Below are 255,846 nucleotides of genomic sequence, written 5' to 3'. Positions count from 1 at the left end.
ATAATTTATTGATTGTTTTTGGTATAAGTAAATTAAACGTGAGAATTTCTTATATAAGTAGTCACTATAACAGAACGATGGTATTACCTACGAACATATTTGCGTACATAATTTGGCCTTTAACCTTGTTCCTTTACAAGCAATGAGCCCGTGATTTTGTATTATAACAATTTCCATTACCTATATGTGGCATTTGTCTTGCAACAATTATCACGCTTCAGTAGGTATAGTCACGGAACAATAATATAAAAAGTTATAGAGAGTATCCGCTAGGTACTACTTACTAATTATTTTTATTAAAACAGTACATCTTTGAAATTGTTTAGTCATGGAATCTTTAGTAAAAAATACTAAAGGTTAAGCTGTAAGTACATGTCTTTATTTATTTTATATAGTGGAGTCAGCAACTAAAAAGTACATATTAAAATCTCAAAAGTTTAAATTTAGGTAATTTTATGTAAATAAGGACTAGAAAACATAAAATTGAGGTGTCCTTCATAAGGTCACCTCAATTTTATGTTTTCGTTTTTTATTAATTTATTTTTTAGAATATAACACTTTTATGACACTAATATTGACGCTAATAGGTATTATCGCTTTTCTACAAATAAGAAAAATATAAGTATTGAAAATATCGTTTCATGTGTTAGAACCCCCTAAATTTTAAACATTTTGAAATTTATATTAAGTACTTATCTTTTTAGTTTAGAGTAAACTCTCTTTTCATTCTAAATAAGTAATGTATTATCGTATATGTGGCCTTTTTTAGAGAGCGAGGCGAAAAAGACGTTGAAAAAAAGCGTTACATGTATGGGGCCCCCTTTATATATTCACTGTCTGATTTTTGTATTAAGTTCTTGATGTAATATCCGCTATAATAAGTAATGCATATTCTGTGCATATTCAGGTATCAAATATGAATAAAAAAATGCAGCATTTTAAAGGCTGACTTTAGAGACCCTCTAACAGACAAACATAATTACACAGAAACGGTTTAGGGGTACTAATGGGTACTAATCAGAAGCCGTCTCGGTACGGAACCAAAAAAGTACTTTAGAATGAAAAATCTTTTATTTAATCGAAATTTTTATATTTGTGACGTATACTCGAGATGTTTCTCTGATTTTAAATGATATAATAAACTACCGCTACAAAAGAAAAGAACATCAAAATTGGAGGTGTCCCTGGCAAATTAGAAGTTAGTTACTACTGCAACCTAAATTGATATTTTTTATGGGAAGCATTACAACAGAGGGACCACAATGTAACAAACACGATGAACAAACAAGGGACTCAATTTACTAAAACTTAATAAGTATGTTCCAAAAATTGAAATTCCTTTGTGCTCCTCGCTACGTACGTGGTTAACATCGGAGCCTATATTTGGTAATTTATTTTTATAAAGCTTTTAATAAGAGTAACCATTATATTTAGTTCTTGTAAAAACTCAGTGGTTTATGAGATATGTTCGTCTACCAGACACGATGATTGTATTTTTACTAAAGCCAGACACACTCAGAAACTCTAAACTCTGACTTGGTCTATCAAATTATAGAATGCACATTAAATCATTCACTACATGATTCGTCGATAGTTGGCAGTATCTACTTATCTGTGCGATAACTATTCGTTATAATTTAAGTAAGTAGTTAATAAAAATAAAATATCACAACATTTGTGGTAGATTCATTAGAAATTGTATTAAGTACGAGTACTTCGTTATACTTACTCGCATTTTTTGGCATTTGGCTACTATAAGAAGAGCTTGGGTTACTATAAGAACCGCAATACATATCAGTATCTTTCATCAGGCAGGTGTTCCCGGATCCGAAAGCACGATTCGACTAATTGCAGCTTTACATTGTAGATATTTGGATTTAGCATAGAGCAGTAGACCTGTAAAGCATCGGCTTACATGCCTTCGGAGATTAATTGATACTCCCGTTAGGTTCGTTCTGTATCGGCAGGAGCCGCAACGCCCGCAACGGACAGGTTTACATAAACCACAAACCAAATTGATAAGGCAGTGCTAGACATCGTTTGCGTACATCCTCATGAAATTTAATCCTCGTAGTATTCACATCGGTACCTATGTTCGTACACAAACATTCATAAACTCGCGCGCTCTTTATCGCTAATCATCACTAATTTAATGCAAAATAACAAAATAAAAAATTAAAAAGAAATATATAATAAATAAATTAATAAAAAAATAATATTATTATTTGATTTATTTTTAATTTAATTTAATGAATGTGGAGGAAGCAAGAGAAGTGTGTCAGGATCGAAGCAAATGGAATTCTATAGTCTCTGCTTACCCCGGTGGGAAAGTATATTTTGTGCCATATTTGTTTGGAAGGCAATTATACATTTTCCTATAAGTAGCTCACGTTAACATTACTAATTCTATTTCTGTAAAACAGCTGGCATGCCAGAAGAAACCCAAGACGGTTTATTAGTATGTCTGTATTATTCCATGTATATGTAATTATTATTTTTTTTGGTTAAATAAAAAAAAAAATATTATGAATAAAACTAAAAAATATGCTATAAATTTGAGAATTACAGAAATGCAATAAGACAAATTCCAATAGTTCCTAGATAGGGATAATATAATAGAGAGCCTGGCGAATTTAACTTAAACTGCGTTTTGATAAAATTATAATTACCTTAAGTAAATGAAATGCTTCATACAAATGTATTAATGCGCTTGGCCGCAGTTGTGATGATTGAATACAATTTTCATCAAATCAGGGTGTTGTAAATTATCTCAGTTGATAAAGTTTATCTGTTTGATCAACTTTTCCCGTCACGGATTCACGTCACACGGGATTTCCGTCACGGATAACACGTGGTAGAGCTACTTTTAAACTTTTTACTTATTAAAAAAAATAAGGTCACAATAAGGTATTTGATATATTTTTCTAATAAGTACCTATGTTAGCAGCCTCCAAATAATTGTTTTCCAAGCTAAAATTGCTAAGCTAAATTTTTTGTCTTACCTCCTTCTTTCTGCCGCACTCTATTGAGCGGCCAGTTCCGTCAGTGACGTCAAACCTTAGAAGTGTGCGGCCAACTTAATTTGCTACATAATTTCAAGATCAAAGGTAAAAACTGATTGAGGTGAGGTGCCGAAGCCGCTGGTAATCGACTTTGCTCCAGGTTTATTATTAAGCGGGTGACCCACTTGCAAACTGAATATCTACAGCGGAATTTCTAGCTGAAAACATCCGAAAACAAAGAGATGAATTAACTGCATCAGAACTGGGCACCCTCAGGCCTGTTGTCTTAAACTTTGTAACGGGTGAGGGCCCTCAGCGCTCTCCATTTGTCCAGCCAAATACTTAGTTAATGCCATGTGCACAATCACAATATTTTACGACAAAAGAAACCATCATCATACGCCTCGTCCGTCTACTGAAGAAGCAGTGTTTCAAACGTTTAAAAATAACATTCTAAAAGCCTTACCATATTTGACTCCCTCTCATGGTATACGTAGGCTTATTTTTTGCAGTAAAGAAGGTCTCCGAAAAACTGTAATGTGCTAACGATCTTTAGATCACAGATGATGATGATGAATCTCTTGCAATAAAAATGTGCATCATTATTGCAAGGCCACTTTTTTTTCAAATAACAATGGTTGTGTGCGAAACAAGTGTCACCACCATAACAATATTCTCCGACAAATAATAGAACTGAAGAAATACACGATATCTATAAGTATACATTTTTATCATAATGATCTGTATTTTTGTAATGAATATGTACATTAACTACTTGACCGGACAAGAGCGTTGAAGGCTCTCACCCGGTACAACGTTTAAGACAACAGGCTTGAGAGTGCCCAGTTGGTCGCGAACCTCGGCTCAGGGCGTCGTCTGAGAGGAAAAATAATCAAAATAATTAATCGACCCTAGAGGGTTGAAGGACATCGTCAACCACGCCAGCGCGGTCGGTATAGGGGTCCTGAAGTGTTTGGTGTCGCGAGCTGATTGGCTGCCTCTACGGCTAGAGTAATCGGGTCGTCGGGATCGTATATCACGTCCTTCGAACGCCGATACTTGTTCAACAAATTCAACAAATTGTTCTTTTTTGTATTCTGGTCTTATCTGCCTAAAGTTTAGGTAATAAAGTACTTTTTACATAAATTATGCGCTTTTTTTGCCGCCGGGAAAAGTGGGAACATTCCCATCACTGGTCCTAATATAACTAGGGATCACAAAGTGATTAGGTCCTTTAAGGTAGATTTCCAGATCGAGTGACCAACGCTCCAACACTACACCATGGACGTTACGTGTACTAATTTGAGAACTTTACTAAATTTAGGCGAACTCAGAATTCTGACTTGGTTCCTTAATGGGAAAGTAGTTATATCAATAACAGGGCCTGATTTTTTTCTGGATGAGGACTACAGTTGGAAAGTGTTGTTCTTAAACCCGCGAAACTGATTTCGATCATAGCGGGTCTTTCGGGCAAGTACATAAAGTAAGTATTTTTAGAGACGTGTATTGCGGGTGACATGCACAGGGGGACATAACTAGGTAGCACTAGTACTTGTTCTGGGCATGTTTTTTTCCCTTCGGTATCGTAGGCACAAGCAACCGTTTACACAGTAAACACGTCCGCACATGCGTAGGGGAAGGCCGGGCATAGTGGATACCTTAAGGTATTTAAGGTTATAGCAGAAAAGGTTTACAATACAAAAACAAAATAATTATCACAAATTAGTCTTTATTTATTGCTCTTACAAATACCAATATCAGTAACCAAGAATATTTAAACAATAATCAACTGCAGTTAAAATAAAAAAAAGTACGATTGTATTCGCTTTGCCCGGTACCCCGGGTAAAGCGGATACAGCACTTGGGCAAAGTGAATACCCATAATCAGTCTCTGAAAATATAGAAATAACTTTGATAAACTGAAACAATAACTTGTATTATTGACCATAAAATTATAAAATTAAGATTGGCAATTGTCACAGGTATACCCTTAAGTGCCATCAAAAGCAGAACAATCTTCGTGATACCATTGTTGACAAATGTCACAACGAATCCAATTTTCAATTAGTTTACCGTCTTCTTTTATATATATTTTCCTAATCTTCGGTGAAAACAGTTTTTTTTTAATTTATTCATCATCTGAAACAAGTAAAAGACCTTTTTAGATAATAAGTCATCAGTGGATATGGTATCCGCTTTGCCCTACTCACTTTGCCCCACTAGGTAAATTTTGAGGTTAACACATTTCATGCAAAAACTAATAATTCTGACTTTCTGTTAAATATACCATAAAAACCTATTTTGGTATGCTACTGAATTAAGACATTCCTAAGAATCAAGAACTAGAAATATAGGAGAATTAATCAATGTACTTACCGCGTAAAATCAATCTTTTATTTACGAAAACACAAATCTCCACTCCGCGGACGGGACACGACGCGGCCCCTCGCTTCGATGTTTGCCGCGTATTAAACCAAGATGGCCCGACGTAACAGTAGTGGTATGTTGAATTAATATCTAATATTTTAGGAGTAGTGGGGAGTATTCGCTTTGCCCGGGGTATTCACTTTGCCCAGCCTTCCCCTACATATAGTCACGGACGTGTAGGTGCACAGCCTCCTCATTCCTGTCCGAGTACAAGACTACTATCTCACTTACTTCCGCAACTTAGTGTTTATACGTACTCTATCTACCTTACAAAAAATATTGTTTATAAAAAGCATTTACTATGAGAAAAGTATTAAAATGTTTATTTCCTTTAGTAGGTAGTAGATATTAGTACTATAGCACACCCCGGACACTTCATACAAATAACCTCGTTTTACACAGAAACTACACATTGACATTGCCATACACGCGCATCTGTGTGTGTGACGTCTGACACCACACGATTCAAGACTAAACTATGTTCGAGGGGAGGTGAGGTAAACCTAGCTCAGGCGCTCTATAATACGTAGTAAGTATTATTCCTTATTCTATGACTTATAGGTAAATTGCATCTATCAGAAAGATGACCAGAGAGGAGAGAGGTCGCTCGGGACATTTACCTATATTTATTTAAAAATGCGGTTTACAATCGTATCACTTTATAAACAGCATACCATTACAGTACACAGGATGTGAGTTCTACAACATTCTATGAAGTTTCCAGCCTGGCCATACTTTAATATAAGACGTCACTAACATCGAAAACTCTATTTCTGTTAGACTTAACAGGAAATTGAACTTCCTTTGGGAAATGCATGCACGTTTCATATTGAACGTTTTGTCTTTCATATTTTATGAGAGGTTGCTAAACAATTGCGTCGATATAAACATACTAACAACCTGCTTTAATTGCTTAGTAAACAATGCCATTGAACCTTAGCATCGAACAGATATCAAGTGTGAGTATGAAGTGGAAGTAAATGAAATGGTGACACTTTCCTGCGTCTAGTTTTTGCGGTTGGCCCACGTCTAGACGCCTAGCGAAGCTTGTTTGCGAGGTTAGGCGCAGTGCGCACTGCGTCGTACAACAAGCGCATACCTACAGCGCGCATCATCGCTAGTGGATGCGCTAGTAATGCGCATACCTGCTAAGATGCACGCGCGCGAAAGCTTGCCCTTTGGCCCGAACCATCACGACTTGCTCTCCGGAAGACTCCAATATAATTAGGAAGTGATACAGGAAGGATTGATAAATATCACTTTACCCAGGCGTTGTGATGTAAAACCGCGCGATAATAGCCTTCCCTATGTCGTCGGCATGGATAATTTGACCATATACTGCACATTTTGTATGTACTTACAACAATTAATAAACCTATACCCTAAATATCGTAGGTTAGGTATGTACGACAACAGTGCACTAAAAAATAAATGTACAGAGATCTGGAAAATATATCTGATGACAAGAATACACATCCATTTTTTTTAATTCACTATTAGTGGTTACGTAATTTACACAATATCCTACGACAATAACATTGACCATAACATTCTTTTTAAGTGTTTCATTACTAGATAAAAGTGTCGATTATTATTTGATGGCAACTAACTATTTATTAGGTGAGCATACCTATTCATTATTATTATGCTATTGGTATAAGTATACATATTACATATATCTACGCGTATTTCATGAGTCGTTTATATATCTTCAATTGTCAGCACAGGCATCAGTTTTCGCGTTGTATAATAGTAATATAATAAAAATACCTATACGAGGCGGCTACCCACGTGGTTAACAACCAAATTGTAAGTTTATGCTAAACGATAGTTTCACCGGCACTTTTTACTACTCGTCTAGAAGTTTTATAGGTCGATATTTTATTACTTTACTTGTTAGCTATTAACACAATATACTCGTGTTAATGTATGGCTAAAATTTTACAAACTTTATATTTTGACTAAGTATTTCCGTAAAAATAAAGGATGATGCAACGCCCCATCCGCGGATTTGAACTCTGTATATCTCTGATCTGAATGCTTAGCCAGCGTAGCATACTCCCACCTGACTTTTTAAGTTTAGTAGGGTAAGTAAGTACTTACTTAGGTACTTACCTAAACTAATTAGTTCTCTGTAATAGAATACATAATTAGTGAAATAATGTGTGAAGTTGTTATGGACCTACTAAGTAGGTAAGTATCTTGATATAGTTTATGGTAATCGTGAGGTTTTTATATTAATAACGATATTACTTCAGCGCAGTGTGTGTAGAAGTAAGATTTTCTCTGCGTCCAACTGTCACACGAAGTTAAATAACTATGTTATGCAAACAACGCGTCTCTAACCACATGCTAACAATCGATATTGCACACTGGGATTTACCCCTGAAAACTTTCAGATACGTTGTGAAATCTAATACATGGTACCATTTAAAAATAGCGATTTAAAAATTCTAGCAATATTCGGTATCAAGAGTTTTCACCTAGTCAGTCTTGTTACGAGCAATTTGTAGGTATATTTCTATTTCAATGCTCTTTTGTGGGATGATGAAGCAAAATTAGAAAATAATTTTGCAATTTCGGCAAAAATGTGAGTAGGTGTCAAAAAGGGTATAATATTAATTATATAAACAAAGCGCAATGTCCATAATTTATCAGTTTTCTATTAGGTAGATTATCTCCTTGTTGCTTCTAATTAGCCATAAGTATACTGTCACGCGAAAACTATCTCTAATAATTTCTAATTTGGAGAGCATGAGCAGCAATTAAATTAATTTGTAGACTTAGGAAATATAAGCACAGGCCTTGTACTTCTTTATTCGTACAAAGCCCTTCGTTCGTTCGTGTTTAGTAGTGATAATGTTTTATTTTTGACTTGTCCTGTGGTAAAGTAGCTTCGGACGACATTTTACTACTTGACCGGAAGGCCAACTAATCCGACATCGATTACACAGACCACCGATCGGAACATATCTACGCTTCATTGCCTAACTGATTACTTGCATGATTACTGCACATGTTCGTTAAGTACTTTGAATTTTTAGAAGTATGATGTTGAATGTATCTACTCAGTCAATCGCATATTATGTTAGGTATAAGACGTAAGATTTAACAACACAATAGTGGCCGTCGACGGCTGTGCACTTATCGTGAGCTTGCAAAACGCTGCGAGCAGTGGTTTCTATACGTGAATGTGACAAGTAGATATACTCGACAGATATCAGGAAGCGCCATGTAGGAAATGTCTAGCCCCGGACGGCCTGAAGAAACAAGCGGCAGGCATACTTGTGATGTCACTCCTTCCTTAAACTACTTATAAAAAAACAGTAGAAATCTCTACTTTATCTCTACTGAATCTTTCTTTCTACAGATCCGAACTATATTTTCTTTATAAAAATAGGGTATTTGACTGGATATACTTATTATAATAATCTGTAAATAAAAGCCAGTCTAAGATGGATGATAAAAAAAATATTCTTTTTTTCCTTGTTTTCTAATTTAAAACAACGAGACCATACGACGTTTGTCCGCTTTTATTGATGATATCACACGTATTTATTTCCGTTCCAATGAGGGACTTTCCAGGATAGGTACATTCTTCAAAAACAATATAGATGGCGCTATACAGTTTTTCTTTCGTTAACCTTCTAATAATGGATAACCTTTATAAATGGTGACCCTTTTTATTACACCCAGGCACAATTGCATCTTCCACCCATTATTATTCTGATCAAAATAAAGAGAATATATATAAGTAGCAACATAATTCTACATAGACATAATGTGATCCAAATATCAAGCAATAAATATTTTAATATATGCTTCTACCATTACATAGTATTTTGGAATAATTATGTACCCCAGTAATGAGAAAATAGATAATTATCACGTTAAAGCTGTACAACGCCGTCCATATATTGTTTTTGGTGTACGAAGCCTGGAAAGTCCCTGGTTGAATCGAAGCAAAATCATTGTTAAACATTTCATGAGAAGTATTGACGTTATCAAGTAGCCTATACCTAATTATATCTGACGTCACGACAATGTCGGCTTGTAACATAGAGCAACACGGGCCTCCGCCGGAGCGCGGAAGGCCGTGTTGCTAGGCTTTTAAGTATCCAACCAAGAAAACAGATAAAAGACAAACATTCAAAATAATTCAAATCATAGACAATACTAACCTATTTTCAAGAAAGATACCGATTCCCGAAATAAGTAAGTAGGTAAGTACCTATTTATCTGCTGAATGGCCCTTCTTGAAATAGTGGATAGTGCACATGAATAAGGAAAGTGAGTGAACCTCGGCATAGGTAGAGCACCTCTACACGAGCCTCACGGAAGCGTCCTCCACGAAACGGGTCGAATAACTTTCTCAGATCGCGTCCTACACCCACCTCTCTGGCAGTAGTTTAGCGATCTTACGCAATGGATAATAAACACGAAGTAATACGCTGACTGTGCGTGGTGGCATTGTCTTTTGTTTAGCTACATAATCCACCGAGAAAGTTAGAGTTACACTTCTCTTTAGCCCTTATAATGACCACCGGACGGTACTTGTTCCCACACTACTAGCACTAAAATCAGCCAGCTCCACAAAAGGGCAACGATTAAGATTTAAATTAAGTATGTTTGCCATTATATTATTATTAACTATAACGTAACATAATATCAAAACGGGAAACCCTACTTATTACAAATCCGGCAAAACAATGACATAACGACGCCGGCGCCAAGCTCCGGAATGGACGCCAGATTTAATACTCGACTCAGGAACAAAATCCACTTTCTGATATTCTGTTACACCTACATCTCTTCCTTTTAAGAAATAATTGTTTTCTCTCGAGCCGTCATTGTGACTAAGCTCAAATTTTGTGAAGAAATCGTGTGTTCGAATTCGTTGAATTACTGTATTGTTTGCCGAACAAATCAAAGGTAAGTAGGCATCATTGCGTGATGACATGGTTGGCGCACTTGTCGAGTCGTGGTGAATGAGAATGATGGCACAGTAGGTGCTCGGCAGTGGTCACGTAGTAGTCTGTTGGCTCATGGTGTCATGTGATCACGTCACATAGATAGCGCGCACCGGCGTCGCTTCGAAGACCGCGGACGAAATACGGCAAATGTATATTTTAATGACGTATAATCTTGCAGTAGAGTAATGCGTAATCACCTAAAAGTACATAATACGTTAATACTTGGATGCCAGAGCCGCTTTCTTCGCCATGTAGGTATGCGAACATTTAATTAGAACAATAGCCCGAGGACATCCGCGAGAGTAGTGGCCACGCAGGACCATATCGCAATGGGCGTCATTGAACACGTCACACGTACGATTATGTACGATTTATGTAACGGTGGTACCCGCCTGTAATGGCATACTTTTCGCGACCACTGACTAACCTGACCTGAAACTCGATATATCGATGTCACCTACCTACCTACTTCGGCTCCGCTCGTAAGACGACGCAAGTATATGGCCCTGCGAATGACATTAACAATAATTTCGGTCCCTTCGTACGTACGTAGTTAGGCACGTACGTAGTCAGCTAGGTATATCTACGCCGGTATCAACGTTGGCGTCGGGTAATAACAAAAGTTGGTAACGAACGACACGTTTGTCGACTCGTTAGTCATAAAGTTAATTCGAAATATTCCATGAACGCGAAATTCTGTCATTAATTTTGCACATTTTACCTATAATGAAATAGTTTGTAGTGGTTTAATAAAACTGCTGAGTTCATAATAATTGTTGTACGAGAACAGCTCGCTCGTAGGTATTTCATAACGCATGAAAGTGCAATAATGGAAGCTAGAAGTTCTAAGTAGCACCGTTCTGGAGCAGAGCAGTTGTAATTGGGTGCTTGTTGTAAGTAAGGTACGAGCAACAAAATCGGCACAGAACCTAATTCCGGTAGGTACATAGCTACTTATTTACAGCCAGAAAATGTTGTGGTTACGTAATATTTCCCGCTAAAACCGGTTGGTATAAAGAGCTCACATAACGAGAGCACTGAGCAGAAAGCTCTAGATACTTGTCTTGTGCTACACCTTGCGGATATAAAAACTCATGCGTAAGGTGTAGTTTCTACTGAGGTGACCACGAAGAGAAAAATTTGTGGACATGCCTGCTAGAGGTATAAATAATAAATTGATATTGTAATGATAACCAATTAAACATTAAATAAATATTGATAACCCCATTCAATAAATAGTGTGAAAAATAAGTAAATAAATAGCACAGAACATTAATTGCAACTGACAAATATTAATTTAATTCATGATTATAATTATCATTTTTTATATAAAACTTATTAAGTTGGTAGATACACTAATAAGCTACACAAGGTGTTAGTGACACCATTCAGCTCTTGATTCTGAGTTAATATCAAGTGGAATTTTCCGTTGCAAACTTCATGATGTTTTCTTCCCCGTAAGTATTCGTTACGATTTTACTTATTATACCGTAGAAGTAAGTACATACCCCGCGTGGCGTGGTTGACCCCGCCGGCGTAGTCGACCCCGCCGGCGTGGTCGACGATTTCCCTCATTCAGCGCTTATCGCTATCGACCCACTAGGGTCGATTAATTCTTTCAAATATTTTTCTCCCAGACGACGCCCTAAGCCGAGGTTCGCGCCCAACTGGGCACCCTCACGCCTGTTGTCTTAAACGTTGTACCGGGTGAGAGCCTTCAGCGCTCCCCATTTGTCCGGCCAAGTAGTTAATGCCATCTGCGACAAATCTACAATAAGTCACGTCAAAAAAAAAAGTACATACAAGTACCCGTACGGGTACGTGTCTGTATTAGTAATACCGTAACCAAAACTTTGGGATATGATTCAGACCATGATTCTGACTATTCTGAGTTAATATCGAATGTTCCCGACGGAAAATTCATGAAAATGTTAGAGTTTTTTTTAATTATTTTCAGTTCCACACTTTTGCGATGGAAAATTCCACCTGACATTAACACGGAAACTTGGTCTGACCCAGACCCAACCCTCAAAGTTTTCATTACGGTATCACTAACACCCTGTATTACAAAATAATTTGATATATTCTACGTTTCAGTATTAATTAAAAAAAAATGTGAATTCCTTCACCTCATATGTATACCTACCTAATGTCATGAAATAGGCAGTTAAAGATGTAAATGTCCCGAAAAAATCATGGTTACTCTACAAGAATATTCGGAAGTAGGTATTCACCCAAGTTCAACTCTACGAGATTTTAATTATAACCACGTTAGTGGTCCGTACTTAGCATTATGCAACATGTTACCTTTAAACTCTAACTTTGCCAACCATGGGAATCTGATTTACATATAGATACCTATCTACATACTTACGTAAAGTCCCAAGCAAAAGTAACTTGAAATAATTTTTTTTTTGTTTTGGTTTTCCCCGAAGGGTAAGGCAAAGGGAACTATGCCCATACAGCCATGTCTGACGTATTTTTTTCTTGATGATTAATGTAATGATGAAAGGTGATGATGATGAATCCTAAGCCCCCACCCTTGGAGTAGACTCCTACTCCGAACCCCAAACGAATTAACTCAAAAGTCCGCATAAACTTGTGAGTTATGAAGCGGCTTCCCGGCACGAAGCGAAAATAGGCAAATACACTTTGTGTATTGAATACTCCAATATATTAACACTCGCGAATGTCTTCCGACTAACTTAATGCGATCATTAACCACAAAACACCACTTCGTATTAATTATTTAGATTACTCAATGAAGAAAGCAACTGTCCCGTTCCCGTTTCCCGCCGAAAAGCCATAAATTAAAAAATAAAAATTAGTAAATAAAAATCACGCTTATAATCGCTAACAGGATAGACATAGCAACAATCCGAAGACAAAACTTGCAGTCACTTTTGGTATTCGAATTTTAATGAAGGTACATAGATTTCAAGGAAAAAGTTATCCCCAAACACTGTTGGTGATTCATATCTATTGAATCACCAACAACAGCGATTATAAGCGTGATTTGTATTTACTTTTAATTGAAAATGTGTCTTTGAGCACCTTTAAGAACGTTAGAAAGTAGCAGCTACATTGTATGAGAATGTCAAATTTTCCTTCAAATCTGTCTGTCTTGCAATCTTTGAGGGCTAATTACTTAGTTTTTTGCCCGTATTAAGGGTACTTTTTATTAATGTTTCTAAAAGCCTATTAAATGGAGCAATTTTTAAATAATTTCAGTGTCCATGACAATCTCATGTGTTTATTATTCTTCGGCGAAGTTTTAACAACTGTAACAATTTTGGTCGAATTCTCATTTTGACTTCCGATAACTTTTTTTTTATCTTTGATTTCACTTTGATTTATCTTTGATTGAGCGGTGCACAGACTTAGGCATAGTTGTGAAGTAAAATAAAATAATTATTAAGAAAGGGATAGCGACAAAATGATTATTTCTGAAGTAAGGTAGAAAATCTAGAAAAAGGTACAAAATGGGTCATATCTCCTAAACCGTAAATAATTGCTGAACATACATGGGGGTGTTTCTGGTTGCTAATGAGCACCTCTTTCTAATTTTTCATTTTGAACCTGAACTTCTGGGCCACCCTGTATATTTGTATTTTTTTTCTTTTTTGCCTACCTTAGATAACTTAAACCTTAAACACAACTATTACTGTCAACAAACTGAAGACTAGGCAGCATAGTGTTATGATCTTACCCTGTCGCTGAAATGGACAAAAGGAAAAAAGAACTGTCAGAGAAAACATAACCTCACTTTATTATAGGTCGAAAGAACGAAAACAAAAGGCATTATGTAAAAACATTCAATAAAATTAACCAAATATCACTTACAAAATGACTACTAAAGGAGCTAAGGTAGCTGAACTCTTCACAAAAGTTATGGCAACCACAAAATGTTTCGATCAAAATCTTCGAAAGGTAGGTACACAAACTTTTCGAAGTACTTTTATAAATAGTGATTATTATTAATATCTTAACTTACCTTTTAATTCTAAAGTTTACAATTTCGTTTAGTTTTAATGTTTGCATTTTGTCAGGTTATTGTTTGAACAGTCTAGTTTTACAAGGCCATTCCTAAATATTTCAGGTAAAAGTGATCAGTTGTGATAAAGGGAGGATGGTGACAGAGTTCCAAGTAGGCCAAGAACATCTGAACCAGCGAGGGACTCTCCATGGAGGCTTTATCGCACATCTCGTTGATGCCATATCCACATATGCGCTGACAGCCAATGACACCATAGAAACCAGAGGGATGTCTATTGATCTAAGTGTAAGGTAAGTTAGAAAAGTAATTGCTACTTGTGGACATTATTTGGGTACTTCACAAGATAAAAAGTACAATATATTATAATAATAACAGATCTGTGAACTTCTATTGTCCAAAATATATTATTTTAATTGTGATTTTGAGGGTTTTGGCCATTAAATAAATATTTATATATTATTTGATGATATTGTTTTGATTGATTCTTCCTATTAGGTACAAAACTGTTAAATATTATTTTCTCAATTTCAGTTACTTAAGAATGGCTAAAGAAGGGGACTTTGTTGAAGTGGAAGCAGTTACAAAGAAACTTGGCAAGAAGATTGCCTTCCTTGAAGTTGAATTAAGAAATAAAGCATCCGGGCAAGTGATAGCCACAGGTAGACATACTAAGTATACTGGAGTGTAGAGACTACATAGATATGATTTTGTTAGATATTTATTTGTTATTGAAGTTTTACTTATAAATGAATCTTTAGTCAGCTATCAGGATTTTTATTAACAAATTAATTAAAAAATAATTAAATAATAGTCTTGTTTAGAGTATAATATCCCAATGTTTTTTATTAATCTGTTCAACGTAAGGTTTTATAACAGCATAGTAGACATTAAATTAAAAATTTTAAAATTTACCTAAATGGTAACTATGTCACTAAATAAAAGAATAAAAAAGTCTTCAAGATTAGGGTTTGTAAATGAAATAACACTAGGTACTTTTCATATGATTTATTTGAACATCAAGAATATATTAATGGTATTCAATATTGACTATGGTAAGTGCGTACTCCAAACATTTAATTCATTCAATAAATATGGTAAATCCTGCAACATACAATGGGCGCAATTTCCAGCTAACTTGATGTTCTTCTGAACTTACATATCAAATTAATTAATAATTTTAAGAAGTTCACAATAATTTAATAATATTATGCTTCTCAGTGTGAATTTCTTAAAAGAACAATTTAAACTTACTTAAGTTTACGTACATACTTTGGCCCCCGCATCTTACCCATTCTCTTATCTTAAACAGTAAGCCTATATAAATAGTTCTAACATCCAGATTATATCATGCAATTACAGTAGTAATTAATAAAACTTTTCTTACATCACATTTAATCTGTTGCAAATCAATTTGTCTTAAAGCAATATAGTTCAAAATCGAATTCTGGATGATTGACATAAGTCAATTCAAATAATATAATTATTTACTGCTTCGCAAACAGGGGGCTCCATATTATACATGTCCTCAATACTTTAATGGTGCCTCCATTTTACAAACTTATTTTAACATTACCTTTCACATAACTAGATTAATATATTTTTTAAATTGATTGCAGATCATGTTCAGACGACAAATATTCCTTAGTGACACATACATATTAGAATATGATAATTATATTATATTGTTCTTATAAATATGTTATTAGATATACAGGATTTGATACAAAATGCTGTTTTAAGTAATCAGAAAATCTATAAATACAAATAAGGATTGACTAAAAGTCATCATTAAGTATAAAATATTATATGACAAACAATTGCATACCTAGTAATCATTATCAATTTAAATCATAAAAATATATAAATGCATCCAAAGAACCTAATGCAGTTACTGTCATTTCTAGGTAGCATTTTAGCTATATCTGATTAAGTCTTAAGTGTTCTCACTTTCCAAACCCCCTGTATTTCCAATTGCCTTTCACCATAATATAGAATTTCTAACATCCATGTTATATTATGAATTATTAAACAACTACTGAACATTAATTAACACCGATAAATATTAAAATGTTATACTTTGACATGAAAAAAACTTGTATAGGTATCTACTTAATAATTTCCATGGTGTTATCCAAAAATTGTTGTAAGTAATCTTAAATATAAATTCGGGTTACATTCTAAACACTACAGTGGCTACAACAGTTTCACAATGTATTTACGTGGCTATATTATAGTATACGAGGCAAATAAGAGCAGACCAATTGGAATACAAAGACAAAGAAATATTAAGTTGTACTTGGGTCTAGAAATCAAGATAATATGATAATCAAGATTATAAGCAGGTACAAAGTACAAAGAAATTAACATTAGTCAGCGTACCTGACCACTATTCACTTCTTTGTACTGTTTCATTATTTCAGTGCAATAAATGATATTGAAGTATTTGACAGTGTGCCAAACAATTTAATTATTACTTATAAAAGCTCTAGCTTGTTAAAGTTGGAAACGAAATTTAATTGATCTCCAGAGCTTCCTTCCTTTTTAAATTTTATGAGTTTTAGTCACTGCAATTATGACTCAAATGTTGGGTTGGGCCTCAAATAAAAGAGTACAATATGTTAATGACAAGAAATAGTTCTAAACACCTAATAATACGTCCTACATTTTTATATATTTTTTTAAATGTTGACACTTATAACACATGAATTTCTATATCAATATCAAGTAGGTACATAATATTGAGATTTTAGAGATACAACAAATAAATATTAGCAATCGCCGCATTATAACCTTTACTTAAAGGAATATTTCTCAGTCAGAGAGTAACCGGCGCGCTGCGTATGAAGTTGATAAAGTTAGAACAGATACTTCTTCATGTCATTACCATTAGCCAAGTGCTAATTATCAAAATTGCGTTCAAGATTAAGGCTCAACAACGCCTTAACATGAAATAAATAGGAATATACTAAATATGTACGGTTTAAAAAGTTTAGTAAATAATTGGAAATAGGTAGGTAAAAGTTTAGTAAATAGTTGGACCACAGGGAGCAAGTATTTGATATTAATAATCTTAGTTGTCGCCATATTTATTTCGACGCAAAAATGTAGAAATATCAACTGCATATAGTCGAGTCAATAAAGCAAAATAAGCTTTTTTAAGGTCGAAATATTTATGTGCCCCACTCAAAATGTTTCTGATTTTACATGATATAAAGAAAAAAGCACCTCATAAAGAAAAATAACACCTAGTCAAACCTGACCCAGGAAAATAAAAAGTGAAATGCAAAGAGAATCACTACCTTTGTGAAATGCTTCATAGACTCGACTACTAGACATCTATATGCAATGTCGAAACCGACGACGACGAAAAATATGTAGTAGTATTTAGTCTATGTCGTTCATACAGGTTTCTTCAAGAAACTCAATCCTTTTCTTAAGTATGTCGACGGTCTTTTCCAAATCAAGCTGCATATCTTCTATGTTATTCAATCGTGATTCCTTCGTCTCCACTATACCTGAATCATAGTTGGTGTCCCTGCGAGTTCGACGCTTTACTCGATCTTCTTCGTCATCACCACAAGACTCGCAGTCAACCCAGTATCGAAAATCTATCGATGGCAAATCTTCACAGGTTACAAGACCATCTTGAACTTCGGGTAACAAGAATACATTCTCCCCAATAGTGTCAATGTTATCGCCATTGTCACATAATACGCGAGCCAAGCTAGTTTTTTTTATTTGTTGCAACTGATCTGGTTTGAATACAGAAGGATTCTCATACCAAAATCGATCTCCATCGCGTAAACGTTTAAACTGTTCTAAAAGCAAGCATCTAAACAACGGCCCTACTTTTCCTCCCTCAACTTGATCTTCTAATATACCACCAACCCAAACATCAATATTGTCTACTGATCCGTAAAGTTGTTCAAGTTTCTGTCTAATTTCTCTATCCGAAATATCGTCAGCTAAATCGTCAAAAGAATTAAGTTCGGTCATATTGCAAAATTCTCTCCACTTGGTATATGGTGGAATGCCATGATCACGTCCACGTTGAATATTAATGGCAGCCAGATCCAAAGCAACAGCATGTGCACTGTAGAACAATTGCTCAGTTAGTTCGGAGTTAAGGTTTTGCTTGGATGTCTTCAATTTCGCAGGTGTAGTAAACATGCCCCTAAGTAAAGGATCTACACCACCTTCGTCAACGAGTCGCCAAGGAGAGAAAAATGCATGACGCAACATTAAATGACCTTGAGGTATGGGGTCAAAATTCTCATCGTAACGATGTAAGATGGGATTAATCATTGAATGTCCAAATCTCAACGCAGCGGTAGCAAAAACGTTTGAAATAGAAGGGTTGATATTTGAATTATAGCCCCTATATTCTCCTATTGTTTTGTGTACATCTGGTCCTAAAACAATTGGCAGCCAATGCTCAAAAGTTATTAATTGCATTTCTGCACCCACAATCTTTCTGGCCTCTTGGTAAACTTTGTCACCGTCCCAAAATGGGTTTAATGTTTTTAAATGGCCTGCAATACGGTTATGTTCTCTCATCCAAATGGTATGGAATGCTGCTAAACCAATCTGTTCATTGGCACGAATATCACCTGCTACGAAACAATTGCGGCTGCTCTCTTCAAGGTTGCGCCTGCAATCCATGCCATTCAATCCTACAGTTGGCAACAGAGGTTTTCTATTGGGAAATATAGCACCAACTCGTAGTAACCCGTTATCATTGGTCAAATCTCTTAAATCTTCAGCTACGTCTTTTTCAAAGCCATATACTTGAGAAGCGTCAATAAAAGATGTAAGTTGATTTATCTGCTCTCTAGGCTGTAATCTACCAAATAAAACAGAAGTCAATCCAGATCCGCATACTGCACTTGTTCTAATAAAATCAATACAGCGACGATTGCTGACGCGAGGGTCGTCTACTGGCACATCTATTGGAAAACACGGTGCTGCATAATCGCACGTTTTTTTACAGTCTACGCCATCCCAGCTCTGAGCACTAACAGGTGGCAGAGAATGGTCCAAGTCATGATCCAACCACTGTCCCCACTGCATCGCCATATGGGTTATTTCAATATCTTCAGTAATATCTTCTGTAGTAATGACAGCTGTGGATACTGATCTGGCACTTGGTAAAACGAAATTATTATATTTTTTGTTCTTATTCCATCCTATAGGTTCACTGAAACCGTTCTCGTACAAAGGGTAAAGTATTCTTCTGAAACCGGTTAATGAAGCGCCCCACATCGGGTTCGCAAAATTGTTACAACTTCCATCAATACTGCGATATTTTACGTGATAACACACATCTGAGCAATTTTTATCTTCTCTATGTGCGACACATCCAGACAAACGCGCAATAACCTCCAAATGTTGAGCTGATAAAACATTGTGGTAATTAAATGGCTCTGTAGATGAAACTTTCAGTCCTGTTCTTACGAATCCTTTAACTTTATCCAATGTTCTTTCATAAATTTCAGCTGCACGAGCTATTTCCCTAGCACCAGCATTTGGATATCTTACAATTCGAAATAGATCATGTACGTCTGCGTTTGAACTTTTGTTGTTAAATAGTTGCTCCATAGTGTTTGAAATCGCTTGATCGATATCTCTAGTTGCCTCAGTAAGAGCAATATTTACATACTCGTCGCCTGGCAATATATGATCTTTTACTGTTAAGAAAGCAGACGCAATATCCCGGCCAAATTCATTAAACACCGAGCATTCATAGCGACCCATATCTCTGAGTGTTACATTGTTGATAATCAAACTGCCGATTAAGGATATAGAAACCCTTGAATCAGGTAAAATCCTAGTTCCATCTTTCCTCCATTCAATTTCAGCAGAAGGTTCACTTTCTGTTTCACATGCTAATTGCACTGAAGTTTCTTTATAAGCATCAGTGTCCTCGGGTTTTAAGACTATTTTCGGTTGAACTATTTGAAGTTCCTGTACCTTTAAAATTGCCGATATTTCTGTCAACCCTTCGGTATTTTCCGCCCTGCAGTGATATATTCCGTCATCTTCGTTTGTTACTTCTCGTATTGTTAAATTTTGATTTTCGTTACTAAATACAATGTTTTCGCTAGGCGGTAAAGCCATTGTATTTCTGTACCATGTGATTACTGGTTTAGGTGATCCCCGGGCTGTACATTTAAATTCTACTCTATCGCCCAGGTAAGCAGTTTTATCCGATGGTACAATAATAAATGCTGGTGCAACTGAAATAAAACAGTTTTTTTTTTCAGTAATGCGGAAAATACATGTCTGTCCACTGCAAGGCATAGACCAATTAATATATTGAAAGCTATATATTCCATCATGCAGTTAGTTGCAATTGTGTGTTGTTTCGTGTTAGTCTACCATTTTTTTATGCACAACACGTACCTGTGACCTGAAGGGATGCTGATGCAGCAAGTACTCCATTAATATTTTCAGCTTGACATGTATACGTTCCAGCGTCAGAAACCTCAACATTTTCTATGACTATGGAGCCATTATGTTTTAGCGTAATTCTTTCATTCAGTAACATCCTTTCTTCGTTAAAAAGCCAAACAATGTGTGGTCTAGGATTGCCAGTCGCTACACAATTGAAATAAACTGCAGGCTGGTGTAACTTGGCGATTTGATTGCGTGGCAAAACGGTGAAAACTGGATAGTCTAAATAAAAAGATATAAGTCATTAATATCTGTAAAGCATCTTATCTTAACAGACACATATAAAGTACTCCAATGACTACTACATTAACTATGTATTTACCATACGGATTTGGTGTATTCTGAACGATCATTTTTGCTGGTTTGGACCGCACTTCCCCTGCCGGATTCTTAGCCATACACTCGAAAACCCCCACATCCGTCTCGTCAGCTTCATGAATCATCAGCGTTCCGTTCTCCATGATTTCGTAGCGCGACGGCCCCAGCGTATTGACAACAGAGGAATCACGAAACCAAACAATTTCTGGCGCAGGCTCCCCGGTTACAACACATGTGAACATAGCATCGTCACCGAAGTTTACAACTGTATCCTCCGGCTCTCTCTCCATCTGGGGTTGATCTGCAATTATAGAATTTTATTTATGTTTATTTCTCCACTACCTACTGCAGTTTCAAAATACTCATAAGCTAAGGTTACACTTACGGCAGTTCATGTGGTTTATGGTCATGGCAGACAGGGCGGTGCCGGTGACTTGTGCCGGGCCGTGGCAGGTGGCGGCGGTCTTCATGTCTCTGTGTTCAGCGAGCATGCGAACAAACCAGAGCATGGAGCAGTCGCAGATGAGAGCGTTGCTGTCCAGGCGCAGCTTGCGCAGGTGCGGCATGCCCCGGAACGAACCCGGCGGAATCCGAGTCAGCAGATTGTTATGCAGATAACTAAAAACCAAATTATTTTTAACTTTTACAAATCAGCATCACCCAGCATTGAAAATTTATATTAGAATACAGAACAGACCTAACAATTTATTAAAAATAACGATGACAAAAAATATTGAATTACTCACAGGCGTTCTAGCCGCGGTAAGTTTGAAAACGTCTCCGGCTGTATTTGAGTGATCTCGTTCACGTGAAGGTACCTTAAACAAAAGGCTCGTATAAGAATGACAGTTTGTTCAGTGATGTTCTACTGTTGGGTTAAGCCATAGAATAAGGAATAATACTAAACCGTCAGGCACAAACCCGCAAACCCAAATCCTATATTGGAGACAGACGCATGGTTTATATCCGGTCAACAGAGTCAATCAGTGTACTAATACTAAATTATATAAAATACTTAAATATATAAAAGGAGAAACTGACTGACTGACATATCAACGCACAGCCTAAACGGCTAAACGTAGGCACTTGAAATTTGGAAGGGGCGTAGCTTACGTACCGTAGAGGTGCACTAAGAAAGGAATTCCCGAAATTCCCACGGGAACGGGAGTTAGCGGGAAAAAACATTTGTATGAAAAAATCTAAACCGCGTAAGATAGATGATTTCAATCTAGCATGCATGCATACTTTAGTAAATATAAAGTTTAGTAATGGCTGTATTTTGAAAAATGGGAGTTAGCGGGAAAAAAAATGTTGTATGAAAAAATCTAAACTGCATAAGTTAGATGCTTAGAATTTGACATGCATTTATATACCTTAGTGAATGCAAAGTTAAAAATTCCCCTGGGAAATTTATAGCTCGCGGTAGCGGCAACCAAGATAGGTCGCGGCCGCGGCGGCGGTTGTGGGGCGGCGACAGCGGTGGCGAAGCGCGGTCCAGATACCCGAGTGAGCAACCGGAAAGCGGCAGACGCGTGAGGGCAGACGTCGTTGATGGTCGTGTCAAATATTGAATTTTACGGGCGAACTTTTCACTATTCTTGGATGGTTCAAATCTTTAGTAGGTAGATTTTTGTTGAGTTTTCCAGGCGGACGTTTCACGGCCCTTGAATTATCTTATAATTTTCTGTTGTAATTTCTAAATTTTGTTTAAATAATTGTAGGTTATAAGTCTTTTTAACTTATTTTAATTTTGTTCTTAGACATTTCGCCGTTAAAATAAAATGAAGCATTTTTTACCTTTCTCCCACACACACAAAGATCTCTATTTTATGACACGCCACGCGGACGAAGTCGCGGGCAAAATCTAGTGTAATCTATTAGGTATCTGTTTAGTCATATTGGAACGTTCGGGTAGTCAAATCAAAGTCAATACCTACCTCAAAACAAGCAATAAAAATTACAGGCATCATTTTGTTTTTGTTCATTTTTTGTTTCGATCGCTTTTCCTATTTTAGTTCACAGTACTTATTATATGTCCTAACTAATGGCTCATGTATAATTGTAAAGCGCTGCGTACGTCTAACTAGACACGAAAAAATCTATGACATCATGCATTCCAGGTAGGCCGTCCGTTTGTCGAGGACGCAGACTTATTAGGCAGACCTAGTAACATATTATGTCTCTGTAATAAAACAAAAGGTTTCGGTTCAAAAACTAAATCGATAATTGAACATCCTACATATTTTATAAAGATTTTGTGTGGCCCAGTGTGTCACCAGCTTTCTTCTCAACTGAACCCCCGGTAATGGACTTGCGCCAAATGAGTTATTAATTTATCTTGAGTAGGTGCAATCTGCACTAACACATACAGCTCACCACCTATCACTTTGGTCTAACAGAAAGCTCAGGTGAAGCATGTATGCTCAGTTCATCTGCGATAGATGTACCTCTGGCTAGCCCAATTGGGTCATTACCTTATGTTATGTGTTGCCCTGTTATGGTACATGTATACATAAATCACGCCTATTTCCCACCGGGGTAAACAGAGACTATAGAAATCCATTTGCTTCGACTCTGACATACTTCTCTTGCTTCCTCCACATTCATTAATCGTTTCAAACACGCACGCTGATTCAGAGTATATCGTACTGAACCTTTTCTAAGGACATCTCCAATTGGGCAATGTACGTGTTGGTCTCTGTTATGTAAGTATATTGTTTTAAATGTAATCTTCAACTGAATAAGTATAATCTACTGTTTCCGAGCTGTCGATAGTTTCCAATGGTTGAGCGTTAGGCTCACGATCTGGAGATCCCGATGGGGAAATATCACAAAAATTACTTTGTGATCCCTAGTTTGGTTAGGACATTACAGGCTGATCACGTGATGGGCCGAAAGTAAGATGGTCCGTGCTTCGGAAGGCACGTTAATCCGTCGGTCCCGGTCCCGGTTACTACTTACTGATGTAAGTAAGTAGTCGTTACATGAGTCATGTCAGGGGCCTTTGGCGGCTCAATAGTAACCCTGAGACCAAGGTTGATGAGGTAATCCACCCGTCAACCAACACGAGAGAAGAAGACCTTTAAGTAAATCATCTATACTATCGATAGCTCATTTAAATCAATACTATCGTCACAAAGCAATACTAGGCATGGTATAAGAAGACCAGGTATACTCAATCCTATGACAAGCCGCCATTGCTAGCCCTTGATGACGTAAGTGTTACCATTAAATAGGTATCTTTTTTTTATTTTTTTTTCTCCAACATTCCAAGGACGTAAATATTATTATTGAAAATTTCTTGAATACTAATGTATTTAATTACTATTATTTGTATTGAGGTTTATACCAAAAGCAAGGTTTCTTGCTAACTGTTTTATTTATTTAAATTGCTATGTATGACAGTGGCATGTTCTATTTTAATAGATTTTTACATAATATTTTTCGTGTATACTAATTTTCTCTTCTACGTTATAACTATTGTACAGTCATGAGCAATATAACGTACCCACTTTAGGACTCTGTCGTACTAACATATTTGACATTTAGTGAGACTTACAGTTCAATGTGTTAAAAAAGTTAATGTGACATGGTTTCAAAGTGTATACATATTAGTACTCGTGACCGTACTCGTATTTGTGATGTTATTATTTCTCTGCAACCTCAACACTAATCCCACTGCGCTGCTCTGCCCTAAACCTGTCAATTTTATACATATATAAAAATCATTAAAACTGTAGGTACGTCAACCTTTTACTAAACGTACATCCTTGCAAAATAAATTAAAACATTGGACGTACAGTTTCTGAGAAGCTGCAGTAGTTTTAGACGGATGTGACGTTCGTTACGTAAAAAATTACGAAATGTTACTATGTTATCTACTGAATAATGATATTTTTGAATCCCTTGTTCTTGCAATAGTCAGAAACATTGATATCGATAGTATCGAACTATAGATAGCCTATCGATAGACTGGTATAATCTTTCTATCCCAAATAACGACGATCGCGTTAAAATACTTTTTACTCGTCCCCTACACTCGTACTCTTCACTCGTACCCTAGGTTGGCTAATAAAAGTTTGCAATGATATATCTACCTAATTGGTGACTTGTCGTGCGCTAGAGACGTAATACGATAAGCGAATGTGATAAGCGAAGCGTGTTAGTCTGACTTGCTTACATGCGATGAAGCTCACAACGACAAAAGCACTCCAGTTATCATATTGAACTTTACCCGTGTCATCGTTACAGTTACAGAGCTATTTCTGCACTCGTTAGAGTGCTGAACTGAAATTGTTGAGAAATTTCTAATTCCCGTGCAAACAGACGATGTACTTTATCTTCGTTATTTTTAATACTGTTTATCCCTCAACGCTCCCCATTTGTCCGGCCCAGTAGTTAATGCACGATATATACGATAGTCAAGTAAGTCACGTTGAAAAAGTTATTTTAATATTTAAGATTTTACATTATAATTGGGTCGTGTACTAGGTTTAATATAAGTTATAAAATTCTGATTACTAAGTAAAGACCGATCTAAAACTAACGAAAAACAGTTTCTTTTTTCTATTTAACTTATTTATCATTTTTAATTAATAAAAACGTAATAATAAGTCAAATATTTTATCACGTTTCTCTATGACGTCACAATGTGCTTTTTCATACAAATTGTTTTGACGTTTAGTAAAAAGTAATAGATTTGACTAGTTGGAAACTAGCCTATTAATAATATAATACAATAGTACATTATGGTATTAAATTACGCATTCAAAAATGTATGTAACAATCTCATTTTCGAGAGGATATGTTATTGACCTTATATGCGTAACGCAGCAGGCTGAGGTATGGCGAGACAACCAATAGGTATAAATAGACGACCATTATAAGCTATAAAAACGGTATTACTCCCATTTTACTACGGAATAGTTAACTAAAAAGCTATAAACCTACATTCTATTATATCTGTAAACCCGAATTTTGTAGGTAATATTGCGCTATTTACAATTATAATAGACAATATTAGACTGCCTAGGGCTTTATCCAGATAAATGCTAATCTATTCTAAACTTAGCTTTTATCGAATCAGATAGCAGAGAATCATCGCTTAGCTGAAGACCAGATGTACATTATTACTTATTATTATATAGGGTGCTCTATTAATAAACAAAACTCCTTTAAGTGTTTTTAACACTGTATTATTAACTTTACTGTCCTCTTCTTCCTTTGTTTAGGTTGCGAGGTCATTGACTGATCTTTACGAACTAGGTGACAGAGTTACCATTGAACCGCCAAAGACCCCTGACATGGCTCTTTTAAGTAAATAATAGCCAACTGCTTTACGTGGCTTCCGAAGATCATCTTTTCGGACAATCGGGTAATCAGTCTGCAATGTCCTGACCAAACTAGGGTCCCCACCAGTAATCAAAACCGGGACTTCCAGATCGAGTGACCAACGCTCTAATCAATAGACCACTGAGACCTTATTTTAATATATATCTATCTATTACACTAGAGCATTTTTACCTATAGTTTTCTTGGAAAAATGCAGTTCATAACAGGAAACGTCGCATTCAAATTAATTCAGTAGTCCTCGAGATTAGCTCGGACACACGGACCAGTGAGGGTGGACTTTCTTTTAAATTAAAAATGTGTATTGTAGCTCGGTTGCATTACTTCAGGTCACACTAGCATCTAACTGTATTAGGTAGGTACATAAACTAAATAAACGAACAAAGACAAAGAAATTCTTAGTAGCGCTGCTGGCTGCGTTTCTTTTAATAGTGATTCTTGGAAACTGGCAGAGCTATGGATTAAATAATAATACGCCTCGACCGTTGACTATAATACAGACATGACTATTAGGTAAATAAGGTAAAAGGAATACATAATTAAGCATTGGTATATAAGTATACCTATATTTATAGTAGAAAGATATGTTAGTTTGCGCCCAGGTTATGGCAATAGGCTCGAGCCCTATTACGTGGAATTTAAAAATAGCTGACGAGGAGTGGGTAAGATTATATCTATCTGTAAGAAATACACACTACAAGTAAATTGCGGTTGTATTATTTTTGGGATCAGCTTGTTCAATGGTGGCCAGTTATTCTGTGCGCCATGTGGCCGAATCTTCAAATCGAAGTTCGGTTTTGCTAGTCATATTAGAGCCTATCATAACATCGACCTGGGATAGACATTTAGGAGTCGCCGTCGCCGGACACGGCTTGGATGAGGATGATGATGATCTATCTATCTATCTATAATATGCACCTGTGTGTATTTTAATATAGGAGCCTAAACCCAACAGTGGGAAGATGCAGGTTGACTGGATGGTTGCGGAAATTGATACTTACAGTTGTTCCAAGTGATGTAGGTGTTGGAAGACGTCGGGGTCGATGTGCTGGATGCGGTTGCGGTACAGGTAGAGGTACTTGAGGCGGCGCAGGTCGTGGAAGGCTCCAGAGCGCAGAGCCTGGAGTTTGTTGTCGTTGAGCAGCAGCGAGCGCAGGCGGTGCAGGTGACTAAACGCGCCCGGCGCAATCTCGTAGATCTTGTTAAAGCGCACATCTCTGCCAACAAAAAAAACTGCATAAACTATACGCAATAATTATCATACTTACTGGAATTGATAGGTTATTTAAAAAGTCCTGACAAAATTGGACAATATTAGTGACCTTACGAGTGATGTATGAGGAATTATATGGTCAGAAAGTAAAGAAAAACTTCGATTGGGTATTACATTGACGTGGCTCAAGTCTCAAGTAGTTATGGGTCATCACTTGTATCACTGAAAGTCGATAAAGGATCATCCAAAAAATATGAAGTGCAATGAAATGTTACATATAAAGTCAAACACTCGTTTTGATTGCCCAAATCGACCATGATAATGTGTGGGACACCAGATGTGGTCCCTTAGACTTCCTAAATATGGTAGATACCAAAGTTTGAATATGAACATACCTACATGTAGTTACAATTAGCACTCAATTATAAGAATACCTAAAGAGATGACATAGGTAATTGCACTGTAGATTTCAATACAATACCAAATGATTTAGTTAGTTGCTCGTGCGTGCCCGGTTACAATACAATTTAGGTACAAACATAACAGGCAGGTGCGTATCGAGGCCTAACTAGACTTGATGCATCTAATGTCACAGGCCGTGCCGTCCATTCCTAGCAGCGCCAGCTTCCTATAATTTACTTAGTCAGGGCAAAAGCTATATGATACGTTATATACCTAGATAAGAATAACTTTACTAATGCAACGTCGCGTCGTAATAAAATAGGCACATAAGTATTCCAAATAAAAGCTTCTCCGACCTACTCAGCTTAAAAGACATTTTCCAATTCGTTTACAATTTATTTAGTTGAATGAACGAAAATGTGGACGCTTAATTAAGTACCTATCTACATAATGCACCTTAAGGTTACTATTCTTATTAGGTAATACTTACTATCAAGTATTTTTTAATGCTACGCGAATCTGCAGATATTTAGGCATATAGATCCAGTCGAACCACTAGTTAATAACCTCCAAAAAGGAGCTTTTTATAATCTCAACAACTCCTGCGAATTTAAAGTTTCAAGTTACGACTAATTGACTTAATTAAAACAGATGAATCAAAAAAATACAACACCGGCTGAATTTGAGACTAAAAGAAGCTTTACGTTCTACCTACCAGTATAATTCGGTATTTTTAAATCATTTGTCAGATCGTAAGGGAACCACAACACGCCAATTTTAACCGACTTGAAAATAAGTTATTAATTTGTCTCGTATGTATGTAGGTAAGTAATATTCGTAGCTAGGTAGATAAAGCTAAGGCTGGAACGGCTTCTAAGTACGAGTATGTTTATGTGCTAAATTTCACAGATGTACGTTTCTCCACATACCCAGAAACTAGAAATCGTATTAAAACATTTTTTTTTATTTTGGAGTACTCAGTTTAATAATTTTCACCACTAATGTGGTATATTTCAATTTAGTAAGTAGAAGATAGCGTAACTGCGTTTCAACTATATTTACTAATATAAGTTTGGTCAGTATCATTAGAAATGGTTTGAGCGTAATCAAAGGAAATCGTCAAGGGTATGTGGGACATACCTACATTAAAATTTATTATAAGGCGAGTGTTTTTATGTACCGTAACAATGTAAACTCTTCGAGGCACATCCCTCTGGCTGGTAAGCACGTTCTTTTGTAAATAAGGTAAATTGGAATGACGACAATGGAATGTGTTTAGACGGAGAGTCTCCGTCGCCGGGCACGGTGCTGAGTTAATATCGGTTATTGCTCCCCCTTGCACAATGTATTGTACTTAAAATAGAAATATTGTATAAAAGGATTGAAGATAAATATAAAAAACAACAAAGTGTACTTTGTTCAGAAAATGCAATAACCAATGTAAAATATCACTCCATTGATGTACTTATATAATTTGTTACTATATAGCATTACCCCGTCTAAAGACAACCCATTGACGTCATGCAAATCGAAAGATGATCGAACTGCATGTTCCGTTGTCACTTGTCAGGTAAAGTAATAACTGTAAAGCATTTGCGCCGACTTCAAAATCAAGATTCTAATATTGTATTCAACAAAATATTATTTCTTACCTTATACTTATCTTCTCGGTAACACTAATAAAAAGGTAACTTGGAAAACACACGAAATCCGTCAAATAAAAAAAGAAATAATATTTAGTTGAATATAATATATATAATATTTAGTTTTCGCGGGAGATCCTCGAAAAAACATTGATGTAGGTATGTAGGTAGATGTCGTGGCCAGATCATAGAATTGATCATTTCATGATGTGTTCAATCATTTCATGAAATGGTTATATTTCATGAAATAGTATATCATTCGTTGGCCACTCAAGATGTAGTTTGGCCAGTTCTATGAACACGAAACGTTTAATGATATGAGCAACTAAATGCATGATTACTTCATGATATGGCCTAACGTTGGCAAATCATATCGTAAAATTAGTAACATTATCCACCGGTAGTGGCGCTGGTGTCGATTATATTTAAAACTTGATTTGAAACAATGTAATTGTACAATTTTTCATATTGACTAGGTAAATAATTTTGAACCTAAGAAATTAATCGACTATTCGCATTTAAATTACGCCATATAGCATGGACACCGCCTACATTAACGATATGGTCAAACGTTGACTGAAATATCATTAACAGTTGACGTTTCAAAGATATGGTCAACTTAAGTTGACTATTTCATGAAAAGGTCGAACACATCATGAAATGATCAATTCTAAGATTTGGCCACGACATAGACACACACAATAAGGATAATATTCAGTAACATCGTGAGTAAAATAATGTTGCTAATTTTGTATTCTTTCTGAGAAAATGTCATTTGAGAGTATAACGCCCGACGATACCTAGGCATGGAGCAGTGTCATACAGGACATACTTGTAACTAGATATTGTTAGTGATAATATTCATTCACTATAGGAGACCTCTCTAAGAGATACGTCTACCTTTTGTTACATGTGTCATATGTCTCATGTTATTCTTTTGTGCGTAGTACAATCAAGAATCTAATGTAAAAGGTAAGTGCCTGCTAAGATGACATCAAAAGCGCAGCCACGCATCATAGCTAATAAAAAGTTACTCCAAAGGAGTATTATACTATATCTTATTTTATGGACCTATTCATCAGCTTATGTTCAAAATATTTTGTCATTATCGGTGAAGGAGAGCCGTCCACAGTGCATCAGCAAATAGCAGGCTATCAAATATTGGGTCTTATAATTAAGATAATCCATTTAATGTATTAAGTACCTACTCATTTCTTGGTTTTCCAATTTTCTTTGATTTACGCTCACACTATTTTTAATGATAGGTACTTATTCCAGAAAAATTACATCTAATCCTCTATTATTATAGTCGAAACGCAAGATTCCTAAACAATTTCAGTACGTCTTAATTTTTATCATTTTTCTAACATAATCTTAAAATTACCGGATTTCTGAATTTTGCTTCTAACACTGTAGAAAACTGAACACTGTGTGTGTTTGTTTGTGCTTTTAACAAAATATTATTTCTTACTTCTTATAAGACTATACATTTAACTAAAGATTTAGAGGTCGGTTTTAATGTTTTGGAGTTACTTTTTTATTCCATAATAATATTTTTACTATAAACTTTAAACGATATTAAGTATTTACCGTAGTTTTGTTAGTTAGTCATATTGCTATATAGACAATTTGAGACCAACCCTTTAAAACAACTATGGTTATTTTGATGAAACTTGTAATATTGTCTAAGTTGGACGATTTGTAGTATCTGAGAAATGCGTGGACAAAAATTCATTCATACACTGTAAAGTTTGGCATATGTTTTTATAAGCCCACATAGACTAACATAATATACGAATATTGCAATTCTAATAATTTGAGCGTACATATTTTAGATGAGGTCAGTAGATACATGCCTAATATGTACTTAGTACTCGGTTTAGGTTATGAGGCAGATTGTACAGATATTAATCACGCATTCGGTAAACAATAAACCAAATCCAAAACTGGAACTCGCCCACAAACAGAGTACTTTCCTACCTATCTAACTACTAACTTTAAACTCAAATGCTCACAATGAGTTTCATACGACGCGACGTGTTGGTACACGGTGTCAAAGGATACTTTATTAAATACTAAAATTACAGACATTTCATAGGGAACAATGTCTAATTGCCAACAAAGTGCACAACTGTGTGACTTGAAAGATGCAAGCGCAATTTCTGATTTTAATTTACAGCAAAATAGATATGTGCGAGGAAGTGCAATAATTAACTAACTTAGAAAGTGGATGCATCTAAATTTTACCGGTACCTAATATTTATAGATAAACTTAAGCCCGCGATCCTCAATTGAGGTGGGCAGAGCCACAATCACTCTGAAGGTACACGATAAACCATAAGGAGATAGGCAATCATTCCATTCCATTGCCCATTATCATTATAAATCTCTGTTTTAAGTAAGGTTCAAGTAAGTAAGTAGGTACTTAGGTTTTTTGTTCACTCTCGCTCCAGCATAAATAATTCATTTAAAAGATCCTACATCGAAAATAAGATATAATTAGTATCATAATCAACAGCTGCAAATTGCTTCTGTCTATCAGAATATTGAAACAATTTATCTGAAAATCGGAACCGGATTTTCACTGCATATCAAAGAATAATTAATTCCCTACAAAGTAACATGCTGTCGAGATGTCATCCACCAAATATTCACTTGTAACGGACAGACAGAGTATACAGATAGGTACAGAATACTAACCACAAATATTGAGAATTGATATCTGCCAATTGAACCCAGCTACAATAGCGATTACAGGTAGATAGAACAATAGCGCAGCTACTAAAGTACAATTTACACTCAAATTTTACCAAGCAGCAATAGTAACGTTTTCAACATGTGTCATAAAGATTGTGGACGAATGGAGTACAAAGTTGAAGTATGAGCGATTGGCTCATAGTTGCATGGCGCGCGCGGCGTCTCTCTGGAGTAAATACATAACATACATAAATCTCCTCTCCTAACCACTAGACCACAGAGGCTGTTCTGGAGTAAATAGAAGACCTCAAATCAAATTTATTTATAAATTAATATGTCAAATCAAATTAATATGGGGGTATGCTCCATACCCCCTCCGGTTGATTGAGGGGAGGCCTGTGCCCAGCAGTGGGACGTATATAGGCAGTTTATGTTATGTCAAATCAAAATTACGAATGAGGATTCTTAAAAGCTCATTAAATCTCAATTACCGACAGGACTTGAAACGCTTATATTTCGTGCTTATTAGATATTACCTAATTAATGTCTATTTGACGACTATGTTCAGTTCAACCATAGTATCTGTCTGACGAAATTGCAAATAATATGAGGGTCTGCACGGCAACCATGCCGCGCGCGGCTCGAATTATATCGAGGGCTTCGACCAATAGACGTACGACGCCTATCTACGTAAATAGTATTGCATTTATTGGTCAAAACCGTCGATATAATCGCACAGTAAGCGGCGCGATTGCCTAGCAGACCTTGCTAAAAGATTTTCAACGTAGCTTTTTTGGCTGTAAAAGTATGCCCATTTTTGTACTGAGAGTTTGACCAAAGAAGATAATTGATGTTGATAAAGAAAACGCCAGATATAAATTTCTACTCATTGGAGCATCAAAATATTGCAGTGCACTAATACGGTGCTAACGTTACCGCCTGTCACTAGAGAAAAAAAACATTAACTGGGTTAAAAATGGTATTAATAATAACATATTTTGTATTCTATACCAGCCACGCGGCCGCCATCCGCTTCCCTGTAATCTACGTACAGGGTTTGTGCGGACCACTCACTGTATGTCACTCTAATTTACGCCTGCCAGAGGATCTTACTGATACGACAATTGTCTTTCCGTTGACATTCATGGTGTTCCAGCCTAAATCATACACTAAATACAGAACCCCTCCAAATAGCATTCACTGTTGTTGACAAAACTTTTTTGCACAGTCTGCTATCCGCGGAGGTCCGTGTTGCTCTATGTCTGCTAAATATACCTAAAGACCTGCCGTAGGTATTCATTATACAAAGCAATATTGCAGAGTTTAATATAACAAAATGAAAACATATTTATAAATAAGTACCTATAATACAGGCATGATGGAAGCTGTTATTTATGCAACGAACACAAAGAAGGAATAATAATTGCCTGCAGGAAATAGTAAACAAGTATAAAATCGAGAGAAATTCCGCTCCCAGCGAGCACTACAGAGAGGAAAAGAAATTGAATACTTAAATACTTCTGTAAGTATACAAAATGCAAAGGAATAGCAGTAAATTAATGTAATTAAGCTGATAATATAATTTAATCCCTCTTACATATTTTACCTACTCTACATGTTATTTATTATAATTACTTACATAATAAATACAATCAGTTGGTAACCTGTAGGTAGAATGCATTTTCAAAATAATGTGTTGTATGTGTTGTGTTTGTTAGTTGCAATGGATATACCTCTGACTACCCCAATTGGGTTTATTTTCTTATAACTGCAGTCTATGGATTCTTTCTTACGAGTTATTAAATGCAAATGAATGGGTAAGTATAGGTAACTATAAAACCGCAGCAGCCGTCATCCTCTTTTTTAAATAGTACTTAGTCACCGTTTAGTACCGTTTGTTCCAAAACATACGTAAATATTATATATTACCTATGTACTTACAAATAAGTTATGAAGACAAAATAGGTACCTACCTAATTTTATTGAATGTCGGATCAATTTCGGTTATTTAAAATGTAATCATTCTCAATTGCTGAATGCACTGTTTGGCAAGGAAGCTCGTAAACTGATTTGGGTTGATTTCACAGGTCAATGAGAATGGTCGGCAACTAGGTAGGCCAGACGGTATTGTAGGAGCCGCCGGCAAGGCAACGGGCGCGGCCGCGCGGCGTGCCGCTCCTCCGACACGCTCTGTCAGCCGCCTGACGCCTGCTACACCATAAAGCCCCCAGTACAACTGGGCGAGCCAACCATAACAATCCTGAAGGCTACTCGTTGCTTTCCAGGCAACAATTATTGCGTCACCCTCTCCCCCAATATCATTAAGTATGCTCCTCTCCGAGCCTACATTCCCAAACGTAAGTATTCAGAAAATAATTAACGAGCTCTTTGAACATACATCCATACATACATAAACTCACGCCTATTTCCCACCGGGGTAAGCAGAGAATATGGAATTCCATTTGCTTCGATCCTGACACACTTCTCTTGCTTCCTGCACAATCATCAATCGGTTCATATACTTACTCTTTTCTTTTGAAATCTTCTCTTTTTGAATTTTTTTTTTAATTACTTAACCCTTGAATATTGGGACGATAAACCGTCGCACAAAACGTAGCAGTTCAGTTGAGTTCGAGTTTTAACTACAACAAAGGTAAATAATTTGTTTCAAATAAGCTGTTAGAAACAGTTGAGTTTTCCGAAGATAATTATTTTATGCAGCATGCAAATATTATTTTACCGCATTAAAAAAATTACAAGCTGCTTTTATGCTTCACTCCAGCTTATGTAATAAGTCGATTGTATGACTCACGGTGCTCCAGGGTCAGCACATGTTTCCTTAGTCCACTTCTAAGACGTTGCAGCGCCGCCGATAAGCAAAATGACACAATGCTTATTTATAGGCACTTAATTTTAGAACGCATGCAGCTGCTTATTTCGTGTCTTGAAAACCAATAGAAGTATTGTATTTTTTCCATCATGATGAAGCATTTTTAGGTGGAGCTCTTTAACGCATCCATCTAGGACTTCGTAGGTTTATGTAGGTCCTGTAGGCTAAACGACTTGATGGGTCTTTCATGTGGTTTCGTCTTGAAGCTCGAGATTATAATACTTTAAAAAATCCATTAACTGTTGTATTACCGTTAGATGTATGGTGTGTGAGGGAGAAGGTCGCCTAAGGAAACGAGCCCCGCAAATACCATGATTCGGCGAACGCATGTTTTATGAATTCTGTGAAAACTGGACAAAGCCAGTCGCGCATGATTGTGTTAAACTCACGACTTTATTCCCGATTGGGGTAGTACACGTTTCACCGAAATATCTTTTGTTGCGTGCTTGCATGTACCTAAACCAAAAGCAATCGCGGCGCCTGATTGGAACTGAACGAACTATATAGCTGTGTCCATTGGGGCACTCGCGGCGCAAGCGTTATTACACATTGACGCTAAAAAAATGTTTGAGGTGTAGTAGCTGCATAAAAGCACTTACCGGCTTTAAGCTACCTTTCCCTACCTAAAGGAGGTTATCTATTCAAATTGATTGGTTTTTAATTTTAATTGGTTACATCAATGTAAGTGTATGTAAGTATGTATTATTGTATGTGTTAATCTTTGTGGGGTTCTAAACACGTACCTATACCAAATTTCACAGGTGTATGTTTGTATGTACGTATGTTTGTCAGGGCATTTCTCAGAAAGTTCCAATCCTTTTACAATAAAATTCAACTTAGGGAAAAGTACACGTTTTATTTAAACCGACGTAGTAGTTATGGGCAAAGAGGATTATTATGGTATAAAAACCAAGAACTCGTTGATGTCTTTTGTATCAAGGATCCTTTATCAGTGTAAGTTGGCAACATGAAGCCGTTAGAGGTCAAATAACTGCTGCGGATGTGGGATCTGCAACAATGAGGGACTTTCCAGGCTACGTTCCCCAAAAATAATATAGATGGCGCTGTAAAGATTTTCTTAATTCTAATTTTATGAATAGCAGACATATAATATGCATCTTTTATCTTAGTTTTTGGGTATGACCCATTTTATTACACCCAGGCACAATTACATCTTCTACCCATTATTATTCTGATCAAAATAAAGAGAAGCAGTATACAGGGTGTTAGTGACATCATAACGAAAACTTTGAGGGGCGCTTGTTAGTGAATGTGTATTTTACACTGTATTCAAGAAGCAAGATTCTTAATAATACTTAGTCTGTATGTAAGTACGTAAAGATAATAGTGCTAATTCTAGTACACACTGTCTAATTTTATTTTAAGTTATATTACACCTGCCATTTTATGACCCGCCGAAAAGGAAAGGGACGGGTAATCAATCGAGAGGCATAAAATTTAAGGAACACACGTCAATTTTATGCAGAAATTTAAAAAACCTTTTCAAAAGTTAACATTGGCCAATAGGCCGACACAATTAAGTTGATAACACACGTCAAACTGATTGCACATCAGCGAGACGCCTATTTGATTCGCCCGGGTTATTCATTGATTTTACTCCGGATAACCTTTTCGCCGGATTAGAAAATTACAGGTATACTTAACTTAAAATTAAATTAGGAGGTGTCTGGAGGAATCGCGGCCGTTGAGTTCTTTATTTCTATAAAACACTAATGATACATTTAGCACTTTTTCGTGTACTCAATCGTATGATATACTTGTCTTACCGTACATTCACGCCGCAGTTACTTTTTGTAGATCAACGTTTTCAAATGTTACTCAGCAACAACCGACAGTAAAAAGTTATAGAAAAGTTACAGATAGTTACCTAATGTTACCGTGTTGCATTGTGTTGCTCCACAAAAGTTAACTGTGGTGTGAATGCACGGTTAGGGTGTTAGTGACATCGTAACGAAAACTTTGAGCGATGTTTCAGACCATTATTCTGAGTTGATATCAAATGGAATTTTCCGTTGTTGATATCAACTCAGAATCATGGTCTGAATCATCCCATTACGTAGATGGAAATGTGTAATTATACATGCTAAGTGAAATTATTTTTTATACTTAGCTAATTTATTATTACGAAAAATAGATGACACGTGCTGTTTCTTCCTACAGCAAGTAGAAGTTTATCTTTACATGGGATAAGAAACAAAAGTGTGGTCGGTTACGTAAGCTGAACATATTGTGAAGCATGAAACAACAATACCTTGTCAAGTTATCACCTTCCGTTCCGGGACCCCGCATTATCTTATTTCTATTTATAACATACTTGGCTATCTCATATATTTGTGTCCAACTATAATGGCAAAAGATTCGCCCCTTATTACATGGGACTTAAACATAGTTGTAGATATACCCCTAGACCCCTACCCCTTTTAGGGGTACAGAATGATCCTATAATATTATGTATTATGTTAGCTATCTCAGACTGAGCAAAGCCTAAATGTTTCATAAATTAAATTGTAAGGAAATGAAAATTGTAAGCACTTTATCTAGTAGCAGGTAGTCAGGAGCTCACAGATTTTTCTGAGAATATTTTTATTAGGTTTAACATAACTTAGCATCACACCAGCATGGCGACCACGCGTCGGACGACGCTCAGTGGGTAGGCCCGCTACAAGGTGGACCGACGATCTGGTGAAGGTCGCGGGAAGCCGCTGGATGCGGGCAGCGCAGGACCGATCGTCGTGGAGATCCTTGGGGGAGGCCTATGCCCAGTAGTGGGCGTAGTAAAAGGGTAGACAGAGGTGTATAGTATTACACCCACTCCTGGCCACCTTTGTTTTTTAGTCCCTATTGCCATTGATAGGGCACAAGTCGAAAACCACGTGATATCAATTATCTATGATCCAAACATGATTTCAAACTCATAAAATTCGAATTCAATGGTTTAAACCCCAAACCAGGATTCGATCCCGTTTCACTACGATGTAATCGACCGATTTAATTGTCTCCCTTAAAATTGAAATAGTTTTGATTCGTAATAGATCATAAGTATCTCTGTCCTACTCCACCGCGCTGCTCAACTGTGAGAGAGGCGCCAACTAACTATTACCTAATCTGTGGCTACGTTGCGTCCGCAATGCCGAAACGGACTAACATACTTCATACTGAATGCCACGGCGACGTCACAACATATCGTTTGTGATCGTGTAATGTAGAATGACGGATCGTCACCTCTCCGTTTGCTGCTGCCAAAACGGACCTATCTGTTGTTGCAGCAAATGCGTGTTAGTCTACTGATATCTCACCTGCCCACCTGTTTCAGTTTGTACCGCCTTAATTTAGTCATGAAGGTCGGAGAAACTAAACACATTTCAGTCAACGAAATGTGGAAAAAATGGGAAAGTATTTCTTCTATCGTGTGGGTTGTGTGGTGAATTACCAACCTCATCAACTCTGGTGTCAGGGTTATTATGTAACGATTACTCACTTACATCAGTAGGTAAGTAGTAACCGGGACCACCGACTTAGCACGGAAACTTTTTGAAACGTTGTTTTATAATTTGTCAAAAGTTTTTTAACGCCGAAATACATGCTGGATTCCTTTCTATGAATCGCCATCTCTTAAGCTTGCTATACGACGGTTTTAAAACAGCTTGTATCACGGTTGCGCAAACAAAAACAATATTATCTGAAGATCTCTAGTGATTCATCTCACACAGATCTCGGGATCTCAAAATAGAGGAAAAACAGACAGAGGCGTGTTAATTATTGCCGCGAGCTGCGATAGCAGTGGCCGCACCTAGTTTGTTTAACAAATTGATAGATAATTTGCATGGCGACAGTCCACAAGGACCTCATTACCTATACTTACACGTTCCTACTTCACTGAAATGTGTTTAGTAACGGAAAAATTATTTCTATATATTTTAAACCTTAATGGTCTTGTTAGAATTTTTCCCAAGGATATTTTAGAGTCTAATTATCACTCAACTTGGCATTTAAAAAAGGAATTTTCGAAGAAGCGTTAACTGATTTCAGCGAGTACTTACATATCACATAGCAACATCAACTGCTGGACTTCTTATAACATTAATTTTGTTTTAATGCTTTGATGTACTATTTTTTTTTCTTGTTGTACACGTGAAAGTAGAGATTAAAAAGATTTTATTTATTTATCTCACACAATAAATAATATGACTCTGTCACACGTTTTTAACTAAACATCTTTGATTCTCCTTATATACTTAAGTCTTAGGTACTTATTAAGCTTTTTTGAAAGAATAGAGCATGGTTTTAGTGGCGTGAACATTATGAAATAATTAGCTAAATACACTTAATGTTTGATGTCGCTCCGTGATATACAACCAATGTTAGAAGTAAGTACTACACACTAGTTGTCAGATAAAAATATCTATTAAGCTCTATTATATTTATTAAGAAAGTAAGCCCATCTGTCTTTGATACGAGAATAATGTCTCTAGTGAAGAATGTGCGGTGTGGATGTTTATAAAGCGATGTGGAATTATTACCTACGTACCGCTAACATAGGTAATGAAAGGACTAGTGGCGGGGCAGGTTGACTGCATCACTGAACCCGCTCTTGATTCGCAGTTCAGAATTAGTAAATGACGCACGCTTGTTCATCGCTGAATAGCTAAGGTGACGCGATAATCGAATTTACAGTGGCACAGCTGTATTTCATTCCACTGCATTGCTTATTTAAATACAAAATCAAAACAAAATAGCCGAAGACAAAAAAAACTAGTTTCCTCTTTTCTTCTTCTTCTTCCTTGGAGTAGATGACGAGTCATTTAAAATAGTCCGGTATTTTGTCAGCAAAATATAAGCAAAAAGAGTTTCTAAAAATATAAAATGAAATATTTTGAAGAATAGAAAATATGTCAAACAAACGGATACACTAACAGAAAAGAAGTGCTCCATTAGGAAATAATAATACTCGTAACATACTTACTATACGTACATCAGCACTATTGTAGTTGCCCATTCTACAAACATTGTCCTCACTCTAAACATGCCTACTTACTTAAGTAGTTACCTACTTCTTAAATATTCAGAATCAGTAACGTTTGATAATACTTTTCACTTTCAAATTATATTTATCTGTTTCTTTACAATAAAATGTAATGTATTTTAACGTTAAATAAGTATACAATTCAGGTAATTAAGGCAACCAACACATAAAATAAATCACGGTTGAAATATGAGCTGCAGTTCATAGCCGTGCGCCGTGCGATGCCGGCGCCAGCCACCCACGTGGTTGTAAAACGTGAAGCTTCTCTGATAAATCCACCTCTATCAATTCCTAACATGGTACTTACAGCTCTCTGTAAAACAATTCCTATAAGTATCTTATGACTATAGCGACACAAGTCACAAAATAAGATCCAAGTCGTCTCAGCGAAAGCAAAGGAGAGACAACTAAAGTTCAGTTTTGGTTTTAAAGAGTCCTTTCCATGTTGCTGCTCGAATTTAAAGCGGCCACGAGAGTACCAATGCCGTGCGATATTTACTATATTGTATTAAGTACAAATATTGGCGTTGTATTTGCTATCTCGTTGCACAAAAATAGAAATTATTTAAAAAATATATTTCAAATATTTGATTTTGGATCGCGGCAACATAAAATGAATGGCGCTGTTTTGAGCGGGCTGTGTTTTCTAAATATTTTTCGCATTCAGGTCGTAGGTATCTTTCTCTATTCAGAGCTTTTTTTGTTCTGACATTTTTTTATAATGCGACTCAATAGGCAAAAATCTCTGTATTTTATGTCAATATTTTTACAAAACAAAATATTTTCGCATAAAACCTAGGAGTATTTGGTCGGGCGGGGCGCACTGCCACTTTTTACCATTGGTAACTATTTTACCAAAAATTATGATTTCAGACGTTTCTGTACATATGTAGATAAAATAAATCAGTAACTCTATGACAAAATAGTTCTGTGTGATGTTTCGTTGACAGATTTTCAATCTGTAGGTATAAGTAGACAGAACATCAATCGATGAAATGAATCGATATCGATCTATGCTATGTATATCTGATAGGTCATGAGAAAGTCATTCCGTGGTCATGCTAGGGGTTCAATACCTAGCTATAAAATTAACACAATCTTCTTCTTAATACTATGTATTATGTACCTACCGCGACCTAGGCATAACATTAATGAAATTTTGTTATTCGGTTCATACCTGCAATAATGAAATTTAATTTTGATCATTGAGGTACTTACATAAAGGTGCAGTTTGCAACTATTTTATATTTCCGATATACTTACTTGCAACTTCGTCAACTTCCCTAGCTTTTTCCTATGTTTTATTGTTCGCTTACCTAATATATATGTAGGACTTGACAGGAATGTTTTTTACAGAAATATCTGATCTTCCATACCGAATAAAAAATCAGCTAAATTACAGGTCAGATCCCCTCTTAAGGCCGTCTGGCCACGTGATCTGACTGCTGTAGCCTCAGAAAATACATCACATGCCTTAGAAAATACATTAAGTACTTACAACTTTTTATTATAATACCCTTATGGGTAAAGATAACATTGTGTTATTACAATGTCCCTTTGTAATACGACGTAAGCCAGCTAAGTGCTAATAGGTAGATTGACGTCTGGAGAAGGCGATACAATGGGAAGAAAGCTCAGGTATCCCTTTGAGCACCTAAAAGCCCAAGTGCTTAATGAGACAGATAATCTGTTACTAACATTATACTTAAGTACATAATATACATACTAATGGCAGGTCCACAACGTAACCAGAAGATAACTTAAAATCATTGTTGATACGAAGTCAATAAGTATATTGTGGTAAGTATTATTTATAAGTAAGTACATTGGTTCCAAGAATAATGTCAACCCGAAGTCCGATAGTAGATCACCCCAATCATCACCATGTTCCGCGATTTTTGTTGCTATTGAGATATGGCACATATTGATATTTATCGATATTTATAAAAAAAATAAGGAGAGCAGGAACTCTTGTTATTTTTCCATTAGCTTTGGAAATATCTGAAAAATAAGGTAAAAAATCTGCGCAAAAAATAATAAAGGTAAGTAGTAAATAACAAAGATTGTAAGGTAGATTATGTATTTACGTAAAAATGTATCTCTCCTTCCGAGAAACTGTGAAAGGCATACTTACAATACAAGGAATAAAAATAAAATTGTTGTTCAAAATTGTAGATTAAGTAAATTAAATTCATCTTTTTTGGGGTTATATATACGTTTTTACAATAAGATACCAGATAATATTTTAAATTTGTCAGAGAATAAATTTAAAGCTCACGTCAAGCTTACTTTATGTAAAAAAGCTTATTATAAGATTAATGATTACCTAAATGATAAAAATGTCTAGTATTTAATGTGTTCCTCTAGTTATTAAATAACTTGTAAAGTGTACCATTGGTTTTTAAAAGATGTGTTGCTGTTGCAGTTTCTTGTCATTTCTTCTCCTCAGCCATAACACCTTGCGAAATGACGTAAATTCAAAAATGTTACATTGACCTTCAACAAGTTTATCCATGATAATTACGTTGAATAAATGATTCTGATTTCTGACATATTTCATTTGATATTCTCATATAGATTTTCTTAAAACGATGTCTTTTGAGTTACCTAACGCAGTTTTAGATTTTACGAACCCGTTTCCATTTTAGATTTTTCTAACCCTTTAACAGTCACCGACAACTTGCACGAATTTACAGGAAAACGAAAATTGATTTGCTTCCTTACAATATGAATAGCTCTCTAAAAATAAAACTGAACTGCTCAGACCACTTGCATTACCTACCTACATGTAGAGATTCCAATCCCGAGACATTTTTCTGATGCCGGGATTTTACATTGACATCCCGGGTTTCCGGGATTTTGTTTGCAAATGGAAAGCAAAAGCAGATTTTTTATTGATTTGTTTTACTTCTTTTTCTTTTGTTTTTCTCTCTTAAACTAAATAAGCAGACCCCATTAAAAACGGGGCAACCACTATATTTATTTGTGAATCAGAATTAATGTTACTTAAGCCATATTTTTGGTCACTCCTTAAGCTCATTGAAATGAAATAATTTGTTATATTAACAGAAATCATTAAACAAACAATTGGTTCAGACTAACAACAAATGAACACCTACATCGTATGACCTAATCAATAAACAATCGAAATAGGTACTAAATGTGATTACTTAGAGTCATAACGCCTTCAATGTTTCATTTCTATCTTGAAATACAAGAAAAACAAATATTATGCCCGTTTAACATTGCACCTACAAAATATGATATTAATTTTAAAATAGTCACAATTTTAGATAATAGCTGCCTTTTAAAGTCATTGCAAGTCAAATTATTCACTGAATATTTAAATTAGCTATTAGTATTGCATCAAAATAAATATGCTTAAAAACTACTTACTTACGTAAGTACATAATTATAATCCCGTGTACCTCATCATCATCATCACCAGCCCATTAACATCCCCACTGCTGGGGCACGGGCCTTCCCTATGGATGGATAGGGAGATCGGGCCTTAAACCACCACGCGGGCCCAGTGCAGATTGGTGGTTATTAACGACTGCTAATGCAGCCGGGACCAACGGCTTAACGTGCCTTCCGAAGCACAGAGGAGCTCGAGATGAAAACTTTGTTTTTTTGTTGTCACCCATCCTATGACCGGCCTTTGCAAAAGTTGCTTAATTTCAATAATCGCAGACCGAGCGCGTTTACCGCTGCGCCACCGAGCTCCTCTCCGCTATAGCTCCGTGTACCTACTAAACTTTATTTTAATTTTTAAATATTAACATATAATATTAACATTGCATTGCATTTATATTTACATTGCAAGTCAATTATTCACTGAATATTTAAATTAGCTATTAGTACTGCATCAAAATAAATATGCCTAAACATACTTACATAGGTGTTATAATCGTCAATTACGGGATTTCGGAATTGACATAAATGAATCCTGGGTTTTTCGAGACTGAAAACGATCCGGGATCCCGGGAGTGATATCTCTAATTACTTATATGCAACAATGTATTAGGTATACCTAGACACAATATAGGTCACCAAATACACCTAACCAAAATCAGCAAAATAGACCTCAACATTATGAATGAATGTGTGACAGGCTAAACACTGAGGAAAAAATCCAGGCTAAGTTCCCCAAAATAATGAAGTAGATATCGCTGTACAGATTTAACGTGATAACTACCTATTTCGTCATTGCTCGGGTACATAATTATTCAAAAATATAATGTAATCCCAGGGGCATAGGTATATATAATAAAGGAGCGGAGAGTTACCATTCCATACGTAGTATTATTCCTTATTCTATGCTTGAGGTATGCAGCTTGTCCACCTATGAATTAATTAGCATCACGGCGCATTTGTAACTTAATAACTACGCCTCATACGAGCATATTAGGTACCTATGTTTGAAGAACAATGGTGCTAATTCCTGCAAACGCCATCTAATTTCATTTTAAGTTATACCTGTCATTTTGTCATCCGTTGAAAAATAAAGGGACGTGTAATCGACAGGCATAAAATTTATGGAATACACGTAAATTTAAAGCAGAAATCGAAAACAATCGTCTAAAATTTTACATCGGTCAATAACCCGACAGAATTAAGTAGACAGCACGTCAAACGGATTGAATACCAGGGAGATGCTTATTTTAATCACACGGGTTATTCTGATAAGAAAATGACGGGTACTTATAACTTAAAATAAAATTAGGAGGTGCCTACAGGAATCGGGGCCATTATGTATTTTATACTTAAACATAATATTTTTAGCATTCATTTAATTGTTTTATTTTTATATGCCTACTTGATCTGTTACCATAACAGTTCATTAGTTAAGTAAACCATCTTTGCATAAAGCGAGACACTCTTTAAAGAAAAGCCATTCATCTGAAGTGAATTATGCAAATAAGCAACTCTCTATGTAAAGTGAGTATACCAACTACATCAGTGAACATGTTTCACATATAAGTAAGTACATAAATTATAATAGTGTTTTGTAGCTTCGCATATTAAACTCTGGAGATCCAGTACAATTATGACGTTCATCTGAGCTGAAAATTGTTTCAACATATCTAAATCCGCTCCGATTCAGATCGGATTCATATTATTACTCTATTAGTGAAGATCTAAGAAAAAGATTACTCGATGTACTTACTTTACTAACAATATTTCAAACTGATGAAATGATGAGGAATTATATCTTTTAATTTATTTAGTTAAAAAATGTATAAGTTTAAAAACTTAAACCCGACTACGGAAAATCACGGTCTAAAAAGTATGAAACAAGAAAATAGAAAATATTTAAGTATATATTTCTCTGAAACTCTTCCGAATAGTGATGCTTAGAAAATAACCGTGGTCGTATGCCGTGGTAAGCAAGCTTTAGAATAGATTGGCATTTTTTTTGTCGTCCTCACTTTATGCCTTCTATTAACACCTCATTTGTTAAATACTGACAGGTGGTTTAGAAGTTAGGTTGGAACAAACGTGCATACATACATAGCGCGAACACATAACCCTCCTTTTTGCATCGCCGCAGTCGGGTACTTAATAAGATTTTATTCGAATGTAGGTTGTCTAAATAACACGAAACGTACTGTCTATTATTGTCACAGATTTATGTTACAAATTGTGTGGGATGTTTTGTGACAAATATTTACAACCGAATAAATATAAATGCACCTACGTTTTATTTGTGCCTTTACGACATAGAAAACAAAGGTAGAGGTAAGTCTTGACTTGGTCTAATTAGTGAGTAGTTCTGATAAAATATATTTGTCCAATAGGGTGTTGTATAAAAATCACAATAGTATATGGTTACTCTATAAAACACACATTGTAATAGAATATCATTTTTTGGTGAACCACTGTGACAGGCTTCTCTACCTGCTAACGACAGCAGTCAGCCATAACTGATAACTGAACATTTAGTTAATAAGTGCTGAACCATTGTTGTGTACCACGGAATAGAAGAAAGTGGTTGGAAGGGCCAAGTGAGTGCGGAACGCGCGCCTTACAAGTATGAGCAAATAATTCATACTGCAACTTTGCGCTCCACTTGTCCGCATACTTTACAACGCACGGAGCTTCGCGATAGTATATTAAAGAGTTGTCTTGTGCATTACAACCTGTAGGGCCAAAAATCAAATATCGACTATCATGTAAGGAGATTCTTCCTTACCATACAAATGTTTTTTCCCGCTAACTCCCGTTCCCGTGGGAATTTTGCAATATCCTGTTGCAACTAAGCTTTAAGTTTACTAGCCTGCATGCCAAATTTCAAGCGTCTACCTTAAGCGGTTTAGATTTTTCATACAAAAGGATTTTCCCGCTAATTCCCGTTCCCGTGCGAATTTCGGGAATTCCTTTCTTAGTGCACCTCTACGATACCTAAGCTACGTCCCTTCCAAATTTTAAGTGCCTACGTTTAGTCGTTTAGGCTGTGTGTTGATATGACAGTAAGTCAGTTTGTCCTTTCATATTATTTAGATTAGATTTTTTCATACAAATGTTTTTTCCTGCTAACTCCCGTTCCCGTGGGAATTTTGCAATATCCTGTTGCAACTAAGCTTTAAGTTTACTAAGGTACCTGCATGCCAAATTTCAATCGTCTAACTTAAGCGGTTTAGATTTTTCATACAAAAGGATTTTCCCGCTAATTCCCGTTCCCGTGCGAATTTCGGGAATTCCTTTCTTAGTGCACCTCTACGATACCTAAGCTATGTCCCTTCCAAATTTTAAGTGCCTACGTTTAGCCGTTTAGGCTGTGCGTTGATATGTCAGTCAGTCAGTTTGTCCTTTTATATATTTAGATAATTGATAATATCATAGCACATAATTATCCAACCATCTAAGATACGAGCGAGATACCGCGTGATCGACGTCATGCGCCCTCTGAGTTCCTCCTGAATCCGCACAACCTCATCGCCCCATGTGCATGAAAATTCATGCAATCTGCACTCACAGCTAATGCTTCAAATCCCTCGTAACTCTCTCATAGTTTACATTACTTACTCTGACATTAATATCAGTATTTAACTTGTGAAGAAACTAAGTACTTAATAACTTGTATGACATTAGTATTATATTATTTAAGTTCGCAATTAATAGCTCCAGCCAAGTAGTTAGTGCTATTTGTGGCTAATCTACAATAAGTCATATAAAAAAAAAAAACAATTTATAGGTATTAGGTTATAATTAGATAGTCCTGATGATAACGTATGGTTGCCTCTGCAGTTAGACCACGACGTTGGTACAACTCTGTGGTAGTTGGGGAACCACAACACAAGACACTGTTAAAATACGTAAACTTAAGCATTAAATGCAAATTAAAACGTAGTAAATATTGTAAAACGCGCATGTACCGACTGCCTAGTTCAGTTGTTACAAAGCTTTGTTTGAATAAACTGAATACTTTGTCGTTACCGAGTTGACTTGTCGAGGTGGAAGCAGCAAATAAAAGATAAGTAAGAAGTATGTTTAAGGTCTTTCCCTTTTGTGTTGTCTAATTATTATTATAAATAATATTATAAATATTATTCTGACTTTAAAATAAAACTTACTAGTGTAGTGCGGAGCACTGACGCTGTAAGTGTACGTACCTAAGAAAATGATAGAGTGCATTTTCATTCAGTACCTAATAGAAAATAAAAATGTCTACGCACATGGATGGATGTGCGCTAATTTGAATCAATCGGTGATGCAGTGATTAACACTGCGGAGCTTAATCTACTTACTTTCATTAAATAGGTGCCTGTCTACGTTAATTATATCCATTTAATCCCCGCGGTTCACCGAATCGTACATGAACGCTGAGAATATTTTTGGTTTGTTTTCACGTGACTTATTGTTGATTTGCCGCAGACTCTCACCCGGTACAAAATTTGAGACAACAGGCCTGACGGTGCCTAGTTACGCGCGAACCTCGGCTCAGGGCGACGTCTGAGAGGAAGAATATTAAAAAAAAATAATCGACTCTAGTTGGTCGATAGCTGTAAGCACTGAATGAGAAAAATCGTCGATCAAATATTTTCGGTACTTACCTACCTATTGAAAACAGAGTAGACAATTCAAACTGTAAAACCGAACTTTCCGACCTTTTATTAAATTAAAATGTGAAAAAGCTTTTGATTTTATTAAAATGTTGAAAAATTTATAGAAATAGCGTTATTAACAAAAATTCAGTTACAACCCTAAAAAAATATAACTCTTTCGGGACATGACCATGAGGGACTTTCCATGCTACAATACAATATAGATGGCGCTGAATAGATTTTCTTTCATTTAACTTTCTAATTTAATGGATAATAGACACATGCATCTTTTATCTTTGTTTTTGGGTATTACACTACACCCAGGCACAATTACATCTTCCACCCTTATTATTCTGATCAAAATAAAGAGAAGCAATATAGGTAGCAACATAATTATATACATAATGTGATCCAAATATCAAGCAACAATTATTGTTATATATACTTCTGCTATTAAGTACGTTGAATTTTGGAATAATTATGTACCCGAGTAATTAGGAGGAGCTCGGTGGCGCAGCGGTAAAAGCGCTCGGTCTGCGATTGTTGAAGTTAAGCAACTTTCGCTAAGGCCGGTCATAGGATGGGTGACCAGAAAAAAAAAAGTTTTCATCTCGAGCTCCTCCGTGCTTCGGAAGGCACGTTAAGCCGTTGGTCCCGGCTGCATTAGCAGTCGTTAATAACCATCAATCCGCACTGGGCCCGCGTGATGGTTTAAGGCCCGATCTCCCTATCTATCCATAGGGAAGGCCCGTGCCCCAGCAGTGGGGACGTTAATGGGCTGATGATGATGTACCCGAGTAATAAGAAAATGAGAAAGTAATTATTTATTACGTTGAAGCTGTACAACTACAACATCATCTATATTGTTTTATATTGTAGCCTGGAAAGTCCCTCATTAACGAAAATATTTTCCATAAGTAAGTACCTACACTAGGTACTCAAGGGAAGATGTTTGATTTCCACGCTCGGGAATATTCCTACACGGAATACACTCACTCTGTGCGTCGCGTTGTATATAGCTTGTTTTTTTAAGTGTATTGTTAGAGATAATCAAAAATAACGGAAAATGACATAGTTGATGTATGCTGAGCGAGGTCCTTTTATTTCGGACGCGCCACCGCAGATGATCGGGCCGTCATCGTCAGTGCGTTGCATTATAATTTGTATGTCGTTTACATATCTCGGGACTATGGAGTCCCGGACTTTTGGAAGGCGTGTGTGGGGCCAAAGCCAACACGTAGAGGCCCCTTAAGACAATTTAATCTAAATATGATGTGACACCAACCGGCGATTATCCCTGTACCTATACACTATGGAAGTGCAAAGACAATTCCCGGTTCGTGCAGGACTATTGCAGATTATGGGAACAAAGGGAACTAGGCTATTGGGTTGGGGGTTAGTGGACAGAATACTGGTGCTATGGGGGACTATGGCGCCTGCTCGACCAATGTTGGTAACATCAATCATCATCATTGGCCTTATACGTCTGTTTCAGACGGTTTATGACGTCATTGCCTCGAAGAAATGCACTTTCTTCCTGTTGGTATCATGGATACAATATTATTATGATTTTGGTTTGTTTTTTTTTTGTTAATGATTTTTGGTTTTGGTTTTCTTTTTGTTTTGTTTTTCTTTTTTTCTGTGTATTGATTTCCGTGTGGTTTCTGTCCTGTGTTGAATGTAATGTACCTGTCCGTCTGTGTCTGTGGTGTCCGGAAGTAATAAATGTTTCTTTCTTTCTGTCTTTCATATCATTATACCTATATTATAACATCATGCAGTTAATTAAAATCTAATCAGCGATAAGGCCGTTTACCTTGCTTGATGCATTTCTTATGTGCGAAGGTCTAGTAACTCTATCAATATTCATCAATCTTCGTCGTCGCTATATTACCCGCTTTTAGAACTAGTACAAGTGTTTTCTGATGTCCCATATAGCACTACAGACGTGAATCCTACGTATCTACTACTAATAATAAGTATATGTATATTATTATTTTTTTTTTCATAATTTGTGAAAACATTAGTATGTCGAATACATATTTTTCTTTCTTTCTGATAATATTGGGCCGATGATAGCTATTGACACATTTCAATACCATAGTGAGAAGATGCTGCAACTACCTTGGGGATTTGGGTAGGTGTGGAGCAGAATCCAGGAAACGTTTAGAAGCTAATTTGATCCTGATTGTTGATGTTTAATTGCTAATACAATCTATCTACACTGGGCTTAAACACTTTCAATCTCTCGTTCTTTATTAAGACACGCCCACGACATAAACTTTGAGTCTAGTAATCAAAAGCATGATACCTTACAGCAAGAAAGGAAACTATAATATGAGGATGAAAAGTACCTAGCACAAAAACGGGAACACTATAAAATCGAAGTTTTAATACCCACTCGCTCCTAAATACACACCAAAACTTATCTTCCAGTGGTTATAGTAAGCTACCCTTATAAGATAAACATATATGCCATCAGATACTTTTCTGCAGACCTAAAAAAGAGGAACAATTCCGCCACTCACTGTAGTAATTACGAGTATCTCAAAAGGATTAGGCTTCCGACTTGAGCTTTTTCGTCATATTTCCAATTTAATATAAAACTTATAATAATTTGTAAATCAAAAAGTTCCTCTTAAAATACTCTACCCGCTGATGAAAATCGCATGAAAATCCGTTCAGTAGTTTTTGAGTCTGTCATCAACAGACACTTACACCTCCCATCCTCCCGTCCCGTATATTAAGATACACCCCTAATTATCTACATTATTAATTATAATAAAGAAGAAAAATATCGGGGTGTGTCACCCAGATAATTTGGTTAGAGCTAAGCGGGTATAAAGAAAAATGCAGCTTTATTTGATATTCCAGTACTAATGTGAATGATGTGGACCGCACGTTAGGTTAGGTTAGATTATTCATTGCCCATGTAGAATAATGTCTATCATGTTGGAAAGGAGTAGTGTAGTCTCTTAGCCGACCTCATTGCAAGACGCTCTTTACTCCAGATCAGTCAGAAAATTTAGAGAATGGTTCTTTTTCGCTATCTTGCCTAACGCGCGTTATTTTAAGATACTTAAATAAACTATTTATCAATAGCACGCACGGGTGAGTGTTATGAAGAGAAAATCCTTAAAATAGTTACCGTTTGTAGTGGTAGTAACATAACGCAAGTACGATTCTTGTTAAATTACCTAAATGTCTGATTCTGATTCTGATTCGGATTAAACTAGGCGAAATGTCAACTTGATAATATTGCAAGACCCGATTGATGGACCTATTAACAACCGATGTTGTGCCGAACATCTATTAATCATTATTGTCAAACGGCCATGTTGGCCTTGTTCCATGTTCTGCAGACATCTCATGTTCTAGGTACTAATCATCGTACCACCGGAAACTGCTGCAGTTGTCCTTGCAGCTCTATTTACAGAGGATCTTGACCTGACAGCCAACCCGTGGTGGTAAGCGAAAGATCTCGAATTTTAAAATAACGCCATAAAAATGTATAGGTCAGTGGTTTGACCACAATAACTGTGTTACCTATTAAAAATATCTTAATTAGGATGAAAGCAGGATAGAAGGATACTTACAGCAAGCAAACCCATGGGTAAAACAAAACCTATCCTATATGTACATATTTGAAATGCTCAAATTAAGCCCTTTCATTTGATTCCCAACATGATACACTTGGACAAAAATGCATGTGCATACAAATATACATACATACAGGTCAAACACATAACCCTCCTTTTTGCTTCGCCGCAGTCGGGTGAAAAGGTTGGGATCGACGAATTGAATACACATTATGCAGTCACAAATTCCAGTACGAGTATTAAGTTTCTACGGACAGACACTCTCCTGGTGGCCGCTCGGTAACAATAGCGCAGACTAATGTGATAATTTGATGAATAATAATTTAATTACAAACTGTACTGATGAGCATAACTTGTTAGATACCACCTTTGGAAATTAAGTTATTTTACTATTAACTTATACACTGAAATGTTATTTTAAGATAAAATTATCGAGCCGGCAAAGGTCCCGGACGTAGTTCATGTAACGATTATTCACTGACATAGGTAAGTAGTAAGCGGGACCAACAGCTTAACGTGCCTTCCGAAACACGGATCATCTTACTTTCGGACAATCAGGCGATCAGTCTGTAATGTCCTAACCAAACTAGGGATCACAAACTGATTTTTGTGATATCGTCGTTGCCAATTTAAAGCGCACCAAATGTCTTTTTTGTCAGGATTGAATAGTATTTTGCTCCTAAAACATTCAGTACAAACTCTTAGGTAAGTACGTAAATATCAATCATCTTTTAATATTTTTAACACAGTCATACAAAAAAAAATCAAAAATTTCTGTAAAATTAACCCGATTGCAAGAAAGACTGTACGCATTGCGATAATAGATTTTATATTGGCAACGACGATATGTCCCCACCGGAATTCGACCCCAGGGCCTCTGGATCGTGAGCCCAACGTTGACCGTTGACTAATACTATACGTTGACTAACTAATACTTATAATAGTTAGTGAGACAACAACTAATATGGTTTAGTTATTATATTAGTATATCTGAATTAAAAGTTACGTCTGAAGCCTTAGCTAAAATCCGTGGCTGCGCAGATAATAACAAGATTTCAGATATATAACCCAATCCAAATTTAAGTATGTTTTCAATGCACATTGACGCACCTAGTTTAGTTAATGAAGGTTGGACGGCGCATGAGTACCTGCGTCCTATTTATTCGACATTCTCGGTACCCTATAAAGACATTATACAGCGGCGATCTGGTTTTGTATCCAGTCTCTGCTCAATCAGCCGTAAACTGTCTGTTGTAATACTGCGCAATATTATGATAAGGATCGAATACCTGACGTCAGGATAGCCTGTGTATAAGACGTACCATTTAGCACTCAAAGCTTTAACATTACATTCATTGTCTTTGTACTTTTCAGCACAAAATCCGTACAGTCTTTCTTACATAGGCGGTCCTGAAGTTGACCCTACACTACTCCTGATACCTGGAACTGGTGTTAACAACCAACCATCCATAACAATCAGGTTATATCATCGGTCTACGTAGAGCATATTTAAAATGCGGAACATAATGAAGCGTGAACTAAAGCTGACAGCGGGACTGGTCCCAAGTTCCTCGCTACAGTTTCCATACTTACCTACTCAAATTATTCAATTCTTGTTTTCAACACCATTAAGTTTTGAGGCAACCCCAGGAAGCAAGGTTATTGCTTGAAAACAGTTATCTTATCACACTATAGGTACCTACTGCCACTACGGAACGGTTCATACAATAGGGTGCCCACTAAATTAATTTGTGACCGTGTCTTAGGTACACCTAGACACTGGAGCTGTGGTACCTAGCGTTGCCTATTCACTCCAACCTCAAGCTTGATTGATTCACGAAATACCTAAATATACTGCATCTTCGCTAACATATTCACTTGCCATCAGGTGAGATAGTATCAAACATGAACCTAAATAGTTACTTATTATAAAATAGTGCAATTATGATATGGGTGCTTTTATGAGTTGATAGTTCATTTCAGAACTTCACTTGAATAATGATTAGGATTAAGCTATATTGAGGATTGTAACAATGTTCTCGTTGAAACATGTTTACTTTCGTTTACTAAGAAGCTTTACGTCTGTAATCGAGCGGCTAGAAAGTATAAAGTCCGTATTTTAAGGTACTCCCTCACCGTGAACATTTGCTTGCAATGTAGTGTTAGAGATCCGAGCATTACATCGGTGAGTGAGGAGAACCCCTAATAAGCAGCTATGCAGTATTGTAACGTAATGCTCAAAATCGAATCATATTCAAATTCAACTAAAGACAAATATATAATTTGTTTGTGCAATACCAGTACCGAGGTTTGAACCGGCGGCGCTCCCCTTTTGAGAGGCGAGCCGGTGAACCAAGGCAAATGTGAAAAATGTGTCCACATAAGTGTTATTTTCTGTTAAATACCTATTTTTATAATATAAGTAAAGTATGGGCCAGTGTAACGTAAAATAAATGCTTTATTATGTATAGTTATTATCTGCAGGATAATAGGTAATCATATCATTTAATTACTGCGTCTGCGAAACGTTATGGCTGAGGAGAAGACGGTGCACCGGTTATTAGGAATTCAATTAAAATCGGTATGTACTACATAAATACATACGACCACAATTCATCATTAATGAGCTAAAATACAACACAACACTATAATTTAAATTAAGTAGGTAATTTACTCTCCGGGGTAGCTTTATTTTCTTCCCGGGAGTTATATCGTTTGTTTATTGAGCTTAAAAGGCATATCAAAGGAGATACTTGTAAAGTTGAAATAAATCACGAGTGGACATTGTGAGTAAGTATAAGAGTAAGTATGCCTAATGATAAATTAATCCGTGACAGCCTTGTTCGGAGAACGCGAGACTTACTTACATCGTCAGGCGTTCGAATCCCGGCATGGGCTCTAAACCACTGAATTCGACTTTACTTAGTTTTAATTAAACAACATAACTATATACATACATAACATATACATAAACAGCCTATATAATGTCCCACTGCTAGGCACAGGCCTCCCCTAGATCATCCGGATGGGGTATGGAGCATACTCCACCACGCTGCTCCAATGCGAGTTGGTGGAGGTGTTTTTACGGCTAATAGCCGGGACCAACGGCTTAACGTGCCCTCCGAAGCACGGGATCGGACGGGATACTTTTTCGGACAATCAGGTGATTCAAGCCTGAAAAGTCCTTACCAAACAAAGGACAGTCTGACAAAGTGATTTCGACAATGTCCCGTCGGGAATCGAACCCGGACCTCCAGATCGTGAGCCTTACGTTCTAACCACTAAGTAGACCACGGAGGCTGTTCTTGGAATTATATATGTCGTGCCCAGATCATAGAATTGATCATTCCATGATGTGCTCCATCATTTCATGAAATGGTCACATTTCATGAAATAGAATATCATTCGTTGGCCACATCATGATGTAGTTTGGCCAGATCAATGAACACAAAACGTTTAACGATATGAGCAACTAAATGCATAATTACTTCATGATATGGCCAAACGTTGGCAAACATATCGTAAAATTAGTAACATTATCCACCGATAGTGGCGCTGGTGTCGATTATATTTAAAACTTGCTTGATATTATAATCGATGAATCAATGTAATTGTACCAGTAATAGACGCAGTGTAATGTAATAAAATTTTCATATCGAATAGGTACATAATTTTGAACCTAAGAAATTAATCGACTATTATTAATTGAGATCCAAATATCAATTAACAATTATTTTTATGTAATGTTTTGCCATCACATTACATTTTTGAATACCTAATTATGGACCCGAGTAAAGAGAAAATAGGTAATTATCACGTTAAATCTGGACAGTGTCATCTATATTATCAATCACATTAATATTAACAGCCTAATCCTACAAATGTACGATAATGTGTATGTGTGTGTGTGTGTGATAATGTGTACCTATGTATGTACGATATTCACTCCAAATCTAGATTTGTTCTAAATATTCGAGAAGAACCAACTCTAACAAAAGTCAAAGAATATGCATTTTGTACTGATTTGAAGTTTCCAATACTCAATGAGAGACTTTGCAATCGGCGTTCCCCAAAAACACGATAGATGGCGTTTTTAAGTTTTTTCTTCATTAAACTTCTAATTTCATGGATAACAGACACTATGCGTCTTTTATCTTTGTTTTTGGCTATAAATGATGACCCATTTCATTACAACTTCAAGCATGTGATCCGAATATCAAGCAACAATTAAGTACTTAGTTTTTATATGCTTCTGCCATTACATTACATTTTTGAATAATTATGTTCCCCAGCAATGAGAAAATAGATAATTATCATGTTAAAAGTGAGCGCAACTCAAGGCCACCTATCGTGTGTTTGGGGAACGTCGATTGGAAAATCGCTCGTTGTATTGAAAAAAAACAGCGATAGTTCGATACTATCGTCACACATGCCTACTATCGATAGTATTGCAAGAGTAATCCATATTATCTAAGCGGCTCGGACGCAAGCCTCGTCGGTAAAGCCTGTCTACGTAGCACGGTCAGCTCCATGCTCAAGTGCGCGACCCCGATACCGACCCCGCCCGTGTGGTCGACGATTTCCCTCATTCAGCGCTTATCGCTATCAACCCACTAGGGTCGATTAATTCTTTCAATTATTTTTCCTCTCAGACGAGCCGAGGTTCGCGCCCAACTGGGCACCCTCAGGCCTGTTGTCTTAAACGTTGTATCGGGTGATTTGTCCGGCCAAGTAGTTAATGCCATCTGCGGCAAATCTACAATAAGACACGTCAAAAAAAAAGCTCAAGTACGAATTCATTAAGTTAACTATTCGACGACACCCGCTAGAGCTGTATAGATCTTTTTCTTCTATCGTGTGGGTTGTGAGATGGATTACCAGTCCTATCAACCGTGGTGTCAGGGTTATTATTGAGCCGCCAAAGGCCCCTGACATGGCTGAAGTACTAACTTATATCAGTATGTAGTGACCGGGACCCACGTCTTAACGTTGCTTCCGAAGCACGAATCATCTTTCTTTCGGATAATCAGGTGATCAGCCTGTAACCAAACTAGAGATCACAAAGTGACTTTCGTGATGTGTCCCCATCGGCATTTGAACCCGGGACCTCCGGATCGTGAGCCCAACGCTCTAACTATTGGACCACAGAGGCCGTTAGCCTTATAGGTGAAGACGTCTAATAAAATAACAAACCCGGACAAAACCGAGGGAGGTAATAATTATAATACATTTACTAGCTATACTTATAGGTAAGTATAAGTGTATTAAACATAGGTAGTATAAACAAGACAATAAGTACTTAGGTACTACATAAAACTTTTGAATTCCCATAATTATTAACATATCTGTCAACAATAAAAATAGTTCACACAGGGGTATAATAATGCTTTAGAATTCCATGATTGGAGCTACTCCAAAATTTAAGAAATATTGTTTAAGTAGTTAGAGAGTTATTAAGTAACAAAGTGGAAGTAATATAATAAAAAACTAGCATCAAGAAATTATAAAATATAAAGGTGGGTGTGCGTGTAACAGGGTGTATGAGGTTGTCAGATGGTGTGTGGGTGTATTAGATACACATCTAAAACACTTCAATGTCTAAAAACTGAAAAATTTAGAACCCGAACCAGAATTAGCAGAAGTCGTGAAGAAGCAGAGGTTGTAGCGCTTTTCATTTATGTACCGAAAGTTAAAAGTAATTTAGTAAAATGCACTAAGGCCGGGTTTCCAAGAGCGGAGATGTGCGGATTTGACCAATCACAGCGTTCGAGAGAGCGAACAACGAAGACGCTCTGTCACTCTCTCCCTCACAGTGATTGGTCGATTCCTGCACATCTCCGTTCATCTCCGCACAGCTCCGCGTCAATGGGAACGCAGCCTAACAGCAGCACACGAAGAAGAAATTCACTTTCTAGTCCATTTACCGGCTCGCGCCCAAATTCAAGCGAATTCAACAGAATTAGGTTGAATTTGGGCGCAAACCAATTAGAAACCGCATCAATTTTCTGTGCATACAAACTAAAACATTTCAAACATCGCCAAAATTTTTCAGATGCCGACTGTGTGTGCCGTGAGCTTAAATATCCTTTAATATACAGCAACAGGTCATAAATCCGAAGGTATATAATATATGCATGTCAAATTTCAAGCATCTAACTTATTCTTAAAATCCGATCCGGTCAGCTCACTCACGTAGATTGTTAATCTGTGAGGATTTTCAGCTTCTCTACTATATAAAATATAAATAAACAACCTATATACGTCCCACAACTGGGCAGAGGACTCCCCTTAATTAATCGGAGGGGGTGTAGAACATCCACGCCCGCAGTGGAGTTGCGACTTGAAATGCTGTGCGGGTTGCAGAGTGAGTTAAAATATTACGAAGTGAAAATTCTATGCCTTTGTGAGTGATTTTTTTGCATTGTGGCCATAATCCTATAATTTTGGATTTTATACAGACAATCGTGCCACGTGGCTATCAGGTGAAAGAGTCGCCAAACAGCTGCATAAAAAACTAATGGTTGCGCCGGCAACTTTGTTACACAACCTAGCTGATACCTGGTGAAGGTGAGGTATCCTTTATACAACTGCATATATTTTGTTGGTGCCGTCGCCACGGTGTTCTAGTGAGACAGGGCCCAGTTTTGTGTCTATGTACTAGGCGCTTCATTTTGATTCCCGATGTCCATCAATTTCCTGCTTAGTTTTGACCATATGCTACTATTTATATACGTTTATTTGACGTTTATTTATTTACATTTTTTTATTACATTTATTTATAAGATACTAGCTTTTGCCCGCGACTCCGTCCGCGTGGCGTGTTATAAAAGAAAGATCTTTGTGTGTGTGGGAGAAAGGTTAAAAAATGCTTAATTTTATTATTTTTAAATGAGGTTACAGTATAAGTAGCTCAGTTAAATAATGAATTGTTATTAATTTCTAGATTATTAGTTTATGATTTGGTTTGATATTTTAGGAAAATGCGATCAGTTTCGAAAATTTAAACAAAATTTAAAAATTACAACAGAAATACGCCGTGAAACGTCCGCCTGGAAAATTCAACAGAAAACTACCTACGAAAGATTTGAACCATCCAAGAATAGTGAAAAGTTCGCCCGCAAAATTCAATATTTGACACGACCATCAACGACGTCTGCCCTCACGCGTCTGCCGCGTTCCGGTTGCTCACTCGGGTATCTGCCCCCCTCCGCGTCTCGCCACCGCTGTCGCCACCCCACAAACGCCGCCGCGGCCGCGACGTTTCTTGGTTGCCACTACCGCGAGCTATAAATTTCAAGCCTCTAACTTGCTTCCCGTTCCCAGGGAAATTTTTAACTTTGCATTCTCTAAGGTATATAATATATGCATGTCAAATTTCAAGCATCTAACTTATGCAGTTTAGATTTTTTCATACAATTTTTTTTACCCGCCAATTCCCATTTTTCAAAATACAGCCATAAAACTAAAATTTATATTTACTAAGGTGTGCATGCATGCTTTTATTCGTAGCATGCATGCTAGATTGAAAACATCTATCTTACGCGGTTTAGATTTTATCATACAAATGTTTTTTCCCGCTAACTCCCGTTCCCGTGGGAATTTTGCAATATCCAGTTGCAACTAAGCTTTAAGTTAACTATGGTACAGCGGTTTAAGCGGTGTATGGTGGTAAGCGGTTTAGAATTTTTATACAAAAGGGTTTTCCCGCTAATTCCTGTTCCCGTGGGAATTTCGAGAATTCCTTTCTTAGTGCACCTCTACGGTACCTAAGCTACGTCCCTTCCTAATTTCAAGTGCCTACGTTTAGCCGTTTAGGCTGTGCGTTGATATGTCAGTCATTCAGTCAGTCAGTTTCTCCTTTTATATATTTAGAAGATATTTCCGTCATAAATGATTTCTATGTAACTTTAACCATTAAGGCAACTCACGCGACAGAAGCTTAAAAAATGGAGTAACTTCTCCCGTTTTCCCAAAATTGCCCTTCACTACTCTGCTCCTATTGATTGTAGCGTGATGAAAAGTATACTATAACCTGCCCAGGAGTATGAAGAATAATTGTACCAAGTTTCATTAAAATCCGTCCAGTAGTTTTTGTTTCTAGAAGGAACATACAGACAGACAGACAGACAGACAGACAGACAGACAGACAAAAATTTTACCGATTGCATTTTTGGCATCAGTATCGATCACTAATCACCCCCTGATAGTTATTTTGAAAATATATTTAATGTACAGAATTGACCTCTCTACAGATTTATTTTAAGTATAGATTACAAATTAAAAGATAAAATTATAATTCCTAACGTATCTTACAAATAAGGTGTCTGATTGACAGTAGGTACCTTACTTGTAATATTAGAGATGCGAAAATATAGGTATCTGTCTGTTGAGAAGTTTCTTGCGCCGCTTCTTCTATTCAACCATAACACGTTACGAAGTAGTACTAGATTCTTAATGCTTATAAAATAGAATCTTTACTTTCAATAAGATACTTAAGTACTTAGTTTGAAACTCTGAGAATAACATAGCATAACTACTTACTTAGTAGTTTTTAAACGGAATCCACACAGAGGGAGTCGCGTGAATTGAATTAAAAGAAAAAGTATTTTATTTCTCAGAACACAAACTAAGTACTTTCGTTAACAGAAACTTTGCTCTAAGTTGTTTCCATTCAGTCGCACTTGAACTTGTGAAGTGTGAGGTGGTTGCCTCACGACTAACAGATAAAATGAAGATGTTCGTGCAGAACTTGCAATGTTTCCACTAGTATTACAGGTGCTATTAGAAGAGTTAAAATATTGTAACAAACAACATAGAGCGCGTTCATCAGCTTCCTTTTAGGGAATGTCGTAAAAACCGACAGAGGAATTGTGTCGTTTCCAACTTGATGGAACATGGAGCGGCTGATACCATACGGTTCATCAGATCCATCTCAGGACTTCATGTTTCAAATAGCTTCAAATTGTATTCTGCTTAAGTATTTGTGGCTCTATCCACCCCACTAAGAACTGGGGGCGTTTACGTATGTATAATATTGTATCCACTCTGTATTTTTTTTTAGCTAAGCTCTTCTTGGTCCGGAAACTTGTTAGGCCCTCTGATAACATGTACTCGAACGATAACTTTTTAATCGCTCAATAGGCTAGTTTCCAACTAGTCTAATCAGTTACTTTTTACTAAACGTCAAAACACAAAATTACGTTGGAATTTGTATGAAGTAGCACAGTGTGACGTCATAGTAAAACGTGACAAAATGTAGGACTTACTATTACGTTTTTCTTGATTAAAATTCATAAATAAGTTAAATAGAAAAAAGAAAATGTTTTTCGTTAGTTCTAGATCTGTCTTTATTTAGTAATCAGAATTTCATAATTTATCTTGAACCTAGTACAAGACCCAATTGTTACTAGGGTTAGTGGTAGGACAAATCCCTACAAGTAAAGTGGCAATGGCATCAATTCATAATCTCTTTTAATTTTATAAGGCTAACCATAATAATTATTCCGTATTCTATGCCACAAGTAGCATTAATACCTAATACAAGTGTTAGGTACTTATACTTAATAATGATGTCATACGTAAAGTAACATAATGAAGATAACGATGTAGGATAGTAACATTATTGTAAGTACATCAATGGATGTAGGTAATAAATAAACTTTTTCAGATACTGGAACTTAATATTCTACCCAAAATTCACAAATTGATGTATCTCAGTTTCTGAAGAGAGGAATCATCCTGCACTATGCATTTCAATAAGGTCTAAGTCGACACAAAAGTTCATATTTCAAAGTGCTTAATGATATTATTTGTATTGCGAGTCTTTTCAGCTGGAAGAAATCTCAGCTTACCTTATAATCTTTGTTATGTAAAGGTGTCATTGTACTCGTACCTATCTAAAATCTAAAATAAAAGTGGTGGAAATAACATTTTTCAACGAGACCTATTCTATAATTCGCCAGTTTGTTATGATTGTAATTTTATCGCAAAGGTATTTAAGGCTTTTTAAAAAAAAAACGGTGGCAAATACAGAGATTCGTCAGTTGGTGAACTAGGGACATACAGAGTTAGATTCGCGTATTTAATGAATAAGTATAATATTATTGTTAGTACTGGTTACTTGATAACTACCACAAGTGATAAAGTGTCACATGACATAGTGTAGGTGTGTTCAGCATGACACGTATTGCTCTAAAAGTATTTCGGGCAAGTCCTTCACTACGAAGTGCAAACAAAGTTTGTAAGCAAATTGTGTTTTGCGGCACCAAGTCTGTTGTTGTAAGTCTTTCCATAGTATATTATACTTATGTCGTAACAATGTATTTTATACTTATATACCTTCCTATTAATATTGTAGTTAGGATTTTTAAATATAAGTACTATTTTCATTCTTAAACGATCAAGAGGAAGGTACTCTAGGTATATTGTCGTTTTCCTGCTCGGATAAACAATTTTATTGCTTGTTTGTATTCTTTTTATGGAAGTACCTAAAAAGAGGGAGGCCTGGCTTGTATTCTGGCCTGGCTTTTAAGGGGAGACCTATGCCCAGCAGTGGGACATATATAGGCTGTTTATGTTATGTTATGTAGAAGTACCTAATTTATTTGGACAAAACTTTCAAGTATTTTAGCCCAGCTTATCACATACATCATCACATATCATGTTGATGATGCTTATCATCAGTGCTCAAATGATTGGAAGGGTGGGTTGTGGGTTCCGACTAAATAGAGCTGTCCGTGCTGCTGCTCCGTGTTTATATTTCATAAAACTCTCAAATAAACGATCTAATTCCACAAGTGTTACTTTCAATAAGAGCATTGTACCTATGTGATGATATAAAACAATCATGCCCTCAAAAAAGCTTTGTTGGTTTATATGTTCATATTCTTCTTTGTGTAGACTTGTTGGAATATGTAAATTACAAATACTTCACAGTTAGGTACACATTCCTTCCCTTCTGTGATTTTGATTTCGTATCCTTCTTTCTTACGGGATAACAGATGATAATTACTTACTTAAGTACTTACCTATAATATCTATCTATATTTCGGCTCTTGGCAAGTTTATTTAAATATAAGAGTATGAAAGAATTTTATACAAAATTACTCATTAACATAAGAATGAATAGTAAGTCAAATGTTTGGTAGTGAGCGAAGATTGTTTGGCACAGCCGGTTGGGCCCGCGGCGCCGCGCCCTCGCCGCTGTGGGCCCGCCACGGCCGCCGCGACCGAATTAACAAAGCTCCGCTAATACACACATTAACTCCATCATGCAAAAATATACTCTGATCTCAGTTCCGAGCGCACGTGTTAACCATTTTGAATCAATTTTTAGCGGCAGTTTGATTTATTCTATCAATTTTGTAAAATTAGCCGGCAATCCACAGAAACTGTGGCAAACATTCTAAACTAGCCGGGCCGCCCGCTTCACTTCGCTTATGCATAAATATTATGTTATAGGTATAAACTTTGACTCTCAGTTGAACGGGATAAACGCGCTGTAATAAAAGAACAAAACAACAAAACCAGATGCTTTCGCAACAATACGGGTAACTTTTCGCGATCGCCAGCTCGCCACGGCCCTCTTGAATCTCGCTTTTATTATACTGCCACGCTATAAACTAGCTATAAATAGCACGGGAATACAACAATACAACTTTTAAATTATTTATAAAGTTATACTCACAGCGTAAGAGTGTCCGTCGGCGTTTTCGGGATCGTGATAAGTTCTTGGTGAAGGCACCGTACCGAATTGCCGATACATTGGCATTTGGCGGGGCAAGTTTCAGAGAAAACTACATTAATAAAGTTTAAAAGTAAAAAAAACTTCAGAAAAAGAAGGGGCCCCATGATGGGGCTTATCTGTAGTAGTGCGGTTCTTGATGGAAAAAGTTTTAATTTAGTAAAGAGGAAGTTAAAGGATGCGTTAGGGTCGCGCGTTTCGCTGCAGTTCCGGAAATGTCTGCAAGCGGAGGACTGCGAGCGCCGACTGAGCCGGAGCGCGTGCCGCGGCGGGGCCCTAGTGTGCGCGGAGAGCGGGCACCGCCGCCGCCGCCGCCGGGCGCTCCTGCCCGCGCAGCCACACGCACGCCCACTATCCAGCCGTCAACCAAGCTCAATCTGTCTACCGTTTGCAATATACTTAACCACTTCCCAGATTTACTTTTCTTATGACTGTAAGAATGCCATTGTATGTCTCACTTGCCACGTCGGTCAACTGGAAGAAATCTCTATCATAAATAAAAAGCTTAGGTACCTAAGCTTAGCTTATATTAGTTAATCTTCTGTTTTTGTCTATTATAGTGTGTCCAAAAATATATAAAATAAATATGCTGCTTTTTGGCACAAAATAACAAGTCATTAGATTGTGGGTAATAGTAAACTAATATTAATAACATAACTTTTTAATAATATATTTATAATAAATTGCCTAAGTACCTATACTTATACGTCCCACTGCTGGGCACAGGCCTTCACAGTCATATTCCACCACGCTGCTCAACTGCGGGTTGCTAGAAGTATTTGGGCTAGTAGCCTGGGACTAACGGCTTAACGTGGCTTCTGAAGCACGGAAACATCTTACTTTTTCCGCCAATCAGGTGATCCAGCCTGCAATGTCCTAGCCAAACAAAGGACAGTCTCCCAAAGTGATTTCGACAATATCCCCATCGAAAATCGAACCTGGTTCTCCAAATCGTGAGCCCAATGCTTTAACCACTTGATAATGAAGTCTGCAACTTATTTAACATTTTTTTTTACCTCCACGTGTCAGGAATAGTAAGGATCGTTACACGCAAAGGCAAACGGAATGAACAACTCCATTATTCGCGCTGTAGGTAAGTACCTACATATTTACGTACAGGAATCTGATAATGATTACAATTAATTAAATTACTTACTATAGTAAAACATAATTTAAGATGCTCCATACATCGTACATTAAATCCTTGAGTAACGTCACAGCGATAAGAAAATAAGGTCGGTAACCTTTAAAGTATTTTTAATGATAGTGTGGGCAGATAACTAACGTAAGTATTCAGATTAGCAAAATTTTACATTTAGTAGGTAACCTGTTGGTTAAACGAGAACTTATAAGTAGATACTTTCTCTACGAGTTGGATGATCTACCTTCGTTGCAATACCTAAGCAGTTATATTTTTACGTAAATACAATGAAGTAGCAGAGGCTTAAATGCTTTATCCAATCCGTAAACACAAAGACAATAATGAGAGCGGGAGCGAGTCGCTGACACGTTTAAGCCGTGAACACTGAGACAGCGGGAGCGGAAACGGGAGCGGAGCGTTCCGATCTTGGAGGACGAATTTCTCTAAGGTTCCAATGCATAGATTTGTATTGAATAGTTACACGCGAAGTGAAAACGATGACGAGCGGATCCCCGCGGATAGCGTGCTAGTGATGTGACGCTCCCGGGAATATTCCCAAGGTGAGAAAACCCACAGACAAAGTTTTGAGATGAAAAGGCCAAAAAATATATTTAAACGTGAAAACCGCCTAATGCATTAATAGAGCAATTATTGGAGAGTACGAAAATTGAAACGGACTTAGGACAGCCTCTATCATTCTGTTCTTTAATTATAATGTAACTGCTACCCTCCTCACCACGGTGCCGTGCGCGTCCCAGGTTCGAATCCAACACGGGCCTCAACCATTGGCTTTCGAATCCATGTATTCGGATCATAAATGATTATCACGTGCTCGGATGAATGAAAAGAAAAACATAGTGAGGAAACCCATCTTCCGAGAAATGCGTTTCGGAGATATGTGACCTGATCTGTATTGGGCTGATCTTCCCTTCGCGGCGTCAGACAAGTATTCGCTTCTGTTAAAAACCGGACTTGTAAAATCTTCAGGTTAGGTAAGCTGACCCTGTGAATAACGGGATGATGATGAAAATGTTTTGTTGAATACAATGGTGGCAGCAAGGCTTTATCGGGAGGGTGGTTAGGTATAACGACGGCCGAGTCGCATCGAATCACCCAGGTGTCAATAAGTTCGGGTGTAAGTAGGTAAAGTGTAGAGGGTAAACTTGCAAACTAATATGTATCTTACACTGTGCATATTACTAGCTTTTCCTCGGGGGTTTGCTTGTATTTACTCGATAATTGATAACATCAACGTGCTCCGGATAGGTTTTATCTCGAAATCTTGCATAAAACACGTAACCGAAGCACGTTATCTTGCCCCAAAATAATATAAATAAAAATACCTAAGTATGACACTTTTTAGGGCGCGATTTTCCGCAGTCGAGTTTAAGTTTTCACTTTAGGTAAATTGTAAGGTAAGTGAAAAACCTGCTGTTGTCATTATTGTTTAGTTTAGGTTAATTGATTCAACTTTAATAAATATTGTTATAATAGAATTTCTAAAAAATAATAATATTGTAAGTACTTACCGTGAATTGTGATGTAATTTAGTTTTGAAGCAGTCGGTAAAATCGGTAATAGAAACAAAACAAACCATGGTGTAGATAGGTAATAAAGACAATTTCCTTTTCGAAATATTACATTTTATTTCTATGCAAAACATTCTGAGTGAATATTAGATTTAATTGATTTTTATACCTATTAGATTTTTTTAAGGCAGAAGGCATTTATAACAATAAAATAAGTATTAAGTAGGTAATTCGTACATAAACTGCACTGGCAAATGTACATACTTACCTAGGTAAGTACTTAACTTTTGAACAGATATTTTTGAAGATAGCTTAATATGGCCGTAATAGGAACGTTTACCTAAGTGAGTGAGAAACAACAAAAAGTGAGTGTGAAAACAACCAGCGTGTCAGGTAGGGAGTAACCGCTTCAACATGAAGAATTTAAGCCATCTTGTTCAAGTTGGCTTGGCGTGAACCACTATTTATTTCTAAAATTTTTTTAAACGTTGATTGTATCTAAAATAATGACGACCTCTGTGGTCCAGTGGTTCAGCGTTGGGCTCACGATCCGGAGGTCCCGGGTTCGATTCCCGGTGGGGACATATAACAAAAAATACTTTGTGATCACCATCACCAGAATCACCAGATTGCCCGAAAATAAGATGATCCGTGCTTCGGAAGGTACGTCAAGCCGTTGGTCCCGGTTACTATTATCTACTCTCTGATGTAAGTCAATAGACGTTACATAAGCCATGTCAGGAGCCTTTGGCGGCTCAATAGTAACGCTGACACCAGGGTTGATGAGTTTGGTACTCCACCTCACAACCCACACGATAAGAAAAAGACTAAAATAATAAAGATATTAAAACTTTGTTCTTAATTTCCTGAGCTATTTGTTTAACAATACAAAGAGGGACCATAACTAATAAAAATAAGAGCTTTAATGGAGTTCCAAGTATCCTGGACTCCCCTACCTATCTAGTCAAAGTAGTAGTACCTCGGCAAAATACCTAAGGAAAAAGAGATTCCTGAGAAAAGGTTTTATAAAATGTTCCTATGCAAAATATTTAGAGAAAATATCGACGCTTTTCTGTACTCTGAAAGTAGCCGAACTATGCAACAAAATTTTATTGAATTTATTCTTTAGGTGCTTGGATATCTACTCGATAGTATATGCTAACAATAGTTAAGCCATCCAGTACACAACATGAGGGACTTTCCAGGTACCTAATGTTCCCAAAAAAATATATAAGTAAGTACTTAGATTTTCCTGCGTTTAACCTTCCAATTTCATGGATAAAAGACATAAGCAAGTTTTATCTTTATTGTTTGTTTTGGGATTGTGTCCTCTAACATGATGGACTAATGTTATGGGCGATAGGCTGATCCCTTATCACCATAAGGTTCATCATATCCATCTTTGGACTTCGAATCAACAGTGGCTGCAAGTTGTCTTTGATTACTTGTGGCTCTGCCCACCCCATTAGGGATTACGGGCGTGAGTTTATGTATGTATGTATGTTATGTATCTTTATTATACAAATAATGTTGCTTGATGTTTAGATTAGATACTTACTTAATTACTAACTATAAAATAATGTTCCTACCTAAGTATATTGCTTCTCTTTATTTTGATCAGAATAATTATAATGGGTGGAAGACGTGTTGTGCCTGGACATAGAATAAGGAACAATGTGCCTGGGTGTAATAACAAAGATAAAAGTTATACATATAATATATGCAGGAAAATCTCTACATCGCCATCTATATCGTTTTTGAGCAACGTAGCCTGGAAAGTCCCTCATTGGCATTTGGTTTGCTCACAGTATAGCTTGCTCACAGTAATTCGAAATCTCCATATCCTCTAGCTGCGAAAAACTAACCACCATTCGGCAGGGCGGCATGACACTGACAGCGGGAGTTTGAGTCCCAAAAAAGGGAAAGGGAAGGGAAAGGGAAGTCATAGTAAAGTAATCTTAGACATATTATTTCTCTTTGTTTCTGTAACTTTGTGTTTGTGTCCGTCAGAATAGTCGTTATTACAAAGACCTCTATACAAGGTCTTTGCGTTATTACGGTCTTTGCGTTATTACGTTGTTACCGGCGCCATCTATTAGAGGTTGGGTACTAATATTTTCGGAAAACTAAAAAAAACTATATACGGCGATATCTTTTTTACCTGAACACTTTAGGCTGTCCGTCAACCGTATTATAAGTTTATACCACAGAGGCCCGTGTTGCTCAATGGTTTATGGCCAAGTAAGTGGGCTGCTAATATTGGCTCATAAATATAATATGATAAATATTACCGTATCTTGGCGTCTATAACCATAAAAACGCCGAGTGACCGGCCATCCTGACGTCAGAACTGCCGGCCACCTTTAAATGTTATTTTATTTCTAAAATATGTTGGGAGCACCTATCTGGTTATAGGCACTAGGCGGTATTAAGTGGGCAGCAATTATTGTGCACCAATTCAACTTAAAATACGTACGAGTGACCGTCGATTCTGTCGGACAGATTTGTTATGTTACCAACGGAACACGTAGGTAACCGTAATAATAACGCTTCCGACCACTGTCTGTTATCGATCTACTCTCCTGCTGATCTCTACTCTAGGGGCACAAAACATACGAGTCAGCAGACTGGGATGAAATGCGGTTTTTTTTGCATCTATGCAACTGGTCTGCTTCGGGTGGTCCAGGCCCACGAAACAAAGCTAAGTGATCGTATGAAGAAAATAGTTGAATTCTGCAGGTGCTCCGAAAAGCTCGATTCGAACGTAACCAGTTTTGATAGCTGTCGAAAGCGGTTGAATCCAACTACTGCAATAACAGTATCTCGACTTGAACTATTTAGGTACATTCGTAGTTTTTTTCTTTTTTTATATAAGTAGGCTAGGGTTTATGGTAAAGGACCGATCGTCTCTCGAATGCCCCGAACGGTTTTAGATCTCAGTCCGGGCCTGGATGCTATCAGATGAAGTTCAACCCTTACTTTATCGTGTCATCGGGAAAAAAGCTGGTAAAATAGGTACTTAGTATCTACTGAAGACATTTAGTTTAGTAAACCGGGAGATAGGAGATACCTGATATCGACGCCTAGTGAAAACCAAGTAAACGCCTTTTTTCTAGTTTCAATCCAGATTGAAATTAATTGAAAGAAATCATGTTTTGTTGATATCAGAATGTGATTTTACAAAAAGGCGCTTACATTTTTTATTGCAGATTTGCCGTAAATCGCATTATAACTATTTTTACGGCCGGAGAAATGGGGAGCGCTGAAGGCTCTCATTCGATACAAAATGTAAGACAACAGCACTGTGGGTTTTTTTTTTTTTTGGACGCCCAGTTTAGTTTAGCAACGATATTTTCGGAAATATGTGGGTAAGTAATTATACATTAAATTACGTCGAGGTCTAGTTGTTAGGACGTCCAAGTCACGATCTGAAGGGTCTAGAATCGATTGCCGGTTTTTTGTATGACTGAGGGATTCAAACTGTACTACCTTCAGATTCGAAAAGCTATGTTGGCAATGTACTTTCTCCTTCGATAAACGTAAGTATTTTAAAATACTTATAAGTACATTATCATCAATCAATTATCATTGTAGTGTAGAGGATCCGCAATAAGTATAAACAAGAGGTTGTTGAATAAATGTCAAGTTGAGTAATGTCATGTCAAGAAGTCTAAGCCACTGGACCGCGATACTTTAATGTGATGATTAATTTTCACACTTGTTTATTATCGCCTTAGGGTGAAACCAAATTTGTCAGCACGTGCTTATACAGGGCATATACAGGGTGTTAGTGACACCGTAACGAAAGCTTTGAGGGATAATGAGGAACTTTCCAGGCTACTACGTTTCTCAAAAACAGTATAGATGGCGCTCTATAGATTTTCCTTTGTTTAACTTTCTAATTTCATGGATAACAGACATTATCTTTTATCTTTGTTATTGGGTATTAATGATGACCCTTTTTATTATACCCAGGCACAATTACATCTTCCACCCATTATTATTCTGATCAAAAAAAATAAAAGAGAAGCAATATAGGTAGGTATGAACATCATTCTATCCATAATGTGATCCAAATATCAAGCAACTCTTATTTTTATATGCTTCTGCCATCACATTATATTGTGAAATAGTAATGAGAAAAAATAGGTACTTAATTATCACGTTAAAGCTGTATAATGCCATCTATAGTTTTTGGTGAACAATGATGGTTCTGAGTAAATTACTTATTAAAAAGTAACAGTAAACATTTTGATGAATTTTGCGACGGAAAATTCATGCATCAAAAAAATACCCGGAATGAAATCGAGGTTTTGTTAAGTAACATGATTATTATAATATTATATTATTACACATATTTTTCCAATTAACCGGCAGTAGAGTACGTAATTACAACGTGGTGGAGTCGATACTTGATATTCCCTCCAGTTGATGCAGGCCTTTGCCCAGTGTAGTGAGAATTTAGGTAACTGCTTACATACGATCTAGAGAGCCGGGTTCGAATTCCCGAAGGGGACATTGCCGAAATAACTTTGTTAGGCTGTCCTTTGTCTGACATTGCGGGCTTGAATCACCTGATTGTCTTTGGAAGGCACGTTAAGCCGTCGGTCCCGGAATACTCAACACCATAGAGGATATATTCACTACGTCCACACCTCCACTAACCCGGAGCGGAGCAGCGTGACTCAAATGTGTGCGTTACCCCAACAAGAAAGTATCTCCTAGAGTTATATGAGTAGAACGTATAGTTGGTGCCTTATCTGCTGTAAATGTGCCCCCACATAAAAAATGTGTGCCCCCTGTCGTTTCGAAAAAAAATCGAAAAAACGATTCTTGCTGGGGTAACGTTTTTCTAGCAGGAAAATTCTAAACGAATGATCGGAGAGAGAAAAACTGTGCATGGCCAGATAGCTTATATGTGTGCCAAAATGTGCCCCCAAAAATAAAATCTGTGCCCCTTCAGATTTTCGAGATATTGCATTTCCTGCTGGAGTAACGTTTTGATGAATAGTATATCTCTAAAACCATTGCATGTGCCCCTGTAGAATAAACATACGCGAGTAGCTCTTAATGTGTGCCCCTTTGTGCCCCAATTAGATTTTAGAAAATATTTATAGTTTTCAAGTTATCGCGGTTTTATGAAAACCCGAAAAAACATCGCAGCGCCTAAATGAGACAAGGCATAACTTCGCTGAAAACTGTATTCGGTCTTTCTTGACGCTAATAATAACCATACAAAGTTTCAAAAATGTTCATGCATGCGTTTTTGAATAATCTTGCTAAAAGTAAAAACAATGGTGTCATAACTTGGACGGCAAAATACAAGGAACTGGCACAATCCCAGATGTGTAGGTGTAAACCAAAATCTTGTGCCTTTAGTCAAAAATATATGGTGAAAATATTGAGCTTCAAATGTTACGCATTAAGTAAATATAAATAAAAAACCAAAATATGTAAACAACGGCTGGTTATCCGACCAAATCTGAATGACTACTAAAAAGCGACGGATTCATACATATCGATGACCTTCTTTACTTTACTCACTAACCGGTTCACACGTGTTGTGCCTGAGTACACTGAAGTAGAAAAGTAATAACTAATAAAATAAAGTTGTTATTGGATTATATTTTAATAGCTGTTTCTATGACCTTACACATGATTAATACATTTATAAGAGCCATTTTCAAATAAAATGTACATGTGACTAACATGCTCAAAATCGTGACCAAACTGTTTTGTGACATACCTGTATTTTTATACTAATGTAAGTCACATTTATTGTAAAGCAGAGTTAAAACTATGTTTCATTTATATAGTCACAAGGTGCATTTAATATATTTTTTAATTAGCCCTCAAAACTTTTGAACGCGACTGTAAGGACAACAGCTTAGGTATAATACGTCCAATAAAGAAGGTCCTCGTTAAGTATGAATCCGTCGCTTTTTAGTAGTCATTCAGATTTGGTCGGATAACCAGCCGTTGTTTACATATTTTGGTTTTTTGTTTATATTTACTTAATGCGTAACATTTGAAGCTCAATATTTTCACCATATACAGGGTGTTAGTGACATCGTAACGAATACTCAGAGGGATGATACAGCCCATGATTCTGAGTTAATATCAAGTGGAATTTTCCGTCGCAAAATTCATGTTATTTTTTTAGTTTTTTTAAATTATTTTTAATTCTATACTTTTGCGATGGAAAATTCCACTTGATATTAACTCAGAATAATCAGCTGAATCATCCCTCTCAGTATTCGTTACGATGTCACTTACACCCCATACAAGTACATACAGTAGCCATACAAGTAGGTATGGGTATTAGTGACACTGTAACGAATACTGAAGGGGATGATTCAGACCATGATTCTGAGTCGATATCAAGTGGAATTTCCTGTTGGAGAAGTCATGAAAATTTTAGAGCTTATTTAAATTATTTTCCGTTCCATACCTTTGCGACGGAAAATTCCACTTGATATCAACTCAGAATTATGGCCTGAATCATCCCTCAAAGTTTTCGTTACGATGTCACTAACACCCTGTATTTTTGACTAAAGGCACAAGATTTTGGTTTACACCTACACATCTGGGATTGTGCCAGTTCCTTGTATTTTGCCGTCAAAGTTATGACACCATCGTTTTTACTTTTAGCAAGATTATTCAAAAACGCATGCATGAACATTTTTGAAACTTTGTATGGTTATTATTAGCGTTAAGAAAGACCGAATACAGTTTTCAGCGAAGTTATGCCTTGTCTCATTTAGGCGCTGCGATGTTTTTTCGGGTTTTCATAAAACCGCGATAACTTGAAAACTATAAATATTTTCTAAAATCTAATTGGGGCACAAAGGGGCACACATTAAGAGCTACTCGCGTATGTTTATTCTACAGGGGCACATGCAATGGTTTTAGAGATATACTATTCATCAAAACGTTACTCCAGCAGGAAATGCAATATCTCGAAAATCTGAAGGGGCACAGATTTTATTTTTGGGGGCACATTTTGGCACACATATAAGCTATCTGGCCATGCACAGTTTTTCTCTCTCCGATCATTCGTTTAGAATTTTCCTGCTAGAAAAACGTTACCCCAGCAAGAATCGTTTTTTCGATTTTTTTTCGAAACGACAGGGGGCACACATTTTTTATGTGGGGGCACATTTACAGCAGATAAGGCACCAACTATACGTTCTACTCATATAACTCTAGGAGATACTTTCTTGTTGGGGTAACGCACACGACTCAAATTTATCGAGGGCATGTGCAGCCATAGAATAAAGAATAATACTATGTATAGAACGGCAATTCTCCCATCCCCACCAGCAACTGAGTTAGGTTTACCACAGCCCCTCGGTCTTACTTTCGTCTTCAATCGTATTGGCGTCAGACGTCACAAACACAGAAGAAACACAGACTAACGTCAATGGGTAGTGTCTGTGTAAAACGAGGTGTTACGTGTGAAGTGCCCGAGGTGTGGCCCAGCAGTGGCATTAAGCTACTTATGTATGTTTTTTGTAAGAAATTTAGTGCCGCTATAAGTGCAAAAATATACTTAATTACATATTTCATTCGTTTAGATCTAGCGTTGAGGGAATTAATGGCCTGGTCATATCGAAACAGAACTGAATAGGCTCTACATCCATCTATAGAAACAGTAGGAAAAAGGTTTGTTAAGAAAAACAGCAGCTCCATGCTTCACCGTGTACACTTCAAGATGTTCAGGTAAAAGCATCCCACGTGGAAGCATTTAGCATTGTATTTTAGTAAGTAGATATATACTTTAATGGCGACAGAATATTACACTGAAATCCTTACAAGAACATTGTGTCCACTGAAAGCTCAGTAATCGGTACATTTATGGCGAACCATTACTATCTAATTGAATTATACTTAGGTTAAAATATTGACACAATAATTGAAAACCACAATTACTATAATAGTGAATTAATGAATAATACGATTACCAAAAGAAAACGTAACTATAACTCATTTTCTCTTAAAATGTTTTCTAAGACTCAATAATATAATAATATAAACATACTCGAAATGCCTAATACTAACTACATATAAGATACTTTACGATTAATTTGTATAATAGCACTAACTTACAACATTACAAGTTGAGTCAGATCGGAATATGTCATGAAGTAGATTACCGTACGGATTATATACGTGTTATGTAACCTATATGATGGATGATAGAGACAATAAAGGAAAGCACGCTTCCATACTTAAGTATATAATTACGAGCCTCCAAACCCTATTCAAAATTACTTACTTTTTCTAATATGTAAACTGTCTAATTTTAAAATGCATGTAGTAGTATGTAGGAGTCAACTTTACTTTATTGTCTCTAATAACCTGGTTGCGCTTAAATCTTGATCGAAAATTTGACCTTATTCTAGCCTTACATTAAGATTAAAATGTAACTAGCACTATATAGTTACAGCCTGTAACATATCAATCAACCTCATCACGCTCACACAGAACTAATGTTGTATGTGACAGTGCAGGTGACAGCGACCGTCTCCTGCGACGCGGCGACGTGAAACAGTCGGTGGTGCGGTGGTGTACGTGCGGTACCAGTGACGCTACGCTTGTGTAAAGATACAATTGCTAGCCATTACAAACTCTACCAAGATGTTGCATCACACTGAAACAGGCTTTAAAGATGGATGATCGGGCCAGGTAGCCTCGCTACTATTCCTATATATCAGTATCTGTAATGTAAGCCGCGCGTGCACCCATGGTCCTCGCGATCTCTGTGATTGCACGCGCCGCTTGAAATTCCATTTCCTAAACTTATACTCTCTTATTCTTAATTCCTTACACGTGAGACTAATGGCAGTGATGGTCAGCAGTTGTCGGGAGGGACTCAGTGGTCAACCATACCCCAAAAATTCAAATTAAAATTTATACATAAAATCAAATTCCATTACACTGATTAATTACTGTTAACATCTACTATCTTAACGAACATTCCTCAACCTTGACGCATTTCGCCTTAACAGCTAACGTAACACCGAACAATGTTACGCATATCTATGGCTTATTATCTTACGATTACCGTTAAAATGATATTTATATGTAAAATTTCAGACCTATCGACTTACATTTATTTTATTCTAATTTAATCAATTATCAAAATGCAATGGTAAAGAGACCAAACCTAAAAAAGTATGGTACCGATATCCTCCGGCCAAGTGAACCGACTAGTACAACTCTCTCCCAAGCCAAGATTCACGAAGCGAAATTATTTAATTTAGTAAAGAATAATAAAGCTGCCATAACAAGTGCATAATTACTAGTTCAAACACGTCGCTTAAGAGGCTGGAATGTACAACATATTTCGGTGATTTATTCCTAAATGTGAAACTCGGCCTGTTTCAGTGAATAACACCATACTAATACAAAATATAACCGTTCTACAGCCAGCTGGTCACATTGGAATGATATTGACTTTCATTCAAACAGTCTTTTTATAAAGTACTTTGTATAATTGTGGGTGCATTATTTGTGCGATGATAATTTGTTATTTCGACCTAAAGTTAGCACGAACCATGCGGAGAGACAGTCACAATAAGTATGATACTTGAAACGTAAGATGAGCATGGAGACTTGTTTTATGTCGACGACGGCGCCGACGTCGTTGCCGCGCCACGAAATCCTAATACACATTCGAATTTAAATACATAGGTACATATAAAAATTTGAGTACATTTGTCCCTAAATCTTAAACATTATTAATACAATATCAAAATTTTATGGACTTATGTATTACACAATAACATGAAAAAACAGTCTTCCAGGCTTTTTCGTTTATCAAATATTTGTAAATTGTAAAATTTCGTTTATAAACCCAATAGAATCTAAAAACAGTCGTTCAATCATAACCACAATTTTTATTACCATTTTTCTCAATAGTTTCTTTCGACAAATGCGTTATAGTTTTCAATTATCTACTAAACATCAGCCAATTTTTGGTATCAATTATACTAGACTTAATATCCCGTAGAATTAAAACATTTGACGACAAGTATCGTCATACAATTAATATATCGATGGATGAATGAGTATTATCTTTCACAAGACCCTAAGTGTTCAAAAGGTACACAGGACAATGATACTATTACATACTGATTAAATCGAAACATTGATTCAAGAGTCATGTCGAGCTCCCTACACTTACCTACAATATTCTGAATGAGATGTGGAATTACCAACATACAACAATACACCAATGTTATGATTTTATTATATTTACGTATTATTAATATTACATTATATTTATGCGTTCATCAGAATAAAAGTTTATCTAATCCTGTAAGTACCTTAACAATCAAATTACCTACCAGACATTAATTTCATATTCGATAAAATTTAAACATAAAATGAGTACATGTACTAAAATTAATAACCATAAAAAGCCGTATCCACATTAAATATAACTAATTTGCAATAATGTATTAAAATATTCAACAAATTACTTTGATGGTTACATACGTACTTTTTATAATCACGACACGACATCGATCGAATATATATTATATGTACGATTATAATAAATCAAAAGCACAATTATATCGAAGAGACGCGTCGCGTCCACGTTAACTGAAAGAACGGGAAAGACAAATGGATTTACACGCTTACAATGTACAGTGTATGTATTACGAGTCTGACTCTTAAGTGTATATTCAACTTGTATGCAGCATGTATACGCGCTCGCTGTCCTCCAACGCTTACTTCTCCTTCTCACTCTCCTTCTTCTCTTCTGGCTCCTTTTCCAGCTCTTTCTCCTTCTCGTCGCCCTGTAAGTAATCGTTTGTTTTTAATAGTGAAATGAAGCGACACTGCGATTAATATTAAGCACACAATTCTCATGTTTCACAGCAAGTTATATTAACGAATGTAGGAGATAAAAAAATATGTACCTTGCCCTTCTCGGGTTCTTCTGGCAGCGGTTGCTTCTCAGCGGGCCCTGTACCCTCCTTGGATTCCTTCGTCTCCTTTGGCGGCTTGGGCAGGTGCGCGTTCAGATCGAGCGTGGAGCAGATGTCGTCCCAGTCGTGGAATGCACGCTCCTTGATGCGCGAAACCAGCCCCACCAAATTCGGGAATGACTCGTTCATAGCATCCCGCAGCGGATGTGACACTTCCTTGTCGATGAAGTTCAACTGGGCCAAGTTAGAAAACGCCACCACATCTAGCTGTAACCAGATTGCTAAATTGAAATAATAACAATAATAATCACATTAAATAAATGCGGAGGAGTATCATTGCAGTGGGGTGACATTTCAAATATGGTAACAAGGAATAGTGTGAAAAGGGAGAATTGTGATGTGAAAACTGTATAAGGAGATGTAGTGACGAATTGAGAATTATACGGGTATGTATATTATACTTAGATAGTTCGGACATACAAAGAGAACGAATGAAAAATGGGTAACGAAACAGATGTAAGAAGCGAATGTGGAGTCATACGACAATTAGTCTTATGTCAAAGAAGGACTTTCCAGGCTACATTCACCAAAAACAATATGGATGGCGTTGTTCAGTTTTAACGTGATAATTACAAAATACAATGTTATGGCAAAAACTAAGAATAATTGTTGCTTGATATTTGGATCACATTATGTATAGAATTATGTTACTAAGTATATTGCTTCTCTTTAGTTTGATCAGAATAATCATGAGTCGAAGATGTAATTGTGCCTGGGTGTAATAAAAAGAGTTATTATCATTTATACCCAAAATCAAAGATATGTCTGTTATCCATGAAATTAGAAGTTTAAATCTGTACAGCGCCATCTATATTGTTTTTGAGAAACGTAGTTTAGAAAGTCCCTCAGTACTTTACACCAGCGAGTATGTACCATGAAGATTTTGATTGGAAAGTGGTGTGTCACGATATTAGTCTGTGGTCTTCGTCTACCTTAATGGGAAATGTAATGAAGGCAAACGTAATAATTCCCTTAGACCTTGTACTATATGGAAGTAAACAGGGATGAGGGGAGGCAACGACAGGTCTTCCTCGGCCTTGCGCGGCCGCGCATCGTTCAGGTGCATCCACAGCGATGTACTCTGGAATTACCGGGCTGTGTCCTAGATAGAGCCGCGAGATCTGCGGGGTAGATCAGGGGAGTGGGGGCCAACCCACGCGGCGCATGACCATTGCCCTCCCCCAAACCCACTAATTTTCAGAAAAGTAATCGTCGAAATTCATCTTCAACTTATCTTTTGTTCGGGCGAAGTGAGAATAGGATTTAAAGAACAATTTGAAAAAGTGTAAATATTTAGTCATGCGATAATTTTATAATTATACAAAACAATCTGTAAATAACAACGACTAATAGCAAATAAACTAGACACCGGATCAACTTACATTTGCTACAGTTATTGCAACGTTAAGACAAAGCTGCGTGCACGGGACCATGATGTACGTTGTTCCAACGCAACATCTCACTGAAATATGCCTATTTCACCCCCATCCTTTCGCTGCACTGTTGCACCTAGTACCACGTTTGCGCCCACCCAATTCGGCGCTTGTATTGTATCGCGCGCTCACCGCCTTATCAATAAAATTTCACACAGCTACTTACCAGGGTGGGCTCGTCCCCGAAGAAGAAAGGCCTGTCCGAGAGCAAGTCGGAGAGCACTCGAAGATCGTTCTTGCCAAATTCTATAATCTCGTCCTGAGTATGCACACCAATCCCGTGGGCTTTAGCCTTCTTCATGCCCTGCAAATATATACAGTTTTAAATTAGATAAATCAATTGTTTCGTTTGAAAACTACCTTACAGACACAATAGCTCTGTCTTTGTTTGTCAATGGAATAAATTAATGCAACATTAACAATATCGTTACGTCTTAAAATATTTTACAAAACTATAAGGTAAGATATTTTTTTGTATTGTTTTGCTTGTATTATACGCCTGTTAAACTAAGAATGAGCGACACTACAGGCTAAGTTCCCCAAAAATAATATAGGTGACGCTGTTGAGATTTAATGTGATAATTCCCTATTTTCTTACCTGCCTTACTATGCCTGGGTGTAATGAAAAGAGTCAAAAAACAAAGATAAAAGGTACATTTATGTCTGTTACTGTTATCCATGAAATTAGGAGGTAAAACGAAGGCAAATCTTTACAGCGCCATCTACATTGTTTTTGAGGAACGTAGCCTGGAAAAGCCCTCATTCTAAACAACTATCAGAAGGAAGAAATAAAAGAAATATGAAACGGAGCTTTACAATAGAAAAAAATATTAGTAAAAGCTACCATTGAACTTTACGTTCAGGGAACAAAGTTTGTTGGTATTTCGCACAAGTGTTACGCAACAAGTATTATACTGAACTTTACTAATAGATAGTCGGTACACTCTTTTCTTTTTCTTATTTCAAAATATTATAGTGCAATGAAAAAAGCTTTATAACATAACAATATAAATAAATATACACATAATAATTTACCTTGCGGCCTGAGGTGAGCTTGTAGCAGAAGTTAAGAATCGGGTTGGGCAGACGAGTGTTGAGAGCATTCTGCAGGTTGACTTGGTAGCCCTTGATGACGCTGTCGGGGTACTTGGCGCGCCACCACAGCAGCACCCACGAGAGGTGGTTCTCGATCATCGAGATCATCGCGTGGGCCACCACCCGCTGCTCCGGAGTTAGTCCTGCACACCAACAACAACATCAATCAGTCACGAGTACTGACGAGCCCTATTAAAACACTACTGTTTCCAATGAACGACAATAAAATTCTACCTTCTCACCGCACAGACTAGCTGAAAGCACATGCGCAAAGCCCAGTTATTACCTAGACTAGAATTCCAATGAGCCTTTTACCGGGACCTATTTTTGTACTCTATACAATATCCCGCATAGCAACGGAGCGCAAGATAATTTACGAAATTGATAATCATAATATACAGGGTGTTAGTGACATCGTAACGAAAACTTTGAGGGATGATTCAGGCCATGATTCTGAGTTGATATCAAGTGGAATTTTCCGTCGCAAAAGTATGGAATGGAAAATAATTTAAATAAGCTCTAAAATTTTCATAAGTTCTCCGACAGGAAATTCCACTTGATATCGACTCAGAATCATGGTCTGAATCATCCCCTTCAGTATTCGTTACAGTGTCACTAACACCCATACCTACTTGTATGGCTACTGTATGTACTTGTATGGGGTGTAAGTGACATCGTAACGAATACTGAGAGCGATGATTCAGCTGATTATTCTGAGTTAATATCTAGTGGAATTTTACATCGCAAAAGTATAGAATTGAAAATAATTTAAAAAAACTAAAAAAATAACATGAATTTTGCGACGGAAAATTCCACTTGATATGAACTCGGCTGCCGCCGCTGCAGCTGTTGCCGCTGGATGCGGGCAGCGCAGGACCGATCGTCGTGGAGATCCTTGGGGGAGGCCTATGCCCAGCAGTGGGCGTCATACGGCTGATGATGATGATGAACTCAGAATCATGGTCTGAATCATCCCTCTAGAGTATTCGTTACGATGTCACTAACACCCTGTATTTATTATTCATTTTTGTCGAAGAAATTTTACAAAACGTACTGTAGGAGTATTTTTATACCTATAATAGTATATTTTCTGAGAAATGTTGGCTTATTATTATGATGTTGTGTTACAAGGCTATCAAATGACAGTGAAACAAGATGCCAGTAACTGCGGCTGTCTGACATGAATAGCTAATCAAGTACTAATGACAAGCAAGACTCACCCGCATCAAGGTCCTTATTGAACTTTTCGGAAAGCTCCTTTATGATGAAAGTGCTGTCGGCAATCTCTTCGCCATTCAACTCTATAAATGGAAGTTGCCCTTTTTTGGATCGGAACTTTGCCTTGTGGTCAACATTCTGAAACAAATAAACAATTTGAAAATTACTTATGGTTTTATGTTGGGTACAATATTTATGTGACGACAGCATTTCGATGAAATGCTTGACCATAGCATTTCGATGAAAGGCAGAGTAATAAACAGGATACAGTAACGAGCTAATCAACAAAGGAGTATCAGAAATCGGATAACGCCCAGTGTTTATGTTTTGGAATTCGCTGCTCAGCGACTCATCAGTTATCGCAGCGCGTAGGCAACTTCACAAATAAATTCAGTATAGTTAACAACACGATTACACTCTCAAGACGATTTATTATACACTACTGCCCTGAAACAGGTACTTTAGCAATATATAATAGGTTCTTAATTAAACTAAAGTAAAATACACAGTAGAGTTAATTACACATGTATTCATTACATTATAATAATAACAAAACATAAAGCTTAAACAAATGGCCCATTAGTAGTAGTCTAGTTGTAAACTTGTATATTGTCATAGAAGAGACAGTAGGTAGAAGAATCCGGCCACAACTAAAGTCAGGATCTCGTGATCAGCTAATTATTAATGGTTGTTTACGTATAATTTTTTATTCGAAAAAATAAATACGAGTAGTAAAGTTATCGAAGTAGTAAAGGTACCTATCTAATATTCTAAATTCAAAAATAATTACAATGTGTGTGATGAAAAAATGCTGACATTTTTAAAAATTCGTCCCATCCCCTAAAGGTGAACGCGAACCTAGACACGGCTCCTGTGCCGAAATCATCGCACAAACATCTGCAGCAAAATGTGGGTCGTGCGGCGCGGAAAGGTACACGACGTTGCACACGATTTCATACAAAGATTTATAAATGCGATGACTTCGGCGCGTACGGCTCCTGTGTTGCGTCATAGAATACTCCCCACCAGCGAGTGAGCTAGGTTTACCTCACCCCCCTAAGTCTTACTTTAGTCATCAAACGTGTACGATAACGCCAATGTGAAGTGTCTGTGTAAAACGAGGTGGTTTGTATGAATTTTCCGGGGTCTCGTTGCGTCTAAGTGCGCGTTCACCTTATGGGTACGTAACACTAATATGTATTCTGTGCTATGGGTCAACGGTTGTATGAAGGAAATTATTTTAAGACGATCGATATACTTTCAAAAGCCGCACCTATTTTAGGATTCCGTAGTCAACTACGAATAACACTAACATGCTTATCCTAAATTTTATGTTTGATGCCCGTACTGCAATCGAGACACCACGACCAGTTTCTTGCGCCGCTTATTCTACTCAGCTAAGTATAACGTTTCGATGTGATGATTATTAATGGGACTCGATGAAAACTATAGCAATGTTATCCTCATCACCATAATAATTATTATCTATGCACCCAGGGCTTTACTGTTTGCTCTTCACTAAAATCTTATTGAGTATAGTTATAGGTTAATCAAGTATTGCGACTTTGTTCTTCTTCTATAGAGTGGGTTGTGAGTAGTGATGTGCCATTCCCGGAAATGAATGTTGTAAAATCTCTTTGATAGTAAGGACATTGGCTGCTTTTCCAAATTGTTCTTTCCCATCCTCTGGTCTTATCTGCCTAAAAGTTAGGTAATAAAGCTCTGTTCACATACGTTTTTCATATAAGGTGAGAACGGCTCGTCACTGGTTGTGGGGTGGATTACCAACCTCATCAACAGTGGATGACATGACTCACGTAACGTCTACATATTTACATCAGTAAGTAAACCGGGGCACACGGCTTAATATGCCTTCCGAATTCGAATCACGGATCACTTTACTTTCAGGTGTTGAGTACAACTAGGTGATCAGCCTGTAATGTCCAAACCAAACTTGGGATCACAGAGATTGTTGTGATGTTTCCACCGGGATTCGAACCCGGGACCTACGGATCCTGAGTCCAACACTCAACCACAGAGGCCATTATGATTTGTAATTATTAAACAACTTACAATTATTCAATGTTACAACTATCATTACAAGTATGTACGATAGACGAATACCCAATGTAGATAAAAATAAAAATATAGGTATATCTCACACTTATTCCCAGTCTCATTAGTGACATTAAGTATATAATATTTTATGCAGAACAATAATATTGGCCCTTATTTCGATTATTAATGTTAGTCTCAGCGGTTCCCCTGCATTTAAAAAAGTAGAATACTGTATACCGCAACAAAACACTTAATAGTTACTACGTAAGTACATATCTATAACCCTATCGGTATAAAATTAGGGTACCGATTTGATTTTTTATAAAGGTAGAACGGTCAACAAGTGCAGTTGTGGTACCGGTATAAAATATCGCTACCGTAAAATTAAAATATCAGTAACGGTATCTATCGGTATCGAATAAACGATACGATGCGAGCGCAACGTTGCTAATTCTAAAACGTAAACGTATTGAAGCTTTATTACCTTTATTTTATAATTTCGGTATCTTTAAATATTATTTTTTCGGTAACAAAAAATAGCAATATCGTTATTTTACGGTGTCGTAACTTAATGTTCCACCGCTTCAACCGATATTTCAATTTAGTTATTCGGGCCCATCTTAAATGAAAAAAAATGTGCGTAGGCAATAGCTACGGAATCGCTACATCCTTAGCCGGTGTTTTGTACCGATTCTGACAAACATTTAATTTTATTGTAACTTAAAGAAAAAACAGGTGATGGATGATTTAGGATTATTCACTTTAAAATGTACACCTATAACTCCCTCAAATCAACTACATCTCGCTGGCGCTATGTAATCCCTTTGACACGATGAGAGGCGAGGTGTCAATGGATGGCGAATCCCATTCTCTCGCCTTAGTTTAATTAAGAATTGTTTGCCTAAAGCGGAGGTTTTATAGGGAAAACATCGCGCTAGGTCCTCTACATATTAAGCAGTATACTAGTTAGATATCCAATAAATAGTGAAAACGGCTGTTTCAATATTAAAAGTGTTTCACGCGGCATAACAGATTGTCGTCACAATAAACGATTTTTTAGCAAAAAGTAACGTTTTATGTGAAAATGAGGGGATGAGAGTGGGTCGGTTGGAGCGCCGGGTGCTGGCTGGCAGTCGGATACAAGGGTACCGAGGGCTCGGGGGACGAGGCGCTCGGCAACGGGGTGGGGTGTCCCCGCGTGGTTTATCTGACTGTGTAACCATGGCAACAGGCTCCAGACGAGCACCGAGCGCGGGCTTACGACGCGGGGAGCAGCTGTATTGATTTCGACTGGCTAGGTTCAGCGGCCGGCCATCCCGCCCCCGCCCCTCGCTCTCGCCGGCACCCCCGCACGTCGCTACCCCCGCTAGGTCCTATCTCGTGTCACATCTATTAATAGTAATCGACATCTAGGTATTATGCAATTGGATGCCAGTCAACAACCAAAATTGAAATACTATCGATTGAACTTGTTTTTTTGGAAATATTTACGTATTTTAAATATTCGAAACAGATATTAAGTCCATAAAAGTTCATTTGAGATTATTATTATTTATACTAGGTAGTTTTAATCTACTTACCTACTACATGATTTCAATAACTATTTAACTATTCACTGGCATTCGCTTCTGTAAATATTAGTAACATACCTACACACTCGAAAAATATTGCCCTCCTCAGCAGGCGGGTAGAAACAGACTCGTTAATTAATTCAAGTTAGGTAAGCAGGCACTGGAATAGAAACGGGATGATCGCTATGAGAAGATAATGACTTAGGTATGTTCCAGTATTTTAATATTGATCATGCATATTACCTATGCTTAAAATTATTCCGGGCCCTATTTGAATCTTGTATGTATGATTTAGTGTACAAGGCTTGTAACCCAGTCTTTTAAGCAGAAATCGATACAGCACGCAATGCCCGCCGCATCTAGGCACCAACTCTCCGGCTGGAGAACACCTGTATTGACGTGTCCCAATTATCATCCACATCCGCACACACCCTATATACCTACGCACTGCTAACTATTGAACCTCGTAATAATTAGATCTCGTCATTTAGCCTCGAATTCCTATCCGTCTATATCACGTACCTACACAGCTTGTAGACAAAGATCGCACGCAACAATAACATAAGATTAATAAAAGAATTTAACAGTCAAACTCGATGACGCACACATTTAATCAAAATTGAAACAAGAAATATATTTTTAACATCAACATAACAATGTGACCGATTTTTTTAAACATCTCATGAGAACACAGTAGAATAGACAAAAGGAACATACCTGCAAACAAAACGGACAGTACAGTAAATTTTGATTGTGAGTAAGCTTGACAGTAAATTAATATTATTATAACATGGTAACAAATTGAGCTTTACTTGATCCAGTCATAATTATTACTTAAAATAAAAGCAACTATAGAAACAGCAAAAATGGCTACGTGTCTAGGTAGCTGGAACCCTAAGTTTTTTAATAAATACGCTACTTGACAACTTAGTCAAATGAGATACTTTTTACAAATCATCAAAATTTTAATTTTCTATGCAATTTGTATGGAATACTGACGTGTAACGTCGTCAATATACGTCATTAGTAGATCAATGATAAAAGTGGTCCCGAGTCCGTCATGCTCATTGTTGTATAATTATTATTAAAAAAATAAGTCTAAAAGGAAAATGAGATTGATGTTTGCTCATTTTGGAATGGCTCCTATTTCTAGATTAGCATTATTATAATTTATCTTTGACCCAGCAGTCGATATTGAACAGATTTTTTTTTATATTTGACATGTATAGGATTTAGATTTATAGGAGTCGGCAACAGTGAAATAAGAGCGTAGAGGATAATCTAGATTAAGTAGATTTAATTTTGGCTCAGGACGCTCTGGAGGCCTAGGGCGCGGGCGAGGACGACGCGGGCGGCACCCCCGTGCGCGGTGGCGCGAGGCGCGGGGTTGGTCGATGGCCGGCCCCGGGCCGCCGGGCGGGGTCGCGCAGGCGCCTCCACCGCAGGTCGAAGCCCTCGCGGTTGCCGACCCCCGTCTAGGCACATATACTAACATATTCTAATTCAGATTTACTCAAATCTGAAATATTATAAGTGCAAAGTAAACAAATTTATGTGTACCTCCATAGAACCTTAACAATTTACCTGCGCTTTTGTCACGAAATAATTATTTTATTTTACTCTGAAGCCGAGTCACACAAACCCCATTTTGACTAGGTTAAAATGTTTTGTACACACGTCAACCTCCTTATAAAAAGAGGTACAAAAAATTTAGCTTTTGGTTTATTATAGAAGGCGAGAGTTTCATCTGCTCGAATACTAAAGAACAACAGAGGCAAACCTCGGGAGGGTGACCTAGCATTTTTGGATCTAAAGCCCATGCCTATACACCAAGCTTTGTTCCAACTACTTAACGTGTCTGTACTAAGCACGTTACTATTCTAGGTTGAACAAATAACATTCATTGAATTGAAGTTAATTTTAACAATGCATGTTACTGTTAAGTATCGTGTGTTAAGTGTAAACAAGGCAACATCACACATTGTGTTACCGTTACTTAAACAGTAGCGTTCGGGGAAACGGCCGACCATTGTGCAGCTATTTTAGCGTTTCAAGTTATTTATATAATGCAGGTAGCACAGTGGAACATTCCAATCTGAATATAATGTAGATAATACTGCGCTCTAATTTTATGTTCTTTGTTATCTTGACCAGTGACACTAAGTTCATCTGTTATTCGTACAATTATAGAGCTCCTACGTAAATAGTGGAGTACAGACCGGTGGCATGTACACGATAAGGGGTTTAACAACCTGCAATGTGTAGATAGAGTCCTTAGTATAGTCTAACCGGAATCGTAGCCGACTCGTTTACCTTCGCAACGGAAGCAAATAGTATCGTTTACCAAAGTAAATCAGTTCATAAATAAAATGGCGTAATAAAAATGGGTGGTTGTTGCAAACAAATCTATCAATCGCAAACGCATACTAAAGTTCTGTCCCTACTTTACAATTCCATGTCTACTTCAATCAAAATTTTTTTATTGCACAAAAACAAAAACTCAGGACATGTACATACGAATAAAATAAGCACATTAACCCCTTAAACGCCGGAACGCGGATCTCGACCAGACACAATGTAAAATCTATTGTGTCTGGTATCTCGGCATATGAGAGGTTAAGCGGCCTTATTGCTAAACAGCTATTTCTGCCAAAAAAAATAAAATAAACTAATAAAAAATAGGATAATAGGATATACTTGTTTTGTAAATAGGTTCACGCGAATGATAGCGAAGAAACGTCCTAGATGAAGATATATGACCTACGGTGGACCACCCTTATCTAGTAAACCTCTTTTCACTCTAGATATCTAGGTGAGATGTATCATAGAGATGTATATATATATATCATGTATCATAGAGATATATGGGACAAAGTACTCTTCCGGCTTCGGCACACCAAATGCATCGAGAGAGCAGTTTTAATGCGAGTCCTGGTTTCTTCCCTGCTAATGCTTTCGGTGTGAAGCACTTCTTAAAGTTTCTTGTAGTCACTCAAACTGCGCTGCTTCTAAAATGCTTTTGGAATGCTAAAGAGTGCGTTTAAAAGAGTGTAAGACTATGTCCGCACTGGTCTAGTTTAACGCATAGAATCTAGCAAGTCACCTAGGGTCTAGCTTAGTTAAACGAACGTTCTAGAATGTTGGTTTTCGCTTGTCGTTTGACGTGTAGTCAACTAAACAAACGTTGGTTTTTTAGCATTAAACATGAAGCATTTTAGAAGATAAAAATGAAAGAAATATTTATTGCACTCGACTTTAATTACAATCAATTACTTTATATGAGTCGTAATCTAAAGAATGTCCCCTCCCGTTTCACTGAAACAGGGTTCGGTTATTAATGTTACATTCAACCGGGACCCGAGTTGTCGTAATAGTAATTTCTGTTGGCTGTCTGCTACTATATGGAAATATGAAAAACTAAAATAAAATCAGTGCACATTAGTATCCATTACCTTCTGTATTCACGACTCATTCTTTCACGAGATATTAAATCTGACGGGTATACCGCGAAACACAGCCCAAAGAATTGTTGAATGTTAACTGACACTTTATAGACGTATTTCGTTATTCTATAATTAGCAGCTCCATTATCAGAGTACTTACCTAATATTTACCACTTGTAAATTGCTGAGATGACTCACGCAAACGCGTACTAACGCTAAAGTAGATATGTAGGCTGACTATGAATAAATAAATAAAAAGCTATGATGCTGTTTTGGAATTTCAACTGATTGCATTCTCTAGGATTGCATTCAAATCTGTAGGTATATATTATTACAAAATATTTAGTATTGTTCGGTTTATTCCAGCAATACACCGGTATGAAACTCCGAGATCTGTGGGTCGGTATCGGTGGCTACTTGCGCTGGTTAGATACCCGCAGTGGGCTATGCACTTGGGAAAGTGTAGTCGACATACCGTGGCGCATGATTTCATAGCTCACTGGCTAACTCGCTGCTGCGGTTTCTCAATCTCATGTATGCAACATACGTATGTGTAAGTGCCAATATGCATTAATTTATGTATTTGCATTGGATATCAGTAATTCTCAATCAATAATCTTGAAAATTTTCAACTGTGATTTGGCGTACAAGCCATCGTCGAATTTCAGTTTCGGACCGAAAGGTAGGGAACTGATATAGAACACTGTAAAGCACGTTTAACAAATACCGTCATAGGTTAGGGACTACTCTTAGTTAAAGAATATCTACCGCATAAATTTCGGACTATGTGTCTAATCTATAAATCCCGAAAAGTTTAGTTGCTAAAGTTACAGTAAGTCTAGAAGTGAGCTGGTCTCACCGTGAAGCAGGTGACTACATATTAGATCACCATTAAAATCAAGATAGGTGCGTTACGTTCCGAATCAGGTTAGTGTTGCGATATCTTTAGACAGGTCGTAACGGTGCAGGTGCTGGTTATTAAAGAGAGACCGCGTCGAGAATATGAATCAGTAGCTTGGCCAAGTGGTAGTTAAACAGCTCACGGCTCACTTCCGTCGATCGAGGTCTGCCTGAGGGTTGACGCGTGCGGCCCGCATTCCACCACCAAATATGTCGATGGAAACAGTTGGAATAATAAAATGTATTAGTTGTCGAGTCCTCATCCAAACATCGAAATCGCTCACATTGGAAACGTTACGAGTACTTCTTGTTGCGATTCTTATGAATCTGGCTACAATTAATGTGTCAAGTAATAAATAATCAGCCTAGTCCTTGAGTATCGTTTTCGCGTTTTTTGTAAAGAAGCATATAAAGGCACACTTGCGAATTGACAGAAACAATAAAACTATGTCAGCACCGCTACTGTCAGTACATATACGAGTAGCTTTGGATTGAAACAAAAATAATTCCATTCATTTGAAAATAATTATAGCTTTCTGCCAACTTGTTTTCTTGTTATTCACTGTTGTTGTAGTACCCTAAAATATCTTAAATAAAAACCTACACTATTAAACAACTGGACATATAATTGCTTTAAATTGTCTTCAAGCATAGTAAAGCAGGCACGTATGCTTCGCGTGATAAATAAGCACTAGCCTATTAGTAGCAACCTGGTTTCCACTGATAGCTCCGCCTTACAATTCCCGAAGGAGACTGTTGCTCACGCAAACTAATTACTTACTTAACGCCACCACTATAATGTCAGGGATGCTAACTAAATCGTATTTCGATTTAATATCACGTCGCAACTACTTCTATAAATAAAAATCGAGTTAAAGTAATGACACAGTAATTTCAAATTAGCAACAACATAAATTTTCCAAAAGAAAAGTGAAAGAAAGTACGTCTTTCACTTTCACACGGTTGTTTCTACCACTCTTATCTATTCTACACAAACGTAAACCCCAAGAACCACAAACATCCATAAGTGATAGTAACTACTATTGCATCGGAGTAGTTTTAAGTGTGTTGTCTTCACTTACCTAACACATTTAAGAATGCCATTCCTTTATACCATGCAAATGGATACCTAACTTGTAATAAATGATGGCATTGCATATAAATCATAATGATGTTTGTATGAGCAATGCGTAGTTGTATTGAACATTCCTAACATAGTTAATGCATGCAACGAGCGTTCGAGACTTCCACACTAACAAGCTGTTTAGTAATGTTATTAGCCTGTGATCCTTTGTCTGCTTGTTATCGCAACCTATAGTTACCAATACCATTCAATCAAGTCACACTCACATAGCTACCTACTAAATAAGTCATTTAAGTAGGTACATTACATTATAATAACTACCCGGTTACGGTAAAACAAAAAAGGGGGATTATGTGTTTGAATTGTTTGACCATTATGTATGTACCTATGGATGTACTTCTGTTCCCCTTAACTTCAAACCAATTAGTAGAATTGAACAAGCGAGGTGTCGCTAGAAGCGTCTTGATTGTCCGCTGGTTATAGGCTACACGACATCACACCAAATTCAACGTGGCGACCTTTAAAGAAAAGCAAATTTTCTTGTTATGTTCGTAAGTGCTAATTAAGTGATTGACGATATTCAATTTTTACCTCGTTTACAGTTTTCCCTAAACACGGTAAGTCCTATAAAAATAAAACGTATAGGTACGTAATTGATATTAAGGAAAATTTGAGATTCACTTTGTCATTTTTGACGTAAGTAAGTAAAGTAAGAAAGAAGTCGTATAGTGTTAAACTACTGTACTACTGTATATGGCGCACCCGCCATAACGATGTTACAGACAGAATTTGATGGACGGCTTTTCCGAATCTCGTCAGAGAGAAACACATCCTCCCAAAAGAGCCGAGAACAAAACTCATTCGGAGTTAAAATAATAGAAAATCATAGCTCGAAAAAAAAATATACGGTCCAATTGAGAACCTCCTCCTTTTTTGAAGTCGGTAAAAATGTTGTCATACAAATGAATCTCTATTTTTCACTCTAAATTAGATACGTTCTAATTTTAAAACCTGTATTTTTTTTAATTTTACTAAATTCCACATTCATAATTATCTATTTCATTGGACAGGAATGCAAAACTTTCAGTTTTTTTTTTTTTTTTTTTTGACGTGACTTATTGTAGATTTGCCGCAGATGGCATTAACTACTTGGCCGGACAAATGGGGAGCGCTGAAGGCTCTCACCCGGTACAACGTTTAAGACAACAGGCCTGAGGGTGCCCAGTTGGGCGCGAACCTCGGCTCAGGGCGTCGTCTGAGAGGAAAAATATTTGAAAGAATTAATCGACCCTAGTGGGTCGATAGCGATAAGCGCTGAATGAGGGAAATCGTCGACCACGCCGGCGGGGTCGGTATCGGGGTCCTGAAGTGTTTGGTGTCGCGAGCTGATTGGCTGCCTCTATGGCTAGAGTAATCGGGTCGTCGGGATCGTATATTACGTCCTTCGGACGCCGATACTTTTCAGTACCGTCCCTAAGCGGGATGTATTCGGAAGCCGCAACTACCAGGGGATTTGGGTGGTGCGGAGCAGAATCGAAAAAACGTTTGGAAGCTAATTTGAGCCATTGGGCAATGGTTGGCAGACCTAGGTCAATGTGCAGATTTTCATTGCGAAGGAACCACGGAGCTCCCGTGGCTTTCCGCATGAAACGATTTTGTATTACCTGTAGACGGTGGTATTACCTGTAGACGGTGGAAAACTTTCAGTGTGTCCTACTAACCTACTACGGATTTCTTGAAATCCAAATCTTATGGAATTCAACCTCTAAGGATGTTAAAAATAGTAAGAGTGGCTAAGTTTGTGTGGGGAATCATATTTCCCGTTAGATTTATTTGAAAGGACATCCTTCACATTATAGGCGTACAATTCTGTGCACTCTAATTCTCTCTAGAGAATTTTTGGGAAGAATATTGATGATAAGGATAATATTAAATATGCTACTCATTTTAAAATATAATACGTAAATCTTGCATAAACTAGTTACCAATCAGTAATTTAATGGGCCGTGCGCTGTATACCAATTTGTTCGTTTCGATTGAATACAAAATAAAACATTATCCAGGAAATTATATAAGTATACCTACTTAACGAACAACCAAATACATATTTTGTTTATTGAATTGATATAGTTGCCCAGTGAGATGTAAAGTAAATGGCTGCGCGCGCGGCTATCTTGGAAATTAATGATTGTGAACCTCTATTAACTGCTGCGCGTCGGAACTTCGGTCATCGACCGGCTTGAGTGTACTCGGCTACGTCGCGCCTTATCTAGTTGATCTACCTAATCTTATACTTGACCAAGTCCTCGACTATCATACATAACTGTGTACAAAGCGTACTAAATACAATGTACTCTAAGTTGATCGCTCGTATGACTAGTGAGCTAATCTAATATGAAGATGAAGAAAAAAGCTAAATAGTGAAAATACTATCTCCTAGGTATATTTTTAGATGGTCAACGGATAACACTGGTTATTTTATAAACTAGGTTATTTTGGAAATTCAACCCCCAGTGTATTGATTATCATTCACATAGCTTTGACAAAATAAATCACTGTTAGGAGATTTAATTAATTACGTAAACGTATAGTGGTGGGCAGAGCCACAAACCGCAAGAAGACTGTATGTGATATTTTGGTCTTTATATCTTAATAATAGGTTGCCGAGGATCATAAAGGTGCATAGTATATAAAGTTTAGTATTTTCGCCTTTGCCTGATCAAATTCCATTTTTAGGTTGACTACCGCCACCAGTATTCTAATTGGATGTATCGTTCACTATTTATTATAATTTACAGGCTAGATGGATATTACACTCACAAAGTTTGATAATTTAAAATCTTTCGGCAATTAGAATACACAGCAAAAAGTCCTGACACATTGGCCATGCATGCATGTATGAATTTCTAGTCTAAAGACTTTACAACTCTATTTATTCAACCCTCAATGGGTTTGACCCCTTTGAAGTCACACCACAAAAAAGGCTCATGTCAACCTTCCTACCTGTCGTTTTTTGTGTCAATCTACAATTAGAGCTTTAACAGTTGTACCTAATTCTAAAAGTGTTAACTCAGTCGTCAGTGATTTTATTTGAGGCACATGAAATAAATGTATGAAATTACCTAATATCAAATGAGTCCAACAATGGATACCCGTGGCAATTTTATTTCACAATATATGAAATCATCATTAACCAATACTTTCAATAGGAAGAAGAGCGAATACAGTTAATAAAAATGAATAAGCGACGAAGACTGGTGATACGGGTGGCGTGTACGGTTTTATTGTGGGACATTTGACGGCACGTACTGTGCTGTATACAAGGTTAATACAAGGGGCAATGGCCGCGGGCGGATACAGTACGTCCTACACCCTCCCTCCGATGCGAGCTGTGGACTCGGCACACATGCTGGACATACGGGTCGGCAGTATACCCGCTTATTCAGCTACTGATTTAATAAAACTATCAGTTATCATCTGGAAGGGAACTTCTAACTATGCATAATACTCGTAGATAATACTACATAGATCTTTGTAAGAATAATATTACGATAGGTACTTTACCAAATGGTGGCGTTGTGGATTATTAAGACCGTTTGGATTAAATTAGTATTTAGGCAACTCAACTGGTTTAGCGTACTTATTTATTTTTTTAATGGAAATAACTTATTATAAACGTGATCTTTTCTAACTTAGCAAATAAAAACTTCTAGCCTTGGGTGACTTGAGTGGGGCGACAAGAGGACACCACCTACTGACCGAACTCCCATGATCTCCATCCCAAAACGTTTTGCCTACTCTGTTTATGACATTACCTGTAGGTACCTATATTTAAAAGGCAGGTACGGGGGTATAAATGAAATTAAACATTTTACTCGTTCTAGGGCGATACATTAAAAACCTTATCCGTATTATCAATAAAGGTAGATATGCACATATATTTTCTGTATTTCTTTCTATAGGATATCAGTAAGCCTACACACAAAATATTTCTCTCGCCTCCCCTCCCGCTCCCACCCCGTGGCCTCCCTTTTTCCCACTTTCCCTGTAAATCTCATTAAGTCTCCGAATTCTTCAAAGATAAGAGGGAGTAACAAAAAACCGGATAACTGCCTAACCCACCTAATTACACTTACACGATTACTTAGCTAAGAATAACCTGCTAATGGCATCTCGTAATAGGTACGATATCTACTTGATAATACTGAAAAACACTTGTTTTAACTGATATTATTCTATATACTTCGTTACAAACAAGATTCATAATCCTAGCCACACCCAGTCGTCCCTTGATTAAATAACTAACATGAGTACTTTTACTCATTCTTACTTCATGTAAAGGGAACTCTGTTGATTAGATGTGTAACTAGGTATGGGTATGTGTAACTATAATATAAATACAGTAGATACAGTGCGGCAAGCGGTAGTTATGTGCAATCGAGCGTTATTCACTTAGGTAGGTACCTATGTGCGTGCGCAAGAAATCATAATCTTTTCGGCATCAAATTCGACCGTAGTTTATGAAAGGCTCAGTATGAACATAGTTAGGGGCATAGATTGTATAGGTATTTTATCTGGAGTACGGTAGAAATTACTAGAAATCGAACAAGCACTAAACTAAGAACCAACTGCCTAGCCATCTCCTGTGGAAAATACCTACCATCAATCAGTAGTTAAGTAGATAGATACCTTTTTGATGTGACTTATTGTAGATTTACCGCAAATGGCATTAACTACTTGGCCGGACAAATAGGAAGCGCTCAGGGTTCTCACCCGGTACAACATTTAAGACAACAGGACTGAGGATACCCAGTTGGGTGCGAACCTCGTCTCAGGACGTCATCTGGGAGAATTAATCGATATTTGAAGAATGAATCGACAGCAATAAGCGCTGAATGAGGAAAATCGTCGACCACGCTGGCGGGGTCCTACCTACAGTCAGTGTTAAGGTAGAATGTCTAAGTGACCGTCTTGGAGACGGCATGTTTATGTTTATAAACTTATATGTAGCATGCATAAGACATATATAACTAACTTGTATGTTTCTTACACGCAATGAAATCCATTACGTAGTTAAGTTGGTACGTACCTATTAAGCTACTTTCTACACACAAAGAACTAACCCAAACGTCGCGTTTCTTTAAAAATCAAGAGAAATTGCTTTTAACCAAGATGTTGTCTTAACCTGCATCGAATCCAGTGGTTGGTGCGTTTCGTGTTTGGTTGCGCAGACCCAGGAAATCGCGAGATATGCTCAAATATTTGAGGTCTGACTACATTACTATGAGTTATTTACTCTATAACTATGTAGGTACGTATTCACCTATTCTAAAATTGGGTAATTCAGTGAATGCAGCAATGCATGCAGTTGTTAATATGCGAGGATGGCTGTTACTAATGCAGTACTTGTTCCTACGCTGAAGTACGGTAGTGAATGTTGGGTATGACAGAAAAAGCATGAATGTACGATTAATGCCGTAGACACAAAGTCATTGCGTAGCATCTGCGGTGTTAAATTGAGTGATAAGTAAGAAACAGTGTGATAAGAGAGAGTGGTGTAGGACTGGCAGAGAAGACCTAGAAGGACGTACATAGACCGAATTGGAGATGTTCTTAGAAAAGGTTCAGTACGATCTACTCTGAACCGGCGTGCGTGTATGAAACGTTGGATGAATGTGAAGGAAGTAAGAGAAGAATATCAGGATCGAAGCAAATGGAATTGTAGTTTCTGCTTGCCTCGGTAAAACACTGAGCAAATAGAAAATATAGAACGCGTTCAGCTTGTTCATCTTCGTCGGCATGTCGTAAATCCGCATAAACGACTCTGGTTATAGATACCTACTCCAACACGATGGGTGGTAAATTGCCAGTATTACACCTAGTTTGATCTATCTTAATCCATCTCTGGACTTCAACGTTAATCTGCAAATGTTCTCATCCAAATTACAGAGAAGGTATCCATTACGATTTACCATAATCCATGTTATGACTGCATCCCAAATGTGGCCACAATCTATAATGTGTATAGGTACATAACACCACATGGTTCATCATTATATATCTTGAAATAAACATCAAGGTGGTTGTGGGTTGTATTATTGATGACTTGTGGCTCTGACCACCCCTGTGGTTACAAGCGCGACTATATACGTAGCAACCTACGTACCTATGTATGTAGGAAACAGCTTTAAATACTTACTTTATTCCACTTACCTACTCCCCATTAACAAATTATTATAATTTATGTTATTCTTATTCTTCATTAAATGAATAACAGATAAGTATGGAATGCTAATACCTATACCTACCTATCTACCTACTAAATCCAGATCTCAAACAACAAAAAAATTGTAATATGTGCTATGTACCTACTTAGTATCTAACAGAAACCAATACTGAAATGAACCTGAACTGACAGTACCTATATGAGATAGGGATGTAGATAGTAAGGTCATCATCATCAATTTAAGAGCCACGCTCTTGTCGGTGTAGCATTTTCCATTCCAGTCTATCAAAGGCCAATTCCTTGACTTCCCTATAAGACACGACGTTAACCTTTTCTTTTTTTTTTTTTTTTGATAGTAAGGTACCTACCTATATATTAAAAACTGATAAAAAAAAATCCTCATTAACTAATCGCCAGTAATAAATATTCACCATGAATTAGTAAAGGGCACATAACAATATTGTTATCTCATTAGGTAGTGAGGTAGATACCTATCTACCTACCTAGTTAATGCTAGTGTTAAAATACTCCACCCTCTCCCTAAGTCCCCACACAAAGTCTCCACGCCATAACATATAGGTACCATACTTTGCAGACAATATAGCTATTTGTTTCATATTGTCAGTGAATAATCAGTGAAGAACAGTCTTGCAAAATTAAAGTTGTAGGAGGGAAAATGCGGAGTGGAATGCAGTACCTTTTAAACCTAGACAAAAACCTAGTTAAGTAATAACGAAATGTTTAAAAAAAATAAGGCACATTCGCATAGATGCCGAATTCGCGGTGGCCGTAGAAAAAAACTTTCACCATTTAATGAATAAAATAATATACTGAATAATTAAGAAATAAGGATATCCATATTAAGATGGTACAAATAATAATGATACAGGTAAATGTGAAACAAAAAATAATTATTTGTACGATAGTACAAATAATGGCACAGGTAAAAATTTGACAAAAATAGGGGTTTGTATTGATTTTCATTTCACGCAAGCTGGGCATTAGTGGTTTCTAAATGCTAGCACTTACCTCGTACTTGATGCCAGCCAGGCGGAGCCATGTTTCAACTTTCAAGCAGTACGGTGATGTCGACGGTAACAAAGGAGTTCTCGAGAACTGATATAGATAAACTATATCTTTTTCGTAATTAGCCTTGTGAACTGTGGGCTTTGGCGGAGCCGGTTCAGGCTTTTTTTCCTCTGCCTTCTCTTCGCCCTTTTCGCCGGACGCCGGTGGCTCTTCTTTAGTTTGCCCATTGTCTACCGGCGCGTCCTCCTTCAATTCCTTCTCCTTCTCTGTTTCGGGTACGTTATTTGTAACTTCTGTAGCCATAGTTTCGACAAAAATTATAATCACGCACAGTACACAATAACCGCAAGAAGCTACTTTGTATGATTAGTTCAACGCCGCTAGGCTAGGGAGCGTTTGCAGCGCATAAAATTGACGACACCACTACACCGCACGTAGTCAACTGAGTAACTGGTTGCCAAGCAACGCGGTTCAATTCGGTGCCGCGATCACAAAATGGCGTCGACGTCCTGTGAATTTTGAGTCAGGCGATGCCCCTTTTAATTTCACAATATTGAATTATTATTTCTATACTTTATGAAATACCCAATTAATTATTTAAAATGAATTACCAGTGGTTTGTTTAAAAAAAAACATTGCGCTTTTGTTAATAATTATAATGTATGGTTTACGATTATCTGTATAAGTCATGCGCGTATTTTAAAATATTAATTATTTCTTGTGAATTACGTTGAAAGGTATAATGGTTGAGACCATTATAAATCCTTTTCGTTTTCATAGTAGGTATACTTACAGCAACTATCACATTGATGTATAATAATTAAGTTACATTACAACTATCATCTTATTAACACGTTCTAAAATAGAAAACACTCGCTGTGCAGTAGTCCCCATCAGGGTACGCAGAACCAACCTGTAGCCATAAAATACAGAAAGTGCCTGCCTATTTTATTATGGCATATTAGGTACCTATTTATTCCTATCTTTTTTGTTTCGTTAAGTTTGCATTGCTTGTTTCCTATTTGCATAGAGACAGGAAATTAGTAGTAGGCTTTCAGACTAATAAAAAACACGCGTCAAAGACGTCCCTTTTTATATGAAATAGGTAAGTACGTAAATTATTTCAAAGGGCAACGGCCAAATTCTCCTTCATTTAGTACGTAATTAGTTATTTTTGGGACCGTGTACTACGTTCAAAATAAATTATGAAATTCTAATTACTAAATAAAGACCTTTCCTTTTTCCATCTAAAACTAACGAAAATCATTTCCATTATTCTATTCAACTTATATATTTTAATCAAGAAAAACGTAATAATAAGTCCAACATTTTGCCACGTTTTTCAACGACGTCACAGTTGCTTTTTTATACAAATTCCATAGTAATTTCGTGTTTTGACGTTTAGTAAAAAGTAACTGATTTGACTAGTTGGAAACTAGTCTACAACGGGGTGGGCAGGTATACCTGTTACTTGTTTGCAACCACTTTTTTACGGAGTTATAATACCTAGATCGATATAATAAATCGTACTTTGACAAGCAATCAGCTCACCGTTCTTATAGTGGCACAAACATGTTAGATTACAAATGACGTCATCCGTCTGTCGGTTTTTACAACAGGCCTGAACGTGGATGGCAGATGAGGATCTGAACGTCCTTTGCGAGTATGAATTCGATTTTTTTTTATTCAGAATAAATAAAAATAACAAGTTATCTTTGCTAATTAGGTAGGGACCTCCCTATCTACTGATTACGTTAAGTAAATGAATTCATAATGACGAACCACCGGTCGTCAAATAAATTAAAATACATTTCTTTTAAGCCTCGACGGTCGCCCAAAAAATATATAGTTACCTACACAAGATTATTCCGCTTGATTTGGTTGCACCTACTCTCTAACAAACAGCGTATTCAAGCCTTGGTCACGCTCCGGACACTTCATACAACCTCATTTTACACAGACACTACACATTGACATTATCGTACACGCGCATTTGTGTGTGTGACGTCTGACAGCATAATATGATTCAGGTCTAAACTATGATCGAGGGAGGGTGAGGTAAACCTAGCTCTGACGCTGGTGGGGAGCGGAGTTGCTGAGTTAGTATTATTCCTTATGCCTTGATTGTATCTGCAGATGTTTTCCCGTTACCCTTTTCACAATAAGCCCTGTTCAGGGATTTTATAATGCTGGGTTTATAAAAACCTAGAACGTATTAGGCAGCTGCTTGTCATCCCGGCCACACCGGCGATCCTTCTAATGGTTCTCTTGTAATTTGTGGATCTGCTCGCATGCGTGAGGTGTGGGTTCATAAGGATTTGTAAATATAAGCGTTATAGACCCCTAAATCAAATCAATAAGTATTTTCTGCTTATAAAGTGTGGAAAGGAAACATCATCAATTAGAGTAAAAAATATTATTTTTATCAATAAATAGAAATAATCTTCATACTTCACTAAATATACATATAGGCGTAATCATAAAATGACCAAAACTGACATTCCACTTACAAAATATCACAAAATATAATGAATTGTAAGTAATCACAGTGTTTACCAAAATTGTTGTCACTGTCTTGTTCTTTCCTAGCCATTCCGTCACAACTATTAAAAATAAAAATTGCTACAATAAGTATATCAGTTCAAATTACAGAACATTTAAAATTGAAAATTGTAATATGTGATGATGACCTAAGCAAATTGAGAAATTATATATACATACAACACAACCATAGAATAATAATAGTATGATTCACCTTACATATCTTCGAATGCATAAATTAAACATTTTCCAAAATTTTAAATACCTAAAAATATTAAGAATATTCTAGTAATTACATGACCTGTACAATATGGGTTACCTTATCACTTAGTATTTGTTTCAATCTCACAAAATAGTTTCCTCTCTATCAGGTGCCTTATAACTCAAGATTTGATAAAACATTGAAAAAATTGATCTAAGGTACACAAATTGGGAGTCCAAAAATTACTATGTATGTATCATATAAGGCAAATGTTTCACTATTATTTCAAATACTTTTATAGTATTTGTATAAAGCATATTAACTGTTAACAAAATTGTTCGCGTCAGCGTCATCAAAGTCATTCCCTGAATGAAAGAATAATGCAATTTTAAATAACTACTACTTCTAAACAATTCTTGAATTACATTAATGTCTAATCTGTCTCACATGCGTACTTCTGTATAATCCCTCTCTAGCTCAAATTGAACCCATTATGCCTATACTAATTATGATCCGAAGTTCTTATTATTGCCTGATCGATTACCCCTACGACTACGAAAATGAAAAGGTGAACGTTAGTCAATTGACTACAACCTACAATTTGTTATCACTTGTATTGCTTTTCATCAGTAGCAGGTAACCATAATCAAAATCAGAGAAAATTCTCATGGAATATACTTATACCTAATATATCACTTACACAACAAGATCTTAAAAATATAATTGTGATAATATTTATTGCATTGTAATCTGATATAACATTTGTAATTAAGTAGCATTTTCTTTTACTATTGCTATTCTTCAGGCTGTAAACCAATGAACATGATCACAACATATTACACCATAAACATCACCAGTATACACAAAAGCTTTTTAAGTATTTCACTCAAATTTTGTCCGACGATACATTAAAATAATATTAAAATCGTGAAACCGTACTCTTTAAAATGTCTATCGCAATAATAAGTAATTCAATTAACGGTATGTATTATTAACAGTGTTAATATTAAATACATATACGTAATATATCATTCTAGTGGTATATGTAATTTTAATGTGATAAAAATATTTTTTTATTAATTTGTATTAATTCTGCTAAATATATTAATATAGAAGACACGTTCTGTTATAAAGCCAGTGCACAATATAAAAATAATACAAAATATTTAATGCCTTTGCAAATCGCAATATAGACAGAACGCGATTTCTTATATTTCACTGAGACGATTTTGTTATTCGTCATTTTCTTATAACATGAGATTGTAATAGTTTAAAACTCACTAATTGTTACTAAATAGTACACATGTTATAATTATGCATAAAGCTGAGGCAAATATTACAGAGGTATATTCGTAATCTTAAGCACATTGTTTGGAGTTATGGGTTGCATACTTATCCTCTATTAACGTTAAAATACATCTTGAAGGTACCTAAGTGAATAAACAATTCCCTATTAAATTCTACATCTCCCTCAATATCATCAAACTTAATAACAGCATGCAGTAATTCTAGAAAATCGGACAAATGGATCAATTCAAAAGATTGCAATTTCTTTAACACGTTTCTATTTCGAGTGACTACATCCAATATTTACTCCTCATTCCCAAAAAGATTTATGATATGTCTGTATGTGAGAATAAGCATTAAAACTGTCACAACGGATTGATAGGATACAAAGTTACTTTAACAATACTATAAATAAGTTTGACTTTGCTACTTCTTTCGGTAAGCTACCAACTGCAATATGTCGCGATAACGTAACTAACGTGACTGTAATATTGTGCCTATATTATTGTAATTAACGTGTCTACAGCAGGGATATTATGGAGCTCCGTAACCGAAACTATAGGATATCCAAAATAAAAAGCTATTCGTAACCGATATTTATTTTTATTTATACAGATTTCGGATACGGGCGAAATCTAAATGAGACATATTACGACAGGTTTTTGTTTCCGCCCAACGGAACCGCTTTATTTATTTTTCTATTGCTTCGTAACTAGTCAGTCATTGTGAGATTACTTACAGTAAAATTTTACATTTATGACTCATAAATGAAGTCAAATTATTTACCTATTTGTATATTACTTATTTATATAATCACTTAATATTCTAATATCCGTAACCGAAACTATCTGTATCCGAAACCAGCAAAACATATTTCAAAATCGGTATCCGAAACCGTAACTCCATATCCATAACATCCCTGGTCAATAGTAACCTATATTTGTTAAGACGGGTCGAATGTAAGTCAATCAATACATAATAACAAGTATAACTAATAGGCGAGACTAGCACTGTTATGCAAAAAAGTACATTTTTAAAAACAGTGGATGTTTTTCTGTGATGAATTCGTGATGTCATTAAATCTTTTAATAATTAGATGCAGTAGGTACATTACATACTAATAAAATATTTTAAACGGCACATAAGTTCAACAAATTATAAAATATTGTTATTAATTATTACTTTACATCGTAGATGTACGACTTTGTCGATTGTCATTGTAACTAAAATAAGCTAAGAGCCGACACAACTAAAGGGACCCGGTATTAAAATATGAGAAGTATTGTTTGACGGGATTTAAATTGTTTTTATAACAGTGTATTATGTTATCTTGTATTACTCAAAAGTGGCAAATGATTAGTGAGTTCAAATGTGTTTTTTACTCTTGTAATTATGTAAAATACGAATTAAAAGTGTGTTTGTGGTACGCGATAATGGCATTACTATGCCACTATTTATCGTGTTCCAGGCCCTAGCATACCTACACAACAAATAAAATCATTACAGTGACCATGCTTAAGGGCAACGAAGAGTAATTTATGTACTGTTAACATTTTAATAACCTCACTTTATCCCAATGTCTACTCCTACACCTACTTTGTTTTTACATACTAAAAGTGAGATTATGCGTAAGTAGTTTAAAAAATCATGTTGTTCTGTCCTGATAGTGCGTGTGTGAAGTTATAATAAGAAGAAAAGGAGGACATTTTCCTCCAAAGTATGCATGTATGAATGCGTTTGTCATAATTATCTATAAATCTCATGGTGAGACAGTTCGACCATTGGAATAGTACAAGCGATCTAAATGAAGATAACCTACTGCTCCATTTTTCGGTAAAGGTGAGTGTTGTTTTTGGTGGTAACGAGCGGCGGCGGCGAGGTGCCGCGGGTCGTGGGTAGCGGGGTGACTACAGCCGCGCCCTCACTCGGAGCTGGAACTCGAGCTAGAGGGCGTGTAGCTGTAGTAGTCGTGTTGCTAGGCGGTGTTAATCTGCTCCACGTTCAAGTGCGTGATGAAACGCAAACGCATCTGCAGAGCCGGCCTCAGCTTACGGATTACGCTCTCCACTTCATTCTTCATCGTGTCGCCGACGAACATGTACTTTATGTGATACCTGAATATATGTTAAGGAAGTTCATGGATTTTCGAAAGACGAGTCGTAAAATTATGAACGTTTCATTATTTTCTCCTTCATAACATTTTCTACGAATGCTTTTTTTTTTTGACGTGACTTATTGTAGATTTGCCGCAGATGGCATTAACTACTTGGCCGGACAAATGGGGAGCGCTGAAGGCTCTCACCCGGTACAACGTTTAAGACAACAGGCCTGAGGGTGCCCAGTTGGGCGCGAACCTCGGCTCAGGGCGTCGTCTGAGAGGACAAATATTTGAAAGAATTAATCGACCCTAGCGGGTCGATAGCGATAAGCGCTGAATGAGGGAAATCGTCGACCAAGCCGGCGGGGTCGGTATCGGGGACCTGAAGTGTTTGGTGTCGCGAGCTGATTGGCTGCCTCTATGGCTAGAGTAATCGGGTCGTCGGGATCGTATATTACGTCCTTCGGACGCCGATACTTTTCAGTACCGTTTTCTACGAATGCGTAGCATTGCTAAACTAAGCTAATCTGAAAAACTATTCATTTAATAAGTTGTTTGAGTAGGTCGTTTCTTGATACCTACCGACCATTCCTACAGCGTACACGCGATTCGTTACGATATCGAAAAAAATACGATTTTGTAGGGTAGATGACACCTAGGTATACTTTTTACGAAATGTTAAAACGTGTCTGAGCTACGAGTATCACGTTATCAAGAACGGTCAAATGAGCAACTCTATTGCATGTGGTCCAATAATTTGAATGAAGTGAGAGGTCTTTTAATAATTCAATTATTAAATAATTAACTATGGGCGAATAAAAGTTAAGAGGCGATTTGTGAAAAGGATACAGTAGATCGCATATAGGATCGATGTAGTGGAGATGTTGTTGCGCCTTGTCGATGTGGGCGAGGAGCTCGTATAGGGTGATTGTAATGTCCATGACGGCCCGGGAGAGGTCCGAGTTGAACCTCTGCAGGAACGGCCCGACCAGGTGGCACAGGAACAGAAGTTGCGTCTCCGTACGGATCTCAGGTGCCAACCTCTCCTTCACAAACCTGAAATTTACGTTTCAGTCTTTATTGTGTGAGAAAAGTAAGTTAATTACGATGGCGCTCTGTACCTATAATGGCAAACGAATAGATCCAGTCATTTAGAATTACTGTTGACCAAAAATCAAAAACAACATAACCAAATATTAGTTGAACTTGATTTTATTTCTTGCTGCTATATATGCAATAAAAAAATATTGTAAAAAAATATCATGTATTATGCTTTTAGATACTATGTGTACAATTAAATATTTGTCACAATCAACTTACTGAGGCACCTGCATAATCTGACCCGCGCCTGCATGGTACCATATAGAGTGCGCCAGCGCCAACGTCAAACTGTATTTGTTCTCCAGCATCGCGTCGTTCGTCGTAGTCAGGTTGAACAGTTGGAAGGGGGTGTGAGGATACGGCCACTCTGTCGTCTCGTTATCCGTTACCAAATCAAATATCCTATCGTGCAACACCGTCCAATAAGGATCGGGCAATGCAGCCATAATAAGGCCAATGGCATTTATCCAGAGCTGGATTTTGGTCGCTGGTATCACTACGAAGCCCTTTGTGACCACGTCGAGGAGGCTGTTGCCAACAAAGTTGGGAGCCAGCGGCAGTGACATCAGTTCCACACAGGTCACGTACAGTGAATGTGCCGACGGATTGGGATACTCATTGAATCGCCAATCCGTGTTTGGGAAGTGAGAGTTGCCCATCATTGCTGAGTTACTGTTAAGGAAGCTATTGAAATAAATAGCACAAATTTCTCCTTTACATAATCTATAATTGATTGTGAAATTAAGCTGACGTCTTAGTTCTTTGTTTATCAATAATAATTAATGGTGGTTGCCTGTCTAGCGCGGTTAATAATCATGTCAAACTTTAAATGCGGAAGATGTACACTACTGTACTTCTGTTGTTATATTGTAATTGTCCTTTACGTTGTACAGTCATGAGCAATATAATGTACCCACTTTAGGACTCTGTCGCACTTACACATTTGACATTTAGTGAGACTTACAGTTCAATTTGTCAAAAAAGTTAATGTGACATGGTACCTAAGTGTATACATATTAATGCTCGTGACCATACTTACGTGCATTAAAGTATTTTGTATTGTATGTAAATGAGAAAAGTGTTCAGGATTTATGTCATTATGTATTATACAAGATAATATATTCAGGTTCTTATCAAAACTAGTAAATAATCATAGACCGTGCTAAAGCAGAGTAACAATATTTCTACTTTTAAAAGGATACTGTCAACCATCCTGTTGACGAGGCTTAGGTAGTAATTGAGGTCAGGTGCCCAAGTTGTGGCCTCGACATCGGTCTTGGTGAGGTACGCCTGGAAGGCGTCTGTTGTGGCCCACCCCAGAGGCCGCACGTCCTTGAGCGAGCCTAATACAGCGTTCACCAACTTCCGCTTCAAAAGAGGATTGTTGCGCAACTTGGTTTCGTAATAGTGCAGTGTGTTATACAAGAAGGTCACTGGACGATCTGTAATTTGCAATTTTATTTTTAAATAATACTGATATTGGTGCTAATTCCTGTAAATACCATCTAATTTATTTTAAGTTATATCTGTCATTTTTTAGCGAGATACCTTTTTGATTCGCCCGGGTTATCCATACTTCCTAAAATTAAGAGCTGTCAATCATCCGTTCCTTTCCTTTTCGGCGGATAAAAAAATGACAGGTATAACTTAAAGTAAAATTAGGAGGTGTCTGCAGGAATCGAGGCATAAGTTAAAGTTACTAAACATGATAGTTTACTCAGGAGTGCGTAATGTTTTAAAGCGTTACCGCATTGCCGTTACGGCTCCACGACTTCATCTAGGGCTTATTGTCTCAGTATTTGAAAAAGCTTATCAATATCCATATTAACATTACTAAAAAAAAAATGAGAACACTTACCATGGAACTTGTACAAGTAGCCGAGGTGCTCTAGTAACTGCTCGAGATTCTTGCTGACTTGTGGTATTTCAAGGTGTCTATGCACCACGATATCTAGAACCGGGATAAAGCGGAGACAAACGTTGCTAAGATACACTGGAATAGTGCCACCATAAGCGGTGTTAGCTTCCTCCGGTGCAAACTTTTCAGGGTACTTTCTGTGGAACGCCAAGTGTTTTTCGTACCTGGGAAAATAATGTAGCGTTACATTACACGCCACTAAAATTATATTTTACAATGCAGCTTGATACATACAACTAGATACAGCGTATTATTTCTAGTGCGTGCCAATATACGCACGAGGTTTATCTACGTACATAAAGTATTTTAAGATTAAGCCCTGCGGTAAATAAACATTCGATACTTTTCTAATATTTTCGATTAAATAACAGCGTATTTTTCACACAAAACGTTTTAAAATCGCTAAACCCTAGAGCACTCTTGTTTGATAAATATATAGGATCATATTTTGAAATAATTACTTCAAACCGCATCACTATAGTCCGGCAATCTCGTGCGCGACCCTCCTGCGGGGCGACAGACGGTGGCGGGGACGGGGTAGCGCGTCATCATCTTGACATTCTAGAACACGGCTGCACACGTAGAGAAGTGTGCCAGAATAAATCTTGCGATAAGTTGTACTTACTTGTGACGTAATAATATGTAGGAGTGAATAAAAAGATAGAACTATTTTATTTTATTTTTATTATTATGCTTGACGACCAATTATTAGGAAAACTAAAATATTAATAGATTGTTTTATTATAAATCAATTTCCATATCGCTTTCATTTTCACTCTCCGTTTGATATTCTTCGTCATTTCTCTTTGATTTCTCCGTGTTTTGCTCATTAATTATTTATGTACAACCTCCTTAAGTTGTCTTGAGATCGCCTCACTCATTCTCAGATATTAATCTCGTGTGCGTCGCCCTCAAAGTAGTACAGATCATCAAGCACGTGTTGCCGCTTCGGCTGCGCGGCCGAGACTGCCGTACTTGACGCGCAGATGCACGCGTTTCCCTTCCCCGCTACATCACCTGCTACCCGCTGACATCTTAGCTACCCCGTCCCCGCCACCGTCTGTCGCCCCGCAGGAGGGTCGCGCACGAGATTGCCGGACTATAACAACCATTTGTTTATCAGAAGGTTCAACCGTAGTAATACAATATATGAGAAAAATTCTAGATTATATAAAGCTCAACAGATGTTAATTACTTATATTTACTTCATCATCATCAGCCCATTAACGTCCCCACTGCTGGGGCACGGGCCTTCCCTATGGATGGATAGGGAGATTGGGCCTTAAACCATCACGCGGGCCCAGTGCGGATTGATGGTTATTAACGACTGCTAATGCAGCCGGGACCAACGGCTTAACGTGCCTTCCGAAGCACGGAGGAACTCGAGATGAAAACTTTTTTTTTGTGGTCACCCATCCTATGACCGGCCTTTGCGAAAGTTGCTTTACTTCAACAATCGCAGACCGAGCGCGTTTACCGCTGCGCCACCGAGCTCCTATATTTACTTATATTTTTCTAATTTCTAATTTTTAAGTTTGCTGTGTAGTCACAATACATTAAACTTCTAAATGTAAAAATGTTTTAATGTATGTGATGTGGCTGTACTTTATAAATAAATAGATAAATATATATACCTTATACAACCTATGCTGCGTCTAGCATTTGAAACGTACGCATGCCCCGACAATTGAACAAGAGAAAGTTTGATAAAAAAGCGCATAAACAACTATATTGGAAATTAATTTAGAAATAAATAATATAGAGCAAAATAGTATAAGCCGTTAGACAATGTAAGACGCACAAGAGACAATTTGTTTACCAATTGTTCTGCTTCCAGTGTTCAGGGGAATTTTCCTTCACGAAGTCTTGAGCTCGGTTCCTCAATTCGGAGCCCTTCAGCAACAATAGTTGGATGATGTAGAGACAAACTTGACTCTCATTCCCGTCGGGGTTTGGACGCAACACCTACAAATGTCACGCAATCATACAAATATAACCAATCTACTTCAATCGCATTAGTTCTCTTATTACCCTAGTGTTTAATTGTAATTAACAATACCAAGAATTCAACATCCCCATACATTAATGTAATTTTCATATTATCATGTCCTGTTTACTCGTATGATTATAGATTTATTTATCACAACAATAATTGTTCAAGACTTATTTATTATAGGTCTTATAGGCAATAGACTGGTAACCTGTAAATAAGCATTATAATTTTATTAAGACCAAGGTGTGTATATTAATAATAATAGTCGTCACTCGTAAGCCTACGACCTAAAGTATAAATATTTGCCTCAATGGAATATCAACCTAGACTCACCAAGCACAAGACAAGTCTGTCTATGGTGACGATGTTGTACTTCCAGATAATGTCGTTGATGGCGTCGACGCACTTGTTGATGTGCGGGCCGCCCGCTGGGTTGGTCACCTCGTACATCAAATAATCGCAAAACTTGCGCAGGTGCGCAGATAATGCACGCGCACCAATGCGCTCCAGTATCCTTGAAATAAATAGCATGCGAAAATTAGTACACAATAGGAACACTGGATGTGTGTCGCTGAAGTATGCTTTAAAATTGACGTGTTTTTCATAAATTTTATGCTTGTCGATTCGACAAAATTAACCATAACCATAGTAATCGACAATGTCGATTACCCGTCCCATTCTTTTTAAACGGATAAGAAAATGACAGGTATAAATTAAAATAAAATAAGATGGCATCTGCAGGAATTAGCACCAATATGTCCCAAATCTAGTGAAACGGTTTAAGCAGAAATCTAAAACCGTCTAAACATTTTACATCGGCCAATAACACGACAGAATTAAGTAGACAGCACGTCAAACGGATTGCATACCAGCGAGATGTCTATTTTATTCGAACGGGTTATTCATTCATTTTAAAATTAACTTGTTGACAATCATCCGTCCCTTTTCTTTTCGGCGGATAAGAAAATGACGGGTATAACTTAAAATAAAATTAGAAGGTGTCTGCAGGAATCAGGGCCATTGTGTCTAAAAGTGGATTGTAGGTGCATATATAACGAGTATACACACTACAGTAACGTACTCGTAGTGACGCCCAAGTATTTGACATAAATGAGACGGAATGCTTGCTCAAAATGTTATGAGAGCAGACGCACGGTGTCTCTTTTACTTAACGATTCTTGTTGTGGCAAATATATTTTATCAAAATAGAACCCACTTGAATGCAATAGGATTAATCCGGTTGGTCTCGAAGATCATTTTCCAGAGCAGGCAAAGGAACAGAGGTGGTGTGCCGGGCACGGAGAAGTGCGATATGATGTCGTTGTCATTCGCCATCGACGTCCACTTGCGATATTCCTCTTCGACTGATTTCTTTAACAATTGCTTATTTTCTTTAGGTGCTGGATTCTGAAACAAGTTACTACATAAATCACGCCCGTACTCCCTAATGGGTTAGGTAGAGTCATAAGCTATCTGAAGACAACTTGCAGCCAATCGTCCTAAGATGGAAATAATGAACCCAATATTCGCCTCGCTTTGATAGTCTATCGCCTATTTAATGTTGTACTTTATGTTACAAAGGACACAATCCCTCAGTCGGTTTTTACGATATGCCCGGGAAGACAAGCAGCTAAACATATTCCGTTATATTATGTTATATATTTACACACAGTCAAGCAGAGATGAGAGGAAAATGGTCGAGGTAATAATACTTTTATAGTAAATTATTAGTATGTACCTGTGCGAAGAACTCGACCAGCACGGGCGGGAAGCACTGCAGGGTGTGCTGCGACCACATGTGTGGCGTGTTCGTGACTATCGTCGTCAACAACTCCTTCACCGCTGCGCCGTCGCTACCTAAACACCATTAGTGTTAATAGCATATTATAATGAAAACAGTTTTGTGTGCATAAGTTAATTTATAGAAGAGCAAGAACACGGCGCATTAAATTTGAAAGCCCTGATTCCGTTTTGTGCATGAGTAAACTACAAGAATTTCATTGACACATTTGCTTAAAATCGATTTACATACCAGCTCCAGTCATGTAAATCCCGCGTGCGAGAGTGAGTACGAGAACTCGGTTGAGCTCCTCACTCTCTGTGGAGACCAGAGATTTGGGCTCGGATACCACACGAGACATCTGCAGCTGGACCCCAGAACTACCCAGGCTTGTGATCAGCCGCAGCGCGGTGCTTTCGAAACTGCAATATACCGGAATAATTTAGAATCTTTAATATTCACTTACTATGCAATTGTTGTCCGATGACATTTAATGACTCAAATCACTATACTAATACTAGTTGAGTTATTATGGTCAAGGTTTAGTTTTAGGATTTAAAATATATATTGATCTTTTTATCCTGATTTATTCTTAAAATTTTATTTGAGTGTGATTCTCTCCATTAATATTGATTGAAATGATTTATATTGTACAGCCGTGCATTTCTTGGAGAATTGCGACAGATAAAACCTAAACATTCGTTGACTGTCTCACTAAACTGTCATACGTATCACAGGTATCACAGATATTAGCTACATATGAATACACATGTGCCTATATTGACTTATCATCATTGATATATGCTGAGGAATTATACAACTTAAAGAGTTAGAGCTCACCACAGTTGCAACTGAGTCTGGTTGGCTTGCGGGTAAGCAGCTAGCGAGTGTATGTTGGACAGCAAGGTGACACGATAATGAGGCTGAATGTGGTGGATGCGGTATGAGAACATGTCCAGTAGGTTGTGCAGAATGCCCCACGCGTGAGACTTGAACACATTCGGCAACAGCTGGGCTGTGGGTCACCAATATTCATTGTACTTTATCCACTTATCACATTAATTAGTCTATTAAGTACACTGACGACAAACTTCATATCAAAAACGACACATCTGTTACGATAAATCAGATTAAAATTTTAATACTCACTTATAAATCCCTTTATCCCTAAAGATTCTATCTCAGTATAAACCAACAATCGACTGTAAGTCTCGACAAGAGCTGGAGCCATCATACTGCTCCCAGGGATGTTAGTCTTGTTCTGCGCTAACTTCGCCACGTGCGTCACGATAGAATGTATCAATGACATCTTACAATGCAGTGTGAGACTGTCCAAAATACACATCGACAGAGGGACAGTCGGCAATGGTGTTGTGGGATTTCCATTGGGCATAGCTTTCTGACTTCCAAATAAGGTCTCTATAATTATGCCCATAGGCCTCGCAAAGTATTCTTGGTTAGTGGAATACGCATTACATAACAGTGCTATTCTGTAGTCAGAACCCATAAGAGTCGGCGTGTTATTGGAGCTTACAAGATGTTGTAGAAACCTTAAATAGCATAAACATTAAAATTAAAAATACTGTAAATGATATTAATTTCAAATTTAATATAATTAAATAAGTACCATATACTTACTCATACTGAACTTTTAAATTTTGAGGCATTGTCATTGTTTTATGTTCAGTCTCAGCCTTTTTCAACAGATGCATCCAAATACAGACCACAGCCATTTGATGTGTGCAATGAGCTCTTGTACAATCAGGCACTGGCAAAGGATCCTTTTCAGGATATAGAAGTTCATGAAGTTTGATTATAGGCAAAAAGTTTGAAAGTGGATTTCTTTGTATACTTCCAGAAATGAATTGAAGAAGAACCCACATCAAGTGATCTCTACCTTTCTTCATATCTCGTCCAATTAGTTTATTGTGAAGGCCCATTACAATGTTGGGGAAAGATGCAAAGCCTATCAAAATCAAGTATATCACTTGGGATGACAAATGTAACCAACTCCAGTGAGAAGAGGACATTTCATCATCTTCATTTTCTTGTTCACTCCTTTCCATAGGGAGTATCATCAATTCAACTAGTTGGTCTTCTAATGCTATGCATCGTTGCTTATGTTGTTTTTGAAGACCCAACATGGAGCACATCATATCTCTTGAATAAGGTTGCTGTAACACATGTCTAAGAAGAGCTATCTGTGGCTTCAGAAGTTCATCATCATAAGGCAAGTTCCCTTTTAATGAAAATTTCAATGTGGTAGGGTCTAGTCGCCATGGATTAACAAGGTGATCTGCATAACCAGAAAATTCAACAACTGGCAGCATATGTGAATGTCCAATTATGGAAACCATTTGCGCACATGGCTTGAAACTTTCTACAAAACTAGTCAATAGTTTTGCCAATTGCTGTAAAATAATGAAAAATTAATTATTTAATCATACAATCATACTTTTGAGAGATAGGCAACAATAAACTTACCCAATGTGGCCAATGATTATTATCAGGATAGTCTTTTTGGATTTCGGTCACTATAAAGTAAGCTGGCAGTAGAGAAGCATTTCGATCAAATATATACTCAATAACATTGTAAAGTGCTTTCAATTGAGGCATTGTGCTTGAATTAAGTCGCACAGGCAGTGTGTGAGCTTTTTCTCGGCAACCCTAAAACATTTATTATGGGCATTTAGAGGTGCTATTAATACCACAGAGAGCACACATAGTTGTTAACTCTTTGTAAACCACTACCAGGGTTGCCAACCGTGCAAGGTTCCACATACAAATACAAGATTTTTGGTCTGCTGTATGAGGATGAGCAATGGCAGGATCGGCCTTGTACAATATGTTTTATAACGACTTCTATAACTTATTTTATTGAGAAAAAAAGAGGCAAAGCAAGAGCTACTATTTACACCCGGATTGTCATATTATCATGCCTACTCTGAATCTCAAGGCCCTCTCAATATACAAATGTGTAAAAAGAAAGGCCTAGCAAAAAAGCCTTTCTGGCACAAAGAGATTTGACTTCATGGGAGCACTCGCCTAAGAGTCTGAAATACAATATTTTAAAATGGTTATGTATGAGGATAAAACTTCTATGGTTGGCACCCTGACTACAAGTAACTAAGTAATGAAATACTAAAATTCTTTATATTTTTAGGTACAAATAAACAAGAAAACTAATAATATTATAATACTATATGTACCTTCATGATTTCTCTGACACCTTTGTAGTCTACACCTCCTATAATTCTTCTAATTAAGTTAAAGCACTCCACCCAATAATCAGCATTCTGATATACAAGCTTCTCACTGGTCAAGATACAGTCGCACAGCATTCTACAATATTATAAACATAAGTTATACTTCCGGTCCCAAAATAAGGCATTATTTGTTAAGAGTTGACAGCTAGAGCTAAAACTTTAGAACAAATAATTTATGAAATATTTATATAGACAATTGTTATTGGATAGCACCACAGAGTACTTTGTATCATACTCATACTGGGTAGCACTTTAATATATTCCACAAAATTCCAGCATGCATAAACAGACTGTTATTATTATGTTATGGAAAGACATACCAACTGAAACTGACATACTTTATTATTTGCTTTAAAAGTTAACAGCTCAAAAGGGACGTAAAGATTTAATCTGGTGATTTTCTAAGGTATAGCTAATACTTAAACACCAAAACACATTGGCTATGAACTAACCTGGCTTGGAGAATGTTAGTGTTTACCAAATTCTCCATGAGCATCAACAATTGCTTCATTTTGTATCTGTTAGTGAGAACAGCAGTCAGTGTCAGGTACTGCCGGATGGCTGACTCTTGAAAGTCAGCACTCAGGGTGGTCATAACAGCGCAAAGCTTCTTTTGATAGATAGATAACCTCTCATTTTCCTGTTCAGGTTTGTACACTAGGAAACAGCTGAAAGCTTCTTCCACCGCTTCCACTCGCTGAAAATACATGTAAAGCTATTGTCAAAACTGTAGACCCAGACAAATTTCGCTTTCCAGTAGGTACTGTACTTGGCACACTTACCAAAATTTCATTGACTATATTCGCTACTTGTGTATCAGCCATGATCATTGTATATATTTTATACAATTTGTTATCAATTTATGCTACCAGCAATTAAATATGAATTAATAAATCATTGTTTCCTATTTCTAACCAAATACTTGTCGGTCAGATTTGTACCATGGTTGGACAATATGACCCACAACAACCGACACACAACTCCATTGATGGGCATAACTTTGCGGGGAAATCAAATATTCCTTAAAACATAAAATTAGTACTATTATTATACCATAGCGAAAGCACTAAACAAAAATTTGAAAAATTCGATCGAATAGAGAAGACACAGACACACAGAAACAGACAGAGCCGATTTTTTTTTTCTTTTGCCCATTTAAGTGACAGGCTAAGGCCGGTCACATACATTCGGAATTACGTTTCGGAATTTCGATTCGAAATATCGATTCGTAATATCGAACGCATTAAATCCATACAACATCTATGAATCAACCACATACTTACAGTTTTTTTCCGTTCGAAATTTAATCTGATTGGGAATTCCGTATGATGGCCTATGCATGGCCCAGTAACGGCGACGTATTTTTTTTTCCTTGATAGGTATAGCAACAGTGCTATCGCGATAAGAAAATCGTCGTCCATAATGCCAAATGTCTGAACTCAAGTTCTAGCGTCGCTCAACTGAGCCTTGTTATTCCGAACGGAAATAAACGTATGTGTGTGATATATTAACGGAATCCCGAAACAATATTTCGAATCGAAATTCCGAAACGCAATTCCGAATGTATGTGACCGGCCTAAGATTGTAAGACCATGCTGCCTAGTCTTCAGTACATTTTCTTTGCTAAACTTTGCTGAACGGCTGAACACTTGGGTCAAACTATATCAAAGTTGCCAGACACGTATTTTTAAATTCCCCCATTTCTTATAAAGATATCCTCGAAATGATAGTATAATTCAGGAAATTCTCCCCAACACTACTTTTGTGAAGTAGACAAATTTTAATATGAGAGATATAAGATTCTTACATTACAAATAAAAATATTACACCGCCACTGTACATTGCCCGCATGAATATCCCCGGATAAAAGGCCGAAGAACACCGGATTGCATGAAACAATAAACCAGTGAGGAAAAAAATCCCAACGTTTTCATTTCGTTCTTATTTAATTGTTCGACCGCACCGCACCATGAACTGCCCATTGGCAGTGCCCAGACGTTTCCAAACTAGCAGTATGTGATCACGTCGTAGGACGTGCCTCAGTTTAACAAAACGAGCTAAAATCGCATTATTTGCAGCTACCACCCTTGCTACATGTTATAGCCTACAACACCTAAACTACAAATTATACCACGATAAGTAAAAACGAAAAATCTGTGCGCACGAAGATAGTATAGCGACTGTATTTTGGTACCTACGGTGCGCCATCCACAAGGCCACACCACCCAACGTGTCCAGTACCGCACTAGGTTTGATGTGCAAGGCGACCGCACCGCGCCGCTCCACACGATCAAATTGGTGCGATACCGGACCGGACCGGGTTGGTGGTGCGGCCCACACAGATTCGATAGTCTGTTGCTAGAAAGTAACTTTATTTTTTTCCCCAAAATGTGAAAACACATCCCTAATCTGGCAACCCTATACTATCGTCGTGAATCGCACAGACGAATCGGTGAATCGATTCAAATCAGTTGAAACGTCGAAACACAGCCACCACAAATAAAAATGTTAAAAAAATATATGAAAACGATTTGTTATTTAATTATGCACTGCACGATCTGCTCATTTGTATTCGATTCTTTAAAGAACTATACAGCGCCATCTATATTGTTTTTGAGAAACGTACCCTGGAAAGTCCCTCATTCAATCTCAGCATTCAATGGTGCGTCCTAGTAGGTCATGCGATAATTCACGACCGTGATAAAGCCCAATCGAGTATTGTGCATCCAAATATTCCGTGACCTTATGTACACGGGATATCATCGCATACAATCCGTGGCTGCTAATTAACACCTTGTACAAAAGCGACACAAGGTGATAATGCCCATCCAAATATTCCGTGTACACTTCCTCTTATTGGTCGATCTCGCTCGTCGCCTATTGGTTAATTGATCAATCTATTATTTGTGGTTGTGCGTCGTTTAGATGCAGTAGGAATGAACTCAATTATGATATAGGGAGAGAAACGGTGTCAAACAGTTTTGTGTGTAACCTCGTTTGTTTTTTTTTTAATTTTAATTCTATTTTTATACGTTTAAATAAATATATGAACAGACGAAGAGCCGTTAACTTTTATCATAGTATGTTAGTATATCCTGGTAAAGAGTTTATAAAAAATGTCTGGAGGTTTGAAAGTTGTTTTATCAAAATGGTTGTCAGGAGTTAAAGTTTGTGGACAGGAGCGATGCCCCCTGAAAAGGTTGACATGGTTACCAGCTGTTCACGTTTTCAATAATACATAAACTCAGTCCCGTGTACAATCCTTTGTGGGGTAACTAGAACCATTTGTTATAAGACAATTTTTGATACAAATCTTAAGTCAGATATGGTTACCCAATCCCTAACATAAACAAGGAAAAATACCCAAGAAGACAGGTAATTGAAGATATTCTACATTTTTGTTTAAATTGACCGGAAGATTAAAAAGGATTGGTTATGTAGATAATGGATTGTTTCCCAAACTCTTTTTGATGGAAAAACCCAAAAATCATAATTGCCCAATCCATATGAACGGAGTAACACAATTTCGCTATCTATTTTTACAATATGCCGGTGCAGCGAAGAGAAGCAACTGAAAATATTCTTTATTTTATTTTTATACCTTATATTTTTTTTACAAGACTAATAAGGATTGGTTATGTGATATGATAATAGATTGGTTAATAACCCATCACCGTATATAAAAACTGTCAATTTTGTTGGAAAGAATACAACAAAATAAAGACATGGGTTTAGTCTTGAAACCTGGCCATATAATAATTATAATAAAAAAATAAGTGTAAGTCCAGTCATTTCAGTAACTGATTAAATTTACACATTTGAAACAGTTTATTTTATAATTTTATAACATTGGAGTTTTGTGTCTACGATACTGAGCCCTGATTGGCTAATAGAATAGGTGGCCGGAATCTTGGCTGCCAATTACCTGGATGTACATTACAGGGATGGGCAATCCGTGTACGGACTGATAATTCGCAGGCAATATTTCCCGACCATGGATTGTACACGCACGTATTCTGTGTACATTGTTATGTGCACAGAATATCAGGTCGTACATTACGTGGATATACGTACATTAACATTAACCCAACATTAACCGGACTCCTCCGTCAGAATCCAGCAGAATCTTTAGTCATTCATTCAATTTACTAAAATCAATCAATTCAATCACTCATTCATTCGTTCACAAAAAAGAAAATGTAAAAAGGGATCGCTAGTTTCTCCATTTTTAATAAAATTTGAGGCTTGTATTAAACATCTTATGTCTCCATCGGTATATTTTGTACTATTGCGGTTTTCCATGTAATGGAGTCGCCCCCTTCCTTCTCAACACTGTCTGAAGCGCCTCTCCTAAGCGAAGATAGTGGTCTCTTGATTACAAGTGGTTCGTTTTCGAGTGACTCTGCGAGTGGATGGCATCACGTAGCATCAGAGGTAAATTATAGAATGCAATATTACATGCAACCGTTTAAAACCCATCCTACAGTGTCATTATTTTATTACTATCAATCTATGAATTTGCCATCTTGAATAGCGTTTATAGGTGTGTATGTATGAGTAATTAATTGCCGTGTTTATAACGCTTCTATGTACGTTTGTATGTGGTTGTGCAGTTTTCAAGAACAATCGATTTTCCTGCATAGATGACTATAACATTGTTTATTATTTATGATAATTTTTTGTTTGATAATGATAGATGGTACACAGTAGAAAATATATGGCATAATGACACAAGTATTGCCTTCTTATTTATTTCTGTTTAGCAAACTTATTGAGTATTTTGCAAGTCAACTATTTATGTTTCGATTGCCGATGCGAACTAATGCGTAAATATCAAATTAATTAACTAATTACTTTCCTAGAAAGTTCTCTTATATACAAAGTAAACTTCTCAAAATTATAGTTAAGTAGCTTCCAGTCTTCAGTTTCTACCTCCAACCCTGAAGAAGTATCCTATGTCTGACCCTGGGTTACAGCTTATATGTGCTTATTTTCATCCAAATTGGTCTAATGCATGAGGAGGTACCAAACGAGACAGACTGGCATTTATAACAGTAGCATTAATATTACTATAGATTTCTAGCTTTATTATAGTAAAGCAGAAATATAGACTGGCAGTCTATAAGGTCACTTTGAAAAATAGCAATATTACAATTGACATTACCATAGGTATATAAATATAAGTGCGCAATTGCTTTTTAAGATGAATTGCATCATTGTGGCCTTTTTAGTCAGCTTGCTCTGCGTCACAGGTATATCTCATGCAAACATTGATTTCATATGTGCTATATTATAACATGTATTGTATCCATGCACTCTCCATCTAATCAACCAGTAGTTGTAAGGGGTGTTGAATTATGCTTCAAATCATCAGAGAAATATGCCTTAAGATATGTGGAACATTCTGTTCTCTTGTAAATCCTATTATGATTAACGTAAATGTTAAATATTTTTTGAAGTTTCTTGTGCTTAGTGATAATTGTATACATTTAATTCTATTTGCTAACATAAGTTACTGGTTCTCAGCAGCATGTAGTAGTTCTTATCTTATCTAGCCTAAAGTGTCCCACTGCTGGGCAAAAGCCCATGTAGTAGTTAACTTGACATAAAAATTTAGATAATGCTTGCGTATAAGTGATTTGTCTATTGAAGATTTTGCAGATAGTTCAGAATTTTGCTTACCCACTTGTGTAGTGTGTTTTTTACTTGTCTTTATTGTTGTGTTATTTCCTGAATATCACTGAAAGATTGGAAAAATATATTTTTCATACTTACAATAACATTGTTCTGTGCTACATTTGACTTACTCAATTCTCACTACCGTACATCAGTGCAAGGACCAGTACTGTGTTGTGAACACTGAACAGCCATCTTCTCGTCCTGCAAAATTAATTGGGTACTTCACACTTGCATACCCCATTCGCTGAGTTAACCAGTTTCACTCACTTACAATAAGTCACATCAAGAAAGAAAACACCAAGTACCAGGAACAACATAGTCATTTTTAATATACAGAGTGTTAGTGACATCATAACGAAAACTTTGAGGGATGATTCAGACCATTTGTCGCAAAAGTATCGAACTGAAAATATGAATTTTCCGACAGAAAATTCCACTTGATATTAATTAACATAATACCCAAATTTCAGAAAAGATAAAAGTACTCTTTGACCTAAGTACACAAACTCATTCAGTTGTTCAACCTTTTTATTCACAATAGTAAATAACTACAGTCCGACACATTCTCTTCCCCTTCCATCATTATAACTTTTGTCTTATTGACATTTACTCTCATACCCTCTTTGTAATTCTATTACAATGGTATCTAATCTAATAAGATTTCCGTATTTTGGAGAGCCTCCACAGATCATACGTGAAAACCTTCATCAGCATATGGGAAGCGTTTGAGAAGTAACTCTCCCAATCTTACAGCACAAAAACTCTCAATTCATTTCAACAACTAACTACTTATCCTATCCATTTTAAATAACTTAAACAGCCATGGTGGCGCCACGCGTCACTCCCTGCCTAACACCAACTGAGATGACTAACCAGTAATATTGGGCACCATTAATCCTGATATAGGCACTACAGTCTTCGAACAAGGACTTCCGCGCTTGTATGTCGTTACCCTCCAACCCATACTACGCTTCAAACCATAGTTTATCTCTCCCCACTCTTATGATAAGTCTCCTCTAAATGCGCGTAATGGGTGAGTTTCAGAGCACCGGACGTCATTATCAATAAAAAAATATCCTAGAATCTTTTTGGCTTTTTGCAAATATCCACCTGAAACTTACATACGTTCTAACTGGGTATATAAAAAAATATCATTCTTATGATGGACTGATACTAGTTTTTTGGCCATGCATTGCAGAGAGAAAACTCACACCTTACGTAATCATACCTCTTCTACATCCCAAATTATCTACTGTTTTTTCATGTCACGTTATTACGTGAGATAACTCTGCGATAACTCGGAAGAAATATTGATTTATTGCAATATTGGGATTGATGCAATTAGGAACCTTTGTAGTGGAAACCATTCTATACTTCGCGAATCATATCGAGGGCATCGATCAGTACCGGTATGACGTTTATTCATGTAGATAGCACTCGCTGACGCTATTGGTCAAATCAGAACCCTTGATATAATTCGCCTGCTGCTGGTAACACTGGTTGTCAAGCTATAATAATGCCGTTATTCAACAAGAGACTGAGGCTGACTTTCTGACGCCATCCAAATCTGTAAATACTCTATTGATCCATTTTACCCATGTTTAATTCCGTCATCAGTTACATAACTAATTGCTAAGTTGGTTGAGGACTTTTCTAACAACGTATATTTTTGAGGACAGTATGTGCATATGGCTGCGATGGTTCCTAAATATGCCCGATTTCCGAAGTTCCAATAAACTGAAAAATATATTAATATAAATAAAAAAATTAAAATAACAAAGGAGCCCAATTACTGCAATCTTATTAGGTATGTTAATAAAATAAATTATAGATATCTATATCCATCTATATATATATATATATTCCCTTTGTGAATCTATATTCACAAAGTTGTAAATTATCTATATGTATATGCATGCATGATTAATATAATTACTATAAGTTAAGTATGAAAGTATTAGAAATTCCATACATAGCATTAGTGGTTTATTTTTTATGCAAATGAGGGAGTTTCCAGAGATGTTCCTCAAAAAATATAGATGGCGCTGTAAAAAAATCCTTTGTTAACCTACTAATTTCATGGACAACAGACATAATGGTGTTAATTCCTGTAAATACCATCTAATTTTATTTAAAGTTATATCTGTCATTTTCTTATCCGCCGAAAAGGAAAGGGACGGGTAATCGACAAGCATAAAATTTATGGAACACACGTCAATTTTAAGCACAAATCTAAACCAACCGTCTAAAAATTTTACATCCGTCAATAACCCGACACAGTTAAGTAGACAGCACGTCAAACGGATTGCATACCAGGGACGTACCTTTTGATTCGCCCGGGTTATTCATTCATTTACTCATTCTTCCTAAAATTAAGACCTGTGAATCATCCGTCCCTTTCCTTTTCGACGGATATGAAAATGACGGATATAACTTAAAATAAAATTAGGCGGTGTCTGCAGGAATCGGGGCCATTATCTTTTATCTTTATTTTTGGGTTTAAATGATGACACAACACATCTCCCATCCATATTATTCTGATTAAAATAAAAAAGGGCAATATAGGTGGTAACATAATTCTATAATAATATGTATCTGATCCAAGTATCAAGCAACAATTATTATATTATATATTTTTATATATGCCTCTATCATTAGATTATATTTTTGTATAATTATGTACCCCGAGCAATTAGAAAATGGGTAATTATCGCGTGACATCTGAACAGCGCTATTTGTATTTTTTTGGGGAATGCAGCCTGGAAAGTTCCATTATGGACAGTTGTCCGGAGAGGCCAGATGAATATATTACATCAAAATCAGTTTCTGTTTTTATTCTTCGTTTAATATATTTTTAATCTAGTCAATAGATTGTCATTTTCCTGAACTGATACAAATAAAACATTTTATATTATAATTTGAATATCATTTATCTTATTAGAGAAAATTTGTTTCAATGTCTATGAATTGCAATTGATTTTGGCAAGGTTTATATATTGAGGCTGCAACCCAACATGTTTTGCATAATCAATCCATTTCTTAAATATAACTTAATTTATTCTTAATTATCAAAAATAAACTTCTTGAAGGTAAATTTTACTCTAATTATTATCACTATATTATTTCGCAAGATATTATCGTTGAGGAGAAATGACAAGAAACTTTAACAGCAACACATCTTTGTATGTATACTTAATGTATACGTTTCTTCTTTAATATATTCTGTACTTAAGTATACATTATTAGTCTTTAATGTATACATTACATAAGGTCATTGTATAACAGGAGGAATCCTTCCAGGAAAATCTAAAGAAGGCGATAACTGCAGCCTAGCTGTTCCAAGTTATATATGTGGACATATAGAAATTCGAAAGTTATAAATAGGTATACATATTTGAATCTAATGTGTGTACCGTTTCTTGTTCGTTTTTATTAGCTTTTGTTACTTTTAAGTTGGTTTACTTAACACATTCGATATAATTAAATGTTTATCAGTGGCGGATTTGCAGTCTCGGCCGCCCTAGGCACAATGCCATGTAGTAAGTAGTAGCTGTCTTTTTCTGATCCAATGATCTAGGAAGATTATTGTTATATGATGCGGTTCATTGCAGCCCGCCATAAGAGCGCGAACATTTTATACACTCGGGCCTACTTTGCCTTAAGGCAAATCCGCCACTGATGCTTATGCATTTAGCTACGCTACCAAATAATAGCTTTTTTGTTTTCAATAGTGCAACTGCAATTATAAAAGCGAATATTCTTTTAACAGAACAGATTATAATTGTCTGTTACAAGTGAGCCATTTTCTGTTATAAATTATTTTTGTTTATCTGTCACGCATCTCTTTTACAGCTTATTAAATTTGGTACTGTGTTCTATATGTCATTACATCCTATTTCCAATTTCACTGCCTAAATTGTGTTGTACTTGTGTGTGCAGTTGCAAGAAAGTGACTTTGACGAAAGGTCATTGTCCTTTTGCGAGTCTACTGAAACATCAGAGCGTATGTGTGGTGATTTCTTCAACACAGTAAAAAAAGGACCTGGAAAGGTCGTACTTTCTGCTATTGAACCACCACCAGAGTTTCAGGTGGGTATATGGATTATATAGAGCAAGTCTTAAATCACGTAGTTTCATAATTCAATGGTATAACAAATTTATACTTATTGTTACAGGATAACCCTATTCAGACATTTACAGAAAAAGACACTGCTGTATGTGAGCCAAAAGCCGTTGTTATTATAAACAACAACAGACCTGTAGGAAAATCAATATCTGCAGCATTAGATGTTCCTACAAGTAGTTCGCATTTATCGCCAAGGAAGCTAAAGCCGGAGTGTTTGTACGAGCGTCGTCAAGGGTTCAATCAGAGGTTTGCTTCCCCTCGCCTGCTACACCTTAGCCCGTGCCGCGGCACCAGGCCTTCGTCTCGGAGCTCGCTCTCGTCGCGGCTCTCCAGCAGCCACAATTCGCTGGTTACCCAGTTTCAAGCCGACGACTCCAGTTTTATTACTCAGGCTATTTCTCACGATACGCTATCCGCTAAAACTTCCGATATAGCCGATATGTACAATGTGCCCGTCGATAGTGACATCTACGCAGTTCCTGTCGACGTGGTTCAGCCTAATAAGAGTAATATGAAGGGCAAAGGAAAGAAACCTCCTAAGAATAAGAAACGTGGAAAAAGCACTTCACAAATAACAGACTCTGAGCAACTCGAGAAAAATCAGAAACCAAAGGATACAAATAAGAATAAAGACACAAAAACGAAACGACACAGCTTGCCAAGTTCATCTAAAAAGAATAACAACACGGATTCTGATTCAGAACCGGCCCACCTCACCCTACGGGAGATGAGGAAATATTTACATACCTTGTATGCTGCTACTCCGAGTGAAACCGAATACCGAAACAATCTGCACTATAGGAGGAGCGCAGCGTACATTGCGAGCGTTCACGCTCGACATGCGGAAATACATGCTGCCGGTACCACTGCGAACACTAACAGGTTCAACACCGTCAGCACCGCTGTCTTCTTGACTGAGACAAAAGAGGTGTCCACTTCAACGGAAACTAATAATAATCATAAAAAGGGAACTAGAAATTGTTTTGGCTTAAATATTAAAAATAAAAAACAAAAAGATAATACAGAAGATAAAAATGATAAAAAGGGAAAGATGTCGCCTGTGAAGATTCTGTCAATAAATTTGAAACAGAGTTTTTGTAACTTATTCCGCTGGAGGAAGCAGTCGGGCGGTGTGGAGGGTGGGGAGGGTGAGGCGTCGGGCGAGTCGCTGCCAGCAGCCGTGCGCCGCGCGCTGCCGCCGCTGCCGGCGCCCGCGCTCGCTGTGCCCGCCGCGCGCCGATTCGCTGGGGACGACGTCACAGACTTCGCTACCTCTATTCAAAAGGTCAAAGATGTAAGTTTTATTTTAATATGATATATTTTTTGATGTATATTTAAATTAAAAGTAATGTAACAGTTGTTTTTTGGATTATGCCATTTATTTCCGATAAAATAGCAGCGTTTTACCTGAAATAAAACGCTTATTAAATACTTACCTTATTTGAAGCATAATTTATTTGAGATAGGCATATCCGTGTTCCGCTTTATCTTACCTCCTTTTCTGCCTTATATCGCCCTCTCTTTCGCACATCCCATCTACTAGAATACCGCCAGGCAGGCTGTGTGACAGCTACGATCATTGGGTCGAAAAGCCATCAGGCAGACCTTAAATTATGCTTCAAATAAGGTAAGTATTTAATAAGCGTTTTATTTCAGGTAAAACGCTGCTATTAAATCCTTGACCGTTATTTGAAGCATAATTTATTTGAGACGTGTTTGTTATCGCCTGGTGGTAATGGACGCCAATGTGATATCATCTTAAAGAGTTATAGAGGATATAGAAGGAAAAGGTAAATATAGATTCTATAATAGGTAGATAAATAATAACTAACAGATGTGCGAAGTAAATGAAAGATTTATTATTATTCATAGTAAATTAAATGTCAAATAACAAAAGACAACTGTAATAGGAACATTACACCAAAACTAATTATGATTAATAGGAACAAAAGAACTTCTTAATGTATTAGAAGAACTTGGAATCACTTCACGCCTATAAAACTTATGAAAGGTATTACCAGACCTCCAGTTTCCTCGTGAAAGGATTTCGTCGACAGATACATTATCAGACCAATATTTTGAGGCCACTGCTGAACGTACGCTTCCAGGAGGAGCTGATATACCTGCTTCTACAAATAATGATTTTACCCATCCAGCAATTATGGTTTTGGATGCTGCTTTACTTTGTCCTCTCAAATTAACAAATAGATTTGAACAATTTGCTTCGTTTCTTCTATCTTGAAGTAAATCAATACACCGTTTAACCCAAAATATGATATCAAACTTTCTGTTCGCTGAATTACTTAATATCTTCCATCCCGATTGCCTGAAATTAGAATTATCCGTTTTAGAACCGAATAAAGGCCACATAACTATATGGTCGTCAAACTCCGTATAGTGCTCTCTATCCACAGCAAGCAGGGTTAGATCATGTAATCGCCTTCCTGAACATAATAAAAGCAAAATAGCTGTATGTCGTGATACAGAAAAGTAATTATTTTCGTTTACTTGGTAGTTGGACAAAAATGACATTAATGTATCGGTATCCCACACTGTCGTCTTGTGTGGTATAGGTTTTTTCAAAGCAATAGATTTAAGTACATGTTTAACTAAAACATGTGAACTTAACACTCCAGAGACCTCAGAATCGCAGAGAGTTGATACTACAGACTTATGCAGTAAAATAGTGTTATATGAAAAGTTTTCCTTTAAAAATAAATCAGCTAGAAACTTAGCCAGAATTGAACCGCTAGGGCTTAAAGAATTATTTTTGTGAATTTTACACCAAGATAACCATCTATTCCAAGCGACGGTATATGTTTTACGAGTGGATTCGCGCCATGATGATGCTAGCAATTTTAATTGAGATTCATTCCACTCGCTCAACTGGTTCGACCACCCCCACATTTCCAAACTTCCAGCGTCATGTGTTCTACTTTGGGAGGTGGAAGGCCCGTCGAGGTGTCTATTAAATATTGGTCTAAGTGTCGGATCGTAAATGGGGCTCCTATGGCTCTCGACTTGAGATCTGCCCTCCAAAACACTCGTTCCCACCGAGGAACCACCATTAGGAAGATACCCTCTGCTTGATTGAGATGGGAGAGAATTTTGGGAATTAAATAGGGGGGAGGAAATCCCCACGCTAGTGGATAATTCCAAAGCCGGGAAAAGGCGTCGTGGTAAATCGCTTGAGGATCGTTCAGGTCGAGAGACACGTAATTCACAACTACATGTGCATTGGCAGAAGCAAACAGGTCTATTACCGGTACTCCCATTTTTTGAAAGATAATGTCCGTGCATACTGGTAACAGATGCCACTCTGGGGGAGAGCGGTAACGAGACAGATGATCTGCGTGTCCGTTGTATCGGCCGGGAATGTGATGGGCAGTTATATGAATTTGATGACGCTCTAACAGATGAAATATTTTGGTTGTTATCTCCAACATACCCATAGATTTCGTTCCGCCCTCGTTTCGGATATAGGCTGAGGCTGTCTTGTTGTCGGTCTGCCAAAGGAGAGTGGATCGAGATAGAATTTGATGATGGTGTTGTAATATCTTTAACAAGACCGTCATTTCTTTTCTGTTGCAATGCAGCTGTTTCTCCTGTTCGGACCACGTTCCCGACAGTGTGAGATGATCTAATTGCGCTCCCCATGCTAGATCGGAGGCATCGGTTACAAGAAAGTGTAGCGGGGGCGCGTAATGTATCGGAGACGATAGATGGTGATTGTGAAGCCACCACCGCAGATTTTCCAAAACTTGATTTGGAAGCGGATAGCGTTTGGTCAATTGGAATTTGGTAAGGTGGTTGAGGAAGACCAGAACCGATCGAAAGTGGATTCTGCCCCTTGGCACCATGAAACTGGCGAAGCTCAGCATGCCGGTTAGACTTTGAAGTGTTTTGAAGTCTATGTGGCGACTCTCTAATAGAGGAACAATTTTGGAATGTAAGGTGGTCATCTTCTTTTTCGGGAGGACTTTTTCGTTTTTCCAAGTGTCCCATAGAACACCTAAAAATACTAGACTTTTCTGAGGCACTAGTATGGATTTGTCTAGATTTATTTGCCATCCCAGATAGTGAAGTCTCCGAATTAGAATTTTCACATGCGATTGCAAGGTCTGCCAATCTTGGTGGACTAAGAGAAAGTCGTCCAAATAAACGATAATACGTAAGCCTTGATTTCTCAGAGTTTGTGCAACCCAATTCGTTAAGGAAGCAAAGACTTTTGGGGCTGTACTGAGCCCGAATGGTAGACAGGTCATTTGCATTAATTTTCCTTTGTAAATTAGTCTTAAAAAACGTCTGTGTGACTGAGCTATTGGAAGATGAAAGTATGCTTGTGACAGGTCTACCTTGCACATCCAGTCTTTGGGTTGTAGAAACTCTGGGACGCGATGGACATTTATTAAACTGAAACGATCTGTTATAACAAACTCGTTCAGAGCTGACAGATTGAAAATGGGACGGAAGGTCCCGTCGCTTTTCAGAACAAGGAACATTGGCGAAATGAAACTCGGGGTTGGTCGTACTACTTCTACTATACCTTGGTTTTTCATTTGACTTAATATAGAAGTCATGTCGTTGGACACAGCAGTGCTGAATTGATTGTTGCTTAATTTTGGACTGATAAGTGGTGGCTTCTTGGCAAAGGGAATGCGGTATCCTTTTATGATTTTTAACAGATAACTTGGAGCACCCATCTGACGCCACCGGTCGTAAAATAGAAGTAGTTTGCCCGCCCTGAACGTTTGATAGTCAATACTTACGCTTTTTGTTATTGTAGTCAATGGGCGATCCGGCACGTTTTCGGTTGCCTCTGTCTTGTTGCCTTCCTCTATTTCCTTGCTTGCCACCTCGTGAGCGAAAGGAACCTGAACCTCTCATACTGCCAGTATATTGTGGGCGTGATTCATTATACCCTTGACCCTGCGAGGGACGGGCATGAGAACAACCCTGCGGGGGTTGATAAGTATGGGGAATGTGCGATGACGCACAACATCCATGTGAGGTACCCTGCGAGGGCCCAAATCGAAACGCCTGCCCCTGCGAGGGGAGGCGAGCAGGCCTGTTGTTGTGACCAGCTTGCGAAGCTGAGACAGAAGTGCCTTGCTTATTGACTGGAAAGAACACTTTGCGGACTCCTCCCGCTTTTTCCAGGAATAGTGATAATGAATCGGCTTTAAATAAGTTTTGAGATGATGGGGGGATTTTGCGTAACGCAGATTTATAAATAGGGTCGCGTGCATGGTTCACTATACCATCTCGCCTCATCTGAATGATTTCTGCTCTGTGACCGCAGATCATTTGAAGCAGATCTGATGAAATTCTAAAAACATCGCCCCTAAGGAATAATTCACTTATTTTATCACTAATGCTCTCAAAAGACAATTCTGAATTTTGTGCCCATTGTAGAAGATTTTTAAGTGATTCTTGCAATGCATCTCGCTGTTTAAGAACGCAAAAGGTTAATGCAGCATAAGATTTATCTGCGTACGACAAATGGCGTAATGAGTCATAAGATTTGAGCTCATCGTTCACTTCTAGATCAATAAATCCGGGGGTATGGTTATATATCTTTTGGGCTTCGGAATATCGCACTTCTGACCATTCGGCACTATCAAAGTGTTGAATTTCATTTAAAATCTTTAAAAGACTTTCAGGCGTTTTAGGTACTGATGGCTCCTTTAATTTTGTCTCAATGTCGATATTAATATTGAGCGAGTGATCAACGGAATTATCGCTGTAATACAAATCGCGACTTACGTTATCATCCACTAATTTATCACTATTAACACAGCACCTAGGAACCTGACCTCGGCGGCTGCGGCGACGAGCATGCCTATTTTCTCTTTTTTTAAGATGGCGGCGACGGCGGCGCCGGCGGCGTCGGCCAGAGGACGAACTCGTTGAAGACGAGTCAGAGCTACTAGAACTGGAACTAGACGTAGACGGTTCACGACGTTTACGTTTTTTATCCCTAGCCTCCGCCCGGGGGCTTGGCCTTGAATTTGTAGCGGGACGACTTCTATCCATATTTTCCCTAATTGAGGTTATGCCATCATTGTCACTACAATTGCTCATTTTTATTCGAATCCTAGGGCAAAGTACTAAAATTAACAAATACACACACACACACTTTAGCTATAAAGACAATCAAATTAAATTCGAACGGAAAACCCGTTAGTTTTGCAAAGCAAAAATTTAGCACTTTATAATGTTCATATTATAAAAAGGGCAAGAATATAATATTTTAATAAGAAGGTAAGAAAATAACTTACGTTTTACCTTTGTAGCACTAAGTTAGCAACAAACAGTGGAAATAAAATGTTTATTGCGTCGTAAGCACTAACGCGAGCGTGCGCAGCGGAACATAGGACGCCAATGATCGTAGCTGTCACACAGCCTGCCTGGCGGTATTCTAGTAGATGGGATGTGCGAAAGAGAGGGCGATATAAGGCAGAAAAGGAGGTAAGATAAAGCGGAACACGGATATGCCTATCTCAAATAAATTATGCTTCAAATAACGGTCAAGGATTTAATGTATTATTGTTTGTGTGATTTATAAATATTCTTTGAACTACTCCCAATTTGCAAAAAAAGATTTCTGTATAGTGAGGCTTTTTAAAGTAACATTCGATACATTATTATAATATAACATATTGTCTAGTGAATCACTTTGATGTCAACTTGCAGTATGGTTGGTACTGGGGCCCATTGTCAGTCGAGGCGGCGGAGAAGATCCTGTCCAATGAACCTGATGGTTCCTTCATCGTTCGCGACAGTAGCGATGATCATTACATCTTCACGCTTACTTTTAAATTGAATGGACTGCGCCATGTGAGGATAGAGCATGATCAAGGTAAGAGTTCAATTATTTAGGAAAGTAATCTTTTATTTATGACAACACTTTGCTTGCGCTCTGCCACAGATAGAACTAGACGCCCTGTCCAAATGTGTGTTGCTTGAAGTTTATAAGTTTGTCCTATACGGGTGTTAGTGACATCGTAACGAAAACTTTGAGGGATGATTCAGGCCATAATTCTGAGTTGATATCAAGTGGAATTTTCCGTCGCAAAAGTATGGAACGGAAAATAATTTAAATAAGCTCTAAAATTTTCATGACTTCTCCGACAGAAAATTCCACCTGATATCGACTCAGAATCATGGTCTGAATCATCCCCTTCAGTATTCGTTACAGTGTCACTAACACCCATACCTACTTGTATGGCTACTGTATGTACTTGTATGGGGTGTAAGTGACATCGTAACGAATACTGAGAGGGATGATTCAGCTGATTATTCTAAGTTAATATCAAGTGGAATTTTCCATCGCAAAAGTATAGAATTGAAAATAATTTAAAAAAACTAAAAAACTAACATGAATTTTGCGACGGAAAATTCCACTTGATATTAACTCGGAATCATGGTCTGAATCATCCCTCTGAGTATTCGTTTCGATGTCACTAACTCCCTGTATGTTTCTTGTAGTCAAGTAAATTTATGTAATGAAATTATATAATCCGTAGGAAACTTCTGTTTCGGCGGGTGCACAATGTTCAAGGCTGCGACGATCGTGGAGTTCATAGAAAACGCAGTGGACACGTCGCGTAGCGGGCGCTACCTCTTCTTCCTCAACTTGCGCCCCATGCTGGGCCCTGTGCGCGTCCAGCTGCTCTACCCTGTCTCCAGGTTCAAGCGCGTGCAAAGCTTACAACATATGTGCAGGTCAGTAACTGAAATAAAGTGCGCTTCGATAATTATGACGGTTCGGACATTTATAAGGCAATCAAGTAGAAGGTCTCATAAATTACCGTTTATTGATAGAACATTATGACTTTTGAGACTATATGGTCCAAAATTATTTCAAAGAAGGTTGGAGTTTTATATCAGCCCCCGCGGCACAGCAAGCTGTGGAAGGCGTGGAATGGTGAAAAGCTGTGCAGCGGGGGCGGGAATCAACGTCAAACTCAAACCGCTGAAGCTAGGAACATGAAACATGACCATGTAGTAGTACACCGCTTTTTTTCTCAAGTCCTTATAATTGAATTTCGGTTAATATAAATAAATAAATAGCCAAGCCCAGCACTCATTCATTAGGATTTGAAAGAAGCATATTGATGTGTTTAACAACATACTTACCACATTTATTGCAATAAATTTTCATTGCATTTTTATGACACGTTTTATTATGACCAATAAAATACCTAGTTTTATTGATCCATGATTATGACGTACAAAAATTCAATTATTTTAGTCGCCAAAATAATAGTAAATTTATCATAAAAACCTTCTCATGTCCTGGCTACATAAGTAACTACTTTATGTTTTATATGTTTCTCGATATTGAAGCATTACGGGTGTAATAATAACAAAAACAACGATAGTATTCAAAAAGTTCATCTAAAGTCGCCAAAATACCCAGTTTGTAATTAAGAATGTCATGTTACCTGTCAAATACATAGCACGATAATTTGAATGTTTCTAAATTAAAAAAAAAAACAATGTGTGGCTCATATCCACCTTTTGATATACAAAATGAACGTCACTGCTGAACATAGACGATTACTACTTCTATTTGACTCTTTCTAATTCTAAAAAAATGCACATTCTGTAACATTATATTTTCTCCTATTTCAGGTTTGTGATATTAAAGCATGTGCGGCGTGACTTGATCAAGAACCTGCCTCTGCCCAGACGGCTTCTTGACTACTTAAGCGCCACGCACTATTATTCCGAACACATCTCTGAAATGTAATCTTCACATTCAAATCAAACTTCTGTCGCGGAATATCACTTAAAACGACATTTATACTACTAACCGGTTCTAGTTCTTACGAACTTCATATGTGTGCTGAAATTGTCTAAAAACAATACCATTCTTGCAAAATGTAGGTTGCAGTGGCGATATCAATATCGACATGATAGATATTAAGTACTTTGTATTGAACGTGTTTTTGAAACGACCAGATTTTCTTATCGTTATTTAATATTTCCTAATGAACTTTGGCATTGTTTTTTCTAAAGCGCAGTCATTTGTGATTATTATATTGCGATAAGATTAAAATAGTGCGTACCGGACTTTCGCACATGAATTAGTCTAAAAATACTATTTTTAAATATTGACTCGTCTTAAGAATCGTATTCTTGTGACTTAATTACTCTTTAACACGACCATGGCTGTGGAGCTAAACAGTATTAGAATAATGTAATGACTTACATGTATTGTAATGAATATACTTATAAGATTTGTAAGCAATATATTAATCGTCTACATGTAATGTATGTTTATTTGCTTTGAATTATTCTCATTTATTCTTTCAATTTGTCTTCTGTGCTGCCTGAGCTTCATGAATTTTGTATAATGTACTGTTTTATTTTATATGTTTAGTGGGGTGTTGACTCTGATGTCTGGGTCACACGCTATAAATCCGGCTAATCAGTGTTATTCTCCACAAATCTATAGCGGGCAGTCTAAATTACTACTGTATTTAAATAAGTTATTTTATGGTTACTATTTTTATATAATAAATATCGCTCTTCGTGTCGAGCTAAGTACAAATTTTAAGCAACCATAGGTTTATTATTTGTGTAACTTAAGAGTATAATCTATAGTGGCGTAGCGTGTTCCAGAGGTGCCCGGTGCCTATTATCAGCTGACTGCAGAGAAGTCAACGTCAGGAAAAGTTAATGCTGCATTTACTGTCGCGCAGTCATTTAATTAAAAGGCTTCCGAAGCGTTGTGCCGGATTGAATCTTTCCCATCACGATGTACCAATATCCACTGCTATACAGAGTGTTAGTGACATCGTGACGAAAACTTTGAGTGATGATTCAGGCCATGATTCTGAGTTGATATCAAGTGGAATTTTTCGTCGCCAAATTCAGTTTTAACTGAAAATAATTTTAAAAAGTACTAAAATTTTCATGACTTTTCCGACAGAAAATTCCACTTGATATCGACTCAGAATCATGGTCTGAATCATCCCCTTCAGTATTCGTTATGATGTCAGTAACACCCTGAATATTGCTCGATGATAGTTCTGTGAACTGCGATTGCATCTAAAGAACTTGTTTACCTAAGAATGGTTATTATATTAACAGTTTCGAAAATATATTGTCACCGCGTCTTATACGTCTCCGCCGCGACTTATTTAATCTGTTTGATCTGTCTTACACAATCTGTGCAATAGCAAAACACTTACTACGTTGTACATACTGAGTTATCCTGTACTTTTCGAACTATATAATTTAACGCATCGACTTTTCGCGTTCCATTGGTTGGAGTCCGCTCAATCAATCGGCGACATGACTTGTGATGATTCTTGGAATGTTGGCATGTGGATTGTTAGGTTAGTGAATGACGTCAGCAAAGGCGTCGTTACATTGTCATTACAGACTCAGGTCTTGTATTGTCGGCCTATTCGTAGTAGACAAAACTCGAGTATAAAACTAATTTATTTAAGTTGTTTCAGCAACTAATGAGCTATCTTTTTGCAACTAAGATTTTAATTTAATCATCTTTATTTGGATGTAATTCTGTTATATATTTGTAGATATAATGAAAATTATACTTATTTTAATTTATGTAAATATAACCCATACTTTCTTAAGGCTCTTTGGTTATAATTACTGGCTTTAATGTTTATTTAATTAATGAAGAAATGTCAATGATTATTATGATTTGTAAATACTTGGTATATTCTGATTAATATCTGTAATAATAATTGTTAATTAACTTATCCGCCACCAAAGATAACGTATATTTTATGATTTAATATCTTGAACATAAGAATTTGAGGTACGAAGATAATATAAAGATAATCAAGTAAATGCATATTTTTACTATAAGTTGCTCCAAGTGTAAGCTATTATTGATCACGCTTCACATTACCACCGTAACATAACATTATACTATAAGACAAACATATCACCAACTTATTGTTGAATAACCAACACGAACATAGGGTTCATAATATTGTAGACAAAACAGAAGCTAAATCGCATTTCGTTTCGACTTTTTGTAGTCTTTGGGAACTACTGCAATTTACTGATAATAATTATTATATTATTGCTTTGAGTAACAATAATTCAGAACTAGCTATATTGTCGATAATCTACATGAAATCCTGCGTGATAGTCGAAGCAATGTACGTATTATAGTAAAAAAAACAATAATATTTTGCATATTACTGTATATCTTCTATCCTTATTACCTATTGACATATCAATGTATATTTGACAAAACTTAGTATAGAGTCGCTGTAAGAAATATTTCAGGTAACGCCTTTTCTTAAACACGACAGGTATATTAGTGTTAAATAAACTGGATTTACTTTCTAGCCTTCATCAACTGGATTGTGTCGTTACATATAGAGATATGAAAATCCTTGGCGGTTATATTGTTCATGAGGGCTGGGAAGCGGGAGATTTGAATGCGCGCGTATAATCTCGAATATTACAATCATACAATCCCGGAGTGTGACCGCGTCTGACTGTATTGAGTTTGACACTTAAAGTTGGTGAAGTGCTGATACTGCAGATTAAGCAAGATAATACGTATAGCAGCTATGGTTCTGAGCACTTACAGCTGGAATTGATTTCTGTTACTGCTTAGAAGTTACATTATATTGATATTTGCAGCATCTGGAAGCATTATTATAACGCACATGAGTACAAAAAGCATCTTGCCAGCGTAGCTTAATGATTATGATATAATTAAATGCATATAGCAAGTTAGGTGTCTACATCGGTCGATTATATTATAATACAGAAATAATACTTTTACTGCTTATTATAAATGGATTGCATAATAATATGAGGTACCTGTAGTTCGTAAGGAATATGGCAAGTTTATGTTCAGCCGGACGATTTTATAACGTAACATTACAATGTTTCCTTGCAAAGTTTTTGATAAATAACGTAACCTCAATTTAAAAACTTTGCCATAAGGGCTATAATAGTTGTTTTGTGGATTAACCGAATGTCACAAAATCGATCGGCAGGAATATAATGTATACCTAATAACGATAAATTGGTGTATTGCTACTCATTCCGACAGATTGGGAAACTGGACGGTTTGGTACCTATACCTTGTATGTTTGCAGATACGAGTACACACTACATTTTATAATATTGTATGGGTTTGATAGTAGGTTCTTGTGTATTGTAATCATTTTTCATGCATATATTTGTCTGATAAGAATCTCAATTACTGGTTATAGGGTGGATGTTTTGATACTTGGAATTAATTGTAGTGAGAAGTAGGTAAGGGTATTTTATGTTGTATTCTAGCAGCTCCAGATTCCAGCAGTATTTGTTGTTGAAGAAACGCTATATTTAGTTGACCGTGCGCTGGTGGTTTGCAATACTGAAGTAAGTACCTACCTAAGCAGTTGTATCGTGTACAGTTGTAGCACTTAAAGAATATTTTTACAGAAGTGCACGAGACTGCTAGAAACAAGGTTTTGCTACGTGACTACTAATAATTATAAAATACGCTTTATTATGTATTCTACTGACAGTTCCGTAGACATAGTTCAAGCATAATCTCTCTTGAGACTTATAGGTATGTACTTATGCTTAATACCTATATGACAATAAATACTTACCTAATATCACGATGTGTTCTCAGAGGAAAGCTGAAGGCTTTAAATCGGGTCAAGTGCATGTAGAGCAAGAATCAGGCATCGTGACTGGCCTACGCTTAGATCGCTAATCACAGGCTCGAATACTTTTTAATGGTTGTAATAATTTAGAGTATTTTGCAAGGAAATTGGAATCGAATTCTTATTTATAGGTGTATGCTATAAAGTAACTGTGAATGAACTGTTAGGGTACTTTGAATTTAATGCCATGACGCGCTTGGTTTACAAGAACGCGTCTGGAATTTTAATTGATGATAGTGTATTTGAAGTTATATCCGTGGTATGTACACAACATTGACGGCCACAGCGCAACAGTTACCCAAGAGCCGGCGTTTTTCTAATAATTTCATGCACGATGTTAGTCAAAAATTGTATGTGCTTCATTAATGCATTCAATGAGTTGTATTTAGTGTCCCCTGTCAAAACACCACTTTCCTCTTGGTTTCCTGGTTTTAGTGTTTAGGCAATGACGACTATTAATAATGATTGATATGTTAAAGTTGATTCATTTTACTTCAGAAACAAACACCGAGAATGAACTTTGGTAGCAATTATTATAAAGGTGGAGAGACACCTTGATGTTCTGCCAAATATACTCTTAAATATAAGGTTAATTGTGCTTGTAGAGTGTACGGTACTATAAGTAGGTCTATTCTATACTATTTGTAAAGCTAACGCGTAAATTGCGCGACGACTGAATAGTAATGTAATTTCAGAAGGAGGGATCTTTTTAATACGAGCTAATAGGTATGTTTACAGTCAATGAAAGTAACAGCAAAAACGCAGTCTGCTTTACATTTTGCAGAATTTAACGCGCGCAAACAATCAAATAGTTTATTTATATTTAAAAAATACATTTAATTTTGTATTTACTGTATAAGTTATATCAGTTAACAAGCAACACCATTTGAACATGCGAACAACTTGTAAACGTTCCATTAGATACAAAATACAGAGAGCATGGAGACGCTTGTTCGACTGTAGGTTCGTTGTACAAAGACCCTATTACTGCAATCTTAAATTGTTCAGGATATATTTTCTTCATTTGCACGAGTTGCAACAAGACAGTATATAGTTTCCACTACCATTGTTAAAGAGTCGTACAAACAATTTATTATCGTGTTTATGCTTGGTGTGTAGGCTATCATTATATGGAGGACCTCGTGCACTATGGCTATTACAAGTTGAAATGATGTTACGTAAATAGTTTTGCATGTATCATGAAATCATGACTATGTTTAGAGGAGATTCGTTTAGAAAATGTACTGGTTAACATAAAACTAATTTTATTGTTTATGAATATATTATTGCACATTTGTTTAACAGTACACAGGACGAGGTTGATGTATATTAGTGTTTATGTGTATGTAATGTACCAATATTTCTACCATCATTCTTTCAGCAACATATATTGTAATTGTGTTGAAAGAGAAGCTTTTCAAAGACCTGTGTAGATTCGAAAATGTGTATCGTTTAACGTATATGTATTTATGAAATGTATGTATTACAAATCTCAGATAGAGGTTTTTAGAACTCGTCCACTCGTCGAATTATATTTGTATAATTAATTACAAAACTAAGCTTGAGTGTCCCTATGTAAGGAAATGTAATGTTCTCTATTGAATGTAGTGGCAGGATTTAAATTATATTTTAGGGAACCGGTGCCATTTGTATGTGAGGAGTTGGCGGAGATGGTGGGTGACATAATACTTGTCGGCACTAAGGTATTCTACCGTGTTACTACCGGTAAATTAGCGTGTGTCGTGCTTGTTAATACCACTATTAACGATTGGAAAAGTTTTGTCTCAGCCAACATTTTTTTCTGCTCGTTCGATCTCCTCTTTATTCTAGAATAAAACTTACATAACATAAAAAGGCCTGTATAAGACTCAAGTGCTGGGCACAGGCCACCTCTCGATCAACAGGAGAGGGTATGGGCCATACTCCCACTGCGGGTTGGTGGACGTATTTCTTAACATATAACGGCTTAACGTGCTGTCCGAAGCACGGAAAGACAGTCGGGTGATTCAAGCCTGGAATGTCCTAGCCAAACAAAGGACAGTCTCACACAGTGATTTTGACAATGTCCCCATCGAGAATCGAACCCGAACCGTGAGTAATTTGAATGTTTTATTTGGCACCGGTTCGGAACATTGGAACATTTTCTAATTATTCTCATACAAACGAAAGGTTGTTCGTGCATATTTGTAAACCACTTGTATCTATAAGTAGTCCAAACTGCAAGTCATTGGTTGTGCACTACCCAATAAATCCCCTGTTGATTTTAAATAGTTTTAGTTTCCAAAGCACAAATTAGTTACTCATTGATAAAATTAAGCTCATTATGTTTAGTCTGTATTTATTACTAACGTTAATATTATGTAATTATTTGTTTAAACAAAATTCACTTTACGGTTATTATCTTAAGGCGCATGTAATGCACTTTTGTGTAACACTTAATATAAGTTAGTTCATTTTGTTTTATAAAAATGGGACTTGGGAAGAATAAATTAGGTTCCGAACTAATGCTTGTTTTATTTACTTACAAGGCTCACACAAATACACACATTCCACACTGAATTATGTTCTTCATGTTCATTTTTCTAAATACATAAACTCGCGCCTGTTAGAAAAATGAACATGAAGAACTGCCCATCCTAGTACCCTGTATTAGGATGGGCAGAACCACTAAACTAGTGTTGTAAAAATGAGCGCTGAGCGTCGAGCGTAAACCGCTTGAGTGTTTAAGGCTTGCGAGCGTTGACGGCTCAGACTTCTACGCTCGAGTCACGCGCTCAAGCGTCTAGCGTTGTATTAATATTTTAATATTTAATTCATTTAATTCATTCATCATTAAAAAATAGATCTAAAACCATTTTATTTCACGTATAATGTATAATACCTTTTTTAACAATTCCTCTTACTAATTACTATTCAATCTAGACGCTCACGCTCAAGCTTGAGCCGAGCGCTGAGTCCGGCGTTCGGAATCGACTTTTTCACTTAAACGCTCAAGCCACTGCTCAAGCGCCTCATTCGAGTCCCGACTTGAGCGTTAGCAATCTGCTCGAGGGTCGACTCCAGCGTTTAAGCGCTGACTCGAGCGGTTTTACAACACTACACTAAACTCATTTTACTTAAATAGTTAATGCCTTTGCGACAAATCTACAATAAGTCAGGTCAAAAAAGAACACACCAAGTACCAGGAACAACGGTAGTCGTTTTAATATAAAGGGTGTTAGTGACATCGTAAGGAAACTTTGATTCGAACCATGTACCTACCCGTAACCATGTAGGTAGGTACCAGTAACTCAGAATCATGGTCTGAATCATCAACACCCTGTATAGTATTCAGCAAGCCAGTAAGCTAGAGTAACCCAGCCCACCTAGGCTGTAGGTACAGCCTAGTGCAAAAGAGACATGGGTAGGTAGCTACCAAGAAAATATACTATTTTGACAGCTGGCCAGCCTAGACCCTAGTGGCTGGCCAGTATCTGACTGATTAACTCGCGTCCGTTCCATAGTCCAGTTAGCTAATCAAAGGGTTCGGTTTTTTTAATAGGTACTTATACGACCGCCGATCTCACCTAGAAAAACCAGCCCAATTACTAGTTAGTTAGGTTATGTAATGACGTCATAAGTAGTAGGGAACAAACGGTTTAACGTGCTTCAGCACGAAACCATTTTATTTTCAAAAAGCAGACGATTCAGGCTGCGAGGATTGCAAACTAAGACTGTCTCATAATAAAGTGATTGACAATGACACCCAACGGGAATCGAACCCAGGACCAAAGCTGGAAGTAAGTGACGGACGCTCACCACTAGGCGACCACAGTCGTCTACTTATGCCATGATTAATTATTTTTATAAGTAACCCTAATTAAAAAGCATCAACACCAACTGGAGTTAACGCAAGCAGTTTGGAATGTGCCTAATTATTACAAAATAAACCTATTAAATATTTAGATCCACATTCGTTAGAACAAATTTAACTGCGTCTTACCTAGTACCTACCTATTCCTATAATTTGACATTGAAATGTTCAGTGCGTGAGTGATCATATGTTATCTTTGGCGTTTTACGTGCTTACCTACTTATAAATTATTCTTATTTTCATTGCAAGATAAGACTAAAAGTTGATAATTGTCGCAGAAATATATGTTGCCACGGTTAGTGTGTTCCACTGGTGGTGCTTATTTGCTTATTACCTTACAAGTACAAGGGTCTATTACTCGATAGATTACAGGAGCCACGCACGAACTGTGAAATGCTATCACACAAAAAAGATCCTACTAGAAAAGCCTTCGAGTGTGTAATCAATTATTTGATGAGTCCTGGGGGTACGCCCAGTGAGGGTAAGCCAATGAGGTCGCTCGCAGTGAGGGCTGCGGAGGCGGCCCGCCCATGTGCACCGCCCCCACACGACCGCCCCTCGGAGCGCCGGCGGCCGCGGTCACCAAGTCATTTCACCACCGATTGAACAACACGCGAAGGTCCCTCGGGAGCAAGTCAGCCTGGTAAAGGTGAGTTGATTGCTTTGTCCTATTTACTTACATTTCATTTGTGAGATGAGCGAACGTTGCACTGCGAATTCGGATTATGAATATCTAATTTAGTGTAACTTGTTTATATAAAATAACAAATTAAGTATATGATTTTTTAGAAAATGTATATAAGTAACATGTTTTGGTAATCACCCCTGCTCAGGGAGTAGGTACCTACCTACCTATTAACATCTATTACTTATTTTTAACTTCATTATTTTTTACATGCCTACTGTGTAATCATCATTAGTACTATTAAAAACTTCTTTGACAACAATATTTATTGAAGTAAGTATATACATAGTAATAGTCCCTTTTTCGACTATACTTATTTCCAATTGTGGTCTAGTCGAGGTGCATTCTTACTTGTAGTTAAGAGTCAAATTTGAAAAGAACGCAGTGCGCGATTTTATTACTTACACAATGTTGAGATGTTTGTTATATTTGTCAAAATAAACTTATCATCATAGTTTTTTTTTTTATATTTATTAGTATATTTTACATATTTCTATTAAATTCATAGTACCGTAGTAACTATTTAGTAATCTGCGATAATACCTACTTGCTGTAGCTATGTAGGTGTCTACATAATCCATAATTTTATCCTTACTCACCAGCAAAGTTTATTATTTTATTTAAGTACTTTTTACTTGCTTAAAAATAGTTTTCTCGTTGTTTTTGTCCGAGTAGGTTATAAAGGGATGTTGGTCGTTATAAGGACTTACTTACAATACAAGGGGTGTTAAATAAAAAGTGAAAATAAGATAATAATGTTCCTTAGAGGACAAAAAAAAATGGTTGACATTTATCACGATACTTAATATAAAAAGTTATTGATTCTCTTTTTTTTTTAAAGATGTTATCTTTCCAACGTGTCAAAGCGTGTTCTTAAATATGGAAAAAAAAATTCGGGGTTGATGCTCCGCTATATTCCCAGAAAGGGCTGACTGTAGACCAATGACAGTGGACTAAAAACTGTGGTAGTACCAGGTATTTCCTATCACGTCTTTTGCTGACCAATGTATCAGTCCAATTAGATTAACCATCAATGATTCAGCCTGGTAAGCTTATTAAAGAAGCGACAATGCTATTTTTAAAACGCATTTAAGACCTCTGATGACTAAAGGAGGCGTTGTTAACCTTTCGGGTTGGAAACCCTGAAGATTTGTACAATTATATGGGTAAAATGAATCAAAACATTATAAAACATTATAAAATTTCAATTTTGGTGGCGTAAAATGCCTCTTAAGTCACGAAAATTGAGCCACCAAAACTGAAACCAGGCAAGAAAGAATTTTTCGGTTATATGAAATTAACATCATTGATAAATACCGACTCCAAATCACTAATTATTGCATGTTGAATTTATTAAAAAGACTTTAAATTCAACGACTAATCAGTCCACCAAAAATTGAACAAATCAAGTCCCCCGTTGCACCAAAGTTGAAACTTACGTTTTTAGCGGGAAGACGCAGCACTATATCAACATATTTTTTTGCGCAAGAACCAGCACCTGACAGAGAAGTGCGAAATAATAGATTGGTCGCAAATCCACGAATTTCATATTATAGATAATATTTTAAAAAATACCACCAAAATGTAGTGTTTTCTTGGGACAAATTTTGATCGAGTGTCATGTACATTCAAATGTATTTTTCTAATATGATTTAACTGCTTTTAGATAATGTATTTTATGTTTATACCGATATAATTATTTGTATAATAAAACACCTTCAAATGACACGCCGAGGACGGAAATTATATCAAAAAATGGAGTAGGGACAGGCCACCAAACTCGAATTTTGAGGCGAAAAAAAATATTTCTCATTACTTATTATTTATACAAATTGAACAAAAAAATGATATTGCCCTAGCACAATCACATGCTGTAGTAAACATAAAAAAAAATATTACAATGATAGCATAATTTTACACATTGATTCTCAACACGGACGCGTAAAATTGTGCGTTTTGATATTCACCCTTACCATTATGTCCCTGAAACTAAACAACAGTCCACGCCCTAGAAGATACCGTCATGTCCGTGATCTCCAACGCCTAAGAACAATGCGTCGCTGACGTCGCTAACTGACGTATCTGAAATTTTTAGCGAATCTGATTTGCGCCTTGTTGTATTGTCAATAAGACACAATTTATTTTAGAAAAAATGCAGATACGTCAGTTTGTAAAAATCAGCCACTAATTCCATCCACCCGGTAAGGATAACGCCCCCGCGCCGCGCACTAATCTGAACCTGCGATGGCTGCATTGAAGATGCTATTAGAATTGATGGAATACCCTCCATATTCACCGGACCTTCCTCCTAGTGGTTTCTATTTCCAAGTTTACATACATACATACATAAACTCACGCCCGTAATCCCTAATGGGGTGGGCAGAGCCACAAGTAATCAAAGACAACTTGCAGCCACTGTTGATACGAAGTCCAAAGATGGATATGATGAACCTTATGGTGATAAGGGATCAGCCTATCGCCCATAACATTAGTCCATCATGTTAGAGGACACAATCCCTCTGTCGGTTTTTACGACATGCCCGGGAAGAGAAGCAGCTGAACGTGTTCTATGTTTTTTATATGCTCCCAGAACAGCATAGAAGCACAAGTTTAAAAGAACGTCTTAGAGGCCTGAAAGAATACGATCATGCGGTGATAGTGATCACCGACTTGTAGGTAGTGACCGTACAAGATTTTTAGGGGATCAGAATGAAGAGTTTTTTTAGGAAGCGAATTTTATGTTTAGAAAAATGATATACCAAGTGTATAAACCTAAAAACTATATCGAAAAATAAAATAACATGTAATAAAATATACCAGTGTCATACCTACTCATTCTCACTTTTTATTGAACATCCCTCGTATTATGTTAAAACGAATACATTGTATCAAAAGTAAGTAGTTATTTTAAAATGTAATATTCTAACATTACATTAACATAAGCTCATGACTATATCCTAATTGGGGTAGCCAGAGGACCATCCGTGACAAGATCTACTAAGTAACCCACACCTCACTGAGCTTTCTGTTAAACCATGGAGCACACTGATTTAATTATTGACCTACCTACATAAAAAGTCTCAAAGAATAAAGTACCCCAATTGGGGTAGTTAGAGGGACATCCGTCGCAAGATGAACTATGTACCCACACCACACCGAGCCTTCTGTTAAACCATCGAGCCAACTGTATTAATCTATTAACTTACAGACCTACTTATATACATAAACTGCCTATATACGTCCCACTGCTGGGCACAGGCCTCCCCTCAATCAACCGGAGGGGGTATGGAGCATACTCCACCACGCTGCTCCGCTGCGGGTTGGTGGAGGTGTTTTTTTTACGGCTAATAGCCAGGACCAACGGCTTAACGTGCCCTCCGAAGCACGGAATCATCTTACTTCCCCCCCCCCCCCTACTTATATAAAAAGTCTTAATAAAGAAATTATAAATAAAATGTGAAACAAAGATACTTATAAGATACTTAATCATATTTAAAGCTTGAGGAAAATGTCGCTACCTTATCATTTTTCGGCATATATTTTTTGTACTTCCATCTAGATTAACTTTAGAACTTTTCAGTTGTAGAGTCATCTGACCACATTATTGCACAAACAGGAAAATACAAAACAAAAGAGAAATAGGACGAGTACAATAGGCGGCCTTATTGCTAAGAAGCAATAAGGATATACATAATTATGTAGCGACCAGTGACGTTTCTCTTTTCAACTACCATAAGTAGGGTTGTTGTAGCAACAAATAATTTTTTAAAACACTTAGCCATTTTTATACGTATTATACTTATATTATGGTTAAAATTCAACAATACCTAAATACTTAATGCACACTGACATGTAAGTATTTTTATGATAGTAAGTATTGTAATATACTATTATACTTACATAATACATTAAGTACTTAAGTAAATAAAATATACTGACTCTATAATACGTAATATTGCATGGTTGATCGTCCATTGAGTCTGATTAAAGAAATAGTACCTAACTCCCTAAACGTTCAAAGAGGCACTTTCCAGGCTATGTTTCTCAAGAACAAGATAGCTAGATGGCGCTGTACAGATTTTTCTTCGCGTAACCTTCTGATTTCGTGGACAACATGGATCTTTTATCTTTGTTTTTGAATATAAAACGATGACCGTTTTTATTTCACCAAGGCACAACACATATTCCACCTATTATTCCTATTAATCTTGATCAAAATCAAGAGAAGCAAGATCCAAATATCAAACAACAATTATTTTTATATACTTACTTACTTAACAGCCTCCGTGGTCTAGTGGTTAGAGCGTTAGGCTCACGATCTGGAGGTCCGGGTTCGATTCCCGATGGGGACATCGTCGAAATCACTTTGTGAGACTGTCCTTTGTTTGGTAAGGACTTTTCAGACTTGAATCACCTGATTGTCCGAAAAACTAAGATGATTCCGTGCTTCGGAGGGCACGTTAAGCCGTTGGTCCCGGCTATTAGCCGTAAAAACACCTCCACCAACCCGCAGTGGAGCAGCGTGGTGGAGTATGCTCCATACCCCCTCCGGTTGATTGAGGGGAGGCCTGTGCCCAGCATTGGGACGTATATAGGCTGTTGATGATGATGATGACTTACTTATATTCCTCTGCCATTACATTGTCTTTTGGAATTATGTATTATGTAAGTAGTATTACTTACATGAGAAAATAGGTAATTACCACGTTAAAGGTGTACTACGCCATCTAAGTATATTGCTTTTTGTGTTCATAGCGCAGACAGTCCCTCATTCAACAACGACGGGGTCTTCGAATCATTAAATTCTAGTAGGTATTACATGTGGTCCTATGTGTCACTGCCTTGCTTCTCTTGAGGGGGTGCCGGTTCTAACCCCGACCGAGTTTATTTTGAGTTATAAAATTTCTTAAGTGCAATTTTCACTAACACAGCTGTCAAAGTTGGCTAGACCGTTATAGAAGGTGATACTCACCTCCTATCACGTTGGTCTAACAGAAAGCTCAGATGAAGCGTGGGTACTCTGTTCATCTTGGGATACACGTAGGTCTGACGGAGTCCCTTATCCTGGTACTACCACCATGACGGTTCGCGATCCTGACTACACAGAAAAAAAAGAAAATTTACCTGCTGTAGTTATGGAGAGATACAAATAAAATGATGCTAGAATAAAGACTTTTTAGGCGGCGCTGTCATAAAAAGCTCTTATAACGGCGTATCGAGGAGTTATATTTGGCGACAAATTATAGACATTTCGTTGGTGAAATGATTTCATCACTGTGGGATTGTATTTTCTCAAACGCGATGCATTTACCGTTGTATATGGGCGATGAATCGATCACTTATCACCACTGTTTATATCCGTCAGGACTAGGTATTAAAAGTAGTTGTAAATTATCTTATGATTATTTGTAGCTCTGCCCCTTTGCGTATATTATAGCTAGCTCAGCGGCACGCGCGGTACCGAGGTTAGAACCGGCGCTCCCTGATTGAGAAACAAGCCGGTGTACCACAGGATCTCAGTGACAGAAAGCTCGGTGAGGTGTGGGTACTTAGTTCATCTTATTATGGATTTACCTCCGACTACCCCGATTGGAGTATAGTCGTAAGCGTATGTGTAACTTGAAAGCTCTATACAATCTTTGGTCTGGCACTTCAGCCAGGGAATGGCTTACTACCACTGCTTTTGTAGTTGGTAGACATTCCTAATGATTGGTAATACCATACGTACTTGAGTTTGTGCAGATGTTTTCACTTGTAGCACGGGGTAAGTGTTGCTTTGCGGGTCGCAGTCGAAATGTCGGGGCCCTGCGCCCTTTGACTGCCACACGCGAGCGCCCCTAATTACACATTTTAATAATTCCTGCAATATGTTTGCCGCACGCGCCGCAGCCCTAACAAATTGAAGTCAAAGGCTGATTACCTGCTTGCCCGCTTTCCGGTTACCTCAACAGTGATTTACAAGTATTTAGTACAAATATTTAGGCGCTAAGTAGGTATCACGGAGGAAATGTAGGTAAGTCTATTATAATAAGGTACTCGTGCATACCTGTTTATTTTACTAGTTCTACTTTACTTAGTTTCTCCATTTTCCTGTTAATATACCTATATAACTACCTACATAGCTGATATACCTAGGTAAGTACTTTATTATAAAGCTAAACCAATATTAAACCCATTTATTTTATACCAAGTATGTCATGGCCGTAAGGCCTCGATGCCATTTACATTATACCAAGTACGCCATCGTCGTAAGGCCTAGATGCCATTTACGTCACGGAAATCCAGGCCTTCCGAGGTTATGCGGATTTATCCAATGAAGACTAGGTTACCCGACCCTATTCAACAGAGTACATTTATTCAGCGTACATTAGTATATAGTACCTATACCTACCTATTACCTATGTAGGTTGACAACAAGGAGACATCGAATTAATTGTCCCGAAACATATGTCTAGATTCCCACGAGCTCGAACATACCAACCATTATCTTGATATTATGATCGCAGTTCCAATAACAACTTGATGGTAACTTATATGTAAGCTTGTGCCTAGTTTGTCTGTCTATAAATCAATAAACAACATTGTCCGCTGAAGCAAAATATAGTCAGTAAGTAACTAAAACTCGATCGATGCCGTTATTTTGGTTATTAGCTGTTCCGGCAGACGATGTGTTGCCCAACCACAGCGCCAACCTACCCAGAAACCTTACCTAAAAAAATCCAAAAAATCTACAAAAAATATTTTCAAACTTTTGCGAGATTAATGAAATAGCATAAAAAAATTGCATCATTGTCGCTTGACTTGGATGAAAATGCTCACTCGTACTTACAAATTTTTTATTTGATTTGTAATATAAGTACTTACGTTAATTACGTGCTACGACACATATGCTGAAATTATTAAGGTACTTACCTAGGTAGGTAACTTACCTATCAACGATTTTGAAATAAGTGGGTAGGTACGTTTTGAACACTCATACATAAAAGATTTTCCTTTGTTTCGAAGCGTGGCGTCTTTTTCAGGTCAACTTGGTGAACTTAACAAAATATTGGTAAAAGCGATGTTTTGGTGAATTTAACCCATACGTAAAAGACAGTCCCCTATTATTTTACCGATAGATTTGTTCGATAAAACGCCGATATCGAAGTCCTCTAATTGCCGGCAAAATGCCGACATGTTTTCGTAATTGTGTTGTGGCGTAAGGACCGCAATTATGCCGTATGCGCCGTGGCAAGCCCGCTGGTAGGGACAGCGCGGGCACGCCTCCGTCGCTAATTATCTATTAATATCAAACGATACAAGTTTTGCCTTCTGTCTTTGCCGTAATTATATGACAATTACCTACGCTACTTATTTTCTACGCTGGCGCCGCGCCGCCTGTAGCGTATCACGTGGCACAATCGACAAAAGGAATTCATTGTGTTCAACCATAAAGAGTAATGGTGTGTGATAGTGACATAAGGCAAATTTTTACCACATCCTAATATCTCGAACATATATAAAAGGGATGTCATTTTTTTCATAATAAGTAACACCCGCGCCGCGAATTTGAATAATCAATCGATTATTGATACGAGGATGGCGATGACGCGGAGATTCTTTTCAAATTCTCTTTAGTCTTGGGGAAGGTGACACCGGGGTTTAAGCGAAATATAATTGTGCTATTGTTGAAAAAAAATTCATATGCGCATAATTTTGCAACTCAACCACTGAACGTACTTAAATAAAATTTTAACATTCTTGATGTTTCATTTGGTAGTCAGGAAGCTATGTACGTTTTTGAACAGTAGCTAGCGCGGGAAAAACTGATCATCACAAATTTTAGACCATTATAATAACGACTACACATTATACCTAATGATTATTAGAGAACAGTACTGAATCTCTTGATATGTTGTTATCAAGAGATTCGGTACTGTTCTCTTGAAACGTGTGCTTTAATTGACCTTTTCCAATCAGAGTTTCGAGTTTGTGCGTATCAGGTAGCGAGGTAGGATGGAGGCGCACGGAGGCAAGCCGGAGTCCCTATGCCGGGTGTGCGGGGACAAGGCCTCGGGCAAGCACTACGGGGTGCCCTCCTGCGACGGCTGTCGGGGCTTCTTCAAGCGGAGCATCCGACGGTACCTACAAGATAGTTAATAGTTATAGATACTAAGATAATAGTAAGATACCGCGAGTATGAGGAGAAGGTCTCGGAAAGGCACTGAGGGGGGTGCCATCCTGCGATTGCTGTCAGGGCATCTTCAAGCGAAGCATCCAACGGTACCTGCTACCTCCATTCTAGGGCCTCTCCTCTGCTATAAATCAGTCGTCTCTGTCGGGTTACGAATCTGTTATTATGAAAACGTGAAGTTTTTTTAGTAAGTAAGTGATATTCTTCTTTTGGTTTGGGTTGTGACATCTCTTGAACCGGCGTCATTAAATCCAGGCTTGATGAGATCGGCTCAATAATCACCGTGATGTACTAATATCACGGTGATTATCACGGTGTTACTAAACAAGACTCCTGACATGGCTACATACTCAACTAAACAGTAGTCGGGAACCGACTGCTTACCGGCCCACCGAAGCACGGAATCATCTTATTTTTCGGACAATCAGGTGATGTCAGCCTGCAATGTCCTGACCAAACCAGAGACAGGCTCATAAAGTATTTTTTTGTTAGAGCGCGCGATAAGAATGCAGGATAGAATTAGTACAAACAGAATCTTGAATTTCAGTCTCCGATGATCTTAGGTACTTACGCTGATGCTTTTTATTAATTTTTGATTATGAGAGGAGAGCCCGTTGCGCAAGATGTTCGCCTAAGTAGTACTACTATCTATCTATATTGCGGTTAGTCCTTTCAAGGATTCTGAAAATTGATTTTCTCTTTGAGATTATAAAATATTGGCCACCTAGGAACTACTGCTCAGCTAAACTATCAATTCGCCAATTTGATTTTGTTCATAGCAACATATTATACCTTGAATGTTCATAGGTATGCGGTTTCTGTTGAGTTTTAACTTTGTTTTGGTCGTAGGAACTTGGACTACGTGTGCAAAGAGAACGGGAGGTGTGTGGTGGACGTGACGCGACGGAACCAGTGCCAAGCGTGCCGCTTTTCCAAATGTCTACGAGTCAACATGAAAAAAGATGGTAAGGTGAACCCCTGATAGTAACTACTAAGGCTCTAGACAGACGGACCGCATTTCAACTGCAATCCAACCGCAAATTGCAGTTCCGATGCAGTTTGAATGAAGTTGACACTACTGCAATAGAACTGCATACCAAACGGGCAGTCCGATTGCAGTTCAATTGCAGTCGGCGTGCAGTCGTGCTGCACAGTTGAAATGCGGTCCGTCTGTCTAGAACCTAAAATACGACCGAGTAATACTACGAGTAGTACTTATGTGAAGTAACTATTCACGAAAAGCTTATGTAGGTACTAGGTAAGGTAGGTAAGTAGGTACTTACTGATGTAAGTGAGTAATCATTACATGAGCCATGTCAGGGTCTTTTGGTGGCTCAATAATAACCCTGACACCAGGGTTGCTGAGGTTGGTAATTCACCTCACAACCCACACGATAGTAGAAGAAATAACTAGGTAGGTACTTACTAAAGTATTTTCAAAAATCCATTTATTCTGTTATTGAATTGAAAACCAGTAGAAACAGCCATCTATTTATACTGATTTGATAAAGTCCGTGGTACTTTTTCTATACAACAATGAGCGACGTTTGATAGAGACATGGCCAAGCACTTGTCACGATAAAGTATTTATTCAGGCTTCCTCTTTGTAGCATGTCTTTTCCATTAGGAGACATTTGAAGTATTTGCGGTACACAAGTGTCAGGGAGTGGTGAGCGGGAAAAATCGGAGGGTTTGTATCCGCACCGCGCTTCCCTGAGCAGACCTCAGTTCACACGATATCAATAACCATCTCGCTCAAATGCCGCCATCGATTATAAAACGCTGCGTTTTAAATGTGAAAGTACAAGCTCGAATAAAAATTTAGTTAAATAATAAATTACTTATTATCATAATTTATGGACTGCTGTCCATCCATATTAACATTCCATAATTAAACCGCTTTTAAATTAGGTATGTTATTCGTTAAAATAAGTGTAGATACTTACATAATTCTTGGTAACACGGCTTTTATAAGTAGGTACATAGGTCTAAAAGCGGCGCCTTATTTACGTAAGTAAATTAATATATAATTAGCGTTATACAAAACATCCGGAACAGCAATGTAAGTGTAAACATAAAAAGTCAGCCTAATGATATTAACTCTATAACTTTAGGTGAATATGCCACCGATTTTTCGACCTATATATCTATAACTTTACTATATATCTTTTATTGAATTATGTACCTATTTTATTGTCTCGGATGAAACTCTAGAAGGGTGCCGTTTCTGTTTTGGTGGCAGATTTTGTCGTGAGCCATACGCTACGATTGTCAGAAGCGTCTGAGCAAACACCTCTGTGTGTCAACGCCAGCCGGTTTTCTCACCGATATTTATTTTCATACTTAACGAATTGGTTGCGTTGCGCCACCCCTTAGGGCGCATTCCCACTGATATGGAACAGGGCGGAGAGCTTTCGATTGTTCTGATTACAATTCCGCATAATTTTGTATTGTGTCCGCACTACTTCAGTGGAAACGCACTCTTACAAATTGCCGTAAGACGTAGATTCGGGAATTTCAATGCCCAACATTCTTTTAAATAAATACTGTCTCTTTTGACTAGCGGATGAGAAATGACTACCACTGGCCTACCTACCTATTACATGCACGATTATAATACGCTAATCGCTTGCAATCGCTCACCACTTAACCCTATACCACCACCCTATTGACGTAACACTGCGGCCCTAATGTGATATTCCTGTTTGTCAACCGCATGTGATAGGCTGATATTTATTTAACCTCACAACCTTAAAAGATAAAGATATACTTGAGTACTTAATCATTCAAAAGAAATGCTAGAAAACTAGCTTACCAGAGTTACATAAGTGTGAAAAGTTGCTAATTCGGTGAAAATTAGTTAGGTTTGCTTTGGAACTATGTTAGATATGTTTACTAACATACTGTTGTATGTTGACACGCTTTACCTATTATCTTTATAATTATTATTTAAGTAAGTAGATACCAAATAAATAGACAATAGGTATTAGGTAATAAATACCAACTATCGCAGAGGCGTCTACAGTGTCCACAGAGAGCACTATTGGTATAAGTAGGTAGTTTTGATCAGAATAGGGTGTTGTGTTGCAGCGGTGCAGCACGAGCGTGCGCCGCGGCCGGCAGTGGCGGCGGCGGCGGCGCACCAGCTGGCTCTCCACAAACTCGGCTACAACCTATCCCGGCAAACCTTCTTCCCCACCCCCGCACCCCTCACCTTCTCCCCTTTCCCCTCGCTCCATTACAACATTCCTCCACCGGAGACCCACAACCCCTTCTTAGAAAATTCCTTCCACGAATTTCCGAGAGTCTCAGAATCTATGAGTTCCGAGTTAAGCTCTCTCCAAGTGAACTCCCTGGGCTCGTTAAACCCGTTCAAGATCCCCCTGTTCCCGACGTCGCTGCACTACCCTGTCCCCCACAATGGCTACTTCCCAACAAACATCTTCTATCCCCCCATCATATCAACAGACAACTCGACGAGTGCCGAGCAAACAAGTAGTAAGTACGAATACTAAGGTGTGCAGATGACGCGGTAGTGCTTATATTTGGCTGAAATTGTAGTGTAAAGTACAAAAGTGCTTTATTTTTGATAACATACTTAATGAAGTTTAATATAATATACCTAGTAAGTACGAACTGGGTTCCGCACTGGGCCCGCGTGATGGTTTAAGGCCCGATCTCCCTATCCATCCATAGGGAAGGCCCGTGCCCCAGCAGTGGGGATGTTAATGGGCTGATGATGATGATGACCTAGTAAGTATTACGTACCTAAGTACGTACAGGTCTTTAGAGCTACAACATTATAGATATTCTATGTAGACTTATTTACTTACTTACATGTAATCTTATCTCACAGAATCTATGGAAAACGGCACAAACACTGCAAAATACGATGCGCCACTGATGACTCATGTCGCTGAGAAACCAGACTCCCAACTGCCTGAAAAAATCAAAGAAGACGAGGTGTCAAGCTCTGAAGAGGCATTTAAAACCGACTGTGTGCAGGACGATACTACAACTGAAAGTAACGTGTCAAATGCGTTTTTAACTTATTTATTATTCAGTGTTATTTAAAAATGACACATTATTTAATTCTTATTCAGATTCGAGAACAAAAGAAGACTCTCTGAACGTGGACGCCGGTGGTAATTTCATGTCTAAGTATACAGATAAATTGGTTCAGGTTATAGACGGCCAAAGAGATATTTTATTAAGTCACACGAGAGACAAACAAAAAACAGTGCGACAAGCAGAGAGTACAAAGTTGTTGGATGGACATGTTGGTCGACGGGGAGTACAGGAGCCGGTGACGATGTGGGGGGAGGTGTACGACCCTGCAGCTAAGTTGCTGGTCGCGATGGTCAAGTGGCTGCACAGCGTTGCCTCCTTCTCTCAGATGAAGACTTCGGAACAGAGCTCCCTCCTGCATGGAAACTGGCGCGAGCTCTTCATTGTTACCGCTGCACAATATTCATTTTATTTCGATGAAGGTTAGTAGTCGAGTCATCAAAAGAGTCTAGAATACTTCTTCTTATGGTGTGTGAAGTGGATTACCAACCCCATCAACCCTGGTGTCAGGGTTATTATATTACTAAGCCGCCAAAGGCTCCTGACATGGCTCATGTAACGACTAGATACTTACATCAGTAAGTGAGTAGTGACCGGGACTAACGGCTTATCGTGCCTTCCGAAGCACGGTTCTGTAATGTCCTAACCAAACTAGGGATCACAGTGATTTTTATCATATGTTCCCACCGGGATTCGAACCCGGAACCTCCGGATCGTGAGCCCAACGCTCAACCACTGGAGCACAGAGACCGTCTAGAATACTAAGGGTAGGTTGTATTCACTTGAACTGAAACTGAAAATGTATAGCAGAGGTCTCCTATATCTTTACAGACCTCATATCATCGGCGATAATGGTAAAACGACCGAATATAAAAGAGGAAATGAAAAACTTTGCGGCTACCGTGAGCAGGATATGTCAATGTCGTCTGGATAAAAACGAGTACGATTGGCTGAAATCCATCCTTCTGTTTCGTGCAGGTAACATAGCTTTAGTACACCATGAATGCAGTAAATATACTTTTATCAGCATAAGTTCGTAGCGTAGGTAAATATTGATAATCCCCTAAATAGTATCGACCCTAGACCATCCAAATATTTTTTTTTTTGGGAATGTCTCAATTTTTTTGTGTTTAATTATTTAGCATGTGGAGGAGTATGCTCCATACCCTCTCTGGCTGATTGATAAGAGGCTAGGAGTGAGACGCATATGTACTAACTAATAAGTCACTAATCAATAAGTATTCACTGTAAATTTCTGAAGAGACAGATGTCTATTAATAGGGTCAGTATGTGATCAGGACCTACCTGACTACAATAAGGCAGCATAACTCATAGGTTAGGTTCCTTTTATTCATTCCTAAATATCGGGAAAACAAATTAATAAGGTAATAGAGTTTTGTTTTATTATAAGTATTTTATATCACGAACCCATATATCTATAGTGGGTGGATATAAATCTTTAAAAGTGACTAAGTAACACTGTGAGGTTTACCTATCAATCATGACGCAAGTAGGAAATACCTACTATGCACTATACTATGCAGGTAAGTATTTAAAGAATGACGTCAAATATTTTCCAACAGAGTCCCTAGACATATCTTCATCGCAGGTGGAAGTCCTGCAAGACCAAGCGCTGATACTCCTCCACAAGCACTGCTCCAGCAAGGATCCTGCTCGACTGGGCCGGATCATGCTGCTTCTACCCCGCGTCTGCTGCTTTACTCACCAGGATCTCTTAGACCACCTCCTCTTCCCTTCTACAGCACTGAGTGATGTCAAGGCTACTCTCTCCCGGATACTCATGTATACTTCAATGTAACTTAATTTCGTTCTCTGACGAGCTAAAGAGCATTATTGTTAGCAATGGCTGTTGAGAATAGGTAGGTATTACCTATTTCGTTTATACTTACAATAATATTACTTAGGCAGTCCCTAATGGGAGCCACAACTGACGTAGGCCCGGACTCTACCAAAGCTGAACTGATCGGAGATGTGTTTTAACCCTTCCACGGACAGAGACCATGGGTCATTGGTGGTTCATAATACTTTCTGTCCTTGAAAGTGTTAATAACCAAAATAATTTCGTCATTGATAAATCACTCACTCTCCGCTTCGCTTTGGTGGACTACGGCCCTCAGTCTAGAGGGCGAACCAGTTCACTGAATTTATTTAATGAATAGGTACTTATATTCATTTCAAAATTTGCTTTGAAAAAAGCTAAGTTATACATAAGTACTGTTTATGGTTATTCACCTTCAATTGAAAATTTATGCTGACAAAGATTTACCTACATTTATAAAATACCTACTCAGTCGTTGTACGTAAGTACGTCAGGATCGCGGGTGTGCTTATAGAGAAGCTAGGTAGGTAAGCTAATAAAATTATACTTAGCTGTAAATATGTAATTTAAGAACCTACTCATTATTTGTGATTAGTTGGTAGATACCTACATGGTTACAAAAGGATCGTCTTAAACTATTTTGTTCTGGTCATATCATATGTAAGTATAGTTAGTTCGCTAGTCTACTTCTTAGTTGTAATTCAGTTGTCGAGCAGTGCATTATCCAGACTGACTGGCCTCTCCATCACTTTTTTCAATTTCCCCTAAGATCTTCATATACGTACAGAGGTGGTACGTTACGGGCCAGGGGGCGGGACTTTGTATAGAATGCGAGCTCGTGCATACAAACTCGACCAATATATCTCTTACAATCAAACTTGAGATAAGTTATACACAATTACACACTTCTTTGTAACACAAACACATCCACACGCCAAATTATCACGCATTCAAGATCCACGTCACTAGAGCTTACCTCTTTAACTTTGTGATAGGTATCGTTACAGTCAGAGCGTACACTTACATACATTTTTTATTTGTTTAACTTACACATAACATAGCAAGTTCGAGTACGGTCCTATTTACTAGTCGAAGTCACACCTCTACTGGACTGGGAGTAATGAAAAAAAGCAAAGTTGGTTCGTTCAGCTCATTTGTTCGGTAAAGGCCTAAACGGCAACTTCGCAGAAGGGCATCGCCGTGCATATCCACCCGGGCATAAGTATGAGATAATGAACTATCTATCTATGTATGTAGTATGTACCTATATGGGCGATGGACTGGTACACTGTCACCATAAAGGACTTCGATACTGATGACTAGCTCTTTTCATCCTGATTGTCTAAAAATCATGTAGGTATACCTTCTTGAATGAGGCGTGACTCGTGAGCAACGCCAAGTGGGTAGGTGCAATAGAGCAACACGGGTCTTCGCGTCCGGCGGCCTAGTGCCTACATTCTATACATTATATCCCGCTTAGTGCCTATATCCCGAACAGTGAGATACTAGGTAATGCATTGAACGCACGAACTGTGTAAGTATTTTAATTATTTGCGTGCAATAATCTTTTACAATGTAGTAATAAGTATATTTTAAATAAACATTAATATTAAGGAATTTCTGCGAAGTTACTACTTGACTGCCATACCGAATGACGTCGTTAAATCATAAAAAAAAAACAATTATTTGATGTACAAATTATTATACCTATGTTCTAATTAATAAAGGATTTCCATTCAAGTTTGTATTATTTAATTATATTAAGTTTATTGTTGAGGTACATAGGTACCCATCATACACAATGTCAATAATGTACATAAAGTAAAAAATCAAATTAAAAAAAAGTTGATGGACATTCACATACCTGTTTCAATAAATAAAAAGGTTTACCCCAAAAATATGACTACAGTATGTATGCTTCGTCTGAACCCATTTACCGCTGGGAAAGCAAAATTATAGAGAATTACCCAATAAGCAATATCGCCACAAAATATGGCTACGGCAAATAAGGCTTTCTTGGCACTTAGGGCAGCAATGGTCGTGATCATTACCATAAGGAAGTCAAAAATAAAAAATATAATAGCAAACCATAAATACATGAGAATGTAGAATTCATTATATGTGAACGATGCTGCAAATAGTATAATATTTATGGCATTCATGAGAACTCCTAAAATAGCGTAGGTGTGAACTATGATGAGTGCCGTCACCGGGTGCATGCCGACGTAGTCCTTCAGGAACTCCTCAGCGTCCAACAACGCCATATAAAATATACTCATCAGAAAGCCCAGCACGGCAATTGCTATGGTGCCATATCTAAGATTTACGCAGAAGCAGCAACGGGTTGATAGAGGACAGTACGCATTTAAGATACTCTTCTGTCCCATTGTAGAACCTGTAAATAGCAATTCTTCTTTTTATCATGTGGATTGTGAGGTGGAATACCAATTTCGGACAATCAGGTGATCAGCCTGCAATGTCCTAACCAAACTAGAGATAACAAAGTATTTTTTGTGATATGTCCCCACCGGGATTCGAACTCGGGGCCTCCGGATCGTGAGCCCAACGCTCAACTACGGAGGCCGTTAATAGCAATTTATTCAACAACTTACTAACTCAATATTTATTTTATTATTTAATTAGGTAACGACGCAAAGATTTAACAAATGCTGAATGTAATGTCTTTGTTGACTTTAGTCATCATAATCTAAAGCCGGAAATTGTCCACTGCTGAATATAGGCCTCCCCAAGGCTCACTACTATGACAGATCCACTGCTGTCCGCATTCAGCGTTTTCCCGCTACCTTCAGACGGTCATCGGTTATCCTTACTTCTTTACCATAATCCCTCGACTACCGTAACCAGTAGCTTTAAGTTGTCTTCTGATTAACCACCCACCCCTCTAGGGATCGCTGGCATGACTTTAATGTGTGTAAGCGCAGGACCGATCGTCGTGGAGATCCTTGGGGGAGGCCTATGCCCAGCAGTGGGCGTCATACGGCTGATGATGATGATGATGAAGTAATGAAGTAGTAGTATTACTTGCCTGTGAAGAGTTAAAGTACTGATGAACAAGTACATTTCATATTCTATCATTTGAAAATAACGTTTTTATTAGGCCATACACTTGAAAATATTCTGAAGAGATTTTAGAAGAAAATGCAACATCATTACAACATTCCGTTTTGCTAGCGTAAGTAACAAGTACAAGAAAATGCAATAAAATATGTTATACAAGTACAAAAAACTGTCGTGCAAGTCCTGTATCTGTCTAAAAAGTCATTGAAAAATAGTGGAAAACTGTAAACCTTGGACCTCGTTTGATACATCAAAAAAAATCAGTTCAATGAAGTTACATGCTCTTTGTCGTTTTATTTTAGTATTTAATAATAAAACAATATTGTTAAAAAGTAAGTATATTTTATAAAGATATTTTAAGTGTTATCAGGGCATATTGGTTAATATAGCTCTTTAAAAATAATAGGCAAAAAGACGTGTATCAAATCCCATAAAAAATCTGTGATTTCAGTAAAATTAAAATGAAACAATATGGTGTATAAGGCAACATTCGTGTAGTTTATTCTTGATAGGCAACATATGAAATGTCAATGTCAAACATTAGGGCTTCCAAGACCAAGCTTTTAAATATAATCGATCCTGATGGTTTAACTAAGCTATTTTTTTTATTATTTGCTGTTAATGAGCGACTTTCCAGACTACGTTTCCAAAAAAAAAAAAAAATAGATAGATGGCGTTGTTCAGTTGCCTTCATTTGGCTTTCTAATTTCACGGATAACAGACGTATGCATCTTTTATCTTTGTTTTTGGGTATAAATGATGACCCTTGTTATTACACCCTCACCCATTACTATTCTGATCAAAATAAAGAGAAACAATCTAGGTAGCAACATAATCCATAATCAAAATATCAAGCAATAAATATTTTCATATATGCTTCTGCCATTACATTATATTTTTGAATAATTGTGTACCCCATCAATTCATTAATAATTACCGTAACATCTATATTGTTTTTGGGGACCGTGGCCTGGAAAATCCCTCATTATTTATAAAAGATAACCCATGATACTTTTTGGGGTATGAGAAACTATTACGTATAAAACTCAAACTTGTTACGCAATGGCTGATAAGGACAATCTACCTTTCTACGGGTTGGTGGAGGTGATTTTACGGCTAATAGCCGGGACCAATGGCTTAACGTGCCCTCCGAAGCACGGAATCATTTTACTTTTTCGGACAATCAGGTGATTCAAGCCTGAAAAGTCCTTACCAAACAAAGGACAGTCTCATAAAGTGATTTCGACAATGTCTCCATCGGGAATCGAACCCGGACCTCCAGATCATGAGCCTAATGCTCTAATCACTAGACCATCGAGGCTGTTAGGTAGCTTTGAGTAAACAAACATATTTTTTTGGTTATATTTTTACACTCTAACCCATTGCCCAGCATTTAACTGCAAAATCAATGTGTTATATTTTATCCCTAAAGATCGGAAAGAATAAAACTTTGCAAAACATTATTTTTTAATCAAAACTGCTTTTTAGCACCTAATGGCTTCTTTTGTTTCGTAACTCCTTTAGATGGGATACACCCCACGTTGCAACACATTTTGTAGCAATTTACCACATATTTTTGCTAGACGGTAAGAAGAACTGTCAAAATTTAAGAACACTCAACACTGCTGCCGCCTACATTTGAGCTTCTAGTTGTTATCCTCATTAAGTGTCTGCTGGAATCAGCAGCAATATCGATTCTACATATTTCAAATGAACATCACTTTATGTCAAAGTGACAACTCAGGACTGTGGAGGAGTGTGACAGACATGTGACAACCTGGAAAAATCTTGTTTCGGCGAAAGTTTGTCGATTTGGCGGCAAGACGTGAACTACTAATATTATTTATTATATTACTATTTCATTACACTTAATTAGTTTCAAAATGTGTTAGTTTTTCATTAGTGTATACATCATAATATAATGCTCACTTTTATAAAAGCATAAATGAATTTAAAGAACGTCGAAATGGATTTGAAGAGAAAGGAAGAACTACATGATGAGGTGAGAATGCAAAGATAAATAAAGGGGAAAATGTACACACTACACGTGCCGGGCATAACCAGTGTCGCTTTGATATATGTATGATATTCTACAAAATAAAAACTAATTTAATTGAAATGTTACATTGCACAAGTAGTTATGCAATGATAATAAAATATTACCCAAACAAGTTATTATATTAAACAATTTTTTTCCTAGTTAGTATTGATATATATTTGGATTTTTTTTTAAATCGACAATGGTGCTAATTCCTGTAAATACCATCTAATTTTATTTTAAGTTATATCTGTCATTTTCTTATCCGCCGAAAAGGAAAGGGACGGGTAATCGACAAGCATAAAATTTATGGAACACACGTCAATTTTAAGCACAAATCTAAACCAACCGTCTAAAAATTTTACATCAGTCAATAACCCGACACATTCATTTACTCATTCTTCCTAAAATTAAGAGCTGGGAATCATCCGTCCCTTTCCTTTTCGACGGATATGAAAATGACGGATATAACTTAAAATAAAATTAGGCGGTGTCTCCAGGAATCGGGGCCAATGTCTTTGTTAACCATTTATTAATTAGGTTTATTGATTTTACATCACAACATTTCTTGGAAATCTATAATAAGATGCAGGGGAAATCTTTGAAAAAGAAATGTATATTCCGATTCACTTAGTATATTATTTAAACACTTCATTCAACTTCAATGTACAACTGGCACATATGATAATGAATGCCAATTGCCTATAATAAATGGTTACTAATCAACACCATAGAGGGCATGCACCAATTTTGATGCTGTATTAAAAAAATATCATTTTTATATTTTCCTATATACAACACAGCTATGCTATGCAAGAAAATGCTGGTGTAATCAAAATATGTAATCACATATCAAATGAAATAAGCATATAATTTTGGTATGATAATATTAGCCCTATTTTTCCCTAAAAAAGTAGCATGGAGAGTATTTTACAGAAATGCTGCACCGACAAGAGCGTGGCTCTTAAATTGATGATGATGAATATTAATACCACTTGTTGTGTAATATCCTATTTTATCCATGTCTTACTGGGTGACACATTATTGACACTACTTATCACAATATCTAACAAGTACCAATCTTCTCATATTTATCAAGAAACATTCTGTTTGTCTCAAGTATTCCAATTGTGCTTATCTAATAACTATAACCTTGGATTTAAATAAAGTATTTATACCAAATTAGTTGCCTACTTATTTTTTTTTTGATTCTTCTTATTCATGTGGAACCGATTTATATTAATCAAAGCCAATTGGTTTATGTCTGCTCAATGACTGTAGTATAAAGAGATTGTTGTGTATGCTAAAGTTTAAAAAATAATGTACCTAATATTTCAAAGATAATATTAGGTGGTGTGTTAGTCTTGAGCTATTATTAGTACAATTAGAATAATAATATTTATTAATATACTAAATTATTTGAATCTTTTACGCTGCTTAATATTCCGAGTATTACTGACCAAACACAATTTTTTTGCATATTCCTCATTCTTAATTATTTAAATGTGAGATGTTGAAGTTAACTCAAAGTCACATCATGTCTGCCATTTGTACTTAAGGATAAGTGAAAGAACATTATAGCCCCTGCCTATAATGATAATTTATACAATTGTGTATAATTATTATCTGTCATAGGAATTGTGTATAATTATGCCAAAAACAAGAGTAGTTGTTAATTGATTTAGCTTCTGATGTCCCATGGTGCTATCCATCATCATTAAAAATATTTTTTTCAGTATGAAAACAAAAGGCCATGGTACAAATATATAACAGTGGAACCAGCTATGTTCTTCTACATGATGGCTTACATGATAACTAGTGTAGTTGAACAGACATTCTATGTATTTAGAGCTTGTACTGTCAATCATGGTTATAGTGAACAAGTCTGCTACAACATCAGTGGACATAGTGCAATAAATAAGGAAATTCAGGTTGGTAAATTCCGTAAACTGCTTTTAACATTAAAATAGCCACAACTGTTATAATTGCTTCATTTTTGCTTTAATGGTTACAAACACAGAATGAGTCTTCTTAGTAAAAACATCAAATCTTTCCCTAGGGAACCGTGTCAGTGTTTCTGCAATGGTTCGGTATAGCCAGCCACGTAGTGCCGTGTTTCCTGGCCTTCTTTCTCGGCGCCTACAGCGACAAGCGAGGGCGAAAGGTCATACTACTAGCTGGTCTACTGGGGAAACTATACTTCTCTACAATGCTTACCATCAATGCTATGAATGGTGAGAGGTACTTTGTTAATCCATTTATTAGGTGTACAACCTATATAATATATATCTCTTAAGTCTAAAAGTTCCGAATGCTTACTGTATTAGAATGAAGTCATCTTATATTTTTATGTTGTTCAAATTGTATTAGTGAAAAATTATTGCAAAATTAATTTATTGCACAGTCATCTAATACTATACTTTATAAGCATTATCTGTAACATCTGAGTGTAATAAATAAAGTACTTAAACTTTTCTTTACAGGCACTAAATATACAAAATTTTAAACTTATCCATTGGTACTTCCCATAGATTGGCCAGTAGAGTATGTGATATATACGGCGGCATTTCCGAGCGCCATAACAGGCGCTGACCTGGCGATATTCGCGGGCTGCTTCGCCTACCTAGCTGACGTGACCACTGCAGAGAATAGAACCTTCAGGATCGGCATCCTCGACGTCGCTTACCTTAGTACCATGCCCACTGGAGTAGCCCTAGGTATGGAAAATAGACTTAAATATTGTAGTGGGTATTATATACCCTTTAACCCTTTTAAACAGGACAACTTCTTACATTTAAGATAATTTATAATATGACAAGTAAAAGTACTTATTAATTTGTCTTAAGTGCAGTTTTTACTAACACAGTTGTCTCGATCATTATAGACGGCGATGCGGCTCGCCACCTAACACGTTGGTGTAACAGAAAGATGTGGTGTGGGTACTTAGTTCAGAGATAGATCAGAAATAGCAAGAATACATATTGTGATAAGCTGTTCCATATCACAATACAACAAAATAAGAAATATTATAAATACATATCTAATAGAAATCTTATGTGTCTGTATTATAAATCAATCTTATGTAAATACTGATGACTATTGATATTTCTCGCGTTCTGTTATTAACTAACGAAAATTGTAAAGACTTGTAACATACAATACAACAAAATATTTATTAAAACAATTACACAGGTGAAACCAAGAAGAGCTTCAACAATAACAAACATTTGAATGAACAATTGTCTTTGCAGGAAACCTGTTGTATAACAAGGTCGTGAACAAATCATTTACGGCTATGTTTGCTGTCAACACGTCACTTATGGTATTAGCTTCCCTGCACTGCTGGTTGTTTCTGGACTGGCAGACCAGGGTCGAACAGAAGTCCTTACGGGAAGCAGGAGTGAGGAACCCTGTAACAGACTTCTTTGATTTGAACAATATCAAAATGACCCTGTTAACACTTACCAAGAAAAGGCCCAACCATAAGAGAATGTTTTTATGGTTCCTGCTAATATCCATGGCATTTTATACTTTTCAAAGAGGTGAGTTGTTTGTTCAACCTGGTGAAGATTTTTTATTTGAGGGCTAGGTATACACACACATACAAATTCATCGTCTCTAATGTTAATAAAGCCACATATAATCAAAAGACAACGTGTAGTCACTTTTCACATACAGACTTTACAGACCCGTACTGTAACCCTACTGTGACAGGCAGAGAACAAACAGACAATACATAATAAAGTCGATTATTGCCCAAATTATTATAATGGTTCATCATCCCGGATTTGATAAAATAAAAGATGGATAGAATATTATATTAACGATACTATGCTGTTTATTATTTACCCGTAGCACATTGTGACCTAGAGGACACTCCATACAAAAATCTTGTCATGTGCCGCCTAACCGCGTAAGTGCGAACCACACCCTTTATCCTTAGCGGCTTACGGCCATCATCATCATCATCATCAGCCGTACGACGCCCACTGCTGGGCATAGGCCTCCCCCAAGGATCTCCACGACGATCGGTCCTGCGCTGCCCGCATCCAGCGGCTTCCCGCGACCTTCACCAGATCCTCGGTCCACCTTGTAGCGGACCTACCCACTGAGCGTCGTCCGACACGTGGTCGCCACTCTAGAACCCTTCCGCCCCAGCGGCCATCGGTTCTCCTCGCTATGTGTCCTGCCCACTGCCACTTCAGCTTTGCAATTCTCCGAGCTATGTCGGTGGCTTACGGCCATTTACACTAAAGTAAGACTCAGAGGGGGAAAAGTTAAATCTAGCTCTGTACCGGATACGCATTGATGCGGGGCGGAAAGTTATCGTTCTATACGTGTTCAATACGCACTATTATTCTTTCTTTTGTCTCCCCTAGCCCAAAAAGGTATATAATTAATTAATTAATTATTCAAATAATTATATAAATATTGCAGACGAACGACCGGTTATGTACCTGTATACGACGGCTGTGTTCGGATGGGGGCCGACAGAGTTCAGCCATTTCAGGACCTATCTCAGCTCTGCATACGTCATTGTTATGCTATTCGGCATACCACTTATGACGAAAGTTTTCCGTTGGAGAGATACGGTATGTATGTTTTGTAAGTTATATCTTTTAGCTGTATGTTACAGCAATTTGCCCTGAAAATGAAAATCTCTGTTAGGAGGGTTCTGGGATCGTATTTTCGTAGTGTCAGGGTGTTCCAGAAAATACGTACTCACATAAAATCACGCGTATTTCCAATTGGCATAGGCAGGTACCAAGGAATTCCATTCCACTAGCTATGACCCTGAGACTTGCGGTCATCATGCTTGCCGATTAGTAGACAATCTTGACCATTTTAACCACCCGTCGACTATCCGATAACACCCGTTATCTAAAATGCTTCAATGTGAATTTTTCAACAATGTGGTTCTGGTGAATCTCACTTACAGGCCCGACCCGATGCACGCCTTCCAAAAGTCCGAGACTCCATAGGCTTGAGATATTTAAACGATTCAAATAATAATGTTGTTTATTGCAGCTGATAGTAATGTTGGGAGCAACAGCGCATATGTCTGGGCACTTCATATACGCCAACGCGATGGTCGACAAACACCTGTACATCGGCGCCACGGCTGCCGCGCTCGGGCCGTGTGTCGCCCCTCTCATCCGTTCTATGACCTCTAAAGTTCTAGCTCCCAATGAAAAAGGTACCTAATTCTTCTCTCGTGTCCGAGGCCGACCTTATCAACCCTGGTGTTAGGGTAACTATCGCCTGCCCCCATATCACGTGACACTACCTATCTATACTATATTATACTACCTGCTATCATAGAATACTTAATTCAAATTAAAAATATCTTTATACAGTAGGTAACAAAGTTACACTTTGAATCGTCTTTTTTTACATAACTAACGTCCATTTGCTATATAACCTACCTGTACTTATAACCTGAAAGAAATTGCTTTAGAACTTTAAAGCTGCCCATTGTACTCCTTTTGTGTTGCGTGTAAGTTCCATGTCCTGTACTTGTGCAATACAGTATATTACTAGATTTGATTAGCGGATTGCTACGAAGTTGTCAGGGTTATTAGTCAGCCGCCAAAGGCCCCTGACATGACTCATGTAACGACTATGTACTTACATCAGTAACCGGGACCAACGGCTTAACGTGCCTTCCGAAGCATGAATCATATTTACTTGCGGACATTCGGGTGATCAGCCTGTAATGTCCTAACCAAACTGAGGATCATAAAGCAATTTTTGTGATATGTCCCCACCGGGCTTGGAACCCGGGACCTTCGGACCGTAAGCGCCTAAAATATTGGACGCCCGTGGCCGTTAAAATTTCACCGGTGCGTATTTGATATGTTTCCCAGGCGTGGCGTACGCGTTCCTGTCGGTGATGGAGAATGCCGTAGCGATGTTCGCGTCTGTGGTGTACTCGCAGATTTACAAATCGGCGCTCGTCTCGGGCCACCTCAACGCAATCTTCTACTTCACCATGGCCACGCAAGCTGTCGTGTTCATCTGTGCTTTGTAAGTAACACTACATATGCATACATAACACATAACATAAATAGCCAATATACGTCCCACTACTGGGCACAGGCGTCCCCTCAATCAACCGGAGAGTGTATGGAGCATACTCCACCACGCTGCTCCAATGCGGGTTGGTGGAGGTGTTTTTACGGCTAATAGCCGGGACCAACGGCTTAACGTGCCCTCCGAAGCACGGAATCATCTTACTTTTTCGGATAATCAGGTGATTCAAGCCTGAAAAGTCCTTAACAAACAAAGGACAGTCTCACAAAGTGATTTCGACAATGTCCCCATCGGGAATCGGACCCGGACCTCAAGATCGTGAGCCTAACGCTCTAACCACTAGACCACGGAGGCTGTTACTACATATGCATACAATGCTGACTAATAATACTACGTATAGAACGGCAATTCTCCGCCCCCCACCAGCGGCTAGGTATACCACACCCCCTCTCGGTCTTACTTTAGTCTTCAATCGTAGTCACACGCATACACACAGATGCGCGTGAACGATAACGTCAATGTAGAATGTGAGGCTGCGGTATGATGTGTCCAGGGAGTGAAGTACGCACGACTATATCCCAATTGGGGTAGTCAGAGGTACATCTATCTCAAGATGAACTAAGAACCCACACACACCTCACTGAGCTAACTCTTAGACAAACGTGATAGGTGGACCGTATCGTCGTCTATAATGGTCGAACCAACTGTGTTAGTGAGAACTGCACTTAAGATAAATTATTAACTCATTGGTGTAAATCTGATCCCGGGGTTCAAACCGGCACTCGCCGTTTCAGAAGCAACCCGGTGCCACAGAACCATAACCACAGTTACTTTTAACGAAACATCAAATTCGGGTTAAAGTATCTAGGATATTGAATAGAGCAAACAACTTAGCTGGTTGACGGAAGAAAAATATTCTTTTTACAGAATAATGGAGCTTGCTTTGAAGGGTCGCCGATTAGAAGATGTAGCCGACCAGGACGAGAATAGGATTTCTGAAGAGTCATGACAATGGCCCCCAGTAGTTTTTTTTTTTCCAGTAGTTTTTATTGTCCTAGCAAACAGGCTATTTAGCGTAAGTTTATGAAATGAAGATAGTTAATTTTTATATTAATATTTTGGGGATGGCAGCGGTGAGAGCCCGCTGAATCTCTCTTTGCTTTGCAGATATACCTAATCACGTTCAGTAGGGTACTTTCCAGTACACAACACAGTTTATGACGTCCAAAACGTTTATTACACCTCCCTCAGTTCACCATTAATTCTTAACTAAACTAACCAAGCATTTATTCACCATAAATAGCGAAGCCAGTTCCTTTTTTGCTCGCTATCTCGTAATGTCAAACTCTTGTCTCTCTCCCGTGTGTGCGCGGGAGCGCGGGCGGGGAACGACCGCTGATTGGCCGACAGTTGGCGGCAGTTTTGCAAGCCGCCACACCCATATCATACATACCTGATGCGATGCAAACATGTTAAAAGTTTTATCCCTCGGTCGGTAAAAGCGATATTATAAGAGCATTCAACACTAAAACGCAATGGAAATAATATTATTTTGAAGTGTTATCATATAATAAAGACTAATTATCTCCTCCACCCCGCACTAATTCGTATCGGGCGCTGACCTCACCCCCTCTTGGTCATAAATAGCCGTAAACCGCTAAGCCGCACTTACGCGTTAGGCGGCTTTCGGTAAGAATTAGATTTTTGTACGGAGCATGATACAACAAAACCTGGTATGCTCAAAAGTGACAGACGCACGTCATGTCATCCTCCGTTGCTATTTTGTAAAAAAAAAATGCCACGCAATTTTGAACTTTTAGTTAAAGATTTACTTACAGTTTTAATGATTTTTATATATGTGATAAGCGATAGTCAATAAGTACGTTAGTCAGTAATTCGCTTAATTTTCAATAATAAAATTGAAGTCCTTGAAATGCTGGAGATACCAATTTAATGGTGTTACCATTTAACACTTACGTCATCAAACGACTAGTAATAGCGGCTTTTCATAGGATTGAGCATACCTTGTTTTATTATACCATGTTATGGAGAGTCCGGCGTTAGGTGTTAAGTGCGTGTATAACAACCATAGATTAATGTTTCATGTAAGTACTTAGAGTTGGCGCCAGAAAAGATCTGGATTTTGTATATGTCGTGGCCGGTTTCTTAGAATTAATAATTTCATGTGTTGGACCATTTCACGAAATGGTCGTATTACATGAAATAGCCAACTTAAGCTGACCATATCGTTGAAATGTCAACGTTTAATGATATTTCAGTCCACGCTTGGCCATAACACTAATGTAGGCGGTGTTCATGCTATGTGGTGTAATAAAAATGCGAATAGTGTTACCCGATAATCGATTAATTTCTTAGGTTCAAATGATTTACCTAATTTACTATCAATATGGAAAATTGTACAATTACATCGGTTAATAGATTGTTCAAATCAAAACAAAGCGACACCAGCGCCACAACCGGTGGATAATGTTAGGTACTAATTTTAAGATAATATAATTGCCAACGTTCGGCCATATCATGAAGTAATCATGCATTTAGTTGCTCATATCGTTAAACGTTTTGTGTTCGTGATATGGTCATTGATATGGCCAAACCAAATGAGAGACATGATGTGGCAAACGAGTGATTATCTATTTCATGAAATATGACAATTTCATGAAATGATCGAGCACATCATGAAATGATCTATTCTTAGATCTGGCTACGACATATACACGCGTGTACACGGACATCTTTAGTTCCTCGCCCGCCAATACCGCCTCTGTGTGCATTGAACTTAAATCTCTCATTATACAGGGGTTAAATAATACTGTTTGATAATTCGCAAATCGTGGAAACCACGTGATGTCTATCATTAAGAACACAAGCGATCTGACTCTGAACACTAAGGGCTCAAACTGCGGCAGCGGCGCGGTGGCGATAGCGGCGCGGGGAGCGGCGTGGCGGCCGTTGTTCCGTTCTTGATGCCAGCAGCGGCCAAATCGCGCGGTGTTGCGGCGGTATAGAGTTGTGTCTCAAATGAACGCGATGTCGAAACGGCGACAACGCATTTTCGATTGTAATTTTTTTGTTTCGTACAATGTATTATGGGCATAAGAAGATCTGAATCCATCTGAAACAAAAAGGCGAGTTTCAAACGCAGAGACACCGCTCGGCTAGAGCGCACCGCTCGTACCCCGCTGCCCGCGCTTCAATATAAGTCTTAGCATTTGAACGCGCCGCTCCCCGCACCGTTGCCGCTGCCGCTGTCATCCAGTTTGAGGCCTAATGAACTACATTCCGAACTCTGTAACATTGTCTGGTATGCACGGTCGGCAGCCATATAATTACTTCAGTACTTACATACATACATACATAAACTCACGCCCGTAATCCCTAATGGGGTGGGCAGAGCCACAAGTAATCAAAGACAACTTGCAGCCACTGTTGATACGAAGTCCTAAGCTGGATATGATGAACCTTATGGTGATAAGGGATCAGCCTATCGCCCATAACATTAGTCCATCATGTTAGAGGACACAATCCCTCTGTCGGTTCACTTCAGTACTTAATCCTTATTTATAAAAAAAAACGGGACAAGAAATAGTGTTATTTTATTTAAAAGCAACAATTAAATCATGTAGTTGTACCTACTTAATTTCCTATTAGAATTGATAGAATGCGTAAATAATATTGATAGAAATAAAAGCGTCCGTCACTTACGTTCCGTAAGTTTTCCGTCACTTACGTTCCGTAAGTTTTTACATGATGTGTAATTATTAATGTCTTGCATTTAATAATAGTATTATCCATATATGGTTGTACTTACGAAGTAAATAAACTCCACTTTTATTGTTTATATTGTTTTATTTAGTTTATCAAGTCGACAAAAAAGAGATTCTATGAAGAGAGCAACTGGTAAGTCATGTACACCTCGAGTACCATGCTATGAATTAACAACTCTTTCCAAGGTTCAGTAATAATGTACTAGTAATTAATGTTAATCTTACTTTTAGAAAGAAACCACCACCAAAAGAATAAGATGCCCTACATAATAAAAATAAAATATTCATAAGATTTGAAATCTATCTACAATAAGTAACTTTCTTATAAACTAAGAGCTTGGTTTCCCTTTCATTGGCAATCATTTGTATAAATGCATTTTATAAGTTTATATCTTAAACGCTAGATATAATTTTAAAATGTCTTTTTCCTAAGTTTTTTTCGTAATATTAGGTACTCACACTAGATGTCTTTCAACATCTGCGTCCTACGTTGCGCGAATACATTCACATTGCGAATTTATTTTTCTTTTTGTCGTTGAAAACTATCACACTGTAATGGGCCTCAAATGCCTTCAAGTGTCTACGGCAAGTCGAGCCAAACACTAAGAAACTGCTGTATTTCGAGGCGAGCCTCCACTAGAGCGCTGCTGTCCTTAGGACTCGGAGGATACATGTTCGCACAGTGAGCAGTACCTGCAATAACATAATGCAGTATCAATAAGACACCGTGTGAACGGAAGTCGATTTGTCAAATCTATCTGCCTTTTTTTCGTATGCTTGCACAGTCCCACCCGAACACTATTTTAAGGTACATTGTCTAGGATTTCAACAGTTCAAATAAATTTTTCATAGACTTAATTTCATACACATAAGTAGTTGTGTAATTTCGGTTTTGGGTGCTATATTTTGCATACTGTAGTTCAGTCAATGTATAATCATTTATTTCAACAAACCTCTGAGAGGAAATTTGTTTCTTAGATAATGTTAAACCCCTAAACAATATTTGACATTTCTTTAGCACTTTGGCCTGATTCCTTAAATGTTTATGCTACATGACAAGAGTATTATTGGAAACTTACCTTGAATATATATGGCGGGAGCGTAGTTATCAACTGTGGAGGTGATGCCGAGCGCGTGCCAGGGGTCGACACTGCCGTGCACAAACACCACCCGGCTCACCGCGATGTCCAGAGCTCCGTAGTCGCTATTCGTCCAATCAGCAGCCGTTGATATAAACTGTTCGTCGTACCTAATAACAAAGGAAAACAGCTGAAGTAGGTACTTCAGTTTTTTATATAGGTTTATAGAAGGAAAAGATACACTGACTCATCACTGAACGACCAAAGCCCCTGTGGACAGGAAATAATTAAAAATAAAGGTGTTGGGAATTTGTCTTCTATAGAGAGATATGATATTCCATGCGGACGAAGTTAACTGTGTCATGCTTAACACGTTAAACATTTTGCATAAGTATAACATATATGCATTTTCTTGAGAATTACTTAGGGCAAATCAAGTAGTCGCGGAAGGCCATCGACCTTATAGCGATAACCCAGCGATAGAGGTCAATAAAAGCCGCGCAATCGAGCTGAAGTAATAAAATTTCCATAGTATAAAGTATGTATGATACTGATTATAAACTCTCATTGGAGACTTTAAAATTGTACAATAGATACCTTAATTATGAAATAGATACTCATTAAATAACTTACACCCGTAATACCAATGTAGCCAAAGCTGTAGTATTTTAAATACAACTTGTACCACAAGATTTGGTATGAATTAATAATTATAAAGTCCTAAGTGTTGAACTACATCTGGCCGTACACTTTCCTATGCTTCTGTCTTCTTCTGTCACTCAGAATCGTCATCTGCTAGAGCGAGATAAAGAGTGCGACCGCACGCCGACCGAATCGTCGATTTCACCGCGTGCGGTTGCATTTCCTCGCTCCAGCAAAAGTAGTAAAAGACGGTTATGAGTGACAAAAAAAGATAGAAGCATGGGGAAGTGCGGTTCCGTGTTGCCGAATATAGTTCAACCCTAAGATAGATAACCCAATAGGCAACGAGGGCAAGTCCATCAGACCACACGTATGACATGCCCAAACCATTTTTTTCACTCGCAGCGAAGTGGTGAGGATGATCATGGGTACTCACTTTTTACCAAATACATCTTGACATTGTTGTATGAAGTATTCAAGGCCGAAATGATTGCCGAAAACTTCAACAGCCCCCGAACATGTTTGGTAGAACCCGAATTCTGTACACGTCTGATACATCCATTGTCGACCTGAAGGTCAAATAGTGGTGTACATAAAAATAATACATATAAACTACTCTAATTGGAGGGGCAGAGCCTCAAGTGTCGAAAGGCATTTTATTTCAAAATATTATTCATGAAACGGAAGTATGTTGATGGAACCACGCATTGTTTGTTTACGAAGGGTTTGTTAAACTCTATGAAGTCAACAATTATCTTAGAAAGAAAATAAACAATATACAAATCAAAAGACCTAACTAATGAATTGCTATGACATGATGCTGTTTTTATTTATACAGGGTGTTAGTGACATCTTAACGAATACTGAGGGGGATGATAAACTACCTGTAAAGACCACATATAACGTAAATCATTCATAGGAAATAATATAGGTACTAAAATATCTATAAAAATATAAACATACAGATAAATGATTAGTTTAAATAACCGCTACATTCTGCAATGCACCAATAGGTATTTCTTATCTAACTGTTTTCAGATATCGAATGCGGGGAGAAGTTTAAGTACTGTAAAACGTAAAATTAACTATTAGAGGACGGAGATATAAAACATCGCCTGATATTTTTAAATAGATTTATATATTAAAATAAATGAATAAAATAGAGCTTGTTAACTTAGAAAAGATCTTACAGATAAACTGACACTAGTGACACCCGTAACACAGATTCCTATACCCGCTGACGCGAGGTGGTGTCGATATTGATGACGTGTCGCTCTGTCCAACCCAACCCAAATAATATATGACACAACCAGAGTTATATTCAGTACAATGGCATTATTAGCCATATACAGGCACGCTAAGCCGCTGGTCCCGGTTACTACTTACTGATGTAAGATATTAGTCGTTACATGAGCCACGTCAGAGCTGACACCAAGGTTGATGGGGTTGGTAATCTACCTCACAACCGACACGATAGAAGATTAGTCATATACATATTTTCATGTGAAAGTTATGCATTTGTATAACCTAAAATACATAAACACGATTACTTAATAACTTCATAGCTACCTCCTTCGTTTCCCCAGGTAGTGTTTTTCAACTCTTCAATCATATTCGTGTAGCTGTAATCTAAGCAGGTCTGATTGGCCTTCTCGAGCATGATGGAGTTGAAACTGGCTAGCTTTTTGTAGGCTGGATTCTTTTCTGGGCCGGTAAGCATGCTGCAGACCTAATAAAAAAAGGCTGTACGAGTTACGTAACGAAACAAAGGTAATCTAAATTACACTAAATTACATGAGTCCGCATGTCGCCTGTTAACTCATGGCGTTCGAAGCGGCTGCACAAAACATTTCTGACCAAACAAGCAATGAATTATGTGGAAAGTTTTATAATAAGATCGTCGCCTCATATAATATGTTCGTTTTGTGCATATTTCGGTCCCACAGACTGTGCTCCAACGGTTTCTCTATAATAAGAAATTCTGTGCTTAGGGAAAATTACAAAAAAATAATGTCGATAAATTCAGACTCGGACGGGATTCGATCTCATAACTGTGTCAAGAATGTCAGTTGATAGGAGCGATTATTACAGCGGATATAAAACATGTTTATTTATGAACCATAATATCATAAACCCTTGTTTTTGATTCCGTGTTACGCATAATTTACTAGATAGTTTGCTAAGACTTCACCATTAATTAATGATTAGCCGAGCTGCATTGTGTGACGGATACGGCAGAGACTTGGTTAGGGGAGCTTCAGCTGGATATATGATCCACGCAGGATATTTTATTGTTGTCTGCCATACGCAATAATAATATTAATTAATTAATGATGCAAAAGCGGTATATAAAGCGAAAGTTGATGGTAGGGCTGGCAGAGGAAGACCGAGAAGGACTTACGATGATCAAATTGGAGATGTCCTTAGAAAAGGTTCAATACGATCTACTCTGAACCGGCGTGCGTGTATGAAGCGATTGATGAATGTGGAGGAAGCAAGAGAAGTGTGTCAGGATCGAAGCAAATGGAATTCTATAGTCTCTACTTACCCCGGTGGGAAATAGGCGTGAGTTTATATATGTATGTATGTTAATTAATGATGGATGTTTATCTACTTACAGTGTTAACGGTGATATTCCTGTACTTCTCATTGGCACTGATACGGTTATCCTCGTTATATTGGACTAAATCAGCGAAGTCGTCAGCTATAGCGTTGTAGAATGTTTTCATGTCAAGTATACTAGCTTTTGCAAAAGGTTTACAAACTCTGTAATTAAAAATTGTTGCCGAAAACAGATTTACTTAAAAAAGAGTATTTATTCAAGTAGTTCATCACTACAATACAACAATAATTATACGTACTTGAATTCCTTTTCGATGACTTCGGGATGTAACTGCATCATCATCTCGATCTGTTCATGCGCTAGCTTGAGCTGGTCCACGCAATTATCGTCGCCTGTCTTTTCGCGTAATGCATTGACTACCACTTGAAAATATTCTGAAATATAAATTATTAAATAAACGTTTAAAATCAAATCTGTTTGAAATCTTCGTAGGTAAGGTATACCTTGCGTACGAAGATTTCCTATCTCCTTATATATTTTTTAGTTAACTCCATCTAATACATAAAATAGGCATAACTTACCCATAAAATTGACTTTTGCCAGCAGCGGACCGCTGGAGGAAACGGCAGCGTGGATAAGATGAGGGTATTTGAGCCTCAGCCATGCTGCTAACGAGCCCGGATATGACCCTCCAAATGCGACCCATTTTACCTGTCTGTTAAACTTGTACTTGTCATTCATAGCACTGATGAAATTGGCCAGATCCGCCAGAGCCTGTGAGGATGATAAGTATTGCAAGTTCTTCACACTGAGGTCACTGCCAACAAAAGAAATAAATCTCTTTTGACGAACTGCAAAAAAGGAGATTCTCAATTCGCCTGCAAGTACGTTTATAATTTAATATTTGTTGTATGACGATCTAGACCCACGCTCCATACGTCACATCGTCACGTTACGTCACGTTGCGGGAGGCCTGTGCCCAGCAGTGGGACGTATATAGGCTGTTTATGTATGTGTATGAAGTTCGTAGTGACTGATGGGACCTATGATCACCCACGGCGCTGGAAAATAAACACGTGGTTCATATTAAGGAAAGAGGAGTAACGGTATGGTCGTGGCTGATATGAGAACAGTCAAATGTTTCTCAGACTGGGTTTACGTGTTTCATCTAATATTGTAAGTATACCTTAAAACCTTAGGAACACAAACTCATAAAAAAACGTATACTAGGCCTGTCGTCACACGAGTTGAACTCTAAGATACAAGCATTTATGCCATGCTCCATGCTAGTAGTCGTTCCATGAGCCATGTCAGGGGCTTTTGGCGACTCAATAGTGACCCTGACAGCAGGGTTGATGGGCTTGGTAATCCACCTCACAACCCACACGATAGAAGAAGAAGAACTCCATGCTTCCAATGGAATGGATGCATTAGTAGTCCGTAACAAACTGGGTGCCTCCAGCCCAGTAACAATGAGTAAAATAAACAATTTCTAACTTTAACAACTGAAACCGGAACAGCCTACGTTTTCTTCTGTTAAATTGAGGTTGATACAACTATTAACATCCAAATAAGGTATATTTGTCAGTAATAAAAGAGTATAGAAACAAAAACCAGCCAAGTGACTCATGCAATGGGGGTTTCGTACTATATTATTTTATATTGAAGATGTGTGACCTTACGTTGACGCACTACTTTGCCAGTGAATCTAGTTTCGTTCCGTATCATCACACAATGATATTGTGTAGATATATGAGAGGAGCTCGGTGGCGCAGCGGTTAACGGGCTCGGTCTGCGATTGTTGAAGTTAAGCAACTTTCGCAAAGGCCGGTCATAGGATGGGTGACCACAAAAAAAAAGTTTTCATCTCGAGCTCCTCCGTGCTTCGGAAGGCACGTTAAGCCGTTGGTTCCGGCTGCATTAGCTTAGCAGTCGTTAATAACCACCAATCCGCACTGGGCCCGCGTGGTGGTTTAAGGCCTGATCTCCCTATCCATCCATAGGGAAGGCCCGTGCCCCAGCAGTGGGGACGTTAATGGGCTGGTGATGATGTGTTAATTCAAATATATTTTTCTAGAGCAAGTCTTACACAAACTTCTCCAAGTACTACACATCCATTACCTAATGATTAGAAAAATAAAATAAGAGAGGATGGATCGATGAAGATGTCTAGCATAGTAGTAGAATCATGACTAGGTACAGAACCCTAAAGAAGTTCTACTATGTACAGAAATATAGAAAGTAGGTATGCCAAATACCTACCTAATACTATAAAACATAAATATGCTTAAGTAAACATTAATATTCAAAGCAGTTATCAGTTTGGTAACAATGGAAGCGATAAACAAATATGTATTTGAAGTGAAAATTATTATTTTAAAATTATTTCACATACATAAGGAAAGCCACGCCCGGGCGCCCGTAATCCGTAATGGGGCGGGCAGAGCCACAAATAATCAAAGACAAATTGCAACCACTACTGATACAATGTTCTAAAATAGTTTCTTTCTTATTCATTTCAAAAACATTGTAAAATCATAGGTATATGCATTAGTCATACACATACACAACTTACATAAGTTTATACTATACAAAACAGGGTGGCCCAAAGGGGCTCATAAACACATTTGCTATAAAAAGCATCCCCTGTATATTCAGCGATTACTTACGGTTTAGGAGATATGACCCATTTTGTACCTTTTTCAAGGTTTTTTACTTTACATCGCAAATTATCAATTTGTCGCTATGTCTTTCTGAATAATTATTTTATTTTACTTCATACCTATTCCCAAAGAAGTGCACCGATAGTTGAAAAAATAAAAACAGTCAAACTTGTTGGAAGGGAAAGTGAGAATTTGGCCAAAATTGTTACAGTTTAATAACTAACACTAACAACAGTTGTTAAAACTTCACGAAAGAATAAAAAACATATGAAGTAGTTATGGACCCTGAAAGTGTTTTTAAAAACTGATCCGTTTAATAGGCTTTTAGATCCATCCTAAAAAAGTACTTACGCATAATACGGGTAAAAAACGAAGTGCCGGACATTTGAAGGACAGGACAATTTGGCATTCTAATGCATTGGTTCATTCTAACATTATTAAAAGTGCATAATGACACATAGATAGCTTTTCCATTGTGTGGGTTATGAGGTGGATCACCAACTTCATAGTTGTCGTCATCATTTCGGTTCGCGGTGCACGTCGAAGTGAGAAAGTGGAGTTATCGTCCACTTCTTCTATAGTTTGGATTGTGAGGTATTGGCCGATTTCAGCTACCCCGGTGTCAGGGTAATAACTGACAGCTGAAGCTCAATAATAACCGAGCTGCCGTAGGCCCCTGACATACCCTACGTAACGACTACGTAAGTTCTTACATCAGTAAGTAATAACCGAGATCAACAGCGTAACGTGCTTTCCGAAGAACGGATCACCTTACTTTCGGACAGACTGGTGATCATAATGTCCTAAGCAAATTGGGGATTACAAAGTATTTTTTGAGGTATGACCCCACTGGGGTACGAATCCCAGACCTCCGGATTGTGAGCTCAGTCACAACTAACGTGACTTCTAAAATAGTCCAGCGTCCGCGGCTCGGAAACCGCGCTGCGCAGAAACAGCCGTACGACGTTTAACCATGCAGATAGCATTTGCTGTTCTTACCGCGTTTAAATGGGGATATGAGACTCCCGATATTTCGACACTGTTGCAAGTAAACGCGGTAAGAACCCGTTATTATGTGCTTTAATTATGATAATAACCGCGTAAACTTAAAACAAAGCATTTGCTGTGTCTATTGGTCAACATTATTATGCATTAATATTAATGAAATACCTACTTATTATTTTCTTCTTTATTATAGCTTATGGCTGTAAATATAGCCACCTTCAGATGGAGAATTGTGATTATCCTTTAGATAATGTCTGTTAATTACGTCAAAAAAAACGTTTATGGCAATAAGTTTTTTCAATATAGGTACCTAAATATATTTAAACACACAAAGAAAAAGCTACATATGGATCCCCACATCGTAATGTTAATGTATGAGTGTAATGCTCACTCAGCTTACCTTAATGGTGGATGCATCGTTTAAAGCTTAGATAAGCCAGTAATCAATCTGGCATAAGTTTTCTACTACGTACTTATCTCTCTAAACTTGAGCGGCGCAGCCGGTAGAATATTTCTGTTATTTGCGCCGTCCTTTGGGACTCGGGTATGAAAATCAATCAGTGAAGTGAGTGGGACCACACGTGTAAATTCAGACTATCCTTGAACCAAGTGCCAAAAAGGGGATCTGCTATCATTGCCAAGTCTTCATGTTCGTTATGTTCTTATGAGCATGTGTTCAACTGGCTGGTGTATAGCACTACTTCTGTACCCTGCCCTCTTTGTTGTTTTCTCAAGAAAGGTTTGATGTTTCTCATTATTTGGTAAATCATTCGAAAATGCGAGTAGGTATACATAACCACACATTATCCAATAAATTAATGGGAAATGCTACCTCTCTTATCTAAGTATCAGTGAAAGAGTACACATCGAAAGTGGGGACAAGTTAAAAGCATTACTTATCCAGCATTTTGGTGATCTGAGTGAAGAATGCATAAACATAAAGATTTAAACTTTAGATACATAGTACGGACAAAAGCTTTTCAGATTTATGTCTCAGAATGCTCAGTTTTAATGTCAAAATAATGCTTTGCTTAGGTAATTTTTTTTTACCTATTCTCTAACCGCATGGAAATCCATTCTGTGGTTGTCTAGACTAGTCAGTAGTCAGTGCCAAACATATAGAAGAGACTCCTTTTATACTATGTATTGATGATGATAATGCCAAAGTATGTCTATGAATTCTACACACCGAAACAATTTGACCAAAATAGATTAATAAATATGTAAGGGACGAGAGTAGGGTCAGTATTTCCCAAGGCTGGACTTAGTAATAGTTTAACTTAGTGTGAAACTAGAACTCCACGTGGCTAAAGTCTAAAGTATAAAAAGAGTCTAAAATATAAAAGGATATAATTTGTGAATTAACATAACATAATATGTACCTATACTAGACAATTAGTTCATAATAAAGTCAAGGATTTAAAAATAGTGCTAGCCTTACCTGGTTGGATGACTTTCTCCATAATACCGGTGTTCTAAATTAAGGCACAGAGCTTTAAACCTCTTTGCATAGTCAATCCAGGCACCTGTGAGCATCCATCTGGGATCCGCTGGTCCTTCGCCACCCACCATAAGGAACACTGGTCCAGGATTATTAAAATCGTAGAAACTATCATTAACAAAATACCGCTAAAAAAACAAATGTCTTTACAACTTTTGGAATAGAATTAAAAAAGTATATAGAAAATTAAGAAAATATTCTTACTCACTTGTTTCCAAGTTCTTATATCTGAGGGGCTAGAGTGATCTAGTTTTTGATTAAACCATTGTGCAGGAGGGAGATTTTGACCCTCATAGCCTGCAGGAACCCCTAAGTTTCCACCTCTGCTTCTTCCTAATCTAAATTGTTTACCCCCGTATACAACAGAGGAATAATGAAATAAATATACAAATAACATATACTTCATCATTGTGTAGGTAATAATCAAGTAATAATAATATATATTATATTTTCGTTGACCCGGCGTAACACTGTTACAACAATCAATACAATAATAAATAAATATAAATTTTAACTTTTTTTTATATGGCTGTATCACAGACTAAGTAGAGATGGTACGCATCAGACGGAAATGTTCCATAGTAAAAAATTGCTCTGTGGAAACTGCTCTTATAGAACATGACAGCTCTTTTTTTTAAATTGAATTATTTGCCTTGGAAGTTAGTAGCTTTGGGTGGTAGCAATTTTAGCCTTTTCAAGCCTAAATCGCCTCCCCTTTTCACCCTCCGGAAAAAATCTAATTATTTTCATTTGGAATGGGAATTTGAAATGAAATCAAATCAAATAAATAGAAAGAAATATGTAGTGCTATTTATTTATTATTTTATTTTTTAATGGATCTCATGTACTCAGAGTAAATTCTTGCACAAATTGATGTCAGAGAGTTTTTCGTGACAATCACACGCCTTCTTCGTCTAGGGCGTCGAGGAGTGGAGTAAATGTGCGCATCTGAAATAAAAAACACAAAATAAAAAAAATTAATGACAACAGCTCTAAATCGACAGAAACAAATAAACATTCTACTACGCCACGCCCATACCTAGTACGTTCTGTCGAGGGCATTTTTTTATGTAGATAAATATGAAAAGTAAAAAAATATCACAATAATTGGCCGTAACTGGATATTTGTGTATATCATACATATTAATCATTGAAATCACATCATACATACATACATAAACAGCCTATATACGTCCCACTGCTGGGACAGGCCTCCCCTCAATCAACTGGAGGGGGTATGGAGCATACTCCACCACGCTGCTCCAATGCAGGTTGGTGGAGGTTTTTTTTTACGGCTAATAGCCGGGACTAACGACTTAACGTGCCCTCCGAAGCACGGAATCATCTTACTTTTTCGGACAATCAGATGATTCAAGCCTAAAAAGGTCTTACTAAACAAAGGACAATCTCACAAAGTGATTTCGACAATGTCCTCATCGGGAATCGAACCCGGACCTCCAGATCGTGAGCCTAACGCTGAAAATCACATCTTGATGTGTAAACTTACCACTTTCGACTCTTGTATATTTCTCTGGAACTTCAACTTTGCTGTAGGAATGGTCTTCATGCAGTCTCCTCTTGGAATAATTGTGCTCATGAGAGACATTTTCTGAAAAGTAATAAATGTTTCAGTTAGTTGCATTCTCAGACTTCTGCTACTGTAATTTTCACTAGCAACTGTGCCAAACAGACCAACTTATCTGAGCAAAACAACAAACAGAGCATCAATTGTTAATAGAATTGTCACTTAATAATAAATAATGTGATACATAAACTGCTGCAGCGTGGCAGGCTTTTTGGAGTTCTATCTCAGATTTTGGAAATCTATAAAAATTTACGTCCTTTCGTCTACTATCACAACTCACAACACTACACTTATGGTACATGGTGAAAGTTATATAATACAGCTACAAAAATTGAGAGGATAAGTTACGGAATGAAATGTTGTGGAGGAACTTTGAAAATGTCATGTCGAACAAAATGGCGACTGGTCTTTGCATTCTAGCATGACAGGCGAAATAGGAAAGAAGTATGAAGGAGGGGCGGGGTGAAACTGTCATCTTCTATAAGAGCAACCATAGACATAATGCGAGAATGATATGTATGAAGATAACCGCCCATTGGCTGTATCGTTCAGAACAAAGACCTTGTATAGAATAGACGGATAATATTTTAGAGTGACGATCAAACTATCACAGCTCTCTTTCTTCCCTATGGCAACAATCTCTGTGGAAAAAAGAAACAAACATAGACAAACACCGCTGTCTAGAACGTCAGTGTTTACCGTTTTGAGATGTTGTGGTAGTCAGCTGGATACCAAACCTGCCGTTAGTTTTTTGGTGTTTTGGGACATTATTTTAACTTTTTATATAAACAATCTGTGAAATAGTTATTCATTATGAACCATGGCTTGCGTAGCTATTGGTTGTGAGAGTAGAATGGGTGTTATAATGGAGAACGATCAAACAATGTCTCACCATGGGTAAAGTTATCGACCACATAATACATGTTTGTGTGCAAGAAATACATTACCTGGTCTGGTTTTTGTAAAGTTTATTGAGCCCTAAACACGATGCAGACGCATATTTTCAGCAAAGCCGTCACATTTGTACAAAGAATTGATTTCACATTTTACGTTAATCAGCTTTGACAGATCATGTACCCAAAGTATTATAAGTAGTGTTGTCCTTTGATATCGATAACATAATATTATGTTTGAATGTAACATCTACATGTTGCGTTATTCTATTCACGTTTAATTTATTTTTCGACCTGTTTCCGATTTGGATGAAGATTACTTACATAAAGATATTGTATTTTCCAGATTTCCTAAATATCCTAATTTACGAAACAAGAAATTAAGAAACAATTAGATTCAGACCATGAAACGAGATAATTCTCTCTTCTGTAGGACGCCTTCTCCTTATTTAAGCCTGTGCTAATTACATTTCGATGTATCTTGCTTTCTATCGAGCAGGATACCAAACAAAAATATTACATAGAGATGCAGTACCAACAATATTCACTCACATATCTCACATAAGGTGAGTTTAAGTTTAGTTATAAGTTTATAGATAAATTTGCAGCTATTTCGTTTTTGTATTCTACATTAGCATGGAAAAAATATTTCAATACAATACAAATATTCTCTATTGCACAAAATAATTAGTATGAATAACTATTTTGGTAATTACCTGTGATTATTCCTTCTATAAATAATTAGTATGAATAACTATTTTTGTAATTACCTGTGATTATTCCTTCTATGTGCAATGTGTAAACATGCAATGCTTGTGTATTTGTGTGCTCCACGTTAATATGTGCCATTCTTGCAGGTAAAGTTATAACGACCAGAGCCGACACTATACACTTCTAAAGAAAGTGAACAAGAGGAAATATTTTTTTTTATCACCAAAAGTCGGAATTGTTCAGTGCTTCGTAGTCATTGTATTCTAACTATATTGAATAAAAATCTTATAAAGAAATATTTGCTTTTATTCTTTAATCGCATTGAGATAACCCCCGAAATATACTAGAAGGTCGTCTACTTCTTGTATCGAGAGCCGATTCGATTTCCGGTCAAGTCAATGAAAAACGTGTATTTAATTTTTATAAAAGGGTAGGTATGTGATTTGTGATAGCAACCAAAGGGTGGCCGCAATGTCGTATTAAAATGATACTATAGTATATGTGGACTAGATGGACCGTCCTCGACCTCCTCAGCCATAACACCTTGCGAAATGACATAGATTCAAAAATGATAAATTGACCTTTAACAAGTTTGTCCATGATAATTACGTTGAATAAGTGGTTCTGAATCTGTCACCGCAACCTACGGTTCTTCTTAGGTATCTTTCTATCAGGGTACAAATAGGTATCGTTTTAACTAATTGACTTGTGGTTCTACCCACCCAGGTATGGATACTAGGTCTTTATTTCTGTATTTAATTAATCATTCAATTTGTAATGTATATTTTTTTAGATCTTGGACTAACATGAAATATTTAGCCAATAATAATGTCGATAAAGACATGGAACGGCACTAGTGGTTCTGATACAAAAACATATACTATAGGTACGTTTCTATAACAAACCCGCTACACGAGTACAAAAGACGTTACGACGATAGTATATTTATCTCTTTTTAACTTATGACGGCTCACATGAGTGCGAAAGACAAAACCTATGTTTTTCTTTCGTCTTAAATATGCTCCGTCTATTCTATACAAGGTCTTTGGTTCAGAAACTAATTCTTCCTCCACATTCCTAGAAGTTCAGAAACGATGATTCTGCCAATGTCAACGTAAACTTCTTCAAACAAAGCTTAGTCCTTGTCTTCAAAAAATAAATGTCAAGCCATCTGTGATAGAGATAGAACGATGATAGACAATAGATGATAGTGTTGCCGATCGTTGGTCGATTCTCGATAGTTGGCGATAGTTCGCCGATAGTAAGAATATCGATAGTTTTGAATAATAATTATAAAACGTTATAAAACTACCGATAGTTTGGCAACACTAGTGAGTGAATTGGTGAATGTAAATCAAATAAAAGAGTCAAACGAATGAATGGCTTTAGCTTTTTTGATATTTTGGCTTGGTTTCAATCCATATGAAATTGAAATTGAAAAACTGGGTAGGTTGACTTTGAAATGATAATAGTTCTTAATTTTTAGTTCCCATACCTACTGAACTTAGAACCTACATACTCTATCATACCAAGTATACGCTAAATTTGAATCTATAATCTATAATAAATATAAAATTGGATTACTTTTTTTTTTTAATGGCACTAGTGTTGCTTTGTGCCAATGTCAAGTAAATATTCGACAAGTCTATCGCCTATGACACGTGTAGTGGTGTGGTCGGTATGATTTTGGCGGATCTCACTTTTGGCTACTGTGTGCTACTGATACACATGCTCATTACTAGCATGCTTATTTGACGGCTTGCTCTTTTAAAATGAAGGCCTTATTCGTTTAATCGCTAAGGTAAGATGATCCGTGCTTTGGCAAGGTGGTTACTACTCACTGATATAAGTACGTAGTTGTTACATGAGTCATGTCAGGAGCCTACGGCGACTCAATAATAACCCTGACACCAGGGTTGAGGGGGTAGTAATCGTGTGCGTTACCCCAACAAGAAAGTATCTCCTAGAGTTATATGAGTAGAACGTATAGTTGGTGCCTTATCTGCTGTAAATGTGCCCCCACATAAAAAATGTGTGCCCCCTGTCGTTTCGAAAAAAAATCGAAAAAACGATTCTTGCTGGGGTAACGTTTTTCTAGCAGGAAAATTCTAAACGAATGATCGGAGAGAGAAAAACTGTGCATGGCCAGATAGCTTATATGTGTGCCAAAATGTGCCCCCAAAAATAAAATCTGTGCCCCTTCAGATTTTCGAGATATTGCATTTCCTGCTGGAGTAACGTTTTGATGAATAGTATATCTCTAAAACCATTGCATGTGCCCCTGTAGAATAAACATACGCGAGTAGCTCTTAATGTGTGCCCCTTTGTGCCCCAATTAGATTTTAGAAAATATTTATAGTTTTCAAGTTATCGCGGTTTTATGAAAACCCGAAAAAACATCGCAGCGCCTAAATGAGACAAGGCATAACTTCGCTGAAAACTGTATTCGGTCTTTCTTGACGCTAATAATAACCATACAAAGTTTCAAAAATGTTCATGCATGCGTTTTTGAATAATCTTGCTAAAAGTAAAAACGATGGTGTCATAACTTTGACGGCAAAATACAAGGAACTGGCACAATCCCAGATGTGTAGGTGTAAACCAAAATCTTGTGCCTTTAGTCAAAAATATATGGTGAAAATATTGAGCTTCAAATGTTACGCATTAAGTAAATATAAACAAAAAACCAAAATATGTAAACAACGGCTGGTTATCCGACCAAATCTGAATGACTACTAAAAAGCGACGGATTCATACTTAACGAGGACCTTCTTTATTGGACGTATTATACCTAAGCTGTTGTCCTTACAGTCGCGTTCAAAAGTTTTGAGGGCTAATTAAAAAATATATTAAATGCACCTTGTGACTATATAAATGAAACAGCTTGTTGATGTGGAAATTATTATTTACATTAGTATAAAAATACAGGTATGTCACAAAACAGTTTGGTCACGATTTTGAGCATGTTAGTCACATGTACATTTTATTTGAAAATGGCTCTTATAAATGTACTTAATCATGTGTAAGATCATAGAAACAGCTATTAAAATATAATCCAATAACAACTTTATTTTATTAGTTATTACTTTTCTACTTCAGTGTACTCAGGCACAACACGTGTGAACCGGTTAGTGAGTAAAGTAAAGAAGGTCATCGATATGTATGAATCCGTCGCTTTTTAGTAGTCATTCAAATTTGGTCGGATAACCAGCCGTTGTTTACATATTTTGGTTTTTTGTTTATATTTACTTAATGCGTAACATTTGAAGCTCAATATTTTCACCATATATTTTTGACTAAAGGCACAAGATTTTGGTTTACACCTACACATCTGGGATTGTGCCAGTTCCTTGTATTTTGCCGTCAAAGTTATGACACCATCGTTTTTACTTTTAGCAAGATTATTCAAAAACGCATGCATGAACATTTTTGAAACTTTGTATGGTTATTATTAGCGTCAAGAAAGACCGAATACAGTTTTCAGCGAAGTTATGCCTTGTCTCATGTAGGCGCTGCGATGTTTTTTCGGGTTTTCATAAAACCGCGATAACTTGAAAACTATAAATATTTTCTAAAATCTAATTGGGGCACAAAGGGGCACACATTAAGAGCTACTCGCGTATGTTTATTCTACAGGGGCACATGCAATGGTTTTAGAGATATACTATTCATCAAAACGTTACTCCAGCAGGAAATGCAATATCTCGAAAATCTGAAGGGGCACAGATTTTATTTTTGGGGGCACATTTTGGCACACATATAAGCTATCTGGCCATGCACAGTTTTTCTCTCTCCGATCATTCGTTTAGAATTTTCCTGCTAGAAAAACGTTACCCCAGCAAGAATCGTTTTTTCGATTTTTTTTCGAAACGACAGGGGGCACACATTTTTTATGTGGGGGCACATTTACAGCAGATAAGGCACCAACTATACGTTCTACTCATATAACTCTAGGAGATACTTTCTTGTTGGGGTAACGCACACTAGTAATCCACCTCACAACCCACACGATTGAAGAAGACTCTTAACTTTGCGTGAGTCGAATGACGTACTTGAGCAGAAAAAACACCGGTACGGTTTCGGTGTCGAATATAATCCTTACATGTCCGTTACTATTTAAAGAGCCTAAATATCAATATATATTATACAAACCACCTGTGCTGATGTAACGTGTTACTTGATGTATCACCACAACCCACACGATGGAAGAAGTTTAATCGATTACATTTAAATGCAAAATAAATTTCCAAACACATCTAATTTTTAATATTTTCTAACAGCTCTTGAGGTTTCTTCATTATTCTACATTTTTAACAAACAATCATCATAATAATACATATAATTAATCTAATAAATAAATAATTCAGGTGAAAAAAGGATATTAATCTACCAGTTTTAATCATTATTTTTAAGTAAACATTTACTTTTTTTCAGTCTGTGCTCAGCAAGTATTCGATTTTCGTATCGACCTAAAAGCTAAAAGTAGAGTAAAAGTGATTCGAGCAAAATTACTTATAGCATCACCGACTGAACTTTAGTTCATTCATTCTGCAGACAACACTACTCTAGTAGGTAATTCGTTTTTCGATTGTGAGACGTGAGTGCGATCGATAGATCGTCGTGAGCAGTTGTGTGGTAGTTAGCGTTCGGTGGGCTTAGATATGGCTCTTTTCAGGATTACCACCACCAGATTAGCTGAGGTGCAGGTAAGTCATGTTATGTGAAATTTCGTTTCTGAATAGTATATCGCTATAGTAAGAAAGAATATAAAGAGTCAGTATGCACAGCCTTACCATAACCTACACTTCACATTTCGGGTTCATAGTTATGTAATGTGAATAAAAAACTATTCTGGGACTGAATGCACATATTGTGCACTATAAAAGCTTTCAAATTATGTTGTTTGTATTAGTAGAAAGAGCATTTATATTGGTAGCGGCCTGCTGTGGGTCCGGTGGCCGGCACACGTCCCGCCAACTCGGAGAGCGCTCGTTTGGCCCCCTTATTTTTCTGAAAACACTCTTAGTTTGTCTTGTGCTAAAGTAATCTTGCTGTACTACATCAGTGTCTATCACACATTCATTTATGAAAAGTAACTAAAATTTTTATTAAGGTAGGTATTTTATACTCACGTTTTGAAACAGAAAATTTCCATTAAAATGGTTATTAAGTTATTGGTGTCGACAACCATTGCGTAGATTTGGTTTTAAACCTGAAAAAAAATGTTTTTCTATGCAGGTAAACCTATTATTAAGTAGTTGTCTTGCCATTCTGCTTAAATAAGAGTAACATTTTTGAAAATCTTAGCTTATAATTTCTCATTCAAAATTTAAGGGGGTTAATATATTATCGTAGAAGAATAGAAGTTATTCATATTAAAGAAATATTGCAATTCTACATTTGTGCTTATAAAAGTAAGTGCACAATGTCATTAAATGTCAAATAGCAGAATTGCTCTTTAATTGGATGAATTGCTTCGATGAGGCCTTCTTAACCCCCCCAGGTAAGATTAGCTAAATTAAATAGGTACCTACCTATTTGTGAGAATCGATACCAGTGTTTTGTGTTTTGACACTTGGAACACATAACAAATGTGGCTCAAAATTATCATAGTATTTATCATCATTATCAACTTTTAGCAGTTCCCTGCTAGACATAGGTATCCTTAAAAGTAGATGATCGGCCAATTTAATTTTCTAACATAATTTATCTTTCTTTTAATACAATTTACAATAAACAAATAAGTAGGTATTGTGTATTTTCCATTTTTTGTATAATAAATATTGTATTTGAAAAAGCTTTAGGTTACCTAATCATAAACCAGTCATCAATCATTAAAAAATCATACCCACAATATAATTTATCAATCTTAGTTTGTCTTCAGATTGTAGGTATCCATTTAACACATTCCTTAACTAATACAAATATGTACTTGTATCTTTTTTATTTTATTGTTTCTACATAAAACCTGAATGAATCAGTAGACATACTTAAATGATCTCAAATTACTTTAAAGGTAGATTATGTAATGAAATGGAAAATTATGTATTAGATACTTTAAAGAAACTTTGAAGATAAAAATGCATATTTTTTCCGAAGTATCTGTTATGATTTTAACATATTAAAGTAAATGTATGGTACTAAGTTAAGGAGGATTTGCACGAACTGTGGTATTGTAGTCATAATGGCCTTGCGTGCCCTATCTGTGTCAGTGTCACGCACGGTGCGTCGGCGCATGCTGGCGTGATAACCGCTATGTCACTTGGAGCCCCGCAAACCTCAGTCACGCGGGCGGTTTACACTACACTCGAGACAATTAGAACTGTCCCGTGATTACAGCAGTACACTACAATGCTAAGAATTGATGTACTTATAACATAATATAATAATATTACAGAAAGTCCATCTGGGTATGTCCATTCTATGTATCATTAATTAAAACATTGATTCATTTATTAGTTGTTTTCCTCGTAACCCTATAGTTTGGGAATACCCTGGTTCAGAATTACTACTTGTTAATTAGGTTCCGCATTAAACTTCTAGTATTAACTAGGTACAGACAGATAGCTAACGACGTGTTTTTATCACCTTTCAATCGAAGAACGTGGCTCGCACATATCGGCTCTGTTATCAGCAGCACGTAACTGGTGTCGCGATGACATTCAGAGTGCGTGTCCTCTCTATGCCCTGCTCTAAAGATAACCAGGCGGGTCAACCACGCGCGGCTCGGGCACGCGCCCAACACCCCGCCAGCGCCACTCCATTACTACCGTATATATTTCCACTACTTATAGTCAATTGCTGCTGAAGATTTACCATTGCCATGAAAGAAATAATGTTCTAAAATGAAAGAATATATTTTTTAAGTAAGATGATCCGTGCTTCGGAAGGCACGTTAAGCCGTTGGTCCCGGTTACTGCTTACTGATGTAAGTAAGTAGTCGTTACATGAGGCATGTCAGGGGCCTTTGGCGGCTCATTAATAACCCTGACACCAAGGTTGATGAGGTCGGTAATTCACCTCACAACTCACACGATAGAAGAAGAAGACTTGACTTTGCGTGAGTCGAATGACGCACTTGAGCAGAAAAAACACCGGTACGGTTTCGGTGTCGAATATAATCCTTACATGTCCATTACTATTAAAATAGCCTAAATATCAATATATATTATACAAACTACCTGTGCTGATGTAACGTGTTACTTGATGTATCACCAATTACCATTTAAAGCAGTATTGTTTTATGTAGAAATTACCATGTAGGTATAACTTGTTACTGAAATAGGTAATTCACAGATTTCAGTAAATTTCGTAACTAGCTAAAAAGGGTCTTTTCTTTTTATTAGTAAGTGTATGGTAACATTGCCCGGTGTATAATTATGCACTTCTACCTCCCCTTTGGGTTATAACGTTAACGTAACGTGATTAAACTGCTCCATCTATAAGAGAAATACTGAAATGTCACATCTCCATTCACGTGATTTCAATGGCATACATAATATTATGTCGTTACATTGACGTCACATGATTGGTTATCATTATCGTACTTTATCTTATCGGGAAATTTCTAGAACATGTACCTACCTAAATCCGGTTAATAATAAAAAGCATCCCATTCATTGCACATCATGAAACCGGATAGATACTTTTCAAAAATTTTACGTTAAGAAACTTGGTAGGATGTCCATTAACGCTCAGCTAACTGATAGGTACCTATATGAATTAACGTCACAACCACAGCAAGCTATTGACCCACCGACTGTTTTCATTATCATTAGAATGATTCATTATAACGTGTGCCGTGTGTGGTCGCAATAAGGTATCAGCTGGTGGTCGTTAGGAAAAATGTTCTAGAATGTGTTTCGCTTTACAACAATGAGAACCTGACCATGGTATTGTGCTGGTGTAATGGCCTGCTGATGTCGCCGAACTCGAGTATGTTTTTAAGAATATCTACTTTTCACGTCATTAGTTAGCTCTGTATATGTTACGTAACCACCCTGAAGGTTATTCTTATTCCAACGTAATATTTTCGCCTTTCTGCGGCGTCGTATGACATCATCATCTGGTCGACGCGGATCAAGCACGAATTTAATATTATTTAGACTCGAAATCAACAACCCGTGTAGGCTTTTTTGCTATTCGTAGTATTTTTAAATAACAAAAAAGTTAAGTTTGTTAAAAGATACATTTCTTAGAAGTCGGCGCCTTGAGTAGTTATTTTAATATGTCTATTATAGCATTCTGGAAATATTTTTAGCATGCAATATATACGCTTCCGCGGCAGCAGCGCTGCTCGGTGGATCGATGAGCGCATCTATTTGTGGACTACATGTACCTAAGCACAATAACAAGATTGCGCATAGTACCTATTATAGCCTATTTATCTAGTATTTTCATTTCATGTTATCTTTTCAATGTATTCATGCATAAATTCTGTGTTGATGTGAGCAAGCATGATTTAATTAGTTCTTGAGACACAGTTAGTACTATGTAACTAATGAATTATATACCTAATTGCTATGGATTACATTTTCCTTTTCTATCATGGCATAAAGTTTGTAAAAGGAAAACTTTGACTATAATCTCGACTTGGAGGTCGTACACGTTTTTTAAATGACGGAGTACTCATTAATACCTGGCTGACGGCCACTACGTTTGAATTCATTCGCTTAGTTAAACTGTCTCGAATTTAACTGAAGAAGACCTACTCATTCAGAAAATAGATAAAGTACATTTTCAGATCTTGAATTAATGAAAAAATAATACCATGTTGTAGTCGCCCTTAGAATAGGCAGGTCTCTAAGCCAATAAATAGGTCAATCGCGTTAAAGTTGAGCCTACGACCGCTTGTACCAATTATATTGGAACTAATAACATCGTTCTAGTACACTCATAGAGAAAAGTTATATTAAATTTACTTTTTATCAACTTATATATATATATACATATATGTAATTGCAGTTCTTCCTACTAAAGCACGTTTTATAATAAAGAGGTTGACCTTGGACGTTCTGATTTATATTAACATATTACTTGCGTCCAGAGTTCAATGGCAACTTACATAATTCATAAACGCGATATTTGGCTATAATACTCATCAGAATTTTACGTAGAGGACTTAATGAAATAAGACGATTTTATTATGTATCTAGGTTTTTTTAATCCGCTGAAATGGATCGGGGAACATTAACTTAAAAATTAAGAAAAAAACAATCGGCGGAATCAGTGTTGGTTGTATCTGTAGAAAGTAAGTGTAAAATTGAGCATAAAATATATATCAATTCAAAGGGAATGCACTTTCATAAAGTGTGTCCAATTGATAAATATTCAGACAATGGATCCCTTTTTATGCTTATTGATTCGACGATCACAATTGAACCTTATCTTTTTATTTGCAATCATGCTGTTAAAGGGTAACTGCCGAGGAAATTATGAGACGTTACAAGTACCTTATTTTACATCAGTTAAATATGAATCATTTTTGTCTTGTTTTGGGTAAACACTTAGATCTGGGTTTACCAGATTAGTGTTTTTATATTTTAGCAAAGAGTGTTTTTATTTTATTCAGTTCTATATTTCAACTTACTTATTTAGTGGAGCCATTTGTGCTTATTATACAATTTTACGTAAGCTACTAACTAGGATTAAATGATGTTCTCTTATTTTCAGAAAATATGCCCGACAAGCACTATTGTGCTGAGAGGGCTCAGCGCCGAAAATACAAATTTAAAAGCTGTGCTGCAGGAGAAAATTCCTCAAGAGCAAGAGAAAATCAAAAATTTCCGTAAGAAATATGGCGGCACCAAAGTGGGAGAAGTCACCGTTGATATGGTAAGGAATGCATCTCTTACCTGTAATTACATCTTAGACATATCTGTATGTATAGCAGTGTATAACATGACATAAACAGTCAATATACGTCCCACTTCTGGGCACAGGCCTTGCCTTAATCAACCGGAGGGGGTCTGGAGAATACTCCACCACGCTGCTCCACTGCGGGTTGGTGAAGACATTGTACCTATAGCAATATGCTATATCGAGGTACATAGTTACGTATGGATATACGTAAAATTACGTTTATGTGAATAATCATACAATCCAGATAGAAGTTACCATGAACGAACATTTCAGCAGATACTCGGAAATGATATTACTTAGTTGAATTTTTAAACGACTGACGAGGAGAAAATGCCTACTGCAGTCTTAAGTCTACTGTAAAGTTGTATTGTCATCGCTGCGCCCGACGTTCGTCATGATATATGTTATTTTCGTAGCACTATACCTACTTAGCTACAGTCAAGTACTTACCAACTTTGAATATTCAATTCACGAATAAAATATAGGTAAATATACGGCCACTGTGCACTACTACGAAATAGCATTATCGTTGTTTTCACAAACAATTTGAAACAATATTGGTAGTTTTAGATTTCTACTTAGGATATACCTAATACATACTAATTTTACAATATCATATCTAATGTCTTGCAAGTGGCTGCAACTTGTCTACAGATAAATAATTTACGGGCATCGATTTATGTATGTACTTACGGTCGCAATCCGTACTTGCATTGACAGAGCTGTCAGAAGATAACTTGCAGTCTACCGCGCTTGAATAAGAAGGTGTGCGTCAAGCTAGCGGCCTCAAAAAAAAAATGGGCCCGAGAAAATAATTTGACCATACCAAAAACTAGTACTCTTATTGAAAAAAATAGTACCTGTTGTAAATAAATTAGTACCATCACGGTTCTGGATTTATAGCCATGTTTTATTGCACTTGCTAGCTTGACGGTGAGCGAAATTTGGCGAGAGTTAACGACAAGGTCTTTCGCTTTGATTTAAACGTCAAAAATTAGTACCGAAATAGTACTCACCCCCTGCAAAACACCGAAATTAGTACTTCAACGGTTCCAAAGTTATAAAGGCAGTTCTTTGATCCCGCTGGCTTGACGTTTTGAAAATATTTCGTGCCCATTTTTTTTTTGAGGCCGCTAGCTTGACGCACACATAAGAAGAAATATGTAGGTTACGAGTCCAATCCAGTATTTAACTAATCAATCAGGTTAGATAGTAGGTAGGTACTTATGTGATTTATCCTCTGCAAAATATCCGGGATGATAAGAAGCAAAGCACATTTTATTTTATTTTTAATTTTTACCGTCTACACGTGTAACGTAGTATTTATTACATTATTTAATGTATTTACTTAGTTTAAAAAACACGATACGTATTTTAGTAGTTTATACATCGATGTTTTTTGGGTTGTATGTAGGTACTGACCGACTGGTTGACCGTTTGAGTGTAACAATGTCAAGAGAACGCAGCTCAGTTCGTTGACCCCTTCTCGTTGCCTCCTTGCGGTTAATACCAAGTGGTGTGCAGTGCAGAACACGTCAACACACAACGTCTCCTTTTTGTAGTCTCTAATCTATCAAGTCACCACCCCGCAAGAGGCGGCTAAAATCTATTGTGTAATTGAAAGTAAATCCGTGCACGTATCCAAGATAGCTTATCTGTACTCGATAGAGTAATTTAGAACGAGATTCTAATGTTACAACTGTAGGGTTCCATCATAAGTTGGGATTTCCTAACCAACTCATGACATCTTTTGTAGATCTTGCGTAATTTGATTGTCCATTCCTGAGAAAATATTTACAAAATCCGAGTACTGGTACTTCAAAATCAAATAAGGTTTAAAAATGAGATCATCCAGTCTATAAACAGCCTATATACGGCCCACTGCGGGCAATGGCTTTCCCTCAATCAGGCGGTGGGTATGAAGCTTATCGCAATGTTGGTGGTATGCTGGTACAGCAATGATTTTGTTTCCATAGATGTACGGTGGTATGCGAGGCATTAAGGGTTTGGTATGGGAGACGTCTGTATTGGACGCCGATGAGGGCATCCGATTCCGCGGGATGTCCATCCCCGAGTGCCAGCAGAAGCTGCCCGCGGCCAAGTCCGGCGGCGAGCCCCTCCCCGAGGGTCTGTTCTGGCTACTCGTCACCGGAGACGTTCCCACAGACGCCCAGGTCAAAGCCATTTCCAAAGAATGGGCGAAAAGGTATGTACTTAAATAATAAAAACGTTTTTTATATTGTCGTTTTGTAAAAACAGTATTAGTAAAGTATTTTAAAATAATATTGTAATCGCATTTACAAAAACAGAACTAAAATCATCATCTTCCTAGCGTCATCCCGTTTTTCACAGGATGACCTGATGATTTGGCAGGTCCTGTTTTTTGAGCATTAGGCATACAAACTGCTTAATAAATGGTGTAAATGTGTTGTACGCATTCAGGGCAGAGTTACCGTCTCACGTAGTAGCGCTGTTGAACAACATGCCCAACAAGGTGCACCCAATGTCTCAATTCTCGGCCGCCGTCACCGCCCTCAACAGCGAATCTGTCTTCGCGCAAGCTTACTCCGACGGTGTACACAAATCCAAATACTGGGAGGTGAGTATTGCAAAACAATGAGTTTCAAAAATGACAATATTTTCTCTCTTGACTATACGTCGTAGTATGTATTTCCATCTTATCTCGTTTTCGCCCATTAGACATGCAAATAAGAGTAACTTGCTGTGTGCATGCAAACTGTTTATGAAAATGAAGTCAATTGGATTTTTATTTCCCAACAAGTATGCCTCGATGGGCGGGTGCCCTGATTGGGTGTAACGCGATATCTACAAATAATATTTATAATTTGTTAGTATCAAAGTCAGAGGGCAAGCTATTGGAAACTTAGTTTATAATGACAATGACCTCATTATAAAATATATTAAACGATTCATAAGTCACTCCAAGTATATAAGTCCATTGATAAGTTTAAAATTGGGTAAATATTATAAATCTTTGAAAACTAAAAAGAATGATCAGTATACAATACCTGCTGGCGTTAACAGTAAATTTATTTGTCCCGAATGCAACTACTTACGTGCATTTGGCCAGTGTACAAAATTCCTCTGCAACATTTTGCGTTTATCTGTTGAATACTGATTTCTACAATGAAAATATATTGCGCCACTTATCCTCGGTCGTAACGTAACACGTTACGAAGTGGTGGTAGAGTTTTTTTTTTGTAGAAAATAATCGGTAGTAGTAGATCAATAGAAATAGTTAAAGTAGAATCGAGGACTTTCAAGAAGTGTTCTCTTGTGTTACAGTAAAAATAAACGATTTTGGTTTTTTCCACTATGCTTGCAGTACGTTTACGAAGACACGATGAACCTGATCGCTAAACTGCCAGTGATTGCTGCGACGATCTACCGCAACACGTACCGTGATGGCAAGGGCATCGGCGCCATCGACGAGAACAAGGATTGGTCGGCCAACTACTGCACCATGCTCGGGTTCGACGACCCTGAGTTCACGGAGCTGATGCGTCTCTACCTTACCATTCACAGGTAATATAATACAACATTTTAGAATAGGCCGGTTTCACAATATTATCAAGCGAAAATTTGCAAAAAATACACCGTACGAATGAAAGGAAGATGACTGCGACATCTTTGGCTTTACCAAATTGATCTAGTGCAGGTGGTGTCTTTATTTTTTTTATTTTAAATACTCAGAGAACACTATTGGATACTTTGATTTCATGAAAGGTCGCTTGTTGTACCATCTTTAAAAACGTAAGATTTACATAACTGCTATGGACCAACTGTAATACAAGTAATAAATAAGTAGCGATCATTATACAAATATACAGTATCTGGCTAGCTTTCTATTATGGTTTCTACAATATATTAAATGTTTACTAGGGGAGAATACTCTGTGGCCTCGCACCGAGGTCAGTCAACAGTTGTTCGATTAAAAACGATTTTCCTTAAACCGTTCGCTTACATAGTTTAAAAATCCTCCAATCATTGGTATCTATGTCATTAGGATATTTCTCGAAGATTGTGGAACATTGACGACGATAGTTAGTTATGATTACAACACTGATAAAATAACTTTGTGGCGTAGCGAATGCAATTTCCGTAGTTGTGTCTGTGTATTTCCGAAAGTTATTACATAACAAAATATTTAACTTGCTTTATGCGATGGCTTTTTATACATTATGCATACGTAATAAATAAGTAGTATTATTTTAATAACCATTAAAAATAAAAAAGGCCGTCTTGCATTTTATCCGATTGTATTTTCTGACTGTAAGCAGAATCTGGAAGAAATAAAAGAGATTCTTATAATTTATTATGTTAATAACACAACGTATGTAAACAATCTAATAAAATGTTATGGTTTTATTAATTTTTGAGTAGTAATTATGTCCCCTTTCGTGTTGCCCAGAATATATTGATCATTTCAAGCATCGTTTGGGTTTTGTCTGACTGTATGTTGTAGGGCATGCTTTATTTTTTATTTACCATTCATATGCCATAGAATAAAGAATAATACTGCGTACAGAACTGTAACTGTCGGCCTGCACCAATTCGAGCTAGATTTACCTCATCCCCTCAGGGTCTCCTAAACGGCCGTATACCAATAAAAAGTAAGGGGGAGCGCTCGTGGACTATCTGTCTAGCTCACATTTACACGATAAGACAGCTCACGGTAAGAGTGAGATTATTGTATGGAGTGTGCGAGGTCTGCTTTAGTTTAAATGGCTATAAGCCGGTAAGGAGTAAGGGAGCGTGCGCGCGGACTGACTCACACTTACCCGGTAAGGCAGTATAAGGTATAAGATTATTAGGTATTCGGTTTTTGAATAGAGTGTCTGGGGTTTACTCCTGCCACGAAAAACTATTCTATACGTTACTCTTTTTTTTCTACCTTTTAAAGTGTTGTTTTCAATAATATGTTGAAACCATTACATAGAAAGATGTACGTACCCTCATCGTAACAAGGTTATGCACTCGTTTTGTGTTAACTATACTTAACTGTTAATTTATGCGGACTCTGTAATTTGCGTTTGCGAGTGAATACACGTTTTCTTCGCAATTCAGACTGTCGTTACCGACTGTCACGTCAGCCAAACACAAGTTGTATTTTAAAATTACATCCCTATGTAAAATAATTTGAAAGATATAAAATAAATAAATAGATTGTAAGTTCATACATTTTGATCTTACAGAGTTCGCAGTGTGTTCCTATTTTTGCTCGTGCTAATAAAATATTTCCATGTCATGATGTTTTAATAACCTATCTGTGAGACGCTTTGCGAAATTGTTACTATTAAGGCCTCTGCTCGCTACACCGTATCATACTAGAACCGTGTCAGGCAAGGACCGGCGCATGCTGGACGCTACTATTCCTACTGCAACGGAGCAACCCCGTTCTATCCCGGCATGTTCCGGTACATGCCGGGAAAGAATTCCCGGGAATTCTGGCCGGTCCACGCATGCCACGCTACGGTGCGGGTACCGGAATGGTCTAGTGAGCGTTGCGCCATAGAAATTCATACAAAAAATATTTTTTGCCTGTGCCGGGACCGATATGGTGTAGTAGGCACGGACCTTAACTAATGTCAGTCCTCTTCTGCCAGATTGCAACTTGATGTTTAAGGTGATGCATTTCAGTCAGCTAGGTAACGCTGCGTCAGCAGATGGCGTTACTTCTGCAGTTTTCGTATTTTTTTCCATTTATTCGTTTAGTGTTGAGTTCTGACCCAGTGAAATGTTAGGTGGCGAAATCTTACATACATTATCTTTAAGTTAAGCTACAATTTTAAAGTATTTACTGCAGATATCATATTAAAACATTGCATCAAAAGTTGGTGTCATTTCAATTTGTGTACAAAAACGAAGCTGTCACACACACATGCGAACTAGGTTAGCTATTAAAAGAGATGCATAATTTGAAGTCTACTTCTAACTTCTAAATGGCGCATTTGGTAAAGCAGTCGCCGCCATTCTTAAGTTTCACGGTTCAAACCCAAGTGCATGTTTTAATTGTTTTTACTTTTTGTATTTTTTTTACAATTGAATTTGGCGAACCCGTCTATTTGTTACGGAATTTTCAAAAAGTATCACTTTTACCAGTAATATTATAATTATACAATAATGTACTTTGCACTAAAGTACCTTCCGTAATTTCCGTATTTTTTATTTTGTAAAATTCTAACAGGCATTAATCGCATCAGTGAACATGCGGCTAACTAAAAAACTACTGAACCGATTTTCATACGGTTTTCACCAATGAGTAGAGTGATTCATGGGCGTGCTTTAGGGTATATAATTTATACAAGTATTTTTTTTTTGTATAAAATGGTTCAAAAATGATGATGAATGTCAAACATAATTATCGTTACAAATATAGCCGACTTGGAGCTTTCGGCGAAAACGCTGCCTGAGCCCATTGAGATATAACAAAACAATGTATGATTGCATTGTTCCTTTTTTGTAGGTCTACCGAAAAGTCCACAATATGTCATAATAATTATATTGTGTATAAAGAATTGTGTATATGTATTGTATGATTTTACAAATAACGATCACAGTACAGTAATAATAAGGTAGATTTTTCCTAAATTGCGTCGGTTCAAACTTTGACGCATCGCGTTTGAAAGATGTAATAGCGCTTCAGGACGTCCCGCAAGCACGGCGCTGATGTCGCAGTATCCGCATATAATTATTATGACTTGTCATTTAGTTCCAATAAAATCCGCGGGACTTCATACGTATGTCAGTGACAGCTGGTTATAGCATGCGGGACACTTAGCAGCTAATCGAATTCTATGTTGTTTTCGCGCCCAGTCCAGACGACTTGCAGCGCATTTCTGGACTTATATTTACGCGTGGTGTTTATTGTTAGGTTAGTTAGTTCAGGTTAGGACGTCTTTTTTTAACGAGGACGTTAAAAAAAGACGAGGCTGGGACGTATTGAAGTAGTATTTCCATATATACGCGGCCTGAAATGGGCTGTTTCGGGGACCTGAACTGGTTGCTGTCGAACTTATTATCACGTTTTCTTGATTAAAATTCATAAATAAGTCAAATAGAAAAAAGATTTTCGTTAGTTTTAGATCTGTCATGATGTCTGTGATGTTTGTTTATTATACATAAGAATTTCAAAATTTATCTTATTTTTTTTTCCCAAAGGGCAAGGCAAAGGGAACTATGCCCATACAGCCATGTCTTGTGTTTTTTTTTCTTGATGATGATTAATGAAATGATGAAACCTAAGCCCCCACACAGACTCCTACTCCGAACCCCAAACGAAGTAAGCGGCTTGTTGGCGCAAAGCGAAAATAGATAGGTACACTTTGTTTATTGAATATTCCGATTTAATAATACTATCGGGAATGTTTTCCGACTAACTTAATGTGATCATTAACCACAAAACACCACTTCGTATTGATTATTTAGATTATTCAATGAAGAAAGCAACCTTCCCATTCCCGGTCCCACCAAAAAGTCCGCGGCAAAGAGAATATAAATAAATCTGTATGTTGGATGGAAAAACAATTAATTATAAATGACTACTATTTAGGCCGGCAAATGCAACAACTTTTTTTTTGATTTGGTTTTCCCCGAAGGGTAAGGCAAAATGAACTATGCCCCCATACAGCCATTTCATTTTATGTATTGATTTTTTATTATAATATATGTCCTCTTTTAAAACACGGTACTTACCCATTATTTAAAAATGTTTAAATAATATGCGTTAAAACAAAAATATTTTTCCAATATTCCTTTTCTCAGATTGTAGTATTTTTAGTTTTTATTTATTCATACAAAATCTCTTTATAAATTGTCACTGACATTCTAATTACACTTGTCAAGTAGTCAAAGCCTTTAGAGAAAAAAAACTATCACGCACACAAACTAACATTGACACCACTACACGCTCAGCAAATACACTGTAATCTGCACCACTACAAATGTAGAATTGATCAAAATTGAGGGTCTGAAATATGGTACTTCTCGTATTCGGATCCAAAATTTTTGTTAGTTTGCGAAAATAATACACCAAAATATTACTATTTATCGGTTTTATAACAATATTCCTCTATCCGTTTTCCTGTAGCACTGCATCAACTTTTGTATGGAAAACGAATCACCTTAAGTTAACCTCTGTTCATTTCAAAGTCATTTCATTGTTTGTCACTAAGCGAATTATTTTCTAACACTCTTTGTTAAGTCCATTATTATTCAAATTAAATGTTGCATAATCTTTGGTAATTAAAAAATAAAACTTTTAAAATGCTTGTTAATAAATTATGGGTACAAATAATATGCGGTACATGAATCACGCTCCAATCCCTATCGGAGTGGGCAAAGCAGAACCACAAGATATTATGTCCTAAGATGGATATGATAAATCGAATGATGACAAGTGATCATTTTAAAAGGAGAAATTCGGACACATATTGATTGCTGTCCTACTAGTAACATGTATTGACAAATGTAGAGTTGTTTCTTGTTATAATCAGTTATTTTTTTATCACGATTGCTCAGGCAATACTTAGTAGCCCAGTCCTACTGGGCCTTAGGCAACTCCGCCACTGTAGGTTATCAGTCAATCGCCTATATTGATAGTCTATCACATAAGATAGGACATAATCCCTTAGTCCTTATTCAGCTTTACAACAAACTCAAATTGCTCGGAAAGATACAGAGCTGAACGTTTTCTAATTTTTTTCTTTCCGACCAGTGTAGTAGAGAAGATAATAAATGTGGGAATTCATATTGATTGCCCGAAATAATTATGATTCCGTACTTCGGAAAGCACTTTAAGCCGTCGGTCCAGTATGTGTCTACACTCAGCGGGATCCCCTGTCTGGGAGACATAAGAGTGATGCAGAGAATTAGATCTGGATTTGTTCTATTGAATTATGCTGAAAACAGAATATGTTCCGTTAAAAAAACGGAAATACAAAGTTTTCTAACCGACCTCCAGCCAGCGGGATATTTACCAAAGTTAAGTCTGATGAAGTATAAATTGGTATTAACTTTTAGATCTGTATTTATTCTGTTCAACAAAACAAAAAAAATACTTCTGACATCCTTACTTCAGCTACAATCGAGCTGCAATGAAACCTCCAGTCAGCGGACTTTTTCTCTCAATGACATTCTTTTGTAACTTATACACTAAAATAATAAAAATTAACCCATTTACGACTATAATTTCACTTAAATTACCTATTCGTACATCTAGTGCTTAAATTAAAAAGTATAGAATTTGAAAGATATTATGTGGGTAGAATATAAAAAAAAACTATGTATCAGGTACAAATTGAAGCCGTGAGAGAAAAAGTCCGCTGACTGGAGGTTTCATTGCAGCTTGATTGTAGCTGAAGTAAGGATGTCAGAAGTATTTTTTTTTTTTGTTTTGTTGAATAGAATAAATACGGATCTAAAAGTTAATACCAATTTATACTTCATCAGACTTAACTTTGATAAATATCCCGCTGGCTGGAGGTCGGTCAGAAAACTTTGTATTTCCGTTTTTTTAACGGAACAAATTCTGTTTTCAGCATAATTCAATAGAACAAATCCAGATCTAATTCTCTGCATCACTCTTATGTCTCCCAGACAGGGGATCCCGCTGAGTGTAGAAACATCGGTCCAGTTACTATGTAGTCGTTACATAATTATGTATGTATGGCTTATGGCGACTTAATAATAGGGTTGACAGCAAAGATAGTGAGGTCGGTCATCGAATTTACAACTCACAGGGAAGAAGAAGACTGTGAAGGGTGACCATGAATGTAAAGAGACCTAAACTTTTTCATAGATTTGAAATAAAAGATGTTAATATTTTAGGAAATAGTAGGATTGTGATACATAGATATGAATTTAGGTCTGCAACGTCAAGTGCGACTGGAGATTGGGTTCTGAAGACTTGTGGCTTACTCATATACGGTGTGAGTTATGTATGTATGAATTTAAGGTGCGTTCTTCTTGTCCTCTCGTGTGGATTGTTATCTCAATGATCAACGGCATCAGTCCTGGTGTCAGGGTCGTCAGGGATACTATTTACCCGCCAAAACCTCTGATAAGGCTCATGGTGTTAATTTAATAATTTTGTTATTTTTAGTTGTTGTCTTGCTTGCGTATTTATTTTCAATGTAGTCTGGCAGGGTGTTTGACAATAAAGTATGTCTGTGCTTGTGCAGTGACCACGAGGGCGGCAACGTGTCTGCACACACTACTCACCTGGTCGGCTCAGCACTTAGCGACCCCTACCTCTCTTTCGCCGCCGGACTCAACGGCCTCGCCGGACCCCTTCACGGACTCGCAAACCAAGAAGTAAGTGTTACCTAAAATATACACATTGTTTCATAGAAGATGTATGAATGTTATTTCTATCACAAGTTAACGATTAAAGTTAACTTGCGTTAAACCTGGTAAAAATGTAACGCTTTTTTAAAACTTTTATAATTAACGAACGTTATTAACGCAACTAGACCTCGTTGTTGGAAAGATAGAGGTGTGATGTGAAATAACTGCGTTGAAAAATGAAACAAATTGTAAGTTACATTTTTATGACAAATTCTGTCCATAATCATCTTCTTATAAGTGTCACAAATATGTGATTATCATATAATGATTTAACTAGTTATATCATTATGACCACATTTAATTCGTAAACATAATAGCCGGATACAGATAAGGTTGCTCTAGTAAAGTACGTTCTGTAATCAAACACTAGTAATAGTCATCAACAACCTTGATGTTTTAACATGGTGCCTCGATTGTTGGTCAGTTGGTTGTATCTATATTACAAGGCGTTAGTGACATCGTAATAAATACCGAGGGGGATGATTCAGACCATGATTCTGAGTTAATATCAATTGGAATTTTCCTTCGCTAAAATCATGAAAATTTTAGTTTTTTAAAATAATTTTCCGTTCCATACTTTTGCGACGGAAAATTCCACTTGATTCAACTCAGAATCACGGCCTGAATCATCCCTCGAAAGTTTTCGTTACGATGTCACGAGCACCCTGTATATCGTAAAGTCAATCAGGTATTCTGAATCTGGTGAGTTCATTATACACCTTTGTTGTTATAGGTACTTTGTAATGGTTTAGTAACATTGGCCCTGATTCCTGCAGACACCTCCTAAGTTTATTTTAAGCTATACCCGTAATTTTCTTATCCGCCGAAAAGGAAAGAGACCGATGATTGTCAACAAGTTAATTTTAAAACGATTGAATAACCCGGCCGAATAAAATAGGCATCTCGCTGGTATGCAATCCGTTTGACGTGCTGTCTACTTAACTCGGTCGGGTTATTGGCCGATGTAAAATTTTTAGACGGTTGTTTTAGATTTCTGCTTAAAATTGTCGTGTGTTCCATAAATTTTATGCCTGTCGATTACCCGTCCCTTTCTTTTTCAGCGGATAAGAAAATGACAGGTATAACTTAAAATAAAATTAGATGGCGTCTGCAGGAATTAGCACCAATAACGCAATTACGTTTTCACCAAACTGTATTATTAAACTTTGTACAGATATGTAATAGTTGATTTATTTCTCGTCCAGGTCTTGATCTGGTTGCAAAAGCTCCGCAAGCAAGTTGGTGACGATTTCACTGAGGAGCAGCTGAAGGAGTTCATCTGGAAGACCCTTAAATCTGGACAAGTGGTGCCCGGTTACGGACACGCTGTGCTCAGGAAAACTGACCCGAGGTATGTATATTACTCCTGACGGAAAGAAAGTAGGACCGAGCATATAGATAGACCCGTACGGCGGTTTTAGAGAATACAACAAAAATGCATGTACCTCTATATTCGATGTTTGCATAATCATGTACACGTACTTATCGCAAGTGTTACATCATACATCATCAGCCGTATGACGCCCACTGCTGGGCATAGGCCTCCCCCAAGGATCTCCACGACGATCGGTCCTGCGCTGCCCGCATCCAGCGGCTTCCCGCGACCTTCACCAGATCGTCGGTCCACCTTGTAGCGGGCCTACCCACTGAGCGTCGTCCGACACGTGGTCGCCACTCCAGAACCTTTCCGCCCCATCGGCCATCGGTTCTCCTCGCTATGTCTCCTGCCCACTGCCACTTCAGCTTTGCAATTCTTCGAGCTATGTCGGTGACTTTAGTTCTCCTGCGGATCTCCTCATTTCTGATTCGATCGAGCAGGGAAATACCGAGCAACGCTTTTGAAATTTATCGCAAGTGTACTCGTTTTCATATGAATACTTGTTTTAGATACACATGCCAGCGCGAATTCGCCTTGAAGCACTTACCCAACGACCCGCTGTTCAAACTAGTCGCGGCAGTGTACAAGGTGGTGCCTCCGATCCTTACCGAGCTCGGCAAGGTCAAGAACCCCTGGCCCAATGTGGACTCTCACTCCGGTGTGCTCTTACAGGTAAAGTTTCAATCTCCATTCTCTACGTTTGTCAAAATAATATAGTTTATATTAGAACCGCGTGTGTTTGCGTGTTATTTGTTGTCAGATTATGATACAATTGTGTTTGTATTGCAGTATTATGGTCTGAAGGAGATGAACTACTACACGGTGATGTTCGGCGTGTCCCGAGCACTGGGCGTGCTGGCTCAGCTGATCTGGTCACGCGCGCTCGGCCTGCCCATCGAGCGGCCCAAGTCATTCAGTAGTGAGATGCTCATCAAGATGTACAGCAAGTAACGCCGTACATTACCTACTGTCACACGCGCGGCCCCACCACAGATTGTCACATACGGAACATCGTAGTATTTTTTTTTTTGAAATTGTATACAAATCAAATGTCTTTTCATCTATTTATTTTTCAATCATAGAAAGGCTTAAAGAATGCATTTGCCAATTGAGTTATTTAATAATTATATTGTTCATTATATTTATTTTTATGAAACATGTAATTATGTACTTATGTGTATTTTGTTTTGATATTATTATTGCAATTTTCTCTACATATTTGTAGAGTTTTGTTATATAGTATTTTAAAGGAATACTTTTCGATGGACAATTGATTTACGTGGTGGTGCAACACAACACCAATCATCATTTAGATTCATAATAACAGTAAAAAATATAAAATGTTGGGTTTTACTTAGTAGGTCAATGTAAGGATATCCACAAAATACAGTATGCTGTGCATACTGTTCTAAGAGTGTTTACATGATCATCTAAACATTTGCATAGAAATATTTTTCGAGCTCACTCAGTATTTTGGTTGATTGTACTTAGTGCTGCAATAGTAATCAAATTGTGGTCATATTTAGTCTCAATTGTAGTAATGTAGAAGTGAGTGGTCTCGTAGGTACTTAGAGAAGTGTGATCAGATTTTTGAAACAATATTTTCATACTTCGCTATACTTTCCTCAGCAGCATGTTATCTTCTGTAATTTATTATTCTTCTATATTGAAGGGCTTTTAGCTGTATGTACTATAATTTATTTCGAGTTACCAAAGTATTTACATAATTTATAATTAATCGAGAACTGATGTGGATTATTCGAAAAAGATACTGCAGGGATATATAGCTAGTTCTAAATAGGGGCAGTAATCGAAACCCTTCGAAGACGTTGGTAGCAGCTCGGCTAGCACCTTGGCAAAATAGTTATTATTAGCGAAATGTTCATCAATATTTATTCTAAATCACCTAGCTGTCGACGGTATGCATGTACTTGCTGAACAGTATGAACGTTATCAGCAGTAGAGACGGTGCGACCACGCGTTGCTCCGTCACGACGCGAATCAATAATTTGACAATACTAAAAATAAAGTGGTATGGTAGTATTTTGTGTTTTATTATACGCTTCCTCATCAACGCCAGTCACACAATTTTGCATGAGTAGTAGTCTCGGCTGTAACACTGTTTACCACGACGGGCACGTAACTGTATCAAGGACGTGCGTGTCACATCAAACAGCGACTGGGACTTCGGAACGAATTTAGTTTATACCAAATGCTAAGCAGACGGAAATAAAACTTTAAAACTAGTAGTAATTGAATCATGATTATTTTTATACTATCATATGTATATTTAATTTTAATAAGTTACTACAAGGACAGTATTATATGTGTAGTTTATATATAAATAGCAACATGTCAACTAGCAACATGCTTCGACTAGCATCTCACGTCACGTATAGAACCTGCCAGACATTTCTTTAAATGATTTTCCTTATTTCGGAATTTGAATAACTTTTAACATAAGCTCACAACTAAATTCCCAATTGGCCTAGTCGGGGGTACATCTATCGCAAGATGAGCTTTGTACCCATCACGGAATAGAACAAAGAAGGTACTCACGCTTCACCGAGCTTTCTGCTAAATTAACGTGGTAGGTAATGCATAGCTCTATAATGGTCGCACCAAAAATTGCATAGGTAATCTGATAAGGCGGTTTTTAACGCCTTTGAAAAGTTCATCAAGTTCTGTCCCCAGGGTTTCTATAGTAGACATTAATGAACTTCAATAAAATCGTAAAAGTACCTACAACGAAAATAATAGCTAATACTTCTAAAAGATAAAAATAAAAACAGCAATTTTATAGGTAAAGACCTAATAACAGAATTACAAAAATCTTATCAAGCCTAAGAATAAAATATCGGAATGTATTTTTTGAACTTGATATTATAACTTAGACTTACGTATTAATCTTAATTCTTGCTGGTATCAATGTCAATCATGTTTGGTTTTTTCGGAAGGGTTAATTTTAAGTGATGGCTCTTTTTTGGGACAGGTTAGTGGGGATTCGATACTAATTTTCTTTACAATCTTCGGTTTGCTTGAGGATTCTAGCGTTTGTTTAGAATTTTCATGCACTTCCAGTTTTGATTTGGATGCAGATTGCTGCTTGGTAGGCGATTCCAATTTAATTTTACTCGACATTTGCTGGGAGGATGACGCTTTCAGATTGTCTTCGCTATGTAGCTGGGCTTTTGACAAATTCACTGATGGAGCTATTAGTGTGAGCTCGGACGATACCATCGCTGGTTCAATAGTAAATGTTTCTCTAGTTACGTTTATTTTATCTTTGATAAGACTTTTGCTACTTTTTTGTTGTGATAACGCGTCTTGGTTAAGTGATCGCAGTGAAGTCGTGCGGTAAGTTGGAGAGGATTCGTCTTCGGCTACCGATACCCGCACATCCTTAGCTTTCAGAAAGTGAGTAGACATACGCCACTCATCAACCAGCAGTAAGTGTTTGCTCAGGTCCCAGCCTGAAATAATGATTAATAATTAGAGACTGGTTTTAAATATCAATTTCCAAAATTGGAGTAAACCAAGTTTTATTACCAAGCTTTTAAAACACTGTAGGAAAACTATTATTTTCATTATTTGTTTAACTTTTGTTTTCTATTAAAGCTATTTTGTTACCCGTTTGTCTGAGTCCAAGTCTGATTTGTGGCCATTCTTTTTGGACTATTTTGTCAACAAATTCCAATAGATCATATGACGGTTCGTAGAGGAAGCCGCTATTTCCCACTTTGTCTGTTGCTTCACGACTCCAGTGAGCAGCCTGTATTGTATGGCATACTTGGGCGAAAGGACGAGGGTTCTCTTGGTTTGCATACACAGCCTATAAATAAAAATATTAACAACATTTTGTCGCTTAAGAAATAACACAGCATAAAAACGGAATTTGCCATACATACCAAAGGTTCATCATTTATAGCACATATTATTATAGACAGCAACACTGCGTGAAAATAAGCACATAATGTGCTATCCACGGTAGATTCTTCGCCTAGCAAAACGTACATTTCTCTTCTAGCAATGTCACCATACAACATGTACTCTTTATCGGCATATACATTTTTAATAGAATTCCAATATGCATGTTTCGGTTTAAACCACATTAATCTTTTTATTGAACATCCAAGTTCAATGTGGAATCCACATTGTTTTAAATCTGTAATGAAATCGAATATCACCATAAATCGCAGTGCTTTCACGAATGCACGAAAGTTAATATAAATGAAAATTAATTTTAAGTAGGTACCTAAAAAATTTTTCCCCATTTGGTAGAAAATGATTGGTTCATTTTGGTTAATTTCGCAAGGGTTTGAGATAACTTCGTGCTTGAGATAAGTATCGATGACTTGAATAAATCTTGGTTCGTTAAGTGTTCTCAAACAAACTGCCCTTACCGCACAGTAGTTAAAAACTATGTGCAGCACTATCATCAGGAAAAACAGCGTAATAGAACTCCTGAAAAAATAAAGTATATTGCCAATACATACATAACGCGACCAGGCGCGCAAAGACATAAAACATCAAAAAATATGCTTTAAGTAATGATAATATGTACATTGTAACTTTATAATGTACTTATAATAAATAATAAAACAGAGGTGACTTATTCACGTGGCCACGTTGACACAAATAACAACACATATTTATATATTATGTACAACACGTTCTAATTGAGATATAATTTTAGGGATATAAACATCTAAGATGGGAGGATCACTTCTTGTTTTAAACAGACTTCACCAGCGCGTTCCAGGACTCGTTTAGTATATCTATTTGGCACCTATCGTTATTTGCCTGCTTAGGATATACCTACTGCTCCAATCCTAAAAGGCGGGAATTGTATTAAGGTTGAATTCGTTTTGTCCAAACACAACAGGTAACTAAATTATAGTTAGGTTATGTGTGATCTATGAATATACGTCAGGTTATGAGTGCTGGAAAGCATTGGTGAAGTCGATCCCGCTAAATTGATGTTTATTTTCTAACAAGACAAGAGTACCCTGCTGCAGTCTATTTTCATGGAAAAGGTGTTCTGTACTAGCTTTATGTCCGCATGGACTTCGCATATCGCCAGCCGCACGTTGTTTTTCGCCAATTAGGAGATGATTTTTCGGGACAAAAACTAACACATGTTCTTCCTCAGGTATCAAACTAATATCTCCATACCGAGTTTCATCTAGATCGGTTCAGCGGTTTAAGCGTGAAAAGCTAACAGACAAACACAATTACTTTCGCATTTATAGTATTAGTGTGGGTAAAGAATGTCATCAATATGAGTAACCATTCCTAGACATGCAAAGGTATTTTACCCGCAGATAGTAATTAACAGTAAGGCAGTGAAGGACGCAACGAGGTTGACTGCAGTTTCCTGGGCAGAATCCTTGGCATTCACATCGGCCATATTTCCGCGTAGCGCATGATGCTGTGTTAGCGCCACTCTTGTGGCCCCACCTTTAATTTATGACAAAGACAAAAATCTGTTAATCTACATAATGGGCCCATGATGGGAATATATTTTTTAAATACACATTTTCTACCTGCTACTCCAACAATGGCCTTCATAGTTGTACTGATACACAAAATCAATGTGGTGTGTGGTTTGAACACAGGCAGCGCTACCTCAAGGCACATTGCAGCATCATTTAATACATCTGCATACAAACGCCACTTTTTGCTATAGGCATCCAGATTTGTGCTACAAGGAAATAGAGAAAGTAAGCACACATGTACATTATTAAATTTAATAAAACCAAGAAATGTTAATAAAGTTAAGCAAAAAAAGACGACCTCCGTGGCTCACGATCCGGAGGTCCCGGGTTCGAATCCCGGTGACAAAAAAAAATAACTTTGTGATCCCTAGTTTGGTTAGGACATTATAGGCTGATTGTCAAAAAAGTAAGATGATCCGGAAGGCACGTTAAGCCGTTGGTCCCGGTTACTACTTACTGATGTAAGTAAGTAGTTGTTACATGCGCCATGTCAGGGGCCTTTGGCGGCTCAATAAAAACCCTGACACCAGGGTTGATGAGGTTGGTACTCCACCTCACAAGCCACACGATAGAAGATTATATTACCTACTTACAGATTATTCCTTATTCTATGCTTTAATAATATAATATATTTTTATATTATTAACTCCTGACACCAGGGTTAATGAGGTTGGTTGGTTGGTTTTATGCAGGCACGTAGTACCCACCCGTGAGTGTATGCAAAGAGTATTCTTCCAATATGGCCACATCCATCCTTGAGAACCCATGTTATGGTAGCAGCTAATGGTGACGCCTGTGTACTTCCCACTCCTACACCTCGCAATACTTCTTGAGTTGCTAATGTGCCTGTTGAAATTCTTTACATAATATTGTTGTAAACATATTAATAATGTTTTATTTAATCTACGGATTTTAGTAATTTTGCGGCTCCTCTTGGATTCCTGAAAAAAGGGTCAACCTACTTGATTCCAAGCTACATCCCAAGTAGTTATTTAAATGCAATAATTGGAAGCATTTGCATGTAGCATTTTCAGTATTTTTCCTAAGGGTATGTTTTTAATGAGACTTTGAACACCCTGGGTGGTCAGCCTCATAGGTGCTTTCATAAGGGTAAAAAGCTTCTTCACTAGCAAAGCAAATACATTTCCACAAGTTAATGTAAGTAGTTTTTGTTACTTTGTGAGACACAACATATAACACAAGCTAAACGCAATGTAAATTTATTACAGAAGAGACAAGATTTTTAGTCATAGATTTGCTTGCAATGCTAAAAGACATAAACATTATTAGCATGTGATAAGAATTTATGATCACATGAACAAAATATGATATCAGTGGCTTTTTCTTTATTACTTGCGGAAATCCTCAAGCACACCGCGCCATCGCTGGGTGTAACGAGGGTATGCCGCTCTTAGTAGCTAAAACCCTAAGGTTCCATCCTGTCCATGGTGTTGCTGGCACCAGGGTATCACCGAAACACGCTTTCATGCGGCGGCTGGCCTGTTAAGCCCCATCTTTCTCAGTGTGAATGGCTTGCAAGAACCACACATGGGGCTAAAAGTCTGGCCAAATAGAAGTGCTATGACAGACAGACTCCCCCATTTTCGCTGCCTGAGGGTCCTGTGGGCATGTTATCACTAGTAATGTCCTCTTAGGTTTACTCCTCCATAGGTTTACCCCTCCAAGATGAGTCTTTTGTGCCTCCTCCTCCAATCAAGAGCATGCAGAATGTTTGGGCAGAAGATGGCTGACATATGCTCGCCGTCTCTGGCTGGGCCTTCGGATATGTGACAATTAACTCACCTCTTTCCACATCCCCCTTTAACTTCACAAAACAGTCCCACAAAAAGCTTTCCACACTCTCTCACTGTCCACCATGGCCTGGACCATGGTTGGCAGAGAGAGATGCCCCAACCTGATCCTACCTGGGAACCCGCAACCAACCACAGCCATAAGACAAATACATAGTATATATATATATATATATACTATGTATTTGTCTTATGGCTGTGGTATATATATATATATCGGTTGTTGGTTGTGGTTGGTATATATATATATATATAAGTAACTAGGTTCTTTCTCAGCTAGATGTTTCTAATAAGAAATTGTTTTGAGTATTTATAACCACCTACTGCAACAGCCTAACAACAGCCTCCGTGGTCTAGTGGTTAGAGCGTTAGGCTCACGATCTGGAGGTCCGGGTTCGAGTCCCGATGGGGACATTGTCGAAATCACTTTGTGAGACTGTCCTTTGTTTGGTAAGGACTTTTCAGGCTTGAATCACCTGATTGTCCGAAAAAGTAAGATGATTCCGTGCTTCGGAAGCCACGTTAAGCCGTTGGTCCCGGCTATTAGCCGTAAAAAACACCTCCACCAACCCGCAGTGGAGCAGCGTGGTGGAGTATACTCCATACCCCCTCCGGTTGATTGAGGGGAGGCCTGTGCCCAGCAGTGGGACGTATATAGGCAGTTTATGATATTATGATATTTATAACCAACAATGTACTAGAATGAGCAATATAAAAAATATACCTAAAACCTAAATATTTTATATGGTAGACATTTGATAAATTATTGACAAGCTTAATATTAACAAAGAATCAGATGTGTTAATAAAACTTGTCCAGAATTCACCATGAAGTCTTAAACATAAAAATAATTATGCAATTTTAACTGAAAACATACCTGTAATAGTACTGCTGAAAGCCTGTGCTGTGTCCCACATTTGATAAGCAATGTAGTCTTTGCTTACACTGTCAGGGTAACCATGGGGCAAAAAGATTTGCGAGAACCAATTTTGAAGACCATTTGGTTTCCCCTCTTCTAAAACTACTAAATTAATTTGTTCTGAAATAATACAAAATTACAAATTATAGAGAAAAAATTAAAAAAAATGTTATTTGATAATGTTTATATAAAGGTTACCTGGAGGCTTCACATAGAACCTTTCCATTGGACTTGAACCATATTTTTCTTTGAATAAAATTTCGCCTTCGTGGTATATAAACATATTATTATTGTATCTTAACAGGTTTTGAGCATTTAATTAAATCGGCAGTATTAGTTAACATATATTTACTTGCTCTTCTTAGCGTTTTATCACTGCAACAGATTTAAAATATAAAGACTAATTTCTCCAACTTTACAACGTATTCTTGAACTCCACAAGAGCTCCGTTCAATTCAATACACAAGCAAAGTTCACAGGGTGCATGCTTCAAAGGGAACATAAATCTGCAATTTTGCATCTGTCTGTTTATTTTTCATGGAATACAAGAATACGATACGTCGACACGACACGACACTTTTCCGTGGTCATCCGTCAGTCACTTGTCACCACGGCCTAGGGAGATATTACATCTATCAATCATTCGTCAATTATGATTTAGACTGAGCTGTGGTCGTTACTCGTAGCGTCGTATTTTGATTGACAGAATGCCCCGTGGTAAAACCACGGTATTCTGGCAATCAACATACGATAACAATGCAGTGCAGTGAAGGTCAGTGTTGCCAACTTTATTTTCACCAGCCCACCAAATGCGGCCGTGCAAACCACCAGAAACCACTAAAACTGAGCGGTCTCTCGAACCACCAGAATTTCACTAGATAAAATACATACATACATACATAAACTCACGCCTACTTCCCACCGGGGTAAGCAGAGACTATAGAATCACTAGACAACCCAAAGCCGAATCAGTGCAATCAGATCGTGGGATGTTTTTCCCCCTCTTTAGCGCCGCGTCGTAGGTAAAGACGTGCTAGAGACAGGGTAAATTATTCAATTATTATTAATAATGATTCCTTAATAATATACCATATAATTTGCACTTAGCAACTGGATCACCAGTGCTTTCGACTATTTGCAACCAATCCCTTAAAACTGGGTCACGTAACCAACAATCACGAAACTTTTGGGTGTACTGTGGCTTAGGCATCTTGATCTTACTCAATCTGAAACTTATTGTATGTATTATGTACTAATAAATAAACTATATTGGTTCTTTCGCTCAAGTAACTCATAAACCATATTCGGTTGTGTTAGTGGTTAAATTCGTCACTTACCGCTAACTAGAAGGACTCTAATCCACTAAAAAATCCACTAGCCACTAAAACTAATATTTTTTCGCCGAACCACATGTCTAAACCACCAGATCTAGTGGAAAATCCACTAAGTTGGCAACACTGGTGAAGGTCGAATTTTGTTTCAATAAAAAGTCATGATTGACGAATGATTGGTAGATAGATGTAGATATCGCTCTAAAGCAAAAGCGCTTCGTTGCATGTTAATCGACTGTATATCGATTATTTTCTAATCCCCTAAATATCGATGCTATCTATCAACCCAGATTATGCAATAATAGGTAGTATCTTAACCAATACGTCGATATAATTCATTATTGCAATGCCTAAGCTATCCTATTACGTTCAGACGATGGCAAAGAGAAAGGAGGCACTTCCCAGGCTGTTTCCCAAAAACAATAATAGATAGCGTTGACCATACAGTTGACCATACAGATTTACATACATACATACATAAACAGCCTATATACGTCCCACTGCTGGGCACAGGCCTCCTCTCAATCAACCGGAGAGGGTATGGAGCATACTCCACCACGCTGCTCCACTGCGGGTTGGTGGAGGTGTTTTTACGGCTAATAGCCGGGACCAACGGCTTAACGTGCCCTCCGAAGCACGGAATCAACTTACTTTTTCGGACAATCGGTGATTCAAGCCTGAAAAGTCCTTACCAAACAAAGGACAGTCTCACAAAGTGATTTCGACAATGTCCCCATCGGGAATCGAACCCGGACCTCCAGATCGTGAGCCTAACGCTCTTACCACTAGACCACGGAGGCTGCATACAGATTTAACGTAAAAATTACCTATTGTCTCATTGCTCGGGTACATGATTATTCAACAAAAATATAATATAAAAATATATCTTTTATACGTAACCAAAGACAAAAGATGCACATGTCAACGAAGGAAAATCTTTACAGTGCCATTTATGTTCATATATTGATATTGCTCTCGAGGAACGTAGCCTAGAAAATGCGTCATTGTAGAATTTTAAAGTTTTGGATACTATCGATAGGCATATCGATATATAAGGACTTAGAAAATAATCGATTATCGGACAACGCTAGTATAATAAACATTTTCTTTTTGTTTACATTATTGTCCTCATGACAGCCAAAGGGAATGTAGAGCAACATAGAGTACGCACCACGGCTACGATAGGAATCCCGTGGATTTCATTCATTTCAGTCGACGGTAGAGCTTCGGGCATGCCCATATGCCATAAACATTACAGATTGTTTATTATTGATCGAGAGTTCGTTAATAAAGTTCAAGTTGGTTTAATTGCAAAGTTCAATAGAAATCAGTGAAATTCAGTGAATCAAGTCATAAAGTGTAGCCTGACAATGGTTTTTAGACTTGTGAGGATTGATACTGAAGAACCTTGCAAAATTGTATTACCCTCTGGTAAACATCTGATGGGAAGAGGAAAGTTACTAGAGGTATTCTTTAGTATTCACTGTGGTCTTGCGGTTCTTCGGTTCGTTTCTCAAACGGGGGATTGAAAATGAGTTATTAGCTTGTAGCCTTCGATCATATAGGTATTGGTATCATATTACCTATATGGCTTCTAGCGCATATTACACTTGTCAATAAATTCCTCCTGCTCTATGCGCCAAGGTCAAGGGCACGGGCATCGGGTTCGTGCATCTAATAACAAAAATAGTAAATTGGTGGGCCCACCACCTCTGACAAATCGGAAGGTTCCGAGTTTAAAAGGAAATAGCTACAATGTAGGTACGAGAATGTAATTCTTTTCTTCAAAGGAGATTGACTAAAAGTGGTGCAAATGTCCACCACTAATGAGAACTATATATAACTGAATAGCTCATTAAATAATCAGTAATTAATACTAAGACCGCATTCAAAAATATGCCATCAATAAAAAGTTAAATGAAAGACTAAAATGACATTTTTAGAAATATCTTCAACCATGTACTACCATGGACTGCAGTTGAAACAATGTTTGACTCTAACTGCAGGTTCAAATCCCATTTTAGAATTCATTTTGGGATCATAAATGATTATCATTTTACTAGCGGGATAATAGAGTTCATTTGACCACCTTCCAGCTCCATCTTCAGAGCCTGGGTATCATTAGCACCAGTAAGCTTATCAAGACAAATTAAATGAGTGTGTATCAGTTAAAAATGTGGGGATGGGGATAAATAGTAAATGTTTTTTTAATGACAGCAAATTTTTGATTGCGGTTTGGTATTTATATTTATTACTCAGTATTTCCTCCAACCCGCAGTGGAGCAGCGTGGTGGAGTATGCTCCATACCCCCTCCGGTTGATTGAGGGGAGGCCTGTGCCCAGCAGTGGGACGTATAGTATAGGCAGTTTATGTTTTTATGTACTCAGTATTTAGTGACCTATTATGGTAAATAGGGTTCGTTAGTGGTGAATATTTGGATCAAGTGCTGTAACAACTTTGCAACTTTGGTCAATCTCCTTTGTCAGTCTTGCAATCTTTGAGGGCCAATAATATAACCTACTTGATATTTTTTCCCCTGTTATGGTTACTATTTTTAGGATGTCTCGAAAAGCCACAAAAAAGGAGCACTTTTTAGGGAGCAGAAATACTTTCAGGGTCTTCGGTAAAGTTTTAACAACTAACAATTTTGGTCAAATTCTCATTTTGACTTCCATTAGCTTTTTATCTCTGATTTGAGCTGTTTTAATTTTTTGAGTTAGTGGTCCACTCCCTTAGGAATAGGTACAAAATAATATAAAAGAATTATTAAAAAAGAGATAGCGAAGAAATAATGATTTCTGAAGTAAGGTGGTTACAAAATCTTGACAAAGGTGCAAATAGTGACCCACCTTGTACCTTTTTCAGGATTTTGTTACTTACTAGGAGATATGACTATTTTTGTTTACATACATGTTTTAATTGTTTACAGTGTGATGACAAAAGAGTTTCGAGGAAGCATGGCGAGATAGAAGTTAATAATGATGCCATCAGTATAAAAGCTGTAAGTTTAGAACTCTTTAGCATACTATGTTTTTTACTTTTAATATTATTAGCAGTGAGGTACAATAAATAGTCTAGAAAAATAAATACAATAACTTTGGCTTATATGGCTGTCCTGTATATCTACTTTGAGGTTGGCTGGCAATAATTGTAACAATAGGTGCTCTACATGAAGATTTGATAAAACCTTAAGTAATTGTTTTGTGTATTTGTATTGCAACTTTTAATTTAATTACATTATTCAGAGTGAACTAACCAACCAAATAACATAGATTGAGGATGGCAACTACCTTTTCATTTTGAGTCTACTTTTTCTAAGTCTATGAAAACGAAATCGAATCTCTATTGTATTTTAAGTTCTGTAGGCTGAAATAGACTGAGAAATTACACATAAACGCTTTTATTAACAACCAATTTCGTATCTTGCTTTAGCTTTAAATAAACCAACTTCAAAATCTGTCAAATAAAAAGTAAGAAATAATATTTTGTTGCGTTGAATATAATGTTAGTATCTAAATTCAGAAGTCGGCGTAACCAGCAACCTTCATTACCTGCAAACCTGGTTAGGTACTTTAATTGTAACAACGGGTGGCACATGCAGTTTGACCGTCTTTCTATTTGCGCTGACTACAGAATTTATATTCTAACATTGTAATCACCACAACAAAATATTATTTCTTACTTTTTATTTTTTTAGTCTAAACTCGAGTAGGTAACACTAAAAATACACCAGTAACCGGGTACCTATGTTGTAAAAACACTGGAATATAACATGCCTTATAATGCGTTTAATGTATCCACTATATCCGACTCACCCTTGACCATTTTCCGGTTTTCTTTAATTTACGGTCAAATCATTAGTAATGTTATAAATTGAAAATTTATAATCCGATTTTGACGAAACTTGCACTCTTCCCTAAGTTGGATAATATCCTTCCATCCTTAATCCCAGCAAAAAAATATTACTAGACGATTTGTAGTTTCTGAGAAATGCGTGGACAAGTTAAAATACATACAGATACTTGTGAAATTTAGCATACGTGTTTAGAAGTCCAAATAGACTAACATGAACCAATTTTGTGCAATCCCAACAATATTACATACATGGGTAAAATTAATAACCTCCTTCTTTTTTGAAGTCATTTAAAAGTATAAATCATAGGTTAATTCGTACTATTTTTGTACTTACTAATATCTATTAATCCTTTGGTGTCCGAAATAAACGATATTTACATATTACAGCTCCATCAAAACCCGTGTTTCTACATAAAAAAGAGTTCAGAAGAGATTGTGATTCTCAAGCTGAATTGTGTCGTTAGTTTGTACAACGGTGATAAGTTTGGTCTCCTACCGAACTCGTACTGGTACGAAATATTTCATTGCACAGACCTTGATCTGGAAGAGCCACAGAGTACAGATGAATACTCACAGAATAGCAATTTGGATTGCGAGAGGACCACAGAAATCCAAACTAATCAGGTCAGTAGTAAGCTCTGAACTGATTAAATACACTTCTCATCAAAAAATCGAAACACCTTGCAAGTTTACGTTTTGTCAGGATTATCAGAAAAATGTGTACATTTAGGAATAAATGTTAAATGTCGTTTAATAGTGAGTAATATGAGCTTATCAAATCTTAATGTTAATGTTCTAAATTTAAATGAATTTTTCATAGGTTTCGTATTTTGTTAAATGAGTCATTTTTATTCCGTATGGAGTATAAAGGAAATGGATAAAACAACACACGTAAATGAAAAAAAAAAGCTAAAAAACGTTTATTTAATAACTTGTATTCCCTCCCCGAGCTCTAATTACTGCTTCCATACGGTTCTTCATCGATCGGATGAGAGTCACGATCACATGCTGTGGTATATTGTCCCATTCCTCTTGGATTGCATCTTGCAGCTGGCTAAGTGTTTCTGGGGCAGGATCTCTTGCTCGAATTCGTCTCTTTAATTCATCCCACAGATGTTCAATGGGATTCATGTCCGGGCTTCTTGCTGGCCATTCCATAATAGAGATATCGACTTCGTTAAGATAATCTCGTACGACGCCCGCGGTGTGAGCCCCAGCATTGTCGTGCTTGTGCTTCATATTCATGAAGCCGTTGCCAATAAAATGTGCATAGGGCATCACATGAGGCTCGAGACACTCTTCGACGTACCGATGACAGTTTAGTGCAGGCAGACGTGGCCCAGACACGAAAGCAAGCTCTGTCTTACCGTCGGCGCTGATTCCTCCCCAAACCGTCCACGAACCGCCACCATAGCTGACCTTTTCTTCAATGCAGCATTGTGCATAGCGTTCTCCGTCTCTTCTGTAGACCTTGTTCCTTCCGTCGTTACCATACAGCATAATTTTACACTCATCAGAAAAGAGAACTTTGCTCCACTGTAGGTATGACCAATTTAGGTGCTCACGTGCAAAGTTAAGGCGCGCTCTTCGATGGTCTGCAGTTAATTTCGGCCCATTTGCTGGCTTATGCGGTACCAGTCCACGATCCTTCAACCTTCTTCTAATTGTAGAGTCACTTACAGCCACCCTTCGTACAACACGAAGCCGCTGCTGCAGTTGAAAAGCGTTAAGGCGTCGATTTCTTAAAGAAGTTGTTACAATAAATCGATCATCTCGCTCAGAAGTGACCCGATTCCTGCCATATCCTGAACGGCGCGTGAACAAACCAGTCTCCCGATAACGTTTATAGACTCTATGAACAGATGACAGGCTTAGATGCAGTCTTGCAGCCACAACACGCTGACTAAGGCCAGAATCCAGCAATGCCACAACTTGGGCGGCTTCTGTGGGCGAAGTATCCATACGTTTTAGAAAAAAAACCTTTTTTCAGACGTCCCAAAGTCACAGTATTGAAATAAAAAACAAAAAGTTTAAGGATAGGCGCCAATTTTTAGTTTTTAAACGCTAAATGTACTCCAACCCTAAACACACATTTGTCAGTCGCATGACGCCAAAGAGAAAAAAAAAAAAAAAAAAAAAAAAAAAACAGTGATTCATTTCGTTTATAAGATAAACAAATGAAATTCTAATTTTGAATTTAGAATTTTCGCTTATTACTGTAATGGCCAAACTGCCAGCTATACATTTATGTATTTTTTTTCATCGTATGAATTTTTTTTTGTGTTAAATTCGGACAGAAACAATGAAAACGGAAGTGTTTCGATTTTTTGATGAGAAGTGTAGTTTACACAATGCGTACGTGAATCGAATCGATGTTTGTTTTGGTTTGCTAAAACAGTTATCAATGCAGCTGATTTACTGAGCTAGCTTATTGAGTCAACCTACAGTTGGAGCAGTGTGAGGAAATATGGTCCACACTCCTTCCAGTCCAGTTGGCTGTGCCTTGCCCAGCAGTGAAACATATACAGGATGTTAGTGAGTTCGTAACGAATACTCAAAGGAATGATTCGGACTATGATTGAGTCGATATTAAGTGGAATTTCCTATCGGAAGTCATGAAAATTTTAGTATTTTTTTAAATTATTTTCAGTTCTATACTTTTGCGACGGAAAATTCCACTTGATATCAACTCAGAATCATGGTCTGAATTATCCCTCAAAGTTTTCTTTACGATGTAACTAACACCTTGTATAGCCTGTTTATATTTTACCAGATTTCGCACTTCCTATGCCTAAACATATAAAACATAAACAGCCTATAGAATTGCGAAAGCGTATAAAGCGAAAGTTGATAGTAGAGCTGGCAGTGGAAGACCTAGAAGGACTTAATAAATAAAATAAAATAAAATAAAAATAAAAATAGCCTTTATTCACCGATGTACAGTTCTACTTTACATAGGTTTATTATATGTATTACTTATTCTAATCGGGCTGTCCTGAGACATAGGCCTCCTCCATGAAGCGCCAATCTGCTCTACTTTGTGTGTATCGTCTCCACCCCTTAGGTAGGTCATCCTCCCATCTTTTGATTGGCCTCCCTCTTCGCCTTTTGCCGTCTCTGGGGTACCATTCCGTGATGTCTTTTGTCCATTTGTTAGTTTTAGACCTCATCATGTGTCCGGTCCACCGCCACTTCAATCTTCTCGCTGTTTTGGTTACGTCTGCGACTTTTGTAATCCCCCTTATTTTCGACATGGTCCACCTGTCTCGCAGTCTCAAGCTCAGCATACTCCTTTCCATCCCATTCTGGCAGACCTTTAGCTTGTTGCTTTCTTTCTTTGTAAGAGACCATGTTTGGCAACCGTATGTGAGTACTGGGAGTATGCACATGTTGAAGACTTTCCTTTTTTGGGAGACTGGATATGAAGGGCTTTTCATTATCTCTTTGAGGGACCAGTAGCGTGCCCAACTGTTCGTTACTCTTCTGTTGAGTTCTTTGGACATTTGTTCTCGTGGTGATATTATTTGTCCAAGATATATATATTCCTCGACGTATTCTATCTGTTGGTTCTCAATACAGATGTCATGCTTTTCCCAGTTTGTCATGACTTTGGTCTTTGATAGGTTGATCTCTAGTCCTGCTTTACTGCTTTCGGTCACCAATTCTAGTAGCATACTCTGTAGTGTGTCCGGGTCTTCTGCAAATAACACCAAGTCGTCTGCGAATCTTAGGTGGGTAAGATTGCATCCGTCAATTTTTACTCCGCAGTTATTCCAGTCAAGGTTCCTGAAGATTGATTCCAACACTGCTGAGAAGAGCTTGGGTGACAAGGGGTCGCCTTGTCTGACTCCTCTTCTAATTGCAAACTCTTCTCCAATGCTCTCTAGTTGTATCTTCGCTGTACTGTTGCTGTATATATGATTGATTATCCTTATATATTTCCTTTCTATACCTTGGTCCAAAAGGGATTTGTATAGGTAATTGTGGAACAGGGAGTCGAACGCCTTGTTGTAGTCTACGAATGAGATGTAGTAGTGTTTGCCATATTCATTAGATTTTTCTATAAATTGTTTTACAACATGCATATGGTCGACCGTGGAGAAGTTGCAGCGAAAGCCTGCTTGCTCTCTAGGTTGTTGCTCGTCTAAGATTCTTGTGAGTCTACCAAGGATGACCTTCGAGAAGACTTTATATATGTTGGACATAATACTGATGGGTCTGTAGTTTGCGACATTTTGCTTATCACCTTTTTTATGTATAAGTATAATTGTTGACTGTGTCCATTGTGTAGGGACTACTTCTTGATGAAGGACGTTGTTAAAGAAGTTAGTTAGTGGTCTGGTTATAACCTGTTGCAGGCCTTTGAGAAACTCATTTGTGATCTTGTCGTCACCCGTCGCTTTTTCATTTTTTTGAGAGAGTATTGCTTTTTTAACTTCGCTTCCCATGATTTCTGGTATTGTTTCTTCGTCTGTCTGTTCCAGTCCTATGATCTCTTTTCCTGTCTCTACTTGTCCATATAGTTTGGCGTAGAATTTTGTAGCTATTTTATTTATAGTCGAACGATGTGATGTTATTTGTGTAGTTCCCGTGGTGTTCCTTTCATTAAATTTTGGTATCCAGTTATTATAGTCTTTAAGTTGTTTTAGTGCCTTTTTGATACCTCCTGTTTTCTCTATTGCAATTGTTATTTTGTTGAATCTCGATTCTATTCTATGTTTCCTAATACATTTTGTGATTTTTTTACTTATATTTTCTATATCTTTTAAATTAATTTTGCGGTTTTTTAGTAGGAGTTGTCTTTCATACATAAGTTTCTTCGCCTCTATCCCTACTTTGTCGTTATTTTTAATTGAGTAGTTTATCTTTTTGGATACAGTTTTAAGAGCATTTTCCAGTGTGTCATACTGTTGTTGTATTGAACATTGAGTGTTTATTATTGGTATATCTTTCTCTGCTTCACTTATAATCTCTTCTGGGAGAGGTAATGGAATATAGCTTGTTTTAGTTTGTATGTGTTTTCTAGAAGTTTTCGTATTACAGTTTATTGTCGCTCTTACCATCCTGTGGTTTGTACTAAAGTTCAGCTTATTGACGACGTCGATATCGTTGAATGATGCGGGTTTATTACTCAAGATGAAATCGATTTCGTTTGTGTACTTCCCACAAGGTGAGATCCAAGTCCATTTCCTCGAGCTTTTCTTTTTATAAAATGTATTCATTATCTTTAGGTTGTGTTGCATTGCGAAGTCCAACAGTCTTTGACCATTGTCATTCCTTTTTCCGCTGCTGAACTTCCCTGTGACGAGATGTTCTCCTTCCACTGGGTTTCCGATTTGACTATTGAAATCTCCTAGTACGATACAGGTTTTATGGGAGCGTTCCATTGTTTCACTCAGATATCTATAGAACTGGTCCTTGTCTTCTTTAATTCCCATTTCTGTGGGCGCATATATCTGAATTATTGTCCACGGTGTTTTGAATCCAGGGAGCTTTATATTCAATATGGCTATTCTGTCTGATTTGCTGGCGAAGAGTTCAATGTTCTTTTTAAGGTGTTTCTTAACAAGGAAGCCTACGCCATACATGCCTTGCTTTTCACCTTTATAGTACAGGACATAATCTTCGTATTCTTCTATTTCTTCTCCGAGCCTCCTCACTTCGCTCATACCAATAATATCCCATTTTATGGTTTTTACCGCTTCGGATAGTTCAGATAGTCTTTCTTCTGTTCGAAGGGTGCGCATATTAAGTGTCGCTATATATATTTTCTCTGGTTTGTTATCTTTTTTTGAGTTTTCGTTGTTTGTTGGGGACGGAGAGTTGTATTTTCTAGAGTTATTTTTATTATTGTCTTTGTTATTATCATTGTTTCTGTTTTTATTGTTTTTGTTATTTTTGCTGTTATTGTTTTTTCCTGCTTCTGGAGGGTATTGGTCTAATTCCCCACGGGGACCAGCCGGGTTGGGGAATGTCATTCTGGTTTCGTTTTGTTTAGTTGTTATATTTATTTCGGTTTGTATTTTCCGGTTCCCGCTTTTTAGTTTTTTGGTTGACTTTGTTCAAGCGAACTCCCCCTGCCCGCAACTACGTTGAAGCTGCTGGTTTTCGATACCTTATCTGGCCGAGGATAAGGCACTCCACTCTCTCCTGGTTTGCTGAAGCTACCTGGAGGTGTCTTGGGTGGGGAGGACGGAACGCGCTTTCTCTTATCCCTGTTTTCTTCCCTTTCCTGTTTCTCCTTTACAATGAGTTTCCCATTTTTAATGATGGCATACTTGCCAGCTTCTCTGGCCTCCTTCATTCTTGGGACTAAGGCCCTTCTATTCTCGATGACCTCCTTTGGGAGGTCCTCGGTTACAGTTATATTTTTGGGCAACTTCTTTCTATTCCTAAGGAGCTCCATCTTTCTCCATCCAAGTGTCAGTACCACCTTTACTGGTCTAGTTCTTGTTTCGTCCCTCCTCCCAACTCTATACACTTGACTTATCTCCCACTTATCCCAGTCGCTGGATTTTATCAGGTTCTTATTAATATTGTTCAGAGTTTCCAAAACAATGTCCATAAGTTCGGTGTTTTCATTTTCCTCTTCTTTTATCCCGAAGATTATTAAGTTATTTTTCCTGGCATCTATTTCCAACCGCTGCAGTTTAGATTTTAGTTTATCTATTTCTGTTTTCAATTTTTCATTTTCTTGAATGATGGGTTTTAGTTTTTCTTCCAATGTTATTGAAAGTGATGAGTGCACTGACTCGGTAATGACAGCGGTTTGCCTTTGTAACTCATCCTTGAGTTTGTTCCAAAGTAGATCGAACTGTTCCTCCATTTCCTTATTTTTTACCAAAATGGGTAATTTTTCTCTTCTGGTCACACTGAGTGTCAGTGCCGTAGAAAAGGTTTAGTTTCTGAACGTAGTTTCCACCTCTTATGTTGGTCAAACTGCCGCTTGTTCCCTTTATGTCACTTTCAATTTTGACATTAGCAGATAACCTCACTTCACTACGAATGTTTTAAGTTAGTTTTTTAACACTTTTGTTTCTAGTTATGTCGAGTTTTTTTATTATTTCGGCGCGCGGCTAGGTAAACTTTGACGCGAAGCTCACTTCCAACGATTACGGTTATATTTTCACACTTTTCTGGCATAAAACACGGGAGCGTTCTCATGAGCGTCTGACGTTTACGAATACCGGAACCGGAAAAAAAAAAAAAAAAAAAAAAAAAAAAAAAAAAAAAAAGGAGGACTTACATTGACCAAATTGGAGATGTCCTTAGAAATGGTTTAGTACGATCTACTCTGAACCGGCGTGCGTGTATGAAGCGAGTGATGAATGTGGAGGAAGCAAGAGAAGTGTGTCAGGATCGAAGCAAATGGAATTCCATAGTCTCTGTTTATCCCGGTGGGAAATAGGCGTGAGTTTATGTATGTGTGTAAACACAGGCCTCCCCTCTATCAACCGGAGGGGGTATGGAGCATACTCTTCAGGTCATGCCTAAACCTATATTTACTAAGTCATTATTTGCCTTCTCAGACCATCCCAGCACCCAATGCTGACACTGAAACAAACGGAACCTATGATCATGATGATGAAGAGAAGGTGAAGCTACAAATAAATGAGAGTTTATCAGGCTCACAGGTACGAGACTCGGAATCACCATTGCGAATACCAGCCAGGTCACCTACATTATTGCAACAATTGTCGCCATCGTTGACGGTGAGGGAAATTACACAGTCTCATATAGAGAATACCTCTTCTTTGACGTGTAAGTAGTTATTACTATATTTATTCATCATAATAATATGCTTATAGATGTGTAGTGTTGCAGTGGGAGACTTGAGAACCTACTGTTATCCCATCTCCTGGTGGAATGTATGGCTCTATCCAACAACACGTAGCTTACTTCAATGACATGCCGAGGGTATTGAGTTCCCGGTTAACCGACCGACGCCAGGTCTCTTCGGGGTGCCCCCTTTTACGTTTATCGTACCCACTATAAATAATATTTTCTGCTTCCAGTACAATCAGCACCACAAAGCGAGTCGATAACGGAAAGTTATTCCGTTGATGGACCGGCATCAGAGGCTGTAAATAGTGACTCGTCTCCTCCCAAGAGGTATCATAATCCGGAAGACTCGAAGAAAGATATTAAGAAGGCGAAGATTGAACCGCCGGATGTCAAACAGAATTCTGATGCGAGACCGGGCTTTAGCGAAGATCTGGGGTAAAGAAGTTTTTGATATTGTGTGCAACCATATTGTTTGTTTTTTCATATTTTTATTTTTGACCGGGAACCTTGTACCGATATAGGTATAGAGTCCACTAGATGTTATGATAAAAGTGCCACGTCGCGCAAGTTTTCCCACACTACTGGTATCTTTGTTTTTGAATCTGCGGAATAAGTACAATATTCAAATAAGGGACGGTAGATGAAATGAAATATATATGATGATATATGATCAAATGATAATGAATACGAGTACTAGAGATAAGTCCAGTATTCAACGGGCGCCTTTGCCGACTAGTTCGAGACATCTCTAATATTTTTATTTCATTCAAATCGATTTAGCTGTTAAGATTTATACATTTTACAATTCTTTATTTTGCAGGTATGCAAGTAGTCCAGATCCAGAAGCTACAACATTTACTATATAAACGCACACTTAGTTATCTTCTAGAACGACCATTTCTAAGTCGACGACTCAAAAAGTAAGATCGACTTCGATTACGAATTCTGAATCAATTTCTTTTTTATCGATGTTTATTATAGAAAATAAGAAATTACCAAAGTTTATTATTTTATTAAATGTAGGGTTGAAAAGGAGAAAGGTTGGGTTACAGTGAAAATAGTGAAGGCGATAGGTATTATGCATAGAACTATTGAAAATTATTTATATGTCAAAATTTTAACTTTTTAAAATCAATGAATTAACACTATAAAAGTAATGTATCAACCATTTTGTTTTAACTATAGGTAAGAGCAGCTTTACATATATTCTTAAAACGTGCATGGGTAATTTATTATAACTATACTTACACAATATTAAATATATTCCTCTTGCAAATGTATTTTCTTGCAGGAGGTTTCTATAGCAGGTTCAAAAAAGTCTCCATACAAAATTTCATCTAAATCGGTTTAGCTATTTAAACGTGAAAAGGCAACAGACAGACAACAGTTACTTTTTCATTTATCTATTACAGTATTCCGTGTGGATTGATTCAGAAAATAATATTTGCATAGTTTTTAATACAAAAATCAAGATTTCGATGTTTTACTAGTTACCTCGATATCAAACTACTTTTCCAATGTCGTGTTTAAATTTACACTTGAAGAGGTAGGTACTAGCTGAAAAAAATATATATGTCTAGTCCGTATATTGGTTTAATTATATTTTTCCAATGTTGTGTATTTACAGTTGAAAATATAGCCGAAAAAATATGATGATAAATACCTACCTACTTTCCAGTCCGTAATATTGGTTCTTTTCGCATATTTTTAATAGGTACCAACAAAAGTTAAGGTTTCGATGTTTTACTTGTCTTGGTATCAAAATGTATTGTGTATGTTTCTTCAGTCTCGATATCAAAATGTATTTTTCCAATGTTGTATACCTATCTATTTACAAATGAAAAAAAAAATTATGACGATAAATATAATTCTAGTCCGTAATATTCGTTTTCTTTCCGAATTGCCCTACTAAAACCAAATTCTCAGGAATTGACTTATTAAGTATGAAGTTTAAGTGGCTACCCCACCTACATGTTTCGAACAGCGGTTGACCAGTCACTGAATTAGTTGTGGCTCTGTTCACTCCTTTAGGGATTGCGAGTGTGATTAAGATGATATTGATGAGATGCAGGCGTGAGCATGATGTAATTAAAAACATTCATTGAAAGTTAAAATGTTAAGCGAAGTATGGTCTTTTTAGGTATGAAAAGTAGGTATTTAGTTTTTTTAGTTGAATATATTGTAGTCAAGTAACATTGTTATCAGTGATATTGTACAGCAGGAAAAAAGGTGCAAAACTTACATTACCTAACTTTTTTGCAGATAAGACCAGAGTAGGTACAAGAAAAGTAGCCAATAACCCCGATTCCTGCACACCTAATTTTATTTTAAGTTATAGGTACCCATCATTTTCTTATCCATCAAAAAGGAAAGGCAACTGTTAATTTAAAAATAAATGAATAACCCGGGTGAATAATATTGGCATCTTGGTGCTATGCAACCTGTGTCACGTGTGCTGTCAACTTAATTCTGTCGGATTATTGGACAATGTAAAATTTTGCGAGGGATTTTTAAATTTCTGCCTACAATTGACGTATGTTCCATTTTTATTTTTATGCCTGATTACCCGTCCCTTTCTTTTTGGGCGGATAAGAAATGACAGGTATAACTTAAAATAAGATTAGATGGTGTTTACTGGAATCAGCACCAGTGTCCTTACTATTAAAGATATTTTACAACTGGAACATTCCCACTTTGGAAACATTCAAATTCAAAATGAATGGAAACATTCCCGGAAACGGCACATCACTGATTGTTATACATATCAATGGTTCAATTAGGAAGGTACCTTAAAATGGGGTGGATAGGGACTTAGGGACAATAAAATTTTAATATGGTTACCTTGCGGCTATCAATATAAAACTAATATTAAAAGTCTTGATGTCGACTCGGCGACAGATTTAGTAAAATTAACTAAAATATTGAGATTTAGGAGAAAAATATAAAAATGTTGCTGTCTGTCCCTCTTAACGCACGATGATGTGAATGGTGTCGTAAAGGGGGTTTATAAGGATCTTTGTAAGGCCTGTCACTTCTAAGAAACACAACACATGACTAATACCCAATCGGGGTAGGCAGAGGTACATCTATTGCACGATGAACTAAGTACTATAGGTATTCATACTTCACAGAGCCTTTTTAGTAGATAGGTTAATTTTAATTTTTTAATAGTAGTTATATTTATTCGAGACAAAATTATGTCAGTTTTGATCTCTAAGTAACGATTTCGACGATAACTACGATTTATTACACCTACACCCTAGTAGTACTTTGTTTGATGAGAGAGAAGTTAGGTACCTACTTAAGTATGTAACTACGAGATACCGAAATCCTGCCGAAACTTTATTTTCGTCAATTACTGCGTTTAGTTAACAATAATTATGAAATAATAATAATAATGGCGCCATAGTCCCCCATAGCCCCAGAATCCCGGTCCACTAACCCCCAACCCAATAACCCAGTTCCCTTTGTTCCCGTAATCTACAATAGCCCTACACGAACCGGGGATTGTCTTTGGGTGCACTCCCATAGTGCGTACAGGGATAATCGCCGGTTGATGTCACACCACACCACATTTAGATTAAACTGTCTTAAGGGGCCTCTACGTGTTGGCTTCGGCCCCACGCACGCCTTCCAAAAGTTCGGGACTCCGTAGGCCCGAGATATGGAAACGACATACAAACAATAATAATGGCGTGGCACTTTTGAAAATGTTCAGTTAAGGGGCCTCTACGTGTTGGCTTCGGCCCCACGCACGCCTTCTAAAAGTCCGGGACTCCATAGTCCGGAGATATGGAAATGACAAACAATAATAATAATAATAGGGAGTGTTGCATGAAGAATGAACAGTTGTCGGACGGTAAGTAAGTCACATAAATTAAGACATTAAAATTTGTATTATGAAAAAGGTTTCTTACTTTAACTGTAAGGTGTTCCTACTCCGTTCCTCTGGCGTCACAGCTCGATCATTCATTCAATGTATAAAATGATTCCTTTCCAGGCCATACATATTTAAAAAAAAAGTACTTTATCTTCATTATGAGGTTTTCATTCATTGATTCATTCAATCGAATCAAAACAAGATTTTGATGATGTAAATTGGTATCGAGGAAGATAGTTTTTAATTAAATTGTTTAGTTACATACGTTTGTAAAAACCGTAATAAAATTAAGTCGAATATGGTGGAATTTAGATTGTGATTTTCTAAAATGGCTATGAAAATAGGAACTGTTGATGAAAGGAATCTTGGGATTAAAGTTGAGGGAGACCTTGGTGATTTACAAATTATAGAGGAATATAGTGAAAGCGACGATGAGAAAAATGAGGTACCGGGAGAGTTTCATAAAGGCACCATAGCCAATATCCCTAATAATTTGGTAAAAGCTAGCGCTACACCAGTATTTGGAACTGTGGCAGTGACTAATTCTGAAAATGTTCAGTTCGGAAATAACACATTTTTTAACGGCCCCGTGACTATAAAACAAGTTATTCAGACAAGATCAGGCATTGACAATGCATCATATCAAAAGACTGAAGATGAGAACCCTCCAAATGGCAAATTCCAGCCAAAGAATGAACCCTCATGTAAGTTGATAATATATATCAATACTTAGTTTATTGTATCTACAACAGCATTTTAGAGCATACCCTAATATAATATAAGTAGCCTAATATAATGTCCCTCTGCCAAGTACAGGCCTCACCTCAATCAACCAGAAAAGTATGGAGCATATTCCACCACCCTGCTCCACTGCGTGTTGGTGCAGTACCACCAACACCACACTGCATAGGTGCTGAAGGGAAATGATCACAGTTCTCAGCTAGCCTTTTGCTTAACCAGGACAACCAAAGAATCTTTGTACCTTCTGGCCCCAGAAGTCTATCCTATGAATTGAATGTATGTTAGGGCTAATATTAAGAATTACTGAATGGATATCCATGTGAATTGCTAGCAATATTTAACAATGTGATGTGACAAATATTGGTTTTTACAACTGTTTTATCCTCATAAACCCGAATGTACTTATGAAGGTACCTACTAATACATAATAGTTCTTTAATTCGAGACTTTTATGAATGCAAGTAAAAAGTAACTAGGAACTAAAACTTTGAAAAAAAGTTTATATTTTATGGCTTACACTATTCAAAATTATATATCTGAACTGTTTTCTCCTAAAAAAATCAAAATATAATTTGGTGATGTATGCATGTGACGCTATATTATGTTTTTTATTTAATTTTAAGTATCAGTACTATAAACACTTTTAAAAAACACAACATAATAATTATCAGTACAATTTATAAACTGGTACTACTTTCAAAAGAACTGGTGATTAATCATGAAATGTATTAAATATTCAAACTTATGTAGGTATATGTATGTTTAATCTCTACTTTAAAACATAAAAATGCGACATATTTATTTTTACTATTATGTAGTCAGATATGCTCCAAAGAAAATCCAATTTATATTTTATATCCAATATAAATAAACTGTTTGAACTATTATATAAGGCCCTTATAAAGATGAGCACAATAGAAAATCTGACACACACAAAAATCTTTTCTCGAAACCATGGGCATTACCAAGTTTGAAACTAAAGTTCCTCTGAAAGTACATTCGGTTTTACTTAGTAGTCAGCCAAAATGAGGGTCTTTCCGGGCTATGTTCCTCATAAACAATATAGATAGCCTGGAAAGTCCCTCATTGGCTGTCGGCCTTATGAGGTCAATTTATCAATTTTTAGTTATTGGGAAGTTGGAAATCAAGACCTGGCACAAATTGTCACTTTCAGCAGTAGGTATCATTTTATTTGGTGGTGTTTGTGCTGTAGTGCTCATTATGCTGCAAAGGGACCGGCAACAAAGCGGTACCACCCAACCTACTGGAGATAATTCTTCAAGTAAATAAAATGCTTAATTTGCATGAAATTTTATTGCATATTACTTCTGTTTTAGTTTAACATACCTATTTAACAAGTCTACATACTAGTCAATAATTTGCTTAAAAAGTATTATATATGAAATATGTCTGCTTTATATTTTTTTAATGATATAGGTAATTAAGACACTGACAGTGTCCTTCTGATCAAAAGTGGTTTTGCCATCCTGAAATGAGATTATGGGCATGAGTTATGTGTGGACTAATATAGTTTGTAGGTGGTGGCTGGCTGTTCATTATCACATTATGATAAAGCACGAAATATCACAAAATAATATACCTACATAGCAAGTTATTTATTATCATAATTCATTTCTAACAAACATTACATTGGAACATTTTGGTTTCAGTAAACCATTTTTATGTATTATTTCAGACCATGCACAGGTGACCATGCAGGTGGTGGGGTTATGCTGTGAGAATGTTCAAATAATTGTGTTATCCGTCTTCCTTGTGCCAATAACTTATTTAATGTGGGTGTGTTACTCATTATTAACAATTGGGACCAACTATTTCCAGCAGAATAAGGATGATATTTGTAGCAGCCCAACACAAAGTTTTAAACAATATAAAGGTACGATAAGTTCGGAGTATCAATATCTTTTTTGTTTTACTGGTAGAGTATTTGTTTCACTAACTTATTTCTGCATCTAGATCTGGATTTTTTCAAAATAGTTAGGTACAGTACCTATGCGTTAATAAATAAATAAAATAAGGTAACCTAGTTATCACTTTATTAGGTACTTCACAAGACCTCTAAGTAGGTAGGTAAATATATACATTTTCTTATTGAAATCCAACAAGTCAGTTGTGGAGAACTAGATTAAAGGTGGTGGAAAACTGAATTTTCTAGTCGAGATCTAGCAAAACAGTAATTTTGACCGCATTTGCCGATTTAAAAAAAAAGTAGCGAGTGGATATCTAACAAAAAAAAAACATTTTATCAATATAGAGTAGGTAGGTACCTCTATGAGGAGTAGATTGTATTCATTACTTTGTGCAAATTAATAAGGGACTTTCCAGGCTACGTTCTCCAAATATAGATGGCGTTGTACAGATTTAACGTGATAATTACCTATTTTCTCATAGCATACCTAATTGTTCTAAAATATAATGTAATAACAGAGGCAAATATAAAAATAATTGTTGCTTGATATTGATCCGATATACCTATGTCATTATTTTGATCGGAATAATAATGGGTGGAAGATATGTTATATGTGGGTGTAATAGGTAACTAGGGTGAACAATAGTCATCATTTATACCCAAAAACAAAGATAAAAGATGCATTATGTATGTTATCCATGAAATTAGAAGGTTCCAGAAAGGCAACTTTGTACAGCGCCATTTACCTATATATTTTTTGGACAATGTAGCATGGAAAGTCCCTCATTGTCTTCCAATCTTGACAACTCCACTGAGTGATTCAGAACTAGAACAATGGCCCCATGGTTAAGTTTCCACAACTTCAGAAAGTCGATATAGAAGGCTGTAGCCTGTTGTTTATGCCGCTGGTTGCCTTGAAAGTTTTCCGGGAGTTTGTGAATGTATAGATTTTGACCCTGTTCTTCCGACAACTTGTCACCACGTGTCTTGGCCGTTCGCGCACTTCGCGCAGTCATATTGAAAAAATGGTGCAATAAACTACTATATAAATCATCCTTGGAATTAATGTTGAATAGATTTTTTTTTATAAGATAACATTTTCTCCAAATTCCGCCCCATTACAGACAACGATACTTATCATCTTGGTTTGACAGAAAGCTCGGTGTACATACTGCGATGGATGGATGACTAGCCCCATTGGGTATATAGGTAGGTATAGGAGCTCGGTGGTGCAGCGGTAAACGCGCTCGGTCTGCGATTGTTGAAGTTAAGCAACTTTCGCAAAGGCCGGTCATAGGATGGGTGACCACAAAAAAAAGTTTTCATCTCGAGTTCCTACGTGCTTCCGAAGGCACGGTAAGCCGTTGGTCCCGGCTGCATTAGCAGTCGTTAATAACCATCAATCCGCACTGGGCCCGCGTGATGGTTTAAGGCCCGATCTCCCTATCCATCCATAGGGAAGGCCCGTGCCCCAGCAGTGGGTTAATGGGCTGATGATGAGGTAGTTGTGAGCTCGTGTTATGTTAGCAATGTTAGTTTCTACAAATTTGGTCTAGGGTAATATTTTAAATAGTATATTTTAAACGTACTACACAGAATGTGTCTCATTACATGGGATATCATATTAAGTACGCAAAATGTTCATAGAATAATTGATTAGGGATGACCTCATACATGCGTTTTAACGTTTTCGTTTTAGCTATACCTATTTTAAAAAGTAGATGTGAAACGGTTATCCGGTGTCGGGCCTATATTTAATATCAGGATAATAAACGACCGGATGCCAGATGTACAATAATACGTTTGAATGAAATACGGTCGGTGACCCTGGATCTGCTCCTGATTTTATACGAGTAGTGTTGTAGGTGAAGGTGGTCTGTCATGCGTGATTTCAAAAAATGCCTGCCAGCAGCATCCTGCAGAATTATCTCCACAGCTGGCCTGTTGAATACTCTAACGTGTATTATCCTAACATGATATTCCTAATATAGATATGATTGTCGTATTATTCATTCCTAGGTCGGTATATTAAAAGAGATGGGCCGACTACCCGATTAGTCGGTCCTAGAAAGCCGACTTATCGGCTAATTGTCCATTAAGTACTGTGTAGATACATACTGTTTCTGAAGTTGAAAATATACACGAAACTATAAAGAATATAATACGTAATTAGGTATTATTGTCATTGACAAAATGAATTTATGATGTTCGTCACTCATGGCAGGTATTACATGCGGTATAGATGTTTCTTATTCTTTCGTATAAATTGGTGTGATTTAAGTATGTATGTTAATATTGTTTAATTATAATTGTATTTCAAGTATTTCCTACATTTTTGAAACTAATCAGAGACTTTCCAGGATACGTTCCTCAAAAACAATATAGGTGGCGCTGTACAGATTTTCCGTCGTACATACATACATACATACATAAACTCACGCCCGTAATCCCTAATGGGGTGGGCAGAGCCACAAGTAATCAAAGACAACTTGCAGCCTTGATTTTCCGTCGTTTAACCTTATAATTTCATGGAAAACACACATATTATGTATCTTTTATCTTGGTTTTTGGGCATAAATGATGACTTTTTATTACATCCAGGCATAATTACCTACATCTTTCGCCCATTATTATTCTGATAAAGATAAAGAGAAATCCTAATATCAAGCAATAATTATTTTTATAATTAAGAACAATTATGTACCCGAGTAATGAGAAGATATGTAATTACCACTTTAATACTGTACAACGCCATCTAGGTATATTGTTTTTGGTGAACGTAACCTGGAAATTCCCTCATTCAACGCCGAAAGTAACGTACTTACCTACTTCAATATTTTAATGATAGATAACGGTTTTTCCCTACAACTGTACCTTTGGTATCGTTTAAATTTCTTATTTCCACACTATCAGGGAAGTCCTTTAATCTAACTATGTGTACTGTACATAATAATATAATATATAAGGCAAATAGTTAATTATACTTATATTTTTTATTTTTAGGAAGTCTGTTTCGTGGATTTTGTTAAAATATAAATAATAATTGATAGTACGCAAAAGTCCGTCATAACGCTTTATATACGTTGTGTACGCGTGTGTGTTTAAGTAGATAAATACTAAATACCTACTTATTATTGTTAGAGGGTAATATAGTGATAAAATAAGCAGGATATAGGTAATATAGACATATTTTGTTATTGAGCTCTGAAACTATTTATGTTCCTGTGGTTTAAAGATTTACAGGGACTTTTTTCTTATCGCTGTATGTAGGAATTAGGAGTACTTTATTAGTAGACGAATGCTTATTTATAATAGTAGGTCCTGTATTTTATAATTTATATAATGTAACAGTTAGGTAGGTAGGTATTTACATTCGTGTTAGTCGCGTGCTATTACTAAGCCAGGGCTGAAAGTGTACTAATCTTTTTATTTTAAATATAACTAAATAATACCGTTAATAATTTTGTTACTCATTTACAGCAGATGACCTGTTGATAGCACCTGACCATCTGAGGATCGTATCGAGGACCGACTGGCTTGCGCAGCCTGTGGAAAAATCTGTGGAACCTATAAAGCTTCCTGTTCCATGGGTCATCATCACGCACACAGCTACTGACAGTTGCTTTACCCAGGTTTGATGTTTAACTCCCTCGCGTTTTAAATAAAAGAATAAATGAACCCTTGTCCAAGGGCACGTGAGGCGCGGTACGGCGCGTTTTGCGTTTTTCATTTCCATTAAAATCGATGAACGCGATGATGTCCGACGTTGCTACTTAAGATAAAACAAAAATGCGCGTGAGCACGCTTCTACGTGGATGCTCTAATAGATTACCATACGTTTGATAATCCGCCCCACTCCTCGCGTGTTCCTAGTCGAAGTCTAAAGTATAGGTAATTGACATCTGTTTTGATAAACTGTTTTCTGTAATTTCAGAGTGCATGTGTGCTGAGAGTCCGTCTGATGCAAACATTTCATATTGAGTCAAGAGGTTGGAGTGATATTGGCTATAATTTCTTGGTTGGCGGCGACGGCTCCGCTTACTATGGACGTGGTTGGGATCAGATTGGCGCTCATACAAAAGGTTACAACAAATACAGCATAGCTATAGCTTTTATAGGAACATTTAATTCAGAAAACCCGACTAAAAATCAGGTCGAAGCGTGCAAAAAGTTGATTAAACTGGGTGTCGCGGAAGGTAAACTTGCCAAAGATTACAAATTATTTGCTCATCGACAACTTATGTCTACACTGAGCCCTGGCGACAAAGTAGTTGATATTATAAAGACATGGCCGCATTTCGTAAATGAGACTGACCTGACTTCCCTAATTCCAAATTATTAAAATCTTGAATCATTTCGTTTGTTATCTAGATTTGTTTAAATGATATTAATGTCTTTACGCCTACATAATATCGATGGTCTAGACAGACCTAATAACTACGGATAGCTTAATTTTTCAAAAAATCGAAACGGGAGTGAGAACTCGAAACTGGTGAAACCTTGTTTATATTAATGCAGTTAATTAGGACTACGGCTTGAATTATCTGTTATGTTTTTTGTAGTATTCGGATATAACGAATATTAGGAATTTTATTATTATCTGGATGTCCGTTTATTTCGAATAATTTAAAACTAAAGTATAATTTTAAAATATTAGTAACTTTTAAGTCTAACAGCCTCCGTGGTCTAGTGGTTAGAGCGTTAGGCTCACGATCTGGAGGTCCGGGTTCGATTCCCGATGGGGACATGGTCGAAATCACTTTGTGAGACTGTCCTTTGTTTGGTAAGGACTCTTCAGGCTTGAATCACCTGATTGTCCGAAAAAGTAAGATGATTCCGTGCTTCGGAGGGCACGTTAAGCCGTTGGTCCCGGCTATTAGCCGTAAAAACACCTCCACCAACCCGCATTGGAGCAGCGTGGTGGAGTATGCTCCATACCCCCTCCGGTTGATTGAGGGGAGGCCTGTGCCCAGCAGTGGGACGTATATAGGCTGTTGATGATGATGATGATCCCAAATGCATGTTCCCTATTGTATCTCACTCCACACGGCACCTTACATGATGACGCGGCCATTGCCGCAAACAAATGCCGAGAAAACGAGAAAACTGCTTCTTCTCGCAAACGACCTGAAAGAGTTGTGAAGCAGTTTGGACCTATACCTATGAGGACTTAAATAAAATGCGAGGTTTTCCGCTGAATACTTAGTCGTATATTTGCAATCCTAAGTTTGTTTCAGTTATTACACTAATGCGACTAGAGTGACAAATATTTTTTTTATAATAAACCGTAGGCAACCGTAACATAAATTATTGCTAAAACATTAAAAGAAAAGAATTCGTCTATCTTTTTCCAATACATTTTGACGTAAGTTAAAGAGCGCGGTATGTGTGCTATCCAAGTTATATGTTGTTAAATTCAAGGATTTAATTTTCCGCGGACATGACTGAACTGGAAATGAAATATAATTTCCAGGCTACGTTCACCAAAAACAATATAGATGGTCTTGTACTGCTAATGTGATAATTAGGTACCTATTTTCTCATTACTCGGGTACATAATTATTCCAAAATACAATGTAATGGCAGAAGCATAATATAATATATATAAATATTGGTTGCCTAATATTTGGATCACATTATGTATACTTAGAATTATGTTGCTACCTATATTGCTTCTCTTTATTTTGATCTCATTATTTTGAAAATATAATTGTGGCTGGGTGTAATAAAAAGTGTCATCATTTAAAACAAAGATAACAGATGCTTATAAATGTTTGTTATCCATGAAATTAGAAGGGTAAAACGAATGAAAATGTTAAGACGGCGCCGAAACATTTTACTTGTATTTTACTAATGTCCCAAAGAATCGGCTCGCCAAGCGTCGTAATGACTTTGAGTTGCCGGCGTAACCATGCATAACTTTTAATTATAGCCCTTTGAGAAGTTCTTTCCGGGTTACATTTGTCATCAAAAATCGAATAAGTATTTTGCACTTAGCACGTTTGACTTCTAGGCCATCGATATTATTGACTTTATTACACTGCCATCTGCTAACAAACGCAAAGACACGTACCTAGGTACTTTGGGTTTGCCTAAGTCTGGCTGGCTGGAGGTTATGGAACCCTAATATTATTGAAATTGTCTTCGTTTTAACACCGTTTTCAACTACATAATAAATGGAACAGAGAAATAAAGTTTGACAAGCATTTTCAGTTGACTTATGTATAAAAAACTATTCTGCTGGTTGAAAATTGAACCAAATTGAAACAAAATTAAGTTATCCCTAGATTCGATAAATAAAATTTGGAACTGAACCCTTATACAGGGTGTTAGTGAAATCGTAACGAAAACTTTGAGGGATGATTCAGACCATGATTCTGAGTTGATATCAAGTGGAATTTTATGTCGCAAAAGTATGGATAGGAAAATAATTAAAATAAAACACAAAAAATTCATGAATTTTTTGACAGGAAATTCCACTTGATATCAACTCAGAATCATGGTCTGAATCATCCCCCTCAATATTCGTTACGGTGTCACTAACAGCCATACCTACTTGTATGGCTACCGTATGTACTTGTACGGGGTGTAAGTGACATCGTAACGAATACTGAGAGGGATGATTCAGCTGATTATTCTGAGTTAATATCAAGTGGAATTTTCCATCACAAAAGTATATAAATAATTTTAAAAAACTAAAAAAAATACATGATTTTTGCGACGGAAAAATCCACTTGATATCGACTCAGAATCATGGTCTGAATCATCCCTCAAAGTTTTCGTTACGATGTCACTAACACCCTGTATACTCGCGCCTACGGCATGGGGTCCCGCTGAGTGACTCACACGTTTTTAAATAATGTCACAAGAAATCTAAATAGGACATTCCAAATCGTAGCTGATCATAAATGTTGCTGAGATAGATATTCTTTTCAAAATTGAGTTAAGACTGAATCTTGTGTGACTATTTTAATGGCTGTAAAAACAGCCTTTACAAAAGGTACAAAAAACAATAAGTGTTGCCTAAATCATCGCTTAACGTTATTTGTCGTGTACAAATAGAGGATTTGTAATTTTTAAACTCTATTAAAGTACGCTTAGTTTAAGGTTTTAGAGATATTAAAGACGGGGGTTTTCTGTCACTTTTTGGGGGAGGTGAGGTATACACGTACAGCACACATCTACCCTATAACCGCATGCCAACACAAAACCGTCACACAAATAAAGCACGAACCAATTGTTCATGAACTTCGGCAGAAAGTAGCGTGTACGTATGGCAACTCCCGTCTATGATTTCTCTGAGAACTACACTACGCGAGTGTTTTATTATGATAAGTAGCTATGTCACTGTAAAATCCCGAACTGTGATATGTCAGATCTTACGAACACTATACCTAAATCATTCAATTTACTAATGTGGTGTCGACAGGTCGGCTAAAACACTTTCGCAATTAAAAACAACAAGTGAATTATACATAAAATTAAGCAGTCTATATATACGTGCCACTGCTGGGCAAACGCCTGCACTGGTATTTCACACACTGAAATGATTTATAATTAATAAAGATTGCTCTTTGGGCTCCGCTAGAACTGCAATAAGTAAGCTAGTTTCCAATTAGTCAAATCAGTTACTTTTTACTAAACGTCAAAACACGTAAATTATTGAGAAATTTGTATAAAAAAAGCACACTGTGACGTCATAGAAAAACGTGATAAAATGTCGGACTTATCGTTTTTCTTTATTATCATTCATAAATAAGTTAAATAGAACAAATAAAATGTTTTTCGCCTGTTTTAAATCTGTATTTAATAAGTAATCAGTATTTCATAAGTTATCTTTGACCTAGGAAACTACCCAATTACACAATCTTAGTAACCTTGGTAACTCCTTGGTAACCCAACAGTGTCACGGTTCCGTGAATTCCTATGGTACATATATATAATTTGTACTGTAGTATCCGCTCTGATTAAGATTAATGTTACCACTATTATTATTAGGTATATTGGGTTCATCATCGTTCGGTATTTTAACAGTATTATGTATGTCAATTTGCGGTTAAAGTTAGTAGTGAAAATAAAGGTTTATACTTAATATTATTCAACCTAGGTACCTATTAATGTTTCATTCGCTATAAATGTCTAGTCTTTAGCCGCCTAAACGTAATATTAGCCTAAACTCAACGGCTAGAAATTTATATTTGTAAAATGTATTCGAAAATAAACCTAAGTTTGGATGGATAATTTTAAGCATATCATCTATGTTACTTAACTTTAGCCGTGAAATATAAACTAATGGTCCTAGTTATTTAGTAATCGTTCGATTATTTAAATAAGTTCTAACTGCCAAGAATTTTATTTTGTTGTTGCTGTTGACGTTGTCTTCTTCGACGACACTTTATAAATTACTGGTAGCCGAATTACTATTTTTAGACCCGAGTTATCCTTAATATGTTTAATCTACTTATATCCTGGGAAATATCTATATTTGTTAGATAACTGTTGTCAGTGCCACGTCAAAGGTGGTTACTAGTTACTGAAAAAACAATTAAAAGGTGCTACGACGAAGTGTTATTGAATTAAGTAAGTAAGTAAGTAAGTAGGGTACATACTATTTTTATATTAGACCCGTACTGTGATAAGATTGAATTAGAATATAAAAATATGTTTTAGTTGTTATAAAATTGTCTTCATCTTGACATTTCTTTTTATTATTAGAAATATAATATGCTCATTTCTTCTTACTATTAAAACATAGGTAAAAAAAATGCAATATTAAAAATAATATTATAAGTAGGTGGTTAGATATCACATTTTTCGTGTTAAGTGTGAGAACCTATATTATAAAATGGGTAACTATTATTTCTATCATATATTTCTTTGTCAATTAAAAGCAATCTCTAAAGCAAAATGAACAAATTTTAGGCCTATAAAAATTGTGATATGAATTTATAAAACTGCTTTTTGCGTGTATGTTTTTTATAATATATTTTATATATTTTATGAATAGTTTATAGGTATTATTATTGCATTAGGTTAGTACCTATAGGTAAGGGAAAATTGAGACAAAATGTAAATAAATGTTACCAAAAATCCTATCTCATTTTTATTTCTTAAAAATCACTTAACGATTCCTAGTTTGGTTATGTTATGACATTGTAGGTTGATCACCCGATAGTCCTAAAGTAAGATAATCCGTGCATCGGACGGCTTGTGAAACAGTCGGTTCTGATTATGTAGTCGTTAGATGAACCACCTCAGGGGCCTTTGGACTAATTATGAGGGTTGTTGAGGTCAGTTGGTGATGTTACATCCCACACGAGAGAAGTAGTGGGTTTTAGTTTATTTTCAACATCGCATTTCCTCGCCTTTCTATCCGTATTACTATTTATTCTATGCCATTTGCGAGAGTTTTTATCTTTGCCAACTTGAGTGACAGACGATTTAACGTGCCGCCCTCCAAGGAGCTTGAAAACTAAGTGCCTGCTAAACGGCCATCCTCCCGATCGGGTCATTCATGATTGGGCTACTGCCTCCATTTTAAATAATACATATACATACACAGCTTACCAGACTTTTTGCTAATAAATACATACTTACTTATACAAAATGCTGCTTCCATTCGTTATATTTGACTTTGGTAAGTATTAAATATCATTACCTAAGTCACACACCGGACACTTCATACAAACAACCTCATTTTACAATTATACACTAGCCATTGACATTATCAATACGTGCAACTGTGTGTGTGACGTCTGAGGACTGCCGATTACAATACCTAATTTAGTGAGATTAAATATTCGAATCAGATGAAAGAACGTCGGCGTCCAATTTCAAAATTCGAACATATAAACTAAATTGATGAAAAATAAAAACAGCGGTCCGCGCGCTGCCTTCACGATTCATGTCTAAACTATGTTCGAGGGGAGGTAAACCTAGCTCAGACTCGGCTCAGTGGAGAGCGGAGAGGTGCCGTTCTATACCTATTATTCTTATTCTATGCCTAAGTTCAAATTCTGGTTTAGTTCGAATTATTCCTAGTTCCTAGGTCCGAAGTGGTATGTATAATGGTGTCTATGAAATGAATGCCGAACACGCGACTAACTATCTAATTGTCGATGTAAATTGACAAAGGTGAAAACTTACTCCCGCTGATGAAGGATGAAGCTTTCAACCATCATACGAAGTTTGACTCATTGTCATTAATAGAAACTTTTCAAGGGCAGAATATTATGTGCTATAAAAATTTAAGTAGGTGGTCTATGCGTAGATACTGTGGATAATGATAAAATCTACTAACAGTTAGGTGCGTGTTTCATACGCCATTTGTGAGGGTTGCATGTGGTATCTTGTGTTCGGATCTAAGCTTGTAATTACCGGGTGGTGTGTCGTCGACAAATCGCGGCTATTTTTCAGTGTGCGGTGCCCCAGCTCGCGTGTCTCCCATATTTATGCACCAACGTGTGACAAATATGGTACACTACATCGACAAATCATCTTTTATAAAAAGCAAAAAAGGATTTGTCGAAAATGGAAAGGATTACCCAAGGAAAGGATTTTTCGCGAACAAGTTTGTCGAGTTTTGTAAACGGACGGACTTGCATGGGTACAAATATATTGTGATGGAGGATCTAAACGTGTATGAAAGGTCTGTATCGATTTATTTATGTTCTTTGGTACTTAAATACTTAGTTATTATAAAGTGGATTATTAGTACGTAGGTAGTAATATTTAGCATATCCCCTACCTACCTAATGTTCACAATATTTAATTGTCTATTACGTAGGCGTGATGCGGTAAGTATTTCTAGTTACTGTGAAAGTATACTCATAGACTTAGATATTTTTTGCAGACTTTGTTGGGCGCTGGCTGTGTTGGTGAGCACTGTGGCCGCCGCTTACTTCGTCGTCACCGCCTACAAGTGGTACGCCAGGAACCCAATAGTCACTGTAAGCATGTTGGGAAAAGTGGTTTTTCTTAAATAAATCCTATGACAAACGTTGCCCAAACACTTGCGAATTTTTTAAATATGAATTTAGGAAGATAGCCCAGTTAGTAATTTCTCGATGATATACCTACGTAATTCCCGCTTTATCTTACATCTGGACATGCCACTTCTTGGATGTACGTACCTATACTTAAATCGATTCTGGTGGATATTGGCTCCTTATCCGAGTGTCTGTTCTTTCTGCTACTTTATGAATAAAAAATGACTATCATTCCTTCTTCTTCTTTGCGAGTCGATGGCGATCGATACTAAATGTTTGCTGACCAATAATTGGCCACGCTTGCTATTATTTCTACTAAAATTCTATAAGATGTTCGAGACGAAAACCAGCACAATTTCTCATCCATCATTTTTATGTATGTGTACCTACTTACTTACTTTTTTATTGAAGGGGTTTCTACTTATTTTGTAAATCTAGTAAAAGAACATTTTAGTAAGTAGGTAAGTATTTTCATATATAAAGGGTGTAAGTGACATCGTAACGAAAACTTTAAACGAAGATTCTGACCATGACTAAGTTGAAATCAAGTGGAATTTTCTGTCACAAAAATATTTTTTTATTTTTTTTTTAAATTAGTTTCAATTGTATACTTTTGCGATGGAAAATTCCACTTACTTAATTATTTTAAGTTCAATAGTTTTGCGATAACAACTCAATACCTATCTCTCTATAATCCTATAAATCTGAATCATCCCTAAAAGATTTCGTTACGACGTCACTAACACCCTGTGTTTCTTAAAATATTCATTATAATTTACTTGAATTTTTGCGAAACGGTTGCTAACCGATAATCATCTTCTTTCCTAAATGCTGGTTCACTTTCCAACCACGTACGACTTCTTTTTTATATACCTATACCTAATAAAAAAGAGACGGTCAATAAAACATATACGTGCATAACGTTCAAATAAGTACATAAAAAAATGTTTTGCGTTCCTACTTACAAATTACGAGAAGCCCAAACATTAAACAACCTTCTCGGACTGAGCTAAGCTACTCCTCTGGTCGAGAATTGAAAATACTAAAACAGTTCTCACCACTCATTTTTTAAGGTATTCATTAGTCTTTCCCACTGGAGGTAGATATTTATTTTTCAGTATATGTAGGTAGGTATATAAGACATGAACTAACTGTAGCTAAGGTATCTCGTTTACTACCTTTGATAATGTGTGGGGACGATAAAATATATTGTTAAAGTTTATAAAGTTAGATAGTTTATTTTAAGTTATTTCAATGTGCAGCTCGTGTCCTAGTTTTAGTTATGCCACCACCCGTGTATGAACTTCAATATTCCTATTTCTCGTTATGCAGTAAACTTTGTTAATATTCAAATAGGTACCTACCAATTGCAGTGTAATCATGATGATCCAGAAAGGATAGTGGGTAGCAGATTTATTGAAAGCAGTAGGTATTCACGTCAAAATTTATTTTTTTAAACGCGGTAATCATGCCGATTCATGCAAAAACCTAAATTTATTTTAATTTATATTTATTTACCTGCAATTTCCCATTACACCGAAAAGGAAAAATGTCGGTTTAAAAATTAATTAGGCGGTGTTTGTCTCACTTGGCGTCATTTTAAGGTTTCGTACCTAAAAAGGAAAAACGGAACACTTACAGGATTACGTTGTTGTCCTTCCGTCTATTTATCAAGGTCTTTTTATCAGGAACGTGTTGAAGTTATTATGGCAACATAATATTATTCAATGCTTAGAGGTATCAAGATGAAATAAACATATAATATACTTAGGTACTTATCTATGTCTGTGGTCTTTTGAATCTATAAAAAATCTAAATTAACGCAATCCAACGATGCTGGCATTTTAGCCTTAATTTCATATACATTTTCTAGGGGAACAAAAACCTATGAGGTACTAGATACTTCCACAGACGTAAACGGGTAAATCCGAAAAATAATAATATATGTTTTTGTAATTACAAGCTTATTCGCAGTTGGTGAATTAATCGCGACCTACCTATTTCAATGGAGACTTGAAATAGGTTTTCAACTGCAAAGTCAGCCTTCGGTACCCTCGGACGCGCACTTGACCTGTTTTTTGATCTATCAACCCAGAAAATTAGAGAAACTACCTGTAGGTACTATAAGTTTACTATCAACTACTACCCGACTAATTACTGACCTTGGTAAATAGTATTACCCACATGACTTGGTAGTAAATAATGTCTCATATTATTCTAAGCGAGGCATGATGATGCCGGAAATGGGAACTACGAAGAAATACTGAATTGTTTTTCTTGCGTTGCAGGTGATAGAAAGTACGCAGGGCGCAATATGGGACATTCCATTTCCAGGGGTGACGATATGCAACTTGAACGTCATCTCCAGGAAAGCAGCACGCAAGTTTGCCGATGACGTGTAGGTACCTACACCTCCGTTTATTATTTATTTATTGTTTTATTATTACTTACTATTAAGTGCGTTATCGGTGCGTAGTGTAGTTTCGCAACAAAACGATTTCATCCCACTGAACCACAGATGGAAGTGTTAGATGGTTGGTATGCTACCTTTCTGTTATTTGTAGAGTCTGTACAGACTCGTGTTATTTCCACAGTCGCAGTCTTCTTATCGTGTAGTAACCGGGACCAACGGCTTAACGTGCCTGCCAAAGCACGGATCATCTTACTTTCGGACAATCAGGTGATCAGCCTGTAATGTCGAAACCAAACTAGGGATCACAAAGTGATTTCTTTGAAATGTCCCCACCGGGATTCAAACACTGGACCACAGAGGCCATTAAGTCGCAGTGTGTCGGACGATATGTTATTTAAACGATAAATGGTTGACCGTGCTTCGGAAGGCACGTTAAGCCGTTGGTCCCGGTTACTACTTACTGATGTACCTAAGTAAGTAGTCGTTACATGAGCCATGTCAGGGGCCTTTGGCGGCTCAATAGTAACCCTGACACCAAGGTTGATGAGGCTAGTATTCCACCTCACAACCCACACCATAAGAAGAAGAATGGTTGACTGTACAGACATTATAAATAACAGATAGATGCCTTAGCAACCATCTAACACTTGCTATTCGGTGTTATAGTTAAGTACTAGTAAACCGAACGCCGTCAGTATCACCGCTCTACCCACAAATCATTTAGTACACTTTTCTTCTATCTTGGGAGTTGTGAAATAGATTAGCAACCTCAACGTCGCTGGTGTCAGGGTATTATTGCTATTTCAACTTGGAGAGTAGGTAGGTAGGTGGGTTGTTAAGTATAAAGGCAGTACCTAGGTAAATAAGTATCACATACATAACATAAACTGCCTATATACGTCCCACTGCTGGGCACAGGCCTCCCCTCGATCAACCGGAGGGGGTAAGTATCACATATTTAGTCAGAATATAGGTAGGTATTTATAACATAGCCAGCACGCCTGCATCCCCGAAGGTAGGCACATGTGTGGTGTGGTGTGTGTGAGTGTGAGGTGTGGGTGTTTATGGAATACTTTCATCATTCTACTGTAACCAGCACGACTGAAATCACATTCACGCTTTAACACAATAAATTCACATACAGGTGATATTATAAACTCTTCGATAACTACTATAAACTAATACTTAATAACTGTTTATTGTTTCTCATATTAAGTGAATTTCTATTTCTCTTTGTAAATCTTTAACCTGATTGTAGCATTGGTACCTACGTAATGTTAATGCGATCGTCATATGCGTACCTAATAATAATAGTGTTTTATTAATTTTTTACCTTATTTGGCGTGTCAAATACCTAAAGCCAACTCTACTCATTACTAATGTAATAGTCCAATAAGCGGCGAAACACGGGTTAGATTATAGTACATTCATAAAATATGATTCAACTAAGTTAGGTACCTACTTATTTTGGCAACTAAATTCTAGCCGATTTGATATCTCCGCATTACTTTAGTTTAGAGTGTTACGACTGAATAGGATAATTAGAGTTATAATATCTGTGTCAGTGACTAGAAAAAATATATCATATACTTAGGTAAGTAGTAGGTAAGTACCTAACTAACTAGACATTAAACTTGCAGACAAAGTGGGTCACAGATGCAATTGAAGGAATGAAACATACCTACATTAAGTACCTTGCTTATTCTGATTAAAATTTAATAATTTTGCCCGTTGTGCATACATTTACCTTTCCTTTGGTTTCGTCGTAGGCGGGTCGTTAAAATTTCAGTTTCGGTTACTTGGGAGTGGTAGGTACCTACCTACGTGTAAAATATAGTAAGGAACGTAGGATACTTATAAGCAACACACGTACATGCATCATAAACACAAGATAATTCCTTTTGTGTGAATAGACAAATCGTTAGAAAATTAGTAAATAGCACCTTTTTTATTAAAGATAAAATGATTTAGGTGATTAAGTAGGTATCGAGAATATCGAGATTAGGTATAGGTGTCAGCTTTGCGGATCTAACGTGTCGTTCCAGCTTATAATCAGCACACCCCCTCATGGACTTCTACAACATTGGCAAGGATATTTGAGAAAAACGCCGATCAAGTTTTATAAGAGAGCAGTTAAAAGGCAGAGTAAAATAACAAGACGATTCCGTGCTGGCACGTTAAGCCGTTGGTCCCGGCTATTTATTACTTACTTACTGAAACAAATACCTATGTAGTCGCTATATTGGCCCTGTCAGAAACCTTTGGCGAATTAATAATTGCCCTGACACCAAAGTTACTATAGGTGGGTCATCGACCTTAGGACCTACACCAAAAAATAAGACATCATATTATATATATCATATACTTATGCCAAAAAATGGTGATTTATTACTCTGCTACATTTTAAAAAGTATTTAGGTCATAATAATAATATGACGCTAACGTCACAGGAATCAAATGACGTCATTGAGTGTCAGGCACACCGGATGCTATTAATCTGTGACACTCTTAGTATTTTCCTAACTATAGGTTTGGTTTTGCAGGACACTACCAATGAACGTGACGCCAGATGACGTGTTCCTGGCGCTGCGGTACGCCCCACTCCTGCACTCCATGGTGGCAGTCGAACCAGAACAGAAAGAACTACTCTACACCCTGCACACTGTGCTAGAACTCAACAGTATATCTGTTGAAAAGATGTTCTATGATGTAAGTTCATCATTATCATCATCACGCGGATAGAGTCATTCAGGCGCGTCCACAACCGTGATCTTCGAATCTAATTAACTCTTTTTAATAGACGTATTAGGTCTGATTTGCAGGGTGAGGGTGGCCTCTAGTTAGTGTAGCGCTAATACAGTATGGCTAAATCGGGACCTTCAAATAGTTTCGCTACATTCAATAACGAAGCGACGGCGGCATTATCCTGCACTTGTTTAAACCTGGACATAATTTCCGCAGGCGTTCATCGATTCGACTTACCGATTTTTGACATTTGGTCAAGTGACGCTTAAAAAGATTTATTAAAAATATCAAAGGAGTAGGTAATATCAACCTATTTTGTTAATAAAGCAAAGAGCCCCTGTCCATGCCGTTAGTGGGTACTTATATTCTCTGTGCTCTTGGCGAAAGAATTCCCACTGGGATCAACCTGTCAAGTTGGATTAGTAAAATTAGGTAGCACTGTCCTACAGATTGTCTGTTATTGAGATTCCAAGGGAAGTAGATTAGTGAATGTTGTTTAATAAAAACGGTCCCTTTTCTGCTGAATTATTAAAAATCACAAACCAGGCAATATCACGAGTTAGTGAGCATATCTTTCGATCACAGGTTTATTGTTTTTGTATATAAGATTAGTTAAGGTAGGTATAATGTTATTATATTACGAACAAAATTGTTTTTGTTTGTGCGTATTTAGGTATATTTTATCGTAGGTATCTATCCAGGAACTTGTGTAGATAGTTCTATGAGCTATCTATGTTGCTGGTGTTTTGAGGTCCCTTATCACAAAGGCAAATGATATGTTCGATTTTATTAATTGTAAGTATCTCAATTTTTTTTCTCTCGGAGCAGCGGCGGCCCTAGGGCGGTGCGAGGTGGGCCACCTCACCGGGCGCCGAAATGCGGGGGGGGGGGGGCGGGCGGCGGCAAAAACAACCAAGACTGGTCCACCCTGGCCGCAAAATAACTTCATCGGATTACATTGCGGCCACATAAAACTCAAACCGGCTGGACGTAAACATACATACATACATAAACTCACGCCTATTTCCCACCGGGGTAAGCAGAGACTATAGAATTCCATTTGCTTCGATTCTGACACACTTCTCTTGCTTTCTCCACATTCATAAATCGCTGGGCGTAAACAACATTTAAAAACATAATAATTAGGTAAATTTCGGTGGCCGTAAACTAATGGAAAAAAAATGTACTTTAAGGAACTCTAGGGTGCCTCTAAGAGGTCTAACCTAACCTAAATCTTATGCTAGGGCCGCCACTAGCTCGGAACTCTGTTCAGGTTTGGAGGTACATTTCTCGGTGTAACCGATACTCAGCGATAGTTATACACCTAAGTAATAATTATGTTTACAATTAATCTGAGACGTTAATTCAAACCGTTCACGACCATACCTGTTCTATGAATGTGTTTGCTATGTACGACTCCGATAACTAGATAAGAGTATAAATTATAAATTGTAATTATGTCAAATATCTGTGATGATATTTTTTCAACTATATTCTTAGGTTTACTATTGATTTGCGTCGGATGACACGTACACACCGACAACTTAAACCTGATGGTATAATTATACTGGTTAGGATGATTTTACGTGGATGGAAAAGTATAAGGAACTCGCCAGCGAGCTTTGCAGACTGACACCCGTATTCTCAGATGTCACTCAAGATTTCCTCCACTCGACTCAACCTCGGTTGAGGATTTTTGGTATTCATAGTTGACATTTACGTCCTCGACTTATGGTTCTTCCTCACTGGAGGTGAGTAAAAATTGAGGAATGAACTGTCAAATGTAAGGTACCTCGTGACCAACCTTAAGGACTACTCAACGCTTGAAATCCGTGCGAACGCTTGTTGTGACGATACTTTTTATATTACAAACTTCGATTTTTGTTATTAAAATGAGTGATAGTGACTTATATAGTGACTTTGAAGAGTTTATGGATTATGTTTATGATAATCCTTACGATTATCCGGCGCGGAAATATATCAGAGACGCTCAAAACCCTTTGGAATGTTACGACGAAGAACAATTTCAAAAACGCTTTCGATTTAGGAAAGATACCGTTGTTCATATGATATTGCCACTGATTGGATTGCAATCAAATGTAACCAACAAAGGGTTACCTTTACCACCCATATTGCAACTACTCATAGCGTTAAGATTTTATGCTACAGGAAACTTCCAGGTAAGTTAGCCATTCAAGCATTTATATAATTACTTATCTACAGTTATAAAAAATATTTACCAAACTATTTCTGTTTCAACAGATTGTTTGCGGAGACCTGCATAAGATCAGTCAGCCAGTTGTATCTAAAATCGTGGCTAAGCTATCGAAAATATTAGCAATGAAAGTAGTTGAGTTTATCAAGTTCCCTGGAGCACACGAGAGAGCCAACGTGAAGAGAGCATTTTACCAACGTGCTCAATTCCCAGGGGTAATCGGGTGCATTGACTGCACTCACGTACCAATTAAAAATCCGAGTCGGGAAAATGGAGAACTTTTCAGAAATAGAAAAGGTGAGTTCTCTATAAATGTACAACTAATATGCGGGCCACAAATGTTGATTTACGACATTGTGGCGAGGTGGCCAGGATCTGCCCATGATTCCCGCATATTCAGCAACAGCCGTTGTAGTATGCGCTTTGAAGAAGGGGATTTAGTAGGTGCTGGCATACTTTTAGGGGACAGTGGATATGCACAGTCATCTTACACGTATACTCCCGTGCTAAATCCACAAACACCAGATCAGGAGTGCTACAACAGATCCCATATCAGTACTAGAAATATTATAGAAAGGCTGAATGGTGTCCTGAAAAGAAGATTTGCTTGTTTAAGCAGGAAGCTTCAGAACAAAATAAAAAATGTCCCTAACATCATCGTGGCATGTGCTGTATTGCACAATATCAGTGTTAACACTAACCAAGAAATGCCAGAACCCTTGAGGTCAAGGATAGACCCACCAACACCTGTTCCAGACAATGAACGAGGTAGTATTATAAGAGCTAGTTTTATCGCAAGACATTTTAGTTAAGTATAATTTTGTTATGTTAGTTATGTTTCCTCAGCAAAAAGAACGCCTTTTGTACCACTTGCTTCTTGTATTTAAATAATAAAGAGTTACTGTATTGTATTATGTACTAGTTTAGTTTCTATCTAGATGTTAGATATGTATTAAATACCTATAATATTATGTTATAATTCATATAGAAAAAGTTCTTAGAAATATTCTTTAAGATTCCATTATTTGTATCATAGTTAAAATTAGTTATTGCTCCAAATACAAGGGATATGCTCAATAAAAAAAATGTAATAAAAACTATCAATTTATTTCTTTCTTTCCCTAGAAAGATGCAGCTCTGCTAGCTCTCGCTTAGCCCGGCTGCATAGCAGCAACTCCTGCGCACTTTCCTTTTCAAGGCGAGCTTTATGATATGTCTCCTCAGCTGCCTTTACGAGCCACTCCCGCTCTGCTATCCTCAATTTATGTAGCTCCTCCTCCCTGTCCACTATCACCTGATATCTATCCTTTCGCAAGGTGAACTCCTGATTAATTACATGAGCCCGAATGTTCTTTGAAGCTGAAACGTAACAAGAAGATATGTTAAAACGCACGAAAGTTCACAGGCTTAATAAACACAGTTACTTATAATAGAAATATTTTTTAACCGATTCTTTTTACTATGAAGTGAATACGTTTAACTGGCTAATATAAAAAAAGGTCACCACAAGTGCTGACAGATGGCCATCACATTCACAGATGTGAATGTAAACAAAAGATAAGAAAGCTGTAAAAACTTTTGTGGACGGAGTTGGGTCGCGCAAGATCAGCATGGGGTTTCTAGGAATTTGTTACCCAAAATACATTAGAAATTATTTTAGTTACTTATAAAGCAGATTTTGTTCAACAATATTGCTATAATAAGAATACCTTGAGTTTGAGAAGGTGCTCCATAATCATGTTCTCTCAATCCAGTTGATGGTCGACGAGGTAGCTCTACTTGTGCCACTGGAACAGACTCTACAAATAAAAAATTCCAAATATGTTACTTAAATAAGGTTACATAAGTGTTCATTAAACACACCTCTTTCTTAAAATCTTTAAAATCTTCACACTGGTTTAGATTACTTGTAATAATAATCAAGCCTATAGTTTTGTTTAAATGTACTAGATAATCAACTTAAGAAAATATCTAAGAAAATACCTTGAATTAGAGAAGGTGGGTCATAATCGGAGAGACGAGACCCGGCTGATGGACGATATTGATTATCCATTATTTCAATATCAACTTCCACAGGAATAGCTTCTGCAAAAAAGGCAAAACATAATGTATTCTGCAAAAAAAAATATGTTGTTTATTGTGTTAGAAATGGCAAAAAATATAGCTTAACTATTATACTTTGTATTTGGGATGGTCCTTCGCCAGGTGAGGTATTAGCGGGTGCTGCAGGGGCTGCAGGTGCAGGGAGATCGGGTACTGGGGCTAACATGTTGTGGTCCAACACCATATCTGGAATGAAAATGTTATCAATTGCTATAATTTTTACTTGCAAGAGCCACTCGGTGAAATTCTATTAACTTTCAACTGAACATAGAAAAGAAATATCAATAAAAACTATTTAGTAAGTGGAATAAGGTATGTATGTATATCCTGATAACTCACCACTATCACTATCAAACACGCCTTGTAGCTCTATATTTGTGGCATCCAAAAGAGCAGCATCAATAGCCTCCTGGGAGCCTTGAGAGGTACTAGCTGCATACAACCCACCTCCGGTCCTCATGCGTTCCCTTCCAAATTCAAATGAAAAAAAGAGAAGCTTAAAAATAACATTACTTACAGCATTGCACTGTGTTTTGTAACAATAGTAAATAATTAAATATTTACTTTTAAGAAAGTATATGATATTTTACCTTTTTTCTTGTGCTAGAAATTGTTTTCTTCTGGTTTTTAAATTGTCCCAACATTTTTTTAATTGTGCCTCTGTTCGCTAAAAGAAATCAAAGGTTTGTTTGTAAGTTTAATCAAAATCAGGAATGATATTAATATTATGTGCTACATTTAGGTACTTACTTTACTATTGGTCTCAATGGAGTTAAATTCTTGTGTAAGGCGTACCCAAGCCATTTTTTTTACATTTGCATTTCCAGCCCCAATAGTTGCAACAGAATTTAATTTATATTTCAAAACTAATTCCTGCAGACACACTTTTTCGTGTTCAGTAAAAGTTTGTCTTGTTGATCCGCTCGACATTTTGACTTGATAAACACTTTTACAAATCTAATAAACACTTTCACACTCCACAAAGTAGTTTGGGACGGATGATAACTTGCTCAGTGCAAAGTAGTCTGAAATTTGTGTTTGAAATAAACAAAGCCGGTACCGCGAAATCAACTGTCAAAGTCGATTTGACAATTTGTTTGACGTTTAAATGTTCCCATAAACTACAAACGTGACCACAGCCAACAGAATTCTATCATGCTGCCAACAAAATAATACGAAAACAATGACGTCATACCTCCACTCTTCCTCGCTGGAGGAAACCTCCGTTAAGGTTGAGGTGTCAACTAAGAATACCGATTTCAAGGAGATTTTGAGAATCCCTTAAGGTGGCCTTGGCTGAGGACCGAGTGAAGGCAGTTTTGAGTAAACATCTTAGAATACGGGTGTGAGAGTGAATCTAGTTATATTTCACATAGTACGAACGAGAACGTAGGTTTAGTATTATTTGTCCCGGAGTGGGTTTTGATTTGTGGTATCACACTAAGTATGGCAATAGTATTTCATTATTTTGCAGCTATCACCGGCATCCTCCTGTAACCAGCTGATTCAGCGATGCATGTGGAAGAACACCATCTACCGGTGCGACGTCCTCTTTCAACAAGTGGCTACTTACTTTGCGATCTGCTGTAGCTTCAATTATTACGCTATTGACCCAAGTAAAAATAAGGGGTAAGTAAGTGAAATGTAATTAATTGTTTTCAACACTGTTATTACAGATTTTGGTTAGAAATTAGTAATTATATGGTTAGGTACCTATTTATGACCATTGTGAGCACACCAGAGTGCAGCCGTCCCAAAATTTGAACCATAACCCTCAATGAGTCCACTAGAGGAGCTCGGTGGTGCAGCGGTTAACGCGCTCGGTCTGCGATTGTTGAAGTAAAGCAACTTTCGCAAAGGCTGGTCATAGGATGGGTGACCACAAAAAAAACTTTTCATCTCGAGCTCCTCCGTGCTTCGGAAGGCATGTTAAGCCGTTGGTCCCGGCTGCATTAGCAGTCGTTAATAACCATCAATCCGCACTGGGCCCGCGTGATGGTTTAAGGCCCGATCTCCCTATTCATCCATAGGGAAGGCCCGTGCCCCAGCAGTGGGGACGTTAATGGGCTTATGATGAGTCCACTAGTTGCTATCGCTGTAGTCGTAATCGACTGTGAAGCATCAAACTTATTTTTATGTTGTTGAATTGTTATACTAAGTCTATAACTATTAAAGTCTAGTCACAATAATAACAGTGGCGGAAAGTATTGCATTTGAATATCCTGCGGGAATAATATTGCAGATTTTATCGGCTTACGCTATCTCATCTTTTCCTTCACCAATACAGCCACTTACACGTCCGACAGACATAATTCACCTTTGATAGAATCCTGAATATATCTACATACAAGGGTCGTAGGTATTGAGGGTGTTAAAATGGGATTTCTTCGTTATTTGGATTTTAACACACGCTAATGGTCATTAGACGATATATTTAGAAAGAAAGAAAGAAAAAAATATTTATTTCCATATTGGACGCCACATTTACAAAGGTAAGGTCAATGTGGGGAAGACCGGCATACTGTTCTAAAATTTGAGTTTGACTAAGTTTATTGAAGAAGATATCATTTGTAGATCAAGTTATATGATCGGGTATGATAGATAATTTACTTGGCTATGTTTATAAGTCTAAATATAAGAGAAAGCGCCGTAATCTTTTGATATACAATCGTTTTTTTAAAACATGCCAAGTAGACGGTCTTCCAATGCAGTGTGTGGCAAGTCCGTCCACAAAAGAAAAAACGCATTATTAGTAAGAAATCGTAGGCCTAGACGTATGAAAATACTTTCAGGCGGCGAACCAGCAATGCCATTCTGATACGTATTTTACCGATTTATGAATAAGGCTTTCATTACACAGGTAAATGATTATTTTGTAAAACAAGGCAAGACCCCGCGGCATATCTTTGGTGACAGTGGTTGTAAACATTTCGTCATATTGTTCACCCGACTGCGGTGAAGCAAAGAGAGGGTTATGCGCTATGTATGTATGGATGTGTGTATACACGTTTGTTCCCTCCCAACCCCTGAAGCACTTATCAGAGTTAAACATTTGTTAAATGAGGTGTCACTAAAAAGCGTCTTGATTGTCTGGTGGTAGACTATGTGACGTACACATATTACTTAATATTAGGTATAAGTCAGTAAGATTTATAATGTGAACACACACAAACACAAAATATTAACAGAATGGGACGCAAAATGCTATCTCACTAGTCTTGCATAAAATACGCTCTGCTGTAATAGTTGACAATGTCTGGATTGAGGCAAGATCGGCATATGACGGACTTCCCTCTCTTAATGTAGACGGTCTTCCCAACTATTATATTTTCTAATTTAAAATTTCACATGGGTATAAATTCTAAATAAAAGCTATATTCCTGCATTATGTTTAACGAATATATTAATGGATCAATAAATAACCTAAGTGATCAGAAAAACTTCTGAGAATCCTCCGACTTGCCACTTTTTTGATCAAAAATCCGCCACTGGCTACTGCTAATCATACTAGCGCCGTCTACGGTTTTTAGTTCGGACTGGCTCTTTAGGGACTGTTTTATGGACAGAGACGTAAGGCGCTAGTTATTCAAATTTAGAAGTTATTTGTTTATTTGGTCTTTTAGCCCAGGCGGTTTTCCCCACATTGCT

General features: G+C 37.2%; 15 protein-coding genes and 2 long non-coding RNA genes across 29 annotated transcripts; 9 read left to right on the top strand and 8 right to left on the bottom strand.

Annotated features, from left to right (window-relative positions):
• Positions 1-14,129: 14,129 nt before the first annotated feature.
• On the top strand, positions 14,130-15,162 carry LOC126379973 (acyl-coenzyme A thioesterase 13-like). Its single transcript, XM_050029018.1, has 3 exons — positions 14,130-14,332; positions 14,502-14,689; positions 14,931-15,162. The coding sequence occupies exons 1-3, from the start codon at positions 14,249-14,251 to the stop codon at positions 15,085-15,087; spliced, it is 429 nt and encodes a 142-aa protein (XP_049884975.1). The 5' UTR covers positions 14,130-14,248; the 3' UTR covers positions 15,088-15,162.
• A 227-nt stretch (positions 15,163-15,389) lies between these two features.
• On the bottom strand, positions 15,390-64,030 carry LOC126379965 (peroxidasin). The gene is made up of 7 exons (XM_050029007.1): positions 63,742-64,030; positions 27,521-27,736; positions 21,917-21,988; positions 21,556-21,788; positions 21,175-21,471; positions 20,802-21,074; positions 15,390-20,635 (listed from the first exon to the last, which is right to left on the bottom strand). The coding sequence occupies exons 1-7, from the start codon at positions 63,903-63,905 to the stop codon at positions 17,784-17,786; spliced, it is 4,107 nt and encodes a 1,368-aa protein (XP_049884964.1). The 5' UTR covers positions 63,906-64,030; the 3' UTR covers positions 15,390-17,783.
• A 10,908-nt stretch (positions 64,031-74,938) lies between these two features.
• On the bottom strand, positions 74,939-97,977 carry LOC126379972 (failed axon connections). Its single transcript, XM_050029017.1, has 6 exons — positions 97,526-97,977; positions 81,217-81,352; positions 79,937-80,139; positions 79,068-79,205; positions 77,400-77,675; positions 74,939-77,276 (listed from the first exon to the last, which is right to left on the bottom strand). The coding sequence occupies exons 1-6, from the start codon at positions 97,826-97,828 to the stop codon at positions 77,208-77,210; spliced, it is 1,125 nt and encodes a 374-aa protein (XP_049884974.1). The 5' UTR covers positions 97,829-97,977; the 3' UTR covers positions 74,939-77,207.
• Positions 97,978-101,862: 3,885 nt separating this feature from the next.
• Positions 101,863-114,847, bottom strand: LOC126379966 (mediator of RNA polymerase II transcription subunit 23). Its single transcript, XM_050029008.1, has 17 exons — positions 114,494-114,847; positions 114,164-114,408; positions 113,655-113,787; positions 112,930-113,112; positions 112,084-112,856; positions 111,595-111,995; positions 111,286-111,460; positions 110,698-110,867; positions 110,404-110,522; positions 109,882-110,072; positions 108,999-109,179; positions 108,492-108,637; positions 106,613-106,836; positions 105,957-106,196; positions 104,974-105,418; positions 104,503-104,709; positions 101,863-103,669 (listed from the first exon to the last, which is right to left on the bottom strand). Exons 1-17 carry the CDS (start codon positions 114,539-114,541, stop codon positions 103,531-103,533), a joined length of 4,020 nt encoding a protein of 1,339 aa, XP_049884965.1. The 5' UTR covers positions 114,542-114,847; the 3' UTR covers positions 101,863-103,530.
• A 3,034-nt stretch (positions 114,848-117,881) lies between these two features.
• On the top strand, positions 117,882-138,689 carry LOC126379967 (uncharacterized). 3 transcript variants are annotated; one of them, XM_050029010.1, is made up of 7 exons: positions 118,011-118,145; positions 122,691-122,774; positions 123,330-123,479; positions 123,566-124,810; positions 130,213-130,378; positions 131,046-131,244; positions 132,157-138,689. In XM_050029010.1, exons 3-7 carry the CDS (start codon positions 123,396-123,398, stop codon positions 132,272-132,274), a joined length of 1,812 nt encoding a protein of 603 aa, XP_049884967.1. In that variant the 5' UTR covers positions 118,011-118,145; positions 122,691-122,774; positions 123,330-123,395; the 3' UTR covers positions 132,275-138,689. The 3 variants fall into 3 exon arrangements, with proteins under 3 accessions (XP_049884966.1, XP_049884967.1, XP_049884968.1); XM_050029011.1 differs by having other exon boundaries at positions 118,037-118,145; positions 122,676-122,774; XM_050029009.1 differs by lacking the exon at positions 122,691-122,774 and having other exon boundaries at positions 117,882-118,145.
• A 1,949-nt stretch (positions 138,690-140,638) lies between these two features.
• On the top strand, positions 140,639-156,543 carry LOC126379968 (nuclear receptor subfamily 2 group E member 1-like). Of its 3 annotated transcripts, none has more exons than XM_050029013.1 (8): positions 140,639-140,686; positions 148,705-148,842; positions 149,745-149,860; positions 151,971-152,393; positions 152,752-152,919; positions 152,999-153,385; positions 153,795-153,941; positions 154,547-156,543. In XM_050029013.1, exons 2-8 carry the CDS (start codon positions 148,718-148,720, stop codon positions 154,780-154,782), a joined length of 1,602 nt encoding a protein of 533 aa, XP_049884970.1. In that variant the 5' UTR covers positions 140,639-140,686; positions 148,705-148,717; the 3' UTR covers positions 154,783-156,543. The 3 variants fall into 3 exon arrangements, with proteins under 3 accessions (XP_049884970.1, XP_049884971.1, XP_049884969.1); XM_050029014.1 differs by lacking the exon at positions 140,639-140,686 and adding an exon at positions 146,188-146,263 and having other exon boundaries at positions 148,682-148,842; positions 151,986-152,393; XM_050029012.1 differs by lacking the exon at positions 140,639-140,686 and adding an exon at positions 146,188-146,263 and having other exon boundaries at positions 148,682-148,842.
• Positions 156,544-156,689: 146 nt separating this feature from the next.
• LOC126380417 (uncharacterized) lies at positions 156,690-157,190 on the bottom strand. Its single transcript, XM_050029804.1, has one exon. The coding sequence runs from the start codon at positions 157,188-157,190 to the stop codon at positions 156,690-156,692; it is 501 nt and encodes a 166-aa protein (XP_049885761.1).
• A 2,455-nt stretch (positions 157,191-159,645) lies between these two features.
• Positions 159,646-169,314, top strand: LOC126379970 (proton-coupled folate transporter). Its single transcript, XM_050029016.1, has 9 exons — positions 159,646-159,883; positions 161,656-161,850; positions 161,979-162,153; positions 162,451-162,636; positions 163,171-163,461; positions 164,357-164,511; positions 164,948-165,116; positions 165,787-165,946; positions 166,880-169,314. The coding sequence occupies exons 1-9, from the start codon at positions 159,827-159,829 to the stop codon at positions 166,959-166,961; spliced, it is 1,470 nt and encodes a 489-aa protein (XP_049884973.1). The 5' UTR covers positions 159,646-159,826; the 3' UTR covers positions 166,962-169,314.
• Positions 169,315-169,799: 485 nt separating this feature from the next.
• On the bottom strand, positions 169,800-179,690 carry LOC126379969 (putative serine protease K12H4.7). Its single transcript, XM_050029015.1, has 9 exons — positions 179,399-179,690; positions 179,131-179,318; positions 174,603-174,838; positions 174,320-174,455; positions 174,077-174,224; positions 173,028-173,187; positions 171,895-172,027; positions 170,817-170,986; positions 169,800-170,430 (listed from the first exon to the last, which is right to left on the bottom strand). The coding sequence occupies exons 1-9, from the start codon at positions 179,597-179,599 to the stop codon at positions 170,318-170,320; spliced, it is 1,485 nt and encodes a 494-aa protein (XP_049884972.1). The 5' UTR covers positions 179,600-179,690; the 3' UTR covers positions 169,800-170,317.
• Positions 179,691-180,036: 346 nt separating this feature from the next.
• LOC126379975 (uncharacterized) lies at positions 180,037-181,841 on the bottom strand. The gene is made up of 3 exons (XR_007568411.1): positions 181,723-181,841; positions 180,698-180,799; positions 180,037-180,138 (listed from the first exon to the last, which is right to left on the bottom strand). It is a non-coding gene; the product is annotated as an uncharacterized LOC126379975 (long non-coding RNA).
• On the top strand, positions 181,336-182,675 carry LOC126379974 (uncharacterized). Its single transcript, XR_007568410.1, has 2 exons — positions 181,336-181,672; positions 182,526-182,675. It is a non-coding gene; the product is annotated as an uncharacterized LOC126379974 (long non-coding RNA).
• Positions 182,676-186,938: 4,263 nt separating this feature from the next.
• LOC126379803 (probable citrate synthase 2, mitochondrial) lies at positions 186,939-206,029 on the top strand. Its single transcript, XM_050028701.1, has 9 exons — positions 186,939-187,085; positions 192,052-192,213; positions 194,217-194,446; positions 194,683-194,839; positions 195,587-195,786; positions 202,443-202,575; positions 203,814-203,959; positions 204,496-204,658; positions 204,776-206,029. The coding sequence occupies exons 1-9, from the start codon at positions 187,041-187,043 to the stop codon at positions 204,935-204,937; spliced, it is 1,398 nt and encodes a 465-aa protein (XP_049884658.1). The 5' UTR covers positions 186,939-187,040; the 3' UTR covers positions 204,938-206,029.
• LOC126379799 (RUS family member 1) lies at positions 205,452-212,791 on the bottom strand. Of its 2 annotated transcripts, none has more exons than XM_050028693.1 (10): positions 212,774-212,791; positions 212,413-212,589; positions 212,173-212,334; positions 210,192-210,330; positions 209,533-209,690; positions 209,305-209,446; positions 208,242-208,450; positions 207,895-208,151; positions 207,617-207,818; positions 205,452-207,459 (listed from the first exon to the last, which is right to left on the bottom strand). In XM_050028693.1, the coding sequence occupies exons 2-10, from the start codon at positions 212,495-212,497 to the stop codon at positions 206,918-206,920; spliced, it is 1,896 nt and encodes a 631-aa protein (XP_049884650.1). In that variant the 5' UTR covers positions 212,498-212,589; positions 212,774-212,791; the 3' UTR covers positions 205,452-206,917. The 2 variants fall into 2 exon arrangements, with proteins under 2 accessions (XP_049884650.1, XP_049884651.1); XM_050028694.1 differs by having other exon boundaries at positions 212,761-212,777.
• Positions 212,792-214,566: 1,775 nt separating this feature from the next.
• On the top strand, positions 214,567-227,067 carry LOC126379813 (aprataxin and PNK-like factor). Of its 3 annotated transcripts, none has more exons than XM_050028729.1 (6): positions 214,575-215,011; positions 216,476-216,547; positions 217,789-218,025; positions 224,931-225,162; positions 225,417-225,621; positions 226,007-227,067. In XM_050028729.1, exons 1-6 carry the CDS (start codon positions 214,916-214,918, stop codon positions 226,050-226,052), a joined length of 888 nt encoding a protein of 295 aa, XP_049884686.1. In that variant the 5' UTR covers positions 214,575-214,915; the 3' UTR covers positions 226,053-227,067. The 3 variants fall into 3 exon arrangements, with proteins under 3 accessions (XP_049884687.1, XP_049884686.1, XP_049884685.1); XM_050028728.1 differs by lacking the exon at positions 214,575-215,011 and adding an exon at positions 215,031-215,302; XM_050028730.1 differs by lacking the exon at positions 217,789-218,025 and having other exon boundaries at positions 214,567-215,011.
• A 2,191-nt stretch (positions 227,068-229,258) lies between these two features.
• LOC126379804 (peptidoglycan-recognition protein LE-like) lies at positions 229,259-240,829 on the top strand. Of its 6 annotated transcripts, none has more exons than XM_050028704.1 (5): positions 229,259-229,770; positions 230,982-231,089; positions 231,504-231,701; positions 235,215-235,366; positions 235,669-240,829. In XM_050028704.1, the coding sequence occupies exons 1-5, from the start codon at positions 229,395-229,397 to the stop codon at positions 236,074-236,076; spliced, it is 1,242 nt and encodes a 413-aa protein (XP_049884661.1). In that variant the 5' UTR covers positions 229,259-229,394; the 3' UTR covers positions 236,077-240,829. The 6 variants fall into 6 exon arrangements, with proteins under 6 accessions (XP_049884661.1, XP_049884660.1, XP_049884659.1 ...); XM_050028703.1 differs by having other exon boundaries at positions 230,934-231,089; positions 235,218-235,366; XM_050028702.1 differs by having other exon boundaries at positions 230,934-231,089.
• An 8,719-nt stretch (positions 240,830-249,548) lies between these two features.
• Positions 249,549-251,048, top strand: LOC126379811 (putative nuclease HARBI1). Its single transcript, XM_050028726.1, has 2 exons — positions 249,549-250,060; positions 250,143-251,048. The coding sequence occupies exons 1-2, from the start codon at positions 249,773-249,775 to the stop codon at positions 250,905-250,907; spliced, it is 1,053 nt and encodes a 350-aa protein (XP_049884683.1). The 5' UTR covers positions 249,549-249,772; the 3' UTR covers positions 250,908-251,048.
• Positions 251,049-251,186: 138 nt separating this feature from the next.
• Positions 251,187-253,539, bottom strand: LOC126379812 (uncharacterized). The gene is made up of 7 exons (XM_050028727.1): positions 252,949-253,539; positions 252,789-252,865; positions 252,538-252,665; positions 252,274-252,384; positions 252,079-252,180; positions 251,805-251,894; positions 251,187-251,454 (listed from the first exon to the last, which is right to left on the bottom strand). Exons 1-7 carry the CDS (start codon positions 253,126-253,128, stop codon positions 251,201-251,203), a joined length of 942 nt encoding a protein of 313 aa, XP_049884684.1. The 5' UTR covers positions 253,129-253,539; the 3' UTR covers positions 251,187-251,200.
• Positions 253,540-255,846: the final 2,307 nt, after the last annotated feature.

Source organism: Pectinophora gossypiella, chromosome Z, assembly GCF_024362695.1.
Source record: "Pectinophora gossypiella chromosome Z, ilPecGoss1.1, whole genome shotgun sequence".
NCBI lineage: Eukaryota > Metazoa > Arthropoda > Insecta > Lepidoptera > Gelechiidae > Pectinophora > Pectinophora gossypiella.
The sequence above is the reverse complement of the archived record's forward strand: the minus strand, read 5'-3'. Positions and strand labels throughout refer to the sequence as shown.

Bases quoted from the DNA above. Each gene is read 5' to 3' on its own strand.
- LOC126379812 (XM_050028727.1), bottom strand. From the start codon at position 253,128: ATGTCGAGCGGATCAACAAGACAAACTTTTACTGAACACGAAAAAGTG. The intron at 251,895-252,078 runs GTATTTTCTTAG...TTTTATTTGTAG, and splicing joins CCCACCTTCTCTAATTCAAG to AGTCTGTTCCAGTGGCACAA. The intron at 251,455-251,804 runs GTATTCTTATTA...GTTACGTTTCAG, and splicing joins AGCACCTTCTCAAACTCAAG to CTTCAAAGAACATTCGGGCT.
- LOC126379973 (XM_050029018.1), top strand. From the start codon at position 14,249: ATGACTACTAAAGGAGCTAAGGTAGCTGAACTCTTCACAAAAGTTATG. The intron at 14,333-14,501 runs GTAGGTACACAA...TAAATATTTCAG, and splicing joins TCGATCAAAATCTTCGAAAG to GTAAAAGTGATCAGTTGTGA. The intron at 14,690-14,930 runs GTAAGTTAGAAA...TCTCAATTTCAG, and splicing joins TCTATTGATCTAAGTGTAAG to TTACTTAAGAATGGCTAAAG.
- LOC126379970 (XM_050029016.1), top strand. From the start codon at position 159,827: ATGAATTTAAAGAACGTCGAAATGGATTTGAAGAGAAAGGAAGAACTA. The intron at 161,851-161,978 runs GTTGGTAAATTC...ATCTTTCCCTAG, and splicing joins CAATAAATAAGGAAATTCAG to GGAACCGTGTCAGTGTTTCT. The intron at 165,947-166,879 runs GTAAGTAACACT...TTCTTTTTACAG, and splicing joins GTCGTGTTCATCTGTGCTTT to AATAATGGAGCTTGCTTTGA.
- LOC126379965 (XM_050029007.1), bottom strand. From the start codon at position 63,905: ATGGGGCCCCTTCTTTTTCTGAAGTTTTTTTTACTTTTAAACTTTATT. The intron at 21,789-21,916 runs GTGAGTAATTCA...TTTGGTTTTTAG, and splicing joins TTACCGCGGCTAGAACGCCT to TTATCTGCATAACAATCTGC. The intron at 21,472-21,555 runs GTAAGTGTAACC...CTATAATTGCAG, and splicing joins CATAAACCACATGAACTGCC to ATCAACCCCAGATGGAGAGA.
- LOC126379813 (XM_050028728.1), top strand. From the start codon at position 215,180: ATGCGCCAAGGTCAAGGGCACGGGCATCGGGTTCGTGCATCTAATAAC. The intron at 216,548-217,788 runs GTAAGTTTAGAA...TACATATTACAG, and splicing joins ATGCCATCAGTATAAAAGCT to CTCCATCAAAACCCGTGTTT. The intron at 218,026-224,930 runs GTCAGTAGTAAG...TTGCCTTCTCAG, and splicing joins CAGAAATCCAAACTAATCAG to ACCATCCCAGCACCCAATGC.
- LOC126379804 (XM_050028702.1), top strand. From the start codon at position 229,395: ATGGCTATGAAAATAGGAACTGTTGATGAAAGGAATCTTGGGATTAAA. The intron at 231,702-235,214 runs GTACGATAAGTT...ACTCATTTACAG, and splicing joins AAGTTTTAAACAATATAAAG to CAGATGACCTGTTGATAGCA. The intron at 235,367-235,668 runs GTTTGATGTTTA...CTGTAATTTCAG, and splicing joins CTGACAGTTGCTTTACCCAG to AGTGCATGTGTGCTGAGAGT.
- LOC126379799 (XM_050028693.1), bottom strand. From the start codon at position 212,497: ATGTTTATATACCACGAAGGCGAAATTTTATTCAAAGAAAAATATGGT. The intron at 209,691-210,191 runs GTGGGTACTACG...ATTTCCTTGTAG, and splicing joins CTCTTTGCATACACTCACGG to CACAAATCTGGATGCCTATA. The intron at 208,451-209,304 runs GTAAAATACCTT...TTATTTTTTCAG, and splicing joins CTGTTAATTACTATCTGCGG to GAGTTCTATTACGCTGTTTT.
- LOC126380417 (XM_050029804.1), bottom strand. From the start codon at position 157,190: ATGGGACAGAAGAGTATCTTAAATGCGTACTGTCCTCTATCAACCCGT.
- LOC126379811 (XM_050028726.1), top strand. From the start codon at position 249,773: ATGAGTGATAGTGACTTATATAGTGACTTTGAAGAGTTTATGGATTAT. The intron at 250,061-250,142 runs GTAAGTTAGCCA...CTGTTTCAACAG, and splicing joins ATGCTACAGGAAACTTCCAG to ATTGTTTGCGGAGACCTGCA.
- LOC126379968 (XM_050029013.1), top strand. From the start codon at position 148,718: ATGGAGGCGCACGGAGGCAAGCCGGAGTCCCTATGCCGGGTGTGCGGG. The intron at 152,920-152,998 runs GTAACGTGTCAA...ATTCTTATTCAG, and splicing joins GGACGATACTACAACTGAAA to ATTCGAGAACAAAAGAAGAC. The intron at 153,942-154,546 runs GTAACATAGCTT...ATTTTCCAACAG, and splicing joins CATCCTTCTGTTTCGTGCAG to AGTCCCTAGACATATCTTCA.
- LOC126379803 (XM_050028701.1), top strand. From the start codon at position 187,041: ATGGCTCTTTTCAGGATTACCACCACCAGATTAGCTGAGGTGCAG. The intron at 195,787-202,442 runs GTAATATAATAC...GTGCTTGTGCAG, and splicing joins CTCTACCTTACCATTCACAG to TGACCACGAGGGCGGCAACG. The intron at 204,659-204,775 runs GTAAAGTTTCAA...TTTGTATTGCAG, and splicing joins ACTCCGGTGTGCTCTTACAG to TATTATGGTCTGAAGGAGAT.
- LOC126379966 (XM_050029008.1), bottom strand. From the start codon at position 114,541: ATGATCATGGCTGATACACAAGTAGCGAATATAGTCAATGAAATTTTG. The intron at 113,113-113,654 runs GTACATATAGTA...TAAATGTTTTAG, and splicing joins GTGTCAGAGAAATCATGAAG to GGTTGCCGAGAAAAAGCTCA. The intron at 110,073-110,403 runs GTACATACTAAT...AACTTGTTTCAG, and splicing joins TGGTCGAGTTCTTCGCACAG to AATCCAGCACCTAAAGAAAA.
- LOC126379967 (XM_050029009.1), top strand. From the start codon at position 118,017: ATGGAGTCGCCCCCTTCCTTCTCAACACTGTCTGAAGCGCCTCTCCTA. The intron at 130,379-131,045 runs GTAAGAGTTCAA...TATAATCCGTAG, and splicing joins GAGGATAGAGCATGATCAAG to GAAACTTCTGTTTCGGCGGG. The intron at 131,245-132,156 runs GTCAGTAACTGA...CTCCTATTTCAG, and splicing joins AGCTTACAACATATGTGCAG to GTTTGTGATATTAAAGCATG.
- LOC126379969 (XM_050029015.1), bottom strand. From the start codon at position 179,599: ATGATGAAGTATATGTTATTTGTATATTTATTTCATTATTCCTCTGTT. The intron at 172,028-173,027 runs GTAGCTATGAAG...TTTGACCTTCAG, and splicing joins TACCTGGGGAAACGAAGGAG to GTCGACAATGGATGTATCAG. The intron at 170,987-171,894 runs GTGAGTACCCAT...CTTTGTTATTAG, and splicing joins CAAGATGTATTTGGTAAAAA to GTACGACGAACAGTTTATAT.
- LOC126379972 (XM_050029017.1), bottom strand. From the start codon at position 97,828: ATGGCTACAGAAGTTACAAATAACGTACCCGAAACAGAGAAGGAGAAG. The intron at 77,676-79,067 runs GTAAGTAGCTGT...ATCTGGTTACAG, and splicing joins TCGGGGACGAGCCCACCCTG to CTAGATGTGGTGGCGTTTTC. The intron at 77,277-77,399 runs GTACATATTTTT...GATTACTTACAG, and splicing joins AAGAACCCGAGAAGGGCAAG to GGCGACGAGAAGGAGAAAGA.